The sequence below is a fragment of the Erythrolamprus reginae genome, chromosome 1 (genome assembly GCF_031021105.1).
Source record: "Erythrolamprus reginae isolate rEryReg1 chromosome 1, rEryReg1.hap1, whole genome shotgun sequence".
Lineage (NCBI taxonomy): Eukaryota > Metazoa > Chordata > Lepidosauria > Squamata > Dipsadidae > Erythrolamprus > Erythrolamprus reginae.
In genome coordinates, this window is record NC_091950.1 from 166716989 (window position 1) to 166926971 (window position 209983).

The following is a 209983-nucleotide window of genomic DNA, read 5'->3' on the forward strand; positions in this document are numbered from 1 at the left end:
TTAAGAAAATGTAATATTGTTGTCCAACTATGTGTATATGTGTATGTGTGAATACATACACACATATATATAAAGAATTGTCCTAAAATTTTATATATGTCATTTACACACACACACAGAGGTCTTGGCATATTCGGGTCTTTTCCCAAGTAATATTACTTACACCTACCTATACTCATGAAAACCTATATGCATGTATGTATGTATGTATGTATGTATGTATGTATGTATGTATCTAGGTTGGGCCTAGAGGCAAAAAGGAACTGTGATATTCCTTCAATATACCAGGGTGATCCGACAGGAAAAAACAAAACAAAACATATAGCCCCTCCCTGGTAGAAAGCTGAAAGGATCAGATCCTGTGGCCTAGATGTTAATTCTCTGCCTTGCAAGGCAGAAGCCCCAGGATCAAATACCAGTAAGGGTATGGCTAGCTGATGAGGCCAGAACAAGGCCAAAATAGCGCTATCCTAGTCTCCCTTAATTTTAAAAAATTCAGCAAAACCATGTAATACATACATACATACCTACGTACGTACATATGCACTAACCCACCCCATCCTACACACATACACCCCCCCCCAAATGACAATGATCAAAAAAGCCACTTGATGGGCTCCAAGCCACTCTAGGGTAACCAGGTCTTCAGGGCCTTGCACAAAAGTGTCAAAATGGGGGCCAGTCTTATCTCTAAAGACAGGGGTTGGCAACCCGTGGCTCTGGAACCACATGCAGTTCTGTCAGTCTGCTGCTGTGGCTCCCTATCCCATCACTAGCTGGCCTTTCCCTCCCTTCCCTCACCTAGCCTGAGAAGGTAAAGGTGATGGTATGAATGGAGAAGCAGCAGGGTTGATTCTCTGGCACTGATTGAGAAACATAGCCACCCCTGCCCGAGACTTTGACCCTCTTCCCCCTCTCGCGACTCCCTGGCTGGCTGCGGCAGGGCCAGGAGTGTGCACATGGGCAAGGAGATTCTCAAGCAAGCACCAAAGCACAGAAAGTGCACCCAGAGGGTGGGTGGCTGCTCGCTTAAGGAGGGACTTTGGATGCGGCTTCTCTCCTGCCCTAAGGATCTGGCCATTGCCTTGCAAATCCCATTCCCCTCTCCCCCATAGCTCTTTGGGCAAATTGAGCGGGTGTAAGCTCCAACCTGAAGCGTCAGAAAGCGAAGGCTGCCTTCGCTCCGGCAACCCTCTTCCCCCTCCTTTTCCTCTCATGTGGGGTGAAGGGGACATGGCAAGACAATGGCCAGATCCTTAAGACGGGAAAGAAGTGGCCCTGTAGCTGCTTTCGTGCCACATTTGCATGTAAGTCAGACTTCACTTCCTGTTGCTTTGGACTAGAGCTCATGCCCTCCCCACTTGGCTGAAGAGCTGTGAGGGGATGGGGGAATGGGACAGGACATGGCAAGGCAATAGCCAGATTCTTAGGGCAGGAGAGCAGCCGTCCATCACCCTCCCTCCGTGTGCGCCTTTGAACCTTGAGAAAGGTCTCCCCACGCACGCCATAGCCAGCCAGAGAGTCATAAGAAGCGGAGGAGGGTCACCTGAAGAGAATCCGGGGGTGGAGATCAATGTTCCCTCTAATTTTTTTTCTGTGCGGGCGGAAAAGTATAGTGTCTGAGCGGCACTTTTTCATACCTGAGCATAGATGTCACCCAAGACAACTTGTTGCGTAATTATTTGGGGCTCTGTGCTGGGGCAAAATAAGGTCCCTTCCCACTATGTTATTCTGTTATTTTAATATTTCAATTAATATCATTATTCTCTTATAAATCCAGATAGGCCGTCATGCCTACTCCTCCTTCTTATACATTCTTCTTAAAAGAAACAAAAAACCCTTATACAAGTTTTTCCTAATTAATAGGAAAAAAAATCCCTTCTTTTTTATTAAAAGAAATTAATAATATTAAAACTAAAACATCCAGCAAAACAAAAACCACAACTATTAATAAATCCATGCTTTAAATTTTTCATTTCTTAAATATTTATCATATTATAGTAATCTAATAATACTATGAAAATCTATCTGAACACCAATGCATCAATTAATATATTTCCATATTTACTCTTCTATAATTTCATTCAATATTTCCAAGCTTAATTAATTTTCAGGCACTTAGCATTTACTATTACTAACTTTCATCAATCGCTTACATTTCCAAGTATATTTTAAATTCATAATGCAAAGTCATAAAATCATACAGTACATATCATAAACCCTTTATTTATCATATGTGTCTTCCATTAATTTTACCTATGTAATTCTATATAGTTCTAAAATTCTAATCCAATTTTACAAATTAATACATCCTAATATTAAACAACACCTAAATATATCTTTTATCATCATTCCATAGTCAACCAATATTTAATAATCAATCACCCCTCCTCAAATTTCTAACAATGTCTCATTTCTGGGTACCTCTCCTGCCTCTCCTCCTTTTCTCTCTCATTTGTTTCTCATTTCTCCCTCTTCCTTCCTTTTTCTCTCATTCCTTCCCCTTCTCACTTCTCCTGTCTTTTTCCATCCCTGTCTCCTCCCCCTTGTGTGTGTGTGTGTGTGTGTGTGTGTGGTGTGTGTGTATACACACTCTTGAACCACTTCCAAAAACAGGCGAGGGCTGGGGTTTTTTTTCCTCTCTTATTCTTTGGGTGCTTTTTATCATATGCTTTAAATCAAGAGTCACTTCTCTCTCTTTTGTTTCTCTCTTTCCTCTCATTCTCTGCCTCAATCATTCTCCATACTGAGAGAGCGGGTCCAGCAGTCATGTGGGTTGCTCGCTGTCCAATCCGTCGAGGACTGAGCCTAGTCTTTAAAAAGCCTGCTGGATCCGCCCCTTCCCCAGAATTCGCTCGGTCCTGCAATCCAGCAGGACTCGTGGTGGCTCGCTCCTCTCGCAAAACACCTTCCCTTCGTCTTCTTTCTATCCAGATAAGTAAAAATTTATTATTGCCTTTTACTTAAAGCTTGCCTTGGTTGCGCACCAGCTTACTGGGCTCGGTGCCGAGGGAGAAGCTGCAGTGCGGCTATTGCGGTTTTTTTCTAAAATGCCCTGCTTGCGCTGCTGCCGGATTGTTTTTTCTTGTAAATCTACTCGGCCAGGAGGTTTACCAGCAAGCTAAGGATATAATAAAAGTTTTTTAAAAAGGGCTTTCTTCCTCCTGCGTTGTGGGACTGTTAGCTAGCTTACGTTGATTGTCCCCCGGACTTTAGTTTTCCCTCCGTTTGCAAAATCTTGGAGCGGTTTATTTTGGCGCGAAGGCCCTCAGCGTTTAGTAATTGTCGGCACTTGCGGATCGCCCACGCGCATCCCGCCTGGTGCCAGTAAGTCCGCCGCTTGGCCCTGGAATAAGCTTTGAGACCCTCAGGCCTTTTCTCCCTGGCTAGGCCTCCAAACCAGTGTGCCTTGGTTTACTTTGATTAAGGCTAGCGAGGCCTGCCCCTCTGCACTTCCTGGCACGAACTCTGGTACCGACCAGATTGACTGTGAGTTGCAGACGCCACTGGGCCTAGGAGCAAGACCTCCCTTCCTCTTGGCAACGTTGCCCTAGAAGCTTCTCCCACCAAAAATTTTGGCTCAGGTCTTGTCCCTGTAATTTGTTCAGGCCATGACTTCGTTTCCCAAGAGAGGCACATCTAAAGGTCCCAGAGAGGTTAGGCCTACTAGTGATGTAATTGATAATATTCCCCAGGCCTCTTCCTTCTCTTCCTCGGGAGCCCCTACAATGGCTAGACCTACAAGGGCTGAGAAGAGACCAAGCTTTGTAGAGAATACATGAAAAATCAGCTAAACATTTAAAGGTGCAGGCCCAAGTGCACATTAGCCTCGACCCCCCAGAGGCTTCTAACCTCCCTCCCTCTGGGGTTCCTGTGCTCTCTCTGGATGAGCCAAACCTAAACAGACCCCAAACTAACTTATGGGGCTTAGGTCCAGAGGAGCCAGACATTATGGAAGATCCCTCCGAGCCAGACCCATCCCAGGCCTTCAGGGAATCTCCATCTTTACCTGCAACCATTAACAATCTATGTTTTCTGCCTTATCTAAAGCCATTGATGCCAAGCTCTCGGCTATCAATGTGCCTTCTCACTCTCGTCCCCTTCCACGCGCCCCTCGGCCCGGGAGTTCTCTCTCATCCTACAGAATTCCAATTAATGAGGATTTGGATCCTTCTCAGGATGAGAACGACGATGTGGACGTAGAGGATAAAGATGACCCGTTCCATTGCCTGTCAGAAGATGAGGAATCTCAAGATTCCAACCCCGGCTGCGATTTTTCCATTTCAACTCTTGAAATCTCTTCTATTTAAGGCAAGAGTTTTTACAGGCTTAGCCGGGCAAGATAAAAAATCTGTTCCTTCCACAGATCCTCCTGAGGAAAATCTACCATACTTCATGGAGGAACAGGAAGACAAAGAGGTCATCCCCATGCCCAAATTGTTTAAAGATGCTCTGCTCAAGCAGTGGGACCACCCAACCTTTGGCTTCAATCCCACAACTAAAGACAAGAAACTATATAAGCTTTCCCCTTCTTATGAAGACCTTCTTGTCTGCCCTAAACCTGATGAACCGGTTAAGACTCTACAATCTGCGGCTGCTATCAACTGGCTGGAATTGAGAGCAGTGTCTTTGGCCCTGATTCTCACGGACAATATAGCTACAAAGAGTCATATTTGCAGACAAGGGTGCACCAGGTCCAAGGCCCTGATGAGAAAAGTCCTGAAGTTGGGTCTCTGGGCAGAGAGGCATCTACAGTCGTTAGGAGCCGATCACATATCAGGAGTCCTCAATGTACAGGCGGATTGGCTCTCCCGGTCGACTCTAGACCCAGGAGAGTGGAGCCTTCATCCGGCTCTGTTTTCAGCAAACTTGCCTCAGGTTCGGTCACCCATTGCTAGACCCATTTGTGACCGAGGCCAATGCTCAACTCCCTCAATTCTACTCCAGGTTCCCATCCCTGGGAGCGGAGACGACAAATGCACTCAGAATCCCTTGGCCTCGAGGGCTGCTTTATGCCTTCCCTCCAATTCCAATTCTTCCAGATGTGATCCACAAGATCATCCTCGAGAAGGCCCAGGTGATTCTGATAGTCCCTCACTGGCCACACCAGCCCTGGTTCGCGGACCTACATCATCTGTCCGTTCAGGGCCCCTAGCGACTCCCCGTTTCGGAGGATTTCATTCATTTCATTTCATTTATTGGATTTATATGCCGCCCCTCTCCGAAAACTCGGGGCGGCTAACAACAGTCATAAACAATATACAGGATATGTTGCAGCAGGAGGTCTCTCTTCATCCAGATCCGGAGTGGTTCCACCTCACCGCTTGGCTATTATCCGGCGCGACTTAGATCTGCGAGGAAAAGACCTGGACACTGTAGAAATAATTCTAAAAGCCAGAAGAGTGTCCACCAACAGGATTTATGACCGTACCTGGTCCAAATTCCACCAATGGTGCTCACAGGAGGATCTATCCCCCCTGTGTATTCCCATCCACAGGATAGTAGCTTTCCTCATGAAAGGGTTCCAGCAAGGCCTTTCATCCAGCACCATCCGTCGCCATCTGGCAGCTCTATCTTCAGTCTTAGCAGGGCCTCGCAGACAACCACTCCGCTCCTTTCCAGAAATTCAAGAATTTCTAAGAGGGATTTCGAACCTCAGACCTTCCAGGGTTCACAGAAACCCGTCCTGGGACTTATTGTGGGTTCTCCATTCCATCACTCAGGCGTCATACAAACCCCTAAGATCAGCATCCTTCAGGTACCTATCTTATAAGGTAGCATTCCTGGTGGCGATAACATCTGCCCGACGCATCTCAGAATTGGCAGCTCTTTCCATTAGGCAGGATCTATGCCAGTTCCATTTGGACAAAGTAGTCCTTCGCTTGGACCCACCTTTCTACCCAAGATCAGTTCCATGTTCCACAGATCCCAGGACATTGTGTTGCCTTCATTTTGTTCCAACCAGAACCATCATCTTGCGGTCAGATGGCACACCTTAGATATCACCAGAGTGCTGAGAATCTACATCCAACGGACGAGACCCATTCGAAGGTCTGAAGCCCTATTTGTGGCCTACCATCTCAGATCCCTGGGATCCAAGGTATCCTCAACCGTAATAGGTCATTGGATTCGAGGGACTATCTCAAAGGCTTATGAGTCAGCTTCCCTCACCATACCTAGAAGTATCACAGCACACTCTACAAGAAGTGCAGCCACATCTGCCGCATGGGCAACTCAAGCTCCATTGGAAGAAGTCTGCAAAGCAGTCACTTGGGCCTCTCCAAACTCTTTCATAAGGCATTACAAAATTGGCTCTTACGCTTCAGCAGATGCTGCCTTTGGCAGAAGAGTCCTCCAAACCATTATCTCTCACGATAGCGAACTAATCCCTCCCTCATCTATTGGGTATGTCCCAAGTGACTTCTGGACCCGCTCTCTCAGTACGGAGAATAGGCGTTGATTGCTTACCTGAATGCCTCTTCTCGTACGATGAGCGGGTACAGCAGTCACTTCCCTCCCTGTTTTTCATTTCTAACTATGGTTATTCCTTTAACCTGTATCTTTTCTATAATGAGAGTTGAACACTATTGAGCCACCACAATTGAGCCTAAGTCTATAGATTCGCGAATTCTGGGGAAGGAGCGGATCCAGCAGGCTTTTTAAAGACTAGGCTCGGTCCTCGATGGATTGGACAGCGAGCAAACCACGTGACTGCTGTACCCACTCATCGTACGAGAAGAGGCGTTCAGGTAAGCAATCAACGTCTATTTTCTCATTTCTCTTTTTTCTCCACTTTTTTCTCTCATTTCTTTCTCTCTCTCCCTCTTCTTTTCTCTCTCTCTTGCTTTCTTTCTCTCTTACACTCGTTCTTTCTTTTTTACTCTTCCTTTCTCTCTTGTTCTCTCTTTCTCTTCCTTTCTTCTCTTTCTTCCTTCCTCTCCTCTCTCTCTCTTGCTTTCTTTCTCTCTCTTTCTCCTTCCCCCTCTCTTTCTCTCTCTCTCTTTCTCTCTCTCTGTCTCGCTTCCTCTTTCTCTCTCTTGCTATCTCTCTCTCTCTCACACTTTCTCTCTCGCAGACCACTCCAGCAACAGTGGCATTGGGCAGTAGCCGCAGGGCGGCGGCGGGGCAGCTGGCTACGAGCGGGAGCTCCAGGGTGGAGGCACCGATGATGGTGGCTGGACGTGTTGCTGGATGCCGTACATGCTGGCGCTGCACTGGGCATGGGCACGGGGCTGACACCTCCGTCCCAGCCCAGCCAGCGGGCCAGTGCCAGCTCTGCACCCATGCCCAGCGCAGCACCAGCATGTACGGCGTCCAGCAACACGTCGTCGGTGCCTCCGCCCTGGAGCTCCCGCTCGAAGCCAACGGCCCTGCCGCCCCCCCGTGGCTACTGCCTGGTGCTGCTACTGCTGGCACCCTCCCGCTCCTAATTCGACCCCTGCTTGGCGGCGGCGCCTTCGCTGCCCACCCTGCTGCCAGAGAACTGCAAAGCTCACCTGCTACTGCCACCAGGGAAGCTCCAGCTGGGCAGGGTGCTGCAGCTGTGGGACAGGCCGCCTCTGAAGCTGAAGGGCTGAAGCTCAGCGCCTCCCTGGAAGAGCTGCGCGTGCGTTTGCTCCAAACTTTGGCGGAAAAACTTGGAAGGCGCAAAGAAGGAAGCTCAGCTTCCGGTCTCGCAACTTTTTTCTCATTGCGCCCTCAGCAAAAAGTTGCGAGACCGGAAGCTGAGCTTTCCTTCTTTGCGCCTTCCAAGTTTTTCCGGCCACCGGCGATAGAATCTGCTGGGGAAAAAGAGGTTTGAGACCTCTGCGCTAGAATTGGAATCTCCTGTGCTGAGGTCTCAAATCTCCTATGCTATATTGCATAGCGCAGGTTAGAGGAAACAGTGGTGGAGATCCTTCCTCAGCATACAGAGAAGAGGAGAGAGGGAGAAAGAAATTGGAGAAAGAGAGATGGGGGAGTGAGTGGGAGAGAGAGAGAGATGGGTGGCGAGGAAGAGGGAGAGAGAGAGATGAGAGGGAGGGAGAGAGAAAGGAGAGAGAGAGAGAGAAAGAGAGAGGGAAAAGAGATAGACTTTTCCTCATAGAGAAAACAGTTACAAAACCTGGGTAGGCATAGCTGGTGTGTGTGTGTATGTGTGTGCATGCCATGTGACTCACTGGGAGTGACATTGAGTTGGCCACACCCACCCAAGTTTTGTGGCTCCTGGTGTTTTGTTTTCTCTGGGAAACAGGTCCAAATGGCTCTTTGAGTTTTCAAAGTTGCCAACCCCTGTCCAGGGGGATGATGTTAGGGAAAGAACCATGCATCTCCTTAGCAAAGGGAATCCATAGTATTCCATGCCAACCCTATCTGGTGAGTAAGATAGATGTGACAGGAAAAAGCAAACCTAATAGCTTGGTTCCAAGCCATCTAGGGTTTGAAGGGCACAACTACTACCTTGAACTTGATCCAGAAGCAAATCAACCAATGAAGCTCCTGTAGGATAGATGGCACGTGTACTTCTAGGTCTCCACAAAACCATGATGGCTGCTGCATTTTGAAACAATTGAAGCTCTTAGATACTTTTCAAGGGGAACCACCATTTATGAGCGCATAAAATATAAACCATAAAAGAACAATAAAATATGACTGAACATTTATGGCTAAACATTATATGAATAATATACTACTATTACTTCTGCTTTTTTAAAAAAAGAAAAGAGTCTACTAGAACTTGGAACTTGTTTTATGATTTTGTTTAAAAGATAAATGTGTCTTTTATGCTGGACAAATAGGATAGTTTTTAAAAATTTGCTGAAAATACCTTTACATTACAAATCATAACCATTAATGCCTTCAATATGAATTTCACGGTAACTGTTTCTAGATTTAATTGGAACTTTCATATATATGTTCCTGGGGGAATATTTTGTTTGTGTGGTCATTTTTAAATCTTGGATTATAATAACTAATAAAAATAAAGAAAAAGGAGAATGAGCTAAGAGCAAAGTCAAGCAGCGAACTTTAGATACGCAGGAGTAGAAGTGAGAGCTCACAATTTAGCTACATAGAGTTTACATATCAACCACCAAATACTTTTATCTCAGAAGATCCCTTTCACAGGATATCTAGGCAGCCTGTCTTTCATGATGTTGATGGGCAGATTCAGTAATATTTTCAACAACTCTTTATGTATTGACCATTGCTGAGAATTCTGAGAATTTAAGTCCATTCCCCCTAGATTTGCTAAGGCTGGGAAACACTGCTGGCAAAGATTTTTTTTAATTTTTTTTCTCCAATCACAGTACAAAAAAATTATAACAACAACATCAAATTGTTTTACAATGAATCAATTTCATGAAGTTACAGTATCCAAACCAAATGCTACCACCTTCACTTTTGACATCTGGATAAAAATAGCTGCCCAATTTTTTAATTTTGATTAGGAGGTAGCTTAAACGAAAAATCAGTTCATTTCTTATCTAAGTAAATTCATTCCATTATTTCATTATTAATTCCATTTTCAATACTTGTTTCGTGCTACTTATATCTTATATTATATTATCTGCCCCTAAAAATTAAAATTACTTTCTTATATTCGTATAGTCAATACCCTTTACAGATAGTTAACGCCTATTAACAAGGTACCCTTAAAAAGAAACTTTTTAAAAAGTCTTGCAGTAGCGTAATCAAAAGGGGAAAAATGAAACCAATAATAACACCCAATATTGCCAAATTATTCAAATTACAAACCTAATTACTAATTCCTTTATATAAAGTTATTTACAATACTAAACAAATAGATTTAAATCTATAATAAAAGTTAAAAGAACATAGAAGCGTAAAAATAGAAAAGAAACAAAATTTACATTGAGTAAATAAGGTAAATATAGAAGTTAAAAATAGAGTAGATAAAAAAACAAATAAGAAAAAAGAAGAAAAGGAAAACGTAGAACAAAAAAGAAAAGGAAGAAGAGGAGAGAACAAAAAAGAACCTTCTTCTTCTCATTAGCTTCTCCACCTATCTCCATGGAGCATTTTCCATTTTGGCAAACTTTTAAAATTACTTTGTATATAAAAAAATATTTTTTTTCATTAGAAAATAGCTTATTCGAAGGATCAGTTCATTTCTTATCTAAATAAATTCATTCCATTCTTAATTCCATTTTCAATACTTATTTCATACAAGTTATATCTTATATCTTATAAAATCAATTAGCTATTCCTAAAATTTAAGATAATTTTCTTGTGTTCTTGCCATCGCTTAACATATTTCATTTCTCATCTCCATTCAAATCCATATATTTCCATATACACATGTGTTTCTCATAAATTCTAAGTTCTAAAAAAAATTAAAAAATTCTTTGCCGGAAACACTGCTATAGATTACTCTGTGGGGATATGGCTGGAATCTAGTCCATTAATAATGTCCATTTCACCGATGAATGGGAAACGTATAAATCCAATTAGCAAGAATAAAGAAATATATTGTACTTATGTATTTTCATTTAAGACCTCTTTAGCTACCTTCTTGCCTTTCATCTCTTAGGTTCTACAAAGGGCAAGATAAAAGGTGGAGAATCTTTTATTTGCTGGTCAAATGTGTGCTCATTAGCAAGTGTATGTGTGTGCGTAATGTGGGATAAAAGTGAGATAAAAATCTAAAGCAATATACAGTATTTACAGTTTTACTTTTTCACGAACAAAAAACACCATATAGTAATACACATACATATACACATGCACATATTCATACACACATCATTTTTTTCTTTTACTATAAAGTGGTACCTCTACTTAAGAACTTAATTTGTTCCATGATTAGATTCTTAAATAGAAAAGTTTGTAAGTAGAAAAAAAAATTCCCATAGGAATCAATGTAAAAGCAAATAATGTGTGCAAACCCATTAGGAAAGAAATAAAAGCTTGGAATTTGGGTGGGGGGAGGAGGAGGAAGAAAAAGAGGAGGAGGACACTCACTGCTGAAGGAAGAAAGTGAGGTGACGGGAATCAAAAAAATCCAAAACTTTAAGGCTTAAAAAAAAAGGGACTCTGACGCACGTGCCTCCCATACACATGGCACAAGGCGCCAGAGGGAGAAACCCAGGCGGGCTAAAGGGGGAACCTCTGGCTCCTTTGACCGAAAGGCGGCTACTGCTGCTGCTGCTACCTGCTTTCTCTTCCTTCCTATGCTAAAGGGCTCCCCCTCTCCTCTCGCTCGCTTACTTTGTAGCCGGCACCTTTCCTTCACTGTGGTGACTCCTCGGTTTGGCTGAAGCCGAGTTGATCTGGCTGGGGCGAAGCGCCCCCTTTTGCCTTTCCGCATTCAGACGCTCCGGGATGCAACCTCGTGCCAAGTGTATGGGAGGCAGTGCGAGCGAATCGCCACAGCGAAGTGGTTTATTCCCTTTCCAAGCACCCAGAGAAAGGAAAATGCTCCGTTCGCTCTGGGCTACCAAAGCCTCCTTAAGTGCCACCAAAAAGCTCCTCTGGCTGCCCAGAAAGCCCGAGATGTCCAAGATTAAAGGGGGAATGGCAGGAAACTGGCGGGCCTTCGTGCCACTCTCAAATTTCCTGGGAAATTTTTCTGGGCTCGAGTTTTTAAGTAGAAAATGTTTCTTAAGAAGAGGCAAAAAAAAATCTTGAACACCTGGTTCTTATGTAGAAAAGTTCTTAAGTAGAGGCGTTCTTAGGTAGAGGTTACCATTGTATTGTGTTTCTCGTCAGTCAAATGGTAGAACTGTAAATACACATTTTTAGATTTTTATTCCACCTTTTTCATATATAGCTCAAGATGACAAATATACTAATACTCCTTCCTCCTCCAATTTTTCCCACAACCATCACCCTATGAGATGGGTCAGACTGAGAGAGTATGACTAGCTGAAAATCACTCAGCTGGCTTGGATGCCTAAGGAGAGACTAGAATGTATAATTCCTGGTTTCTAGACCAGCATCTTAACCACTGTACAAATTTATCTCTCTCTAACTTAAGAACCAGATTATCTTGCAAATGATTTAAATTGTTAAGAAAAATAGTGTAACTCTGGTTATTCAGGTGCTTAGAATAGAATAACAGAGTTGGAAGGGACCTTGGAGGTCTTCTACTCGAACCCCACTGCTTGAGCAGGAGATCCTATACCGTTTCAGATAAGTGGTTGTCCAGTCTCTTCTTAAAAGAAGATGTCTTGAAAGAGATCCCAGTTACCTGAGAATGGAGTATCTTAACCATATATGTTTTTCAATATTCTTAGGAAAATTTTGCTTTTACATGTTCATTGACAGTTCCTGTAAAGGACTGAACTATCGTGTAAAGGATAGTTTTAATGTTTTAATGCATTTTCATGCATTAAAACTATCCATTTGAGAAAATCTGAGATTATGTATCTTAGAAAATGCTCTTGTTTTTCTCCCTCAAGACATGCATCTTATACATTTTTAACCTAACTGACAGACAATAAATAGCATGCATGACTACTGCAACCATCTCACAGAATGCATGACTACCGCAACCATCATATAAAATCTTTCCCCAGCCATTTCCCTGCAGCAGCCATTAGCTGATTACTTGTGCCAAATTATTTGAGTCTTTAAGACCGGCTGCAACATTTTTCAAGGCTTTTGCTTTGACAAATTTATAAAGTTCAGTTGACAGCATAGCGCAAAAGACTGCTGTCTTTATTGGTGTGTTCTGCTGAACAGTAAGTGCTGAAAATCCACATGTTTTTAAGGCAAGGAGAAAGAAATGTGAGGAGGGAAGGAAAGAAATAGAGATAGGAGAAGAGAGGAGAGGAAGAGAAGAATGTTACAGTATTGGAACATTCTAAATTTCTAGTCATCAAGTTTCAGAAGCCCTTCTCCTATTATAGTAACAAAGTCTTGGGGAAAAGCTGACAAGTCCTAGCAGAAGAAATTCCTTCCCTTTTTTCATGTTTGAAATACCGTACCGGTAGTCAAAATGCAAAACAAGGCATCGCTCTCTGGCATCATGAAGCCAGTCGCTAGTCTCAGAAGAGTTTTATAAGTCCTGTTCTTTTACACTGTTATAAACCCCGAGGAAGGATTTAATACAAGGAGGATGGATTCAGATAAAGGGGGGAGAAAGTTGGTGGCATTTTAATTAGACGTCAAAAAAAAGTTGTGCTTTTGTAGCAACATCAGTCCTTTTGAATACCATCTGTGGGAATATTTCAAGATAATCAGTTTTATTTTCACTTGTCTTCTTCACAAAGTGTCGCACCCCTCTCTAAAAAAAAAAAAACCCTTAACAACCATTTTTCCAGCATCTCCTGCCTATTACCAGCCCTTCAGTGCTTGCCTCTGAATTGTTAAGAAAAGAGCTCAAGATAGCTTCCAAGACAGTTCCCCTTGTTCCTCTACAGAGACGGGTGAAGGCGTTGCTGACATCACAACATAACAGTTGTGATTTTCGATCATGGCTGAGGCTCCAGCCAGTGCCTTAGCCAAATCCTTCAGCAGCTACCTGCCGAATATCTAAACATCTAAACCTCGAACAGTGTAAGGTTTTAGCAGCAGCTGAGCTCTTTCCCTAAGGAGCTCTGCACAGTTTCAAGAGAAGGCAAATGATGGAAACTGTATCCTCAGCAACTTTACCACACTATATGCCAGTATGATGAAGGTATGCGATTTCTGAAATATCTCGGGGGTTTTTTAAAAAAAGGAGGAAACTTGACTCTATTTATAGAATTCTTTGTATTTTGGCAAATTTCTTCTTCAAACCTGCCTTTTAAAAATGTGTATATTTACCTGTATGATTATTTATTTATTTCTGCAAATAGGATATTCGGTTGCACTGAGAGGTAAGGATAGTTACATTGTCGGGAAATATAGATAGGTTTTATATATTTGTAATATACAGTATAATTATAGAAATAGGTAGATTGTCAGGAATATGCTTTGCCTCAATAGAGGCAGGCAGAGGCTTTTAAAGGTTATTTTTGAAAACACAAAACTGGGACAAAAATGTCTTAGTTTTATAAAAGAAAATCTCAAGGCATTTCCCCAAAAGCTTATATGTTGCTGGAAAAAAATGCACTTAATTAAATTTCATTTTAATGTGCTTTGTAGCCATAAAGCAATTAACAGTTGATTGCTTTATATGTCTGTTCGGAAATAATATTTGCTGAGAACAATAGGAACTATTTCCAGAAAAAAAGCGTGAAAAGAATTGACAGATAATATTTTAGCAGCCCATGGGGTGGGGTTTGAGGGGGGAGATGGGAAATAAATTATGATTTTTGCAGAAAATATGTTTTGGTTTTCAGTTTTTATCTAATAAAAATGCTGTCCTAGAAAAAAACAGTAATATAAATAAGATGCATGAGGGAAAGAAATATAGCTTGAGATATTTTACCAGATAAAATTATGCAGTGGTCTATTTTTAATAGGTCCAGTGTTTTCTAACTAATATAGTTGGTGCTAATAAAATAAATAGTTGTAATTTATTAATCTATTATTTTAAAACTTCAGAGAAATAGAACTTGATGTCTTGTTCCAAATATTCCTATCCATTTCAATGCAAGCAGTAAGCACACTTAATCTTGTGTGCTTTACATAGTACAGACTCATTAGTATTGTTATATGCTTAAATGGTTTAAGATGTAAATATTTCCTTTTCAGTTTTTAACCACTGCTATAGATTTATTAGGTAGTGATCCAGAACAGGATTTTTAATTAAAACCAGACTTCAAAATGTGTTGAAAAATTTATCTTGAATTTTTTAAAAATACATGTGCCTAACCTCTGTTTGAGATGGGGATCAATTCTGAGAGCTTGGCACCCAGAACTAAACACAGAAAACCTCTGGGTCATTAAATAGTATTGGTTTGTGGAACTTCAAAAAAAAAGTATCAATTTTTCTTACTGAAAATAATGTTTTATTGGTCATAAATAATTAAATGTTGATGTAGCAGTTAAAGTAATGCGGGCAGCATTGTGCTGTGTGCTAGAAAAATGAATTACATTGCTCCTTGTTTGATAGACCATGTTTTCTCTGCCTTAACATTTCGAGTTTGGATTTTGATAATACCTGATTTAAATGCATGCTTGTTTATGGAAGGGACATATTTTGTATCAAAATTGATAATAGAAGCCAGGCAGGAGGAGATCCCACTAAATATCAAGACTAGATCATGTACATCATAATCAATATTAATACTTTTATTCAAAAAGTAGGAATTCATGTACAGTGTTGTAATATATTGTCATAGTGATATATACAAATGAAAAGCCGCATTGGTAAAAAATTCAGCTGCTAAAGCTACATGCTTTTTCTCTTCCCTTTATATCTGAACATTAGCATTAGTGATTACTGTAATCTTTCTTAAACGAATTGCTTTTACTTGTTCTGTTGGTTGATGAAGTTAGCTATCACGATATTATAGAAAATGTTAATTTATTTGGTGTTTTGATATATGCAAATGGGCGTCTGCTTGTAGAACAGGAATTTCCCTTTCTCTCATCTCTCCTCTTGTCCCTGCACCTGCTGCTAATATCTACTCCTGTAGATCCTCCATCCCCCACCAAGTAGATTTATGAAGGCTGCAGGGGAGGGAGAGGAGAAATTTGATCAATCAATATTGTTCTGGTGACTTCAATTACATCGGGATTTGAAGACCCTTGGTTTTATCCTTTATTATTGTTTGTTACTCATATAGTTAGTAAGAGCAACATGAAATCTAGATTTTTTTTTAAAAAAATTGCGTGGGGTTTTAGTCCAATCTGATAAATAATTCAAGGAAAATCTATCTGTTCTAATTTGAGAAGGCAAATTTAGGTAGAAAAGGACAGAATCCAGCAATTACCCCCTGATAAATTGAGCTCCCTTTCTCTTGAATCATTCCCCCCAAATACTTGAAATATAATATAATTGACTAGCACTGATGGATGTTGCCTAGTTTGGGTAATGAAACATCTGCACTAAAACAACCAAGCTCGCAGAGCACCAAGGACCCATCTTAATTGAAATATCTCCTACCTTTTGAAGTTTCCTAGGGGTTGGCATCCTAGTGAAGGGCAAATTGTTACCCTCTATTTCTCTTTGCAGAGGCATCAAGCAATAGAGAAACACTATATACTAGGCACCAATTACACTTTTAAGCAGTTTTCGATTTTCTCATTTAAATCAGTAGGATCAGAAGGTGTTCAATGAAATTGCCTTGCAAGAATTAAGTTCCTTTAGTCCCTTCTCTTGTTGAGCTCCATTAGATAGTTTATAGAGCTGAATAAGCATGTTGCTTTACAAATAGGACTGCGGGAATTGCAAAGGGATGTACCACTACAAATGGATATTATATATAGGAATATAATTTAATTACTAACTGGAGTATAGTCAGTACATGAACAAAAGTTCATAATCTTTTAGAAAAACAAGATTAAAAAGAGGCTGCTAAAAATGTGAAGTGCTGTAATAAATATAAATAGAGTGTGACCTGACAAGGTTCCTATACTTGCTCATCAGTAGACGTAAGCATTTGGGAAACATTTGGGAATATGGAAGTGGCAATTACAGTGGAAGCGTTTGGGAAACATTTGGGAATATGGAAGTGGCAATTATGGTGGTGATAGGGGGGGGGGAATCAGGGACATGAAACAGGCTTGTGAATAAGTTGTGATATTTTTATTTGATATTAAAATTAACACATTTTTTTTCTTTTTAAAATATTTTTATTAATTTTCCACTTTTAAAACGAAAACACAATAGTAAGTACAGAAGAAAAACAAAGAAAATTAAATTAATAATAGTATATAAGATATTAGCATTATATTAGCATTAAAGTCACTATATTTATATTAATTATACACTAGACCATAATTTGTCTCAAGTACAGTATATAAATTAGTGTATGCTTTTTTCCATTAACAAAATAATTTCATATATACTTCAATGATTTATCATGCAGGCTATATTGCCCCCCAAATTGTAAATAGCTTTTATTTATCACATACTTTGAAATATTTAAGAAAGTAAAAATAATAAACAAATTAACATTAAAACAACTGTAAAGCAAAACTAAACTACCTATACCTTTCTTTAACTTAACGCATATTTTATCGTTGTATATATTTTCCCAAGTAATCCTTTATGATTATGCGTTAATGTTTTTCTTCAATAAGAACATCTGTCATTTATCCATTGACTTTCGTTACTATTAACACATTTCATCCATTAAAGGGCAAAAGACTCCTTAGTCCCAATCTTCAATGATGGATTGACTGACCTCCTCAGTTCAGAGAATGGTCATATTTCTAGACGCTTATGACAGATGGATACAATACATGTTTGTAGTCAAGCTCAGTTCCAAATGATTTCATGGATTTCTTCATGAACCTTTATTTTTGGAACTGTAGGATAGAACGGCCATTGCATTATTCCAGGATTTTTTCCCCTTTTCTGCAGTACTTCTAAGTCTGTTCCCCAGTCCTGTGTTTCCTATTCAAGTATCAACCGTGACCTATAATATTTAGAAGTACAGTATAACTGATCTTTAAATGTTACAGTAAATCCTATTTATGTTACATTCTGGAAAAAGAAATATTTACAGTAGCCAGTTCAGAAACGCATGGTATTGTGCTTAGAACACATTAAAACTGCAGGTACAATGCTATGAAATAGCAAGATCAACTGTGGCTTAGAATAAAGTGAAACGGAGAAGCTATGCGAGATTACCTCTTCTTTTCTTCTCCGCATTGTAAAGTGTATGTCCTAGTTAGAATCTTAAGATATTTGGTGTAGCTATTATTGTTCCAGGAAATCTCTTTACTTGGACGACTGTGGTTAAATGACATTTAGCTGCTTTTTTTTGTTGCTCCCTTAGTGATTTTAATATCTTGAGGGGCTTTCAACTAACCATTTTAAAGAGCGTTACAGATCGCCTATATGTTCTGCTGGATCGGTGATTTTAAAGAGGGCATTGCCAGGCAAAAGCAGCTCTTGCCCCATTTTCCTCAAAACAGACACAGTACCTTCCTGGCCTATTAAGGCACATTTTTGTTTCAACATTTCAGTCCGCTGCAAACCAGAATCCTATAGATGGATGGAGGGCCGAGGGGAAGCATACTTCCCCTCTTCCTTGCTTTCCCTTGCTCTAATGGAAGCTTGGGGAACTGAGTGGGAAATCAGATGTTACTCAGCTCTAGTTCCAGTATAGCCCTCTGGACTTCACTGGGAACAGCACTTCAATACCAATTGGAGGAGTTTCAATTTCCCAGCCTAGGAAAGCTTTCTTCGCTCTTTCCTTCATGCTAGAAGGCTTTTGATCAATATAGACTAGGAGTGTGAGACCTTTCAAGAGTGGATAGAAGGGAAAACTGTCTCGTGAACCACCTTGGTGTAGAGCACGGGTAGAAAAAAATTATTGCTTAATTTTTTGGCTTGCATGCTCCCAATTTTAAATTCCAGAAATAAGCTATTAAATATTTCACAGTCTAATTTCTCTCTTGCCTGCTTTACAGCTTCCTTCGTGTATTCCTTCTCAGCATCAATATTCTATGCAATTAAGAAGCACATCGGTCCTTAAATAGCCTATAAATGATGTGGTTTTAAAAAAAAAAATCAACTACTATAATTATGTTTGTTAATAATAAATACTAACTAATAACTTGTTTGCTTAGCTCTGTTTCTTTTCCAAACTAACAGTAAACTCTACAGCTTGAAGGTTTGTTACAGAGAATAATTGCAAGTTGAGTATATGAAAGGAAGGAAAAAGTGCTAAAGTACAAATGTTCCTTTCTGCTTTTTTCTAGAAAATGTTATTTATAGTGCAATGAATAATTCGATTTTAGCATTTTCCTGTTCTAGTTTCCATGGTTACAGCTTTGGAGTGTGGTAAGGCATATGAGAGAATGGCAAACAAACTCTTACCTAAGATTTTCAGCTAATTAGGGAATAGGTGGGCTTTAATGGCATTAACATCCTACCAATCAAATTGTAAGGAACACTGGAGCATTGTTTTTTACTAAAGGACAAGACATTGCTTTATAAATTAGTTAAGCTGGGTGCTAAAACTTGCCTAAATATGAATGCAGGTTTTTTTTTTAAAAAGAATTTTTAAAATCCTGCCTCTATTATTTTTATAAATAACTCAAGGTGGTGATCATACCTAATAATCTTATCTTTTCCTATTTTACTTCTCAGAATAATAGAATAACAGAGTTGGAAGGGATCTTGAAGGTGGTCTAGTCCACCCCCCTGCTCAAACAGGAAACCTATACCATTTCAGACATATGGCTGACTAATCAGCTTCTAGAGACAAGTTATTCCACTGATTAATTGTGCTCATTGTCAGGAAATTTCTCCTTAGTTCTAGGTCTCTCCTTGATTAGTTTCCATCTATCCCTTCCTTTTTGTCCTACCTTTAGGTGCTTTTGAAAATATGTTGGCCCCCTCTTCTTTGTGGTAGACCCTTAGATATTGGAACACAGCTATCGTGTCACCCTTAATCCTCTTTTCATTAAACTAAAAATACCAATCATTCTATCTATCTATCTATCTATCTATCTATCTATCTATCTATCTATCTATCTATCTATCATCTATCTATCTATCTATCTATCTATCTATCTATCATTTATCTATCATCTATCTATCTATCTATCTATCTATCTATCTATCTCTATGTATCTCTATCTATCTATCTATCTATCTATCTATCTATCTATCTATCTATCTATCTATCTATCTATCTATCTTATTGGATTTATATGCCGCCCCTCTCCGAGAACTTGGGGCAGCTCACAACATATAAAAGGAAACAATGAAATACAAAGCTAAATCCAATTAATTAAAACTAATCTAAAATCCCCAATTTTGTTAAAAAATCAACCATACCCATTCAGACACCAATCACCCATAACATTTATCGGCCAGGGGGCTAGGATCTAATCGCCCCAAGCCTGGTGGCATCGATGAGTCCTAAGACTTTGGCGGAAGGCGAGGAAGATGGGGGCAATGCGAATCTCTGGGGGGATCTTATGTTTTAGACTCCAGTCCCTTAATCATCTTCATTGCTCTTTTCTGTTCTCTGCTCTCTTTTTAGGTTCTCAGCATCTTTTTTAAAAAAATATTGTGATGATCAAATTAGACGCAGTATCCCAAGTATGGTCTTATTGAGGCACTATAAAGGGATACTTAACCCTTCACATGATATTCTAATGAAACGATAAAGTAAAACAAACGATGATACTGTAAAATTATATTGACTAGGTTTTGAGCTGTATACCTATGCAAGAAAATGAGAGCTGAATTGGAGATCACATATTGCAGGTGTGTCTCACTCTTTTTAGTTTTGAAGAAAAGTAACGTGATTTACTCCAGTTCTCATTTATCAGAGTTTATTCATTGTGCTATGTTGCAATTTGCTTTAGCCATGGTTTGCTGAATAAGTCATTTTGTCTTGATTCTCACAGATGGCTAAGCTATCATTCTTTTTTTTTGACTTCCATCATGACTATATCTTGATACTGCACTACATTTAAAAGAATTAAATCCAGCGAACATTCCCCTAAGCAACCTGATGCTACATTTGATTAAATACTCTCACATTTTCTTTTGCTGTCTTGTTTCTCCAGATTAGAAATAGAAAGGAAGCAGTAGCAGAAAATAACAAATACCAATTGAGCTGATCAAAGCTCAAGGACCCAAACTCCAAATGACCCCTACCGTAAAGTGGAGTAAGACAGCACAGCACAGCATAGCATAGAGTCCTCGGCTTACAACAGTTGGTTTAGTGACCATTCAAAGTTACAATGACACTGAAACAAGTGACATGATCGTTTTTCACAGTTACGACTTCTGCAGCATCCCCATGATCAGGTGATCAAAATTCAGATAATAATAATTAATAATAATAATTTATTAGATTTGTATGCTGCCCCTCTCCGCAGACTCGGAGAGATGTTTGGTGACTGGTTCATATTTATGACCGTTGCTGTGTCTCAAGGTCATGTGATCATCTTTTGTGACATTTTGACAAACAAAGACAATGGGGAAGCCAGATGCACTTAACAACCAGGTTACTAACTTATCAACTGCAGAGATTCACTTAACAATTGTGGCAAGAAGGGTCATAAAATGGGTCAAAACTCACTTTAAAAATGTCTGAGTTAAGAACAGGAATTTTGAACTCAATTATGGTCATAAATCGAGGACTTTCTATAGGGTGAAGTGGAGTGGAATAGAAATATTGGAATAGAATTGTCTTTCTATGCATTCCACCAACCCTAATTTTTCCCACTGGCAGAGCAAGGATAATATCAGGATCCAGAAAAGAAGAAAACCTCCCAAATATTTTCTTGCACTCTCTGTGCCCTGTGCACCATTTTACTTAATCCGAGGGGCATATTGAAAGAAGCTGGTGTGCTTTCTGGCTAATGCGTCTAGACGGTTTAATGTTCCCAGTGTAATGTATTCAGCCTCTGCTGCATTTTAGAACAGGGATAACAATAGTGCAGTATGTTTCTTTGCATTATGACTCACACACAGTTCCTTATGGTGCTGTGAAATACAATTTCTCAAACTCCAATTATCAAATTGAAAATAGTACTGCACTTAAAGCAACAGTTATTCACCCTCCTAAGCATTATGTGGGATCTGGTTTCTTCTTCTTCTTCTTTTTACAATGCACCTAAGGAATGGGTCATTAATTATTGGAAAGACTGCTTTCTCCATCAAAATCAGGTTTTAAGGTGCTCAGGAGAGGTTTTGTCTTCTGTCCAATAGTGGTGAGCAGCTTAAATGTCAGACAAGCGAGAAACAACCATCTGAATAGCTCCTCACGGGCTCAGACTTTCATTGCCAGGGACGTTCCTTCCATAGGCTAAAATCGGCATTCAAAATTAAGATGCTGGTTTTGTTGAATAGGCAGAGCTGTTTGCCAGGACTGGTTTTTAATGTGGCAGGTGCTCATGTTTTTCTGTGGTGCTTTTCTTTTTATACATTTTAAAACCTATGAATCCCTTTGCTTTTATTTCATGAAAGTGTCACCTGTGCGTAAAGATGTGTTGGAAGGTGGTAGTGGTGGTGGGGGAGCATTCTGGGCAACCATAGGAAAAAGCAAGATACAACATCTTTACTTTTCTTTCTTACAAATAGATGTCTGACAATTGGCCGTGCCAGAAATACAGTTAGTCCTCGACTTACAACAGTTCATTTAGTGAATGTTCGATGTTATAAAATGGCACTGGAAAAAGTGACATAAGGCCCATTTTCACACTTACGATCTTTGCAGTATCCTCACAGTCAGGTGATCAAAATTCCCACGCTTGGCAACTGACTTGTATTTATGACGGTTGCTGTGTCCTGGGGTCATGTGATCATCTTTTGTGACCTTCTGACAAGCAAAATCAATGCGAAAGCCATATTCACTTAACAATCGTGATTTGATTTGATTTGATTTGATTTGATTTTTATGCCGCCCTTCTCCTTAGACTCAGGGCGGCTTACAACATGTTAGCAATAGCACTTTTTAACAGAGCCAGCATATTGCCCCACAATATGGGTCCTCATTTTACCCACCTCAGAAGGATGGAAGGCTGAGTCCACCTTGAGCCGGTCATGAGATTTGAACCGCTCACCTACATATCTACAGTCAGCTGCAGTGGCCTGCGGTACAGCACTCTACCTGCTGCGCCACCTCGGCTCTTCTGCAGTGATTCACTTGATAACTGTGGCAAGGAATTGGGGCAAAATCCACTTAACAAATGTCTCACTCAACAACAGATTTGGGGCTCAATTTTCATAAGTCAAGGACTACCTATAATTTAACAACTGCAGTGGTTCACTTAATGACCGTGGCAAGAAAAGTCATAAAACGGGGCAAATTCACTTAGCCACTGTCTCAGCTACAGAAATGTGCTCAGCTGTGGCAAGTCCTGTGTAAACCATTTTGCGAATTGGCAAGTTGTCACATTTTGCAGCCATTTTCTGACAGCCTTCACAGCATGGCCTTCAAAATCCAGGTATGTTCTGGTGCCTTAAATGTTGCCTCCCTGATTAGAGGCAAGGTTTGGGTTTCCTCAACAGCTTACTTGATCCTTTGGGAAAAAGTAATAATTAGGCATTGAGTAGCAGCCCAAGGCTTCCCGAGACCTTCTGTTCATTATTCTTGAATTTTGAAGCAGCTAAAATGCATACGTATATAATGTCGCCTTGGCCTAGTTTTGCTAAAGTAATACCTTTAAAAAAGCATATAAACCTATGACTCAAATTGTAAAAGAGGACACAAAGACAGGTATTTGAATACCGAGTTGCCTGCTATACTGAAGACGAGGGGCTGTGTGCTAAACTAAAAAATAAAATTAAAAAATGAAGTCATTATTAATTTCTTAGCACTAATGCTAAAAATTAAGAGGAAATTTCTGTAATAATTATGTAACAGAAAGCATGTTGTTTTCTGTTATGAAATAGATTAGCGAAGGAAAATCTATGAAAAATAATATGGCAGAATTCTTTAGCCATTGAAAAATGAATGCTGCGTGTAATATTACAGAGATAACTGAGAAAGGAGTGTCATCTTTTGTTGATTCTATTATAAATGTCACAAAATGTTATGCCAACAAAATATTGGCTAAGCTTTTATAGCTTTTCACATGAGCAATACCTTCCTTATAAGAGGCTGCGGACAATAGTTCCAATTTTATAGAATTTCAGCTACTTCCTTTTCCTTCATTGTGATATGTCATGGTTTACAGTACTGCAACATTTTTAAAAATGAAGTTTGTTCAGTTGTTATATGGCCAAAAACTTCCATCTTTCACATTTATTTAAAAATAAATTGTTCTCTGTTAAAAAAAATGTGCTTTATTCTTGCAATTTTTATTCTGTCTTTGTATAGGGTTATATATAATATAGTAAGCAACCCTAATTTGATAGGAAGAAATAGCAATTGAATAAATATTTTGATGGTTTATGTAATGATTTATACTTTGGGGATTTATAATTATTTGAGGTTTTTTTACTGTTTGGATCTTCTGATTAGCAAGTCTCAACCTGAGTGATTTGAGATGTTGAAGAGTTTTACTGCCCTCTGCCGTACGGAACTCTTCTAATCTTTTATTTCTTGTTCGGCAGCTGAAAATGTTTTCCTTTCCTTATATTGAGTATTCTTTACATTGTGCTATAGAACTGCAACAGAAAGCTAGAATGTTTATTGACCAAATGGAAGCTATCGTCTACATGCCATAATATTTTTATAAGATATAATGCTTTTAATTGCTGGGTAAGTTTCAAATCCAAATGTACAAAGAAACTGCAACCCATCTTCCTTGATTTATATATACGAAGCACTGCTTTTTTTTGTGCACGAATGTACGGTCAGAAATCTAAGCAAGCCATGCAGGCAGTCTTTGGGTTATGATAGCAGTTGACAATAGAAACTACATTGATAAGCAAGCGATCCAGTCATAAAGCGTTAAGTCACGGGACCCTGATGCTTAGCAACAACAATTCCCACAGTCCTATTGCCATTGTTAAGTGAGGACCTCATGCGATCATGACTTCTGACCTCCTGCTGGTTTCCCCATTGACTTTGCTTGTGGGAAGTCGGCCGCATTAGAAATTGTTATCATTTGGCTATGGCTCATTGTGACATCACAATTGGAAGCAGAGCCCCTGGCTCACAATCCGATGATTGCAGGGATGCTGTTATATATGGAACTTCAAGGACCCCTACCCTAAGTCATCATTCATCCCATCCCACCCTGCCCCATTTAACTGAATAATTGCTGAAATGAATGGTTGTAACCCAAGGAATGTCTGCAGTGTAAAAATGAAATAATTATAATTTTTTAAAATAAAGTATGGTGTGGGCCTATAATTTAGAACAAAACTACAGACTGATAGCACAATAGAAAACATCCTAGTTTTAGCTATATAATGTTTGACACAAATTAGATTAAAATTCCCCAACATCAGTTCACTTTTAGAAGTAGTCTTCATGATTACCCATGAAACATGATCTAATAGAATCAGTTGAAATTTTAATCAATTTCACTTAAATTCTTAGTAAGATTGACAAATTCGATGGGCAGTCCTGTTCTGTGATAGTACCGGTAATACATAACACCTTTTTATGGCAGGTCCCCTGTTTTCCCCAAAACAAGACATTCCCTGATAATAAGCCCAATTGGGCTTTTGAGTGCATGGTAATAAGGCCAAGCGTTTATTTCAGGGTTCAAAAAATATAAGATCGGATCTTATTTTTGGGGAAACTTGGTAGTTTGATATAGAAATGATACTCTAAGACAGACCTGGGCAAGGGGCGGCCCGTGGGCTGCACCTGGCCCATCAGCTGTCTGTGACTGGCCCGCGGAGGTCAGGGTCCGCTCCAGTGCGAGGAAGAAAGAGCTCACCGCGTCTTCCGGGACTCCTCCGGTTCTTGCTTTCCTGATGAATCATGAGGAAAGCAGGAACCGGAGGAGTCCGGCAGATGCAGTGAGCTCTTTCATCCTCACACTGGAGCGGACCCCGACCTCCTACCGAGAACGGCCGAGCACAGAAACCACACAAACACTCCAGCGCAGTGACTGTGGTGCACCGTGTTGCCATAAAGCAAACAATTAAGGGTCTGTAGAGTGGGTCTGGGTGTTTAGGTCAGGCCAGGGTCTGGGTCTTTACAGTATTGGGTAGAACTGAGTTAATTATATTAGTCCGGCCCTCTAAAACCATCCCAATTTCTCATTTGGCCCCATGGCAAAATTAATTGCCCACCCCTGCTCTAAGAGGTTTCCTATGTTGGAAAAAAAATCAATTGCCATATACCTATATCTACACATACACACACACATGTATGTGTGTATATTGTGTATATCTGTGTGAGAGAGAAAAAGAGAGAAACTATTTAAAGTAATTAATTCGATAGGTTTGAATATAGGAAATTAACTTTTGGGCAGTTAGAAAGCTCATTGTTTTTCTCAAGATAAATGATGGGCTTCTAGATTTCAGTTGCATTTACATCAGATTGGAAGAAATCGATGTGATATTTTAAAGGAGAGAAGACATAAAATTGAACAGTTTTGAGACAGAGTTATTTTCCTGTAGGCAATTCCATCTATAAATAATTGGGATCCTCATGCTGTCAAGTAGATATTTTCCTCCTTTTTGTCATGTTTTTTATTCAGTATGTTTTAAATCTGTATGTTTTAAAACTTACTATCATGTGCAAGAAAGCAGGAGTCGGGGGCAGTTCAAATTCATACACAGGTTTAATTGTATGCTCTCTCTGCAAGAATTTGGACCGCTAACAGTCAAAGCAAATGGCAGTAGAAGAGTTCACAGAATTCAAGGAGGAATGGACGTCTTGTGAGCATGAAGGGATTCATGTACTGATGACATGCTTGACCCCTCCCTCAGCCTTATCCTGGTCATTTCCTACATCTTTAATCAGCAAATTGTATTTGTTCCTTGTAATCATTTTCTTTTTTATTATCCGCTCAGCAGTTGAATTTATCAGAATTTCAGTCAACTGTTTATGCCCAATTAATGAATTATTAAAAATTACCATGCATAGTTGAATTCTTTTCTGTTAAAGGAATATACCGTATTTTTCGGAGTATAAGATACACCTTACTTTCGGGCGAGAAAAATAGAGGGGGGAAAATCTGCCTACCAGGTATTCATCGGACTAGTATCCTTAGTCTGGTCTGGTACAGCAGATTATTTTATTTGCCAGTTAGGGCTTTAAAAAACCTTATTCGAAGAGAGTAACAATGAAAGAGCCTGCAAGCCAGTAAGAGCTGGGAACATCGTTAGCACCTCATTAGGACTGGAAAGAAACTTATTTGGAGCAATGAAAAAAAGTCTCCAAAGACTTAGGGCTGGAAAAACATTCTTTGGAGAGAGTAACAATGAAAAAGCCTGCAAAGTAAGAGCTGGGAAGATTGTTAGCACCTTGTTAGGGCTGGGAAAAAAGCTTAGGAAAAGCTACACTGAGAGTATAAGATGCACCCAAATTTTTAACCTCTTTTAGGGAGGAAAAAGGTGTGTCTTATATTCTGAAAATATGGTATACGTGTTTTTCCTAACATGGATGGTATATTGTAAGATTATTCTCATCTTTCCTCTTAATCACCCCAAAATAAAAGAGGTTTTATTATTTCTAATAGGTTTGACTGTTTGAAAAGGAAGAGACAGTAAGAGATCTTTTCATGGATCATAAGAAGAAAATTCCATAGTAGCATTTTTCTTTTCTTTTTTAATACTGTTGTGGATTTTTTTTTCCCTTTATGGTTTTAAAAGTTTAGGATGTTGGCCAATTTATTCAGATTCAATAGATCAACTCCATTTGATCCATGCAGGTAGCGAAGTGAAATCTAATACTTTGCATTTAGGTTAGAACTCCTTTTTTTATCTTGCCCCCCCCTCGAAAAAAAAGGTCTCCAATCATCTTCAAGCCGTCTGTCTTACTAATTCAGCCTTTTGGTTTACATTTAATAAGGTGAAAGTGAAGAATGAAGGAAGTAGCATTTGTAAGCTGTTTCTGAAAGTACCTTATTTAAATTGAAACATACAACACACATCTTTACTTAAAAGTTTTGAAGAATGCCATTATCATTGGGTTATATCACAGAGTCTGAATCTCAACAGTAAGAACAATATTGGAAATGTAATTCACTAACTCCTTCCAGCCCAATTTTCTGTAACGCATTGCTGTATTAACATACTAATAATATTTAAAGATAACTACAAGTTATATATTAAGGACTACTGTAAAAAAAAGTTGTGAAAAATCATACAACTTTAAGTGGAAATTTTTGGATACATATGGGAAAAAAATAGAGTTAAAATATTTATTTATTTTTTTAAAAAATTCAGCTGTTGATTTTTAAACATTTTTAGGTGTCTAAAAGGAATGGTATTGCTGATGCCAAACAGTATAATACAGCCCAGGGGTCTCCAATAGTAATAAGGACATGGGACACCTTTCAGATTCCAGATGGAACATTACAACTGACATCTTGGTTGACGACTGTGAAAAAGATCCTTGGATTATTTTATTTTATTTTCGTGGGGGACCACAATCACAGATCTACAGGATACACCAGGCAAGTAATAACGAGTTTTAATTGCTTAGGTGGCCTTCCTATTATAAAAGGAGGGAGACTGTTTACAATACAGATCTCAAACCATCTTCCCAAAGCTTTCACTGTATTCTAGTAATTATATTTAAAACTGCAGCCTGCAGGGCTTAAAAATGTAAATGTATAAACCAACAAACAGTTGGATATTTGAGAAATAAATAGTGATTTATCTTTGTGAAATCTGCAGTACCATTTGTCAAGGTATTACTATAACTATGATGCTACGTGATTCACATATTACAACTCAGCAGGACAGCCAAATCCCAAAGTTTATAATTTTTGCTATAAGAACAGTGATGAGCCCTCTTTGCTTTGAAAGTTGGTACTTTAGACATTTGTATCTTCACTGTTTTCCCCTCAAAATTATTTCTTCACAAAAACAATGATAGCTGATCTACTTTAATTGACAAATCCATAGTTAAGGGCCAGAGATCGATAAATCACACTCTACTTACTGAATTACTGTATTGAGTTAACAATGTATGTGTAGGGTTGGTGCATTGGATGGAACCAATAATACTTGGTTCAACTACAAGTATTCCTTCAAATGAGGATTTTGGAAAGCTTTTAAAAAGCCTTCTGACAAGACTTGAATACAAGTAATTATCTGCTTATGACCATAATCATGACTGGAATCTCAATCATTAAGCAAAGTGATTGATAAGTGAGATGCCCATGTGACTGCTTCATTCAACAAATACAGTCCTGATGTCCTATCCCAGGAAATCAGACACACAGATAAGTCTCTTATGTTTTCTAAAAGATTTTCAAACAGAACTCTTAACAGCAAAAGGGTTGAAGGAGTTGAGGAACACAATGAGGAGGTGAACAGAGAGTTTTTGCCAATGGATTTGTGAAGCACGCTGCTCCCCTTATTATAGGGGCAGCATGACCCACATTTAGTCCTTTGAGTGGGCAGAATTCTTTCTGGAGGATAGTCCTGCTGAGAGCCTTTGTTCAGTGACTGAGATTCCTTCCTGGTAGGCAGCCTTTCGTTCTCAAACAGCTGCCTGGCAAGTGAGGGCAGAATGACAGCTCCAGGGAAAGCTGAGGTTCCCTCCCAGCAAAGAGCTGCTTGCTGGGAAGAAATCTCAGCTCTGCAGCAGGGAGCAGCAGATTGCAACCTTCTGTGCTGGCTTCCCTATTGACTTTCTGGGGACGCAGAGAGAGACGACGGCAAATGGTGATCACATGATCGCAGGGTGCACAGCAGCCGGTTGCAAACATGAACAGGTTGCCAATCACCCGGAGGTGATCATTTTGCCACACAAGGGTAGCACTATGTTTTACAAAGACCGGAGGTACTTTATGGGTTGTATTCCAAGAACCTCGTCATTTCAAACAGTCATTAAACAATCATTTGCAAGTCAAAGGATTACACAAAAATAGGAGTTTGAATAGTATATATGCATATCTGAAGAAATACTGGCCTTCCATATGCCGACGTACACGTCTGTTCATAATTCTCTGTTTTTCATTTAAGTAATATACAGTATAATTTAATGAAATGATACTTTAATTCAAAATGTCAAGTTGAAATGTCAGTTAAGTTTAATATTGCCTAGGTTTGAATGTTACTTTTGATTCTTGCAAATATTTTATTGTTTGGGAGAGTTAATAAAGTGAACACTTCTGGATTAAAGGCTAAATCTTTTTAAACAGCCATTTGAAACTGATCTTTTCATGTGTTATTGAAATGAGCTAATAATGGTACTAATAATGGTACCCATGTTCTTCCCTTTCCTCTTCCTTTCCCTTCTCTTTTTCCAGGCTCCATATTTCCTTTAGATTTTTAAAATAACCCTTTCTAATGAGGATGACTGATACGATTAGAGTAAAGGAGGAAGGTGATACAATGAAATGTTCAGAAGCTGAAATAAAAGACAATACTGCAGTGGAACACTTCGTAAGATCAGAAAGTCAAGAGCAAATTCAAGCAGAAAAAGTTGAAAAATGTACCGATAATAAAAATGATGTACAGGTAAGAGAAATGTCTCCCATCCTATTTTTTCATCCTGGTGTGAAGTATAGTGAATGAAAGCAGGGAAAACAGTGTAGGCCAGTGTGAACAAAAGGCAGAATAAAAATCTTTACAAATAAATAACAGAATAAATCATGGTGTCTCTTAATTACACTTGAGTCAGTTTTGTCGGTGTTCTTAAAATGCACAAACTGATTCTCTATTATTTGCACATTTGCTTTAATGTTTCCTTTTCTTACTATTGTGCTTTTTAAATTTTTTAAGTAGGTCTGAAAATATGGGTGTACATTTTTCAGAAGGGAAAGAAGGGTGTATTGGTAGCACTATATATTTTGTAATGGTGAGTAGTCATATTAATATAATATCAGAGGTCCAAAACATGCTGAATTGATCAATGTTCACTTCGAATATGAAGGACATGCTTTTTAAAACCAAAAAACCAGGTTGGTTAATTTCAGTTGAATTTAAGCTTTCTACTTCATAATTGCAATTTCTAGCCAAAACAGTTTAATTTCATTGGTTTCATCATTTCTTTAAAAGAATTTTAAGTGAGGAGTAATCTAAAGAAAATTGTTCCTAAAATCATGAATGGCTAGTCTTGAAAATTTGATTGTGGCCTTTTTTACTTTCTACTTTTCTGCATAATACAGTAGTGTTTTATTTTGCAGCTTTCATATTTTTATTTAGTTAAACATCTATTTTTTCCTTAACCTCCTTAAGTTCTCCATTGTGGGTGGAGCTAACCTCCAAGAATGTGATAACATTGTCCCTTCGGCCAATGAGGACTGAATCTGAGAAATTGATATCTTTGTCCTCCTGTCTTGATTCCCTCTCTTTGACTCAGTCCTTGGCATGAATATGACATGTGTAGTATTTTCTCCCATTCTTCAAGGATTATCTCCACCGGTCATCGAGAATATTACCCTGAGTTCTCTCCAGGTGACACACTTGTCATTGCAGTCGCTTGGTCAAGTGTGGGGAGAGGGGGCTTTGGCTCTCTCTGCCATATGGATGTTGAGCAGAAGGCCATTCAAAGGGGCGGGGGTTTACCCTTAGTCTTCCTTGTCCGGCTTATCTTATGGCATTGCGGTCTAGCCCACAGCGTAACTATCTTTACCAGTTCTCTTGATATATCGCTGGAGCTTTAATGCTTGTGTGACCACCGGCCAGGAGAACTTTTGCACTCCTTCCGCTTAACCATGACAGCAGAAGAACTTGCAACAGTGAATTGTGCTAATACGTGACACCACCACCCTTACACCAACACTTATCCAATACTTTACCTTTTGGCTCCCTTCTTGGATGGTTCGCTCCGGACATCACTCCTGGACTTTGCCCTGTTAGCCGGTAGCCATTTTGGCAGCAACAAGGCTGTTTTTCTATAGCAGCAGCCATTTTTGAGATGCATTGGCCATCTTATCTTCCAGGAAGTCAGGAATGGCTATTTTGGGTGCCACAGTGGCCATTTTAAGCCACTTCACCTTGTAACTTGCTCTCCTTCCTGCAGCAAAAAATAAAAATAAATAGAAATCCCTGCAAAATGGCAGAGGCCAGCAAGGATGAGCATAAGGCTCACTCTTGCAAGAGCTCTCACTATGTGCCTATAGTCCTGACCTGATGCCCTGTGTCTTCCAACACTGACGAACACATGAATGCTGTCATCCAGCACCTGCTGGGTATTCAAGCCATTCAGTAGGTGCCTGAGGGGTTCTATTCCATCTTGTTTATGGTCCCCAAGTCCTCAGTGGGTAGAGAGCAATTCTTGATTTGAAGCATCTCAATCGATATATGGTATATGAGGTTTAAAATGCACTTGCTTCAATCAATCTCACCGAAGCCTACCTGTACATCCCAATTCGGCTTTATCATCAGAAATTTCTCTGTTTTTGTTATTCAGGCTCCAATTATGAATACCGGGCCCTTCCATTTGGCCTCTCCTCTGCACCACGGGTTTTCACCAAGGTGCTGGCCGCGTTGGCCACTAACCTAAGATCTATTTCCATACATGTACAATGTTACTTGGACGACATCCTTATTCAGTCGTCATGCAGTCCTCTAATATTTAGAGCAGTGTTTTTCAACCAGTGTGCCGCGAAGCTCAGAGAGAAAGAAAGCAAGAGAGAGAGAAAGCAAGAGAGAGAGAGAAAGAAAGTGAGAGAGAGAAAGAGCGAGCAGAGAAAGAGAACAAGAGAAAGAAAGCAAGTGAGAGAGAAAGAGAACAAGAGAAAGAGAGAGAAAGAGAGAGAGAGAGCAAGAGAGAGAAAGAAAGCAAGAAAGGGAGGGGAGAGAGAGAGAGAAAGACATAGAGGGAGGTAGGGAGGGAGAGAGAAAGACAGCAAAAAAGAGAGGAAGGAAGAGAAAGAAAGAGGGATGGAGAGAGAGAGAAAGAAAAATGAAGGAAGGGAGGGAAAGAGGGAGGGATAAAGAAATAGAGTGAAGGGGAGGAAGAGAGAGAGAGAATTTTTTTGTCTAAACTTTTTTTAGCCCCCCCCCCCCCCCGCTCAATGTGCCCCAGGGTTTCGTAAATGTGAAAAATGTGCCGCGGCTCAAAAAAGGTTGAAAATCACTGATTTAGAGCATTGGTTGCAGATGGGCGGCCCAGCCAGTGTCTCGGCGCTGAGAAAAGTTGCATGCCTCCCAACAAGCGCCAGAAAAAGAGGCAAGTAGAGGGGCGTTTTGCTTCTGCTCTGGAATACTGAAAGAGTCACCATCCGCCACCGTTGCTCTTCTCTTCTCAGGGCAGTCAAAGAGTGAGGGGGAGCAGAAGGCAGAGGGGGCGGAAACCAGCTGACAGGGAGCCACAGTAGGGGGACAAAAGAGGGTACCTGAAATGACTCTTGATTTAAATCATATGGCAAAAAGCACCCAAAGAAGAAAAAAGAACTACATCAGAAAAAAACCACACCCAACTTTAACCTATTTTTGGAAATGGTTCAAGATAGAACATGCATGTGCACATGCGCGTGTGCACACATGCACACAAATATACACAAGAGAAAAAGAGAGAGAAAGAGAGAAAAAGACAAAGAGAGCGATGAGAGACAGAGAGGGTTCCCTGCTGTTTCCTGTTGCAATCAGGCAGAGAGAGAGAGAGAGAGAAATAGAGACAGAGAGATTCAGCTCTGTCTGCTTCCCTCGAGGCAACCTCCTGGCACTGTGCTAAAACAGCCTGAGAGTCAGTCCTTTTGCAACGCAAGGTTTATTTTTGTATCTTTCCCAAAAAATTGTGGCCGAATGTTCTTATAGTTATTCCCTGGGTGTGGGAAGTAGGGGTGGGGGAGAGGAAAAGAGAGAGAATGAGAATGAGGGAATGAGAATCTATTCCTCCTAAAATCCTTGTTTTGTCTTATCTAATCTACTGAGCTTCAGAACAAGAAGAAGCACAAGAAGACAAAAAACCTGACAGGGATTTATAAAATCTGTAACACAACAATCCATGTCTTGCTATTTATTCTCCATTTGGCATTTTATATTACAATAGTTTCTCCAAAACTCCATGATGCTCTCTGTAAAGGATAAAATACAGCTTATTTATTTATATTTTTTATTTTTCGAATTTATAGGCCGCCCTTCTCCTGGCGGACTCAGGGCGGCCTGTAAACGTCTATTGATTTTTAATGACTATGACTGGAGATGATAGTTACTACGTGAGGAATGAGTGACTTTGAGATGAGAGAAAGAGAGGAGGAAGGGAGAGAGAGAAAGAGATGAGAGGGAACGAGGAAGCAAGATAAGGGAAGGAGAGGAAGAATGAGATGGGAGAGAGGGGGGAAAAGAAAGATGGGAGAAAGGGAGGGAGGGAGAGAGAGAAAGATGGGGGAGAGGGAGAAAGAGAAAGATGGGAGAAAGATGGGGGAGAAAGAAACAGATACTTGTTTCCCATAGAAAAGAAAACGCAGAGCTACAAAACCTGAATAGACGTGGTTAGGGTGTGTGTTATATGGCTCAGGAGTGAGTGACATCAAGTTGGCCACGGCGACCCTGGTTTTGTGGCTCCCGGTGGTTTTTTTTTTTTTCTGTGGGAAACTGGTCCAAATGGCTCTTTGAGTTTTTAAGTTTGCAGATTCCTGGTCTAAATGTTTGGACAATGTTAATTGTAGTCAAAGTTTTTGAAACAAGATACAATATTATCTTGTATTGGAGTCCACATATTTTGCTACATTGGACTACTAATCTTGGGAATCATCCATAACACAATATCAACCTTCCTTGATAATGACTTGGGTGCAAAACAAGACTCGTGTATCTGGTATAGCAGGTATCCCCAACCCCAGGCTGCTGCCTACTACTAGACCATGTTCGCAAACGGGCCATGTGAGCAATGGGCCAGAGCACACATGTGCATGCCGCTCTACTCAAATGGCAGGTTGATGCACATGCTCACGCACAGCTCGACTCCCATGAGCCGTGAGCCGATGTGCATGCGCAGCTAAACTTGCAGTTGAGCTATGTATGCATTCGCATGCATGCCAGCTTGCGAGTTGAGCTGTGCATGTGTGTTGACCCGTTGCTTCGTGAAGCCCAGTTCTCTCCTCCGCTCCAGCTGGACCACAAAGCTGCAAAAGTTGAGGACCGCTGTGGTGTAGTCTTCTTTCTGATTTATTACTGAGTTTAAAATTGCTTCCAGTGTTTTTTAAGTGCAGCTGTATTCAAATTTTGTCCCATTCTCTTCCTATAAAATTTAATAAAAGTTCAAAGCTTCTGCTTCAGAGGTTTTGATTATCTCTGCAGCTCAGCATGAGAACAAAATAGAGATGTTTGGTCACCAAGGCAACATAATTTTTGATGCCTTCATCTATCAATAGTCCATAATATCTTTCATAAATCAATTCAACTGTTTTTGTATTTTCCAGAAGTTAAATTTATTGACTTAAACTGTTTTACTGGTGCTTTAGATTTACATTGTTACATAATTAGGTCATTTTTTTAAAAAAAAAGTTTCTTACTATGTGTGCTATGCCTGAGAGAGTTATTAAAAAGAAAATCCTGTCTAAATTTGCGAGATGACTTCTGAATAAATAGAATTATGCTGTATTTCTATCTGACATTAGACACACAAGAAAATAATAAGATTGTACACCTGATATCTTATTATTTAATGACATAAAGTCAAAATTGCCATCTTCTTTGATCACTGTTGATATGTTCCTTCAGAAATTATGAGTTTGAATTCTACATTATTGCATGATCTTTGATATTTCTATATAATTTTTATTTGAAATAATAATAGAGGTAGAGAGGCGGCATACAAATCTAAATAATAATAAATAAATAAAATAAATATTATACGATAACTTGGCATATAAGACAGTTGAACATAGCTTAATTATTTATGAATCATTTAGAGTGGGCTAGAACACAATTTCCACAAGCATTCCTAAATAAACAAACACATAAATGTTCAGAGAAGGCTGCCTATATTTGGGAAGCTTCAGTGTTGGAATCAGGCCATTTGGCACTGCGGAGCATCTGTTATCAATAAATACCATTACGTTATAAATTTGCCTTGTAACGATTATGTTGAAACCACTACCATAAAAGAAACAAATATGCCTTGCCCGAGGTATTTCTAATGTGGAAAGTGGGAGTGCGGTCGCTCGGGTGGTTAGGATTCTGAGATGGAGGTTAGCAAGACCGTGTTGGAGACCTGACTGCTGCTATGGGGCAGGATTAAGCACCCGTCCTTCGCTCCATCTCCTGCTGGGGGCATGAAAGGAGCCCCACAACTGGGTGCCTCCTGGGCAACAATGCTTTCAACCCGAAAGTGCCTGTGACATGAATGCAAGCAAGCAAAGGGAAAAGAGGTTATCTTATTTGGTCCCTTCACCTCTATCACTCTGGCACATGGATATTTATTTTGCCCAATCCTATTTTGAAGTAATGTGATGATAGAACATTCTTGTTAGGGAAAACTGTATTTCAGAGGTAACTTTCACTTGAGATATGAAATAATCTAAAAGAAGCAGCTGTTCTTACTGTACAGTTGATAGAAAATTCCCTATTTGATAGGGAAAAATATTTGCAAAGTGAAAATTTTAATTTGTCCTTCAAAAGGCTATCTCTATATAATTTATACATACTGTAATGTGTTCCCTTTGTTAGTTGCTTTGGGCATAGAGTCAGGAACAATATGTTTAAGATTCTTAGGAATAGAGTTATTTTTCTCTTTAATGATGTCAACGCTGAATGTTTTTTTAACACAACGATAGGCAAAAGGGATCACTTAAGTTTGTGATAACTGATGGGCGCTGCGGCATCAGGCGAGATGCATTTTCATTGATTCCATTTATTTTTTGACAGTGGTTATTGCTTTGAGCCATTATCTTTGGAGCTGCATTATTTGCTGTCTCGATGAGTAAAAACTGTCTTTCTCCCAGGAAACAAGTACACAGAGTAAGAGCAAGATTTAGGATTGATTTAGAAACCTTGATTCTGATTCTTGCAGTAATTGTGAGCTAGAGATGCAGTGTTGTGTTCAAGTGATTGACTGCATCATTCCAGTGAGGCAAACCCATGACTTAAATGGCTACTTTGATGATACTTTGATGAGATCCATTCCTGGTGAGGACTTCTGAAATCCAAATGGATGCTTCTGAGAACTCTGGGCCCTGAAATCTGTGTATCTGAAAGCAGCTAAGACGAAAAAACACTGCAAGGGTGAAACCTAAAAATGGCTTTGTCTAAGTAAGAAGCTGTAGGATTAGTTCTAGAATGGAAACCTCGTTTCAATTAGTTCTATCGAAACCTCATTTCTGTGAGTCAAATGGGCTTCAGCAGAAGTCATTCAGCATGCAGTCTTAACTTTTCTTTCGTTCAAAAAATAATAAATTATAAAAGATAAATGTTCCCCTCGCACATATGTGCTAGGCATTCCTGACTTTGGGGCGGTGCTCATCTCTGTTTCAAAGCCGAAGACGTCTCCAAGGTCATGTGGCATCATGACTAAACACCAAAGGCTCATGGAATGCTGTTACCTTCCCACCAAAGGTGGTCCCTAGTTTTTCTACTTGTATTTTCTAGGTGGTCCCTAGTTTTTCTACTTGCATTTTCACATGCTTTCGAACTGCTAGGTTGACAGAAGCTGCGACAAGAAACGGGAGCTCACTCTGTTACGTGGAGCTAGGGATTCAAACCACTGAACTGCCGAGCATTCTATCGACAATCTTAATATCTTAGCCACTGAGCCAAAATCTACTGAACTCATAACACTGCCTACCACTTCTGGGCACAGAGCTTCTTTCTAAATTCATTAATGAAGGTTTTTTTTAAAAAAAAAATTCTAATCCTTATCAATTATGCCTGGTGTTGCAGCAGAATTTTTCCTTTTGTATCCAAGTTGATGTTTTTGTGTGATATCGGTGCCTGCCTGAATTCCTGAAGGGAGTTTGAGTTTCCTGAGCTAATGAATCTTTCTCTTTTTTTCAGAATTTACTAGATTGATATTGATGATTTTACATGTTTTTTTTAAACTCGCATTGATTTGGAAGTAGCATCGTTTTGTCTTCTGCAGTCTCTGTCTAAAGGCGAAGGATATCAAATAACCATTTTTGTATTTTCAGCTTTTTATCTACCTTAATATCTAAATTGATATGATCTACCCCAGGGAGTAAATGACTTTTTGTAGTTTCTCCAGGCTACCTCAATGACTTCCCTTTGCTTGTTTGAATGCTCAAAACAGTACTGAAAATGGAGCCGGTACTATGAGACTGATGAATTCATCTGCTTGTAATGGGAGCGATTCAGTCAGTAGGAACATGACCATTGTAGCAGATCACTGGCCTGATTTAAACATTCAACTTAAGCCACACTATGACTATGATTTAAAATAGTTGTTTGTAAACTGTGTTTATGTTCTGTAAATTGTGGGATTGCCAGGGATTTATGGTTTACTCAATAAGCCGCATTAAAAAATAACCAATGTTGGGAAAAGCTGCCCATTAAAACAATTGTGAAATACGGAGACCAGGATAGGAAACCAGATGTGCACAACATGGTTAGTGCAGCCGGAATTCAATTGTTTACATTCCCCTGCCTAAAGAGAGACTGGGACTTTTGTTTGCTCCAATAACCATAGATCAAGAATACATTTGGCTTGATTTCCTGTAAAAATGTTCGTGTCTTCTATATAAAAAAAATAGTTTTGTTTTCAGCTAAGTTTTTTGGCATGTGTTTTATATCATAAGCATACTGAAAAGGTCAACTGCTGTTTTCAGACTAAGCCTACTAACAATGCATTAGATCAAATCAATTGTTAAAAAATGTGAGAAATAGAGATGGGGTTGCTTTTTCTTTTCTTCTGCAGTTGTGAGAGATTAACATGAGAAAATTAAAAGGGAGAAATACGTAAAATCGGAAGAAAGATTATTGTGAGAAATGTCACTTATCCTTTTACTTGCCCTATGGCAAAAAGCAAAAAATTATTGGATCAAGACAAGTAAAACAGTCACTGACAGGCTTAAGCTACAGCACAGTAAATGTAGTCCTTGACTTACAACAATTCATTTAATGACTGTCCAAAGTTACAACAGCTTTTGAAAAAAAAATGATTTAAGGCCATTTTTCACACTTATAACCATTGCAGCATACCCCATGGTCATGTGATTTACATTTGGATGCTTGATCACTAGCTCACATTTATGACGGTTGCAATATCCCATGATCATGTGATTCGCCTTTTGTGAACTTCTGACATCACTTAACAACCTTGTTACTAATTTAAGATCTGTAGTGATTCGCTTAACAAATGTGACGAGAAAAGTCATAAAATGGGGCAAAACTCATTTAACAAATTTCTCACTTAGCAACATACATTTTGGGCTCAATTGTGGACGTAAGTTGAGGACTAGCTATAGTTCTCAACTATAGTCCTCAACTACCAAGAAATTCTCCAGGTATGAGTCAGAGTATGGTGAAGAAATATTTATAACGCCATTGAGCCCTTGTGTGCTGTCAATTTGAAGGCACCTGAAGGCCTGTTGTCCACCTCTTGAGCAACTCCCTGCCTGCTTGTTTCCATAGCTGCTGTGATTAGATTAAAACAGGCTTCCTGCTACCTTGCTTCTACTTCCTTAGTTTTTGGAAGAATAAGTCCATCTGAATTGAAAGGAAGAGAAGGATGGTAGAGCAACTAAATGCCTCTGTTTTCAGTTCAGTTTTAAAAACAGAATAAAAATTAATTATTAGAGAATGAAGTTTTGTGAGATCCAAAAAGCACATCCAATATTTATGGGCATTTGTTGCTGACTCCAGTATTAAACCATCAGTGTTCATCCTATATAATGCAGATGTGTATGATGTGGCACAATATAAGTACAGTGATACCTCGTCTTATGAACCCCTCATCATACGAACTTTTTGAGATACGAACCCGGGGTTTAAGATTTTTTTGCCTCTTCTTCCAAACTACTTTCACCTTATGAACCCGCCACTGCTGGGATGCCCCGCCTCCAGACTTCTGTTGCCAGCCGAAGCGCCCGTTTTCGTGCTGGTGGGATTCCCCTGAGGCTCCCCACCATGGGAAACCCCACTTCTGGATTTTGCGATGCTGCAAGGGAATCCCAGCAGGGGAATTCCACCAGTGCAAAAACAGGCGCTTCGGCTGGCAACGAAAGTCTGGAGGTGGGATTTCCCAGCGAGGGAAGCCTCAGCAAAATCACAGCATCGCAAAAGGGGTGAATTTTGCACACATTCATCACTTTTCCATTGATTCCTATGGAAAACATTGTTTCATCTTACAAACTTTTCACCTTACGAGCCTCGTCCTGGAACCAATTAAGTTTGTAAGACAAGGTATCACTGTATAGTTCACCCAAGTATGAAGCTGTTCTTTTTATCTCGCATAATAAGAATCACAAACAATTTTGTAGTGGTTTTAATTAATCTAATGTCTTCAGGTATCCTCGATCTCATTGACTGCATGTTTGTGTGTGTGAGAGTTGTTTTTTTTAAGGCTGTAACCATGTATGCTATGCTTAGGTAAGCATTTGGTATTTTTGTCTCTTTATTGTATACTGTAAAATTGCATGCCCACTCAGGAAAAAATGTTCTGTACTGCTTAGTTCTTCTTTCAGTGATCTTTGTGTGAACTAAAATAGAGGTTAATACCCAGGATTATCCAGCAAGCTCGCTGGCTACTTGGAGTTTTGGTTAGCATTTCTTAACCAGCCTGCTTTAGTATTATCACTAACTCTTATGTGCGAATGGATCAATAAGTGTGGAAGGAGAATTAACAGATATTTATAAATTATCCATCAGAATACATAGCTGGAGAAACTCATGCCTAATTTTTATACTATAGAAATGTGGCTGAAGCAATTTCTCATTCTGGATCTAACACCTCCTTGAATAACTGAGTGGATTTTTATTAAGCATCTGCTAGTAGGAACAGTGCTATTTCACATTGCTTCTGTGGAATTCAAGAGTGTGTATATGAAGTTCCCAAATGATTTTCCTTGCAAGCACTCTGAGTAAGAAGGGCAACAATTATAAAGTGATTACAAATATTATAGTCAGTGCTTCAGTCTCTTCCCTTAAGAGCAGGAAAAATTATAATTGAATGGAGGATGAGAATTTTATGGTTCACAAAACGGTAGTTTTGCTATGACACTTCAGGACATTTTTCACAGTGTGGTAGAACAGTTCTAAATCTCTAATGGTACCTAATGGTGTAGCCTTAGCAATTCATTTAACCTATCCAAAGATGGATTAGTTCAACACCTTGTAAGCATAACAATACTCCCTAAAGATGAAGGCATCATTGAATAGTACAGTGTTCCCTTGATTTTCGCGGGGTCGAACTTCGCGAAAAGTCTATACCACGGTTTTAAAAAAATATTAATTAAAAAATACTTCGCGGGTTTTTTCCTATACCACGGTTTTTCCCACCCGATGATGTCATATGTCATCACCAAACTTTCGTCTGCCTTTAATAAATATTTTTTTTAATAAACTTTAATAAATAAACATGGTGAGTAATAATCTAAATGGTTGCTAAGGGAATGGGAAATTGTAATTTAGGGATTTAAAGTGTTACGGGAAGGCTTGTGATACTGTTAATAGCCAAAAATAGTGTATTTACTTCCGCATCTCTACTTTGCGGAAATTCGACTTTCGCGGGCGGTCTTGGAACGCATCCCCCACGAAAATCGAGGGAACACTGTACATTGAATGAAGATGAGAATAGTGCCTATTTTCCAGAAAGTTGTAAAAGGTAAGCAGCCTTGTCATTTAGAAAATGGACACTTCCAGTGGTGGTTGGCACAGATGAGCAAATGTTTAAAAATTTCAATTTCACATTATTTTAGCAGCCTCCTTACCTGTCAAAGCTGAATAGATAAAAAGGCAGGAGCCTTTTCTCTGTGGCTGGAGTGTGTCCCGTCTCACAAACCATAACGGTTTCTGAAGTCTGCTAATTTTTCAGTGTCCAAGCAAAATTGTTGCCAAGGATTTGGCAATGTGGGAAACACACACACACACAAACACACACACACACCAAGTCCAATCCCAGTAGCGAGGTCTTGCATTTCCTCATGGGACGGATCATCCTGTAACTAACGGTCACCATGAAATTACTTTCGTTCTACTGTGCACACCAAACCCCTTACGCAGCCAGTATATGAAGTTTAATGCAAATTCTTTTCTATTGTGCTCACCATTCAGCGGCCAGCGCAATCTTTTGGACAGACAGGAAAAAGGTCAAAGGTACAGTAGACGTGTGTGCTGTGCTGGCATGCTAAGGTAGTCTTCATGCTTGATGGAAGCCTGGCTGTTTATTGAAAATTAGTTTTGTTCTTTCTTTCGTTGGCAACCAAAGTGTATTTTTCTGTTTTTTGGATTTATGATTTGCCTAACCATTTGCTTTTGCTTGGCCTTTATATTTTGGGTGGCTTGATGTTGCTAGACAGAGAAAATAGTGCTGCTTTTTGCTTCAACCTTCTTTTTTTCATTAATTGTAGTTTGCTTTTTGCTGATATTGTGATGACTTCAAAACTTAATTGGGCGTCAGAGTTTTATTTTTATTTTTCTGCTTTTGGTGGGTTGCTTTTGCCTCCAAATAATAAATTACTCTGTGTTGAAAGTCATTGACATCCTTAAGTGAGCAGTTTTGTTTTGTTGCTGACCGCAAGATAACTAAAGAAAATATCTGTGAACTGTAGTTTTTAATTATAAATACTTTTCTTTAGTCAAGTACAAAATTAAAGCTAGTTCGGAGCCTGGCTGTGTGTGAAGAATCTCCTCCACCTCCCACAGCTGAAATTTCACAGGACATCCAGGTAAAAATAAAACAGTTCTGAGATTTCTAACTTTAATTTTTGTTCTGTAAAAATGTTTGGGATTGGTTTGAAAGGTGGAGGTGGGGAATGCAAGAAGATGTATTATTTGGAGCATGCTAGTGAGTTGGTATGAGTGTCAATAAACTGATGATTGAACTTAAAATTTTTGACTTAACAATTGTAAAATATTTAGCTGAGTACATCATCTGCATTCATGTGCTATCCCATGTGACTACCCCAAGATAATGGAAAAAACATGTCTTCTCATTTGGCTTCCTGATCGTCTTTTATATTCAGTTATATGGTTTAACTTTAAAAGATAATATACTTTGGAATATTTATGTCTGGGATTAGTATCAAAATGTAGCACTACAACTTAAAAAACCCCAATTGCATTATACAGTCCAGTCCAGCAGCTTTAGAATTGAAGCAATGGTATCAATCAGATTGAATTTCACTTATGTAGTGGAACTTCCATCTACACAATAACATTGTGAACCTATACAATATTTCACAAAAAGCAAACTATAGTTTGCATAATAGCTAAAGAAGAGTCGTACATATAAATTTGTTAAGATTGTGGCTGTTATCTAAGCAAATACATTTGTATCATAGACTTTTGTTGTAATTTTATTAAATACAATTTTACATATGTTCATCTTTTCCTTGTACTAAGTTGTATTAAGCCACTGGCTATAAACTGATTATTTTAACACAGGCTTCCAAAACTTTGAAAGTGTTATGTCTTGTGTATATTCTTTTTATTCTGGTAGCTTCACTATCAGAATTAATTTATTTTTTTCTATTCAGTATTAAATTATAATGCTGATAGTGACAGAGTGATATGGAAAACTGGATGTATGCTTTTACAATGTTTATTTATTTTAATATGTTTATGAAGAATATGTAGGATTCATTTAAAAGAACAGTAGTTTTAGTATTTAAGTGGTGGGTCAGATAAATAACAAAGAGATATTAGAAAATTACATGTATTTTAAATGAAGTATAATAGATACAGATTAGAGTCAATTTTGTTAAGGTTTGATTATTTAAGGTATATTAATTTTGACAGTGTAAGATGTTCTCAGAATCCATCTGAACAATAGAACTTTTGAAACCACATTTTATTTGGCAGAATAAAATCCTGGTTTCCAGGATTCATTTTTCATATACCTACTAGAAATTATTTTAAGATTCACTCAGGTATGATTCTGAGTGACATACCATCCAGTCCAGTGCCCTGAATGATCAACAGATACAGCTTTTATTTCCCTTAGCAATAAAATGAAATATAGCTATATTGGAATGCAACTGTGCTTTATTTATTTTAATCAGTATGCTTCAGGTTGATTATGCAGAAAATGTATATTCAAATATTTTTTGAATGTCATTCTTAAGGTTTTTTTTTTTACTTCAGTAAAGGAATAGTGCTTATATAGAATTCCTTTTTTATGTTATTCCGTTATATTATCATTCCACAATCAGGTCTCTTGCAACTGAGATGGATTTCAAGTTCCACAATTGTCAGCAAGGGCCAACCTGGCCAAGAATTCTGGAAGTTAGTCTTCATCATGGGAAGTTTCCATGTTTGATTCAGCCTTGATAATCAGCCTTATAGAATGATTTAATATATAAACAGTTACTCGTGTTTTCATGGATTTCTGTATTGGTTTTCAACTTTTTTTATTTTAGCTATTAGAAGCTGCCAGGATCATTTAGGCAAATTGATCTAGTTCCTTCTAGTGGCAAAGATCTGATTACATTTCCTCTTAAAGATGATGTGGTCCCTCCAGATTTACATCCCTAATCGATGGGACCTGTAATATACTCTGCCTTCCTGTCCTGCTGGACCAGGTAGATGTAATAAAGGAGAGGCTATCTTTCAGATAGCCTGGTGCCAAGCCTTGTAGGTGTTTACAGGTGATAACCAGCATCTTGAATTGTATCTAGAAGCAGATTAGTAACCAGAGTAGCTACTGTTTTTTTCAACACCAAGAAGAAACTTTATATTGGCTGTGCAATTTCTTCTCATTCTGGATTTTAGTCCAGAATGATACTACAACACATAATCATTGCAAAAGCAACTGTGGACAAATATGGAAATGTGGACAAAATGAAATGCTTTGACATCACATGGAAGAAATTGAAAAGGAGGGTTGGTCAAAATTGAGACATTTGTCCATAATTTTTTTACAAAATTTTGGAAAATCACTTAGTACAGGGACCTCCAACCTTGGCGACCTTGTGGACTTCAACTCCCAGAATTCTTCAACTAGTGCTTTCCACAAGTCTTAAAAGTTGCCAAGGTTGGAGATCCTTGACTTAGTATGATGAACTTATGTCAGTTTCTTAATAGTTTGCTAAATTTCAGGAAGTATAATAGTTGAAGAGACTAATGTATAAAGTCTTCTTTCTTGCTGGGCATTTGACTCTGTAAATTTAAAGGAACAAAAAAGGCTACTAAGTAGAAAGTTGTGAGAAAGCAAAACTGTTCACCATCTTTAAGCATACTATTGTTTTCAGTCACCCAACTGACTCCTAGTTAGTTTATAATAATGGTTTATCTCTTATTATTTCTTGTTCACACGTGATAGCCACGTGGGGGAGGGCAAAATGTGGGGGGCCAGTACATTTAAAACATAAACTATGGTTCTTAAGATTTACCTGCCTTTGCTAGGTATCAAAGCAATAAGATAATAAATAATGAGTGATTGTCCCCCATTTTTCATTAGTGATTAATATTTTTCTAGATATTTTTGATATTAATATTTTGTAGAAATAGTTCTACAATAAATGTGTGATGCTTGCATTGAGAATTCCTGGCTTATGGACTGAATTACTTCCATAAACCTGACTGGGAGCTGAATAATTTCTAAAACATACTAATTATTGCTTTCCCAAATGCTAAATGGCTGACTCATGCATCATAACATTTGTAATCTTGTTATGATCAGTCTTAAAATGCTCTTCAGTGTTGGTTTTGGTGTAACTCAATTTTATGTTTGTGTCTTAAGATTCAAAAAACTTTCTCTGGTGGCTTTCAACTTGGATGCATTATCTTTGGTGGTAACACTGAACCCTAATTGAATGACACTGGAAACTGAAGATATTTTATTGTTCTGTTAATATATGCATTAACAAGTTTCATTTGTTACAATTGAGGTTATAATCATTTTTTCTTAAATCTGGTATCAACTGGAACAAAAATCAAAGTTGGCTCTATGATGGTGAAGATCTTTCTGGAAAAGCTCTGGGATAAATAAAACCTTCAAAAATATTATAAGTAAAGGATGTAACCAATTATTGCAAGATAAAAATATGTTTAAACATACAATGAAATACATTTTCAGTCTGATATAGCATTTTGCTTAAACTACTTCTATTTCATTCTCACGTAAAAACAAATAAGTTAAAGAACCAGAACTGCAAGCGAGTCCTTGTTTTTATAGCATGTACTCTACTCCAAATTTAGGGATTATAGGGTCATAGAAAGGGAGATTACCTTAATTATTGTATTTATTTTCTCAATGGCAGAATTATTTTCAGTTCTAGATAGTGTGGATCTTTGCCATTCATGCAACTTCTCCACTTTTTTAAGTTAACTGAAATGTTGTACATGTTTGCATTAAAAGAGAACATATTTTGCAAAAATTCTCTTGTACAAAGTTGCTAACAATATCAAAATCTCAGATAATTGGAAGAAATTATGCAGCAAAAAAATAAATAAAAATAATTGTTAGCGAAGAAAAAAAACCACCACTGCCTTTTCTTACATGTAAGGCTTCAAGTTCAATCCTGCAAAACATATATTCCCATTGAGTTAGATTTTATAAGATTTGAAGACAAACTAGGGTATTTCTTCAGAGCATACAAATCTAACTCAGTGGGACTGTACTTTTTGTGTTAGAGTTAAATTATTAAAGTTGATTTTGTTTTATGAGATACAGCAACCTAAACAACATAACAAAGATATTTCAAAGTAATTTGCATCTTACTACCAAGCCTTGTTTAATGTTGGAATTGGAATATACTCTAGAGTTGGACTATACCCAAGGATACCATCTGGTTCCTAGACATCTTCTTTGCCAGACATAAAGGTTTCTGTGGAATTTAGATTTACTTTTCATGCAAACTGGTTTATGGTTTATAAATGAAGATTAAAAACAAGTTCGGGTTATTAGATATGCTTAGTTCAAATTATAAGGGCCTTTTGTGTTTGTATGCCTTTCAGTCAGTTTTGATGGTCAATACCTGGTCTAATCCCTGCAGTTTTCTTGGCAAGGTTTTTCAGTTGTAATTTGCCATTGCCTCCTTCCAAGGGCAGAGAGGGGGGGGAGAGAGAAAGAGAGAAAAAAAAAAGAGAGAGAGAGAGAGAGAGAGAGAGAGAGAGTGACTGGCCCAAGGTCACCCACCTGGCTTTGTCGCTCATGGTTTCTAGCTTGATGCCTTAACCACTAACTGGCTCTCAATTGACTTATATCATGGTTTATTTCTTGTTCACATTGTTAACTATCATTTAAATAAAATAAAATGAATTTTACCTACGGTAAATCTCCTTTCAGCTAAATGCAAAGAAGTGTGGTAGCTTGTCCATTCAAACATAAGTTGTGGTTCTTAAGGTTCACCTGCCTCCCACTAAGCTGTTGTTTAATATTGCATGGAAACTGGTTTTCTTTGGAAATTTGGCTTGGAGCTAATTTTATAGGAAATATTAGCAATATTGTTTCTTGAATCATTTGCCTTTTCTCAGACATATGAATTTAAGGGAGTTGCATTTTAAGAGGCTCAAAATCAGTTATTTCAGATTGGCCTTTTGGTTTGCAGCCAAATATTAGGGGTTTTGTTGTTGCTATGTCTGTAGACTTATTTAAACCGACACTGTTTTTTTTACAGGATACCTTTCTTAGGGGAAAAAATTGTTAATTTTACTTTTCAACAGGAAAAAAATCAGATCCAGCTAACACAGTTATTTGAAAAGGAAGAGAAACCCTCGAAAGATGAAGCTGAAAAGGAGAAGTCTGATAAATTGCCCAGGAAAATGTTATCAAGAGGTTTGCTATACATTATCCTCTTCTTAAATTACAAGATTTGGACTGTAGGTTTAAAAAAAACCTGCAGGTTGCTAGTATTTACCATAATGCCTCTTCTTTATATATTGGTAAGTTTATTCTCTGAAGAATCTCCCAGAGATGCCTAATTAGTGCTGAAAGTATATAATCCCCTTATCCTCCTGGCAAATAAAGAGTTGGTTTAGCTGAGTTGATAGTAATTAGGCTATCTTAGACCCAGTTTTCTCGGGGAATTGTATGCTCAGAAGTAATTGGAATGTGCTACAATTTAAAAAGGAAGTCATATGAACTCCAAACACTGGCATATCGTGTATATGAGATTTCTAATGTGAGACCCGAGACATCTTTGAAATGTGATCTTTTGGGAGATAGAAATGTCAACAGTAATGAATTTCACACATTGGCTTAAGTGATTCTTTTCTTTCAGTAAGTAGATTAGTGTTCATATGTTTCACTTCAAACTTCCTCCTAGGGTGGAGTGAGCAGCCTGTGACTCAGGGCAACGTGCAGCTCATACTCCATCTTTGCAATCTTGGGAATATTATTGAAAACCATCAGACCTCTTTTCCACTACTCTGAAATGCAAAACACATGAATATTGCAGAATAAACCCAAGGCCAGGTACAGTGTTCCCTCGCTTTTCGCAGGGGTTGCGTTCCGAGACCGCCCGCGAAAGTCGAATTTCCGCAAAGTAGAGATGCGGAAGTAAATACACTATTTTTTGCTATTAACAGTATCACAAGCCTTCCCTTAACACTTTAAACCCCTAAATTGCAATTTTCCATTCCCTTAGTAACCATTCAGATTATTACTCACCATGTTTATTTATTAAAGTTTATTAAAAAAAAAAATTTATTAAAGGCAGACGAAAGTTTGGCGATGACATATGGCGTAATCAGGTGGGAAAAACCATGGTATAGGGGAAAAAACCGCAAAGTATTTTTTAATTAATATTTTTGAAAAACCATGGTATAGACTTTTCGCGAAGTTCGACCCCGCGAAAATCGAGGGAACACTGTATAATGAAAAAAATAGATCCATTTTACTGGCCTGCCCACTTGTTTTACAGTCCTTCACCATCTGAAGGGTTATTGAGGGATATGTGGGATAGCGGGGTAAAATAATACATTTTCTCTTTCCCCTTACTCCCCCCTCACATTTTCTGTTAATAGAGAAGCAATCGACTATTCGTGCCAGTGTGCCATTAAACTTTCAGACTGTCATCCTAGCTGCTATTCTGCAAACAGGAATCTTAAAATATTAATGGCTTGGTATTATTGAAAGAATAAATGCATTCTCTGTAACTGGATTTATTTTTTATTTTAGATTCTAGTCAAGAATATACAGATTCAACTGGTATAGATCTACACGAGTTTTTAGTTAATACATTGAAAAACAATCCCAGGTAAACAAGTGGCCATGATGTTCATGTTGAAAGAAATGTATATATTACAGAATTTCTCAATCATTTTCCTTTGTAAATGTTGCTCTATTGTTGGATAGTTTATTGAAAACATTTGAAGTCATATCTTGTTTCCCCCCAAAATAAGACACCCCCTGATAATAAACTCAACTGGGCTTTTGAGTGCATGGCAATAAAGCCAAGCGCTTATTTTAGAGTTCAAAAAAATATAAGACAGGGTCTTATTATCGGGAAACATGGTATTAGTATGTTTTTTTTCTAACCTCTTGGGTAAAATCAGTTGCCATGACTGCATTCAAAGGCAGCAATTGTGGTTCGCTGCAAACTTGCCCGGAGGCATGTTATTTTTTCCTCCTTTGAAGCAGTGCAGCTACAAATCATTGCCTGCCTGTGGTTTGTTGATATGGTAACATGGTAGGTTGATGACTCATCCAAAGACTGCAGTATACTTCTTGAAAAAATAAGAAGCTAGAGGTGGAATTCAGAACAAACTAAAGCTGCATATTCAGTTTCTTGCTTGTCTAGGGAGAAACCACTATGCTGCATTCAGATAAGATAGCAACCACACAAAATAGGCCACAGTATCTGTGGTCAGATCACTGTATATTTTTGAACTTAAGCAATTCTCCCATATCCTGCCCATTTAAGAGCATGCAATTTATTAGGTAGTGACTCTCAAATTACTGCAGCTTGTTCTTCTCAAAGTAATATTGAGTTCAGGAAGGGACGCTGCCCACAACTTCCCAAGTATCTTGGACTCTTACTCCTTATCTGTCCTTTATCTTTGCCAAGAAGACCAGTGGTGAGAGTTCTGGGTGGCATGAACTTCCTTGTTCTTGGCTAGTGAAATAGACAAGAATCCTTGCTTTCCTTTTGGAAGTATTTTGACTGATTTTATAGCTTAAAAAATCTTGGTATTTTCAGAAAACAGTTAATTTGCCTCCTGTGTTGTTGTTGTTGTTTTTAAAAAAAATACAGCTCTAGTTTGTCATTTGTTTCCATGATTTTGTCACCATGAAGTTTAAAAGGGAATTGTAGGCATTTTGAAGAGTTTATATGATACAGCTACCTATATAAGCCATACAGGTGCAGTGGTTAGAATGCAATATTGCAGACTTCCTTCCTTCCTTCCTTCCTTCCTTCCTTCCTTCCTTCCTTCCTTCCTTCCTTCCTTCCTTCCTTCCTTCCTCCATTTGATTTTTATGCCGCCCTTCTCCCCAGGCTCAGGGCGGCTTGCAACATGTTAGCAATAGCACTTTTTAACGGAGCCACCCTATTGCCCCCACAATCCAGGTAATTCATTGGCCTGCAGTACAGCGCTCTACCTGCTGCGCCACCCTGGCTCTTTGCATTCTACTGCCATGAGTTTGATTCTTACCGGCTTGAGGTTGACTCAGCCTTCCATCCTTCCAAGGTCAGAAAACCCAGATAGTTGGGAGCAATAGGCAGGGGCTGTAAAGCACCATGAAGTGGTATATAAGTCTTAAGTGCTATTGCTAGTACCTGAGAGGAAGGGTACTTTGAATTTAACTCCATGGTGGACACCTTCCTGAAAGGGTAGAGATAAAAAAAAGTTTTAGGCAAAGCTCTGTGGAATGTCCAGCTTTTCTATCTTGTCAACTTAGAGTTGCTGAAAGCAATCCTAGCATTTCTGCCCCATGTAATAAATCGGTGCTTGGGATGTTTGTGCATCTATTTATGCATGCATAGTATGGATATCGTTCAGAACCCATATGCCAAAAAGCCTAGGGCAGTGATGACGAACCTTTTTTTGCTCTGGTACCAAAAGAACGTGCACAGCCACACCCTCACTGAAGCCTTCGGACTCGTGGTAGGCCCATTGGACTCTTTTTCATCTTCCCCAGGCTTCAGGAGGATTTTCGGAAGCCTGGGGAGAGCAAATAATGATCCAACGGGCCTACTGGAAGTTTGGAAATAAACTTCCAGTAGGCCAGTTGGGCTCGTTTTTTGCCATCCACAGCCCTTGGATATTTTTCTGAAGCCCAGGGAGGGCAAAAATGGCCTCGCTCTGTACTCCAGAAGGCCAAAAATCGGCTGGCCAGTGGCACATATGTTCTGGAGTTGACATTGGGCAACGCCCCGCAGGCCCTCAGATATATGCTACCTGTGGCATGCACACCATAGGTTCATCATCACAGGCCTAGGGCCACAACAAACAGACACAAATTAAATTATTTAATAATAATGGCTAATTAAAATTACTTACCTGTAAAATAATTGCACAGCAACCTAACAGGACAGGTATAGACTTCAGCAGATAGTACTGCACAAAAAGCAATTCAAAAGTGTTCTATTCTATTCTAGTCAATTCAATTCGATTCTCATTTGTAAAATTACATTCACATCTGCCTATAACAATTTTTCTGTTTCTCATATACTATTATCCTTACCCATTCAGATATTCATGCTTTGCAATCAGTGCTACTCCAATTATTTGATTGATTGATTTGTATCTCACCTTTATTATTTTTACTAATAACTGAAGATAGGGAAGATATCGAATACACCTTCCTCCTCCTATTTTACACCTTTACTCATTACGTAAAGAAAAAATACCCATCTCTCCCCAAATAATTTTTGCCTATTGCCTTTTTGTATGCCATAAAACGATAAAAAGTTCTTGTGGTCAACATTTACCCTTTTCAGATCTTTCGCATAGATATCTTATTCTACTGCTAGGGTTTAATTAATCTTTAATTAATCTGAACAGAATATAAGTTACATTAATTTTTCCTGCTGGATTTCTCTCTCTCCTGCCTCTCCCTCCCCCCTTCTCCCTCTCTAATATGTAGGATGTAAAAATAAAATGACAATCATGTAACATAGCAACAGTATTCATTGTTAGTCAGTGAAATCTATCTGCATAAGTTTTGTTTAATAAGCATTCTTCTACACAAGATTAAAGTTACAATTGATAGATTTGGGGCTTTATTTTATCCCTATAATATTTTGGTGAATTTATAGCATTTGTATGACTGACCCAAAGTCAGATGGTTTATTTGAACTTACTCAAGACAAAACAACACAGATTATTCCTGCGAGCCACTTAAGCTATATCTGAAATCCAACCATTAAAAGCACCCTTAATATTGTTACTTCGACACTTGGTATAATTATTTTATTATGGAGAATATGCTTGTTGAATATGCTTACAGACTCTGAAAGTATGTCTTACTTGATTCTGTCCCCGCTAACGAATGTTACATTTTGCCTTCCAGGGACAGAATGATGCTGCTGAAATTAGAACAGGAAATCTTAGATTTCATTGGGAATAATGAGTAAGTGTCAGTGAACCAACCGGCAATTATAGAGATGAGCTGAGGCTTATGTCAGCCTAAAACTTACTTGCTTCTTTTCAGAATCCCACGAAAAAAATTCCCCCCCATGACCTCGTACCATAGAATGTTATTGCACAGAGTAGCTGCTTATTTTGGACTGGAGCATAATGTGGACCAGAGTGGAAAATCGGTGATTGTGAATAAAACCAGCAGTACCAGAATGTAAGTTGCTGTTCTTTTTCTTTTTCTTTTGTAATTCATCATTCAAAGAGTTGAACTGAATTCCATCAGTGATGGAAGCTTGAGTTTATTACCAAAGCAGGACAATTACAGTATCTCTGCGTTAAGGAAATTTATTCTTAATTCTGTAAGAATCACAACGATTACAGAGTTTTCTTCTGGATTTCGAGAAGAGGAAAAAAAACCCTCTATCCATTATATATCTAAAAATATATCCTGTTTTCATTGTATAAAAATGTTTCTGAATTATAGTAATTTCCTTCTAGAAAATGACAGACATTTCTTTGAAGAAAAACTTCGGCAGATGAACTGAATGTCGCAGTAAAGGCACAAGTTTTGCCTCCGTCCTTTATTTTTCTAATTAGCCAAATTGGACTTTGCAGAAAAGCAGAATCTGGTAATTACTGACTACTTGGAGTGATTCCATTTCAGTACTCCATTAATTATGTTATATTTCAATATCTAGCCCATCCCTCCCCCGCTGCTTAGTTGGAAAAATGAACTAGGAGACCAAAAGTTCTATTTAAAATTTAATGTAACAAGATGCAGTGGATAACTGCATCTATTTGTTATAACCCTCTGCATGAGACGGTTTGGAAACAGCATTGTGACAGCTGTTGATGAAGTTTTTGGAGAGCAAGCTATATTTAGAATACTTTCACGGCAAAGACAATCTCAGCTGGAATCTGGAAGGGCCACGTATAATTAGCAGGCATTTCCTTGAACCAATAGACAATGTAAATTATTTAAAGGTTTTCAGTGTTCTTATTTTATATCTCAGGGGATTTAAAATAAGAATTTAGCTAGAAAACCTTGGCAATCTAAAACCCAACTTACCTTTTCCTCATAGGGAGATTCCCCGCTCCAGTGCCGGTCTGTGCTGTTAATGACATCATCAACCCAGTGCACACTGGGACGACTCAGTGGAGTGGAGTGGTGATAGCAGGGCAGTAAATTCAGGGACCTTTAAGAAAAAAATGAGGTAAGACAGTCTAAAGGTTTTCTGAAGTGCCTGCTAATTACATTTTGGCATCCAATAATTCTTAGGTAGCGTTTGAGAATTATTTCATCCTTTTATAATGCAATTTGGGAATTTACAAAAAAAAAAACACCTCGATCCTGCTTTTTTGCAAATCTCTCAAGTGACAAGTTTGTGAGGATGTATAGTTTTGTGTGTTTTTATGAACCAGTCATAATTATTTTTAATACCTTAACGGTTTACAAACGTTTCTTGGTAATCCTGGAAGTTGGATATTTAAAAGTAAAAGAATCTCATGATTCCATTAAAAGTAGGGCTTTATAACTGTAGGCATATACGGCTTGGTTCTGAAGCCTTAGGGGGACCTAAAACATTCATTTCTCTGCCTCCGTGACTTTCAATAATAGCCCAAAATTAAAGAATCCACTGGAGTGGGGGAGAATTTAAATGTGATAATAAGCAGTATATATAAAAATAAGGCATTGAAAACAGAATTAGCCCAGATTTATCACCTTTTGCTTCATTATAAAACATTCCTTTTCATGAAGATGAAAATACAAATAAGTTGTTCAGATCACAAGATTTAATTATCAGTAAAACAAAAATGGGCTCCTCAAAAGATCAAAGCCCACTTTAGCAATTCCAGTGTTTTCAAATAAGCTGTATTGTTTTAATGAAATCTCAGAAACAAGATTTGGAAATTAGTCTTAGAAATTAGTCTAGATTTGGGAAGTTTATACCAAAACACTCAGAGCACTATTGGGCTTTAAGTTGCTGGTGAAGTACGACGTAGACACCAGACAAATTGCATGATTAAATGGATATAGAATGTATACAGGTAATCTTCAGGTACTATTGTTGAGGAACCAAAAATATCACTGAAGGTGGCATTGGATACAAAATACAATTTTTATCATGTTAGGTTTCATTTTGTCATTATCCTCAAGATAAAGATTTTTCTCTCTCTTGCAATAACTATAACCTACATCTTGAATAACATCCATCCATCCACACACACACACACTTATACATATGTATGTACATAGATACATGTTATATATACAGTATATGTATACAGCCATTGGCTTATGATCAGTTGCTTAGCAACCATTTGATGTTATCACTGATCCAAAAACTACCTATGACCTGTTTCTAAGGTCCATTCTTCTGCCATATGACCAAAGTTTGGATGTTTAGTATCCGATCTGCAGAGAGGGGTGGCATGCAAATCCAATAAATAAATAAATAAATAAAAGTTATAGCTGTTTGAAGCACCCCATGGTTATGTGAGTGATTTATGATGGTTTTGCTATTTACAATGGTGCTTATTTACAATTTTGGATAAAAACTGGCCCATAGTAAACATTAGGTTTGCTTAACAACTGCCACATTCGCTTATTGACCACAGTGTTCACTTAGCAACCTCAGTGTTTTATTTAATAACCATTGCAAAAGTGAAATTGGATTGGTCATGTGATGACCTTTTCTATGACTATCACATCTTGCCAGGCTCAATTATGGTCATAAATTGAGGACTATAGCTGTGCGAATGAAGAGATGTAGCTGCTTTATATTAGATTCTCCACGGAGGTTTCCAATGTGGGAATAAAAATTAAAACCTACAAGATATTCTGATAACCTTTATATCACAAAATGGCCTGTTGTCCACATGTATCTTACCTCAAACTTAAGCACCACAAAAAACCTCATATTTATAATTATTTATTTTATTTTAATCTTTTTTTTCTCCAAAAGACCTGACCAGAAGTTTTGCGAACATATAAAAGATGAAAAAGGTGAAGATTTTCAAAAACGGTACATCCTTAAACGAGAGAATTCTAGTCTAGACAAAGATGATAATCAGGTAAATATGGAACATTACTATATCTTGACCGCATGCTAAAATTGCACAATGGAGATTGGCAATTAACAACTTATTTAATTTAGATGCGAATACGATTAAAAGATGACAGAAGAAGCAAATCTATAGAAGAGCGAGAAGAAGAGTACCAGAGAGCTAGAGAACGAATATTTGCACAAGATGTAGGTATTAAGGAAATGTCCACAGTATCTTTGACTATGTGTAAGAGCAATAAAGTTAAAAGTGCAAACACTCAAAATATTTGGGGGAAAAAAGGTTTCTGCATTCCCATTCATGATTGCATTAAGAGAATGTTTATAAAGTAGTGCTTAAAGCAACAGATTGGTTCTCAGTTCCTAGGCTTGGATTTGTGATAAATATGATGATGATGATGATGATGATGATGATATAGAGCAGTGGTTCTCAATTGGGGGTCAGGGCCCCTTTGGGGGTAGAACAACCGTTTCACAGAGGTCGCCTAAGACCATGGTAAAAGACAAATGTCCCATAGTGTTAGGAACTAAAGCTTCTATTCTGGCACCTTGGAACATATTTTTTATTAATCAGGCGTTTACAGTGGGGTGTCCCTCTGACCTTCCTGCCAATCAGCTTAAAGCTTTGTTGGGAGAATTGGTGCTAGACTTATGGTTGGGGACACCACAACATAAGGAACTGTATTATGGGGTCGCAGCATTAGAAAGGTTGAGAACCACTGAATTATAGAGATATAGATCTAGTAGCATTATCTCTTACCTCCTCTTATAAGGTTCTTTTTAATTAAACAATTTCCCTTTCTTAGGGATAGATTTCTCATAACAATTATGTTGAGTCATGGGTGTTGAAAAGTCTGGGCATCTGTTTATTCAGGTGATAGTCATATGCATGTTTTAATAATTCATATTGCGGTAATTTGGCATCTTCTAAGAACAGGAGCCAAAGGCTCACAGATGGTAAGTTGACAGGTTTTAAATTAACTTTTTTGAAACCCGGGCTGGAGATGCACCCCAAAATGCATAGACTTCTTTGCCCAGCTTTATTTTCTCCTAGGTTGCAAATAAAAAATAGTGAAACGAAGAGCTATAAATCCTGCTGTGCTTTCCTCTGTTCCCCTTCTGTAACAGAGGACTGTGATACCTGTATGCACATTATGCTGACTAGCAGTTACATTTTGTTTCACTGCTCCCCGTTTGTTCTATTTAAAACTTATACGAATGATCACATTTGCCTGGCTGAAGACTTCGGTGAGCATTCTTTAATAATTGCTTGCAACTGCTTACCAGTTGCTGTTTCCACATAGGTGCTTAGAAATTTATTTCAGTATAGATTGATGATAGAATCATTTAATGGAGATGATTTTTATTCTGCACTGTGTTTCTTCCCCAGTCGCTGTGTTCCCAAGAGAATTATATTATTGACAAAAGGTAAGCATAATGTATCTTTAATTTTTTTGTTTTGTTTTTCTAAATACATAAGAGAAAAATTACTAAGTTGAAATTCTATTGAACACGCCAACAGAATTCAAGAGGACGAAGCCAACAGTACCCAGCAAAGGCGACAGATATTTAGGTATTGAATGAATTGTTTTTTTCTATCCCAAAACATTCCGCGTGTATTTCCTTTTCTTTCTTTCTTTGATGCTTTGGCGAAGAGTCTTCCATCTTTAAAAACTAAGTTTCTGGATTACAGAATCAACAAAGATGCTTCAGGGAGGTCAGCAAACAGTCTCCAGAGCAGTACAGACAACGAGCTAAAGTACTCAGAACCCCGTCCATGGAGCAGCACGGACTCGGACAGCTCCCTTCGCAGTTTGAAGCCCCCTGTGACCAAAGCCAGCAGCTTCAGTGGCATCTCTGTTCTGACAAGAGGCGATAGCACAGGAAGCAGCAAAAGCACTGGCAGGCTATCCAAAACAGGTACCACTGGAAAACTCAAGTTTAGGGATAGCTAGGTAGCCTGCAAAAAGCACCCCCGCCCACCCACCATTGTTACTGTTTTTGGAAAGTACTTCTTTGGCCCAGGGTTATTTATTTCTTTGAGTCTACTTCTATGCCACCCAACCCCAATGGGACTCAGGGCGGCTATATAATCACTAAGTGTTGGACACACCTTTGTTAGCATTTTAAATAGACCAGAAAGGGGTGTGGCTATTCCCGATCCTACCAGTTTATAAATAAAACATCTTTTAATGGGCTGCATGCTTTGTTGGAGGCTGTGGATCTTCTGCATTTGGACCACTGTTAACCCAGCTAGCTTCATAGGCTAGTAGACCAGGATCAGAAACGGAAACAGTGCAAGCAGTAGACAGATTGGTAGTGGTGTAGAAATCATGCTTTCTGTTTCAAGGAATTACATTTTTATTCCAATAACTGAGCCTATAACATTGCAGGAGGTTTTCTGGTATGTTTCAGGAAGAGGCTTTATTAATTAATATTGAAAGCTTCTCCTAAATTAATCTCCTAAAATGATTTTGAGATTTTAAGATTCTTAAAATTCTCTAAAGATCTCTTAATCTGAAGAGCAGTGGAGGGCTGCTTTCAGGAGAGGCATACAACAATAAGTTATGCAGTATATGTTAGATTTGATTTATGGAGATTTCATAGCTCCATTCTTGTAAGTTGGTTTAAAGTATGCCCTTCCTGCTGTAGCCCCATACGTTTTGTGGTTGATTGGTGATTTCTTCGAAATTCAATACCACCCTCTGCCTATTGACAATATGTCCGAAGCCTAAGTAGGCAATATCGGAATAGATAAATCTATGGTCTAACTCAATAAAAGCAAATCCTTATTTCTTACATCTATTTTTAGGCTGCCTCAGCTTCGACACGATTCCAAACCTCTTAGAACTTTATCAAGTTTGCATTTGCTAAGAAAATGATTTTTAAGGGTTAATTTTGCTGGAAAAGGCGTGCATTATGAGATTTTCAATTACATTAATACAAGCAAATTAATGTGCTTATGAATATCAAAAGTGTCCTTGTGACAGTGATCCAGATGAGACCTGGAACCTGAGCTTTTCTGCTTCGTAAAATGACCTTTAGCCTCTTTTTGATGGATTAAAGTTATCAGCCGTTTTCCTGTAATGATATAAATCAGGGGTGTCCTAACTTGGTAACGTTAAGACTTGTGAACTTCAACTTCATAATTCTCTATGCGGACTGGGACACTCTGGGAGTTGAAATCTAAAAGTCTTAATGTTGCCAAATTTGGAGAACTTTGGAATAAATGACCTGAAATCCTTTTAAAAACATCAAGATTTGAGGTCACATTATCTTTCCCCCCCTCCAAAAAATTCATTTCAATTCCTAATTTTGTCAAACATTGTTCTTTAATGGAATTTTTAAGCATTCCTTACTTTTTTTTTTGGTCTCCTCAACTTGGGAGAACCCAAACATGGCAATAAAATTCCACTTGGTACCTCACTTGACAATGCAAACAGATTGCCAAATACTTTTTTATTTGGATTGTCAGTTGGGCATTTGTAAGAAGGCTATCTAGCTTTTTAAGGCTTATACTTGGCCTTAATTACTGATAAGAAATTAATTAAGAATGGTCTAATTGACCCTGAATTTAGACGTAATAAGGTATCGTAAGGGTTAAGTCTGTGTCCTTTTCTTTTTGACATGTACTGCTACAGTCAACTTTCAAATTTCTGGGTATTCCAAGTTGCACAACACAGCTTAAATAAGGAGAATATTTATGGTGGCTTAAAGAAAGAAGTATATTAAAGATAGAGAACAAAGAAAAAAAACCCAAGGAAAGTGTGGATTTATTTTTCGATATCTGCTTCATTTTACAACCCAATAGGTCCAATTTGGCATTTTTTCATAATGATTAAAAATAAGGGGGGGGAGGGAACACTTGTAGACACAGCTGGGATTTTAAAGAAGCCCAATGGCTTCAAAGCAATTTGGGGCTCTTGACAGACAATCTCCTCTTCTGAATTATTTCTATCCCTTCCATTGCTTTGGGAGAAGACCGGAAGAATACTAGCTGGACTTCACTTATGCCTAGCATTCAAAGTGCTTAAGAAATTTCTGGAAGCAAATACTGTACTCTAAATTTGCTCCTGAAGGAATTTGTAGCAGGATTCTTCTAAATCCTTGTTCTTAAAATAGAGCTCTCTCTTCGTGTGTGCCCAAGTGATACTATAAAGTGAACATATACATTTGATATTAATGAAGAAGAGCTTTGATAGTAGAAGGTTTTTAAAAAGAATATAAAGAAAAATGTACTATAATGTGAGTATAATCACTACAGCAAACTTACCTATTTCATTTTGGTTTGAAGCCATTTATTAATATTTAATCTTTAAGATATAAGGCGATAGTTCCTAACAAACCTTGGCAGTTATAGTCTGGTTCACAGATGCAGTTTCATGAAAAACTGTGATGGAATTATTTTCAAATTTAACAGATAAATTTTAAATACCGTGGTAATTTTACTCTTTGACAATGCTAAAAACCAGCACAATTAGAATAACTTCTCCTTATATACTTTAGAAATAAGGAACTCCAAAATATTTTTATAGTATTGGCTAGATTAGAATACTACTGAATCTGAAACTGCGCAGATACTTCCAACAACTTAATCAATCCTACCTTACATTTCAAAACGGACTTGCTTTTTATTGATTCAAATATCAATGAAAAAATAGAAATAAGGTGTTTTTATTTGGGATGTGAAGACAGAAAGTAAAATGCAATCCAAATCTATTTCTAAGTAAGTAAGTAAGTAAGTAAGTAAGTAAGTAAGTAAGTAAGTAAGTAAGTAAGTAAGTAAACAAACAAACAAACAAACAAACAAACAAACAAAAACCTTGCTGCTTCATCAGAGAAACATAATTTTGGTTTCCTATGAACTAACATTTAAAGTTTAACTCCATTTTGGAATAAACTTATACATATTCTTAATGTATTTAAACTAGTAAAATTTAACTCAAGTGTTGGAATCATTAAGAGGTTTTTTTTTAACAAGACTAGCAAGTTAAAATTCTGTAGACCCAAATTTCCATCAGCTTTGTATGTATGAGACTTTATAGATGGGTCCTTTGAATACTTTACATTTTAGTTGCCTTCAACATCTCAACCTGGTACTTCATTGAATAGATATTTGTTATAATGATTGATGATAATAAAGACTGTTGCCATTCTGCTTTATTCCCATTTGCATGGCTCGAAGGCAAAGTTCAGGCAGTCATTAGTTCCTCCCTCATTGTGTGTCATTTGGAGTAAATGGGAATCTAAACCTGGGAAGCTGCAGTGGGGTTTGGGGAAGTAAGTAGTTCAGGCTGGGAATTACATGGATAACTTTAGATCGCAACCTGCCTATTGAAATGTGAATGCTATTACTCTGTCTCTAGGTAAAATCCATTTCTCATTACTCCTTTCCTAGGTTCAGAGTCTTCTAGTAGTGTAGGGTCATCCACGGGTTCTCTTTCTCACACCCAGCAACCTCTTCCAGTCACAGCTCTCAGCCAGCCTTCTCATGGCACATCTGCCGTCTATCCAACTATCAGCACTAGTAGTTCTCTTTCCTTTGATGGTGGCATAAGTGGGCAAGTGGCGTCTTCTAGCGGTAGCTTCTTTTTGCTTCCCTTGGAAGCGGCAGGCATACCACCTGGAAGTATTCTGATCAACCCTCAAACAGGTTGGTATCCAGCTGTGGGTGTCAGTTTGTCTGTCTTTCTCTCTCTCCCTTTGTGTCTCTGTCTCAAATAACTAATTTGTCAATAATGTTTTAGAAACGTGTGGGGTTTCCATGAACCGTTTGCCCTTCCCTGTGCTTCCCAATATTCTTTCTTTTCGAAGATGTATGCATTTTAATCCTTCACAGAATAGAATATGCAATTATATTTTTTTTGGGGGGGGGGGTGTTTCTTGGGGGTGGGAGGAATCTATAAACTGTGTTTTCAGTGGAATTTTTTGTTTTAATATCTTTTGAATCCAATGTTTAAAATTGCACATTAGTAGAATTAGAAAGTATTATATTTGGCTTACAATTTATATGGTTTTCTCTTTTCTCTCTTCTACTTTCTTCTTGCACTCTTCTCTTTTTTATCTTTTCTTATACTTTTTTTCTTCTTGTTTACATTGTGCTGCATATTCATCTGTTTAAACAAGCAATGTGTGAATAAGATAGTTTATAATATAATTATGACAAATAAATCATCAAACAAAGAAACTAACAAGCAAGCCAGATACGACTTAGACTTGTTGGATATTCTCATAATGTATAACCCGTCGTATAGTAGAACTCTAGCTAATTTATATTCTGCTAACAAGCTGCCTAGCAAGCTGCCTATATTACTCCTTTCCTTTTCCTTTTCCTTTTTTTACAATTGTCCTATAGGTCAGCCATTCATTAATCCAGATGGCACTCCAGTTGTCTATAATCCTCCAATGCCTCAACAACCAATTAGAAACCAAGTGCCTGGACCTCCTCAGCCGCCGCCACCTCCCATACCACCTCAGCAGCAGCCAGCAACCAATCATATCCTCTCACAGGTGCTAACTTCAAATACAAATGTTTGGTCAATAACTGATTAAACAAACTGCTGCTTGGGTTTTTAATTGTATATGGGTTAAGGGTTGATGAAGGAAAATAATTTTCTTAAAGCCATTGAGTGTTTGATTTGCATATTTTTAGGTTATTGTAAGCTCATCATCTTGCATTGTTGTCTCCCACTGATAGCTGGTTTGTTTGTTTGTTTGTTTGTTTGATTGATTGATTGATTGATTGATTGATTGACTATATATTGAGCCTTATTTTAAAACTTATTGGTACAATTTATATGGAAGACCTCTGGTGGTGGTGTTTTTTTTAAAAAAAAAATATTTTACACAAAAGAAATATTCCTACTTTCATTTCCTCTTACTCAGTTGCTAACTCTGTATGTTCAACTATTGCTCCTTCAGCCTATCCGACCTCTTCAGCCTTCTTCACAGCCTGTTCAGTTCTCCACAGTCACTTATCCACCCCCGCTCCTGCCAGTCTCATCTACCCAGCAATATACTGTGGTATATTATCTTCTACTCATCTTTTCTCTGCATGACAGATTCTCTGCTAGGCTAGAAGAATATATGAAGTCTGCATGTGAAATGTAAATATTGACTGGCTGTAGCCTCAAAAGGTAATCTCATTATTGGCAGGAGCACCGAGAGAGAGAGTTGAAAGGAAAGAATAAGGCTTGGTCTGCCTTCTAGTTTAACTGAAATATATATATTTTTTAAAAAAGACAACAACAATTGGTTCCCTAATATTTTTTAAAAAAAATTGTGCTTGCTGATATTACCCTTTGCAGCCTGTCAGTATTCAATACACCTTTAGATTTGTTTCAAATAAATACCCCTCTTTCTTTTCCCTTCTATATCTTTCTCTTCTAAGGTATCTCATTTTCCATGATAGCGAAAGCTTTCTGTCAGGGCTTTAATGTTTGATGAGTGCCAGAAATTGTGGTGGGGTTTGTTTTTTTTTTAGTTCTGCAGCTCAGCTGTATTTCTCAGATTTATATACATCTAATCCATGTCTCAAGGTAGGTCCTCCAAACATCAGTATCCTTGGTTGCCATTTTTGCTGTTTGCTTGATACTTTAACAGAGCCTAGGTAAGCAAATACAGCTTTTAATTTTAATGGACTTTAATGGCACTTTAGACAAATTCCTAGTGATAAAGCTGCTGTTCAAGGCAGGTGTTCTGTTAGCCTTACAGGACTGTGCTTTTCTGTACCAGTCACTGGGAAATAGAATAGGAAAGAGTTCTAAACTCATGCTTATGGTTGTCCACTAAGACATCGATTGATCTTTGGGGCAAACATAATTCTGTACTGCCATCTTAAGTCTTTGTTCAGATGCATTATGGCTATTTTTAGATTCTTAGCTCTGCAATTATTTCCTGTGTTCAATAGCAGGGTTTTGTGTTTAGATAGTTTTTTGGCAGTATAGCTTAATAGTGCTCCATAATTAAACTCAGCGATTCCTTGCTTTGCCTTGGTGTTAAAACAACTTCTACATTCATTATCTTAAGGATGCCTTTGGTTACTGTTTTATTTATTTCAGCAAGACAACCTAGCATCCCAACTTAGCCATATGAGTCTCTCCCGACAGCCATCTGGAGAAGCTGCTGATCCTCATGCCAACATGTTCCAGTCTACAGTGGTCCTCCCACCACCACAGCAATCTGGTTTTATCATAGCAACGGCCCCACCGGCACCGCCGCCACCACCGCCTCCGCCGCCACCACCACCTGGCCAACCTACTCCTAACTACAGTGGATCCAGCCACCCTGTTAACCAGCAAGTTCTTCAGCAACAGGGATATATGCAGCAACCAATGCCACAGGTAGCAAAAATTTTCAAATATTCTCAACGTGTTCTACTACATGCTTGTAGAACTCAGTGTAGAACTGGTGTAGAACGAGAAGCATGTAGGTTTGGGTGTTTTGTTTTGTTTTGTTGTTTATTGCAACACTCAGGGTAGTTTACAATGAAATAAAGGATACTTGAATGAAAATGAAATCAAAACCAAATTAAAATTAGTTATGTCTCTCCACCCCCCCACCCCCATGTTACTTAGTATTAAGTAAGTACTTAATACTAAGGGAGCATATCTGTAGCCTGAACAATATGAAGGGAAGACTCCCTCCGAAGTATCCAGCACTTGACTGTCTGCCAAAGTGGGCAGACTTCAGAAGACCATATCTTTACTAATCTGAGTAGCTGGCCAGGTTTATAATATGAGAGGCAGCCTGGCAGAAAATCAGGCCTAATCCCTTTAGAGTTCTCGGATCAGGACAGGCATCTTAACCTGTGCCCAGTAGTAGTTAGTAGCCAGGGCATGTATTTTAGTACCAACATCATATGGTTCCTGTGCCTTGCACTGGTCTGCCTTACTGTATAGAAATCTATAGAAACGGTCACAGAATAAATGACTGTAGACAAGCCCTATGACTTTGCTGTCAATATATATATTGCTTCTTCATTTAGTTGTAGAATTTTAAAACTTACAAATTAGAATGTGACACACTTCGAATTGTACCCATGGTCCTACTCTTAAAAGAACTAGATATTTGTGACAATAATTAAATAATGATTTTGGCAGATCCACTGTCAATTTAATGTATTTGGAGTACTTTTTGGAGAAAGTAGTACCGTATTTTTCAGAGTATAAGATGCACATTTCCCCCCCTAAAAGGGGCTGAAAATTTGGGTGCATCTTATACTCTGAATAGCTTTTTTGAAGCCTTTTTTTCAGCTGTAACAAGGTGCTAATGATCTTCCTGGCTCTTCCCAGCTTGCAGACTTGTTTTCATTGCTACTCCCTCCGAAAATGGTTTTTTCAACCCTAATGAGGTGCTAACAATCTTGCCAGTTTGCAGGATTTTTTCCTTCCTACTCCCGCCAGAAAGGTTTTTTCCAGTCCTAAATCTTTGCAGGATTTTTTTCATTGCTACTCCCTCTGAACAAGGGTTTCTTAGCCCTAACGAGGTGCTAACAATCTTCCTGGCTTGCAGGATTTTTTTTCATTCCTGCTTCCTTTGAAAGAGGTTTTTTCCAGACTTAAGTCTTTGCAGGCTTGTTTTCATTGCTACTCCTTCCGAAGAAGATTTTTTTTCAGCCCTAACCAGGGGATAAAATAATGTGCTGAAGCTGACCAAACTAAGGATGCTATCCAGATGAATACCTGGTAGGTAGATCCCCCCCCCTATTTTCCTCCCCAAAACTATGGTGCGTCTTATATTCTGAAAAATACGGTACCTTGTTATTAGAAAGTATGGGATTTATTTAAGAATTTTTTGTGGGGGTGATAATATTTTTAATATCTCCCTGACAAATTGTGATGCTTTTATCTTTTCTAATATAATGCATACGAAGTCAGTTTAATTTTTTTACCCAATTCAATTGTATTTTCAATTTGAAATTGTATTTTCAATTGATTTTAAATTCAGTTGTATAGAATGCGAAGGATGTGTGTTTGTGTTTTATTTTTACAGTTGTAGTGTACACTGAAGATGACAATTTAATTTTGTTGTATGAGGTGCAATGACAATGTAGTAAATTAAAGTAAACATTTTGCCGAGGTCCCTTTTTTAGCATTTAAAGAGCATTCTTGCTAATTATCCTTTACTAAGCTTGGGTTTATTCTTTTCCAAGGTGTTTGTTGTCTTTTTGACCTGCCTACATTCAGCACAATAGGAGATGTCCGATTTAGCAACGTATATAAATCCTACATTTCTTTTTTTTCCCCAGATGCCAGCCTGTTACTGTGCTCCAGGCCAGTATCCACACTCCAGTCAACAATATCGGCCAGTTACTTCAGTTCATTACAACACACAGCAAAACCAGCCACTGCCACAGCCTGCTCAACAGACAGGTTTGTGGTGTTTTCTCCTGTTACTTTTTGTACCTTTGGAGCTTTCACATGACTAGGCAAAACAGAAAGAAATAACACGAAGTATTTTACAGGGGAGGAAAAAAAACATTTTTGTGTTTGAAGTGACCAAAATTCTTTCTACTCGTATATTATTAAATTGGCTGAGTTCAGTAAATCCTAAGAGGCCGGATAATTATTTTCTTAGAAAATCAAACAAACAAACAAAAATCAGAAAATCCCTTCATCACTCTTACTTCAGTGGTAATATGTTGCCAGTATGCCCCGATTCAGGCATACCGATATCGGTGGCCACTGGTGCTTTTGACAACCAATGGCGGCAGTAGCGCGAGGCTTCTCTCGGATGTCACCATTTCCTTGTTTTTTTACACTCTGTGCATGCGTAAAGCCTGTGCATGCAGAGGGTGAAAAAGCATGCGTGACAGGCACACGTGTGAGCGGAGTGTATGTGCGTACGCAAAACACGCTTCTGAACCAGTAACGAAGATAGGTATATTTCACCGCTGCCTTATTTTTAAATAATTTCCAACAAAAGCCCAGAGTGAAATAAACATTTTTTCTTATCAAAGAACTAACCCTGTAATTTAGTTATCTTCATCAATTTCATAAACAAAATTTACCTGATTTTGAATGAAAGAGATATACCTTACATTCTTGATGGTGTGATTTTTTAGAGGGATATTTTTAAATTGTTTGTTGAGAGGTTGGAGGCTGGACTTTGTCTTCTATATAAACCTAAAAACATTTATAACTAAGGTTTGTATTCCAGCATGATTTAGTTTTTATAAGCCTGAAATACTAGAACGATTTATACCAGTGATGGCGAAGCTTTTTTGGCTCAGGTGCCAAAAGGGTGTGCACACATGTGTTAGCATGCATGCGCATGCCTACACCCAAAATGCAATATGTGTACAATACACACCCCCTCGCTTCTCCTGCACAATACCCCCCCCCCCCCCGCTCCTCCCGCTCCTCACTGAAGCCTCCTGACTTCCAGTTGGCCCGTTAGGCTGTTTTTCACTCTCCCCCAGGATTCAGGAAAGCCTCCGGATGGTGAAAAATAGCCCAATGGGCCAATTGGAAGTTCAGAAACAAAAGGAGGTGAAGCTGCCCTACTAATTAACTTCAAATAGTTGCAATCAGGCCTTGCAAACATTGGCTCATTTCTTCTTCAGCTGGGAGGGCTTTTTTGAAGCAGATAACAGAGCTCCGGATCAATCTGGAGCTCTGTTATTGGCTGCAGAGGCTTTCAGAAAGAACTTGTTGGCTGCAGAAGAAATGAGCCGAGATGTGAGACAACTGGCTGCAACTGTTCAAAGCCGAAGAAGTTCCTGAAGACCTCTGACAGTGAAAAGGAATTTGAGAGTATGCACACAAATGAATTTCCTGTAGGGCCGTTTTTGCCGTAGGGAGAGCATAAATGCCCCAAAAGAAGGCCAAAAATCAGTTGGTTAGCACGCACATGTGCACTGGAATTGACATAGGGCAACGCCTTATGTGCCCATGCATGCCATCACTGATCTATACTGAGCAGTACCTAATAAATTAATGAAACTCGTGCTTTCTGGTATATGGATGAATGTGTGTGAGTGTATATGGGGTATTTTAAAATGTTTTTTTAGTAAATTTTCATAATTTTTATAGTTATTTAGATTTCTCATATAATGTTATATTTAATGTTTTACGTCGCCCTGAGTCGCCTCGAGAAGAGCAGCATAGAAATCTAATAAATAAATATATTTCTGAAGCAAAATCTTTTGCCTTGCCTCAGAAACTAAGCTTTAAAGAGGTTGGGCGAGTAATATCCCTCCAGATGTTTGAGCTGCAGCTTCTGTTCTTTCCTTATTGCCTTGAATGATGTCAATTGCAGTCCAGAACATGTGGTATCCGTTTGCCTTTCCTTCTTTTATAAATATTCTTCTGAAGACATTATTAGTTCTTCCTATGTTTTTCCTAGATAGATAAATTAGAATATATACTTTAGATGCTTTTGTTCAAAGATATGGGTTAAAGTATAAAAGTGTTATCCAGAAAGAAATTTTGTTGCCTTGATTTATCTCTAGATGTGATTAGGTCTTGTATCTGCCTTCACCAATGGACATTTGTTTTTCATTATCGTTAACTAGCAGAATGACTGCTAGAAAACATACTGTAATTGGTTCATTTATAATTCCACACTAAAACTGAAGTAGGATGCCTTGCTCTTTGCCGAATCTGTTAAATCATTGCAACAATTATCTGGACTTGAGATCTGGAAAGCACTGTATAAATTTCAATAAAAATGAATTCTATTAATTTTGCTTTCTCAGCAGAAATGAATCTGAAATAATTTAGCTCGTGCATTTTAAAAGAAATCCATTTATAGAGCATTTCCGTGGTGATAAGATGTTTTAGTACATTTATATGAAATTATAAAATTAAAATCATGTCTTTGAAATCTGTCACACATTTCAATAGTAGCCCTGTCACTAATATCAAGGTAAATAATTCAGTTGCAGTCATTAATTTACAATGAATGACATAAATTATTTTATTGTCTATATTGTTTGCTTTTGTTTGGTATTGTTGCAGAATTTATCTTCGGAAATGTTTAGAATGATTACCTGTTTTGTGTGTGTGACAGTGTCTTGCGATTTCAGGTGCTTTTTTGTTTGTTTAATTTGAACAAATCAGATTTGATCTAGACTCGGGTCTATAGATTGTATTCTAATTTATTTCTATAGCTTCTTCTCCCTTTCCCCATCAGTCATGAAGTACTTGTAGCTACCAAGAATGTATATCTCTCTATATATAGAGAGATATTAAAATTCCTGTATGGCTTCTGATACATTTTTTTCTGATACATTGGTTTCTGATACATTTTTTTCTTTCATGCAGCCCTGGATGCTGCTCTTGATAAAACACAAATATATAGTACGTTACCGGACTTAAATATTTACCACTTGGTTCAATATTCTGTATTGCCTGTTACATGAATCATGCAGATATTACTAATGTGTACCTACTGTGGGGCAGTGTTTTATCCAAAGGGTTGGAATGAGGTTGTTTTCAAGAAACAAATGCTGAAATAATAGCAACATTTGGTGAAACGTTCATCCTTGTATCTTGCGCCTTGAGCACAAATCAGGAACTTTTGGGAATTGTATTAATTTTATTATTTATTTGTTATTCATATTTCTTAACCATCCATTTCCCTCAGATGGGTGCTCAGTATTCTCAGTTTTCATCTATCAGTTATGAATTCAGAGACGTTTTAATTGGGTTAAGCATTAGATTTTCAGGGCAGTGGAAAGGGCAATTCTGAGAATGAAATATGCAGAACCGATTGGAAAAAATTCTGATTGAAATATATGGGTCTATTAAAAGTTTTGTTTTAAAAAATCGCATTTGAACTGTTGGTATTGAACACTTGTTGTAAGAAGGATAAACAGGAGCTACATCACAAGATTGTAAAATGCATTATAATCAGTCCAGTCAGTGAATTTAAAAAAAACACCTGTATTTCAAGCACAATGCTATGTGTGTCTCTGTTGCATTCTACAACAGCTCTTGTAGAATAAATTGGCTTTATTGTGAGCTGTTGGATTCGGGGCCGTAACACTGTCTGAGAGGGTTACGTATCTCACAGTGAACCGGTCTCTTTTTCAGCTGCTTCCTGGCTTCCTTTGTAAAGGGGTTGCAGGTGTATCTCTCTGCCGTTGTGACTTTCTTAATCAAGGATTGCATTCTGTTCTTTCCCTCCTTTGAACAAAATAGACTGATCGTCATCCTCGGCCCTCGGATACTTTGATAAAGTTTCAGGAAAGTAATGTCCAGGGCAGGAATATTTTAGATGACTGTTTGCCTTTACGTGGTCTGTTTTATTTGTCTTCTGTTCTTTTGTTCTTTAGACTCCTGCCACGGTTGAGAGTTTAATTGCTTTAATGGAGGCCGTGCCTCTTTCTAACTGATTTATGCATAATGTATGGATTTGGATACTGGAAACAGTTTCATTACTTGAAGAAACTCACGATCCAGAACTACTGTTCATTCTCCGTAATTTCTAAGCATCAGTTTTTAACCACTCTTTAATAGCCTGGCTGCAGAATATAACCATCTGTCTCAGCAGATGCTGTTTCTTTCTTTTCCTGCTGAATGCTGTGTTTCTTTCTTGCCACTTGGTATGCCGAGGAGGAAGAGTGCAGCTAAAAATAGCAAGGTGCTTTGGAACCCAGGGTGAAATATGTTAGCAGTCAGTTTATATTGTCTTAGTTCTTCTCCCAGCATGGAGAATTGATTTTTACTTCGCCAGTGCGAAAGTGCCAGAAGACTCAAAATAGCTTTCGCCAGCTACACTGCAGTCCCTGAGAAACAGAAATAGCACAACTAGCAGAACACTGCAACTTCGGTGTACACATCTATTCCATGTTATTTGCAATTTGTGCCCAAGAATAATCTTCAGTTTTATTTTGCATAGTCCATTGCAGAAGTCCCTAACCCCAAGTCTGTAGACTGGCACTGGTCTGCAGCATGCCAGCAACCAGTCCATGCAAACAAGCAAAATCCCATCCACGGAATACCAGCAGCACATAAAACCACCACCACTCCTTCTGATCCGTGGAAAAACCGCAGAAAAACTTTTCTACGGTTCCTGGTGCCCAAAAGGTTGGCAGCCACTGGTCTGTTGGATTGCCAAATGCATTCCAATATGTAGTTTATTTAAAAAGAGGGACAGGAGAAATCTGATTTTAAGAAGTAGAGATTACAAAACTCTTATGCAGGATCAGATTGGCTTTAATAACTGAAATGGGACACCATCAGGAAGAATCACAGCTGCAGGCTATACTGGGAAGTGAAAAGGATACACCATTGTTGATGACTGTTATCCATTCAGTTGTGTCTGATTCTTGGCATAGTGTTTGGCTTTTTTAAACTTATGTATGTTTTTAATATATTTGCTATATTTATACTCATGATTGTAAGCCACCCGGAGTTATCTTGTAGTAAGATGAACAATCAATAAATTTAATAAACAAACAGATAAATAAATTTTGTGGAATACAATATTTACAGAATTAAGTGATCCCCATTTGTTCATAGCAAATATACTTTTCCCATAAAACATGACCTTTTATTCATAGAAACCCAAGGAGGGAGGGAGGGAGGGAGGGAGGGAGGAAGGAAGGGGGTTTGAGAAGAAGAGATAAATTGATAGGAGAGGAATTAGGAATTTTTTAAAAGGCTAGGTATCCCAGGTCAGTCCCTTATTCAGGAACCAAAGGTTGCCGATTAAAATTATTTCAAAGCATTATTCTTGTGTTGAACATTTCTGGTGATGAGAATAAAACTAAGACACCAGCTCTGCTCTCTTCCATTACCATCTTTGTTCCCTTTGGCAAAATGAAAGTAAATGTTGGGTAGTAGATTTAAAAATAATAATAATTGGAAACATCCTGCTCAACAGCTTAACCCAATGTCGAATTGTCCATATTTTCCCTCTCCTTGGCTTTTTCACCTTTTCTAATCCCTTTATTACAATTAGAATTGTTATAAACTTTGATTGATTGGCAGAAAATTCAGAGAAGATTGTCTGTTGGCGAAGAAATCCTCTTTTCACAAGAGAGCTTTGTTGCTTCCAACCTATACTCAGCTTAATCTTCATAATAAGTTATGTTTTGTTCCTTTACATGAACTGCAATAGGTTGGTTGGTTGACTAGCAAACGACCTGTGAATAATTTTCTAGTTGTTGTGTGGAAAGAGTGAAGCCTTTTTTGTAAAACTTTTCCATTCAATAATAAAACAGTGGTCTTCCAACTTAGTAGCTGTATATGTTTTTTCTTTGACTTGGATGAAGAACTCATGTTCAGTATGAAACAGTTTGATAATCTACTCAGCCTTCTTAGGTTGTTATATGTCAACCTTGACAGCTTTCTGATGTGTGGACTTCAACTCCCAGAATTCCCCAGCCAGCTAAGCTATCTGAAAACTACAAAGATCAAGAAACACTGGTTAAACAATTCAGAAAATCAAAACTGTTCAAATTCTGCCTCAAGAAATGTGATGTGTTTACATAACGTGATGGTTTCTTAACCTGGAGACTGCCTTTTAAATAATGTCAATGAATTTGGAGATTTTCAGATTTACTGAAGAGACTTCCCACTACAATTCTGAAAAACAATTAGAAGAAGGTGGAATGTGGGGGCCTAAACTGTAAAATATATTCATACTCCTTGTATGTTTAGAACTGTTTTGAGTCTTAGAAAAATGATTTATCTGTAGTCGGGCAAGCAAACAAATGCACATATGCACAAGCAGTTATATTGTGCCATGAATCAGAACTAACAAATTATGGTTTAATGAAGGTAAATGATAGTTATTTCTATTTATCAGGCATAATTAGAATAAAAGCTGCATGTTTACTGCTGTTAAGCAAATACGTTTAGTTTTGATCCAGTTGTCTGTATCAAAATAAAATACAAATGCATTTAGCTGAAAAATGTTACGGTTATTATTTGTTGGAAATCTTGGCAGCTGTTCACACTGTAGTTTGACTACCTGCTTTGTATTAATGGCTTAGCAGTTGCTGCCACAATCTGTTTTCTAGAGACCTTCACATGGCATCCTCCCCTTGGCTCTAGTGCAGGGGTCAGCAACCCATGGCTCTGGAGCCCCATGTGGCTCTTTCATCCCTCTGCTGTGGCTCCCTGTCACTCAAAATATGTGTCACAACTGCCAGTATGCGACACCGACCGACGCATAATTTATTAAGCTTTTTGACCCCTGGTAGGCAGATAGACAGACAGACAGATTATAGATAAATAGATAAATGATAGAGTGAGTTACCTTGAACAGGATCACCAACCCAACAGAAAATCTACAAGACAGTACAAGGGAGTAGACTAAAAAATGAAATATAGGAAGAGATGTTCCAAGCAACACTTCAAGATGGCACTTGTTATCTTAAATGGGGGAAAAGGAACTTTAATAAAATAGAGTTAAATTCAATTTATTTCTTCACAAAACAAGATTCTACAGATAAAACGTAACACAATGTTCCTAGCTAGATTTTATAATCTGTTTTCTAGAGATAGCTATGGCTACATGATGTATAGCATCTTTCTATCATGAAATGTTGTTTATATGTCTACATCAGGCTGGTAGATGGATTAGGTGGTTATGAATGGGAGCACAGCTAATATTTTGATCATTATCACGTAAATATTACTAAGTCATACATTATCTCTGTTGTTGTATGTGGCTTTTTTTCAAGTAATCCATAAAAAACTGGTGTAGTTATATTTAAATACTTGGGTATATAATTTTTTTCATGTTACCCTATCAGTCCTTGTCTTAAATGTATCCTAAATGTATACTTGCAGGTTACCAAGTTATGCCTAACCAGCAGCAAAACTACCAGGGTTTAGTTGGTGTCCAGCAGTCGCAAAACCAAAATCTAGTTGGAGGCCAACCCAACAACATTGGAAATCAGATTCAAGGAGTACTTGTTCCATATCCTCCCCTGCCATCTTATCAAGTAAGCCATGATAGCATTAAAATATAAGTAGCTATGCCGAATGCAGTTCTCAGAGCCTTTTTGTCACTTTTTCTAGTTCTGAAATTGAAAGAGATTATTCTATCCAGATGGAAATTCATATTTATGGCTATCCACATGCAATCTGTAGTGGGTCGTCATAGCTGCTGGAGTCTCATACTTTTGTGGATACTAGACTTCAATATTCTTTGGTTGCCTTGTATATTTCTTTTGCATGAATAATCTGCCATCGTGTACATTTCTGCTTACTGTTGATGATCCTGGCATACTCTTAATTCTTAGGTCTCCATGGCTCCAGTTTCCCAAGGACTGTCCCAACAAACATATCAGCAGCCAGTGGTTATTCCCAGTCAGTCAAATCAAGGACTCCCCACATCAGGAATGCCCGTTTACTATAGTGTCATTCCATCTGGACAGCAGAATAATTTAAGGTGAGTGTAATTCAATATTTTAGATTAGATCTTAGCGGGAGGTTGCTTTTTAATAAAAGATTGTGGTCAAAGAAGCCACAAGGAGAAACAGAATAACATACAAACCCATTTGAATTTGAGTAACGTGGTATGATTTAATCCTGGGGTTTTTTTAAAGCTCTTGCGTAGACTAAATCATTATTTCATGTCAATGTTTCTTCAGAAAGGATATCTTTAAGGAACAGGGGAAAAAAACATAGGTTTTAATTTTTAGAAATATAGAATGGGATGGAATGGCTTTTTAGTTTTCAGAAACATTTTCTCCCTGTATAAATGTTTAAACATAGAGGAAGCTCCTTTGGATGTTAAATTCCATATTTTGCACCATAGCATTTTGGTTTGTATCTTGATTTCTATCTTCATGTAATACTATTGGTCCATGTCCAGCAATTTATATTGTACTTCTTTCTTCTCTTCTGGGACGAGCAACTATGAATCCATTCTTCCCTTCCCTGTATGGGGTATGCATGGAAGCTGAAAGTGATATCACCCAATGAAGCAAAACATTTAAAGATTTTTGTAGAAATTATCAGCAAAAGAAGGGCATTAAGCCACCTCTATTGGTTGAAATGCATATATTTTGTTTTCTAAAATCCTTGGTGATACTGCTATCAGCTTCCAATGCACTCCTCAGTGGACACATGCTCTTATTTATTTTTAAAAGTTCATCTTCTGCACAGCATAAAGACCTTGACTGCTGCTTTTCTTTATATATAATACATGAGGTTCTGCCCTATTTCTCAGTGGATGCCCAAAATAGCCTCAGATAATGCCTTAAGCCTCTCTACAGTTGAGGAAAAATGAACTGGTAAACTGCACTGCCAAGCAGGTGAATGTGCTCCCCCCCCCCCCCCCCAAAAAAAAAAAAAAAGCTAGCTCAGGAATTCTGGAAGTTGAAGTTCACATGTCATAGAAGAGCCAACTTTGCCTATCCCTGACCAAGAGCAAGCGAATGTATTGGTGTTCCTTCCATTTGCTTCCACTTTACTTTCCATGTTAGTGGAATGACTGCAACAAAAAATCTGTCTATATTATATTATATTATATTATATTATATTATATTATATTACATTACATTACATTACATTACATTACATTACATTACATTACATTACATTACATTACATTATATTATTATACAGTGATCCCCCGCTCGTTACGAGGGTTCCGTTCCAGGACCCCCTGCAACGAGCGGGTTTTCGCGAAGTAGCGCTGCGGAAGTAAAAACACCATCTGCGCATGTGCAGATGGTGGTTTTTACTTCCGCAGCGCTAGTGAGGAGCCGAAGATTGGGGGCGGCGCGGCTGTTTTAAAACGTCGCCGCCGACATGGGGGGCTCGCTAGCACCCCCCTAACCCGGGTTGGGGGTTTGGGGGGGTGCTAGCGAGCCCCCCATGGTCGGTGGCGACGTTTTAAAACACCCGCACGGCTTTCCAATGAGTCCTGAAGACAAATGTCAAACTTCCGCGTTTGTCTTCGGGACTCATTGGAAAGCCGCGCGGGTGTTTTAAAACGTCCCCGCCGACATGGGGGGCTCGCTAGCACCCCCCTGAACCTCCAACCTGGATTTGGGGGTGTGCTAGCGAGCCCCCCATGTCGGCGGGGACGTTTTAAAACACCTGCGCGCCTTCCCAACTGAGCCCTCAAGCCAAGCGCCAAAGGCGAACTTCTGCGCTTGGCTTGAGGGCTCAGTTGGGAAGGCGCGCGGGTGTTTTAAAACGTCCCCGCCGACATGGGGGGCTCGCTAGCACACCCCCGAACCCCCAACCCGGGTTTGGGGGTGTGCTAGCGAGCCCCCCATGTCGGGGACGTTTTAAAACACCCGCGCGCCTTCCCAACTGAGCCCTCAAGCCAAGCGCCAAAGGCGAACTTCTGCTCTTGGCTTGAGGGCTCAGTTGGGAAGCGGCCCGAGCGAACGGCGTGGGCGGGAGAAGGGCGCGCGAGCCGCGGGCGCGCGGGCAGGCAGGCTGCGTACAAGCCGTTCGCTCGGGCCGCTTCCCAGCTGAGTACTCAGCTGGGAAGCGGCCCGAGCGAAGCGGCAGCAGCGAGGAGTTTGCGTGGGCGGTGGTGGGGAAACTCCTCGCTGATGCCGGCCAAGAGGGGGAAGACCTAGGGAAGCCGCCCAGCAGCTGATCTGCCCGGCGCCATCTACGCATGCGTGCCCATAGAAAAAAAAGAGCACGCATGCGCAGATGGTGTTCTGACTTCCGGGTTCAAAAATAGCAAATTACCCTGTTCGCAATGGTCGGGGACGCAATAACCGGGGGATCACTGTATTATATTTATTTTATTATATTATATTATATTATATTATATTATATTATATTATATTATATTATATTATATTATATTATATTATATTATATTATATTATATTATATTATATTATATTATATTATATGGCATCTCAGGTGGGACCTCTCGCTTGTCCGCATCCCAATACAAATGCATATTAAGACACAGTTTGTTCTTGGGCTGAGATTCTGATCTATTTGAAGACCCATAAAATTTAGATATACCATAAGACCCACCGGTGTATAAGACGCACACAAACAGATAATAAGAAAAAAAGGTTTTGTCCTCCACGGCCCCCGGGAGCACTCTGCAAGCCTCTCAATTTGTGTGCCCCATTTTTTGCAAAATGTGCGCACACCCTTTTGGCACCTGAGCCAAAAAAGGTTCGCCATCACTGGTATAAATCGTTCTAGTATTTCAGGCTTATAAAAACTAAATCATGCTGGAATACAAACCTTAGTTATAAATGTTTTTAGATTTATATAGAAGACAAAGTCCAGCCTCCAACCTCTCAACAAACAATTTAAAAATATCCCTCTAAATATCACACCATCAAGAATATAAGGTATATCTCTTTCATTCAAGATCAGGTAAATTTTGTTTATAAAATTGATGAAGATAACAAAATGCTCAACTTCATTCATAGTGGAAAAGTATACGTTTATTGATGCCAAGTGGCTATGGCTTAGCAAATTTAGATCTGAGAATTCCCACGCAAAGTATCCCTAAGTTATCCCTCTCTTTGTCCAAGCCCCCCCCCCCCCCCCGGTCAGTTCCAATAAAATTTAAAGATGTTTTTGTGGCCATGAGGTTTGGCGTCTCTTTGATGTGCAGCCACATTCCATTCCCAGGCCAGGTAACCTTCCTTGACTCTTTTGATGTCTCTAGCCTCCACATAAGATGGGTTCTGTTTCCTGTCTTCCTCCCTTCTGACAGCATCTTCCCCCACTCCCCCATAATTCATAGCAGACTAGCATCAATGCAAAGCCAGAGCTGAAGGAAGGAGATGGAAGTTCTGACAAGTACATATTCCTGCATAAATATTTAAAGCTCATTGACTTCATTCCTGTTCCTTAATAGTATGCTCGCTAACTTTTAATAATGAAATAAATATGGGAAATTTACTTCCGTGGTTGATCTTAACTATAAAATATTGATTAATGTGCTCTTAATCTCATAGTCTGTACTGACAAGTATAGAACAGTATTAGTTGGGGGGTGAGGAAATAGGCTTCATTACCTACCTACCTACCTACCTACCTATCTATCCATCCATCCTGAAAAATTCCTAATCATATGTGCTTGGTTTGTTCTAGTAGTTAAGGTCTAGTGCGGTGGTTCCCAAATTTTTTCAGCCCCCTTGGTGCTACAAACTCATCCTCACCCCCCCCCCCCCACTCCCCTCAGGTGGACACGGCTTGGTGGTCAGGTAACTAAGTAGGCAGAGTACCTATGAAACTGCCTTCTGCCGCACGAATCGCAGCGGCCGTTTAGGTACCACAGGGTTGGTCTCTGGGTCCTGTAAACAAAACAATGCCGTCTGGCGGGACCCAGGGGAAGAGCCTTCTCTGTGGCGGCCCCCAGAGATTCGAACTGCCCCTACCCTCCTCGCCTTCCGTAAAATGTTGAAAACTCACCTTTGCCGCCAGGCGTGGGGGGATTAATCTCCCCCCTCCTTTTTTCGCTGACCTTTATTATGTTGATGTTCAGTCGGACTGAGTGTATATGATTGTGTAACAGATAAGTTTTTATAACAATGTATTTTAAATTAATTTTTTAAAGTTTTTAACATTAGATTTGTATTTATATTGTGTTGCTGTTATGTTGTGAGCCGCCCCGAGTCTTTGGAGAGGGGCGGCATACAAATCTAATTAATAATAATAATAATAATAATAATAATAATAATAATAATAATAATAGCCAATTTGTAAAATGTGAAACTCACTTAACAATGCTCTTGCTTAGCAAACAAAATGTTAGGCTCAATTGTAGTCACAAGTTGGAGAAGTTTGATTGAACTTGCAAGATGTTTTCTTTTATAATGGGCTTCTCTGGTCACAATGCCAAGGAATGAGACGGAGCTACAAGTGTTAGGTAGGACGCCTGTCTTGCAGCCCGCCCAGCCTCTACTCTGCTCCGATCCACTCCTCTCCACCCCACCCGACCCATTAACCCCAAACTGCATCTCACCATGAGATGTCATTTTACCAACCAATCCTTAAAAAGGCTGTGTATTTTGTAAGCTTTTTTCCCTAAAGGAACCAGTCGACAGACACACAGAGCTGTTAACTCCAGTAAGACGCTCATGTCACAGCCCGCTCAGCCTTCCACCAGGAATAGAGTGGCAGGATAAAACAGTGAGCGGGTGATTTGGTGGGCATGGATGGCAGCGCAGGGATAGGACCACCGAACCACCTGCCCCCCGGCCCCTCTTACCACCCCCGTGCCACCACCCTTTCCTCTTAGTGCCCCCCTAAGTCATCCCAGTGCCCCCCAGGGGGCGATACTGCCCACTTTGGGAACCACTAGTCTAGTGATTAAGGAATCAGGAAAGCAGAAGATTGTGAGTTCTAGTACTGTTTTAAATATGAAAGCCATCTGGGTGACTTCAAGCCAGTCGCTGTCTCTCAGCCCAGGAAGACTTTGGGTCCAAGCACTCTCTCAGTCCAGGATGTCAGAATTGGGCAACAAGATAATTGGTCAGTTCCTGGATCAACTCTTGGTTAATCAGTAAAAAAAGCAGACCCTGCACTTGTAGGAAAATACTAGGAAGAAAAATTGTGCTTGGTTTGTAATAGCATATAGCAAATATAGATCCAGATTGTGATTAAGTGCACCTTATTCAATAACTTTGACAAAATCATATTTCATTATTGACTGCATTATTTCCTTTTGTGCTATCATGTAGAAGGTTGTAATTTGCACAGCGAAGTTTGCAGCTCCCTCGGGAGAAAATGGGAAGGCAGATGTAGTCTCAAAAAATCTGTATATACCAATTCGACTTCAGAGGAATTTAAGAGTATATTTAAAAGTATATGCAATTTCAGCCTGCATTTGAAATTTTAATCGGTATATGATTCAAACAAAGTACTATATTTTTCAGTGTATAAGATGCACCCCCCCCAAAGTGACTGAAAATTTGAGTATGTTTTATACTCAGAATGTAGCCTTTTTAAAGCTTTTTTTCCAGCTCTAACGAGGTGCTAATGCAATATAAGAGATCTTCCCTTTGCCTGCTTTTTTCATTGTTTCTCTCTCTGAAGAGAGAGAGAGAGAGGTGTTTTAGAGCAGTGTTTCCCAACCTTTTTTGATCCGCGGCACATTATTCATATTTTCAAAATCCTGGGGAACATTGAAGGAGGGGGGGGGGGCGCTAAAGAAAAGTTTGGACAAAAAACCTCTCTCTTCCTCCCTTTCGCTCTATTTCTCCCTCTTTCTCTCTTTTCCTTCCTTCCCTTCTTTCTCTCTCTCCATCCCTCTTTCTTTCTTCCTCTCTTTTTTGCTCTCTTTCTCTCTCCCTCCTTCACTTCCTCTATGTTTTTCTCTCTCCCTTGCTCTCTCTCTCTCTCTGTGTCTCTTGCTATCTCTTTCTTGCTTTTTTTCTCTCTTTCTTGCTCTCTCTCTCTTTCACTGTCTCTTGCTATATGTCCTCTTTCTTTCTCTTTGCCTCTCTTGCTATCTCTTTCTTTCTCTCTTTCTCTCTCTCTTTTTCTCTTGCTATGTCTCTCTTTTTCTCTCTTTCTGCCTCTCTTGCTATGTCTCTCTTTCTCTCTCTCTTTCTCTATCTCTATCTCTCGTTCTCTGCCTCTCTTGCTGTCTCTCTTTCTCGCTCTGTCTCTCTCTCTCTCTGCCTCTCTTGCTGTCTCTTTCTCGCTCTGTCTCTCTTTCTCTGCCTCTCTTGCTATGTCTCTTTCTCCCTCTCTCTCTCTCTGCCTCTCTTATATGTCTCTCTTTCTTTCTCTCTCTCTCAGCTGACTGCAAGCGGGAGCCCTGACGGCGGCAGCTGGACGTGCTGCTGGACGCCGTATATGCCAGGCCCGCAGCGCTAGCATGTACGGCGTCCAGCAGCACGTCCAACTGCCACCGTCAGGGCTCCCGCTTGCAGTCAGCTGAGAGAGCGAGAGAGAGAGAGCTCCCTCTCACCACCGCCATCTCTCCGCGACTGCCTGCGGCCGCTGCAGCCACACACCCCACTCCCACCGCCACTGCCCTCCCGCCGGGCCCCAAAGGACACTTGCCGCCGACGCCAGAGAAGCTCCAGCTGGGCGGGGCGCTGCCGGTGCCTCCGATCTGGGGCTCCCACTCGCAGCTGTCCCTCGGCTCCTGCCTGATGCCGTGGTTTTCGGCGCTCTCCTGCTGGGCCCCAAAGAAGGAAGGCGAGAAAAAGGCGCGAAGAATGAAGCTCTCCTTCTTCCTGCCTTCCTTCTTTGGGGCCCAGCAGGAGAGCGCCGAAAACCGCGGCATCGAGCAGGAGCCAGGGGACAGCTGCGAGCGGGAGCTCCAGGTCGGCACCGGCAGCGCCCCGCCCAGCTGGAGCTTCCCTAGGAGCTTCGCGGCACACCTGGCCGTGTCTCGCGGCACACTAGTGTGCCGCGGCACACCGGTTGGGAAACGCTGTTTTAGAGGATAAAAAGAGGATAAAGAGCAAACATTTGCACTCAAAACCAGCATACTAATGTGCCAGAGGCTGACCAAACTAAGGACTAGCCAGATGAATACTTGGTAGGCAGATTATTTATTTATTTATTTATTTATTTATTTATTTATTTATTTAATTTTATTTTATTTTATTTTATTTTATTTTATTTTATTTTATTTTATTTTATTTTATTTTATTTTATTTTATTTTATTTTATTTTATTTTATTTTATTTTATTTATTTATTTATTTTATTTGATTTGATTTCTATGCCGCCCCCTCTCCGTAGACTCGGGGCAGCTAACAACAATAATGAAACAACATATAACAAATCTAATATTTAAAATAATTAAAAGACCCTTATTTAAAAAAATCGAACATACACACAAACATACCATGCATAAATTGTATAGGCCTAGGGGGAAGGGAAGCGACAGAGGTGGGTTTTAAGAAGCTTACGAAAGGCGAGGAGGGTGGGGGAAATTCTGATCTCTGGGGAGAGTTGGTTTTTCCTATTTTCCTTCCCCAAAACTAAGATGCGTCTTATACTCTAGTGCGTCTTATACTTCGAAAAATACGCTATCTTTTATTATTGATTACCTGTTGTTTTGTTTTCATGAAATCACTTCCTTACCCTGTTCTGTAGATAATCCCTTGGTTTTCTGATTTCAAATACAGTATATTGATTTTGCTCAAACTAATGAAAGACTCTCTAACAACAAAATGATATATTGGATCATGTGTTATTTGGACATCGAAGCTAGGACAGCAATTTTCATTTATTAAGCTTTCTTGGGGCAAGGCTGGCCTCTAGAAAAGGTCATCGGATACATTTCTGAACCAGCATGCAGGCTAATACTGAGGCCAGGAGGTGGCAATTGTTTCTTGTACAGAAATGCAAGCGAAAAGGTGCAGAAAATGGACGAATGCAGGAACCATTGGCAGAACCCTTATGAAATAATACAAAGGACAACTCAGTTGTAGGAAAAGAATAAGCATGAAAAATAAATTTAAAATAAGCCTGCTTTGATTCTATGTAATTGAAGAGCGGGTAGGGGAAAACCTTTAATGTTTTATCATGATCTCCTATCATAATAGAGTTCTAGTAGTCCTTATGGTATCTATTCCCTGATCTGAGTAATACTCGGAGGTCCTCTTCCCTTATTGACACGGAAGTAACTCTTCCATATAAAAATGGAGATTATGAATGTCTGGATGTATTTAAATAATGTAATTTAATACATTTAAATTTCAAATGGCTGGATCTATTAGACTATTTTAAGGACCAATGTTCTATGGTCCTGTGCAAATGGAGATATGGCAATAGATGTTGAAAAACAAATTGAATAGAGGAGTTCAGAAGGAAAGGAAGGAGGGTTTTTTTGGTGGTCGTGGGTGAAATGCAATAGCCCATCTTGGTCTTTCTGTAGGAGAAGATTAAAACAGCCTGAAGTCATTGTGAGCCAAACGTAAACTTTCAGTGGGATTATACTCATTCTTGCCTACTGGATATTTCTGTATTGTTTGTTTTTCAACTTTTAGGATGACCTTGATGTTTGTATGCCTTACATTGGTTATGACTACTATTATTATCATTTAACAACTCACTGATATATTAAATTAACTTCAGTCTTTAAAGCCTTGTCATCTTTACAAAGGTCGCTCTTTGAATAATGTACCAAAAAGTTAGAAAAACAAAAATAACTGTCTGTCTAGTTATCTAACTGTTAAATAAATAAATAAATAAATAAATAAATAAATAAATAAATACTTTATTGTCATTGTACTGTATACTGTGTATACGCATACAACGAAAGTCATGTGACACTAGAGACCAGTCCCAACACACATAACAATCCAAATAAAGTAAAATAAAATAAAATATTTTAAAAAGTGCCCCACCCATCACAAATTGCCCACCCTGAACCACCTAAACATCTACACAACAGATCAAGTCTAATGTATTCCTTTAAGATTTATTAAGATACAAAGTAAAGATAATTTATTCTTTCTACAGTCTATTTAATTATAAAGTAATCAAATACCCGTTAATTTAGGAAAGGGAAATAACTTGGAACATATTCTCAGCCTTCAGTTGAAAGCAAATTTGTTCATCTGTTTCCTAAGAGACCGAAAGATAATTAAGCTAGAACAATCTATTATTGACATTTACTATTTTATAAGAAAAGGAGGTCATAAGAAACGATACAACCATTCATTTTAATTTCTGGAGTGCATGAAGTCTGCTTTTGTGTAAATCCCGATTAAGCTTGCAACTTTAATCAGTTTAAAGCATTATGGATGAAATGAACGTTGGGATTTAATATGCTTCTATTGTTCTTTTCTTCTTCTCTCTCCCCCCGCCCCTTCCAATCTCCCACAGCTCTTCAGTAGCATATCTTCAACCTCCAGGGTCAGAGCAGATACAGTTTCCTCGAACAACATCACCTTGTAATTCCCAACAGCTCCAAGGACAACAGTGTGCAGGTGTGAAAATAGAACACTAACAAATTAGTCCATTCATCTTCGCTTAATTAGAAAAAGATCATTTTTGTACCAGTGCCTTATGGCAAAGTATTAGAAGTGAGTCATTTTGATGCAGGGATTCAAGTGCTGCATTATAAACTGAATTCTAGCCCTCCCTTAGGTATGAAAGGAGGCTTGTTATTCCATCTCAGTCCAGCCTATCTCGCTGGGCTCCAGGGGTAAAATTGGGAATATTATGTATATTAAGTTGTATATTATGTATACTGAATAAACACAGGATATAAATCTAATGATAAAGGAGGAACTGAGAGCGTATTGGATTTAAATGCTGTACACGTGGGCTTAAAATTTGCTTAATTTTAAGTACACAATACAAAAGTATCACATCTATTCCTGCATACTAAAAAAAAAAGGTTCTTGCAAGTGTCAGGGGATTTGTCAGTATAATTGATAACTGACTGTAGAAGTGGGCTTGAAAACATCTACTGATAGTATCTGAAAACAGCAAGAACAGATGATTCAGTATGAGGTGAGGTAAAACCTGACTACAGTCTGAAGACACTAACTGTCAAACTAAAGCTTAATTAAATTTTATTTATTTTATTTATTTATTTTATTTTTATTTATTTTATTTATTTTATTTATTTTATTTATTTTATTTATTTTATTTATTTTATTTATTTTATTTATTTTATTTATTTTATTTATTTTATTTATTTTATTTATTTTATTTTATGATTTTATTTTATTTTTATTTTATTTTATGATTTTTATTTTATGACTTTTATTTTATTTTATTATTATTATTGTTTTGTTTATTTTATTTATTTATTTATTTATTTTATTTTATTTTATGATTTGATTTTTATTTTATTTTACTTTATTATTATTATTTTTTGTTTTGTTTATTTTATTTATTTATTTTATTTTATTTTATGATTTTATTTTATTTTATTTTATTTGTTTGATTTGTATGCCACCCCTCTCCAAGGACTCGGAGAGGTTTCCAACAAACAGTACAATCTACAAATCCAATATTAAAAAACCAGAACACATTAAGAAACCCTTATTAAAAGCAATCACACAATTCAACAAACCATACATAACGCTGGACAGCCGGGGGAATCAATTTCCCCATACTTACATACTTAAATACTTACAGGTGAAGTTTCCCTCTCACATGCATGCTAGTCGTTTCTGGCTCTAGGGCCAATGCGCATCTCAACTTCTAAGCCGAAGAGCCATCGCTGTCTGAAGACGTCTCCATGGTCATGACTCATGTGTCTGGCATGACCACGCCAAAGGCACATGGAATGCTGTTACCTTCCCACCAAAGTTGGTCCCTATTTTTCTACTTGCATTTTTTACATGCTCTTAAACTGCTAGGTTGGAAGAAGCTAGGACAAATAAAGGGAGCTCACCCCGTTACATGGCACTAGGGATTCGAACTGCTGAACTGCCGACCTTCTGATCACCAAGCTCAGCGTCTTAGCCACTGAGCCACCATGTCCCTTTCTTAAATACTTAGAACAATGCAAGAGCAAGACCTCAGAGAGCTCTTCAGATCTAGGACAAGGGGGCACTCCCTAAAGCTGATAGGTAAGAAAGTGAGGACAAATAAAAGGAAATATTTCTTCATCCAGAGGGTCGTTGGTTTATGGAATTCACTTCCAGAAGAGGTCGTGACAGCTGTCAGCCTTGATAGCTTCAAGGCAGGATTAGAAAGATTCATGGATGCCAAGAGTATTGTTGGTTATTGAAATGGATGTCCATGTGCCGCCTCTATGTTGGTTGAGGAAGGCATAATTCCATTTGTTGGGGGTCAAGGGAAAGGGAGGGTTTTGCCTTCTCTTTCTGCTCAAGATCCCCATGTACAACTGGTGGGCCGCTGTGTGACACAGAATGCTGGACTCGATGGGCTTTGGCCTGATTCAGCATGGCTCTTCTTATGTTCTTAGAATCTGGCGCACCAGATCAGCTGCAAATGATTATAGCATTTGTCTGAACTTGTACAGGGTCTCCTGCTTGAGCAGCTTAGAGTAGAAGATCTCCAAGGTTCTTCCAATTCTTTTTTTAATTCAAAAACTACTTCCCCCCTGCCCTCCCATTGCTCCTAAATCTGCTTCAAAGTCCCTCCAATCATCTAAACTGCAGGGATAGGCAAAGTTGCTCTTCTATGACATGTGGACTTCAACTCCCAGAATTCATGAGCTAGCATGACTGGCTCAGGAATTCTGGGAGTTGAAGTCCACAAATCATAGAAGAGACAACTTTGCCTACCCCTGCTAGTCTAAAACAAACTGTGTTTATCTTCAGGCAAACACAATTAGATGGAACCACAGGAGTTGGAATAAAAAAGCGTTTAACTGCAAGTCTGACATTGACAAAGCATTGAGCAAGACCTTGATTGATACCATCAACCTAAAGGCAGATTTGTTTAGATTTTTCAGCAGGGCAAAGGAGAAATATTAACACCTCTTCTTTCCAATCTTGTTCTGCAGCAGTAGCACCACCACCCAGTGGAGGAATGGTAATGATGCAGCTCAATATTCCAAATAATCCTCAGCCTCGGCCCCATTCCCCTCCTCAGTGGAAGCAGAACAAATATTATTGTGATCATCAAAGAGGGCAGAAATCAACAGAATTTGGTTCATTGGAGAATTGCCCACAGGTATAACTCATCCTGTGTTTGGAAAACCTAGATATTTTTAGGAAAGGAACCTTTCTTTTAAAAAGCTGTCGTGGAATGCTTGTTATCCACAGTGAATTTTTAGACATTGAACGAAGGGTGAAAGCATTATTCAGATAGAAAATTTGTTCTGATTTTGGATCCAGGAAGAGCTATGTTTTCTGTAATTCAAATGCCATCCCCCACCCGAAGATATACAGTATTAAGAAAGTCATTCAAGTCTTAAGTACCATAAGAAAATTAATAGAAGGGTTACATTGATTGAGATTAGGAGATTAATAGAGTTCTAGAGTATGGATCCTTCTACATAGTATTCAAGAATTTGTATAAATAGAGCGTTTTTCTCTTCGTTTCTGTGTCACTTACGTTGATGTTATGCCTCATAACTATAGGAAAGGAGAATCATGCTTTTAAGAAATTGCTAAGTGTGAGAATTTTACAGAATGATTTGTATTGAGTGAAGATGGTTTAAACCAGACCAAATGTATTAAAAGCATATTTTCCCCATGCTCTGACAAAATTGTATATTTTTCTGTGTCTCTCATTAAATTAACAGCTACAACATAGTCCACAAATAGGTAGCCCTGCCACATCTCCAGCTCAGTCACCGGCACCAACTCAGCTTTCAAACATGAAGAACATCCGTCCCACTTTAACACCTCTTCCTCTTGTGCCCCCATTCTCACGACATTTCGTTCCTGGACAAGGTAAGAATTCACATTTGCTAAATAAGTGATTACGCTTTATTACTACTTTAAAATCTAACTAGAAAGTTACATTTGGTTTCTTTTTTTTTTTTTAAGGTAGTTTTGCTTTCCCATTGGTATTCTCCTTCAACTGCCCACTACGTAAGGATGCAGCTTGCATCAATTTATTTGCTAGCAGTGTGGGATTTGTGGATTTTGGATAGTGAAGTTGTCTCACGGAGATTTTTAATTGTGTTTAATTTTTGCCTCCACATCTTTGGGGCTCTTTGCATCTTTACTGACCATTGGACAATGTTCAGTGAGATATTGTAGTTTTCTTGAAGTCTTTATTGTCAGGCACAAGTAACCAAACCTGCCCATTTAAGGTTCAAGCATACCACTCAATTTATTACATTCCGCGTATTATACAGGAAACTCGCTCCACAGACAGCCTTTGGCTGAGAGCAGATAGATGAGGTTCTATGGAGCTTAAGGGGACTCAGTTCCAGACCCCTTACGGAGGGTAATGTATTTTTTTTGCAGATGAAAGTATCTTTGTACACTACACGTTATTGTTATTATTGTTGCTGATGTTATTGTTGTTATTATTCTTGTCAGTACAACACAGCAAATGAGATCACTATGCTGGATTTCATATTTCATCATCAGTTGGGCGCTTCCCAAGCGCTAATAATAATAATAATAATAACAACAACAACAACAACAATAATGGGACGCAATCTGAAGTTAGTTGGGGGAAAGATCAAAAGCAACGTGAGAAAATATTATTTTACTGAAAGAATAGTAGATCCTTGGAACAAATTTCCAGCAGGCGTGGTTGGTAAATCCACAGTAACTGAATTTAAACATGTCTGGGATAATCATATATCCATTGTAAGATGAAATACAGGAAATAGTATAAGGGCAGACTAGATGGACCATGAGGTATTTTTCTGCCGTCAGTCTTCTATGTTTCTAATAATAATAATAATAATAATAATAATAATAATAATAATAATAATAATAATAATAATAATAATAATAATTGTTATTGTTATTGTTAAATTAGATTTATATGCCGCCCCTCTCGTGTGGCAATCTTCATTCTCCATGACATAATCACTGTACAATTATATATTTTATTTTACTTAGCCCACTCTGCCCTGTGATCCCAGATCAAATAAAATTCCTTTATTGCATAGTGCAGTACTACTCTGTGCTGCCATGCAGGGTTGGGGATATTTTTTTTCAAATGAAAAGTTCCCTAAATTAAAGATTTCTCCAAAAGTTTGCTAAAAATAGAACTTTTAAGAGTACAAAATACTCTTTAATTTTTCAGTTGCCTATTCCTAACATAAGATAGCTTTGGTATTTGAATTGAAATTATCTTGTTTTCTGTGTATTTCTCCAGGCGATGCCAGATATCCCCTACTTGGCCAGCCTTTGCAGTACAATCCTTCTCTGCCACACGGGCACATAGCAGGTCCACAGGTACGAAAAAAGGCTTTTCTTTACAGCACATTACTAAACAGAAGAACACCAAATGTTGTCATTGTTCAGTCTCTTAAGTCATGTCCGACTCTTCATGATTTATTTTATTTATTCAATTTTTTTAAATTTGCTTTTTTAATGCCGCCCTTCTCCTTAGACTCAGGGCGGTTTACAACATGTTAGCAATAGCACTTTTTAACAGAGCCAGCATATTGCCCCTACAATATGGGTCCTCATTTTACCCACCTCGGAAGGATGGAAGGCTGAGTCAACCTTGAGCCGGTCATGAGATTTGAACAGTCAACTTTAGTGGCCTGCAGTACTACACTCTACCTGCTGCGCCACCTCGGCTCTTAACCATAGCATACCAGGCTCCCCAGCCCTGCTCTGTATCATGGAGTTTGCCCAAATTCATATTCATTGTGTCGATAACACCATCTTAACCATTTCATCCTCTGCCGTCCCCTTCTTCTTTTGCCTTCAGTATTTTCCAACATCAGAGCCTTTTCCCATGAGTCCTCTCTTCTTATATAGTGGCCAAGTATTTGAGCTTCAGCTTCAGTATCGGTTCTTCCAAAGAACACTTAGGGTTGATTTCCATTAGGATTGACTGATTTGATGTCCTTGCAAATCCAAGGCACTCTTAAGAGTTCTCTCCAAGTCTAATAGCCTAAAATAACTGTCAGAAAACATGATTGAAAACTCTTAATCCCACAACACATGGATCATTATCAAAAGTTGGGATTATTTTCAATCACTTTGACTAAAAATTGCACTTTGACCAGTGCAATGAATAAACGATTCGTCTTTTTATATTCCACCTTTCTGGCAATAGGACTTTGAAGGCAGGTAACAATAACAAAACATAAGACCTTAAAATAGTTAACAGTTAAAATATGAAATAGTTAAAAGCATAGCTCTGTTTCATGAATTCAAGTTACAGGGTGTAAATTTCTTTCCAAGAAGAAGCTGTAGATTTGATTTGATCATGTGGCAATCTTCATTCTTTGTGGTTGGACAAAAATGTTATGTGGAAGTAGAAGATATATAATTCCTGATCAATTTTTTGTGTACATGCATCTGAATTCTCTCTCCCCCCTCCCTCCCTCCCTCATGTCTATCACCCCACTCCTATTTTAGTGTCAGCCAGGAAACAGACATGGAAATAGAGGAAGAAAACCAGCTAAAAAGGCTGCTTCAGCTGATCTTGGTGCTGGAGAACCAGGCATGTACCTCATTGTTTGATATAACTTTGTGATGCAACTTTGTACTGTTGAAGTATATTATATCTCTTTCTATTCCATGCCGCTCTGTAGCCATAACTATGATCTGGAGATGAATACAACTTTTCTTAAATCAAGTATTGATTTAATTTAAGTAGGCCACTGCGCTTTGGAGTTTCCAGGTGGTCTTCAAGAGAATGTCACGTAGATGTCGAATAGAATGGGAGAGAGAACTTTGCTCTAGGGCATTCCATGTAAGGCCACCCAAAGACTCCACTTCTCATTCTATGACTTGACTGGACCTGTCTATTTGGAAAGCAATAGAAACATCATAAAACAGTGGCTCCCATTCCCAGCCCTCACAGATGGTCCAGAAGACTGTATCAAAAGCTGGCAAGAGGACTAATAGGGTGAATACTGTGAATATACAGTGGTACCTCTACCTAAGAACGCCTCTACTTATGAACTTTTCTAGATAAGAACCAGGTGTTCAAGATTTTTTTTGCCTCTTCTCAAGAACCATTTTCCACTTACAAACCCAAGCCTCGGAAATTGAAACCGGAAAAGACAGGGAGAAGCCTCCATGGAGTCTCTCTAGGAATCTCCTGGGAGGAAACAGGGCCGGAAAAGATGGGGAGAAGCTTCCATGGGGCCTCTCTAGAAATCTCCTGGGAGGAAACAGGGCCTCCACCCTTCCTGTGGTTTCCCCAATCGCACGCATTATTTGCTTTTACATTGATAGCTATGGGAAAAATTTCTGCTTCTTACAAACTTTCCTACTTAAGAACCTGGTCACGGAATGAATTAAATTCATAAGTAGAGGTACCACTTTACTGTATATGAGCTCTTTGGTGCTATCTGAACTTGATTGCAAGTAGAGGTACCACTGTATCTCAGTTTAGTTCCTACCACTAGAGAAAAGGCTAAGTAGCTGTTTCTTCTAAAATGTTTTCTCAAGAGATTAACAGTGACAGCAATAAAAAAGACTCCACAAAGCAAGTATTGTTACATCAAGTTCTAGCTCCTTTATTAGTCACTTAGCACTTAGTCTTGAATTTTAAGAAAGGTGAAACACACTGAATTATATTTTCCTAATTGTTAAAGTATGGCAACACTGATGATTATTCATGACTTTATGCTACAAGCCTGCATCAAGTATATTTTAAAGTGGCTGTCGCTTGATTATACTACCCATTTTCCCTTTTCAGATCCCAAAATTGGAGTAGTGATAGGTTGAGGAACAAATACAGCATTAGCATTTTTAGCATTAGCATTTAGACTTATATACAGTGTTCCCTTGATTTTCGTGCGTCCAAACTTCGCGAAAAGTCTATACACAGTTTTTTCAAAAAATATTAATTAAAAAATACTTTGCGGGGTTTTTTCTATACCATGGTTTTTCCCGCCCGATGACATCATATGTCATCGCCAAACTTCCGTCCGCCTTTAATAAATATTTTTTAATAAACTTTAATAAATAAACATGGTGAGTAATAATCTAAATGGTTGCTAAGGGAATCAGCAAATTGCCCCCAATAATCTGGGTCCTCATTTTACCCATCTTGGAAGGATGGAAGGCTGAGTCAACCTTGAGCCGGTGGTGAGATTTGAACTGCTGAACTACAGCTAGCAGTTAGCTGAAGTAGCCTGCAGTGCTGCACTCTAACCACTGCGCCATCCTGGCAACAGTATTTTATTGCCAGGCAATCACACGGTTTTGTATTTGGGCCACTCTTTAGTAAAAGCACCAATATCTTACATCTCCTAATAGCCATTTTAAATCCTGTGTTCTCTTTCAGTTATAGGAAAAGTTTTGGAAATCACTGAACTGCCAGAAGGAATAACTCGTGCAGAAGCTGAAAAATTGTTTGTGGAACTTCTTAAAGTTGGTGCCAAGATTCGGTGGCTACGAGACCCTCCATCGGTGCAGGTGCACCAGCCACACCACCACCACCATCGCTACTGTGGGAGTGGAGATAGCAACGTAAACACGGAACCCTCCAAACTTAGTGACTTGGCATCCACGTATACAGTTCTGGCAACGTTTCCCACCATGTCTGCAGCCCAAAATGCATTGAAGAAACAAAGTAACTCACTGAACAAGTTTAGGTTGAGAACAAGCAAGAAGCATTACGACTTTCACATCCTGGAAAGAGCTAGTTCTCAGTAACAGTTATGGCACTGAACATTCAGCCTTCATTACTTCCATGTCCTTATCTCTCTTCTACTTGATTGGCTTGATGTTTATGGTTTTCTTGGTTTTTTTTCTTTTTGTTACTGTCTTCATAAAACCCCCTTGGATGTCAGACACCAGTAAAGTCTTTTAAGAATTAAACCCAGTGATCCCGGAGAAGATGCAGGGGGGGAAAATTAAGTTCAATCATCAACTTAACAAAAACACGGCTGTGATAGGATAAAACGGACAGTCAGCCTTCTGTAATGAATGCTATTAAAAATCCCTTTTTGTAATACTTTTATTTTATATTTCCAAATTCTTGTACCAGATCCAAAGCTTTGTTGTACAGCAAACTTTTATTCACGAGGAACAACCATATTCTTACCTGCATTTTGTAATCCCTTTGTATAAAGCCGGCACGCTTCTCTCAGTTTAAGAGTAGGGAACTGGGGTTGGAAAAGAAAAAGAGAAGAGCTTCAAGGGAATTACACTCTTTCTAGCCCAATATGCAAAAGGCAAAGAAATTAACTGATTTTTTTCCTTCTTTTTCTTCCTCTCCATGATAACAGAGTCCTACAGCAACTACTGAAGACCTTCTGCACCTCTTCCCTTTCTAGATTTCTTTAGGAAATGTGAATGGTAACTGCCAATGAATTCTACTCTTGAGCATCTTATTTCTATTCCAACATAATAAATATTAAAAAGGAAAAAAAATGACCATCACCAATGATTTTAACTGGAACCCATTAGTTTTCAGTTAATGGTTATTAAAGGGTGACTCTCCAAATGGTAAAAAGTTTGCACTTTAATTGTGTTCCCATCCATATGTTTATTTCTTTACTTTTTTTTTTTACTGTAAGAGTGATCACATTTGATAAGTGCTGGAAACTTCTTAAGTGGTTTAGATATGTTTTTTTTTCATCATTTGTAGAGGATCACTGGACATCAAATGATTCATTGCACATATAAAGGAGACACCTTTTTCAATTTCTGTATAATTTGCAAGGCTGTACAATGTGTGCTGATGCAAGTTTGGGAAAAATAAATGTTTACAAATATACATTTTTTGGAGTGCTGTTTTAAAGAAGACAAGTTCAGAACTGATATGTTGGAAGATGGATCCTCATTGCAAAGGGTCATATATCTAATGATAGTTTGGTTATAAATGTGAAACATTTTAATGCTTTATTAATATTTTTAACTATTGAGGTTGTATTGTACAAGTCTTCCTGCGAGAAGTTCAGTCTATTCACAAATTCAGAAACAAAAATTGAAGTCTAACAGATAGGCTTAATAAAAATGTGATATTTTGGGTACTGGCTGCAATATATGTAGTAGATAGAACAGAACGTAGTAGAAACTCAGCTGTAAGTCATTGATTAATAGAGCCCAGGTGGCGCAGTGAGTAGAGTGCAGTGCTGCAGGCCACTAAAGCTGACTGCTAGATCTGCAGGTCAGAGGTTCAGATCTCATCACTGGCTCAAGGTTGACTCAGCCTTCCACCCTTCCGAGGTGGGTAAAATGACCCGGATTGTGGGGGCAATATGCTGGCTCCGTTAAAAAGTGCTATTTCTAACTTGTTGTAAGCCACTCTGAGTCTAAGGAGAAGGGTGGCATTAAAAAATCAGATAAATCAATCAATTAATTAATTAATCATGGGAAGTCTGCTACTATCCAAATCCCATAAATTCTGGTGCTAGTTCTACCATAATTCTGCGAAGTTGTAATCTAAAACATCTGGAGGATATATGATTATTTGCCATATATTAAGCCCTATAAAGTACACGAAGGATGATTTATAGGCAATCAGGTCTTTTTGCAGTCTTAATTAGTTGGCTAATTACAAGGAACTGATACATTTGTACTCCAAAAAAAAGAAACCCGGGAAGACTGAATGACATCTATCATGCAGCACAGCATGATAGTTAACATGTCAGTGGTCTGGGTCAAGCCACATGTGGTGCCTGGAGCAGAAAGTGATATACAGTATAGTTCTTTCATGTGAATGCTAGAACCCTAGAAACCAAGATTTGAAAAGCAATTTCAAAAGGAAAATGAAGGATCCCTGCTGCTGTCTTGAGCTTGGTTTTCTTGCAGACATTCCATTACCCAAACCTGGTATCATCATCAGTGATGATGTTTGGGAGATGAAAATATCTGCAAGAAAACAACCAAGTTTGGAGCGCACCAAGGTCTCATGTCAACCCTGAACCACAAATATTCTCCTTTATTGAAAATATAAATGTAAAATACAATATAATAAAAATCTTGTTTATGTGAAAAAGTAACAAAGTAGATAGGAGCAGTTCTCTTTTCTTTACATATCACAGTATTTAGCATATGATGAGAACATGACAAAGGATATATACATTATTATTATTATTATTATTTATTAAATTTGTATGCCGCTCCTCTCCGTAGACTCGGGGTGGCTCACAACAATACAGTAGTAGAAAACAATGTACAATACAAATCTAATATTTAAAAACTAAACACCCATAATTTAAAAAACATACACACAACATACCATACATAAACTATATAAGCCTGGGGAAGATATCTCATGTACACTATACCATAGCTTAAACTACAATGTGCAGGATTTACACAGCATAAACCTGTTTACAATGGCTAGCTCACTTATGAATTTGGCTTACCTATAGTAAAAATCAAATGAATGACTGTATTGTTTTGGATTTCACAGAGGGCTTGTGTGGTCTCATACATAACTTCTGCAAGTGAATTTCACACCTTTAGCCAAGATCGCATGTATATTTAAATATTCTCTTAATCTATATTCTATCCTTTGATTATATTCTATCCCTTATTTCTTTGTAAAACAGGTAGATATGTTTTGAGCATTGTATGTTTAGTTTTTAGAAAGATAATTGAAGACATTTCAGCATGAAGCACCTATGGTGGTAGAAGATTTCTGCTAGAGTAAAAGGAAGACTAGCATAAAAAAGCTGTAGATTTCTTCATTTATATTTATCTCTTTAAAGAACAGATGCTAAATTCTAACCAACCTATAATTTGGGAGATTATTCCACAATTCTGAAAAGCTAGATTAGAAAATATGTGTCTAAGATAAAATGTGCAAATCCTTTACAATAATTTCAAGAGTATATTTAGGAGCAAATCTTTATAAAATCAGTGAACATTTAAACCATAGAGGCTAAATCTCTTGTTAATCTATGCCTAAATTAATAATTTCATCCTATTAAAACCTTCCACATACAGGAGCTAATGTTGACTGAGACGATGTCCTCTACTTTTTTTTTTTTTGTGCTTCAGTGGTTTCCGTATGTAAAAACAAAATGTTGTGATTCTGAGGTCTTTTCAGTCAAGTGGTCAGGGGAAAAAGCATGTTAAAGTCATGAAAAACCAGTAAAACTAGATATTAGTAATTGTGTCTTTGAACAATTGGCTGTGGAGCTGATCAGAGAGAGGAAACCTTAAGTGTAATGTTGGCTAAATTGGGTGGATTTGAAAAGGAGATTCATAAAAGATAAGATACTAACTGTGATAATTGTTAATATGGCAAAGAATATTTAGAAGCAAATCTAAAAAGCCATCTGATCTGATACCCTGTTCAGTACCAACTCCACTAAAGCAGCACCATCAGTCTTTGTTTAAAAGTCCCTCAGTGAAGAAAAATTCACCACTTCATTGGGCAGCCAACACCAAGCACAAACAATCAGAACAGCTCCGAATCTTAATCAAGAGTTTATTGTTGAATCACCAGTTTACAAGAATCTAGACTTGACTGCTTTTCCCTGGGAAAGCCTGATCTAGAGCTGTTTTTGATCTTGTACACTTCCTCCCACCAATAGTGTCCAAGCTGGAATATCTCAATGATTCCACCATTTCATCACAGTCAGTACCCCGGTTATGATTATAAATTAATAATGGTTTGCTCAATTTTTCATAATATGCTAAATGTTAATTTTAAGAACTGGAGTCCTCGGAGAAGGGCGGCATACAAATCCAATAAATTATTATTATTATTATTATTATTATTATTATTATTATATTATTATATTATTATTTTATTATCAATAATATTTTTTATTATTATTATTATTATTATTATTATTATTACACAGTAGACTAAAATGTTGGCTAGTCTGTAGTTGGTTGCATAATCTGGTGCAAAAGAACGGTATCAAATAACTGATACTGTTGTCTCTCTGGACAACAGCGTTTGAGGAAAATAAGGACACAATTACAATAGCCTTCCATTACCCTGTTTCCTCCAAAATAAGATATCCCCTCATAATAGCTATTGCTAATTGCTAATAAAGTCCAATCGGGCTTTTGAGTGCATGGCAATGAGGCCAAGTATTTATTTCAGGGTTCAAAAAAATATAAGACAGGATCTTAGTAACAGTCATTTTCATAAAATAATGGACCTGTTTGGAGCCGTATAGGCCATCAAACCCAATCCTATTCCATACAGCAATACTACTCTGTTAGATCAGAGAGGAGAGGTACAATAACATTTGTTAGTCATAGAGGACCACATGATTAGACCTGGCTATGCCCTGTGAACAAGGTCCATGAGCTCACCTTTATCTTGATTTGGCATGACAGAGTCTTTAGTTTTTAAAATCTGAAGGAAATTTTAGCACTTGTTTGTCAATCGAATGAAAACTTACTACCTTCAAAAAAATTCCTCAGTTAACTCACTTCTGAATTAGATGAGAGATTTTTTAAAAGTTGCAACACTTTCATACAATTTTAACAAGTTTTTAGATGCTGGAAACTGTATATTTATCCTGGTTACGGTGATTCACAGATAATAATTTTGAGAGAAAAGTATTGCATTATGCTTTGCATGGACCAGCCTGGGAAGACTGATCAAAAATTGGAATTGTTATAGATGGCAGCAGTCTGACTGTCAGCCAGTGAAATTCTGTAGAAACAGGACACCAATTTACAGGTACTGCATTAGGTACCAATAGGTTTCGGGGTACAATTCAAAATGCTGTTTTTGACTTTAAAAAAACCTAATGCGGCATGGTTTCAGATATCTCCAGGACAACTTCCTTCAAACAGAATGTCCAGCTTGTTTTGTCCGATGCAGGTGAAAATGCTGCAATTCTCCCTCTCACAAGATTTAGGGCAACAGGAGGCAAAAGTAGTGCTTCAGTTATGATACCTGGCCTGAGGAATAATCACATTCACTCACCTCCAACTCTTCTATCACTTTGAAATGCTAGAAAATTAAAATGGTGGATAAAAATATTTAATTTCACTGCTATGTACAGTGTTCCCTCGATTTTTGCGGGTTCGAACTTTGCGAAAAGTCTATACCACGGTTTTTCAAAAATATTAATTAAAAAATACTTTGCGGGTTTCTTCCCTATACCACGGTTTTCCCCACCCAATGACGTCATATGTCATCGCCAAACTTTCATCTGCTTTTAATCAATATTTTTTAAAATAAACTTTAATAAATAAACATGGTGAGTAATAATCTAAATGGTTGCTAAGGGAATGGAAAATTGCAATTTAGGGGTTTAAAGTGTTAAGGGAAGGTTTGTGATACTGTTCATAGCCAAAAATAGTGTATTTACTTCTGCATCTCTACTTCGCGGAAATTCGACTTTCGCGGGCCGTATCGGAATGCATCCCCCGCGAAAAGCGAGGGAACACTGTATACTGATAAACTATTGCACACTGCCCCACCAAAGATAACAAAAATACCCAAATATTTCTGAAGATAATTCAAGGCCAAGTATTAAAAATTTCGATGGTCAGATCTGACTCTTAGGTCGTATGTGACCTACTATACTAGTGACGGTGAACCTTTTTGGTATCAAGTGCCAAAAACAGCGCACACAGATGTGCGCGCTCATCTGGGCCACAACCCAGAAGGGGTATGTGCGCGATGGGAAATGAACTTCTGGCTTCTGGTGCACAGAACTAGTCTGGTTACTAGCGCACATGTGTATGTCATAGCATACTCCTGCCGGAAAATGGAAGACCAGCTCTTCCAATTTCTGGCATTGCTGCATGCACAAAGATCTCCTGATCATAGCACAAGTATGCACGCCAGAAACCTGAAAGAGGAACCGGCAATGTCATGCATGCCAGGTGACATTTGCTCCGTGTGTCACTTTGGGCATGCGTGCCATAAGTTGCCATCATGGTACTACACCAACAGTCACAGCTCAAAATTTGAGAACCCCTGACATAATTATTGAAATGTTCCAAAGACATAAAATCACTTCAGTCATATTATGGTAATATTTTTTCCCTTTAGTGTGAAAAGAAGAGCGAAGGAGAAGTGCAAAATGAATTAAATATGCATTTTACTCTTATATGTGTTTATTCAGAAATAAATCTTTTTAAGCTTTGCAAGCACAAAATTTCACTCCGAGTCTTCGGAGAGGGGCGGCATACAAATCTAATAAATTATTATTATTATTATTATTATTATTATTATTATTATTATTATTATTATTATTATTATTGTTTATTATTATTATTATTATTATTATTATTATTATTATTATTATTATTATTATGTCAGTACAACACAGCAAATGAGATCACTATGCTGGATTTCGTATTTCATCACCAGTCGGGCGCTTCCCAAGCACCTAGGACTGCGTGATGTAGCGGCGAATTATGTGTGCGTATCCCAGTAAAGCGGCCTTTTGCAATTGACAGATGGAGATTTTGTCAATTCCAATGGTTTTCCAATGTCTGCTGAGATCCTTTGGTACTGCGCCCAGTGTGCCAAGTACCACTGGGACCACTTTCACTGGCTTTTGCCAGAGTCGTTGCAGCTCAATTTTCAGATCTTCGTATTTCACTAATTTCTCTATTATTATTATTATTATTATTATTATTATTATTATTATTATTATTATTATAAAAACCTAGCTGACTTGGTTAATATTCAGATTGGAGACCACTTTATATTAAAATGCAGAATGACTCATTCCATAATTCCCAGAGAATTATAGTTTTGATACCATAATAAAAAAAAATCTAGTTGACAACTTGAACTTGTTTCCTAAAATAAAGTTTATTATAACCCTCATAAAATACATGGTAATCTTTCTAATAAAAAATATAATTGAAAGCCCAATCCCTACCAATGTGGGGGGGGGGGAAATGTGCACATGTAGATCTGTGGGAACATATGCATGTATTTAAAAGTACAGTAAATCCAACTGAACTCCAAGGGGACTTAGTCACAGTGAAGTATATTTGAAGTTTCAGCTTGAAGTATTAACCCAGACAGCTGCTGATGCTGGTAGAAACATGTTGTCTGGTAACCAGTGGTGGGCTCCTACGGAAACGGTCAGGAACGCAGTTCCGGTAGCAAAATTTGGAGCTCCACCCCAGAGCACCCAATTTGCACTGAAAGATATTGAAACAAAATGCATAAGCCACGCCTACAATGTGGTACTAAAAATTTTGGTAGCCCATCGCTGCTGGTAACCATGTGCAATCTAATGGAGTTTCCTAAAAGGGTATAATAGTGGTTACATTTACCTTGGCTTAAAATCAATAAATTTATTTTAACTGAAGTTGATCCATTATGAACCCTGGCATGATTACATTAGTCAAATATCAATTAAGTTTCTTTAGAACCCTTATTAGCCCGCCCACACACTCCGCATGTTGTATTTTTGGGTGGTTCCAGGTGGCAGGGAATCTCACTTCCACATGGAACCTGATTCCCGAAGCATCATGGGAAAGTACGTTGAAAGCTGGGCTTTCTCACAGCAAGGCCTGATAGGGAAGCAGCACATCAGCCCTCCTGCACCTGCCATTTCGTAAACATGCTACTGGGCTTCCCAGCAAACTCCTGCACCTATGCTGCCTTGGTCGGAGCCTGATTCCCAAAGCAGCCCAGGGAACTGTGTTGAGAGCCTTTTAAATGAAAGCATTTTCAGGCACCAGATTCCCTCTCCCTGATTGCAAAAAGGGTGCTTGAAACACGAGCATCTGGATGAAAGAGATTCCAGGTGGCAGATTCCGCTCCAATTAGGGAATCTTTTTCCTCCCGATCCTCTTGTTTCAGGCACGCTTTTTGCAATTGGTGAGGGGGATCTGCTATTTATTTATTTTGTTATTTATTTATTTATTTTGTCCAATACACAATGAGGGTTTTAGTTGGGTATATATGTATGTACACATAGTAAAATACATGATGAAGGTTATAGAGGAGATACTCATGGTAAAATATATTTAAGAAATAATAGAAAAGAAGATATAGTAATAGAACATATCAATGAAAGAATAGAAGAGGAGATATAGGAATAGAAGAAAGAAATAGGAGATATAGGAGAGCAATAGTCTGCGGAGAGGGGCGGCATACAAATCTAATAAATAAATAATAAATAAATAAAATAGGACAGGGGGCGGAAGGCACTCTAGTGCACTTGTACTCGCCCCTATCTGAAAACGCTTTCCTTTAAAAGGCTTTCAACACAGTTCCCTGGGTTGTTTTGGGAATCAGGCTCTGAGACCGAGGCAGCAAAGGCGCACAAGGTTGCTGGAAAGCTGTTTACGAAATGACAGGTGTAGGAGGACTGATGTGCTGCCTCTCTATCAGGCCTTTCTGAGAGAAAGCCCGGCTTTCAATGCCTATGGCTATAGGTAAGAAGACCAGGGCATTTTGGGAGTGGACTCAAGTCTGTCTTCGGCCCCCATGAAAATCATACCCCCCCCCCAATTAAATCTCATCCCAATTTATGCAGAAAAAAATGTCAACAAATGCATAATAAAATAGAAAGCCTGCTTAAAGATTTGAATAATATGTGCTTTAAAGAAATCTCATTATTCTTCTAAGTTTTCCTAGTATTACCTGAAGAGGCTTTTATTGGGAAATTTAGTTAGTCACCTTATCCAAGTAAACTGACCACTTCCATAGCAGAAATCTGAGATTTACCTTATGCAACAAAAGTGGATTCTGAAAAATATCTGCTACTAATAGGTTTTATTGATAACAGAAAAAAACACAATATTATACAATCATATATGGCCACTTGTAATTTCTTATTTACTTCACTTTTCTCTAATCTTAGAAAGCAAAATTCATTTTTATTGTTAGAACAGATTAAAAGATCTTTGCTGCTCATTATCAAAATCTGAGTGAGGACCCCACTAATTCTGATGCTGGTAGGCAGAGGCAGAATTCTTTTTTTCTTGTTTTCCTCCTCAAATTAAGGTGCGTCTTATATTCCAGTGCGTCTTATACTCCGAAAAATACAGTACTGTACTTCGTTTCCCTAGTATTCAGAATTGGAGTACCTCATAAAGTTGTGCAATATTGCACAATACTGGTTGAGACAGCAAGGTTGAAACCAGGAGACCAATGAGTCCAGCCTCAGGCATGAAAGCTGGATGGGTGACTTTGGATTAGTTACTCTCTCTCTCAGCCCAGCTCACCCCACAAGGGTTGTTATTGTGGGGGAAAATAGGAGGAGGAAAGGGTGGTATAACTGTATAGGTATGTCCCTTCACACACACACACGTACACACAAAGTTATTACTTATACAAAGTAATGCCGCTGGATTAAATCAAAATTTATTTATTTATTTATGTTTGTTTGTTTGTTTGTTTATTTATTGGACTTGTATGCCACCCCTCTCCGTGGACTTGGGGCGGCTCACAACATATAGCGAAACACAACCGTACAGTTATCCAATTAATATACTAAAAAGTTCTTAAAATTCTAACTTTAAAAACATTCATTTTCATTCATTCAGCAATCACACTAACAACATTTGCTGGACAGGGGAAGATCTAATGTCCCCAGGCCTGGCAGCAAAGATGTAGTTTTAAACTCTTGCGGAAGGCAAGGAGGGTGGGGGCAGTGCAAATCTCTGTGGGGAGCTGATTCCAGAGGGCCGGGGCCGCCACAGAGAAGGCTCTTCCCCTAGGTCCCGCCAGCCAACATTGTTTGGTCGACAGGACCCTCAGGAGACCAACTCTGTGGGAACTCATCGGTCGCTGGGATTCATGCGGCAGGAGGCGGTCTCAGAGATAGTCTTGTCTTATGCCATGTAGGGCTTTATAGGTCATAACCAACACTTTGAATTGTGTCCGGAAATCAATTGGCAGCCAATGCAGTCCGCGGAGTGATGACGAAATATGGGCATGCCTTGGAAGGCCCATAAGTGCTCACGAGGCTGCATTTTGGACAATTTGAAGTTTCTGAACACTCTTCAAAGGTAGTCCCATATTGGGGATCCACTCTAGATTTGTGAGTCTCGATGGATTTTCAGGCTTGGTCCAGAATAGACCTTGCACCTGAGATCTTGGCTGAATTTCACCAATCTATTTAGAAGAAATGAACTCTCTGATGATTATATACCGTATTTTGCTTTATTGAGCTATGTCTTTTGGTCATCATAATCATGTATTGTTGTATTGTTTCATGTCAAGTACCTTCTGTTTTAAAATTGGGCTCCTACTGCTTGAGATGAAACCACTGTGAAATTTGTAACACATTGTTCAAAAGTTTTAACCTCTGGGACAGAAATTAATATTGGCTATTGTGGCTGATCCTCAATAGGCTATTTCTATATTTTAAATTACAGACATTTCAGAAATGTAAAGATAAAGCTCACAAAGTTTGATTGGCACTATTGGCTTTGTTTCATCAAAGCCCATGGATTTCATGCATCCTACCCACTCCCATGAATGTGATAGGCAGGCAAATACTTAACAAGTGAAACTGCAAATATGATAGTTTGCTGTCAATTATAGCAGAATATGTATGCCATCCTTGTGAACACTGACAGCAAAGAACAGAACAGAAGAATAGAATAGAATTCTTGATAGGACACGCAAAGAATTTGTCATTGGTGCATATGCTCTCAGTGCACATAAAAGAAAAAATACATTTGTCAAAAATAATGAGTTACAACACTTAATGATTGTCACAGGATACAAATAAGCAATCAGGAAACAATCAATTTTAATATAAATCGTAATATAAATAAGTGGGAGTAGGAACGATGAGAAGACTAATAGTAATAGTAATGCAGCCTTAGTGAATAGCTTGACAGTATTGAGGGAATGATTTGTTTAATAGAAAATAAAGAAATAAAACTTTCGAAAAAATGGTCAAAGTTGGCACTAGGACTAGATCATACCATAGCTGCAATATATTCTATGCAGCTTGCCCATGCCATCCTTTGAATTTAATTATTTAAATTTAATTGTTGTTTTGTTTTAATTCACGCAACACCCCGGATTAATCCAGCATGGCCCCGCCTCCAATCACCGGGCTCACCTTACTCGCCGCTGCTAGACCTCAGCAAGACGCTCCTAAGGCGTCCAATCAGAGCGCGACGGGGACCTTCCCGTTCGCCTCACAAACTCGTTCCACCCGAGTGCTTTTTTTTTTTTAAAAGAGGCGCGCCTGCGCCCTCAGCGCCGACTTCCTCCTAGGGAGAAAAAGGGGAAAGTGGAGCGGAAAGTCAACGCCTCCGGAGCGGGGGTGACGTTTGTGACGTTACGTGCGCGCGTACCGACGCGTACGAGGGAAAACGGACTGCGGGAGGGTCGAGGGGCTGGAGCGACGAGGGGCCCGCGCGCAACGTCTCACTCTCTTTTTTGCTCTCTCGCTCGCTCGCTCTCCCCCCCCTCCCTTCGTCTTCCGCGCGCGGAGTCGACGCCGCCGCCATTATGCTGTGGTTCCCTGGCACCATCCCGGCCGCCATTGCCGCCGCCAAGCAGCGCAGCTCAGTTTTTGTGGTGTTTGTGCAAGGTACGGGCCCCGTCCGCAGTTGGTTAGCGCCGCGTCAGCGCTCTTGTCTCCCTGGGAAACGGGGCAGCCCCGACGCCGAGCGAGCCGCTTGAGTCGTCCGACGGACGCTTGGGGCCTCCTCTCTCTCTCTGAGGGATGGAAAAGCCTGCTGCGGGTGGGGGGACAGGAGGAGGGACCTGTGTAACCACTGACCCGAGTCTTAGCCTTGGAAGGTCCCCCAGCCGAGCGGAGGTTTGCGTTGAAATACGCTTTAGAGAAGCGAGTGCGTAAAGAAGTGACAGGCTTCAAGAGCTGCCTCCGGTGGTTCTCCTCCCGGCGCCTGTCACCCCCTCAGGATGGTGGGGTTGGCCTAGTGTCAACCTTGACTCTTGTTAACTGCACAAGCCTTCTGTCGTTCTCTTAACAAATGACTCGGTTTGCTGTTGCCGCCTTCAAGGGACTTTTCGTCAACTTTTCAGCCTGTCCTGTGGCCCCTGAGCAAGAGTGGGTGACGCTCCAATCCTTCCTTAATACGGTTTTGCTTTTAGGAATTCAGGCAAGATAAGCGTTAGGGTGAGGCATACAAATCTTATTATTATTATTATTAATATTATTATTATTATTTATTATTATTATTATTAATAATAATAATAATATCCCCCAGTAACTAAGCTGGATAGGGTTGTTGACTGGGACATAATATGCTGGTCGAAACAACAGCCCAACCTCTTGCAAAACTCAATATATATTTCTCTAAGGTACAGACTTAAAGCAAAAACGTGGTACATGTAGTCTTTGACTTACAACCTTTATTTAGTGATCATTTGAAGTTAAGGCATGGAAAAAGTGACATAGGGCAGTTTTTCACTCTTACATGGTTGCAGCATCTCTGGTCACATGATCTGATGCATGTATTTGCTGCCTGTTTACATGTATTTGCTGCCTGTTTACATGTATTTACTGACTATTGATGCGTCCCTGGATCCTGTGACCACCCTTTTGCAGTCTTCTGACAAGCAAAGTCAATGGCATTTAGACTTATATACTGCTTCATAGTGCTTTTACAGCTCTCTCTAAGCGGTTTACAGATTCAGCATATTGCCCCTAACCATCTGGGTTCCCATTTTACCCACCTCGGAAGGATGGAAGGCTGAGTCAAGCTTGAACCATGGGGAAGGCAGAATCACTTCATAACTGTAAATAAATATCCTTGCAATTTATATTAATATTGATTGTTTCCTGATTGTTTATTTGAACCCTATGACAATCATTGTACTTCGTGATTCTTAACAAATGTATTTTTCTTTTATGTACACTGAGAGCATATGCACCAAAGACAAATTCCTTATTTATGTTATTTATTTATTTAATTTGACTTCTATGCCGCCCAATCTCAAAGGACTCCTTGTGTGTCCAGTCACACTTGGCCAATAAAGAATTCTATTCTAACTCTATTAACTATTGCATTCATGCATTTAATTATGGCAAGAAAGTTTATAAAACAGGGTAAAACTCACTTACCAGCAGAAATTTTGGGCTCAATTGTACTCTTAATTTGAGGACAACCTCTAAATAGAAATTACCACTGCTGTCATGCATTGGTTTAAGATTATTTTTGCCATCCCAAGAATTGCATCCAAAGAATTATTTCTGCCTGCTTTTTTCTCTGCAAGTTTCCTCTTCAGTTTTCCTCCACGGAAAGACTTCTAGATTTGGCATTTGAACTTCCTGCTGTTACCCATTTCTTTCTATTATTCTAGATCTGGTGTCTTTTATTAATCCTTGTATTCCTAGAAATTATATGTTTACTTGAATGCTGGGATGATTTTTTTTCTCTGTTTTTCTGACCTTTCGGTGAGAGGGCTTGCAATGTCAGAATAAGCAGCAAACAAAACGTCTTTGATATTTCACTGACATGGGATAGATTAAGAATTGACAGTACTCCACGTGATAGTAAATCTGATTATTTTTGGTGGGGGAGAAGAAGTATCGGGCACACCCGGGTTTAAAATCTTGCCTTGTCAAATTTGCCACTTTCCAAAGCTGGAATCTAGTGTTCCAGGCCAGCTCTTGACATTTGCCATTCAACTCTTGGAGTTCAGTGAATAAGAAGGGCATATTCTACTGTTTTCAAAATCACTCTCAACTTTAACTAGCCAGTTTATCAAGTAGTATAAATACAGCACTTCTGACATAGTGGATTCAACTGAAGTGACCATCCAACTAAGTTTTCCGGAAATTTATCCAAGCACATAGTGATCTAGTTGATATTCCTAAACTACCTCAAACCTAGCGGGTCCATAGTCTTAATGTTATTTTTGCTTCCTTTCATTTCACAGTGAAGGAAAAAAAAGCCTTGTTTCATCAGTTGTACATGCACCTTCTGTCTTTATTAAATATCTGCCCCATTAATTTCTTTGCTTCTCAACTTCTCTAATCATACTTTTTGAAAATTCTTTCACTGCAACGGAAAAGAATATCAATAATTTTCCTGAAGAGGTGTAAAATGTGTAATATTCTTTGACCTTATTTGCTTATGGTAAGTAAAGATAGGGAGCTAAGAAGAAGGCCTTTGGACTCTTTGTGCTGCAAGCTGAATCTGTTCAGGAAAACGATAACTGACAGTACTCTTATTGGAGTTTATTCATTTCTCTTCAGTGGCAAGTTGATAGTATTGTTGTGTGCTAAACTGTCCTAGTCATTATATTCTCATCTATTTAGAAATGAATGTGAATTCTATTTCTAAATATTAAACTGAACACTGATAATGATATCTTTTACGTATAGCTGACAGACATAGAATTTAAAGATATTCTCACTAACTGGATTATTTCACTGTTTAGCTTACAGCTCACAGCTACTTATTTTATTCAATAGTAAAACCACTTTATGGTCTATTCAGTGGTAGAATATAAAATAATTTAACTCTTAGTACAAAAGGCTGTTTTCATTTAAAGATGGATTTTTTAAGATTTCAGAATGTTCAAGACTGAAGTAACTAAATGATAGCTCTAGTGAGAAATTCTAAGTATATACAGTAAAACATTTTAATATAGATACTAATCTGGTTGTATATCATATGATTCCTGCATGCGTTCTGCATGTTACATCACATAGGCATATCCTCTAGGGGACAAGGATACATTTGAGCTCTTTATTTTTCTGTCTGGTTTTCTCTAGGGTAATAATTCTGAGGTCACAACTTGTATCTCTTTTAGCAATAGGCCGATGTTGCTATCCTATCAGTATTAAACAATATACTACTTATATTTTCCCATTCTGGTTAGCTAAACTAGAACATGCTGTATGTGAAACACCTATTCCGTCCCCTGTCCTAATGTTTCTCTTTTACTAGTATCATGTATATAAATATTGTTATATCTTTGTATACCATCAATACGTACTTGACAAAACAAACAAATAAAATAATAAAAATAAATTAATCTCAGTATTCTTTCCTGAAAATCTGATATGGGAACTTATTGCTCTCTGTTTTGAGAGTGTGCTATTACAGTCATTTTAAAATATAATTCTAGAATAATATATTCAGATTAAATTAGTAATAAATAATGTGGTGCCTTCAGTTTTCATTAACCTCAGTCAGTACAAACTGTCCCAGATCTAAAGTGTTAAAAATCACATGCGTTTGTAATTTAGAACTTTTTTTAGATGCAGAAGAGAAAAATATCCAATTATAGGTGAGGAGATAAAACTGTACCTAAAATTAGAAATTATAATATTTTCATTGTTCCTCCTTTTTAGTGTAAAAACTGTCATTCATTCCAATTGGTTGATTCCTAGTGACTTGAGGGGTAACAGCTGTCCAGATTATACTGTTTGTCCCAACATTATGCCAAGCCCATTTCTACCTTCCCCAGTATTGAAGTATTTACCATAGTTGGATCTGCCCTTACAATGTGGCCAAAGTATAATAGTTTTTATTTCATGATCTTTGTTTCTAGTGAACATTCAAGCCTATCTCTGATTTCCTTTGGTATTAAGTTGGTCCTCTTGACTGTATAAGGAATGTGAATAATTCTCACTCATGTGCGGCATCTATCTATTAACTGCTTCACTTTTGGGGGGATGAAACCTCAGGGTCTTTCCTGAGCTTACATAATATCCCCCAATATCTTTTGCTTATTATTATCTGGCTTTCTTGTATACCCATAATCAATTTTGGACCCTAGAAAACTGAAAACAGTCAACTACTTTTAACATTTCATAATTTATCCTAAATCCTCTGTTTTTACATAAGTATAACCTTTATTTTCTTGATGTTCATAAAAAGCCTAGCCTTTTCACTCACTTTTTGCAATAAGCCTGTTGACATTCCTTCAAATATTCAAGAAAATTCCAGACATCTTACTCCTTTTCATTTGATTTATTTATCCTCTACTATATATCTCATAGTAAAACAAGTGATAAATATACTGTATTACCCAAATAAATCATTATTTTAACAAGTGTTTTAACAAGTGGTTAAAGTGGAATGGGATGTGTAATTCTTTTCAAACAATCGCACTGGATTCATTCTTAACCTATCTTATTTGAGCAATGAGATGAGTTTAATGTTTTGTCATTAAAACGAGAGGAAGTTTTTAATTCAATAAAGAACCTCTATAGATCAAAGAGATTCTCCTGCTTCAGAGGTTCAGCATAAAATTGAGACTATGATTAATGAGATGGAAATATGAAATCAGCATGCTCATTCGTATTTCCTTTCTTTTCATCTAGGCTGATGAAGGATTCTCTTAATTTCATTTATCTGGAGCTATTTGTCCGTGTATTGCAATTATTGCCCATTTGAGATATATCTGGTCTGGGTTTCTTGAAATTGATCTATGAGAATCTGATCTGCAGGTTCCTGATTTTTTGATCAAATCTTATTTTGGAATTATATGAGCATTTCTGTTTTAAAAGTAATATTTTTTATGATTGTATTTGGAGTATGTTGCAATTTGTAATTATAATTACATCTCTACTAAATATTTTTTTATAGGGCAAGATGAACAGTCCACAGAAATGTCTGCCAGCTGGGAGAATGCAAAAGTATCTGAAGCAGCAACAGATGACTTTGTGGCTATTAAAATTGATACCCAAAGGTTTGGCAATATCTTTTGTATTTCTCAGTACAGCTATTTTGGAAAACAATGTTAACTAGAGAGAAGAAATACTACATTTTGTATAAGTAGACATTAGGAATATAGTTTACATAATAATTCATTCATATTTTCCTACCATTTGGCCATAAGATCTGGCAGATACTTTTCACACCAAAAATTAAAATCCCTAATGCTTATAGGAAGGCTGACAATCCATAGAACTTTTCTTTTAAGCCTCACAGTTTAGAACAGTGATAGTGTGGCCTTAAGCTTTTTCTTACATTTCCCCCCATTTTTCCAGGATGTTTCTCGTCCTAGAATCTAAATACATTTTCTCTCAAAAAGGCAATTTAGAGTAGAGAAATATTAAATTATGTATCTTTATAGCTATGAGTACATACACCATTTCACTTTTCATGATTGCTCAACAGCTTTTCCTTCCACAGGAATAGTTAGTTGTATAAGATATAGTTTCTTTCTCAAATGATAAATGTTTATTGCTTCTCTCTAACTTTACAATAATGTTTGTAACTGATAACTTTTTAAAAACAATGTTTAACTTCTTAGATTAATATAGGTTTTTTTCCCTTCTGTTCAGTTTTGTCCAAATCTCAGAGACTGTCTTGACAAGTCCCTGTAGTCTTTTCCTTTCTTTTCTTTTCCTTTCCCCTCTCCTTCCTCTCTTGTGTTTTGCCAGTGCCTCTTCTCTAAGGCTTAGAGAAATTGACCAGCCCAAGGTCATCCAGCTGTCTTTCTAAGGCAAGACTGGACCTCTGAAAAAACGTAGTTGTGTGAAAAATCATAAAGCCCTTTGAACAAAGAAGCTTTTACTTATGTTTACAATAGATAATAAATAGATAGGATTAACTATGTTACATAGTAGTATTGTAAAATTGGAGAATTAATATTAATGTAATGAATACTGCTGTAAATTTTCATTATTATCGCACAAAGATATATGTCTTCGGAGAGGGGCGGCATACAAATCTAATAAATTATTATTATTATTATTATTATTATTATTATTATTATTATTATTATTATGTACCCAGATGACACACTGTTTAATGGAAGATGGAATTATACTATAACTACTACTACTACTACTACTACTACTACTACTACTAATAATTTTTAAAAATAATTAACTATGTTATGTAATTTGTGTAGCATTATATTTATCAGTTTTAGTATGGTATCCTAAAGAATAAGAAACTTATTCCATACAATTTCAAAAATAATTTGCAGTAATATGGATAAATTAGGTATACCGAATTTGTTTTGTGACATTCCTTTTATTTATGGTTATAATAGTAAACCAATGCTTTCTCTTCCACAGTGAAGCCTGTTTGCAGTTTTCACAAATCTGTATCCTTTGAACACCATAGAATTATACAACTTTAGAGTGCCCTGTTTGTCCCAAAATAAGACATATCATGATTATAAGCCCAGTTGAGTGCATGGCAGTAAAGCTAAGCATTTATTTGGGGGTTCAAAAAAATATAAGACAGGGTCTTATTTTGGGGAAAATACAGTACATGACTGCAAAACTAAAATAAATGGTCTATATATACAGTGTTCCCTCGATTTTTGCGGGTTTGAACTTCACGAAAAGTCTATACCACGGTTTTTCAAAAGTAATTAAAAAATACTTTGCGTTTTCCCCCCTATACCACGGTTTTTCCCGCCTGATGACGTCATATGTCATTGCCGAATTTTCGTCCGCCTTTAATAAATATTTTTTTAAATAAACTTTAATAAATAAACATGGTGAGTAACAATGTAAATGGTTGCTAAGGGAATGGGAAATTGTAATTTAGGGATTTAAAGTGTTAAGAGATGGCTTGTGATACTGTTCATAGCCAAAAATAGTGTATTTACTTCCACATCTCTACTTTGAGGAAATTCGACTTTGGCGGGCGGTCTCGGAACGCATCCCCCGCGAAAATCGAGGGAACACTGTATTTTTTTCTTTGCTATATTTTTATGATCCCCTGCTTCCTCAAAAATATTTTGCACTTGATGTTATATAGCCTTGGAACTGGCCTTTCATTTATGTGAAACCACCTGATTGCTCCATTAAAATCATGCTTTGAAGCCAAATCATGCTTTGAAGGCTAACTTAAGCATTTGCATAGTATACTGTTCTACACCCATTAATAAATTGCATGCATGTTTTATTGAGATGGCTTCATATGCTTCTCTTTTCACCATCACATCTACTTTCCACAAGTTCTTCATTCTCCCTCTAGTCTAGGTAGAGCTTTTAGCTGTACAATCCTCTAGGACAGCGTTTCCCAACCGGTGTGCCGCGGCACAGTGGTGTGCCGCGAGACATGGCCAGGTGTGCCGCGAGAAGCTCAAGCTGGGCGGGGCGCTGCCGGCGCCCCTGCCTGAGTGTCATCCTGTGGATGGTCTTGGGCTTCACAGTCGCTTCCTGGTTCCCTCTCCTCCCACCGCCTGTGTCTCCTGCTGTCGCCTCCCACCAAGCCGTCGCCCGTTGCCGTGGGTTCCTCGATTGGGAGCTGCCGCTTCCCTCTGTCCAGCTCAGCCACGCTGCCGTAGAAAGCACAGAGGTTATTGCCACCGCTTCTGCCTCCACTCAGGGAGCCACCGTGGTCACCGCGCCTTTTCCTCTCCCTCAGCTCAACCACGGTGGCTCCCTGAGTGGAGGCAGAGGTGGCGGCAATAACCTCTGCACTTTCTACGGCAGCGTGGCTGGGCTGCCTGGAAGGAAGCGGCAGCTCCGAGGAATGAGGCGCTGGCGGTAGACACAGGCGGAGGGAGGAGAGGGAACCAGGAAGCCACCGTAAAGCCCAAGACCAGCCACAGGACGACCTTCAGCCAGGGGCACCGGAACCGCGCGCAGCCATGGTGGGAGCAGCATGAGGTAGCAACGAGGCGCGAGGACAAGCAGGCAGCTTGGCGGAGGGGAAGCGCTGAGGGGCTCTCCTCCTTCCCCACCCCCGCGCTTCTCTCCCGCCCTGGCTTTCGCTTCGCCCCATGATTTCCCCGCAATTTCATCCAGGCCACCTCTTGCCTCCTTTTGAACTGCGGGGAAATCTGCGGGCAAAGCAAAAGCCAGGGCGGGAGAGAAGCGCGGGGGTGGGGAAGGAGGAGAGCCCCTCAGCGCTTCCCCTCCGCCAAGCTGCCTGCTTGTCCTCGCGCCTTGTTGCTACCTCCTGCCTTTTTCCAGGGGCCTTTGGAAGGCACCCAGGGAAGGGGGGGGATTGGGGGTGGCTGCAGCGGCTTCTCGTCCTCCTCATCCGGCTGCTAATGCCCGCCCGGCCCCTCTTGCAGTCCCTTCACGGAGCGCTTTTGTCCCAGGCTGTCAGCGAAAGGGCTGCAGGACAGGCGGGGCAGGCGTTCTTCTCACAGCTGAGGCAGAATTTGGAATGTCGGGGGTGTGTGCGTGCGGGCTCCGCATCCCCCTGCCACCCGGAACAGTTAAAATAAGAAAAACCTTCGCCGGCCTCCGCAGAGAAGAAAGGAAGAGAGAGAAAGAGAGACAGAGCAAGAGAGACATAGCAAGAGAGGCAGAGAGAGAGAGAAAGAGAAAGAGAGAGAAAGAGAGCTAGCAAGAGAGAGAGAAAGAGAGACAGAGAAAGAGAGACAGAGAGAGAGAGAAAGAGAGAAAGAAAGAAAGAAAGAAAGAAAGAAAGAGAGAGAATGAAAGAGAGATAGCAAGAGAGGCAGAGAGAGCAAGGGAGAGAGAAAGACATATAGGGAGGGAAGGAGGGAGAGAGAAAGAGAGCAAAAAAGAGAGGAAGAAAGAAAGAGGGATGGAGAGAGAGAAAGAAGGGAAGGAAGGAAGAGAGAGAAAGAGTGAGGGAGAAATAGAGCGAAATGGAGGAAGATTTTTTTTGTCAAAACTTTTCTTTAGCCACCCCCCCACCCCCCCGTTCAGTGTTCCCCAGGATTTTGAAAATATGAATAATGTGCCGCGACTCAAAAAAGGTTGGGAAACACTGCTCTAGGACACTACTATGTTATTTTAACATTATAGTTGATGGTACTATAAAAGCAGGATATGCATGCATATATGCATACAAACATGCATACATGCATGCATACATACATATATTCATACATACATATCATTTTCAATCAAGGAACACAAACCATAACAATATTTTAGACTCGCAGATACTTTTTCTTACATATTTTTTTAACTTCATGCTAGGGTTCATAGAATCGTAGCTTGCTGAAAACAGGGATTCTGACATTTACATACTACATGGGAAACTGATTATGAAACAGCATCTAAATGATTGCAGAATGGTTTATTGCTCTCAACTGTTCTAGATCTAGTATTCATATGAATTGTTTGGTGTTGATTTATTTGACTGAAACATTTGAGTACTATCCGTTATAATTCACTGGATTTCACTTAGAAGGATATGGTTATGGTCACTAATTTAAAAAACTATTAGTATACAGTATTATATTAACATTTTTATTTAATATCAGTGAAAATAAACTATTGTGCACAGAAGCAACTAGCATTTTGGTAGCAGATTCTTAGAAACTTCCTTCTTTCCTATTTCTAAATACCTCAAATATCCATTCACTTGTAGTTGGAAATAGACTACTTGGCTTGAATTAGGGTTAGCAATTCTAAAGCATGCTTAAGAATTTTTATAAGGCAATAAGTCTTAAAAACAGTAAGGTTCAAGGTCCTTTGAACTGTCTATTTGGTTTCAGGAGACAGCAGAAAATGGTATTTTGGAGTACCTTTAAAATTTGGCAGATCTGCTATATGCAGAATGTAAATTGCCCATTTTCTTTTAGTAATCCCATTTCTTTTAAACTCATTTTCTTTGCTTTTCTATTTTACTCTTAAGATAATATATTATCCTTTACTGTTATCACATAGATCCGGTAGTATGTATTCCATCTAGTTTCTTTATAGGAGATAATGGAATCCCTCTTGAAGTAATTGCTGGCAGTGTTTCTGCAGAAGAACTGATTGCAAGAATTCATAAAGTCAAGCAGGTAAAACAACTTTGGATTTGATTCCCCCCCCCCCCAGTAAAGTGAAGCATTGTTTTTAAAAAATTATGCCAAGCTTGTAAAAGATGAAAAGTACATTATCAGTAACATGTCTATACTTCATGCACTTTACATGATGCCTCATTTTTCCCTATTATTTATTTTGTTTTGTTTTGTTTTGTTTTTAATCCTACATTAGCTGTCAGGAATTACATTTTGTGAACTGGTACACAAACTGTGTACATAACTGCATAAATATATACACAAAACTCTTCATTTTGAAGTTGCTTTCAATTAAACAAATTCAAAGCTTGAAAGATAATGAGTCATGAGAACTTTCATCACAGGATTTCATTTATTTATTGTAATAAATCGTTGCTTTCTGAAAAAAAAATGCTTAGCCAATCTGGTATAGTGGTTCATGGGCTGGCCTATAAACCAGGAAACAGTGTGTTCTGTTTGCATTAAAAATGAAAGCCACCTATGTGGTGTCAGGCCAGTCACTCTTTCTTAGCAAAAACACCTCATACAGTTGTTGTGAGGAAAATAGGAGGAAGTATATTATATATTATTTGTCTTCTTGAGTTTTTATAAAGATAGGATTAAAGTTTAATAATTTCAACTTTTGTACAATAAGAAAACTTCACTGTAAATGAGTTTTTTCCATTTAAAAGCCCTGTGCAATTAATTTATTCTTTACACAGAATTTGAATCCTCTTAACTTTTAACATATTGTTCACAATACATGCTAGCTGCAGCAATATTGTTTTTCAATTACTCCACATTTAGCTTTTGTTGCCAGAAAAGAGTCTTATTTACTTATTTAGCATTGCAGATCACTCTTTGTTAACAACCATTTGTTTAATGACTGTTCAAACTTATTATGATGCTGAACGAGTCATACTTAGGATTGGTTCTTGAAATTTTGGCTGTCGCAGTGCCTCCATGGGCCTATGGTCCAGATCTGGTGCATTTTCATGCATTGCATGATTGTGTTTTGCAGCAAAGTCAATAGGGAAGTGGGCTGGAAGTTGGAAGTCATGGTCATATAAGCTTCTCACTTAATGACTTGTGGTGATTCACTTAGGGTAACTAGGGACTCCTGGAACTATTAAGTGGCATTATTGGAAAAGTGGACTAAAAACCCACTAGAAAAGAAATTTTATTGATATAAATGCTGGTTTAGTAAACTGAGTCGTCCCATGGGCAAGCAACCTGTTGCATCCAATTATTTTGGCATCATGTTCATAGCAAGCATTATAGAAGTTGTATTTGAGACATTTAGCAGGAATCATATTGCTAAATATGATATCATAATCTAGAAATAATTTTTGAAATACAGTCTGACATTGTGTGTGCTTACTAGGTGAAACAATGTGTTTTGTTCTTTAAAATATAACAAGAGTGCACATTTTTTAAAGGTAAAAGATGAAATAAAATAAGTGCAACTTTTATGTATGCCAACACTTCTTTCTTCCCTAGATGCACTTAATAAAAACCGAAGGGTTAGAAAGTTCTGCTTCATGTTCATCCTCTTTATGTAGCAACCCAGAAGATTCTCATTTACAAACCGCCAAAATCACTGAAGCAGAGCTAGAAAGATTGCATTTAACTTCAGATGGTAAGTATTACTAGCTCATTCTTTATAGATAACTTTTCCTCTGAGATGTTACTATTTAACCCTCTCAAGTTTAATATTTAGCCTAGTAATAACTGATCACCCACTGGATCACCCACTTGTGTTAGTAACCTTTAATTGCTTTGTGTGTCCGCCAACCTTCTATATGTCTCCCTCATACCTTTTCTAGTTTGCAAAAGATAGTAAAGAATTGTCTCTTTACTACATTTTATAATGTAATAAAACATTTAAAAAAATACAATCAGACAAAAGTGTTTTGTTATTTTTATTACCAGAAACAATATATAAAACATATAACTATATTAATATTTATAGTTAATAGTTATTAACTAATATAATTGCATAATTGTTTTAACAAAAGTCTCAACTTTTGCCTTTTTTTGAATATGGGACTTCTCATTTATGAGAAGGTGAAGTAAATTTGGTTCAGACAAATGAGAAAGTTGACAGACGGGTAGAACAGACTACAGATGATCTTGCTGCTAAAGTAGAAAGGTATGGTTTTTGTAAATACTGTTTAATGCAACTATTTAGTGAAACTGATATGCTTAAGCCTCACTGAGATTTAATTAGGCCATTTCGTATTTGTACAAAAATATTTTTTTAAATAATTAAATGAAATCAGAGGGAAAATGAAACTTGTATCAATGTTTTTTTCCAGAATTCTCATCCTTAAGAAGAAAGCCAAGTTTGGAAAAGTAAATGAAAAAACAAGGATGTGTAAATAGACAAGGATGTGTAAATAGAAATATGTATAGCATAAGATATCACTTAGAATTCCTTCTGTTCATAGGAACATTTTTTTTTTTTTTTGCATTTTCTGACCATACAATTTTTGTCAGTATGTTGTATCCAAAACTCATGGAATTAAGTTATGGTAGGATAGCTATCACTGGTGAATTGTGAAATTTGGATGTGAGTGATCTGAGATTTCATTATTCGGAAATTGTTTCAGTTTGAACTTACCGTATTTTCTTTCAAAATACAGAGTGACACAAAAACTTGAAGAGAGAAGAGAAGAAAAAAAGAAAGAAGAAGAACAGGTAGAATATAATTTGATTTTTAGCATTGCCAGCCTCTCTTATTAATGTTCTAGTTGGAAGAACACAGGTCTATTTTAATACCTCAGAAACATGTGGAGGGATGGAGAAATGATGCTTATTTGATCCTTGCCTTTGTGGATAGTTCAGTGGATAGTTCAGCCAAGCAGGGACTGGACCCTTGATTCTGAAAGATATTTAAATATCTCTTTGAACACCAGATTTTATTCTAGTACACAAAATAATATCATTATAATTTTATATTTATATATTTTTGAAAAACCATTCCCTTGATCTGGGTATTGTTTCTGATTTCTAATTATAGACAAAATTTAGATATTTTATTCTCAGGCAAGGTAATTCAAAAATTGTTACTTACAATTCTAGGTACATCTGGATAAAATGAATTTTTTGGACTCGTGTTAATTTGGAATTAGTTTAGAATAGAGCAGTAAGGCCATTTGTTTTTGATGTGCCATATAAATAGGGGAAATGCAATTTTGCTAGTTTTTTGGACCTTACAGTGGCTTTCAATATTTTCAACCCACAAGGATTGGGCTTTGGGGACACTGTTTTGCAGTGGTTCCCTTCTTTCCTGTTAGGACATGCCCAGAAAGCAGTGAAATCCTAGTAAGCTGGCTGAAACTGCTTAGGATGCCCATCCCATTATTCTACGAATGGCCACTCCTGCATTGTGTTACTCGGCAGGAGAGTATGCCTGCCCCATTTGGGGCCAGTCCGTGCACTTTACATAGGTGAATAGAGTGCTTAGTGATAGATGTTGCATTTTAGTGGATGTCTGTACCCCATCCCACTTGACAAACTATATATCTTAATGGGAATAGTTCCACCAGGTGTTAGAAGAAGTATAGCACAAGATGTGGAATATGGAAAGGTATTACATGATCCAACAGACCCGTTATTTGGTCGAGTATCTCCTACAAAAAGATTGAAATCAAGAAAGAGCTTTTTAGATTGTGCCAAGGGGATTGTTACTACCCTTCAAAAAGAAAAAATAAAAAGATTGAAACTTCAAACCAACATCTTGGGTGAGATTATCCGACGACATGGGGTGAGTTACCATCAGTATGCTGATGATACTCAACTACACATCTCTACCCGGTGTCAACTCAGCGAAGCAGTGGAAGTGATGTGCCGGTGTCTGGAGGCTGTTAGGGTTTGGATTGATGTCAACAGGTTCAAGCACAACCCTGACAAGACGGAGTGGCTGTGGGTCCTGCCTCCCAAGGACAATTCCACCTGTCCGTCTATCACCATGGGGAGACAGCTTCTGTCCCCTTCAGAGAGGGTCCACAACTTGGGCATCCTCCACAATCAACAGCTGACCTTAGAATACCATCTCTCAGCTATGGTGAGGGGGATGTTTGCCCAGGTGTGCTTGGTGCATCAGTTGCAACCCTATTTGGACCGGGAGTCTGTTCTCACAGTCACTCACATTCTTATCACCTGGCGGGACTTAGGGGAAGAGCCTTCTCTGTGGTGGCCCCAGCCCTGTGGAATCAACTCCCCCCGGAGATTCATATCACCCCCACTCCCCAGTCTTTCGCAAAGCTCTGAAAACACATCTCTGTTGACAGGCCTGGGGACACTTAGAACCTTTAATATTCCTGACCCATGAATGAAGAATAATTAGGATGAATGTGGATGTCTTTTTTTTTTCAAGTGTAGGGTTTTTTTAGAATTAACTTAAATTAGATTTTTATGTTTTTAGTAGCGATATTTAAATGTATTTAAATATTTAAATGTATTTAAATTTAAATATTTAAATACATTTAAATATTTAAATATTAGATTTCTTTATGTATTGTATTCTTTTTGTGAGCCTGAGTCTCAGGAGAAGGGCGGCATAGAAATCTGATCAAATAAATAAATAAATCTTCATAATTGGATAGAACCGCTTGAGTTGTGTGGAGGTTCAGAGAAGGAATGGATGGTTTGGAGATTTTTAAATACTTTGCGCACTGGTTTTAGTTAGAACTAAAGATGGAAAAATTAGGTTTCTCCCAGAGAACAAGGATATTTATTGTGAATGTGGTACTATTTAAACAACAATTCAATTTTACAATTTTTCCCCTGGGACTGACATGTAACAACTTGCTGGTTGGAAATATCCTGCCATCAGTGTGGACCAGCATTGGACAAGAACTATATAAATCTGTGTTTTTATTAAATATTTACTTAATTTAAATAATAATTACCATAATAATTTAATTAAATAATAAGTACCTATATTTCTGACATGAGATGAAACATTCTAGTCATTGATATTTATTGGGTCCTTTGTCACGTATGTTGTTTACTACTTACAAATCCCTGAAAAAGGTTATCCAAAGCTTTCTAATTGAGTTCATGAATGACACCCAGATATGTTTTCTATTCTAAGAAAGCAATCACCACTATTTACATTACTTAAACTTCATAATTTATACTGAAATTAAATTAAGATAAAATGGAGGCAAGTTGGTAAGGAAAATGCTAGCTTCATAGATTGTGGTTGAAACTTGGCCTAACTGGGGTTAAAAATGTATAGAAATTGCAATTACTACAAAATATAAGCACATTCTTGTACTGAAAGATCTGTACTGCCTATTAGTTGTTTACTAATATTAACTTATGTTTATTTTATGTATACTGAGCATGTGCACCAAGAAGAATTCCTTGTGTGTCCAATCACACTTGGCCAATAAAATTCTAGCCACAACACTCAGTATTGGTAACGATCTTTAAACATCCAAATGGTAACCTATACTGTTGTAAACTGTCCAGTCACCATAAGAATTAAATAAATACAGTACTCATATTAATAAAAATACTCCTTTGAAGACATTCCCATTACCAGAAGTTCATCTTGTCACATTGTCTTTTGTGAAATTCTGAGGCTACGGAATGTGCTTCCTAGAGAAATGTACTTGCCTCCTAATTTCCCTTCCCCTGGAGGTTGGTTATGTCATTTCCACTATGCTTTTAATTGTGAAATATTGTTTTATTACATGTTAATGTTTGATTTTTAGCTATTTTAGTTGTGCTATTTGTTTCCATTTTGCATTTTTATTGCTATCTTGGTGTTTAAAGATACAGAATGGTGATTTAAATCCAGTATATAAAATACATCTTTTGTTTTACTTAGAAAGAAATAAAAAAAGAAGTAGATAGACGAAAAACTGGGAAAGAAATGTTGGAATATAAAAGGAAACAGGAAGAAGAACTTACAAAACGATTATTGGAAGAAAGGAACCGAGAAAAAGCTGAAGATAAAGCTGCTAGGGAACGCATCAGGCAGCAAATCGCAATGGTAAGTATTCAAGTGTGTGGTTTACTTGTACAAGGAAAACTTCAGCCCATGAGTCCTAAATATAGGTCCTTGATAATTGGCATGGATTATGGTATCTTGAGTACAGTTATATTTAACCAGTTTAATAATAATCAGTTGCTCATTACTGATTTCAGTGGAACTATCCAAATATAGTTTGATCTAGGTCTAACTCAAATACAACAATTCCTTTTACATCAAAATCATTATGACATCAGATTTCTGCAGCTAGTATTGAAAAGTTGTGTTAATAACTCACTTTTTTGTCTCGTGAAGGATCGTGCTGAAAGAGCAGCTCGTTTTGCAAGGTCAAAAGAAGAAGCAGAAGCTGCAAAAGCTGCTGCTCTTCAGGCTAAGCAAGCTGAAATGGAAGCAAGGAAGGAAACATCCCAAAAGGAAAAAAGGTACCCTAATTGGATTTTTCAGTCCCTATTATTCTCAACTTGCATAAAACCACCCTTGCATTTTGCAAGAGCCTATAACTTTGGATGTTATTTTAGCCTCGTCCCAGTTCTTTCCTCCTCCTAATTTAGGGATATAAAGCTTCTTGGCAGAGAATTTGTTTATTCTGAATCCACAGATATCTTTCTTCATTGTTGTAAGGGAAGGAGTGGCAGAACATGTGGGTGGGATTCAAAGAGAAATCAACCTAAAATCACTTCATAGCCACAAATTATTCCATTTGTGGCTGCATAGCAATTATAGGTTGATTCCTCTTTTGATTCTACCCCAGATTCTACCACTCTTATACAATTGTTGATATAAATAGTGAACTCTTTTTTCTGTAGAACCACCTTTTTCTATAATCTAAGGTGTTCTTTGTAAAACCAAATGTTTTAATGAAAAATATCTTCCCTAGTGCTGTAGCAAGAATCCAATTCCGCCTTCCAGATGGATCTTCTTTCACTAATAGTTTCCCTTCAGATGCCCCCTTGGAAGAAGCTCATAGGTTTGCTGCACAGGTAAAGAAGTATCTCTTTTTGTAAAAAAAAAGTTAATTAAATAGAAACTGCTTTAATGGTGGAACTAAATTATTGTAGTGCCTTTACATTTTTAAGGAAATAGGTTTAATAAGGAGGCTTTTTAAAAGTTGAATTACAGAGAAGTGAGTAATTCATATGCATCTCAATCAGTGTTTATGCTATTTACATGGTTGCAGCCTGTGTATCTACCCATCCATTGATCGCTCCAATAGTGCAATTGAAATTTGGTGTCTATCTCTTTCCTTGTGGGAAAAGGATTGTTCTATAATAAGAAAAGTGTTGTTGCCTAACACAAAAATGGGGAAAACATATGAAAGAAAGTATATTTTTTTCAAAGTATATTCAGTACTTTTTAATACTCAATTTCTGCTTTGAAGGATCATTTAATTTATCGGACATTAATAAGGCACATTGTCTGCTACCAAACACATCAGTAATGCAGAACCAACTAATGCAAGTTGAGCAATCGTTGCAAGTGAACATCAAAATATTCTTACTGTTAATGAAAAAAATCTTCAGTTCCTCATGAAAACAGTCTATTTGTCTTGGAAATATATTTATATTTCCTCTTGTGTGTAAAGAATAGAAATGAACTTGGTTTGTTCTGTTGTTACAGATTGTTGGCAACACATATGGCAACTTCTCACTGGCAACAATGTTCCCCAGAAGAGAATTTACCAAAGATGATTATGAGAAAAAATTATCAGACCTGGGACTTGCTCCAAGTGCTTCAATAGTATTGTTGCCTGTAAGTGTGTAAAAAAGGGAAATGAAAGAAATGTACAGGATTCAAATAGTTATAAATTGAATATCAGAAAAGTCATATGTGTTAAAAAATACAGCAAGAAGCTGTTTTGTTTTTTTTACAAAAATCTAATTTCTAAACAGTGCTTGCTTGTTTTACCATAAATAGGCAGGAAGGCCAGCTACAGCAGTTGTACAGTCTTCCAGTGGAGATTTATGGAAGTTCCTTGGCACAATCCTTTACCCACTGATAGCTGTTTGGCGATTTATTAGCAATTTCTTGTTTACCAGCCCTCCTTCATCCCAACCTCCTGCAAGACATCAACAGCAGCACTCAAATCCTTCAGCACCTAGCACTGCGGAACCAAACAGGTAGAAGCACTTCCTACTAAAGCCATCAAGGATCAGATTTCAAGTTTTTTTTATCAGTTGAAGAAATGTTATTAATTCCTGTTCTCTGCACAAAATCCAAATATTTCTAAACAGCAGGGTAGCCCTTGGAGACAAACTTGGAGCCTGAGGATGGAAAATTAGGGAAATAAACAGATCCACTCATGAAGTAAAATGGCAATGGGTTGCTGGTAATGAGTCTCTTTTCTTCTCAGAATCCTTTCTCAATTATGAAGATTGAGAATTATTTACAAACAAGAGTAAAGGCAGAGGTAGAACCCCCCCTTTTTAAAAAAGAGTTCATGTGGAAGTTTCTTTTGACTCTTTATGTTATTCTTTAGTTTAGTTTTTCCATGAGCTGTAAAATCCAACCGTAGATATAGCAGGGGACTAAAAACCCCAGTATTTATTTATTTGATTGATCAGGCTGCTCATCTCACAAACTCTGATTCTGGGCAGTCAGCATAGGATTAAAAATAAAGAACAACAAATGCATTGTTTTTATGTTTTTTATTTTTAATCAGGCCAAACCACAGGCATGTTCCGAAAGCCAGTACAAGATGGACAATGCAATGCTTGGGCAAAGGGCCAAAGGAGTGACAGTGGCTCAGCGGTTAAAGAAGCTGAGCTTGTCTACTAGAATGTTGACAACCCAGGTTTGAGATTTAAGCACTGTGATGGAATGAGCTCCCATTACTTGCCCTAGCTCGTGCCCATGTAGCAATTCAAAAGCATGCAAATGCAAGTAGACAAATAGGTACTGTGTTTCCCTGAAAATAAGACCCTGTGTGTTCTGTCTGGGTTCCCCCAGACGTCAACACCAACTAAAAAGAGTATCCAGACACGCTGGTAAAAAGCAAAGTCATTTTATATCTTTGAAAACAAACACAGATAACAAAAACTGTTCTTACAAACTGGAATGCTATGAAGCTTCACAGAAGAGTCACGACGGCCAGACAATACAACAGGCTTCTTGCTGGCACACACACCACTGTACATAATAAAACCCACGCCTCCCCTAAGTTTTCAGCCTTCGAGGCCACAAGCCAGAATCAGAGACGCCAAGGATCGAAGCAAGGTCACAGGACTCCCAAAAGATAACTCTCCACAATACAGGAAGGGCGGGCCTGCCTTTTCAACCTTTCTGAGGAGAACCACACCCAAACCCAGCTGTTGCCTATTAGGGATGGAAATACCTGGCTAATTGTCCCCTTCGTTGTGCTGCCCTTCTCTGCCTCATATCTATGATGGCTTGTGCGTTCTCATCTAATGATTCCAGGCTACTCGCTGGGGAGAGCTCCCCCCCGGGGGTCTCAGGCTGTTCTCCCTCCTCCTCGTCCTGACATTCCTCGTCCCCGTCTGCCTGGTCCTCCTCCTCCTCCTGTTCCTCGTCCTCCCCCTCTGAGCATGGAGCCGGCAGAGTTCCAGCCATTCCCTGAGGAGCCTCAGGCGGAATCACAACACTGTGTTATATTTTTTTAACCTTGAAATAAGGGCTTGGCCTTATTGCCATGCACTCAAAATCCCAATTGGGTTTATTATCAGGGGATATCTTATTTTGGGGAAAACAGGGTAGCACTTCGGTGAGAAAGTAACTGAGTTCAATGCACCTTAGCATATACATGTTGGCCACATGACCACGGAAGTGATTTGATTAAGAAACAGAGATGAGCACTGCCTCCTAGATTTGGAGTCGACTGAATAAAGGAGAAACCTTTATCTTTAATTTTATGAAAGGCCAGCAGTTAGGACCATCTGAATTTCAGGCATATGCTGTTGTACTTTAACACAGCAGTCATGACTCCTGGATCCTACCAGGTGGCAGTGTTTTAAGTGAGATTTATTAGGTGATTTTTGTCCCCGTTTTATAACTTTTCTTGCAACAGTTGTTAAGTGAATTAGTGTAGTTGTTAAGTTAATAACCCAGTTAAGTGAATCTGGCTTCACCATTAACTTTACTTGTCAGAAGGTGTTCACATGATCTGGGAACACTGCAACCATCATAAATATGAACCAGTTGTCAAGCATCCAAATCTTGATCATGTGACTGTGAGGAGGGTCACAAGTCACTTTTAACAGTGACATCATAACTTTGAATAGTCACTAAATAAACTGTTTTAAGTAGAGGACTACCTTTACTAAAAAGTTCATTCCTGTAGCCATTAATTGGGCAAACCGGTGCTTCATAACCTCTTAAATTGCTCTAACTTACAGAATGCATTCAAAATCCAGGACCCATGACTTCTATGGATTTGAAATACGGCACTTTTTAAGAAACATTTTATGACATAAAACATTTACTACAAAATACTGTATCATAAAACATTTCCTGGGCTGATGTTTGTTCTGTTCAGTTCAACTTGGCCTATTTTCAAAGGTGATCCATCTCTGAATATACCCCAATCCTTCCAGTGTAGGCGGTATGTTAGCTCTGCCATTGTTAAATTGAGGATTTAGCATTAAGGAATCTCTGAAACAATGACTCAAAAGATCATGGGTTGTCTAGTTGTTTCATGTAAAGCCCTGAGTTATGCCTGTTCTGTCTGATCTCATGGGATGGACTGAAAACTAGAGTGTCCTAGTTAGTTGCTTCTTCACTGGTAAAGTTAAGCCATTCTCAGGAGATGGAATGGGATGACAATACCATTTGCAAATAGCTGCTATGTAACTTCCATGTTTTAGATGTTTATTTATGCTTTGGGAATAAATTAGCAGTCCACCTTATGATTAATCCTCGATTTTTTATCACAAATTGGGTCCGGAATTTCAAGAGCTAAGTGATGTGGTAATAAAGCGAGACATTACATGAGAGCATCACTTAGCAACTGCAATCCCTTCATCCTGGTTGCTGTCATTAATTGAGGATTGAATGACAAAGGATGGCGCACAGCAGGACCTGTGGAGCACAGGGCAATAGGAGCAACTGGGACTTGTCCCCTCTATTTTAGCCCAAGCTTCAATGAAGGGTGCCACTGTGCAGTCCAGCCAAAAAGCATGGATAGGTGGGGAGGAGTTGTAGCACCCCTGGAGTCATAAGTGTGTAGGTAGGGATTGAAGCACACAAATGTTGACCACAAAACACCAGAGGCACTGCAACAGCCATAACTTGGGGCATAGATTGTAAGTCCATTTTTTTTAGCATCATGGTAATTTTGAATAATCGCTGAACAAATGGTCATGTGTGGGTCTGACATGAATCCATGCTTTATGATCAAATTTCATTTTCTGGTCTCATGGCAACTTCCTTAAATTTGGAGTGAAAAATACAAAAATTGGATCAAGAATATTGGCCTGAATTCTGCCACTATTGGAATTTGTACTCAATCTCTATCTCTTTTTTCTTCAGGCAAGCAGTTAGGAAACGAGTATTGGAAAAACGGAATGAAGAATTTAAGAAAGAAGGCAAGATCTATCGATTGAGAACTCAGGATGATGGAGAGGATGATAATAATACTTGGAATGGAAATTCGACCCAACAAATGTAACATGACTAAACTGTACATAGAAATCACTGGGTTTTTTTTTTTCCTATTTGATTTAGATTCAGTTAAAATATTCTGCTGCATAGTGGGCTTGGATGGGTATTCTGCCTGGAATAAATGCTAACCCACTTGTGCAGCTAGATTCTGCAAATGTAACTACTGCCAAAACAATATAAAAATCCTCCATGTCTCATCAGCGTTTATAATTTCATATTTACCTTATACAGTCCTCTAAAGACACTTTTTATCTATATAAATCTTTGAACAAATAGGCATCTCCAAATTCCAAACAAGTCACTCAGCCTAGAAGAGTGTAATCCTAATAAATTGGAGAAGGGTTTTTCCCCCCCTGTAATGCTTCTGTAACAGCCCAATATTCATAGTTTTTCTCTCACGGCATTCAATAAAGTTTTCCCCCCCCAAAATACTTGGTACCATAACATGATCGTTCTTTGAAGTGTGTCATACTTTTTTATAAAGAGAACTAAGGAATGATCCCCGTGCCGTAAGAAAGAGACTGGGTTCTTATAGTTTGTTTTCCTGACTTGTATAAATGGAGATTTTGAAAAGAGACCGATTCTATTTGGGACCTAGGTCTGGTGATTCAACATGGCTACTCTGGTTACCATTAATTATACTGTATCACATGTCTCGTTCAACTATTTATTTGTACATAACATCAGAAATATAGGAGGGTCAAATTAATTTTAAATGTTTCTTACCTCGACAAGACCTTTTAAAAATCAAGTACAACAGAAAAATGAAAAACACAATTACTCAGATTCACAGTTCAATCTAATTCAGTATTTTTACAAATATTTTTTTTTTGTTAAAATACAAAAATAGATGTCCTGTTTTTCTCCCATGCCACCTTTTTGGATACAAGATCAATATCGACATCCATCCTCATTATCTCTTATTTGACTTGACATCATCCACTGGTGTTCAGAAGAGATTTTAAAGTCCTTAAATGCTTGACATTAAGGCTTAAGATATGTTAAGTTTCAATCCAACTCAAATGTCCCAAAACTTGTGCAGCTGCTTGAAAAGTAATAAATCATGGTTCTTTTATTCAACCCTAGCTATTAATTTATGCTAATGTGCTTGAGTGTCATGTTTGTTATATATTTATTTCATGCAGTATATTGCAGTAGAACAATTGAAAGAAAAGATATGGAAACAGTTTGTAGAACTGGCTACAGCAGGCAAACTACCCATAATAATGTTTTAAAAGGGTGCTTTTTGGGCCTTCACTGAAAATGCAGAATTGTCGTAGGCAAAGACTGGATTAATACTAGACATTAGCCCCAAACTATCATTTTGTACAGTCTCGTGATGGCAAACTTATGGCATGCCTGCCAGAGTGGCATGCAGAGCCCTCTCTGCTGGCACACACATCATAGCCCCAAGTCAGATCCCCATGGCATTTCTTTTGTGGGCTTGTTTCTCTGCAAAGGACGAAACAGAACCTCACAAACAAAAAAGATCTTACCTCTTGCGTGCTGCTGGTGTTGAGATGTCCCGCTGGCTAGCTGTTCTTCAGGTCTCTGTTGTGTATACGTGTGTGCATGTCCATACATGTGCGCGTTTGTGTGCACTTTTCAGTTTGGGCATGCATGGACAGTTTGGGCATTCGGTGGATAAAAGGTTCACCATCACCGTATAGCCTGCTAACTACAATTTCTCCAGGCATGCTTTTTTGGGGAATCAAGGGACTTTGATTGGATTGAAGTTGGGTATTTTATGGATGGACAAATTTCACAGAAAAACAATACAATTCTGTCCCTTTCTCACATCGAAGTGTAAGCAAAGTTCACTAAGCTAATCTGGCTAAAATTCAATAGGTCTTTATTAACTTGAAGCTATGCTTTCTGTTGAATTGAGAAAGTTGCATTAATGTCACAGTAAATGAAGCCAAAAGGTCTCCAACTAGTACCTATTACAGTTATTTGGTTCTCAGAAGTAATTGTGAAACATGACAAATGTTGCAAAGCCATTCTTAAATATTTTTCTGTAATATTCTTTATTATATTTACATACAAGAATCTATTTCCATCTTGTGAAATTTTGAACAAATGGCCTTTTTCTGAAATGCACTTAAATACTTTTACGCACAGGTACATGTATATGTTTCCCACTACATTGAGAATGTTCTAGTTTTATCTTCATAGTCACAGCAAAACTGTGTCCCAAAATTGTATAATTCTTAAGTATATCTTGGCTGCAAAAAATTTCAAAATATTTCTAATTTATGCACGTTGCTACAATAATATCCATAGATGCATAGAGAGAGCTTCAAATATATGTGGCTCAGTCTTCAGATGAGAAAAGAAAAGGTATTTCTGATTGCTAAAATGTTGATTTTTTCAACATATTTTTGGCTTTTTTACATGCACAGAGGGAACCAGCGAAACCTAGTATAGCCAGCAAGCATAGGACAAATAAAACATAAAGAGCTATTTCAGCCTCAGATGAAGTCAAGTCCAATCCCAAAAATGGCACTTTCTTGATATCTTCCAGTCCTGTTGGGCTTGTAAGTGGCAGATTACTAGTATTGGTAGCAGCAGTTGAGCTTGTAAGTGGCAGAGTAGTGCTTGTAATTGATGGTTTACTAGTATCTGCAAAGGTAAAGTAACCATGTAAGATTTGTAAACTGGTATATCCAAATATACTGCCTAAAAATTGCCCTGTAACTTTCAAACACCTCAAACCAAAGTACAGAAGATCGTTACTGTCAGTGGCATGTATAGAAAACAACTTATTGGATTTGAGTCATGGTTGTAAAAATGAAAATTCCTATATTCTAGCTTCAATCCCTGAGTATTCCTCTTGGGAATACTCTAATGCTCATTAAGATGTTCCTTTCAGCAACATATTTGACAGTATTTCATATCAATATTAGCTGACTATTGCATTGTAACGTCCTCCTGAGAACCTCAACCTCTTGGGTTCCCCCCCCCCCCATCATATAGAGTTGTGTCCAGACTAGTACTATTACAGTTACAGTTAAAAGAATAGTAATATTTTAAATTATCTTATCATACCCTTTAAAGCTGGTCTTTTTCTTCTAATATACCTACAGTACCTTCAGGCTTTGGTTTCAGACACAAATGAGGTCCATTAGCTGGATCTGGAAAGCCATTACAACGGATAACAGATGTGTAATATTTTGAGGACTCTTTTGGAATTCTAGTTAGATTGGGGTCTGTGTAGTTGGTGTAATACAGGCCAAATTTTTCAGAGAAGCCCACTGCCCATTCAAAATTGTCCATCAAAGTCCAAACTGTATAACCTCGGAGATCAACACCATCCAATGCAACTCCTGTTATATGTATATATATAAAAGAGGGAAGGGGAGAGATTCTTAACAGTGTGATTTTATACAAGTTTAATTACAAAGACATATGCAATGTAGACTTCTAAATAATTTGGATTGCAACCTCTCTAAGCAGCTGGACTGCTTTCAAAACTTAATCTTGAAGGAGTAAGCACAGAAAGAAATCCTAGAGCCAGGCATATAGAGCGAGTAACCTTAAGCTCAATGCAAGATAGCCTGCTATGCATTAAACACTATGTACTTTTTTATTTTTTATTACTAAACACTTACATACAGGGTTGTGTGCCTGTTCTTTCCTCTCTTATTTTCCCCATAACAACAACCCCGTGAGGCGAGTTAAGCTCAGAGAGAATAACTAGCCCAAAGTCAATCTGTTGGTTCTCATTCCTAAAATAAGACTAGAACTCACTGGGTTCTTGGCCTGTAGCTTAACTATCTTAACTACTACACCAAACTGGCTTTCAATATTTCCAGTAAGGAAAGCTGAATATAGGCAGTAAATAGATGATTAATATTTTGCTGCTTTAATGTTTTTATCAGGAAGAGATTGATTATATAATAGAGGTACATAGCCGCTTCCTTCCTTTAGTAAAACAGAGCCATCAAGTTGGAAGTAGCCTCAAATGATCAACTAGTTTCAATTAGCTCCCTTTCCAGGAAAATCTCCATTCTAGTGGTCCTGATAAAGTCTTAGCCTCCTTACGCAATATATTTTAACTTATTTTTAATATTATTAACATTAGAAATGCTAACCTGTTCTTGGTAATATTTGTAGGGTTTATTTTTTCTCTACACTCCATACACAGCATTTAACACACTCACAAAGCTTTAAAAAATAATAAATAGCAATTACTAAACTAGTTTGTTCCAATGCTAGAGATCAGCAGAATAATTAAATGTGCAATAGGGACTGAATTTTCAAAAGCAGTGTGGAAATTCTGCACCGTATTCTTCAACATAATCATTCACAGGGTTAGAATTTCTGATTTCTGTTCTTTCTCCATTACATGCATTCATAGGAAAATTAGTTAAATGCTCACTCTTTCAAGGAAAATACAGATAAGGTAGAAGGATTTATTGGATTTGGAGACCACATACCTTTTAATGCTTCGTTGATATAACTCTTTAAATAATGTATGCGCCAGGTATCATTCAAGCCTCCATCTATACGTTCAGAAATTCCATTCTCAGTCACATAAATAGGTGGATTATTGTATTCTTCTTTGATCCATTTTAAGAGTCTTCTGAAGCCAAACGGAGTCACTTTCAACCAAAAGGACCCAGAACCCAGCCAGCTCTGGTCTACTATGGAAGCAACACCTCTGTCAAAGCAAACATAAATACTGTATATGAGCTCTTTGGTGCTTGATTGCTTTCTTGCAGACATCTCATTACCCGCCTAAGTAACATCATCAGAACTAGAAGGGTATGGGTTTACTCTCTTTTTATATGCAAGTAGCTTGCTCTGTCAGTGTTGGTGGAAGTAGATTTGGTGGTTCCTTGATTAGGCTGTTTACTGTTAGCTTGTTTGAGTTGGTTAATTTTTTGATTGGGGCATTGTTTCCTTTTTATTATTGGTGTAATGTTAATCTTATTGTTAATCTTTGCCCCTCTGGGTTTTGATTGCTAGTGAGGAGGTGTTTTGGTTTTTGTATTTTTTTGGCTTTTTAATTATATCTTTTGAATAATATGCAATGTTGTTTATCACTATGGGGTAAATAAGGCAGAGATAAACAAGTTGTCTGGTTTTGAACCGAGATTTTATGACTTCTAAAAGGATTTACAATATAGAGTTTTATATTTAAGACTATTTTCAAAAAAAATATTGTTGAAATAATCCATAGTTTCAAAGTATTGGCTTTCAATTTTATACTCCAGTGATTTATTGGTTGCCTGCAAGGATACTATAAATGGCCCACAGAGCAGGACCAAGTAAAAATGAAAGAAAAAAAAAATTGGCCAAAATCTTATGAAATGTCATGTGGTTTTGACATTCTTTTAAAATCTTACGAGATTTTGACACTCATTGTGATCTACAAAAGTACTGGTGTCCCTGTAATAAAGTAAAAAATTGGAATTGCTGGCTTGGTTTGAATGTACATATTATTAAGAATATTTTATGTATTTGCATTTTTTAAAAAAGTTAACATCCCACAAGTAACAGGATCTGCATATTGATCACTTAGACAATGAGGTGTATAGATGTGGTAGAAGCACTAGAGATATCCGCAAAATGCATTTTATACTGGACAAATGATACATGTGTTGTGATTGGCTCTGGGCCAGCTCCTGCTCCAAGGACTGTGGGGGTTGATGTGGGAGAATCCTCATATTATCAGAGGCCGGTTTTACTGCCAACAGCTTCCGACAGCGAAGCGTCTGTGTCAGGGGAAGATTCTGGAAGTGAAGTAGGATCGGAGGAGGTAATTACCCCATTAGTGAACCATCACCGTCGTTACCATCTTAAGATTCAGAAAAAGAGGTATTCATAGATGTTTGCAGACGCAGGTTGATATCAAGGAACAACTGCGCAAGTATTATAGGAAATAAGGGAGAACACCTGTGGCTGGGGCAATTAGGCTAATGGGGCTGCTGATAATTGCCAGCCTTGTTGCCTCTTGGTATGGGAGATTATCCATTTGGAGAGAGAGAACTGTGTTTTACATCAGCATTTTGCAAGGACTCTTTGAACTGTTTCAGATTTTACCAGGACTCTTGGACTAATTCACAGTTAAGTTTGGCTTGAAGACTCTTGAAGGGGGATGGTGGCTGTGACTATCTGTTTTGCTTTTGTTTTGGCTTATCACAGTCTTCAAAGTTTGTGGTTTGTAGAAGAGCACTTTGGCTGATAAAAGTGCATTTGGACAGTATTTTTCCTTTGTGATAAACTGCCTTTGTTTACTTTGCAAGAGAGTGTGTGTTTGAATTTCCACTTCAGACTTAATTGGGGCTTGTACTGTGACGCCCGGCATAACAATATGTATACCAAAGATCAAAACGTCTCTGGCTCTTTGAGAATCAGCCATTTTTTCTACATAGTCTTATGGAAACTTGTCTTGTAATATGTGATGTATATGTGCTTCAAAATTGCAACAGCGTAGCGTTTAGGCTTATACACCATTCTTTACAGCCCTCTCTCAAAGGTTTACAGAGTCAGCATACTGCCCCCAACAATCTGGGTCTTCATTTTATTGACCTTGGGAAGGATGGAAGGATGAGTCAATTTTGAGCCTCATCAGAAACAAACTCCTGGCTACAGGCAGAATTTGCCTGCAATACAACATTTTAACTATTGCGCCACCAAAGTTCTCAAAATATGGGGTGTTTCCCATTTTATCAAATAACACAATGGTAAATATTACTGTGCAATCACAAAATCCAGTAATTTCATCCTGGAAAATGGCTAACTTTGTATTTCATTTTTATTAGGATTACTTAAATGGTGCATAATGTAATGCAATATAAAACCATGCCTGCAGCTTACCTATCTGCATCGTAGGAGGTTACAACAGCAGGTAAATTTAAATTGGATGCCAGGATTGTGGTATAATGATTCAAGCCAAAATAGTCATATGTGCCTCTAATTCTTCGCTTTTCACTTTCAGTAAATTCAGGGAGCCTGCATCGCACATAACACAAACACACATGGAAATAGAAAAATAGATTTTTACATGATACATTTAATACAAAGGACTGGCAAGGTTACATATTACTACATCATCTGGACTCTGAGTTATAATGTAGCATAAGTTCCATTGTAGGCACTTTGTCATCTTCAAAGGACAAAAACAGGACACTGAAAACTGACCTTTTACTAAGGGTATAAGAACAGTGGATGTTCTTAAGTAACTCAAAATCTGGTCTGAACATGCCCAATTTCATGACTGGAACCAGGAACTGAGTTGCTTTACTACTGGTTGTAGTAGAAATGAACGCTAGCCTTCTCTTGAACTTCTGCAGCTTCACAAGTTTCATGAACATTTAGTATCTGGAGATTTTCAGTCATCCAGAACATGTTGTTTCAAAGCTCCTCCCTTCCTTCCTTCCTCCCTCCCCTCCCTCCCACTTTCTCATCCTTCATAGATTTTTGAGGTCACCAGAAAATATCCTGACAGTGGTTTGAGGAAGCTGGCCTGATTGTTCCAAGGAGTTTGTCAGCATACTCCTCGCCACCATTCAGAAACATTCAAAAACCTCTGAAGAACCACCAACTATCAGGGCCCATCAATTGCAATACTGTTGTTAAGACAATTGGTCATCAGAAGACGATTTCGTTTTTAACAGCTGGCACTTGGATTCTCTTTTACTTCTGTTTATTTCTTTTCCTTTTGTGACATAAGGCAGTGGAGAGCGATGGCTAATTGAATGATTCTTTTTTTATAGCCTATCCCGAGAACTATTCGGCATTAATCAATCACTTACCGTGATTTGCCAGAACTTCTTTCTTGTATCCTCTTTTTCATCAGATCACTGTAATCCCCGGTTTTGAAAATAGGATGAGCAAACCAACCAGCAAAAAACTGTGGTGGGACATCACGAGAAATCAAAGAGTTACACAAACACACTAACCAACTTATTTGCAAAAGAGCAGCTTCTCAAACCTCTTCCCCCAGATACCAATTGAGTCTCCACATTGTAACCTTGATCTAACTGCTTGGTAGTTACAGCTGCAGTCTCTTATCTTCCAAGGACATCTTGTTGGTGTCCTTCTAGTCCTAATCTCTAAGTGTGTCAGAGCTCCCACAACCTATAACAGTGATGGTGAACCTATGGCATGTATGCCACAAGTGGCACGTGGATCCATATTGGAGGGCACACAACCTTTTGTCCTATGTCAGCTACAGCATACATGTCTGCGCTGTCAGGTTTTTTTCTGGCCTTGGGGAAAGCTGTTTCAGCCTCTAGAGGCTTTAGGAAACTTCCTTTCAGGAACATTTGGCCACCTCTGAAACCTCCGGAGTGCAAAAAACAGCACAATGGGCAAACCAGAAGTCCGTTTCCCCAAACTTCCTGTTTGGCCATTTTTCACCGTCCCAGGCTTCAGGGAGGTCTGTGTGCTTGCGCGAGGGGTTGTGTGCAATAATGGGGCAGTGCGGGGGATGCGCATGCATGGGGGGAGGGAATGGGTGTGGGCACATACCTGTGCGCAAGGGTGCACACACACCCACCCTTTTTCACATGAACCAAAAAAAGGTTTGCCATCACCGATCTATGTTCTCTATCTATTATGTCTACCTCAAGGTCCACTCTGTGAAGCGGGAAAACCAAGACTGATGATTGGTTGAACCAGCCCTCTATTTAAAGAGAGCACTTCCCGGCTGGTTCCTTTGCTGGATCTATGACTTCTACAATAGTATTAGGGCAGACTAGATGGACCATGAGGTCTTTTTCTGCCATCAATCTTCTATGTTTCTATGTTTCTAATAAAGAGCTGTTAGATACTCCTTGTCTCTGAGTCTCTTCAGTACCAGAACTTAACATCAGGGATTTTAACATTTTTCATAACTCAAGTACAAATTAGATATACAGTGATACCTCATGATACGAACTTAATTGGTGACGGGAGGAGGTTCGTAAGGTGAAAAGTTCGTAAGATGAAACAATGTTTCCCATAGGAATCAATGGGAAAGCGATTAATGCGTGCAAGCAGAAAACTCACCCCTTTTGCCTCATTGCTGCCGGCATTCAGATCGTTCAGGGGTGGGTAGAGGGGGGAGACCGGGGGGGGGGGGGAGAGAGACAGTGCAGACTGCCCAGAGGGAGCCTCATGGGTGGATTGGGTAGACAGTTACTGTCCGGCTGCAATGACTCAAAGGGAAGGGAGGCGGAATACGGGAGGAGGAGGGAGGCAGCCTCCACGCTCCAGGAGCTAATTGGCCAAAGACGTTCCCAGCCCAGCGCTTTTACATTGATCCCTTTCTCCGCCTCCCTCCCAGCCTCCGGACCGCATTCGCCTTCATCCCGCCCGCAGCCGACTGACCGTGGGATCCTTCCCGAGCTCGGAGAGCTTCCTGGGAATGAAAGCTCGCGAATGCAACAAGGGCGAAAGCCAGTGCTGCGAAGACCAGGCGGCGCTCCAGAGCCTCTGCGGCATGTTAAAGACTGCCTCCTGCCTGCCCCTGCTCTTCTGCCAGAGCGGGGACAGGCAGGAGGAAGTTATGCCGGATACGGGCGATGGGTGGGACAGAGGGGTGGGGTTAAGCCTCCTTTGGCGGCTGGTTAGCTGCGCGGCTTTGCCTTTTGCTGGGAGGGCAAGTGAAGGGCCGGATCTCCTGCCTCCTGCCTCCCCCCCCACCCAAATGTCTCCGCTGTAGCAGCTGCTACAATAGACTTCCACGCCTTTCGTCCGTGCCTGGCGGGAGGTGAAGAGTGCTTTGCCCAGTGCAAAGTTGACAGCAAGCAGCTCCGCAGTCGCCAAAGGAGGCTTAACCCCACCCCACTGTCCCACCCATCGCCCGTGGCCGGCATAACCTCCTCCTGCCTATCCCCGCTCTTCTGCTGGCCACGGGCGATGGGTGGGACAGAGGGGTGGGGTTAAGCCTCCTTCGGCGACTGTGGAACTGCGCGGCTTTGCCTTTTGCTGGGAGGGCAAGTGAAGTGCCGGATCTCCTGCCTTTTGCCCAGCCAAACCCCCAAATGTCTCCGCTGTAGCAGCTGCTACAATAGACTTCCACGCCTTTCGTCCGTGCCTGGCGGGAGGTGAAGAGTGCTTTGCCCAGTGCAAAGTTGACAGCAAGCAGCTCCGCAGTCGCCGAAGGAGGCTTAACCCCACCCCTCTGTCCCACCCATCGCCTGTGGCCAGCAGAAGAGCGGGGATAGGCAGGAGGAGGTTATGCCGGCCACGGGCGATGGGTGGGACAGAGGGGTGGGGTTAAGCCTCCTTTGGCGACTGCGGAGCTGCTTGCTGTCAACTTTGCACTGGGCAAAGCACTCTTCACCTCCCGCCAGGCACGGACGAAAGGCGTGGAAGTCTATTGTAGCAGCTGCTACAGCGGAGACATTTGGGGGTTTGGCTGGGCAAAAGGCAGGAGATCCGGCGCTTCACTTGCCCTCCCAGCAAAAGGCAAAGCCGCGCAGTTTCGCAGTCGCCGAAGGAGGCTTAACCACACCCCTCTGTCCCACCCATCGCCCGTGGCCAGCAGAAGAGCGGGGATAGGCAGGAGGAGGTTATGCCGGCCACGGGCGATGGGTGGGACAGAGGGGTGGGGTTAAGCCTCCTTTGGCGACTGCGGAGCTGCTTGCTGTCAACTTTGCACTGGGCAAAGCACTCTTCACCTCCCGTCAGGCACGGACGAAAGGCGTGGAAGTCTATTGTAGCAGCTGCTACAGCGGAGACATTTGGGGGTTTGGCTGGGCAAAAGGCAGGAGATCCGGCGCTTCACTTGCCCTCCCAGCAAAAGGCAAAGCCGCGCAGTTCCGCAGTCGCCGAAGGAGGCTTAACCACACCCCTCTGTCCCACCCATCACCCGTGGCCAGCAGAAGAGCGGGGATAGGCAGGAGGAAGTTATGCCGGCCACGGGCGATGGGTGGGACAGAGGGGTGGGGTTAAGCCTCCTTTGGCGACTGCGGAGCTGCTTGCTGTCAACTTTGCACTGGGCAAAGCACTCTTCACCTCCCGCCAGGCACGGACGAAAGGCGTGGAAGTCTATTGTAGCAGCTGCTACAGCGGAGACATTTGGGGGTTTGGCTGGGCAAAAGGCAGGAGATCCGGCGCTTCACTTGCCCTCCCAGCAAAAGGCAAAGCCGCGCAGCTCCCCAGCCGCCAAAGGAGGCTTAACCCCACCCCTCTGTCCCACCCATCGCCCATATCCGGCATAACTTCCTCCTGCCTATCCCCGCTCTTCTGCTGGCCACGGGCGATGGGTGGGACAGAGGGGTGCTGTTAAGCCTCCTTCGGCGACTGCGGAGCTGCTTGCTGTCAACTTTGCACTGGGCAAAGCACTCTTCACCTCCCGCCAGGCACGGGCGAAGGACATGGAAGCCTATTGTAGCTCGCCCATGGCCGGCAGAAGATCGCTCTTGCCCGGCTTCACACGAGGCATCAGGTCAGCATTCTGGGCGGGCGGGCGGCGGACGAGGAGGGGGAAAGCCTCCTGCAGCAGCTGCCACAGCCGCCGGCTTCCCCGCCGCCCACCCGCACAGAATGCTGACCTGATGCCTCGCGGGGAAGCCAGGCAAGAGCGATCTTCTGCCGGCCATGGGTGAGCGGCGGGGAGTCGGGGCTGCTGGCAAGCGCCCCAGCCCGGCTGTGACCTTTTAAAACAGCCGGGCGGCTCCCCAGCAGCCTCCCGAAGCCAAATGCCAAACCCGAACTTCCGCGTTCGGCTTCGGGAGGCTGCTGGGAAGCCCCCCGGCTGTTTTTAAAGGTGACAGCCGGGCTGGGGGGCTTCCCAGCATCCCCCCCCAACCCCGAACCCGGAAGTTCGGCAAGAGTTCGGGGTTCGGGAGGTTGTTGGGAAGCCCCCCAGCCCGGCTGTCACCTTTTAAAACAGCCGGGCGGCTTCCTAGGAGCCTCCCAACGCCGAACCCGGAAGTTCGGGTTTGGCGTTCGTAACTCGAAAAAAGTTCGTAAGAAAAGGCAATTTTTTTCTGAACCCCGGGTTCGTATCACGAGTTGTTCGTAAGACGAGGGGTTCGTATCTTGAGGTACCACTGTACAGTGTTCCCTCGATTTTCGCGGGTTCGAACTTTGCGAAAAGTCTATACCACGGTTTTTCAAAAATATTAATTAAAAAAATACTTTGCGGGTTTTTTCCCTATACCATGGGTTTTCCTGCCCGATGACATCATATATCATCACCAAACTTTCATCTGCCTTTAATAAATATTTTTTTAATCAACTTTAATAAATAAACATGGTGAGTAATGATCTAAATGGTTGCTAAGGGAATGGGAAATTGCACTGTAGGGGTTTAAAGTGTTAAGGGAAGGCTTGTGACACTGTTCATAGCCAAAAATAGTGTATTTACTTCCGCATCTCTACTTCGCAGAAATTCGACTTTCGCGGACGGTCTCAGAACGCATCCCCCGCGAAAATCGAGGGAACACTGTAATACCTACTGAATACTCAAACTATGTTTCTGTTGGTTTATTTAATAGAAGAATACATATTTTTTGGCTTTAAAACCAAACAAAACTATACACCTTATTGAGAGTACATGATACAATTTACATTGGCGTGTCCAAAGTGGGCAAGTTTAAGACCTGTGGACTTCAACTCCCAGAATTTTGGGTGTTGAACTCCACAAGTTTTTTAAGTTGCCAAGCTGGACAGTTCTGGTTTATAGCATTATTTAGTTTATGAAATGGTGGACCTTCTCAACATTGTATCCTGATTACCAATAGCTTGTATCTCAGCTGCTCCTTAGATAATATAATTTGTTATCAAAGCAGATGGAAGCTGTGGTCCAGCAACAACTCAGAGTCCAAGCCGGAGGTGGTGGTGGTGTCGGGTCTCAATGTTACAGATGTTGTATTACCTGAATGTATCTCTCAGCAGCCTCATAATCCTCCTGTTTGTGAGGGTTCTTTGGTTCGGCCCACTCGATACTGATGGAAAGAGAGATCAAACCTTTTTGTCTGGGACGGTAGGTTTCGTTGTAGAGATGCCACACTTCTGCATGTGCCTTGATCAAATTGTGTCCCACAACGTAAGGGGCACGGCCAGGTCTTCCAGATATGCCTGAGAAAACAGTGACATGGGAATGGTCTCATGCAGCTATAGGAGTAGCAATAGTTATATTTTAATCATAGATTTTAATCTATTTGCTTTTCTGCAAGGAAAACCAAAGTATGCTCACAGTCGCTCATGCCCTCATCACCTCGAGGTTCGACTACTGCAACACTCTCTACATGGGGCTACCTTTGAAGTGTGTTCAGAAACTTCAGATCGTGCAGAATGTGGCCGCAAGAGCTATCGTGGGGCTACCCAGATTTGCCCACGTCTCTTCAACACTCCGTGGCCTGCATTGGCTGCAGATTAGTTTCCAGTCACAATTCAAAGTGTTGGTAATGACCTATAAAGCCCTACATGGCATCAGACCAGAATACCTTTGGAACCGTCTTCCGCCACACGAATCCCAGCAACCGATAAGGTCCCACAGAGTTGGCCTTCTCCGGATCCCGTCGACTAAACAATATCGTCTGGTGGGCCCCAGGGGAAGAGCCTTCTCTATGGCGGCCCCAGCCCTCTGGAATCAATTCCCTTCAGAGATCAGAACCGCCCCCACCCTCCTTGCCTTTCATAAGTTGTTAAAGACCCACCTATGTCGCCAGGCATGGGGGAATTGAGATACCCCAGGCTTATATAGTTTACGTATGGTATGATTGCGTTGTATGGTTTAATGATGGGTTTTAGATGTTTTTAATATTAGATTTGTTACATTGTTATTGTTTTGTCGTGAGCCGCTCCGAGTCTATGGAGAGGGGCAGCATACAAATCCAATAAATTATTATTATTATTATTATTATTATTATTATTATTATACATATTATATCATAGTTTATTACTGACATGTACGTAAGTGTCTGTCCTGAGTGAATCCCGTGGTTAATTAAAAACTCTAAGCTAAAACTTTTCTGCAACTCATTTACACAATTACATATCTGTGTTAAAGCCATACTTCCCTATGCACCAATATCAGTTATATACCATATTTTCTGGTATATAAGACGCAACTTTTTCCTCCCTAAAAGAGGCTGAAAATTTGAGTGCATATTATACTCTGAATGTAGCTTTTTTCGAAGCTTTTTCCCCCCCAGCTGTAACTAGGGGCTAACGATCTTCCCTGTTCTTACCTTGCAGGCTTTTTCATTGTTACCCTCTCTGAAGAATGTTTTCCAAGGCCTAAGTCTTTGCAGGGTTTTTTTCATTGCTCTACTTGCTCCGAATAAGTTTCTTTCCAGCCCTAACGAGGTGCTAACAATGTTCCCAGCTCTTACTGGCTTGCAGGCTCTTTCACGGTTACTCTCTCAAACAAGATTTTTTTAAAAGCCCTAACCAGGGGATAAAATTATATTCTAAAGCTGACCAGACTAAGGATGCTAGCCAGATGAATATCTGGTAGGCAGATTTCCCTCCTCTAGTTTCCTCCCCCAAAACTAAGGTACGCCTTATACTCTGAAAAATATGATAAGTTGCTGAGAATAATTTATGTTGCTTAAACAACAGCAGACTTCCAATCATGGGCTTTCCCAAATATGCCCATGTTACACCAACACTCCGCAGTCTGCACTGGTTGCCGATCAGTTTCCGGTCACAATTCAAAGTGTTGGTTATGACCTATAAAGCCCTTCATGGCACTGGACCAGATTATCTCAGGGACCGCCTTCTGCTGCACGAATCCCAGTGACCAGTTAGGTCCCACAGAGTGGATCTTCTCCAGGTCCCGTCAACTGAACAATGTCGCTTGGCAGGACCCAGGGGAAGAGCCTTCTCTGTGGCGGCCCCGGTCCTCTGGAACCAACTCCCCCCAGAGATTAGAATTGCCCCCACCCTCCTCGCCTTTCGTAAGCTACTTAAAACCCACCTCTGCCGTCAGGCATGGGGGAATTGAGATCCTCTTTCCCCCTAGGCCTTTACAATTCTATGCATGGTATGTATGTATGTATGTTTGGTTTTTATATTAATGGGTTTTTAATCGTTTTAGTATTGGATTACTATGGTACACTGTTTCATTGTTGCTGTTAGCCGCCCCGAGTCTCCGGAGAGGGGCGGCATACAAATCCAATAATAAATAAACAAACAAATAAACAAACAAACAAATAAATACAGGCAGTTGAAGTTTATCATGGCCCATTGGCTTAAGAGGAAGAACTATAAAAATTTAAACAGGCTTGGCAGCATAGCTGCAGCAGACCTGGACTAAGATAAAAAAGAAGTAAAGGCTTATGTATGGCTTATAATGATTTCTAACACGCTATGCTCTTCCTGTAGGAATCTATTGGATAATGTTTCCTGTGACTTTCTGAGACATTCCAACAAGATTGATTAACAGACCCAAGAGGCAATTCAGAATTTATTCATCTGAGAAGAGATTTGCTATTCGGTTTTTCCAAAGCTCTGAGCTCCATTAATGTCTTCCATTAATTACAGTACTTCTGTTTCTGATGCTTTGCTTAGAAGAATCAGAAATACTGAGTTAAGACTAAAGAACCCGTGAATCCTTCACAATTGGTCCTGATGATTAAAGTGGTCAAAATATATATAATTCAGCAATACTTCAAAGGCTAAAGGTCACTTTTACATTAGATTAAACCTAGAACTCTAAGTTCTCTGTTAATTGCAAAACTCTCCTTTCTTGGGTCAACAGAAATTTTAATAATCAACAATATCCTCTGGTTTTTAAAAAAGTATTTTCCCAAAAAAACGAAGAATTAGCAAAAGACCTTACCTGGTGCAGATACCCCATAACCATGACCAAGGTTGGAAATGACATAAGGCTCATTTAAAGTTATCCAAAACTTCACCTTGTCTCCCAATCTCTGAAAAACGAGGTCTGCATAATCTTTGAATTTCTGAATGATGGTGTCGTTTTCCCACCCTCCAATATTCTGGAGGGCTTGAGGAAGATCCCAGTGGTACAGGGTTATCTAAAATTTAAGACAAGCATTTACAAAAGTCTATCATTTTTTTGGGTTACATTAACCAGTTATCTGTGGCAAGTTGTAAAATATTACTTTGGGAGAAATGGCTTTTTAAACTCTTCTACGAAACCACAGCCAAGTCATGGGGTGCAAATATGTAATGCTTGAGTCAACAAATGTGAAGTGCTTCCATGCTGAAATCTTTTTGCTGTCAATTAAAAGATGTTGTGCATGCAAAAATTATACTGTATTTGGCTTCTTAGCAGAGATGTGGGTGGGAATAATGAAAGATTAGTGCATATCTCACAAGCATGCATATTCGTGCAAGATGTCGCTAAAAACTTAAGGGTTGTTCTGCAAAGTTCCTTAACATGTCTCATGCCAAGAAATAAAATAATTTTTTTTAAAAAGAGCCGAAAACAAGATGGCAACCCCCCCAAACAAAAATAATAATAAATTACATTAAAAAAAAGATGGCAACGTCTGCAGATCAGCACCAATAGAATTGTAAAGTATTAAACATTAAGTAAATTCAATTTGTATATATATAGGTATGTTTATAGGTCTTGTTTTGTTTGTTTGTTTGCATTATGTATAATAAAAATAAAAATAAATATATACATATATTGTTGTGAGCTGCCCCGAGTCTTTGGAGAGGGGCGGCATACAAATCTAATAAATTGAATTGAATTAGAAACATAGAAGACTGACGGCAGAAAAAGACCTCATGGTCCATCTAGTCTGCCCTTATACTATTTCCTGTGTTTTATCTTAGGATGGATATATGTTTATCCCAGGCATGTTTAAATTCAGTTACTGTGGATTTACCAACCACGTCTGCTGGAAGTTTGTTCCAAGGATCTACTACTCTTTCAGTGAAATAATATTTCCTCACGTTGCTTTTGATCTTTCCCCCAACTAACTTCAGATTGTGTCCCCTTGTTCTTGTGTTCACTTTCCTATTAAAAACACTTCCCTCCTGAACCTTATTTAACCCTTTAACATATTTAAATGTTTCGATCATGTCCCCCCTTTTCCTTCTGTCCTCCAGACTATACAGATTAAGTTCATTAAGTCTTTCCTGATACGTTTTATGCTTAAGACCTTCCACCATTCTTGTAGCCCGTCTTTGGACCCGTTCAATTTTGTCAATATCTTTTTGTAGGTGAGGTCTCCAAAACTGAACACAGTATTGAATATATATAAAAGAACCGGTTCTGTGACATCATTGTGACATCACTAACAGCTTCTTACCAGTTTGGGCGAAACTGGTTTGGACCATTTCTTACATCTTTGATAGATGTAAGTACCTTTGACATGTCTAGAGTATTGTATACTCAACTTGGACTATAGGTAGTCTTCGAATTACTGCCATATGTTTCGTGACTGATATGTTGTGACTGACTGAAAAAAGTGACCTACATCTGGTCCTCACACTTATAATCGTCACAGCATCTTCACAGTCACACAATCAAAATTTTGGTGCTTGGCAATTGATAATATTATTTACAATGTTTGCAGCGTTATAGAATCATGTGATCACCATTTTTTACCCTTCCAGCTGACTTCCGGCAACCAAAAGTCAACGGGGGAAGCAAGATTCAATTAACGGCCATGCAGTGGTTCGTTGACAACCGTGGTGAGAAAAAGTCATAAAACGACCCAATTCACTTAACAACCACCTTCCTTAGCAATGGAGATTTTGATCCCAATTGAGATTGTAAGTCAAGGACTACCTGTATATAACAAACCATCTCATTGCAAACCCAAAAGATGACATCTTGTTCCTCCTTCCAAACATATGCTGTAGGACAGGGGTCTCCAACCTTGGCAACTTTAAGCCTGGAGGACTTCAACTTGTCCTTAACTTGTCAGAACTTGTTGAAGTCCACTAGGCTTAAAGTTGCGAAGGTTGGAGACCCCTGCTGTAAGGAGATTGTAAGGAATCTCACATTGTTTTTGTTTTTCTTTTTACCTGAGGTTGGATATTTGCTGCAAGAAGTGCATCCACAAGTCTTTCATAGTACTTCAGGCCAGCTTCATTGACATGCTTGGTGGTCCCATCTGGGAGAATACGAGGCCAGGAGAGTGAAAAACGATAATGGGTCACCTTGATCTCTCTCAGAGCAGCCACATCTTCCTCTATTTTGTGGTAGCTGTCACAAGCTACATCTCCATTATCATCACTGTCGATTCTCAAAGGCGTGTGAGCAAACTGGTCCCAAATACTGAGGCCTTTCCCATCTTCTCTCCAAGCTCCTTCAATCTATAATGAAAGGAAATTATTTACCGTAGGTTTAACTTCCCTGCCAGGAAATAATCACATACATGCATCCTATTTTGATGTCCCGAAGGTTCTTTTTTCAGGAGGCAACTGGATTTTTCTTGTTTTTTCTTCTGTCAGGAGCTCTTTCCATTCTCCACTATCCTGTCAGAGTTGAAGAAGCTTCTTGGATGAGAAGCAAAATGTCTTCAATGAAAAAACAAGAAAAGTCCGGTTGCCTCCCGAAAAAGCACCTTTGGGACAACTATGACCTGGATGACTGCAAATCGCCACAAATTTTTAACCCTATTTTGATCCTCACCCAAAGACTGTAAGTTTAGATGGAGAGAATGAGAAAGACAGAGGCTCTTTATGGTTGAACAGGAATTTGAACCCAGCTCTGCTGACCAACCCCAGACTAACACTTAGATCACGCTGGCTCTCAATTCAATGACTCATTGCTACGTATAAAATTAGCAGTATGATTATGAGCCTAGGTGGTGCAGTGGTTAGAGTGCAGTACTGCAAGCTACTTCTGCTGATCACCGGCTGCCAGCAGTTTGGCAATTGAATCTCAATAGGCTTAAGGTTGACTCAGCCTCTTCCATCCTTCTAAGATCGGTAAAATAATTCTGAAGTTCTCCAGCACAACTAGATGGGGAATCCAATCCCTGTCAAGTTATCAAATCCAGCAGGTCAGATGAGGAAACTTCTGGCCAGCATGTTGGGTGATAATGAAGCAGTACCACTAGCAAAGCAGAACATCCAATCAGAACCAAGAGGACTATTGATGTACTCTGGCTTTTGCTTAGACTTACAGCTTTTGAAAGAGGAATAACTCCAAATTAGGATACAGTAATACAGACAGGCCTGTTTGCACTTCCTTTCTACATAGCAGAGGATTTAAAAAAAAACTTTATTGATTTTTTTCATTAAAAAAACACACAGACATACAAACATTTAAACATGTAGTAGGGGTTACAATTACCCCTCTCTTCTTAGAAGTTAATTTTTAATACAGAAAAAGAATATATTCTTATAAGGGCTTCTTATAACAAGATTTGGTATTTAGTAATAGCAGCCTGAGTCCAAGTCTTTCAGCAGCCTGGCACCCAGAAATTCAAGTAAATTTTGAAAGTATCAGGGATGTCAAATTCACAGTGTCACATTGTCATCTTGTGACATATAGTGATTCCCCCCCATCACTAAACTGGGGGTGGGCCTGGCCAGTGCATAACACATCTGGCCCGCAGGCCGCGGGTTTGATACCGTTGGTGTATATCGCTCTCTGCCAATCTCATTTCTTTGCCACTCTTCATCCTTCCAACCCGAGGCTGTAATCTCCCAAACTTTCCCCCCACTCTAAGCCCTCTCCATGGTAGTCTAGTTGGTGAATCCCCTAATTTTCCACTACCACCACTTCGTACAGGCATTCTAACTGTCTATCCCAGCGGTCCCCAAACTGCGGCCCATGGGCCCACTGGGGCTATTTATCCGGCCCGCGGCAGCGTACGATATTTTATGGGTCTATATAATAAGCTCCCGAATCTCCCATCCACTCTGCTGCTGAGCGTTTGGCGGCAGCAAGGAGGAGGAGGAAAGCCAGGGGGCGGGGAGTTTGGGTGGGTGGCAGTGAGGGAGGGAAAAAAGAAAGAGGGGAGAGAGAAAGGAAGGAGAAATGAAGGGAGTTGGTTGATTGAAGTTTAAATTTACTTGTTAATAAAGAAGTATAAATTACTTTATTACTTTATTACTTCTTTATTTTAAATATTGTATTTGTTCCCATTTTGGTTTTTTCTTTAAATAAGGTATGTGCAATGTGCATAGAGATTTGTTCATAGGTTTTTTTTATACTCCGGCCCTCCAACAGTCTGAGGGACTGTTTGGGGACCCCTGGTCTATCCAGTGGCTATTCAGGCTAGATCTAACAAATCTCCCAACAATTTCCACAATGTTCTTAATAAATTCTACATCAAGGCATGTTTCTTTTTATAACCTGATATGATGCTGTGGCCACACTCCAATAGAAGTTCTTGGGAAATTCTCCATAAAGGAACTCATCGTCTTTGGACAGAGGGAATCCGTTGTTTCGTATGATTTCTGAATAATATATAGCAGACCCCTTAGGGGTCCTAGGCCTGTTTGGATTTTCAAAATCAACCTGGTGTAGGCCAAATCTTGGCTCGTAACCATGCAGCCATTCAAAATTATCCATAAGTGACCAAGCAAAAAATCCTCGAAGATTTACTCCATCCAGTTTGTAGGCTAAAAAAATAACACAGAAAATCAAAAGACTGGTTTTGTATTGGATATATTTACTATAATGCTAAAAGAAAAATAATGTTAAGAAGCAAGAAAAAGACTTGATGATTTGCTCCTGTTGACTTATGTACAGGTGTAGGTAGCAATCCTGGGAATAGCTGGAAGTAAATTGTCTTTCAGCCTACAGTCTTATGCACATTTACATTCCAATTTCAAGCAATTTATTCCCAATTTCAAAATCCATGACATTAAGACTACGAATTTCAGCACATAAATGCAGCCTTTCTGAGCTTGGTTCTTCAGACATGCTGGATCTACAGCTCTCAAAACTGCTGGCCAAAACTTCTGTTGTACAAGGCTACAATTGGAGTGAAATTGAAAAAAATTCCCTACTGGTTCTGAAGGCGTGGCTTGGTTGTGCCGCAGGGGGAAGGATACTACAAAATATCCATTCACACCCAAATTCAGGGGAAGGATACTGCAAAATATCCATTCACACCCAAATTCAGGGGAAGGATACTACAAAATATCCATTCACACCCCAATTCAGGGGAAGGATACTGCACTCCCTCCCCACTCCTGGCGTATGGATATTGCAAAATCTCCATTCCCACCCCACTCTGGGGCCAGCCAGAGATGATATTTGCCAGTTCTCCGAACTACTCAAAACTTCCAGAACCTGTCAGAACCTGCTGAATTTTACCCCTGGCTACAATCCTACATGTATTGCTCTGGGAGGAAATCCCTTTGAACTCTGAAGAAATAACTTCATTTACAGGAAACAAAATCTCATAGAATACATGAGAAATTTCCTCTAAGAAAACATTACTAAAACTCAGTGGTCATTCCAGAAAGCAATGATTTTTCAGATGTAAAAAATCATTCACAATTGAAAAGTTAATTAAGACTTATTGTACTTAAAAAGAAACAATCCTGCATACTTTTATTCTGAATTCCTACATGGTCAATAGCATTTGCTGTCAGGAATGTACGCGTAGGTGTGCATCTTTGATTTAATTAACTCTAAATGAAGTCACTCTTAATTTATATTTTTATCTAACAGTGCAATCCTAAGGATATTTTGCCAGTGCTAAATTCCACTGAGCGCTGTGTACTTTGTTCCCTTTCAATGTTATTTAAAGCTTGGATTAATTTAGTTGAGTAGATGACTATAACCAATGTGTCAAATTTTACTTTTTTTTGTTTAGGTTTTTCTAATAAAACAACATTAAATCGATAACTAGCTTAAAGCAAAGCAAAGCAGCCTCTAGTCTAGATTATTTACAGGAATGCCTCTGGGCTTGTATTCATTGCTCAGAAGAGGTTAGAGGTGAGCTGAATTAGTGCACAGTACTCAAGGTTCTCTTTTGGCACTTAGATGTTCCATGACCAGATGGTCAGGATGCCATGAGAAGTCTAAACTTTCTAAGGAAATCCTGTAATCACTAAAACCAAGCATGTATCCATGCTTCTTATCTGGTACCTACAAGCAGATATTACATTGCTATTATTAAAGCATCACCAAGAGTCATTGGAAGTTAGGCAGCATATCAATTTAATAAATCATTGTTGTTATTATTTTCATTACCTTTCAAAGCTTCATCAATGTGGGTTTTATAATAAAATCTCCTTTTGGTGTCATCAACATCTGACTTAGCTTTTATTCCAATTCCATTTTCGGTAATGTAAATAGGTGGATTGCCGTACTCCTCTTTGATCCAGTTAAGAAGCCTACGGAGGCCCCAGGGCACGACTGGCATATTTGGCAGGGCTGTGATTGGCCATGAAAGATCTCTCTCCAGGGCTCGTTCTTGGTCACTTTCATAAGCAAATGGTTTCAACCTGGTGGTTTTGTGTTCTATAAAGCTGGCAGTATAATAGTTTAAGCAGAAGACATCTGCTGTGCCCCGGATAAATTGTTTCTCATCTTCAGTGAAAACTGGAAGGCGGGAGACTGGCAGTTTCTGTAAATCAGTCCTGTTTCCGACTGTCCATTTCATGGCACTTGGGTAATCACCGTCTTTAAAAATTGGATGTGCAAACCATCCCGCAGTGAATTGGAGGAACCGATCTGCGGCTTCTACATTGCGGGAATTTTTCCGTGCCTTCGGTTCAACCCACTCAGCGTTGAGACTTATGGAAATTACACCTTCCTGGCTTTTCCTATACTTCTGGTCATATGTATGATATACACTGGCATGAGCCTTCAGTACTGTATGACCAACCTTATAGAGGGCATCACCTGGATTATCTTTTGCATTTGGAGGATGGACTCCGGTCTCATAGCCAAACCATGAAATTATGACAGGTTCATTGAAAGTAATCCAGAACTTAACCCTATCTCCAAAAGTCCGGAAACAGAAGTCGGCATAACTATTAAACAGTTCAATGAGATCAGGGTTTTCCCACCCACCAATGTCTTGGAGAGCTTGAGGCAGATCCCAATGATATAAAGTGACTATTGGTGTAATATTTGCGGCCAGTAACCCATTGATCAATCGGTTGTAATAATCAACTCCATGACTATTTATGGTTTGGTTCCTGCCATCTGGAAAAATTCGAGACCATGAGAAGGAGAAGCGGTAACTGTTCACCTTTAAGGCTCTCAATAAATAAAGATCTTCATCTACTTTATTGTAGCTGTCACAAGCTATATCTCCAGTGTGATTGTTCTTAATTTTTCCCGCCGTATGAGTAAAGTTATCCCATATGCTAGGCCCTTTTCCATCTGCGTTCCAGCCTCCTTCAATCTGATAGGCTGCAGTGGAAGCACCCCACATAAAATCTTCTGGGAAAGTGTCATAAAAATACATGTCTCTTTCAAAAGAAGTCTGACCAGAAAACTTTTCCCAAACTATCTTTGCCTTTGATGGGACTTCAGATGCTGGCAAATTAGGCAACCTTGAGGACATGGAAAAATCCTTTCTGAATGGCTGGATATGTTTGATCATGCTTGCGTTAGGAAATCCATTATTTTCAATCACCGAAGAGAAGAAATATGCAGATTTTCTTGGCGTCCTTTGTCTATTGGCATCTTCAAAATTCACATTATGGAGACCAAATTTTTTACTATAACCTGACATGCCTTCGAAGCCATCAATCAATGATCGGGCAATATATCCTTGAACATTCACACCATCTTCCTTTACAGCTGTTGAGAAAAGAACAAACAATTTGTTTAGATTTTCATTTAATCCTATAAATTACACAGAATAACCAAAAATGTATTATTCTGTCATCTATACAAAGTGATGTGAACATGTGCAGGGCATACATGGTCTTTTAATAGAATCAGAACCTATCAGACATGAACATGAAGGTCCGATTCAACTGAGTTTTTGCTAAACAGCTGATGCACATAAATCTTTTACTAAGTAGCAGCACCTGCTTGGAATTAGGTATGGGTCCACGGAATTCAAGGAAGGTTGATCTTAGTTCACTTGTGGCTACATAGAGATTCTAAACTTACCCCTCTTTTAACTCTGTCTCCAGGTTCTGCCACTCTATTATTATTATTATTTATTAGATTTGTATGCCGCCCCTCTCCGAGGACTCGGAGCGGCTCAGAACAAAATACAATGTCACAAATCCAATATATTAAAAAACATATTAAAAACCCATTATTAAAAACCATACGACTCAGACGAGTCTACGGAGAGGGGCGGCATACAAATCTAATAAATAGAATACACAATTCTACGATAGCCTTAGCATAGCCTTCTTTCCCTACAGAACCAAAAGTATATTCAATTTTATTTAGCGTGAAATGCAACTACTCCTGTTAAAAGTTATACACTTTGTTATTGGGTTTTGGAAAAGCTCTTGTCACACTGTAGTGACCAGATGACAGGGATACTTCATTGATCAAGGATTTCATTGCAAAGGGCCATCAAGCTTCATTGAGCCTTTCTGCCACCCATAAGACTATACATGAGAAATGGCCCTTGATTGTATCAATGGATTGGCTTTCTCAGTCATGGCTGCCAAATCCTTTGTGCTACCTGAAGCTCAGTAGTGGACCCCAAGTCACTACTACCCATCTTTCAGGGTTTGGTATGAGAAGGCAAACAGATTTGTATGTTTTAAGCCAGGATAAATAACAGGCCAACAGGAATGCTTCTCTCTGGCACTGCTCTAGGAAGTGATGTAGCTCTACATAACTGGGCAATGGGTTTAGAACTTCATCAAACTGGTTATTTCATTAGACTGGGACAATCTTCAAAGCAGAAGACATTTCCACCAGAGGAAAAAACCTTTGCAACCAGAATCACTCTCTGCATGTGTTTTAATGATTTGGCTCCTGATAGCATGGGAGGTATGAAGTGACATTCAATCATTTTTATGTGTGTTTTGAAAGTATGTGAAGTGGATTGTAACAGAATAGGTGTGTTAAACCTAGCACCTAAAATGGTTACATCGCCAATGGGTTCCAGCAGAATGATCTTTAAGGCTGTAGGGACTGCATAACTTCCTTGATCTTTGGGTTGATCAGGAAGACATGCAAATGAGCCAAGGTGGCACAGCAGGTAGAGTGCAGTTTATTTTATTAATTAATTTATTAATTAGATTAGTATGCCGCTCCTCTCCGTAGACTTGGGGCGGCTAACAATAGTAAAAAGACAATATGAACAAATCTAATATTAATAGTAATGTAAAAAAACCCAATTTAAGAAACCAATCATACATACAGACATACCATGCATAAATTTTATAAGCCTAGGGGGAAGGGAATATCTCAGTTCCCCCATGCCTGACGACAGAGGTGGGTTTTAAGGAGCTTACGAAAGGCAAGGAGGGTGGGGGCAACTCTGATATCTGGGGGGAGTTGGTTCCAGAGGGTCGGGGCCACCACAGAGAAGGCTCTTCCCCTGGGTCCCGCCAAACAACATTGTTTAGTTGACGGGACCCGGAGAAGGCCAACTCTGTGGGACCTAACTGGTCGCTGGGATTCGTGCGGCAGAAGACGGTCCCAGAGATATTCTGGTCTGATGCCATGAAGGGCTTTATAGGTCATAACCAACACTTTGAAACCGATCGGCAACCAATGCAGACTGCGGAGTGTTGGTGTAACGTGGGCATACCTAGGGAAGCCCATGATTGCTCTCGCAGCTGCATTCTGCACCATCTGAAGTTTCCGAACACTTTTCAAAGGTAGCCCCATGTAGAGAGCGTTACAGTAGTCGAGCCTCGAGTTCTGCAGGCCACTAAAGCTGACTGCTAGATCTGCATGTCAGCGGTTCAAATCCCACCACCGGCTCAAGATTGACTTAGCCTTCCATCCTTCGGAGGTGGGTAAAATGAGGACCCAGATTGTTGGGGGCAATATGCTGGCTCTGTTAAAAAGTGCTATTGTAACATGTTGTAAGAAGAAGGGCGGCATAAAAAAATCAATCAAACAAACAAACATTACCTATCAGGCCAATACAGATAAACAATATGTGGGCCACTAACCAGAGCCAAATATTCACCAAACGTTCAGACACTCAACATGAAAACCTTCTGTACCTTTTAAGGCCTCGTTGATATAGAGACGATAGTAATCCAGCCTTGCGGTATCATTAATCAAATCAGCTCCATCATCAATAGGCGCACCGTTTGCCGCAATATAAATGGGGATGCTGGCCTTTGTATATTCTTCAGACACAAATTGCAGCAGTCTCCTTAAACCCCAGGGCACAACATACAACCAAGGTGCGGCTGTTGTCGGCCAAGAAGGATCCGCCTCCTGGGAAAAGCCCCCGATGGTCTCATAATCCAAATTACAGGTTTGGTTATCCAAAGCGCCAACAAGTCTAGAAGTATAATGAGAAAGGCCAAAGAAATCAGCTGTGCCTTTTATCGCTATTTTATCCTCGCTGCTGAATGTGGGGAGCTCGACAGTGTTGTTAGAGCACGTCTTGTTTGTCTTCTCGATCTGGGTTTTCAGGACCTCTGGGTAATCACCATTAATAAATATTGGGTGAGCAAACCAACCCAACATGAATTGCAAGTAGCGCTCGGCTGCTTTCAAATCCTGGGGAGATCCAGGCTTTTGAGGTTCAGCCCAGTCAGAGTTCAACACTATGCCAACCTTCCCTTGCTGTCGGGGACGATACTGAGTGTTGTAAACATGCCAAGTTCGAGCATGTGCCTTGAGGATGACATGAGCTACCTGTTGGAAAACAGTAACATGCAATAAATTCAGTTAGACATTACTGCACTGAATATTTTATTCAAAGTTACATGTTCAGATGCTAGGATCTTTGACAAGAAGGAATACAAAAGAGTGCTAATGCAGATGATATTATATAAGCGTGTTCTAAAATGTTCATCTATTGAGGATCCTGATTTAGGCTTGACTTATCAGGAAAGACTTAATGAACTCAATCTGTATAGTCTAGAGCAGTGATTTTCAACCTTTTTTGAGCCGCGGCACATTTTTTACATTTACGAAACCCTGGGGCACATTGAGTGGGGGGGAGGGGGGGCGGCTAAAAAAAGTTTGGACAAAATTTTTTTCTCTCTCTTCCTTCCTTTCGCTCTATTTCTCTCTCCCTCCCTCTTTCTCTTCCTTCTTCTTTTTTCTCTCTCTCCATCCCTCTTTCTTTCTCTCTTCCTTCCTTCCCCTCTTTTTTGCTCTCTTTCTCCCTCCATCCCTCTCTCTATGTTTTCTCTCTCCCACCATCCCTCCCCCTCTCTCTCTTGCTTTCTCTCTCTCTCTCTTGCTCTCTCTTGCTTTCTTTCTCTCTCTCTCTTTCTCTTGTTTTTTTCTCTCTCTTGCTTTCTTTCTTTTTTTCTCTCTCTCTTTCTCTCTCTTTCTCTCTCTCTCTTTCTCTCTCTCTTGTTTTCATGCTTGCTTGCTTTCTCTCTCTCTCTCTTTCTCTCTCTCTCTCTCTGAGCTTTGCGGCACACTTGACCATGTCTCACGGCATACTAGTGTGCCATGGCACACTGGTTGAAAAACACTGGTCTAGAGTACAGAAGGGAAAGCGGGGACATGATCTAAACATTTAAATATGTTAAAGGGTTCAATAAGGTTCAGGAGGGATGTGTTTTAATAGGAAAGTGAACACAAGAACAAGGGTTCACCATCTGAGGTTAGTTGGGGGAAAGATCAGAAGCATTATGTTACTGAAAGAGTAGTAGATGCTTGGAACAAACTTCCAGCTGACGTGGTTTGTAAATACACAGTAAATGAATTTAAACATGCCTAGGAGAAACTTAAAATATCCATCCTATGATAAAATACAGGAAATAGTATAAGGGTAGATTAGATGGACCATGAGGTCTTTTTCTGCTGTCAATCTTCTGTTTCTAACCATACCCTAAGAAGGAAAATTTAAGGATTTTTCTCAGCCCAATTTTTGCACAGATACAGAACCCTCCATAGCAAGCAGATGGGTTACAATAGGCCAAGCTGGGTTTAAAAGTTTGGCCCTTTCCATTCCAGATATCTTTGAAGGGTTCTGAGGACCAAGAAGGAGAAGTTGGCACCATGTGTAACCAACGGTCACTGGTTGCCCACTTCTCTCTTAAATGCTTGGCAGCTTGATCTTAGACGTCATGACTTGGATTTCTCATTCTTTTTATTCAAATTGTTAAATACGTGATTTATATTATTTCAGAGTTAAGTATAGCAATTAACAATGACCTCCTGTCCTTCAACCTTTAAGTTAGGGCAGGTTTTATTGCTTCGGATACCTGATAGGATGCTTTGCCTGGACTGACGATTCCTGGAGGATGTTGCCCTGTACCATAGCCGGCATAGCTAATGACCCAGGGTTCATGGAATGTAATCCAGAGTTTGACACGATCTCCAAAGGTGGCAAAGCAGAAAGCTGCGTAGTTGGCAAAAGCATCAATGATGCTCTCATTCTGCCAACCGCCAAAGTCCTGCAGAACTTGAGGAAGGTCCCAATGGAACAAGGTCACCATGGGTTCAATGCCGGAATCTAGCAAGTCATCAATGAGCTTGTTGTAGTAATTCACTCCTTGAGTGTTCAGGCTGCTCTTGTCCCCATTGGCAAAAATCCTAGGCCATGATATAGAAAATTTGTAGATCTTGGGGCGAAGGCCTCTAAGCAGGTAAATATCATATTCAGCCTTGCGGTAACTATCAGAGGCAACGTCGGTGGTTTGATTCTTATGGATTTGGCCTTGATGTCCATATCGATCCCAGATGCTCTCTCCTTTTCCATCTTCTGCCCAGGCTCCTTCAACTTTAAAGGATGCTGTTGATGTACCCCAGAGAAAGCCAGCGGGAAACGTATCTGCCAAAAAGGAATCTCTCTCCAGCTCAGTTTGGTTAGCAAATTTTCCCCAAATCTTTTGATAGTTTGAAAGCCGAGTCTCAGCTCGTGTAGAGTCTTCCTTCTGTTTTCGTTGGATAGCTGGATCCTTGTGGGAGCTTTAAAAAAATGTAACTATATCAATAACTGCACTTTTTACAATGACTTGTTCAAATGAATTCATTCAAATGAAATTTTGGCAAGTAATTTCAACATATAGATTATGTTTACACAGAATTGATATGAAAACCATTATATTTGTTGGGAGAATCACCCATGGTTTAGAATAAGAACAATCTTTAGTGCAGGGGTGAAACTGAAAAAAATTCCCTACTGGTTCTGTGGGCGTGGTTTGGCGGGTATGGCAGGGGAAGGATACTGCAAAATACCCATTCCCACCCCACTCTAGGGGAAGGATCCTAAAAAATCCCCATTCCCTCCTTACTTTTGGGGGAAGGATACTGCAAAATCCCCATTCCCATCCCATTCCAGGGGAAGGATACTGCAAAATCCCCATTCCAGGGAAAGGATACTGCAAAATCCCCATTCCCATCCCAATCCAGGGGAAGGATACTGCAAAATCCCCATTCCAGGGGAAGGATACTGCAAAATCCCCATTCCCATCCCATTCCAGGGGAAGGATACTGCAAAATACCCATTCCCACCCCACTCTAGGGGAAGGATCCTAAAAAATCCCCATTCCCTCCTTACTTTTGGGGGAAGGATACTGCAAAATCCCCATTCCCATCCCATTCCAGGGGAAGGATACTGCAAAATCCCCATTCCAGGGAAAGGATACTGCAAAATCCCCATTCCCATCCCAATCCAGGGGAAGGATACTGCAAAATCCCCATTCCCATCCCATTCCAGGGGAAGGATACTGCAAAATCCCCATTCCAGGGGAAGGATACTGCAAAATCCCCATTCCCATCCCATTCCAGGGGAAGGATACTGCAAAATCCCCATTCCCATTCCATTCCAGGGGAAGGATACTGTAAAATCCCCATTCCAGGGGAAGGCTACTGCAAAATCCCCATTCCCATCCCATTCCAGGGGAAGGATATTGCAAAATCTCCATTCCCATCCCATTCCAGGGGAAGGATACTGCAAAATCCCCATTCCCACCCCAATGAGGCCAGCCACAGGTGGTATTTGCTGGTTCTCCGAATTACTCAAGGTTTCTGCTACCGGCTCTCCAGAATCTGTCGGAACCTGCTGAATTTCAGCCCTGTTTCAGGGTGTAGATTTTCATAAAACCCACCATGAATAAAGCAATTCAAAGCAAATGTTGAATTGGCATTGTGATACCTTAATACAAACACTGCCTTCTTGTACATGGCTCATGACATTACACCTGTGTACGCAAAGGATGGAATTTGTGCCCAATAGTATGATGCATGTTGGTAATTCTGATGTCTAGTCTAGATTTGTCCCTGTAAATCAGACTATAATGTAGAAAGTCTGGCCCAATGAGTCATCTCTTCATTAGCAAGAGAGATATTATAATGTTCAAACCATATCGGCTAATATTTTGTCTGCACATCAGAATGTGTTCACATGCATATGTATATGTATTTATACACACACAAAAACACATACACGCATGATAAAAAGAAACCTGCATCTAAATTTGAATCTGAAGACCTCCAAAGATTTTGATCTTCAGCTCCAGGCCATCAACAGAGCTGATCCAGCCACCCCATCTGGAAAGCAACAATGTTGGTGATGCATGTAGGTAGTTCTGGTGCAGGTAGTGTACAAGTAGTTCCTGTATTTTGAGCCCAAAATTTATGTTGTTAAGTGAGAAATTTGTTAAGTGAGTTTTGATACATTTTACAACTTTTCTCACCAACTTTGTTATTGAAGCACTGAGTTTTGTAAACGAGTAACACAGTTGTTAAGTGAATTTGTTTCCCTCTTGACTTTGGTTGTCAGAAGGTCTCAAAAGGTGACCACATGACTCTGGGACACTGAGTCAGTTGTGAAGCATCCAAATGTAGATCAGGGGTCCATGGGGATGCTGCAATGGTCATAAGTGTGAAAAATGGTTATAAGTCACTTCTTTCAGTGTCGTTCTAACTTTGAACAATCACTAAATGAACTGTTGTAAGTTGAGGACTACCTGTATACACCACCAACATGCAGTTGATGAAAGAAACTATTTCAGAATTGGAAAAAATGTCAGCAATTTCTTCTCTTGATCTATTTAATTAGTTGATCGAATTAATATACCTTATTTTTGGAGTATAAGACGCATCCTTTTCCCCCCTAAAAGAGACTGAAAATTTGGGTGCGTCTTATACTCCGAATGTAGCTTTTCCCAAAACCCTTTTTTTCCAGCCCTAATGAGGTGCCAACAATCTTTTTGGTCCTTCCCAGCTTCTGGGATTGTTTTCATTGCTACTCCCTCCAAAAATGTTTTTTTCAGTCCTAATGAGGTGGTAACTATCTTCTCTGGGCTTGTAGGATTTTTTCATTGCTATTCCCTCCGAAGATTTTTTTTTCAGCCCTAACCAGGGAATAAAATAATGTGCTGAAGCTGACCAGACTAAGGATACCAGCCAGATTAATATCTGGTAGGTAGATTCCCCCCCCCCTATTTTCCTCCCCAAAAGCTAAGGTACATCTTTCACTCTGGTGCGTCTTCTATTCCAAAAAATAAGAACTCATAAGGCGTTTGTTTGATGTGGAAAAGAATGTTTGTGTTTTACTGATTAGTCGGCTAGATCTTTATAGAAATGGCTCATATTATTATGAAAAAGCAAATAGTTGTGATTTGATGTTAATGTCTTATTTTACTGTAACAGAGAGAGGCGGAAGTCAATTCCCCCTTCCTTTGCCACCAATTTTCTATTTACTTTTGTATTTTACAATACTTTATGTTGTGGTTAGCTCTGGCCTAGCTCCTGCCCCAAGCAATGTGGAGGTGGATGTGGGGGAGACATCCACATGCCGCAGGCCTGTTTTGCTTCCAGTAGAATCTGTCTCCTCTGACCAAGGAAGCGTGAGTGACAGGGAAGAGGGGAGTATGGCAGACAGCCCAGGAGGAGATCAATCATCTGTATCATCCCTGGATTCTGAACAAGAATTAATGACACATCCATGCATGCGTAGAGTGATGCATAGGAGACAACAACTGAAGGATTATTACAAGAGAAAATGAGGTCACCTGTGGTTGGGTGGGGCTGCTGTAATTAGTGCTACAGATAAAAGTGCAGCCCGGTGTGTTAGCCTCATGGCAGTTTATCTGATTCATTGTTTAGTCAAGATCGTGGTTTTTTGCTGTTCAGGATTGTGTGTGTGGACTCTCTGGACTTTAGAATTGGACTCAATTTCCCAGTTATTGGGTGAGCAATTGGATTGCATTTAACCTGTGCCTTGTGTGTACCAGAAAATCCCTTTGACATTTAAAAAGGGAGCTGTTTCTGTTTTTCTGTTTATAAAAACTTTTGGGTTTTCCTTTTATCCTGTGGTGTGTGTCTTCCTGGACTAATTACCCTGTAATTATGGACGGTTGAAACACGCCGGCAGAACACTTTATAACTTAATAAAAATGTTAAACTGGAGAATTCGTAAGGATTCTGAGAGCAGACAATGTTTATCAAATAGGCAGTCCACAATGCACAGCAGCAAATTGTAGGACTGATTTCTTGTGATCTGATCATCCAGGAGTATTTTAGGATGAAAACAGAGAGCAGTAGTCAAAAGTTTGGGAAAAGAGCTATGACTTAAAGAATTTCTGCCTGGATCCCAAGGTTCCTTATTTTCAAAGCAACCAAACCATTGTTGCAATATTTTGTACAAAGAACAGTATTAACGCATTTAGGCAATACGGTGTTTGCTTGGTCTTGAATTGCCAGATTGCTCTCCCAAAACATTTGACATTTGGAACAGTTGGGCTAAAGTTATATGGCAATTTATTCAGCACCCCTGATGTCAAAAACAAAGTTTTGGTCAAGCATAGGATTTCTGAAGCTAATACAAAATATATTTTTGATTTACTGCAAAGGCATTATTGAAGGGCTGACCAAAACGCTTGCACTTATCAACTATTTATTATAAAAGGCATATAAGGACTTCCCAAAAAAAACCCATGCACTTTATTTATTTAATCACGCATATTCATAAGGGGAAAATTAGTATTTCATACCTTGCTTTTGGAACAGGTAAGTTCTTTAAGAAATAGTTCACATCGTAGCCTTTCACTTGTGCTCCGGCTTCATGTGTGGTTGGAAAGTAGAGAACGGATTCAATGCAATAAATAGATAAGCAAGAATAAGTAAGAATTTTAGGTTTGACTACTGGCACCTTCTTAAGCTCTTTATCAAGAGAAGTCTAAAACCTTCTGCTAAGTGCAATATCCTCCTTTATGCTCAAGAGAAACTGCTTAATTTGCAGCTCATATAACAAGGTTATCCTCTAATGTGATGTTATTGCTCTCAACCACAAGAATCCATTTTTATTTCCCCCTTCCAATTGAAATAAATGTGCAGGAGGAAAATTGCTATATTTGTCTTGCTTCCTAATCCATATATGTCTAAGCCACACAAAAGTACCACTTAGCTTTCCCACACAAGAAACATACCACTGAAAATGGAAGCCATTGTTGTAGGTAGGCTTTCTTCAACGGAAAAACATCCAGAGAAGTTTAGAGTAAAGAGTAGAACATCCTTATCATGTATGACATGCTGAAACCAAAACATACTAAGTTATGACATGTGTTAGTCTTAAGTGACAGTCAAGTTCACCCTGGAGAAAATATGTGTGGGTGCTAGGAATTGAATGACTTGGCTATCAATTAATCAAATCTTACTTAAGGGAGAATTACTCCCTGTAAAACAAAGAAGCAACAATGCTTTTCCTAAGAGGTGTAGAAAGATTTGGTAAATGCTGGTGAGTGCCGATGTATGAATAAACCTCTCCACCAACATCCTTCCTCACCCTGAGTTTTTTTGTTATATTTGGTCAAAATCCTCAGACAGCACATCAGAATGGCCCTTAATTGAAAAAGCCTTCCCGTTTAGACCAAGGGCAACATTAAAGACTCATTCTAACGCATGCTTAAAAAAATGACTAATCTGAACTGAAATGGATATTGATCAAAAGAAAAGATTTGGAGGTTAGAATATCAGAACACACATATTGGATTTATTACCCAGTTAAATGAAAACTGCGGTTTTCTATTCACTTGGGCAAACCCAATAAACATCTTTTTTCTTTCTTTTTTTGCCAAATAAATACATAGAAAATTGAGCACTGTGCAAGGTTCAGGCAAATTCTGTGCCTTGTTTCTAAATGAGCATTCTGTAAAATTAGTTGCAGTATATCTGCTTTGGAGATGAACTGCCAGCTTAGCACCAAATTGCACCCACATTCATTCAGGGGAACTTAGTGAAGGTTCCCCAGACAGGCAACGTATCTCACCCAGATGTGTTCAATTACAGAATCTTTGAAGAGAGGTTGATAGTCCAACCCATCTGAAAAGCACTGAATGGAGGAAGGCTGATGTAGAGGCATGCAAAAAGTTTGCATTAATATCACCAAGGCCATTCAAGAAATGGTTTGCAGAATACTATAAATTGGTGCAATTGATCTGAATTACCTTGATTTCGCTGAGCATCTTTTCAATAGTTGCTTCGGTCTTACAGTTGTACCGTAGGCTGAGAGACAGAAAATCTATAGAGGCCTAAAATGAAACAGAACCTTGTTATGGAGAGGCCATAAATATCTGCAACCATTTCTGCAGTTATACCTCCGGAAGAACATTCGTCAGGATATTCAGGGATAACTGCCAAGGGAGGTGATCCAAATCGGAGGCATGGCTAGCCCCGGTTTTTTTACATGTGTGGTCCATGTGACACACATAAATTCTAATGCTGTTGATTCTTGATCCACACCTCCCTCCTCAATGCTCCTTTTATATTATATTTTGGAAGTAGGTTTATTTTTAAAACACCATTTATACTTTGATGGCTGGTTCGAAGGAAAATAACAGCATTATACAAAGAGAATGAATTATGGAGCAGAATTATTTTAGCATGGGGATCGTCTGATTTTCAGATTTTAAAGATGGATCAGCTACTCTTGCATGCTAATGCAAATCTAACAAAAATCCATAACCCCTGAAATTACACCACACACAAAATCTCAAAGATTTATTCCCGTTTTACATCCTCCAAATGTAAAGGTGAAAAAAAATTACTGCAAAACAGAGAAATCACTATTTGGAAATATTGAATAAAATACCCGAAGGTTATATATGCAATACAGCAAAGTACAGCAGCAAACAGGTTCATTTTCTTCTAAAGCATAGCATATTAACTTTATTTATCAACTTGAAGACTTTTGCCTTAAAAAAAGAAAGCAGACCCTTTATTATTTAAATGCTTAAATCATTCAATGCAATTGATGACAAGAACACATAGATTTGGTGCTAAGATAGAGGTGTCAAACTTCTGTCGTCGTGGCATCGTCAGGTGAAGTACTGTGACTTTTCACCCTTCGCTAAACTGGGTGTGGGCGTGGCCAGTGCGTCATGTTATCATCACATGTTTTGGGACGTTTTTGCCCTTCGCAGAGCTGACCTTTGCATGACACATCTTGCCCACGAGATGCCACTCCTGATCCTAACCTTATTTCTATGGGGTATAATTTTCATCCCCATAGAAACCAAAAAAGGCACGTGCATTCAATTGGATAACCTATTGATGATTTCCATATGCCTTCTCATATGGAAGACAATAACTGCAAAAAAACAAAATTAGATTAGTTCTGAAGATATTCTGAGAATACAGTGGTACCTCTACCTAAGAACTTATGAACTTTTCTAAATAAGAATCGTGTGTTCAATTTTTTTTTGCCTCTTCTCAAGAACCATTTTCCACTTACAAACCCGAGCCTCCGAAACTGTAACCGGAAAAGGCAGAGAGAAGCCTCTGTGGGGCCTCTAGGAATCTCCCGGGAGGAAACAGGTCTGGAAAAGGCAGGGAGAAGCCTCCATGGGGCCTTTTTAGGAATCTCCTGGGAGGAAACAGGGCCTCCACCCTCCGTGTGGTTTCCCCAATCGCACACATTATTTGCTTTTACATTGATTTCTATGGGAAAAATGGCTTCTTCTTACAAACTTTTCTACTTAAGAACCTGGTCACGGAAGGAATTAAGTTTGTAAGTAGAGGTACCACTGTATTAAAATATTCGCATCCAACATTTTGCTTCCTAAAATAGCTCACTTGCATATTTAGGAAAATTGCTCAGCTAACTTGAACAGAAAAATCCTTGTCTACCCCCCAATGGCCATACTTCAAAAGGCTGGTATTCCCATACTGTGATTATAACTAATGGCCCTTTCTATAAATGGGCTTATCTCTATAAATGTGTCATATTCCCTTTTGAGATTAGCTAGGCTACGGTAATTAATTGCTGTGAATTCCATAAAGACATCAGGTACAGTACAAAATGTTTTATGCTATGTTATTTTCCAACAGGACCTTCAGCTTGCCAGATGCTAGACAATCTCAAACAGGCTACAAGAACTGCTTCATTAAACTGCTAATGGGCTCCGTTTGCTTTGGGGAAATTCTGTGTCATAGGTTTTGCAAGTTATAATTCTTTTTTCCCCTCCAGCTATAGTTTGGAGACTAATCTGATTCCAAGAAAATTAAACACATTACCCAAACTGAAGATATGAATGATTCTGGAAGAACTAGCCGATTATCACTAAAGTCCATGGAAATGGATACTTTTCCATCTGAAAAATTAAGGAAAAAACACATTATTAGAAGCATCCAAATAGAAAAATGTATGGAAAGAAAGAACCAATATTTAAGTAGTTAGGAGGCTTCGGGTAAGTCCTGAGGATTTGGCAGCACTAGAGAATGAATGAGTGAATAAATAAAATGACTAGTGAACTATTCAAAAAGAAGCAGGATGCATGTTTTCATCTATGCCTGTGGATAGGAAATGAGATAGGAATGGCTTTGATGGATTTGATATAATGATGGGAAAAAACAAACAGCTTATATTTAAGAAAGCCATGATAAGAAGCAAGGAATTCAACTGAGAATATTGATAGGATTCTTTGAAATATTATCCCTTTTAGTCTACTCTGCTAGTCTTAAAAGATGCCACCTTGTGATACTTTCCCACAATATGGGAATTAGCTCACTAGAGCTCTGCACTCACTTATTCTATATGCTCCAGTCTCTAAAATTTACATTGCCTAAAATTTCAATTTGTTCATACATACATACCTCTAAATGAGTGTTTTTCATGGTATATTTTATAAGCTTTTTGATGAGCTGAAACTAGCATTTGTAGAGGAAAGGCCTTTGGATCCTCAAGAGATAATTCCTTGATATTTTCAGGCAAATGGCTGAAAGTGATCCAGGTGCCCACTGATTCGCCAAAAGTCCTAAATGAAAAGTCTGCATATTCAGCAAAAAGATCAGCAAAAGTGGTAGATGAAAGCTGGGTGCCTAAAGATTTTGGCAAACCATGTTGATGCAGAATCAAAACTGGCTTAAGATCTGCAGATTTGAGGGTTTTGAGAAGTTGTTGGTAGCATTCCACATTTCTCTTGTTGGGCTTTTGGGACTTCATTTCTGGCAGGATACGAGACCACGGCAAGGCCACTTTAAAATGCGTCACACCTTTTGTACGAAGCTTGGCAAAGTGTGATGACAAAGAAGTTAGTGACCGTTGATGGCAAAGACAATCTAGCTGAGCCTCTACCGAATAAAGCATAGGTTCTCCCATACATCTTCTCTCAAAATTTAATGTATTCATTAACTCAACAGAAAGAGGACCTGCGATGAAAATACGCCCTTGACCAGGGCCAAATTTCCAGTCTTCTCCAAAGCAAAAAAAAGGAAAGAGAAAAACTAAACATATCTTATAAATTAGCTCCATGTCTGCAGATGCTATAGCAAGGGACTCATGCCGCATTTATATTAGATCAGGGATAATAAAATTTAACATTTAACTTTTATAACTGATAAGATACAAAGGTGCCTAATGGCAATGTACTACAATAATACCATGAAATATTTAATTCTCTTAATGTCTTCTATTAAAAGTAGGAAGCAAGCATTGAAAATGCAACTTAGGTTACAGAACTTATTACTTATTAATATGCTGCCAAGTCCATAGGTCACCAACCATCCAAATGGAGTCTAGGCAAATGTTGAGAAGATAACAGTCAACAGTGCCAATGTAACTCTTGTGGGATACTTGGTATATTCAGTCACATCTTTAAGGTATTTTTTTTAAATCCAAATTGTGCTTCAAAGGACCAGAAGGGGATTAGAATCAATACAGAGGACACATATACATCTGGCTAGCTCAGGTGGATTCTAAAACACACACAGAAACTATGAGTTTTTACCCAACATGGTATTCCCAATACTAAAAATTCACCTTGACAAATAGGTAGCAATGAGCCACCCTGAGTCCTCGGGGAAGGGCGGCATACAAATCAAATCAATCAATCAATCAATGAGATTTTCTGGATTTAAAAAAGTGTTATGTCTAAAAATTAAAACTATCCTTGTAGCATGGGTCAAACTGGATTATCAGGACCACCTACCTTTTCTTTAAATTAGATTCAATTTATATCTTAATCTGTGTGAATTTCTTTCCATTTGATCAAGGCTAAATAACAAAATTACCATGGTCCCAAATTATAATATTTTAGCATAACAAATCTAAAAATCGATTTTGATGTTTGGACTAATTATCTTTATCCAGCAAGATCAACATATAGTACTAGGATGTGCAAAAAGCTATATAAAAATTGAATAAATAAACAAACAATGAATGAAAGGCTTTGACCATGAAACTCCTGAATTTAAAGAGTGCCATTCTGAGATCAGACGAACAACCCACATGCTTTGAAAACTTTTTCCCCAAAATAAAACAAAACTTAGCTATTTTTAGTTTAACAATGTATTTTATTTTAGTAATTGCAACCTAAAAATGGCATACCAAGTATGAAGCAATGTATTTTCTGTGTGATGCATAAACAATTCATTCTGAAAATGAATACATGTATTAGTGAACTTTTTTTATTTATTGGACACAAATAAGAGATTTACAGAGAAAGATTGCACCACTGAATAGGATTTTTAAAATGTAAAATACAGAAGAAGCAGATGTCAGCTTTAAAAAATCGGTTTCCTTTACCAGGTTTTATAACTTGTGCTTTTATCTCTACAAAAGATTACTTAAAAAGGCAAGGTAGGCGAATTCCAAGATAAATCTTGGATTAGTCCGCTATCTACAACTGATGTGTATCAGCTAGTGAGCTATTATCTCACTGGTACGAAATGGATTTTGTAGCACTGCTCGCTCAGTCCCTAATCTTCCAGCAAGTAGTTAGGATTAACTACAAGATAGGGGTCTTCATCAAAGCTCTGTGCTTCCACGGAATCTTTTAATCCTGAATGTGTGAGTTCAATTAGAATGTGATCCTGAAAAGAGAGAATTTTTGGTCAGATCATGTTTATAAAAGACCTGAATTGCTATCAAACTAAGTGCAATCAGTTTCACCTCAGACCTATTTCCAAGTAGCAATTAATATTTTGCTGTCTTGGTCTTGCTTGCTATATTATGATGAATACATCCGTTTTTACAACGTTGCAATTTTAAAAGTCAGGAGAAAGGTGTAATTTGCATAAATGCTAACAAAGCTTAATGTTGCATTTTTATATATTTCTGTTCCAAAACTAAAGACTTTTCCATTTTCTAGATATGCACAGAATTTTAATGTTTATCTAAGAGTAAACAGCAGCCTTTATACTAGGGGTGTCAAAATCGATTTCATTGAGGGCCGCATCAGGGTTGTGTTTGAGCTTGGGGGTTAGGGTGGGCGTGACCAACTTGATGTCACTCGTAGCAGGGGCGCCAGTAATGGCCTGAGTGCTCTGCCAGCGAAAATGGGCTCCCAATCTCTGTTTTTGGCTGGGATGGCCTCCTGTAACCCACCGCTAGTGAAGATGGAGCGCCGCACACCTTGAGTTTGACACCCCTACTTTACACCATAACTCACACATTTGATCCTGTTAATTCCGTGGCAAACGTCAATATAAAATGCTCTATGTGGTCCTTTACATATTTAAATAGAAACTCGCAACAATTGCCTTGCTTAGCAATGGAAATTTTAGTCCCTGTATGTCTAGGACTGCCTGTAATAACGAATAAACTTTATTTGTATCAGTGAAGTTTATCTGTATCAGTGACAAGTAGTCTTTGACTTAAGAATCACAATTGGGTCCAACATTTCTGTTCTAAGCAAGGCAATTGTTAAGTGAATCATGCCATCATATTCATAATCAAATCTTTATTTGGTCATAGATTAGCATGGTGAACTACTGCAGTTGTTAAATGAATCATATAGTTGTTAAACAATAGCAATAGCATTTAGACATATATACCGCTTCATAGGACTTTTACAACCCAGTTTACAGAATCAGCATATTCCCCCCAACAATCTGGGTCCTCGTTTTACCCACCTCGGAAGCCTGAATGGCTGAGTCAACCTTGAGCTGGTGGTGAGATTTGAACTGCTGAACTACAGCTAGCAGTTACCTGGAGTAGCCTGTAATGCTGCACTCTAAACACTGTGCCACCCTGGCTCTAACAAATCCAGCCTCCCCATTGACTGCTTGTAGGAAGCCATCTGGGAAGTTTGCAAATGGGGATCACATGACCCCAGGATGCTGCAACTGTTGCTAAGCACCCAAATGTCAATCATGTGACCATGGGGATGTTGACATAGCCACAAGTGCAAAGACCAGTCATAAATCACGTTTTTCAATGCTGTTAGAATTTTGTATGGTCAGACTCTGCATAATATTTACGTTCAAACAGAACCCCAGGACTTGGAGTCTATGTATACGTACATAGTGGGTAAGACGATGAATCACTCTTTCGATTATTTTCTTTTTATTGATGAGTTCTTCTTCAGAATCTATTTCGGATTCAATCTCCTTTAAATACCAGTTGATGAGCTCACTCTTTTTAAAGGCAGCGTCGTCATTCTCTGCAATCAGGTGAAAATACTTTTATAAACATTTTGTTAATAATACATTTAACAGTTATGTAATTTTAGCATACTTTATATTCACATCTCAATCACTGTGCCCTCTAAGATGCGCGCCTGCACGCCCGCGCACCCCAAAACACCCCCCGCGCACCCTTTCCCAAGGCCACGCAAGGAGCCGCAGCTGCCCTCGCCCCCCCAGCGACTCCAGCCCTCGCATCCCTGGCTTCTCACCGTTGCCCCCGCCCGCCCACCCGATCTGCCCCTCCTCCTCCTCTGCTTCCCGCCTTGGGGTGCGGCTCCTCCCGTGGCGGTGGCGGCTTCTCATCCTCCAGATCCGGCCGCTAGCCGCTCCGAATGCTTTGGAAACGCCCGCCATGTCCCTCTCGCAGTCCCTTCGCGAGAGTGCTTTCATCCTGGCTGTCAGCAAAGGGGCTGCAGGAGAGGCGGGGCAGGTGTTCTTCTCACAGCCGGTGAACGTTAGTTGAATGTTGGGCATGCGTGCGCGTGCTCGCCATCCCCCTGCCAGGCCACCCAGAACATTCAAACTAAGAAAAACCTTTGCTGGCCTCCGCAGGGAAGAAAGGAAGAGAGAGAAAGAGAGAACAAGAGAGAGAGCAACAGACAGAGCAAGATAAAATGAGAAAGAGAAAGAGAGATAGCAAGAGAGAGAGAGAACGAGAGAGAAAGTGTGTGTGTGAGAGAGAAAGCAAGAGAGAGAGAAAGAAAACAAGAGAGAGAGAAATGATAGAAAAAAGGGGAGAAAAAAGAGAAATGAGAAAATGATTGAGGCAGAGAATGACAGGAAAGAGAAACCGAGAGAAGTGATTCTTGATTTAAAGCATATGGTAAAAGCACTTAAATAACAGAGAAAAAAACCCCCAGCTCTCACCTGTTTTTATTAATAGTTATGTTTTTGGTTTTGCTGGTTGTTTTAGTTTTAATAGTAATAGATTTTGGTTTTGTTTTATTATTAATTTCTTTTAATAAAAAAGAAGGGATTTATTTATTTATTTATGTATACTTCTATGTCGCCCAGTCCCAAGGGGACTGCCACTCAGATGCTATACTTTTCCGCCCACCCCGAAAAAAAATTAGAGGGAACATTGATCTCAATTATCTTTATATCCTTGTAAAGTCTGATAAAAATGGAGTGTCTCCACGGCTAAGCAAGTTTATGGCTGAAATGAAAACCGCAGCATTTCGTACAAGGTCCCTGCCTGCATGGGAACGGAACTGATACATATCACAAATGGAAAACACTCATAAAACAGTGCGTTGGAAATCAAAGCTTTTGCATAGTGATCTGACACTTTTAAGTCAACTGCATTCTGAATTGCTATTCATGTAGAATTCAATACCTTTTCCTCTACCTTAGTAGCAACAGGATTGTTTGAAATAATGCAGGCACCCAGAGGTAGGATGCAGAGGTGAATTCTCTTAAATAATGCGGATAGGATGTATGCAGTTACTCAAACATACAAAAATGAGCAACTAAAGTATGCCTGTATCTATACTGTAGTATCATGGAGTTTTCCCTATAAAGACGGCAATTTTAGGGATAATTGGAACTCCCAGCTTTGAGCAATGCTGTTGATCTAGATCTATCTAGTGAATTGTCTTGTTCTAACTATCTAAAACTATCCAGGTCAATAACCATACACATCTGAAAAAAGATTATAATATATCTGTTCTGTTTTATCAGGATTTATATTTAAAACTCTTCATTCCTATCAGAGATGAAGGAAGTTTGCATATGTTCTAACATCATTTATCCAAATGAAGGGCAGATTTTAGAAGTGCTTCCCCTGAGAGTAATATGTCCTTACCTTCTTCAGATCTCCTAAGATGCATTACAATGAGATTAGAGATTCTTCGATATTCAGGAAAACTAAGTCTCAGAGAGGCCTTTGGTGCCACATCTTTATTTGGATCATCTACGGCATCACTGGTACCATTTACTAAGCCATTAGTAAGTACGTTGTCTTCCTCCCCTTGAAAGCATAAACAATTTTCATGCATTAGGCTGGAATTGATAAAACCACAGCGAAACTTTATCAAGAAATGAATTGGATTAACAAATTGCCTGCTTTATTCATTCAAAATAAACACTCACAAGCCTAATGATTGCCTATTTATCAAGACATTTTTTCTAAAGCCTCTATTATCATTCCTTGCAATAGGAAGGAATAAAGGCCTATGTTGTCTGTTGGTTTGGGAAACTTATTTTGAGAGGTTGAGGATTTCAGACATGCTGCGGTTCAACCCTCCCACAACCCCTTTTTTGAAGCTTTCGAATGGCTGTAAAAGAACGTAAACCTGGTCCCAGAAATGGAAAAGGGATGAATGAACTGTAAAAGGAGCAGTTATAAAAAAATAGTCACAAAAAACCAACTTATTTCTGGGAAGGAATAAAGGGATGAGAAAGGATCTCAAACTAAGCCAGGTTTGAAGATCTGAAAAGAACTCTGATATGTGTTGTGGTTAGCTCTGGCCCAGCTCCTGCCCCAAGGACTGTGGATGTGGGGGAGACATCCACATGCTGCAGGCCTGTTTTGCCCCTGGTGGAATCTGCTGATGAAGGCTCCTCTGACCAAGAAGACATGAGTGACAGGGAGGAGGAGAGTGTGGCAGACAACTCATAAGGAGATCAATAATCTAGCTCCTCCTTGGATTCAGAACAAGAGTTAATGATACAGCCACGCATGCGGAGAGCGATGCATAGGCAACAACAACTGAGAGATTATTATCAAAGAAAATGAGGCCACCTGTAATCAGGGACTGTGCTAATTAGTGAGGCTGCTATAAATAGCAGCCCGTGGGTTTGGCCATTGTGGAGGATTATTTGATCGTTGTGTTTCGTGACTGCTTTGCTGACTTTGATCTTTGTGTGCTGATTTCCCCCCGCTTTGAAACTAAACCAGAGCAAAGTGTGTTTCACTTTGTGAAAGAAGAAGGCTGCAAGCTAAGTATCACAGAACTGATAAGGGACGTGTACAAATTACCAGTTTGTTTGGAGACAAGTGCTCTTTGCTATACAAAAAGAGTGCTCTGTTTATTTGCATTTTCGGTATAAAGAACATTGTTTTGAATTTTCAAACGTGTGTGTGTCTGAAATTGTATCTGTGCATTTTTGGGAGGTTTCTACCAGAGAGCTCGACAGAACAATAGGTGTTCAAGATTCTGTTACTATACTCTATCCCCGTGATGGCGAACCTTTGGCAGGCGTGCCACAGGTGGCACGTAGAGCCATATTGGAGGGCACACGAGGCGTTGCCTTATATTAGCTCCAGCACACATATGCACGCTAGCCAGCTTATTTTCGGCCTTGGGGAAGGACGTTTTGCCTTCTGGAGGCTTTAGGGAAGCTTCCCTGAAGCCCTGGAGTGCAAAAAGTCACCCAATGGGCAAACCGAAAGTTCAGAAAAACAGACACACCCTTTTGGCATGCGTACCAAAAAAGGTTCACCATCACTGTCCTATCTCAATGAAGACATTCCTGAAACCCTTGCTGTTCCTGCACCTTGACCTTGCCTACCTCAAAGGGCTGACCATCGCAAGGCAATAGGAGTTTTATGTCCTAGATTTTTTTTTTTGCCCTTCAGAATGATTTATCTTATAATTGTAATCATATGGTTCATGGGCCTTTTTTTGGTGATGCTGGAATACCTTCTAACCACGGTTGTTGAAAATTGATGGCAGTTTTTTGCCCCCTGTGGTCAAAATCCTAAATAGCTAAACAAATAAAGACCTCCTCTTCCTCAATGATTACAAATATGTGATGTGGGTCTATTTATTTTGTCGCTTCCATCTCTTCAATATTGTGTTGTATTTTTGTCTATTCAAGATATGTATTTTTTTTTTTGCCCCTTGGGCACAAAAAAGGGAGTCTTTACCAGAGCTGCTTGAAAACATTCAGTGGGAGTATTATTTCCCTTCATGTAAATGAATCTTTTCAACCGAAATATTCGCTCACTCCTTTCTGCAACTCTATAGGTTTGGAGACATACTGTAGTCTTAACTCCAAACTAAAAATTAGTTTGCTAGCTAGCTAGCTAGCTAGCTTAGTTTTTGTTACACTTTTCTCATACCATCTCAGAAAATAGCCCAACATTCAGTGAGTTTTACTCCCAAGTAAATGAGTAAAAAGCTCATACAGAGTTGTGCAATAAATCTCTCTTGGCATTTCACAATAGGCATTATGAAATAGAAAAAAGTTGAACCAAGTGCGTATTCAATTAAAAGCATGTTTTGAAAGTAAAAGCCTTCCTAAATTATCACTTTAAAGTTAATTAGAATAGTATCAAGCATGTCTATTGTCAAGGCATTATTAAACTGAACAGTAGTAATAAGTAACACTGACGAAAGAGGCCCAACACCACTCAAACTGGATTGAAAACAAGAAGCAGATGTGGAAATCACTCACTGGCAACTCCATCCTGGTCCTCAGGCTCTTCAACTGATTGTTCTTCATCTTGGTCTAAATTGATATCTGGAGTTTCAACTCGGATGATAGATTTGTTCAATAACCTGAAAGCTTCCTTCACGTGTTTTGGCTGAACCTTGTAAAAACATTTAGGGAGATTCAAAGGAAATTATTTTGTTTCATGTATGTAGTATAATATCACATAAAACTCCTGTGTAGGTTTTACACATGGAGCATGGAAGAACACAACTGCTACCACAGGTGCTGATTGACAGCTTGCAGCAATCTCCCTTATTAGCTGGGCTGGCCAAGGCTGCTGGGAATTGGAGTTAAGCAACAGCAGAAGAGACACAGATATCTCTTCTCTGAGGCTTATAATTCCCTCTTTTTTGGCAAGGAATAAAATACATTAGATCTACTGTCAAATAAAATACATTAGATCTACTGTCAAAGTCCATAAAACTATCCGATATGGTACTTTTAATGAAGTTGGTACAGCACTACACAAGCTTGAATTACGGAACTGTTCAAGAATATATATTAAAAGCTTATATATATAAGCTTTTAATATACCTGTATATTCTTGAACAGTTCTGTAATTCAAGCTTGTGTAGTGCTGTACCAACTTCATTAAAAGTAGCATATCGGATAGTTTTATGGACAGTGTGTGTGTGTGTGTGTGTGTGTGTGTGTATATATACATACATACATATATATATATATATATATATATATATATATATATATATATATATACATACCGTATTTTTCGCTCTATAAGTCGCACCTAGTTTTTAGAGGAGGAAAATAGAAAAAAATATTTTGAGCCAAAAAGTAGGCTAAAATATTTATTACAATAACACTGCCCTAGGGGAATTGGGAAAATATACAAACAAGCCCCCCTCTCTCTTTCTTTCTTTCTCTCTCTCCCTCTTTCTCTCTCTCCCTTTCTCTGTCCCTCTCTTTCTTTCTCTCTGTCCCTCTCTTTCTTTCTCTCTGTCCTTCTTTCTTTCTCTCTGTCCCTCTCTTTCTTTCTCTCTGTCCCTCTCTTTCTTTCTCTCTGTCCCTCTTTCTTTCTCTCTGTCCCTCTCTTTCTTTCTCTCTGTCCCTCTCTTTCTTTCTCTCTGTCCCTCTTTCTTTCTCTCTGTCCCTCTCTTTCTTTCTCTCTGTCCCTCTCTTTCTTTCTCTCTGTCCCTTTCTTTCTCTCTGTCCCTCTTTCTTTCTCTCTCTTATCTCTCCTTCTCTCACTCACTCTCTTTGTATCTCTCTCTTTCTCTCTCTCCTTCTCTATCTCTCCCTCTTTCTCTCTCCCCCTTTCTATCTCTCCTCTCCCTTTCTCTGTCCCTCTATTTCTTTCTCTCTGTTCTTCTCTTTCTTTCTCTCTGTCCCTCTTTCTTTCTCTCTCTTATCTCTCCTTCTCTCACTCACTCTCTTTGTATCTCTCTCTTTCTCTCTCTCCTTCTCTATCTCTCCCTCTTTCTCCCCCTTTCTATCTCTCCTCTCCCTTTCTCTGACCCTCTCTTTCTTTCTCTCTGTTCTTCTCTTTCTTTCTCTCTGTCCCTCTTTCTTTCTCTCTGTCCCTCTCTTTCTTTCTCTCTGTCCCTCTCTTTCTTTCTTTCTCTCTGTCCCTCTCTTTCTTTCTCTCTGTCCCTCTTTCTTTCTCTCTGTCCCTCTCTTTCTTTCTCTCTGTCCCTCTCTTTCTTTCTCTCTGTCCCTCTTTCTCTCTCTTATCTCTCCTTCTCTCACTCACTCTCTTTGTATCTCTCTCTTTCTCTCTCTCCTTCTCTATCTCTCCCTCTTTCTCTCTCCTCCTTTCTATCTCTCCTCTTCCTTTCTCTCTCTCTCTTTCTCCCTTATTTTTTCTGTTTTTCTGCTGTGGGCGGTTTAGGGCCCCTCAAACCCTGACGACCTCGCCCCCGAATCCTGGCCGGGACAGGGCAGCTTCCCCTGACAGGCGCCGCGCGGGGCCGAGGGGGCTCAGCAGGAGGCGCAGCGGCAGGCGGAGAGAGGGAAGGAGGGGGCAGCGGCGTCCCTCCTGGCCTTGGCGACCCTCCCCACCTCCTGCAAACGCGGCGGGCAGCGGGGGAAGAGCGAAGAGCCGGCTCCGGTGGGCGCGGGGCTTGGCTGGCTGGCGGGGGGAGCACCGCTGGTGGTGCAAAGGGAGACCCTCTTCCGGGAGGGAGGGGGCCAGGCAGCAGCTAGCCAGCCGAGTTCGCAGCCAAACTTTGCACAGGCGGCGGCCGGCTGCGAGCGACTGGCTGGGTTTTTGGTCTTCGAGACCTCCCCGCCTCCTGAAGCGATTCCCGTAGCCTTCCCAAAGGCTCGGAACCGCCAACGCTCCTCCGGTGCCGCTCTGCCTCCTAAACCTGCGGGGTGGAGGCGTCCCCCGGCCCAGCACTTCCAGAGGCCGAAAGGCGCGGCTCTCTTCAGGGTTGGAAAGAGGAGAGGCGGCGACAGAGGCGGCGGTCTCCAGATGAGTATATCGCCGCCCCCCCCTCTGCTCCAGCGCCTCCCCCCCCCTCCCTGCCTGCATCTTCGCTCCATAAGACGTGGCTGATTTTTCATCCTACTTTGGGAGGAAAAAAACTGCGTCTTATGGAGCGAAAAATACGGTATGTAGATTGTTCTGAGTTCGGGTTTTGCCCTGTTTAATATTTTGCATGTCTATGCGACGTTTCGGCGAAATCACATTCACCATCATCAGGCTGAAGTTCCAATCTTTGTGTTGTTGTAAATGGACTATTCCATTTACAACAACACAAAGATTGGAACTTCAGCCTGATGATGGTGAATGTGATTTCGCCGAAACGTCGCATAGACATGCAAAATATTACACAGGGCAAAACCCGAACTCAGAACAATCTACATACATATACCCGTGAAAATTTACGAAAACCATAGAGAGGATCCTAAAAAGAACTGAATTAGCCCTAATCAGAAATGAACTCCACAAAAAAAGATTCATACTTGATGAAATCAACAAAAGTCTACTCTCTCTTCACCTTAAAATCAGTAACCAAATACACCCTATACTCTGGGATAAATTCAAACAAATATCAATCTGGAGGGCAGAAACAGAAACCCAATACAAGACTGACACACATAATAAGAAACTCCAAATACTAGAGGTACAGCAAAAACCCAGCCCTCCACAACAACTTATGACCAAAACAGTACATAACATATCAGACAAGATACTCACCACTACAGAAACCAATATTCTTTCAAAAGGATTTAATTTTGCAATAACTCCAAGACGCATACCAACTGAAAACATCATATGTGGAATTGAAACAACTTTAAATAAAATCAACCCAGATACTGCTAACAAAATCAGACTTAAAGTCACTAATATTCTCTGCTCTAGTAAACCTCCTAAAAGCAACATACAGCAGGAAGAAAGAGATGCTCTTATCAATCTGAAGAAAAACCAGGAAATAATAATCCTACCAGCCGATAAAGGAAACTCCACTATAGTAATGAACACAGCAGAATACAAAGAAAAAATGACAAATCTACTACAAAACCCGGCCTACAAACTCCTAAGCACAGATCCTACCACCTACCTAGAAAAAACCACCAAATCTAAAATCAAGGCCTCTCCCATCAGCGAAGAAATCCAGCAAAAAATCATCCCCAGAGAAAAATCTTCCATATGTCCAAAACTCTATGGCCTTCCAAAAATACACAAAGAAGGAATACCTCTCAGACCAATAGTCAGTTCTATAGGCTCCCCTCTACAAAACCTTGCCAAATTTTTAGCCAAATACCTTCAACCATATACAGAAACTATTACCTCATATGTTCAAAATTCATTCCACTTTATACAAATAATTAAAAAACAAAACCTACAACCCGATGACCTACTTGTAAGTTTCGATGTCGTGTCCCTGTTCACACAAATACCTATTAAAGAAGCCTTGACAGCTATCCAGGACAAACACAAACCCCCCAAATATATCCTAGACCTTACCAACCACTGCCTGACCAATACATACTTCATCTATAATGATCAAAGATATAAACAGATAGAGGGAGCCCCCATGGGATCACCTCTATCACCTGTCATAGCCAACCTCTATATGGAATATTTCGAAAATAATGCTTTAGAGCAAGCCAAATACAAACCCAAACTTTGGCTGAGATATGTTGATGATACCTTTGTAATTTGGCCACATGGTAAAGAAAAACTAGACAATTTCCTCACACATCTCAACAGCCTACACCCCAAAATACAGTTTACTATGGAAACAGAAATCAATGATCAACTTCCCTTTCTAGATGTACTGGTCTATAAAAAACCCAATGGCAGCCTAGGACATACTATCTACCAAAAGAAAACCCATACCAACCGTTATCTAAATGCACACTCACACCACCACCCCGCACAAATCACCTCAGTGGCCAAAACTCTCATCACCAGAACCAAACGCTTAGCTGACCATGAGCACTTAAAAACTGAATTGAACAAACTCAAAGATGTACTAATTTCTAATGGATTCAAAGAGAAAACAATAACAAACCTAATCAATAAAGAGACACCCCCCAAAAAACAAGATCAAGAACAGGACAATGGCACCACCATCCTTCCTTACATCAAAGGCACCACGGATAAAATTAGTAAAATTCTACACAAACATAACATCAAAACCTCATTTTGCACTAACCAAAAAATATCTAATATCCTAAGGAGCCCCAAAGATAAAATCCAATTGGAATACCAAGGAATCTATGAAATCCCTTGCAAAACATGTGCAGCCACATACATTGGACAAACTAACCGAAGAGTGAGCCAACGCATAGCAGAACATGTGAATGCAGTCAAAAAACAAGATAAGACCTCCTCCCTTGTCCAGCACATTAAAAAAACAGGGCACGAGGCAATGACTGAGCCCGGGGGCGGGTCTACGGCGAGCAGGCGTGCGAGAGCAGAGCTCCGCTCTCCCAAGCCTGATTTTGCAGTTCGGGGGGTTGAAATTTGGCAGAATTTCGACGCAACCACGTTGGAGAGGTGGCTGAAGTAGCGAGGGTTCCTCCTAGCACGGAGGTGTGAAGCAAGCACCCCGTGTGCAGGAGTGAGAACCTCGCAAACCTCGAAGCAAGAGAGTCACCAAACAACATGGTGACGTTAGTGCTGTGACAGCCCAGCGTAACAGAGGAAGCAAGAGAGTGTAACTACAATCCTATTTACGAAGAAGAAGAACCCAAGTATGATAACAAAAATATATATAGTCAAATTAATGGAAGATTAAGTTAAGAGAGAGCAGCAGCGTGGGACCCACCAAAGTTGGTTAGCGGCTACTCAGCGGTGGGGGAGAAAAGACTAAAAAAAAAAAAAAAATTTCTACTGAGAAACCTGGAAGACCCGGAAGACGTTTGGAGTTAAAACCTAAAACAATAGGAGTGGACTAACAAGCACCCCGTGGAGGAGAAACCTGAAAAACAACTTAAATAACTTAACAACTTAACAACTGTTTGTGAGTTTTGTGACTAAAAGAAACGGTGGAGAATACTAACTTTTGAAAAAAAGAGCCAAACGACGGAGACTGCAGGAACTACAGAATTACAGCGGTAGTGACGAGACACGGAGATACGGAGGTTGCTGAGAGATCGGAAAAGGGAGGAAGTGCTCCAGAGTTTAAAGAAGCTTAAAGAACAAATGGTAAAGAGCTGAGGTCCACGACCAGAGGAATAAATAAACAGCAGCGGTGGAGTGTGCTTGGAAGTGAAGAAGGAGCCTGCAGAAGCTGACAAGATAAGCGGAAAGAGCCAAAAGAAGGTGCAGAGAAGAGGAACATCGGGGGAGGAGGAAGTTAGCTTAACTAAGCACTTACTTATATCTCTTTTCTCTCCTCTTTACCTTCCCTAAATCGAAAAAACTGACTAACTGATTTACTAATTAACTTTCTCCCTGATTAACGGATTAACTGATGACTTGCTATTTATAGCGGAAGAAAAAGAAATTTGACCGAACTTTGATTGAACTCTGATTGAACCTTGATTGAACCCTGATTGAACTCTGATATACTGAACCTGAATGTGAACTTAAAAATCTAAGGACGAAGAATTAGGTAAAACCCCACAACAAATAGAAAGGTTGATTATTATTATTTTTTGGATGAATTGAATCCCTATGAAGTGAATGGTATTAACGATACAACGAAATAAGTAATTAATCTGTATTCCTATTTCTATCTCAGCTATAACATATCTACAATATCTATACTTAGAATATATATATTAGCTTAATAATATTAATATTACTATTGAATATATTGAATTACATTGTATGAATTATACTGATCTATTGGAGTAAAGGAAGAGGGGGGAAAAAGGGGGGGAATATAAGAAAAGAACAATAACAATAACAGCTCATCAACAAGTAGCTCAATATTAAAAGTCTAACTGCGCATTATATACCTTAAGTCTAACTATATATTAGACTCATCTGATTCCAAGAAAATATTAGACATTCAAGTTAATAATCAATTAAAAAGATTAAAATGGCAACTTTCCAGAAATATACAAAAAAACCATCTGGCTCCCCCTCAACCCAAAAATCAATAGTTAGCATGTTAGCAACAGAAAAGGCCAGCAGTACTGGTAATATTAGCAACACCCCACAAACAACGCAGGAGGCATTAATGGCAATTCAAGAAACAATGCTCAAACTGGAGGAAAAATTAGATAGGAACCATGAGGCAATGAGGGAAGATATGCAAAAAATGGACAATAAAATTGAAATAATCCATCAAATTTTGGAAAAAAATGAAAGGAGAATAGAACAAATTGAAAAGAAAGTAGAACAAAATGACAAAAAAGTAGTAACAATGGATGATAAATTGATGCAATTAAATAGAGAGTTAGAAGAATCAATAATTAATTTTGAGGTCGATAGAGCAGAATTTTACGTCAGATTCCAAAATGTAGAAGAAGAGAAAGATGAGAATTTAGTAGAGACAATGACAGAAATGATAGCTAATATATTACAAAAAGATAAACAAGAAACAGCTAATGGAATAGATGAGATTTACAGGGTGAACACTAACTACGCCCGAAAACATAAGCTTCCTAGGGAAGTACACGTGAGATGTGTAAAAAAGGAGATTAGAAATGAAATATTGAAAATTACAAAAGACGAAGCAATAATTCATAATGGGAAGGAAATCAGAGTTCTTAAGCAAATCCCAAAAAAATTAAGGGACAATCGAAGGGGATACCGACCATTGGCAGATTTGTTAAATCAAAGTAAAATTACCTTCAGATGGTTAATTCCGGAGGGGATGCTTATCACATGGAAGAGGAAAAAAATAAAAGTAAATAACGAACTAATGGCACAAGAATTTTATGATGAATTAATAGCGGAAGAGAGGGTGGAAACAGGAAGTCAAAAAGAGATAGAAGAACCCCAGGTAGAATCAGATAGCGGGAAAGAAGGAACTTCTAAAGATATAGTACAGGAGGAAGAAAGAATATTGACAAGAGCACAGAAAGAAAACAGGACAAACAGAAGACAAATAAGGAATTAAAGGGGGATGGGAACAGAAATTAAATTAATCTCAATTAATGTAAATGGCTTAAACTCATTTATGAAAAGAAATAGTATATTCAATAAATTACAAAAACAAAATTTAGACATTGTTTGTCTACAGGAAGTACACATTCCACAAAAAAATGAAAAGCAATTAGAAAATGAGAAAATTGGGAAAGTATTTACGTCCTTATCACATAACAAAAAAAGAGGGATTGCAGTTTACGTTAAAAAAGAATTAGATCCAAGGAAAATATATGCAGATAAAAAGGGAAGAACTTTAATCATGACAGTTAAAATTGTTAATGTGTTTGTATCATTAGTAGTAATTTATGCACCAAATAAAAATTTAAAAAAATTCTTCTATAACTTGCACCAGAAACTGATTGAATTAGAAGTAGAAGACATCTGCATGATAGGTGACTTTAACGGTATTATCGATCCCATTAAGGATTATAAAAGTGCTAATAAAAATCGATATAAAAAAAGAAAAGTACTGCCAAAAACGTTTGATCAGATGTGTGAAGAATTAAACCTGAGGGATTGTTGGAGAACAAGGAACCAAAATAAAAAAGAATATACATTCTACTCCAATGCGCACCAAAGTTGGTCTAGGATTGATATGGCGTGGGTTAATAATAAGATAGGAAACTTAATAAAACGAATTCAAATTGATAAAAACGATTGGGCTGATCATAACCCAATAAAAATTATATGGAATGAGGAGGAGAAAAAAAATAGGAGTTGGAGATTAGATCTACAATTATTAAAAGAACAAGAATATATAGATTGGATTGAAAGAGAAATGAAATTATTTTTAAAAGAAAATAACAATCCAGATACCTCCCTCCAGAATTTATGGGATACAGCAAAAGCCTATCAAAGAGGCTTAACAATAGCCTATAAATCAAGAAAAAACAAGGAAAAAAGACAAAATCAAAAAGAGTGGATATTTAAATTAGGAAAATTAGAAAAAGAATCCCAAAAAGACCCAGGAAACCCAAATATAAGGCAACAAATTATGCTGATAAAACACAAACTAGAATTAATAGAGATAGAAGAAGTAACTAAGAAACTAAGAGAAGTAAAACAAAATCAATTTGAGCACGCAAATAAACCTGGCAGATGGCTATCGTATAAATTGAGGAAAGAAAGAGAGAAGAAATTAATCCAACAATTAACAGATAAAAAAGAAATAACACATTACCAGTTAAAAAAAAAGAAAGAAATTGCATTAGAATACTATAAAGAATTGTATAGTGAAGAAAATATTAAGGAAGAAGATATATTAAAATATTTAGAGACATGTAAAATCAATTTAATAAGTAAAGAAGATAAAGAAATATTAAACAAAGAAATAACAAAAGAAGAATTGGAAAGAACAATTATGAAACAGAATAATAATAAAACACCAGGCCCAGATGGCTTCCCAATTGAATTCTATAAAGCAACATTCCATGTAACGGGAGAATTATTATTAGAAATTTATAATAAAATGTTAACGAACGGAGAATGCCCGGTATCATGGCAAGAAGCTAACATAACGCTGATACATAAAGAAGACACAGATCCAAAGTATATTAAGAATTATAGACCAATATCTCTGTTAAACGTAGACTACAAAATTTATATGGCAATAATAGCAGACAGATTTAAAAAAATATTAAACAAAATAATACACTCTGATCAGAATGGCTTCTTACCTAACAGACAAATTAGAAATAATATAAGAATTACATTAAATATGCTAGAATATTATGAAAGCCATAATGATAAGGAGTTTGCAATGCTATTTCTAGATGCTGAGAAAGCCTTCGATAACCTCAATTGGAACTTCTTCAAAAAATTAATAAATACTATGGATTTTGGAGAGAACTTTGAAAATACAATAAATAAAATATACTCCAAACAAAAGGCAAGGATAATTATAAATGGAGATTTAACCAATACATTCGATATTAAAAAAGGAGTGAGACAAGGCTGTCCACTATCTCCCTTAATATATATAATGTCTATAGAAATACTATTAAACCGAATTAGAGGGGAATCATCAATACAGGGCACCCAAATTAAACAACAAATTTATAAAACACAGGCCTTCGCTGATGATCTGGTCTTCTTCTTAGAGAATCCAGTTAGCTCAATGATATATTTAGTAAAAGAATTAGAGAACTATGGGAAAGTGGCCGGCTTAAAAATAAATAGGAACAAAACTAAAATATTAACCAAGAATTGTAATCAAGATTTAAACAAATTATTAATAAAAGAAACAGGTTTTCAAATAGAAAAGAAAATTAAATATCTAGGGATTTGGTTTACGACAAGGTATTCTTCACTGAAAGAACTAAATTATACAAAATTATTAACAAAAACAAAAGAAGATTTAGAAAAATGGTCAAAGTTAAATCTATCCTTAATGGGAAGGATCAATACAATAAAGTCTAATATACTTCCAAGGTGGCTCTATCTCTTCCAAACAGCACCAATACAACTAAACAAATCGTTCTTTGCTAAAATAAATAAAATAATTTCTAAATTTATCTGGTGCAATAAAAAACCTAGAATAAACATGAAAGCCCTACAAGATTTAAGAACAAGAGGAGGATTCGGTTTACCCAACTTAGAAATATACTACCAAGCCACTAAATTACTGTGGATTAAAGAATGGGTCAACCTTGAAAATCCTAGAATTCTAACAATAGAAGGCCATGATATAAATGAAGGATGGCACGCACATTTGTGGGAAAAAGAACACTCAAAACATTCTCACTTTAAACAACACCAAATTCGGAATACACTATTGACATACTGGCGGAAAGTCAGGAAAAAATACTATAATGAAATTCCCAGATGGCTATCCACTCTAGAAGCTCAAATTCATCCAAACATAATAAGCCAAGAACAAAAAATAACCTACGAAGCCCTATTAAACACTAAAGGAAGTCTTAAAACTAGAGAAAGACTTAAAGAGGAAGGTATAGTAATAGATTGGCTTCCATATTATCAAATTCAAAGCAGATATAAAAGGGACTTGGTACAATTTGGAATATGTAATAAACAAAATGAAATAGACAAAATATTGACAGGATCTGACAAAAAATTTATAACTAAAATGTATATTTATCTATTAAACTATGAAAACATTGAAGAAATTGTTAAACCTAACATGATATCTTGGATGACCAACTTTGGATATGCAATTCAGCTAGAAGACTGGGAAAAACTATGGTCAGTTAATTATAAGATGACTTTGTCAACACCATATAAAGAAAATCTTTATAAAATGTTCTTCCGATGGCATTATGCGCCAGCACGCCTAGCCAAAATGAATGTAAACATTAGTAACAAATGTTGGAAGTGTAAAAAAGAAGTGGGAACATACTACCACATATGGTGGCAATGTAACGAAGCAAAAAAATTTTGGATTCAAATTAGGGCATGGATGGAAGAAATATTGGGCTATAAAATTGAAATAAAACCGGAAATGTATTTATTGGGCATAATTAGAGGCAAACATAGCAAAGAAAATTACTACTTAATAAATCACTTACTTACTGCTGCAAGATTAGCATATGCACAAGTCTGGAAACAGGATAAGATCCCAAACAAAGAAACGGTAATTAAAAAAATATTAGACTGCGCCAAATTTAGCAAATTAACATACGAAATTCAAAACCAACAAAATAAAGACTATTACAAAGTGTGGGAAAAAATTTACAACTGGGTGGAAATCAAGAAAAAGGTATAGTAAATAGAATTGTTAAAAAATAAATCTTGTAAATATATTAAGTGTAAATGTTTAATGTTGTATTGTTTGATGTCTAAATGTTTGTAAGTCATATAAAATAAAATAAAAATATTTAAAAAAAAAAAAAAAAAAAACAGGGCACGAAATTGACTTTGAAAAAACTAAATTACTCCACAAAACAGAGAATTTATATAAAAGAATCTCTCTAGAAGCTATCGAAATTGAGAGGAGACCCCTTTGTTTAAATAAAAGAGATGATACCTCCCGCCTGCCAGAGATTTGGAAACCAGCCTTAAACAAAATAAACACTTCATAATAATCAACATGTCAATCCTTCTAATTATTATGATTTTAGAATTTTATATTTGGAAATCAGCCTTAAACAAAAAACTTCATAAAATCTTCATGTCATTCCTTCTAATAACTGTGATTACACCAACCAATCAGATCACTGAAGCATAGTCACCCAATCTATTTGCTACATTCAAAGCAAATCTCCACCCCCACACTACATACTGGGAAGAAATGTCAGTTTGCTAATATTCCATTTACAACAACACAAAGATTGGAACTCCAGCCTGAAGATGGTGAATGTGATTTCACCGAAACGTCGCATAGACATGCAAAACATTACACAGGGCAAAACCCGAACTCAGAACAATCTACATATATATATATATATATGTGTGTGTGTGTGTTTTTTCTGTTGGATCACCCTGATTGAAGGAACGTCACAGCTATATATATATATATATATATATATATATATATATATATATATATATATATCACATGTTTTTGTTGGCTATGAATAAATTAACTGCCTTGAAATGGCCCTGGGTTGGGCCTAGAGGCAAAAAGGAGCTATGACGTTATAATAAATAAATAAATAAATACATACATACATACATATATTAAAAGCACTACCGCCCTTAGAGGTGGTGCTCAACTTATGACCACGACTGGAATCAAAGTTTCCTTTGCTAAGCAAGGCAGTTGTTAAGAGTCATTCTTAATTTTAAAATCTTTTTGTCACAGTTACTTAGGAAAATTATTTGGCTATCAGGCTATTCCTACTTCCTCCATTGTTGGAAGCTGGCTGGAAAAGTCACAAATGGTGATCACATGAGTCCGAGACACTGCAAACATTGTAAATACATGCTGGTTGACAAGTGCCCAATTCTGTGACCATGGAGACGCTGTGCATGTGAGGACCAATTGTAAATAACTTTTTTTCAATGCTGTTGCAACTTTGAATGGTCACTAAAAGAGGTTTAAGTCCATAGCGACCTGTCATCCAATGACCAAATTAATTTTCTGAGCTTCCACAATATAACTAGTTGTATATGCTAATCCACACAAAACAAATTCAAGATAAAGCTAACCACAGTTAGCATATTGAACAAATGCAACTGTTCAATTTGTAGCTAACCTAATTAACGGCATGCTTGAAAACAAACCTGCAGATTGTTGTTTTAAGTTGCACTTTTTGAATACTTATGCTACCTCCTAAAACTATTCTTACTAAAATTAGAAATGGATAAGCAAGCACCAGGTCACTCAAAACTGAACTTTATAGATTTTCCCCCCAACTTGACTTCTTATAATCCTATAATATCTATGCAAATATTAGATGCATGAATAATTGGTGAACATTTGGAGTTTAAACAAGAGGCAGCATATAGTTTGGGATCCAAAGAAAAGCAGGGAAAGTATAGCTGACAGTTCTACTGATAGGAAGCCTTGACGGAAATGCAGGGCTGTAGCTCATATTGCAAAGTTGAAAAATGAATCCAAAAATGAACTGGCAAATTACTTCCATTCTACTACCCAAAAACATCCAGGTGCTCATTACAGTTTAACTCAAGAATATATTAATAATCATAAAATTTTTCAGTAAATGCCTTACTGGTAAGTATAGTATATGTCAGTGACCCCCAATCTTTCTGGCTCTGCAGAGCGGTGGAGTTGGAAGCAAGGAAGGGGTAGTTTTATGTGTGCATGCTGCTTTCGGAAATGCAACTTTGTGTATGTGCACTCGCCCACCACTTCTGCAGGTTGGTTTCTAACAGGCTGTGGCCCAGCACCAGGCAACAGACCAGGGGTTGGAGATCCCAGTTTGTGAACATAATCAGGAACAAGTGGACTTGAGCAAAGCAAGGAATGATCTCTACTCCCTTCTAAACCCCATCAAGTGTAGCTACCTCATCACTGCAATGCATCCGTGCCATAGCTTCTGACAGTCGTATCATGCTTTCCAGTTGTCGTACTGTGATTCTCCACGATGATTTTGTGACACCAGAGCCATCCCTCTGGCGTAAACGCTTGTAGTGCTCGACAATAAAATCCTCCGACTCTTTAGAAATCTATTGGAACCAGAGAAAATGATGAAAATAATAGTCCGTTCCGCTATGGTGGAATTCCAATTTCCATTTCAACTTATTGCAGAATTACATCATGGATCAAGCAATAGAAGCCCTAACCTTTATAGAGAAATCCGCAGGGTCATTTCAGCCAATTCAGCCCATATTAAATATATATATATACTATTTTTACATAATAAGTTTAAAGATTCTTGTTACCTTTGGTTTAAATTGCCTGGCAAAGAGAAGGTATCTTCGGATGTCATCAAGAGTATACATACGATCAATTGATTCATCTATCCTAGAATGAAGATCCACAATGCGCCTTGCAATAGCATAATCTGTAACCTAAGGAAATATTAGGCACCATTACTAAAGGCATAAGGAGCAATATAATAGAAAAACCTTGATATGTTTAGTTCTCTATTACAAATTACTATTATCTTACTCTGCTAAATAATTAACAGAAGCCCCAAAAAAGGATCATCTATGCCATGACTGAATAACATCTTTATTCAGACAATGAGTTAGTTCATTTGGGTTTTGTGACATTATGTGATTATATTAAGTTCATACCCCGCCTTTATTTTACATGACTCAGAGTGGTACACATAAAGCATCTGCCTCTTAATATCCCAACAATGATTGTATGAGATGGGCTAGGTGGAGAGAGAGAGAGAATGAAAAGCCAGCTTTCTAACTGCTAAACCAAAGTGGCTCTCAGAATAAATAGCACAATCACAACCAAGCTACTGCAACTAATAACTTTTACATAATGCTAACTCCACAACCTTCGGTTTCACAAATGTTTTTATTTCTCCCATTCTGCAGAATAAGAGTCCTTGGGTAGTTTTTAAAGGGAGAAAAGAAAGATGAATGTATTAAAGAGAGAGTTTAATTCATCATTTCCATCTTTTAACTTAGGTGAAAGAGTCCTTGGAGAAGGGCGGCATACAAGGCTAATAAATTATTATTATTAATAATTATTAAAAACATAGTCAAGTCAAACTTGGCTTCCGATAGATTCAAACCATTTTTTTTGTCCCATGATCAGCACTTAACCAAGTATCACTTTGGCAAGGTTATTCTTACTACCCAGGTATATTAAATAACATACTACTTCTAACTTGGTAAAACTTGCACATCCTTAAGAGCTACTGATATGCTCTGAATGTTAGCATAGTGTAGGAAAACATATTAAAATATAATGCAACTAATAAGTACAAAAATCCCTTTTAAAATCCTCCTTACCCAAGTTAAGATATATATGAAAAAGATTAAAAAACAAAGAATTGTATTTTATAAATTGCATATAATTTAATCTATCATGAATTACATATACTTGTGAATTCTACATTACCTCATTGCATTCATCCACAAGAATAAAGAAGAGATCAAATCTAGACATGATAGGAGCTGATAAGTTTATATTCTGTTTCAAAGATTTGGCTCTATCATAACGTCCACCGACTGGATTTGCTGCTGCCAAAATCGATGTCCTAGCATTTAAAGTGGCCTATTAAAAAACAAAGAAAGTAAATTAAAAATGTACACCCATCCCCCAAAAAGCACATTTATTTCATAAAGCTGATTAAACTGGGAACAAATCGTAGAAACCCAGAAGAACAAATTATATTCTTTCCCTCTCTTATCTTAAGAGATTATTACTGCTTCAAGCAGACATTTTTAATGAATTTTGTTGGTAGAAATTTCTGTATTTAGTTCAGAGCTATTAAGGTAGGCTTGTTGCCTAACCATCTTAGAGCAGAGCAAAACGTTCTTTTCAAACCGTTTGGAGCACCAAACTCTTCATTTTGCATTGAAAACAGTATGTTACACAAAGTTGTATGCTTGAAATGAAAAGAGCAGTTCAGGATCTACCCGAGGATGACTTTTGCCCAAAAACATTACTTTTTCCATACCATAAACTTTAATATATGGAAAATATTGACTAGGGTTACTTGAGAAACTACCTAGCTCCCATAATACCCACTGGGCCAATTTCATCTGGGTTTTGTGTGGTCCAGATTCTCTGGATTAAAGAAGGCTATCCATTGGGACTCCATAAACGTGATTCCTCTGTAACAGCTCCTGGAATCTGGAATGAAATCCCCCTGAAATCGGGACGGTACCATCCTATTGATGTTTGTAAGATATGGCTTTTCTCCCTTAATAATTCTGTGTGTCATCTTTGCTATTGTTTATTCTTTTTCCTGCTTCTTATTGCATTTTTAAAAAGTGATTTTACTTGGAACTGAAACAGCATACTAATTTAATAAATTAGAAAAAATGTAATACAGCCTGCCTCCAAATACCTTATGGCTCATATTAATATAAAGACTGATTCTTTAATAGAGCGTAACCACTCTAAATAAACAATTTAGTCACGGAATAACATTCCGAAAAGAAATGACCAGGGTGGATCCAGCTACAGAAACCTGCCAAATAATCCATACTAATCCCAAAGACTAATAACAACATTTGGTAATTCTGGCAATGAATATTTACCTTAACTCCAGCCTTGGTAATGGATATAGTTTGCTGCTCCATTGCTTCGTGAATAGCAACTTGGTCTCTTATCTCCATTTTGTCAAATTCATCAATACAACACACTCCCTGGGGAACAATGCAACAGGAGGCTTGTCAATTACCACTTTCATTACTGGGATAAATAAAATGAACAGTAACCCTTATTTTGAAACAGAAAGTATCGCAATTTGAATAACGTACATTATCTGCCAACATTAGTGCCCCAGCTTCAATAACGAATTCATAAGACTCTTCGTCTTTCACCACAGCGGCAGTTAAGCCAGCAGCACTAGAGGCCTTTCCACTGGTGTAGACGGCTCGGGGGCTGAATTCTTCCACGTGCCTGTTGGGATCACAAATTGGTGAGTTAATGAGCAGCAGCTTTACAAAAGGTAGCAATAGCTGCAGCATTTAGATTTCTATACTGCCCCATAGTGCTCTATAACTATTTTGATTCTCCTTGGCAGTCAGCAAAGCAGTGGAAGTGATGTGCCTGGAGGCTGTTAGGGTCTGAATGGGTGTCAACAGAATCAAACTCAACCCTGATAAGACGGAGTGGCTGTGGGTTTTGCCTCCCAAGGACAATTCCATCTGTCCGTCCATTACCCTGGGGGGGGGGGAATTACTGACTCCCTCAGAGAGGGTCCGCAACTTGGGCGTCCTCCTCGATCCACAGCTCACATTAGAGAAACATCTTTCAGCTGTGGCGAGGGGGGCGTTTGCCCAGGTTCGCCTGGTGCACTAGTTGCGGCCCTATCTGGACCGGGACTCACTGCTCACAGTCACTCATTCCCTCATCACCTCGAGGCTCAACTACTGTAACGCTCTCTACATGGGGATACCTCTGAAAAGTGTTCGGAAACTTCAGATCGTGCAGAATGCAGCTGCGAGAGCAATCATGGGCTTTCCCAAGTATACCCTTGTTTCACCAACACTCCGCAGCCTGCATTGGCTGCCGATCAGTTTCTGGTCACAATTCAAAGTGTTGGTTATGACCTATAAAGCCCTCCATGGCATCGGACCAGAATATCTCCAGGACCGCCTTCTGCCGCACGAATCCTAGCGACCAGTTAGGTCCCACAGAGTTGGCCTTCTCCGGGTCCCGTTGACTAAACAATGTCATTTGGCGGGACCCAAGGGAAGAGCCTTCTCTGTGGCGGCCCCAGCCCTCTGGAACCAACTCCCCCCCAGAGATCAGAATTGCCCCCACCCTCCATGCCTTTCGTAAACTTCTCAAAACCCACCTCTGCTGTCAGGCATGGGGGGATTGAAATATCTTCCCCAGGCCTATATAATTTATGTATGGTGTGTTGTATGCATGTTTTTTAAATTATGGGTTTTTAACTTCGTATTATTAGATTTGTATTGTACATTGTTTCTATCACTGCTGTGAGCCTCCCAGAGTCTACAGAGAGGGGTGGCATACAAATTAAATAAATAAATAAATGAATAAATAAATGAATAAATGAATAAATAAATAAATAAAAGCTGAATCAATCTTGAGGCAGTCAGGATCCAACTCCAGACTGTGGGCTACCTGCGCTTCAACTACCATGCCACCAATGCTAAGGTGACATAACAGCAAAGATTAGAGTTTGAATAAATGCTCATCAGCATCAAAGAATAAGAACCTGTGATACTGCTGAACTCTGATATTGAAACCTACTGCTTTGGATTCAAATCAGAAGTAGCACTTTGAAGCTTGCATGACTTAAAATACAATCAATTCTCAAGTGCAACATGTACAAGCCAGCTACATCTGTTTTTATTAAATAATTTAAGGCATCCACAGGTAGTCCTCAATTTAAACAGCAATTAGGACCAGACTTTCCATTACTAACTGATATGGTTATGAAGCATGACATCGCTTAATGGTGACAATCTCTAGAGTCCTGGTTGTGAGCATTAATTGAATTTCCCAGCCTTTAGGTGAGGAAACGTCCTGATGAAATTTTATTTTTGAGTTTAAGCATCTCTTCAAAACTTTGCACAACTCTGCTAATTCTAAGTCAGGCAGATGTTTCCTAACAAAACCAAAGTTGATCATATTTGGGTGAAAACGATATGAAAACACTTGCAAGGAGATTTTATTTTATCTTTTAATTTGTGTGTAAAAGAATGTAACAATTGCAGTCCATTGAATATTTGTTTAAAAAATTAGCAATCCAGCATAATCTTTTCAACTGTATCCAAAAATTATTTCAAATATATGCAGAGATCTGTGAGCTATGGTGGTCATATAGTTTAAACCCCCTTGTAGTGTTAGAAAAACTTACTTTAAAAACTGGCTTTTGGCAGTACTTGGATCACCAACAACACAAACATTGATGTCACCGCGTAATGAAGTGCCTTCTCCTGTTGTTTTAGGAACTCCACCAAATAGCATGAGTAAAATCCCTCGCTTTACTTCATCATTACCTAGATCACAGCAAGCGAATGTTAGGTGTATTAAAGATTTTACAAATGAACACATTCAAAATAAATTCCTTTGGGTAAATGTATACAAATTAAAAGGCAACTTATTTTCCAGCTATTCCAGTTGGCCTTAAACAATGCTCAAAAACTCAGTAAGATTGTTTGTAACTGAACAGCATCAACCATGTCAAAGAATCACAGGAAATTCTCCACATTCATTATTTCATCCCATCTTTCAAAGATGTACAGAACATGACCAAGAAGCATTACATTGGAACCTTATGTCACAAGGCCTCCCTATAGCCTGTAATCTAGTCTTAACCTGACATTAGACTGCTTATTGTATGACTTGTGTGCTTTGAGTCTGTTTTTGATTCCTGGCAACAGGCTGGTTAAGCCTCTGAATTCTTCATGGCAAGATTTTCAGAAATGGTTTGCCCTTCCTTTCTTCCTAGGGCTGAGACAATTTGACTGGCCCAAGATCACCCATGCAGCTTTATGCCTAATGTGGGACTAGAACTCACAGTCTCCCAATATATAGCCTGGTCCCTTAACTGCTAGACCAAAGTAGCTGTCTATTGCATGATATACATATATACATGACAGGGCTGAGTTTGACAGCCCTGTCTTAGATTCCAAACACTATGAATAGTGTTTGGAATCTAAGACAGGGCTGTCAAACTCAGTGTTATGGTGTCATCACATGATGTATCACAACTTCTCCTCCTTTTGGTAAAGCGGGTGTGGGCGTGGCCAGTGCGTGATGCATTTGGCCCAAGGCCTGCCAGTTTTGACAGTCCTGTAGTAAGACCTCAAAAATTTTGGACGTTTTGTGCATGATATAGCTACAGTAATCACCTGATTTCCAAAGGAATGTTAGCCTATGTCATTTGAATGGTTTTTTTCAATAAGAGATAAGGAAGAAATAAGCAATGATTGTTTTTTTAAAAGCTTTTTTGGAGTTTTAGATTTTTAATTAATGAATTGGATTCAAGATATTGTATATTGTTTATTATATGTTGTGAGCCGCCCCGAGAAATCCAATAAATAAATAAATAAACAAATAAACAAACAAACAAACAAGAAACTTTTTGAGCAATTTGACTAAATTTTTAGGGCTTATGTGACTGATGTCATTTTCGATGTCTTTCCCCCTTTTCCTTTAATGTTATTCACATTAATGTAGTCAAATATATGTAAGCATGTTTAAATTTATTCTTCTGTTATTTCATTTATTATAATAAACTATACTTTAGATATTCATTGTTTTATATGGCACTGAATATAACTATTTGTAAAGAGAAGTCCTTTCTGAGGAAGAGGACAAAACTTTTTAAAGAAAGATTGCAGAAGACAAAATTATTTTCATTAATGAACACTTTGTTATGAACCAGCTCTCACTATGTTTTGGAGGGCCCCAATCTCCAGAAGGAACTTTCCAGAGGAGTATGTGGTAGTGGTAATAAAACTTCACGAAAACTCTAGATCCAGCTCATTATTTCTAAAATCTGTCCAAGTCACAGAATAATCATAGTTCAAAAACAGTCTATATTGGACTGCTGACACAAGATAGTTGCATTCATTTAAAATAAGCAATTTAAAATAATCTGTGGAACGAAGTCCAAGCTTATCATTTTGTTATTAAAGTGCAGAGGTTACTTGATAAGCAAAGAAATAATGAGGTATACTGATTAAAAGATTGCAGCAAATTTCTGAATCCCTTCTACCTTCAATCGATCGCCAGCCACCTCAAGTCAAATACAGGCATATGTATGTGTCTGAAGCCTATGTTATTTTCTGGACCCCACACACTACCACACACAAAACAACAACACACACACCAGCAAAAAACAAACCCGGCTAACAATTGATTGTTCTGATTTCTTCAGAAGAGATAATATTTATGGAGAGAGTTCCAGATTAGGTACAATTTATATAATTTATTTGACAGTTTTCCAAATAACTTAAGATAATAATTTAGTCTTACCATGTATGGTGGGAAAAAGGCTTGTACAAAGGTTGTGGTACAGGTTTTTATCTTGGCTCATTTCAAATACTTTTCCCCATTCCAATACAGACATCTGGTTTTTAATGCTTTCTGCAGTTTGTTCCTCATCTCGAAGTTCTTTGCCTCCAAACTAACATTAAGACAAAATAACACAAATTCAAAATATTGCAAAAAGTAATTCAAGAAACCTTAGATCCGGAGGTAGAGAAGTAGTAGTCATCAAATCAAGGGGAAAAACAATATAGATTGTGGTATTCCCCCCTGTGAATATTTTTTAAAGTGAAATGACAGTGAAGAATGTGTAATCTCTGAGCACAGGTGGCAAAACAATCCTCAAATTAAAACTAACTTCCATGTGCAGAAAATTAATGTGTCAGAGGAAGAAATCTTTTAGGGAAAAGTTATTGTTTATTTTGCACTCATACCTATAGAAGAAGCTGCAGCAGCAGCCCAACAATTCTATCCCCTTGTTCTTATGTTGGACAACCTGGTGGAGACACACTGGGAGCCCTACTTTAAATTGGGCAAACTTGAATGCAATGTATTTAAAAATATATACTGCATGGAAAAAATACTTGCTAATTATTGAACACATACTATTATCAAAACAAAAACGTTAGGTAAAAACTTCCAACGTTCAGCAAGAGGGAGTAGAACAATAATAAAATCCCACAACTAGTTTCTTTAAAAATATAGTTGCTGTTATATTTCCCTTAGCAAGACTTACCCTTGGGTTTGTTGGGGCCACATAACAGGCTAGAAAGACCAATTTATAGGACAACTCTCTGACTCCAAGAGCCCGAAGACCTCGGATACCTTCAGATTCATAACCTTCTTTTCCAGTCACACGAGAACCAGTTTCTGCTCGTACACCTATAAAATAAGGACTTTGAAAATTCTGCTCAAATACATATATTGGAGAAAACAAACAGAGATAGCCCTTCGTGGCACCGGACCAGGGTATCTACGAGACCGCCTTCTGCCGCACGAATCCCAGCGACTGGTTAGATCCCACAGAGTTGGTCTCCTCCGGGTCCCGTCAACTAAACGATGTCGTTTGGCGGGACCCAGAGGAACAGCCTTCTCTGTGGTGGCTCCGACCCTCTGGAATCAGCTCCCTCCAGAGTTTAGAACTGCCCCCACCCTCCTTGCCTTTCGTAAACTCTTTAAAACCCACCTCTGTCGTCAAGCATGGGGGAACTGAAACATCTCCCCCTGCCTATGTAGTTTTCTGTATATGATATGACTGTATGTATGTTTTTTATATATTTGGGTTTCTGGTTTTTTAGACTTTTTAAATGTATTATTGTTATTTTAGAGTCTAACTATTAGATTTGTCATTATATATTGTTTTTATCATTGCTGTAAGCTGCCCCAAGTCTACGGAGAGGGGCGGCATACAAATCTAATAAATAATAATAATAATAATAATAATAATAATAATAATAATAATAATAATAAAATTTTCCTCTAAATTGAAGAGGACTTTGGTCAGGCTACCATCAGAGTCCCAATTCATACCTCATATTAAGTTGTGGATAACTTTAACTGTAGATCACTGAACTAGCCACAGGGACATAGCACTAAGCTAAACACCATTATACATAGCACTAAGCTAAACACCATGAAAGTTTAATATATCTAACCCTCACAAGAGAATAGTTCTAAGATTCTAGAGCAGTAGAATAGCAAAGCAGGTGTCTGATATGGTCATTTTTAAAATCAGGCAGAGCAGATACTTGATGATTGTTCAAAATTCCACCAAATCTCTGCAGGAGGTCCAAAGTTTGACACCCCTCCCTCCATTCTCACATGACACCTCAGATGCTCAGCAAATGGCTTACAACTATTTGCAGCATCTCAGTCATGTGACTACATTTCTGATTTTGCTGAAAATCTCTCCATTTACTTGTTTTCAGCAAAACTGGCCATAGCGATTGGTTTGCTTAACAACTGCAGTGTTCACTTTATGACCCCTATGCTGGCTTAACAACTGCCCCCCCAAAAATAGTGACGTGATTTATGATTGTCATGACTTACAACTAATGACGGCAAGTTCCATTAAAGTCATAATTCAAGGGCTACATGTAATCTATGTGATTCCTAACCTGCAATTTAAAGCAGCCTACTTTAAGACTACTTGTAGTTCTTTACTTCATTTAGTGATCATTCGAAGTTACAACGGCACTGAAAAAAAGTGACTTATGACAGTTTTTCATACAACTGTTGCATTATCAAAATCCAAAAGCTTGGCAACTGACTCATATCTATGACGGTTGCAGTGTCCTGGGATCATGTTATCACCTTTTGTGACCTTCTGACAAAGTCAATGGCAAACCCAGATTCACTTAACAACTGGGTTACTAACTTATCACCTGCAGTGATTCACTGAGCAATTGTGAAAACATGATCATAAAACTCATTTTTTAAAAAAATATTTTTTATTAATTTGCATAAACAAACATGACACACATAACATATAACACACAGTGGAGCTACAGTTGCTCCGCTCAATCAAGAAGAATCAGAATTCTATAATGTATGGCAAAAGGTATATATTTGGTGGGAAATAAAGAAAAAGGGATAACTTTGTTGTTATACTACTTTAAATATATTTGAACTAGTAGTTTTATTGTATTAGAGGATGGTTATTTACAATATAAATGTAGATTCCTTTTTTATTCTTCTCTTCTTTTCTTTATTTTAGTTTGATTTCATGCATAATTTAAGAATTTCTATATATGTTTTTATAAATTTTTAGATGTGTTTTTTATTCTTTACTTATTATGTTATAATTAATACTTTTACACAATGACGTTAAACAATAGATGACGTTAAACAATGATAAGATTTTTCTTTCTTTTTTCCCTTTTTAATATAAAACTCATTTAACTAATGTTTCACTTAGCAACAGAAATGTTGGGCTGTTGTTGTCATAAGTCGAGGAGTGCCTGTATACCATATATTAAAAATATATAAATATCTTCAATACTTGGAAGACCCTAGATAGGATTCACCAACCTGGGGTAGACAGTTGAGATACATCCGGCACGACAATGAGAGACCCTGTGAAGTCACACTTGTCACCAGCCTGCGCAGATTCTACAGCTTCAGCACGCAAGATGACTTCAACACTGCGAGGAATGCTCCCCCGAGGCAATTCAGCCTGGGTTTCTTGAATGCGAACCTGGGAAGATGGGAAAGAGACCTTCAAATGCCTGACTTTAGCATGCTTAAATTAAACCTGAATATTTCTAGCACATGGAAATGGAAAAACAACAAACAGATGCTTGTGTTTTATACCAAATTGATGTCTAGCTAAGGAAGTTCTAAAAGAAAGCAAACAAAGGATCATTTAACAGATTCCCTTTAACTTCTGGACTAGGAAAACAACAAATCTTAAGAGACACAATGCCCGTAAAGGAAGCTTGTTTTTATCTTTGATTATGGCAAAAAGCAGAAATAAGATCTTTTGAGAGGGAGGGGGAGATTATTAAAATGACAACAAATAGAAATTTCACAAATGAGCATTAAAATAGACACATGAATTGAATAAGTTGCCATAAATTTGGGGGAAATACAATCTCATAATTTGTGAAAAGCAAAAACATGCATACGATAGCTAAAATTATTGTTTCCACATCTCTACCTTTCTAGTAAGTTATAAAACCCATTAAATTCCACTAGAGATCCAGTATTAATTCAGATATAGTATAACCAGCGAGCTGTTAAGACAGGCTTGTGAAGATCATACTGTCCCTACTTTGAATCAGGAGTTTCATGCTTCGCTGCATCAGTAATGAGAAGATTAGAGAGGAAATAAGATACAGCAAAATGAAAGAAAAGGCAGGAAGAGGCACTAATATCTTGTTCACATAGTGCTCAAAGTTCACATTTTGAAGTACAGGTAGTCCTCAGTTTATAAATGGTCAAAGTTATGATGGAACACAAAAATGGAGCTTGTCACCCGAATGAGAAGTTCTGACACTGGCTCTCCCTGCAGTCATGTTATTGCATCATGTTGGTTGCACTTGGCAATCAACTTGCATTTATGGCTATTGGAATAAGAGAGTTGTGAAGGACCTTGGAGGTCTTCTAGTCCAGTGTTTCCCAACCTTGGCATCTTGAAGCCTTGTTAGCTTATAGCATAGAACATAAGAAGAGCCATGCTGAATCAGGCCAAAGCCCATCGAGTCCAGCATTCTATGTCATACAGTGGCCCACCAATTGTCCATGGGTGTGGGCATACCCACTTTTGTCATGTGAACCAAAAAAGGTTTGCCATCACTGATCTAGGGTGTTGGAAGAAGTACGGAGCCTTTGGAGCATCAGCTGCATCTTCCACTACCTACCAAGGGAAAGGCAGATTCTCTAATGTTGGTACAGTAATCCCTAAGTCCTGTGGACATGATTTGCAATGTTGTTACTGGAAACCAGCGTTTTATTTCTAGTTTCTAGGAAAAGCCATCCCACAGCAAAATAATAATAATAATAATAATAATAATAATTATTATTATTATTATTATTTATTAGATTTGTATGGATTAACTTAGGTGCAGTGTTCACTTTAGAATTGCTGAATCTGATTTCTCATCACCCTCTTTTAAAGACCCCATAATCCCTTGTGGAATCTGGGCAAATGAATGGAGCTGAGTGTTTATTGGCCAGATGCCCTTCACAATGCGGAGTTATAGCTGAATCTGTTTAATGATCTTTGCAAAAAGTTATGACCTATAAAGCCCTTCATGGCACCGGACCAGATTATCTCAGGGACCGCCTTCTGCTGCATGAATCCCAGCGACCAGTTAGGTCCCACAGAGTGGGCCTTCTCCGGGTCCCATCAACTAAACAATGTTGTTTGGCAGGGATCAGGGGAAAGAGCCTTCTCTGTGGTGGCTCCGGCCCTCTGGAACCAACTCCTCCCAGAGATTAGAATTGCCCCCACCCTCCTCACCTTTCGTAAGCTCCTTAAAACCCACCTCTGCCGTCAGGCATGGGGAAACTGAGATACTCTTTCCCCCTAGGCCTTTACAATTTATGCATGGTATGTTTGTTTGTATGTATGATTACTTTTACAATAAGGGTTTTTTAGTTGTTTTAGTATTGGATTTACATGCTGTTTTTATTATTGTTGTTAGCCGCCCAGAGTCTACGGAGAGGGGCGGCATACAAATCCAATAAATAAATAAACAAACAAACAAAGTCACAGGTGACCCACTTTATTACCATTATGACTTATGACTAAAACTGTGGACTCTTTTACAGCTGTAAATTGAGGATTTCCTGCAGACCATTTGAGAAAGTGAAATTGAATAACATGCTTAAAAACCAAAAGCAGCAATTCCAATACCTTTTGGAAGTCAACAAACCGGGACTTGTTTGTATCCAGAAGAAATCTCTTCCTATTGGCACAGACTGGATTTCTACAGATGTTGGGCTGTGTGTACTTGAACTGCTGCTCCACGTCTTTTATCACCGTCTGGCAATCCAGACAGAGGAAGATTCCACTGACAAGCTCTGGGTGAACCGGGTGGGTGCGAACTACCTGTCCACTAATACGCATGAGGGATCCGATGCGGGCTGACGTCATTTCTCGAATTCTTTTCAGGAAACAAAAAGTCAAATTTAAAAGCTTTTCATCTTTAACACGCAGTTCAGAAAATCAGATTGCAATTCACCTGGCTGAACGTGGCCTATTGTTTTCTATGGAATGGTAGCCTTGGCAAGTACACGTTCTTTCTGTAACTAAGAAAAGAATGTTCCTGCTGTGCTATCAGTTAAGACAATGCATATGGCTGGGCTGACGCCTGTGATGTTAGGAGCAGAATGTAATCAACTCCTTATAGCAGGAACATGAGTTGCAGGATTTCCACTATGCTCCACGTAGCTTTTAAAATGGCTTGGATACCTTTATTAAATCCTATACAAATTCTAGGTAAAAAATTGCACGAGTACAAGCTGTATGAAACTTGAGGCTATCTTTTATATACCTGATAGAAAATAAATTTTGCAAAAGTATTTTATTCATTTGTTTATGGGGGTGCTCAGCTCATAATCATACATAGGAAATGGATTTTTAAAAATCCAGATCAAATTAGCTCAATTCACCATTCAGGCAAATAGCCACACTAACACTGTCCCCACTGTCTTTCAGAGGCTTTCTGAAAGTCAAATAGAGAGGTATTCCACAGGGTGTCCAGGGGGAAAGCATTTTGAAACTCCCTGACATTTCCCTGTAACTTGCGATCTAGTTAAGGTGTGGTCATAGATGACATCATGCCAAACGGCTAAGCCATGGAGAAATATCGGTAGCTGATGAAGCAAGTTATTGCCAGTTATACTCATTTTTATTTGACTCTGCCAGGCAGCGCGGTCTGGGTTTTTTTTTAACATGATTTCCCCGACTGTTAAACATTTTAATAGTTTGTTTGCCTTCCCTGATTTATTTTGTTTTTTTCACAAATTCGCTAATAATTCCCTGATAATTCCCAATTTTCCAGGATTTCTGGACACCCTGATTCCAACATCTGAGAGGCAAATATCTCAGAAGAATGAAGTAGTGATTGAATAAGCATGCTTTCATGGTCTCTATATGTGACAGCTTGTAAATGAAGGGACATGTAGCAAGCTCATATTTTTGTGTCTTAGCAGGTGGACATAATGTCACACAGGCTAACAAAATGCTCCTTCTGCTTATTCAGAGGCAAATTGCGTAGCTTTGCCAGCATCCTTTGCTTAACTGTTCAGGACAATGACAGAATGGAATCACATGCAGAAATACCTTCAGTACCAAATTACTACTTCCTTGTTACATGCGACAGTAATGTAAAAGTGACAGTTTAATCATTAAGATTCTTACTTGTGCCTGGTAGGTAAATCTTGGAAGGCCACATAAAAATCTTTGTTAGGAGGAACATTTCCGTGATCTTTGGCAAATGTTTTTACAGCCCGACACAAGTAAGGGTACACTCTAAAATAAAAGACAGGTTTGTAAGTGAAAGAATTACGTAAGCTTTTGCATCACCCTTATTGTGTATCTTATAAATTTCCCCGTTGGCTTAGAAGTTCAATGAAACAGACAATGTTTAATGCAAGTTAAGTTTACAAGTATAAACACTGAATTATTTCCCACAAGTCATAAGATTTTGTAAATCCTGCATTTGTTTCTATTTTTATTCAAAAGGTTGGACATTATAGGAAGCAATCTTAAGATGCATATGATAAATCATAATTCTGCTTTAATTTTTCTTAAAGTAAGCTTTATAAGTTTTTTAAATCCATAGTTAATATAGGTAAATCTCAACTGCAGCTGCAATTGAGTTCAAAATTTCTGTTGCTAAGTGAAATATTTAAATGAATTTTGTCCCATTTTACAACCTTGTCACAGTTGTTAAGGGAATCACTGCAGTTGTTAAGTTAGCAACATGGTTGTTAAGTAAATCTGGCTTCTCCATTAACTGTCAGAAGTCACAAAAGGTGATCACAGAAACAGAAGATTGATGGCCCATCTAGTGCGCTTATACTATTTCCTGTATTTTATCTTAAGATGGATATATGTTTATCCCAGGCATGTTTAAATTCAGTTACTGTGGATTTACCAACCGCGTCTGCTAGAAGTTCGTTCCAAACATCTACTACTTTTTCAGTAAAATAATATTTTCTCACACTGCTTCTGATCTTTCCCCCAACTAACCTCAGATTGTGCCCCCTTGTTCTTGTGTTCACTTTCCAATTAAAAACACTTCCTTCCTGAACCTTATTTAACCCTTTAACATATTTAAATGTTTTGATTATGTGACCCCAGGACACTGCAGCCATCACAAATACAAATCAGTTGCTAACTACCTGAATTTTGATCACGTGTTCCTGAAAGTCATATCAAAATCAGTAATGCCACTTTTTTCAATGCTGTTGTAACTTTAAATGGTCACTCAACAAATGGTTGTAAGTCGAGGACTACCTACCAAACCCGATACTCTTGAAAAATTTCCCATTAAAACCAAGAATATTCAGACTAGTGATCTTGAAACTACCACTTCTATAATGATTATCATATGAACATTTTGGATATTCTTACCTATAGAATTCTTCTTGGATTGTGGAAGCAAGTTGTTGATTGAATTGTTCCAGATCTTCAAAACTTACAGTTAAGGTATTTCTCTCTGGACGAATCAGCTCTTCTGCATCTTGCAAGTATTTAACTTCTCCATCATTATTCTGGAATCTTTTAGGGAACAATTTTGTAGAATTATTTCATACACAGCATTACCATTATGTAGTTAATATGAAAGGATTATACTGAGACCCCCCCTTCCCATTACTTAAATATTTCTGTGAATGGAAATTATTCTCTATGCAACCTTTCAAATTTCAAAGTTTGACACAATTATCTCTGAAAATTAACACTGATGTTTTCTCTACAAAAGTAATAAAAGATTAACAATGTGTAAAATAAAAAAAGGAAAACATTTGCTTAGGCTAAGTCCCCTCCACCCCAATCTGATGAATTAAAATCAGGAGTTCCAGGAAAAGTAGCCCATTTTGATGCACCATGGTAAAATAACTTCAAGCAAATTTTAAAAACCTTACACATGTTTTAGTATATCAATAATATCAACTAAGATTTTATTCTTTTATATAAAAAAGAAAGCTGTGATGCTCCTTCAATATACCAGGGTGATTGGACCAAAAAAAATCACACATAACCCATTCCCTGATACAAGCGATGACCCTGTAGCCTAGATCTAATAATTTAAAAACACTAAAAAACCCATTATTAAAAGCAAAAATATACACAACCATACTATGCATAAACTGTATAGGTCGGGGGGGAGATGTCTCAATTCCCCCATGCCTGACGGCAGAGATGGGTTTTAAGAAGTTTGTGAAAGGCAAGGAGAGTGGGGGTTAGTATGGAGGGAGGATATATGTATAAGCCTTGATGCAGTCTACTTTTCATAAACAACTGAATTTATGTGGGAGTAAATAAGCCATTTACTTTTTTAAGCATTGCTGAAAAGTCATGTAGCACATAAATGTTCAGCTGCTTTAAGAAGCAAATTGACAGCTATGGCATTTCTGCTATTCATTTGTTAAACTGATATACTCCACTATCGCTTTTTTTAAGAAAGTCATCCTGCTTTATCCTCCTTGAGACAAATACAAGGCATCCAGGGTCCTTTTATTGTTATTTGATAACAATGAGATAATAAACAAGAAACTCAACATCCAGAATGTACAGTTCCTAGAACAGGGTCTAAGCATATTCATATATCTAACACCAAAGATTTCTGAGAAATAGTGAAATCCATCGTAGGGCTGTATAAAGATACCAGGGTCAGAACTGCAACCTTAGGATGTAGGTAAAAAAAACTTATCCCCTCCATTTCATCACAAAAAGATTGCATGGGTATAAAACTCCAGTTTGGTCTGGGCCAGAAGAGCAATAAACTATTGAGTTCATGTCCTGCCTTAACTTTGAAAGCCAGCTGGGTGACTTCAGCCAATCCTTCTGTGTCAGCTTATAATAATAATTTATTAGATTTGTATGCCACCCCTCTCCAAAGACTTGGGGCGGCTCACAACAATAATAAACAGTGCACAAATCCAATATTTAAAAAAACTATTTAAAAACCCTCATAGTAAAATAATCACACAATCCACGCAAACCATACACAAACCAAGATAGTTGGGGGATATGTCAGTTTCCCCATGCCTGGCTACAAAGATGAGTTTTCAATAACTTACGAAAGGGGAGGAGGGGGGGCAGTTCTAATCTCAGGGGGAGATGAGTCCAGAGGGCCGGGGCTGCCGCAGAAAAGGCTCTTCCCCTGGGTCCCGCCAGACGACATTGTTTAGTCGATGGGACAGGGAGAAGGCCAACTCTGTGGGACCTAATCGGCTGCTGGGATTTCCACCTCACAGGCTTGTTGCTGAAGGGAGAAGGGGAGGAGAGTTTGTTGGATGTTTGCCACCTTGGGTTATTGGTAAAATAAAAGAGGGATGCAAATAAAAGAAAATAATAAAAATAAATGGCATTTCTTCAGAGCTACCAATGTTGGAAAGCTGCACATTTTATAAATAATTATTTGCATTCTGCATTATATGCACTCTGTAGTAGCTGCCGCGGTATTTGAACGGCTTTACTCCAGATGTAGTTTTTTTAACCCAGGGAATTCAGGAGAAAATGGAGGCAAAATACAGGTCCCCCTCTCCAAAAAGGTGCTGTTATGTACAGTGCAGCCCACCATCCATCACCCTGTCTGGAACCAGAGTCGTCACTCACTGTTCGAGAAAGTCCTGAAACAACTTCTGGCATTTCTCGGCCACCTCATCGCGGAGCAATTTCGGAGCGCCGGTCAAGCCAGCCTCGCCGGCGGCTACCAGATCCATGCCAGCTGCTCTTCCGCTCCTACGGCCACCCGGGCAATAGGAAGAATTCGCGCCACTGCTCAGCCCCGCGTGGCCCGGCCTAGCCAATCGGAAGCTTCAGAGTGGGACGCCCGCCCCCTTCGAATGTTTCCCCGGGGAAAGTTTTCCCGCCAAACGCCGACTCAAGGAAGAGGAAGCCGGAAGCCACGCACGGCGTTAGAGAACCGAAAGGGGGAGGGATCCAGGGGTCCTCAAACTTGGCCACTTTAAGACTTGTGGACTTCAATTCTGGGAGTTGAAGTCCTCAAGTCTTAAAGTGGCCAGGTTTTGAGACTTCTGTAATTAAAAACCTTGGTTGAAAACGCACCGCCAAGTACGAGCGTTGCCTACTTGATAGCGGCAGCGTTAAGTCAGTTTTGGAGGAAAGGGAGAAGAAGGCACCACACCGTGCAAGTCTTAACAGGCGACTTTTCGGAAGGAAGCGGCGTTGCTCTTGCAGGAACAAAGCAAGAGATATTGGGAGAGAAAAGGGGTTTGCAGGATGCCGATCTCCTGGTAGAAACAGAAAAGCTGAAGAATATCAATCAGTGCTCTTTCCCCCCCCCCCCTTACAAGCTCGCTTCCGAACCAGAGTTTACCAGGAAAACAACCATATGTATGTGTACGTGCGGGCGTGTGTATATACATATACAACACGCACACACACACTGCTCAAAAAAATAAAGGGAGCACTTAAACAACACAATATAACGCCAAGTAAATCAAACGTCTGTGAAATCAAACTGTCCACTTAGGAAGCAACCCTGATTGACAATCAATTTCATATGCTGTTGTGCACATTCAACTTTGTACAGCAGTGTTTCCCAACCTTGGCCACTTGAAGATATCTGGACTTCAACTCCCAGAATTCCCCAGCCAGCACTGGCTGGAGAATTCTGGGAGTTGAAGTCCAGATATCTTCAAGTGGCCAAGGTTGGGAAACACTGTTGTACAGAACAAAGTATTCAATGATAATATGTCATTCGTTCAGATCTAGGATGTGTTATTTGAGTGTTCCCTTTAGTTTTTTTGAGCAGTATTACGGATGATTTAGTTGACAACAAAGAAGGAATGTTTTTTGCGGTCCTAATGTTTTACATTACCACTGTACTAATTTTTTGCCTGAGAGCTAATTTGGAATTTGGGGGTTTCATTTTAATTTTGGTAAACCCTCAGCATGAAAAAAAAAAGATTAAAAAAATAAACAGAATACATTGCAGATGGATTCAGATCTACTATCGATCTCAGACAACGAACACATGACAACCTAAGGCAGGTAGTCCTGGACTTCTTATCACAATTGAGTCGGGGTGAAATCCAGCAGGTTCTGGAGAACCAGTAGGGGAAATTTTAAGTAGGTCGAAGAACTGGCAAATACCACCTCTGACTGGCACCAGAGTGGGGTGGAAATGAAGATTTTACAATATCTTTCCCCTGCCACTCCCACCATGCCATGCCATGCCCACAGAACCTGTAGCAAAATTTGGATTTCCCCACTGAATTGAGCCCAAAATTTATGTTGTTAAGTGAGATGTTGGTTAAATGAGTTTTGCCCCCATTTTATTATTATTATTATTATTGTTATTATTATTTATTAGATTTGTATGCCGCCCCTCTCCGAAGACTCAGACTTTATGCACTTCGTAGTCACAGTTGTTAAGCGAATCATTGCAGTTAAGTTAGTAACTGTTGTTAAGTGAATCTGGTTTTTCTGTTGACTATGCTTGGCAAAAGGTTGCAAAAGCTGTTCACATGATCTTGGGACACAGCAGCTGTCCCAAATTTGAACTAGTTGCCAAGCATCCAAATTTTGTTCACGTGACCCCAGCTATAGTGCAATGGTGATAACTGAAAAATGGTCATGTCACTTTTTCCAATGCTGTTGTAACTTTGAACAGTCACTAAACAAACCTGTTAAGTCCAGGTCTTCCTGTATGAAATTAATAATTGGAACAAATAGAAAGGAAATAGATTTCACACTAAACAAACATTTTTTAAAAATGTCTGAGCAAGTTTTCATCTGGTTTCAAAATGGTAGCAAGATATCAGTGTTGGTGGCAGGTGAGCTACAGTTGAGTTATCAGAAATGATGCAGTGTAGTCCTGTCTTTGCCATGGTTAAACCAATCCTGATTTTCTAGGTATGGTTTTCTGCATTTGTACAAGGCTCCAAAAGTAAACCATAAAAATAAGAGTTGACTACACAACATGGTAGCTTGCAATAACATATAACATTTGAATGTTTCTGTGCAAAGAAACCAAATACAGAATTATTCCAGTAATGTTGCTTCTGACACCAGTGATACGTTTTGTCTCCTGAATTTGTTCATTTTCTGATTAAAGAGTTACAGTATCTATATTACCCCAGATCGAACCTTCTGAATATCTGGACTTGATCAAAATAGCCTCTGAAAGGTTGACAATAATCAATTAAATTTATATGCTTTTTTTCTCACTGATAAAGTGACGCTGGGCCTTTTGCCAGACTTCTTTTATCAGTTTAAATTGGATTTTCCTGTTAAAGCTTTTGAATGTCAACTTTTATATTTCTTGGCCATTTTATTTTATTTGATATTTATTAATATGTGTTAAGTATATTGTTTTGAACTGGGGAATTGGTAAAAGAGAAAAGTCAAAAAAGCAAGACAGAATAACTGACAGTAATTTCCTGTTGAAGCTGGATTAAAAGCTATCAGTTAACTACACAACTAATGAGTTTATCCTTGAAGATTAGGATGGATGTAAGGGACATCCTCTCAGATAAGAAATATGCTGAGGCTGCAGTGGGAGCAATAAATTGGCTGCTAAATGGAGCAAAGTATTATTTAAAGGTGTAAGTAAGCGGCAAATGAGCAGAAAAAACCCTTGATACTGCAATTATTTTACAAATCTGTACTTTGCTGCCACTATCCTTCACTCCTGTTATCTCTCCTTTGCTGCAAAATGAAGATAAAGTAGTTTAAGGCTTGTAAGTCATCTGTACTTTGATATGTTACTCCTTTGATATGGAAGTATCTCCTTTAGAAGGAGATTGAAATCATCATAGGAGTCATCATCAGCAAAATTAAAAATGATAAGTACTAAAGATACTCCTCACATTGATCTGGAGTCTGTGACTTATACACAGTCTATTTGTTTGTGTAACAGCTGCCCATGGGTTCAAGGAGACAACTGAAAAACATTACAATGTCTTCTGGAGGAGAGCCGGCACTGTGTTTTCCAGAAAATTTTGTTGGTTTGCATGTAAGACTAAAGTATTTCCCTTTACTAAATGTCTATGAAGAGTCTACTCATCTAGGTCATAGTCAGAGGTAATAGTCTGCCAGTTTGGATTGGTTTGGGCGAACTGGTAATAGTGACCTACAGGTGAGCCTGCCCCATGCCATAGTGCTATGCCGTTCTATTTACACACTTTTCCATGCTGTGCGCATGCATGCAAGCTGCGTGCTCTCACATTTTCAGACCGGTAGGTAAAGTAAGTGAATACCACCCCTGAAGATAAGTTTCCCTAAAGGTGCTTTTTCAAGAGGCAATTGGACTTTCTTGTTTTTCTTTGAAGATGTTTCGCTTCTCATCCAAGAAGCTTCATCAGCTCTGAATGGATGGAGGGGAATGGAAGGACCTCCAGTTTGAAAGAGGGGTCCAAGAGGCCATCTATGTCAAAATTGAACAGCCCTCTCTCAACAGAAGGGGAGGGATATAACATTATTTATTTCCAGTCTATAACACAGTCCTTCCAGCAGTTCCAAGAAGGCTTCACACCCATTTGCACTACTCAGGTGACCTTGAGGACACAGATAAACCTCTAGGGGGTTTCCACAATTCTCTAAAACAGTGTTTCCCAACCTTGACAACTTGAAGATATCTGGACTTCAACTCCCAGAAGTCCCCAGCCAGCATTTGCTGGCTGGGGAATTCTGGGAATTGAAGTCCAAATATCTTCAAGTTGCCAAGGTTGGGAAACATTGCTCTAAAAGAATGCAAATGACCAGCTGTCTGCAAGGAGTATAAATCCTTCCATTCCTCTCCATCCAATCAGAGCTGAAGGAGCTTCTTGGGTGAGAAGCAAAAGGTCTTCAAAGAAAAATCAGAAAGTTCAGTTGTCTCTTGAAAAAAGTACCTTTGGGTTCTTCTTTATTAAATTCTAATACAGGTATCATGTGGGATAACTAAAGGCCATTAGATAGGTTTTTGAAACAGCAAATTCAGCAGCCTCTGCATTTCTTTGCGCTTTGCCATGTCTTTAGATAGCTTAATTGCAACTTTGAATTATGCTCAGGGACGGAATGGGGGGCCTATTAAGCTGCTGCATTTAGCAAACAATTAGCACACTTAGATTAACAGGTCTTGCTTTGGCTCCAGCATTCTGGAACTCTTTAAGCCATCTAAGCCTTTTAAAAAGGTACCTCTGTGGGGAAAAATACCACATCCACAATAGAGGAAATGGTGTGTAAATAAGGAGCATGGCCTCTCCAGGAACTGCTAGTCAGTTACATTGCTTTTGACTGAATCTGGAGTATTCCCAAATTGCAGACCTGGGTGTTTTGTGGGTAGAAAGTTCTGGATTTAAGCCCTGGCATCTCCAGGGACAGCAGACCAAATTGTGGTCAATTGTAACCAGTATTGACCATGATAGTGTAAATGGGCCTTTTTTCAAACTGGCTTTCAGGAACCATAGCTTCAAAGACATGAATGGATTCCCCAAGAGATTAATGGAGGAGGCGGAGGGGAGGAGGGGGAAGTCTAATATTTTTGGCAAGGGATTATTTGGAGGGGTGGAGACAGCTTCAAATACACTGAGCCATTTGTTTTTACCTTAGCGTTATACGAGGGTCGCCCAGAATAATAATGCACCACATTTTTTTCTTTAACAATTATTTATTGAACACAATGAAATTTACACACAGGAAAGAATAATGTTTCTTCTACACTCCCTATTTTTTCACGTAATCTCCATCCCGTTCTATGGCCTTCCTCCAGCGAGACATAATGGCATGTATGCCCTGTCGGTACCACTCCTTGTTCTGGTCATGATGCCATTTCTGCACTGTGCAAATCACTTCTTCGTCTCATCCTTTGTGCCCAGCGACTAACCGTACTTCTGTCGACTGCAGATTCTCCATAAATTGCATATAAACGTTTGTGAATGTTCCCAACAGTTTCTTTCTACGCAGTGAGAATTTTAATGACGACACGCTACTTGTAACATACATCACTTACAGACGCCATTTTGAAACACTGTTGCAGCTATGACAATTCAAATAATGTATAGCTAAAGTTTCACAATCGTACCATTACGTACCAGGCTGAGAAAAAAAAATGTGGTGTATTACTTTCTAAGAGACTCTCGTAGTTCTTCTCACTGGCTGGACATCACCAGGATTTGCAACTATGCTCCATGCATGGGGTAGCTAACTGCTGTTCCCTCACAATGTATACATAGACAAAATCTGATTCCCTGCCTACCCCCAAATGTTTCTAATTGTGCAAGAGTGATTGCAGTGACTTCCTCCTCCTTCACTTCCCTATGGCAGAATATCCATTTGTCTGTTCCCAAAAGTTCCCACCAAAGGTGGTATCAAATGCATAGCAATTTAGGAGTACATACCATTGAGCTGTGTGGCAATTAATCAAGAAACACAATTGCATCATTCATCTGGACAGTTGACCACCCTAATTGCATTCCTTCTCTCCTCGTTTTGTACTGTCAACCAGCGTTGCCTTATCGGGGGAAATGGGTGGCATATAAATGTAATAAATAAATAACATTTGTTGGCGTGATAGTGGCATCTAGAAACTCTGGAGATGATGGCAATTGAGGTTCCAATGATATAGAGCAGGATTTTTCAAATTGTTTGATGGGCCCTGGTGGGGAATTAAATTTATTCTAACACAGCTAATTTGCTATTATTGTGCTGTCTCGTGATTAAAGGTTCTGAGTTTTTTTTCTTTTTAACTAAGAGGTTGCTTAGACTGAACGCTTTGAAAACCTCAGGTCTGGATGACCTTAGCTGCCAATGTTCCTAATATCAAACCTGCCCCATATTCCTAGCTGCAAATATTCAGGAAATCCTGAGGACTGCATTTAGAAAGTACTGTAACTTTTCAATGTCTTATTTACGTGCTGTGTGCTGGTATAAGCTCAACCCTTCCCAGTCAGATAACTCAGCACAACTAGATATCACTGATAATTTTATTGCAGGCATCCACACAATAACTCACAGTTCTTCTGCAATTTAATCATTCTCATTGCCCAGGTAAAAAGAGTTTGAATGGACCCTGGCTCACTGTACATGCTGGCTGGCTTAGTGAGTGAAGACAAAAGGCCTGTTGGAATGTTCTCTTCAATTACCCATCATTCTAAGTCAAAGCCAATATGAACATATAGATGTGGTCACATGTGAAGCTACATTACCCAAAGAGCAATTTCTTACAGAAACAGGTCTAAATATAGTCTAACTATGCTATTTCCGTCTGTGGTGATAGCACACTCCCCGCCTGGAATTTGTAAAATTCCACTACCTACTAGCAAATAAATTGAAATAAACAAAGGTATAGCATGAGCTACATACTGCAACTATTGAACTGACTAAATAGGTAGAATTATATTGTCAGCATCTCAAATGAGTCAACAACTTTGCTTTCAGACTTGCTGCTTACAATAAACTTTTAAAATATTTTTCTATTGGAAATAGTGCCTATAACATTATTCTTTTTGCTTATTTGGAGAAAATGTTACAGAATGATTAGGTATGTACAGTGTGTTCCAATGCAAGTTGTGTTTGCATGACATGCTTAGGTGCGCCTGCCACAGTCCACAGGTAAATGATTTCCCAAGTGATCTAGCCTTAAACAGATGCTCAGAGGTCTGCTCACTGGAGTGCAGCTATTTTGGCTAGTGTCCAAGCCATCTTTGCAAAGTTAAACAATTTCACAGTAATGGTAAAACCCAGAGTGTTCTAATCAGGGTTAGTGCTAATTTTGCCATCCCTTCCCCAAAACTACATACTTGTTTCACCTTCTCAGCACTTGCAAAGGAATAGAATAAAAAGCTGAGCATGGATAGAACAACCCCATTAAGTAGTTGTTCTAAGCTTTCCATTTTTCTGTTTAGAAATCGAAAGATAGTAACCCCAAATTTCTCTTCTGAATTTGAAAGAAAACTGTACCCAGGATAACAAATCACCAATAATAAACCTCAGATACTAACTGTAGAGAAGATACTGTATTCTGCCTTTGGCAATTTCTTCTCTGGTTCCAAGGCTATCCAGTGAACTTGGTCTTATGTATTACAGAAGCACACCATAAAATAGGAACTACGTATTTGAGATTTCAATCTTGGGTAGATGGAGATAGATCTACACATATTATTATATAACCTTTACTTGAACATATCCAATGGAGTTGATTTCTCTGGGTAATTGGATCTACTGTTGAATTGCTGTGTTGGGAATTTTTATTCTAATGTTCAGTTGAAATTTGTCTTTTTGTAACTTAAATCCACTATTTTATCATACAGTGGTACTTCTACCTAAGAACGCCTCTACTTATGAACTTTTCTAGATAAGAACTGGGTGTTCAAGATTTTTTGCTTCTTCTTAAGAACCATTTTCTACTTAAGAACCCGAGTCTTGAAAAATTTCCCAGGAAATTTGAGAGCGGCACAAAGGTCCGGCCAGTTGCCTGCCATTCCCCCTTTAATCTCAGCCATCTCAGGCTTTTCTGGGCTGCCAGAGGAGCCTTTCAGTGGCACTTAAGGAGGCTTTGGCAATCCAGAGCAAATGAAGCATTTTCCTTTCTCTGGGCGCTTGGAGAGGGAATAAACCTCTGCCAGCGCCCAGAGAAAAGAAACACTCCCTTTGCTCTGGGCAGCCCAGAGCGAATGGAGCGTTTTTCTTTCTCTGGGTGCTTGGAGAGGGAATAAACCACTTCGCTGTGATGACTCCCTCGTGCTGCCTCCCATACACCTGGCATGAGGTTGCCTCCCGGAGCATCTGGGCACGGAAAGGCAAAACGGGGTACTTCGCCCCGGCCGGATCAACTTGCTGGGTGTATGGGAAGTGCGCGCTCCTCCTCGCTGCCTCAGAGTCCCTCTTTTTTTTTAAGCCTTAACGTTTTGGATTTTTTTGATTCACCTCACCTTCTTCCTTCGGCAGTGACTGTCCTCCTCCTCTTCTTCTTCCTCCTCCTCCCACCCAAATTTGAGCTTTTATTTTTTTTCCTAATGGGTTTGTACGCATTATTTGCTTTTACATTGATTGCTATGGGAAAAATTGCTTCTACTTTTAAACTTTTCTACTTAAGAACGAATTAAGTTCTTAAGTAGAGGTACCACTGTACAATCTAGAATAAGGAAGGTCTTGATTTAGTCCTTCAGTTTTCTTGGCAAGATTTCAGTGGGGGCTTTTCATTACCCCCTTCCCAGGGCTAAGAGAGTGTTTGGCCCAAGGTCACCAAGGCAGCAATAGAATGAAGTTTCCTAGGTTCTAGCTGTATGCCTCAACTTCCAGAAGTTGTGAATTCTCCAAACCTGTAAGTTTTTAAGATATTGGATTATCATTTGTCTGAAGGAGTGTAAAGTTTCCTGCCTAAACAGGGGGTTGGACTAGAAGACCTCCAAGGTCCCTTCCAACTCTGTTGTTTTTTTAAAATTATTATTATTATTATTATTATTGTTGTTGTTGTTGTTGTTATTAACCACTAGACCAAACTGGTTCTCATGATTTACTTCCATTTGACAGCTTATGAGATAATGTGAAGATTCATGTGCTTCAGGCTTTGCTCAAAACTAAACATAACCAGCTTCATCAGCTTCTCTTTGTAGGTGCTCATTTCTAATCCCATTTTTTGGGGTTGCTCTTCTTTCAATCCTTCTTATTGCATTGTTCTCAGAATTGAGACCCATCTAAGGCCACAAGGAGCACACAAACTAATTCCAAGAATTAAAAATATATATTTACATTGAGGAAACCTAAACTTACATTCTTGTTAGACCTGTTGTGCTGCTGGCTCATAATCAATTTGTAATTTACACTAACAATCCACACATGTACTGAAAATAGTAAGATGTAACCCTACCCAAATAATATAAGGTCCAATCACA

General features: G+C 38.9%; 4 protein-coding genes across 14 annotated transcripts; 2 read left to right on the forward strand and 2 right to left on the reverse strand.

Annotated features, from left to right (window-relative positions):
• The first annotated feature begins 27952 nt into the window (after positions 1–27952).
• On the forward strand, positions 27953–92331 carry R3HDM1 (R3H domain containing 1). Of its 8 annotated transcripts, XM_070731402.1 has the most exons (26): positions 27953–28041; positions 29848–30058; positions 41717–41758; positions 42241–42330; positions 47270–47381; positions 48726–48804; positions 52062–52121; positions 52203–52343; positions 55096–55204; positions 55288–55383; positions 56585–56622; positions 56717–56767; positions 56888–57114; positions 60593–60847; positions 61550–61704; positions 62116–62217; positions 63255–63536; positions 65444–65567; positions 72945–73099; positions 73400–73548; positions 82903–83006; positions 85508–85677; positions 86252–86402; positions 87793–87872; positions 89013–89097; positions 90895–92331. In XM_070731402.1, the coding sequence occupies exons 2-26, from the start codon at positions 29888–29890 to the stop codon at positions 91263–91265; spliced, it is 3399 nt and encodes a 1132-aa protein (XP_070587503.1). In that variant the 5' UTR covers positions 27953–28041; positions 29848–29887; the 3' UTR covers positions 91266–92331. The 8 variants fall into 8 exon arrangements, with proteins under 8 accessions (XP_070587503.1, XP_070587474.1, XP_070587486.1 ...); XM_070731373.1 differs by lacking the exon at positions 62116–62217; XM_070731385.1 differs by lacking the exon at positions 62116–62217 and having other exon boundaries at positions 63303–63536.
• Positions 92332–102647: 10316 nt separating this feature from the next.
• UBXN4 (UBX domain protein 4) lies at positions 102648–125125 on the forward strand. 4 transcript variants are annotated; one of them, XM_070731404.1, is made up of 13 exons: positions 102648–103015; positions 107997–108099; positions 109439–109467; positions 112976–113094; positions 114574–114712; positions 115138–115225; positions 115719–115773; positions 118919–119083; positions 119378–119505; positions 119961–120063; positions 120701–120832; positions 120998–121200; positions 124565–125125. In XM_070731404.1, the coding sequence occupies exons 1-13, from the start codon at positions 102934–102936 to the stop codon at positions 124701–124703; spliced, it is 1485 nt and encodes a 494-aa protein (XP_070587505.1). In that variant the 5' UTR covers positions 102648–102933; the 3' UTR covers positions 124704–125125. The 4 variants fall into 4 exon arrangements, with proteins under 4 accessions (XP_070587505.1, XP_070587509.1, XP_070587512.1 ...); XM_070731408.1 differs by having other exon boundaries at positions 115141–115225; XM_070731411.1 differs by having other exon boundaries at positions 102681–104190; positions 115141–115225.
• Positions 125126–126785: 1660 nt separating this feature from the next.
• LCT (lactase) lies at positions 126786–162357 on the reverse strand. The gene is made up of 17 exons (XM_070753781.1): positions 161664–162357; positions 161085–161161; positions 159017–159100; positions 158000–158102; positions 157565–157631; positions 152828–153533; positions 150653–151298; positions 146736–148298; positions 144882–145150; positions 142598–142888; positions 140430–140628; positions 137517–137719; positions 132460–132557; positions 131522–131656; positions 129136–129359; positions 127786–128022; positions 126786–127318 (listed from the first exon to the last, which is right to left on the reverse strand). Exons 1-17 carry the CDS (start codon positions 162355–162357, stop codon positions 127050–127052), a joined length of 5865 nt encoding a protein of 1954 aa, XP_070609882.1. The 3' UTR covers positions 126786–127049.
• Positions 162358–163340: 983 nt separating this feature from the next.
• Positions 163341–201032, reverse strand: MCM6 (minichromosome maintenance complex component 6). The gene is made up of 17 exons (XM_070731413.1): positions 200757–201032; positions 198549–198695; positions 197331–197441; positions 195822–196071; positions 193493–193658; positions 191199–191344; positions 190451–190601; positions 188325–188466; positions 186250–186391; positions 186028–186135; positions 184880–185035; positions 183739–183867; positions 183361–183522; positions 169878–170013; positions 167281–167445; positions 165312–165451; positions 163341–163880 (listed from the first exon to the last, which is right to left on the reverse strand). Exons 1-17 carry the CDS (start codon positions 200861–200863, stop codon positions 163767–163769), a joined length of 2472 nt encoding a protein of 823 aa, XP_070587514.1. The 5' UTR covers positions 200864–201032; the 3' UTR covers positions 163341–163766.
• Positions 201033–209983: the final 8951 nt, after the last annotated feature.

Excerpts from the sequence above, each read along its gene's own strand:
- R3HDM1 (XM_070731402.1), top strand. The coding sequence starts at position 29,888 with ATGAGGATGACTGATACGATTAGAGTAAAGGAGGAAGGTGATACAATG. Across the intron at positions 48,805-52,061 it reads ACATTGAAAAACAATCCCAG|GGACAGAATGATGCTGCTGA; the intron begins GTAAACAAGTGG and ends TTTGCCTTCCAG. Across the intron at positions 55,384-56,584 it reads AACGAATATTTGCACAAGAT|TCGCTGTGTTCCCAAGAGAA; the intron begins GTAGGTATTAAG and ends TTTCTTCCCCAG.
- UBXN4 (XM_070731404.1), top strand. The coding sequence starts at position 102,934 with ATGCTGTGGTTCCCTGGCACCATCCCGGCCGCCATTGCCGCCGCCAAG. Across the intron at positions 119,084-119,377 it reads TCAGGCAGCAAATCGCAATG|GATCGTGCTGAAAGAGCAGC; the intron begins GTAAGTATTCAA and ends TGTCTCGTGAAG. Across the intron at positions 121,201-124,564 it reads AGCACTGCGGAACCAAACAG|GCAAGCAGTTAGGAAACGAG; the intron begins GTAGAAGCACTT and ends TTTTTTCTTCAG.
- LCT (XM_070753781.1), bottom strand. The coding sequence starts at position 162,357 with ATGCGGCATGAGTCCCTTGCTATAGCATCTGCAGACATGGAGCTAATT. Across the intron at positions 140,629-142,597 it reads CAGCAAATATCCAACCTCAG|ATAACCCTGTACCACTGGGA; the intron begins GTAAAAAGAAAA and ends CTTAAATTTTAG. Across the intron at positions 128,023-129,135 it reads TATCAACGAAGCATTAAAAG|GAGTTGCATTGGATGGTGTT; the intron begins GTATGTGGTCTC and ends TACATATAACAG.
- MCM6 (XM_070731413.1), bottom strand. The coding sequence starts at position 200,863 with ATGGATCTGGTAGCCGCCGGCGAGGCTGGCTTGACCGGCGCTCCGAAA. Across the intron at positions 197,442-198,548 it reads ATCCAAGAAGAATTCTATAG|AGTGTACCCTTACTTGTGTC; the intron begins GTAAGAATATCC and ends CTTTTATTTTAG. Across the intron at positions 193,659-195,821 it reads GGTTTGTTGACTTCCAAAAG|GTTCGCATTCAAGAAACCCA; the intron begins GTATTGGAATTG and ends CCATCTTCCCAG.